This window comes from Xenopus laevis, chromosome 7L (assembly GCF_017654675.1).
Source record: "Xenopus laevis strain J_2021 chromosome 7L, Xenopus_laevis_v10.1, whole genome shotgun sequence".
NCBI classification, from domain to species: domain Eukaryota; kingdom Metazoa; phylum Chordata; class Amphibia; order Anura; family Pipidae; genus Xenopus; species Xenopus laevis.
The window spans coordinates 104,160,510-104,448,867 of record NC_054383.1 but is presented as its reverse complement, the minus strand read 5'-3'; the positions used below and the strand labels follow the sequence as shown (position 1 = coordinate 104,448,867).

Genomic DNA, 288,358 nt, shown 5'->3' with positions numbered 1-288,358 from the left:
CTCCTCTGCCTGCACTGGCTTCAGTTACCTTTCAGAATCAAATTCAAATTAATGACACTGACTTTCAAAGCATTTCATAACTCTGCCCCACCCTACATCTCTGAACTCATCTCTTTATTCTCACCCAATCGCTTACTACACTCCTCTACTGACCTGCTACTCAACTCTTCTCTCATTACCTCCTCAAATGCTCGCATTCAAGACTTTGCAAGGGCTGCACCCCTCCTCTGGAACACTCTCCCACGGTCTGTCCGACTTTCTCCCAACCTTTCTGCTTTCAAGAAATTTCTGAAAACGCACTTCTTTCGAGAAGCCTACCCTCACTCTGCTTAACTACCAAATGCAACACCACATACAATACCACATTTCTCACCCACTTAATTCGATCTTGCCCACTCCCACACCTTGTGTATTACTCCCTTCCCTTTAGACTGTATGCCTATGCATAGGGCCTTCCTCACCTTTTTGTACCTGTATTGATTGTGATGTATGTAACTCCATATGTTCTATGTATGTAATTCATGTGATGTAGTTGTATAATCACATTTACTTTACAGTGCTACGCAATATGTTGGCGCTTTATAAATACATGTTAATAATAATAATCATGAAGTTGCTAAATTGCCAACCTACTTCTGGTCATAGTTTTCATGGATGGGCTACATCCTGCCTTGGGAAAAATGCCTCCTGGCTACTTCATTGGTCCTACAGTCTGATTCTCCACTGCTGAACTATTATGTTGGGGATCCCCAAGATCAGTACACACATTTTTAAAGACCTAAGACCACCAATATAGTAGCAGGATTTAAGGTGCCACAATCTCATGGAAGTTTGGTCTCCTTTCCTGCAACATAGCTCCATTAAAATACAACAAAGGGACCAAACATTACTACAAATACACAACATATAGGACTGATCATTATATATTCCCTAGCTCCATGTTTATATTTACTTCCAAAAACTGAATTACAGGTAAAACAGGCCCAAGTTCATCAATCTGTGGTCCTTAGTCTTAGTCTTATCCTGTTACCCTTGGTTTGTTATTATGGGTTTGTATTTTTGTTTGTTATGAGTTCTTCATGCCTGATGAGTGAGTTTTGCTTAAAGGGGAACTATCGTGAAAATGAAAATTGTATATATGCTTCAGCATACTGAAATAAGAAACTTTGTAAATACAATCAATTAAATATTCTGCATCATTTCTGAAATAATCAAGTTTATCTTCACTCCCTCCCTCAGCATCTGTTTCTCTTCATTCTGTCTTCATGCAGCAGTTGGGAGTCAGATAGTCGTTGACCATTAGATCCAATATATTTTATGGGGGGGGGCTTTCTTTCCTAGCAGATGTATTAGAGCTCATTCAAATAACTGATTCCAGTACAAACAACATCTAACAAAATAACTGCCTTTTGCACAAATCCTGCATGTAGAGAGACATGATTTCTTAATAGATAGAGTGAGCTCTAATACATCTTCTAGGCAAAAGGAGCCCCTTTATATATTGGATCTAACTGTCAATGAATATCTGATACCCAACTGCTGCATGAAGACAAGAATGAAGAGAAACAGATGCTGAGAGAGGGATAGTGAAGATGAACTTGAATATTCCAGAAACAGTACAGCATTTTTAATTGATTGCATTTAGAAAGTTTTTTGTTTCAGTTTGATAAATCTTATATTACATTTTCAATTTCGCAATAGTTCCCCTTTAATTTCTTACTATTAGTCAACATGGCCATCCCACTGATTTTTTCCAGATCATTTTACAGTGATCTGCTGTCCACTCTCAGTGATATTATGGATGTACTCCAGTTCTTGTTGGTTATCTCAATATAAACGTATTAAATGGCACATTGTACATGAGTTACTTGTAGTTTGTGTTTAATGGAGAATATAGAGGTGCAGGTACCAGCTTGGGACATGAGAGTAACGCCAATGAGCATATCCAATTTCTCAAAGGGCAACATGTAAGTAAAAGAAGAGACTGCCATGGATCAGAGTGCTGGTTAGAACTGACTGAATGAGGACTGCATAGGTCATAAGGAGTTGCAATGGAAGAACTAAGCTAGGCAGTGGAGCAGAGTATGAAGGGATAGTCTGTAGTCAGGTATCACCCAGCTAGGCTAGAACTCTCCCAAACAGCAACATCAGAGGAAATGCAATGAATCTTAATTATAGCCCCTATTCCATAATGAGGATAGGAAAAGACGCTAGAGCAAATTTATTAGAATGTCTCTATGTAATGTTTTATATTTTAACTTTAAAAGTGTGTAGAGTTTCATTTGCAAACCCTAAGATGCAAAATGTATATTTCAGTTGTATGTTTCAGTTGTTTTCTGTGAGTGAAAGGTTTTTTTTCTTTCAAAAAAATAATTAATGCTGGCAAATATCACTAATTGTAATTGCATCTTGGGGGAAAGTACTAGCTGTTGATCATGAAAAGCAGTTGGAGAACTTGGTGAAAAAATAAATAAACCACTAATATCTTTTATAATAAAAGTATGTTTTGAGATACATTCTTCTGTTTGTCTTTGAAATAACTTTACAAATAAGTAATTGTTTTAAGTGTAAAAATCTGGCCTTAAAACATGGCTACTTATTTCAAAAGACTGCCAAGTTGAACTTTTGCATCTCCCTATATTTAATGCTACAGCCCTGCCACTACTTTACTTAAAAAAGGCCAGTTATTCTGGGTTATCATCTATGGACCTTCTCACTAATTAACCCACCCTTACCACTACTTATTCACCAGTTTGTTTCCTACACCACTTTCAAGTTGCTCCAGTAGACATAGCCCAATTAAAAATGATACATTTACAGCATACCTTTGCTCTCTGACTTCCAGCCAGCTTCTTAACCATGGACAAATTCTAAGTTTTTCATTTTATAAAATAATTTGCTTTGGAGTAAACTACTGATTGTATAAAGTACATCTGGATTGCCCAAGAGTGCATTTGTGAATTTATTCCCCCTAAATGTATGTGGTGTGTATCTATGGTGGACCCAAAAGAAATGTATTCATACACCTTGAAGGAACTTCTCTGCTTTGGATTTCAGACTTACTGTCTGATAATTCTCCACTTATGATCTTGGCACAACTTATTATGCCAATTATTGCCAGCTAATATTTTCACCGTCAGATGCCCTTTAGGTTATATGAAGCTAGAGACATGAAACAAGGTGCTTGGAAATATTCATATTGTCACACAAAAACCAGTGTCAAAAACACCTGAAAACCTCTAAAACCACATATCAAAGAAACATCTTCCAGTTGTAAAAGGGACATCTGCCATTGAATTCTATTATTTTGACAGGTATAAACTGGAGTATTTTAGGATTCTGAATTGTCACGTAACAGATCACTGAAAAGCTTATTTTTCTGCAACTTTTTTGGATTTTTTTTATTTGGATTTTTTCAGAGTTGCAGTTTAATTATAATAATAATAATAATAATATCGTCCCTTTTGTGTTGTTTCTATTAGCTAATCCGTGGATGTTTTTTTTTTTTTATTTAAGTTTATGGTTAACACATTTATCGCACTCTTCTAATATTAAGTACAAATGTCTTCCTTTTAATTTTATTACCTCTTCTAGAATTTCATGAAACTGGTGTGTTGTCGACTAGAGCTTCCTGATTAAAGGAACAGTAACACCAAAAAATTTAAATGTTTTAAAGTAATGAAAATATCATGTACTGTTGCCCTGCACTGGTAAAACTGTTTGCTTCAGAAACACTACTATAATTCATATAAACAAGCTGCTGTGTAGCAATGGCGGAAATTGAAAAACGGCTATATGGCGCAGGTTAACGAATGGATAACAGATAACACCATTAGACAGACAGAGCTTATCTGCTATCTGCTGTGTAACTTGAGCTTTTTCTCCTTTGAATGGCTGCCCCCATTGCTACACAGCAGCTTATTTATATCAACAATAGTAGTGTTTCTAAAGCAAACACAGCAGTTTTACCAGTGCAGGGCAACACTGCATTATATTTTCATTACTTTAAAACACTTTTATTTTTTGACGTTACTGTTCTTTGTTAATAATAATTATAACAATTGTAACAACACTTTAGCCAAAATATGTAAGATCATGTGTCATGTCAAGGGAGCTCATTGTATGTGAGTTCTACTACTGACTGTTGGTATTCTAAATCTGTAGTGCATTTATACTTATTAATCCCCCAACAAATATTGTGACTTCAGTAAGTTGTAACTCAAGAGCTCTAGTAAGGAAGGCAGGGAGCTTTAGAATCCCACCTAAGAATCCTTCACAAAGGCAGCTAGAAGCAATATTAGGCTACAGTTTCTAAACAAAAGAAAATTGCCAGTGATCTTTTTTACCCAAGCTGTAGCATTGATCAGCTGCTAGAAGCACCCCCATGATAACCTACATTCTGGAGTTGATCAGCTGCTCGTCTAGCATTTGGTGAACTTTAATGCTAATTATCTCTGGACATGAAAGATGAGAGCTGTGGTTTTGAAACACTACATAGGCCATGGGAATAGACATGCCTTCATAAATTATAACTTGTAAAATCTGTCCTTCAGCTTCCTGAACAGTCTTGTTATTTAAACATTAGCAGACACTGATCAATTATTAGCAAATATGGATCTGTGTTGCACGTCAGATTATTGGTCCACCTATGTGGCTTTGTAAATATCCAGAAGACATATGTAGATAGTGTACATTTTATTTACTAGAATGAACTCTGAAATCTGTAAATGATAAAAAAGTGACTTGCATTTGAACATTCTCCAGGATAATTATTGTCTATTGCACTAGTAGAGATTGTTCGTTACCTATAAATTGTCTTCAAATCCTTACAGCATTCACTAGAAATGTGGCCATGCATGAACTAACATAATTAGGCAGTTTTGTTGACCTCTCAGAAAATACCCCTATCAAGGTGCATGTAGATACTGTCTAATAACACTGTCCAGATGGTGGAGACCAAGTCAGCAGTAGCTTCTACTAATTACTTCAAGCAATAATGTACATCAAGCTACTGAAGTAAAGGAAACATCAAAATGAACAAATGTAAATGGGATGATTTTCTAACAAAGGTGTTTATTTGGACCATAACTGTTTCCAGTAGCTTCTAATCAGTCTTTGTCAATTCAGAAAATGAAAAATATTATTGATCTGACACAATTAAGCGCCTGTTTAAATAAATCAGCCCTAGTGTCTTAATATACAAATATAGTATCCTTTATCTGGAAACTGGTGTCCACTGGAAACTGGTGTCAACATTTAACATTAGTTTGGCATTAGTTCTGATGTCACCACTATTGTCTTGCATTCATATATCAGTTTTGACATTGGTTCAATATTAGGAGCCACAGTTCTCCAACAATGTAGGATAAACTTCTGTCTAAAGTCACGCCTAAGGGGTTTTTCTGTAATTTGGATAGTTATACCTTAAGTCTACTAAAAAAAAATCATTTAAATATTAAATAAACCCAATATGCTGGCTTTGCCTCCAATAAGGATTAATTATATCTTAGCTCAGAGCAAGTACAAGCCACTGCTTTATTATTACAGAGAAAAAGGGGATAATTTTTTAAAAATGTAATTATTTGTTTATAACGGAGTCTATGGGAGATGGCCCTTCCATAATTTGATGGTTTCTGGATTAGGACGAGACTGATTATTTACTTCTCCGTCTTAAGAAATATTAGCACATCCCTGCCAGGCCTGGATTTGTGGAAAGGCCACCAAGGGCCGGGCCTAGGGTCGCAGAATTATAGGGGACGGCATGCTACCCAACCACACCCACATTAGCTCAGAAACACTGGGGATGTGCAGGAGATACAATAGTTTTTTACATTTCCTGTGTGCCAATCTGCAGTGCTCTGGTCCCGATGACAAACATTTGGCAGAATAAAGGGGATGACACATAGACGATGAACAGCAGTGCGCCTAGTTGCACCCAATATGTTAATCCGGCCCTGTTCCCTGCAAGGAAGCCTTAGAGACTCCTCGCCGCTGCGCTATTACTACCTGCAGTTGTAGTGCTCCAATACAATTACTTACCAGTTCCAGGATTCCCTCCACCAGTCGCGTCCTGCGACTTTGCTCCCTGCCATTGGGTCCACCTGGGCTCACAGTTGGAACCTTCCATTCCATAACAACAACATAACAATAAATGCATAAAAGTAGATGTTTTCACTGGGCAAAAAATTAGTCTGCCCAGGGTTTACATCAATGATATGATAATGGTGTTGTGGAATTTCAGAAATGGGAGACCACTAGAGGTGAAAGACAAAGTTTATTTGACACAAGCTCTGTGGAGTCAAAAGCATGAATCACAACTTTTTATAGATTTTGAAACGTTTGAAATGAGAACATACAGGAGTAAAAGGGAGTTAGCGGTGTGAGAACATAGACATATCGCTCTACAGCACAGAAAAACAAAGAATGATCTTACAGCCAGGCAGGTGGCTCTGCCTCAAGGCCAGGGTACTAGTGACCAAGGCTAGCTTGAGAGCAAAATCCATCCAAGTCAGGGGGGCTCCTGCGGGAAATCTGCATATATAGAATTGTATTCTGTCTCCATGGTAATCCTCTGAGATAGTATTAGTCTTCTTACACACAGCAGCAGGATGCTTATGTATGCATGCACCAAACCAAGGGAAAAATATAAAAGCAATCAATATATACATTGCTGTAGTGTGAGGGTCACAGAACCACAATGCATGGTAACGCATGAGTAAATGGATGTCATGTTACCCAGTGGACATAAATGATGAATGCGTTAAAAATTGGTCTTATGAAATTGTTAATGTGCTTAGCGTTGATCTCTGCTCCCATAGGTACAGACACACAAGAGCAATTAATTCATGAAATGCCATACAGTGAAAGCACTGGACTGCACAGCAAATGTGCATTAATAGATGAATCCTGAGTGCAGTGTATGAAGCCCTATTTGAGGATTTTTTCTTTTTAAAGGAGAACTAAACCCTAAATATGAATATGGCTAGAAATGCCATAGTTTATATACTGAACTTATTGACCCAGCCCAAAGTTTCAGCTTGTCAATAGCAGCAATACCTTTTCACAGGGGGTCACCATCTTGGAAAGTGTCTGTGACACTCACATGCTCAGTGGGCTCTAAGCAGCTGTTAAGAAGCTAAGCTTAGGAGTTGTTGCAAATTATCAAGCAGAAAACGAAGTTGTCCTGTCACATAAGCTGATGCTCCAAGGCTGATTATTAAATTCTGATGCTAGTTGCACTGGTTGCTGTGACATTTCTATTCTATGTGTACTGTATATTTTGGTGGTTACTAAACACTGTTAAGGCTTTTTGGAGCAAAACTTGAATTTTTCAGGATTTTTTTTTTCTTTTAAAACTCAAATTTTTTGAGATTTATAAAAGCCCCATGCAGCAAAAGGCCTGAATCCGAAAATCCACCATCTCAGACCCGCTGAGGTTGTGTATATGTTAATGGCAGAGCCAGTGCCAGGCCAGGAAACGTAGCCAGTGGCAGCGCCTAATAGACATGTGCATGTGCAAACATGGACGAGCAAAAAAGACACGCATGCGTCAAAACGTGAGCATGCACAAAATGGACACGGGCGCTGGCCAGAGTGCCGAGAGGGGACCGGACTAGGGGTAGGAGGCAGTGACGGATTTTAGTAAATAACTCTCTTTGAGTGGGTCCCTAAGCTCAGTAAGTGACAGCAGCACAGAGCATGTGCAGTGAATCAGCAGAAAAAAAATGGGGAGCTACTGGGGCATCTTTGGAGACACAGATCTTTACTGCTAAAGGGTTGTGGTTGCCTTGGGCTGGTACAGAAGCCCAAAACATCATGTAAAACATTTCTAGCCTACTTCTTTAGTTAAGCTTTAGTTCTCCTTGAAGAACCACTTTAAACAAATCAGATCAACTTTATACTTTTGTAAACTTTGTTAACCGCAGGAGGGAGTTATAAAGGTGGCTAATATGTGATAATACTATCCCATTAAAGCAATTAAGTGAATCCAGCTAATTAAAAAAGCAAAATGAGCACACCGCTTCCCGTGGTCCCATACTGCCTTGCAGAAAACTGAACATCCGTCAGTTAGCAGTGTTTGGTCACCGTGTATATAATAGTTTCTACGCAGTACAGTGCAGTGGAATGTGTTAGCTCTATGTTAATTATTGATAAGATTAACTTTCTTGTAGTCCCCAGAAGTTCAGCTTGTTACTTTCCACACTGTTTTCCTTATATTAATTTTAAGATGATTTTTTTTTACAGCCTCTGCATTTGAATTCGTTTTTACTTTTCGTGTGTTTAAGAAAGGGATTCTGCAGAAATCCTCTAGAGCTCTATTTTCAGCCTCTCTAATAGTACAGATACTTCTGCATAAAGGCACTCTTGGGATTCACATATGTCCATGTGAGAGGATGTTTGTGATTTAAGTATAAGCTTCTTTCTTTTTTTTTTTTTTCCCAGAAAGGTAGGAAAGTAAAAATGCCATTCTCTACCATACACGGAAATGGCACATATATTAGTCGGTGTACTCCATTATTTCATGTGCTGTCCCTCACAAAAGTAAAATTGCTTCTTAGCAGAGAAACTCCTCATTCAGAACAGAAGCATTAGGAAATACTAGCTCTGTTTGAGGGTGATAAAAGCCTAAATGATAGATAGCCTTCTGCCTGCTCTCCTTTCTTAGACAGATATCCGAGAGTCAGGCAGAATTTATGCTCCATGTGGGATATATAGTATAAACTAGTAGGAAGCACATCAGAGAAGCAGAATGTCATTTCACATCCTATATCTTTTTGTCCCTCTTGGTAAATGACTCACTGAAACTAAGATTCTTTCTGGGGGAAAGTAAGCATCAGAACAACTGTGAGACTACCAAAGTGTCATTTGTTAGGGGACACACTTTTCCTATGAATTTGGCTTGTAGCCTTGAGTTATCTTGTAGCCGGATCAGTAATCATACCTTAAATAGGTTGTTTGCCTTAAAATTAACTTTTAATATGTTGTAAAGCATGCACTTTTTTAGTATTCATTTTTTATTTTAATTATTTAGCTTCTTGCTCAGCTCTCCAGTTTGGAATTTAAGCACCCATCTGGTTGCTAGGGTTTTAATTAGGCTAGCAACCAGGCAATGGTTTTAGGTTAGTCATTTTGGAGGCAGTTTATCGAGCATGGTTCAGTATTATTTGAGGTCTCTTCTAGCCTGGGAGCAGACAGACCCTTCTTGGACAATATAAATCTTCACACAGCTGCAACACTACTAGATCGTCAATATTATTGTTCAACCGATGAAATATTTATCTGTGCACCAGTTTATATAGATTGTTTTATCATCATCAAAAGTTCACAATTCCGAAAGTCATTGATTAGCACAAAGTGGATGTGGTACCACCATTTAGAAAGAGATGAACCCCTCGGTATGACTTCAGAGAGTTACCCAACATGCTGACAATACAGGACAGCATCAATAAAAGTAAACAGCATAATTTAATGGAAAATTTAATATAAAATAAAATCTTGTCAGACTCATTTAACATGGTTTGTGACATAGTATGGCTCATTTACATCTGCAAACACAATTGTGGCCTCCATAATTTCCCCTCAGTAAGTTGCATGTGGAACCACTTTCATTAGGTACTTGTATCGAAATGTGTTCCTTGCACTTCTGTATAGTTGCATTCGTCACCTCTCAGTACCTTCTGCCTTATGTATCAAATCGGCATGTTGCTGTGTCTATTGACATAGGAGAACCCTGGAGCTACAGACAAGACATGGCAGTTGCTCCAGGGTTCCATGCACGACCAGGCGTCAATAGGTACAGCATACTGAAAGAATTGGGCACAGATATCACTTGCAAAGGATGGTAGGTGGACTTACATGCAATTGCATTGAAACGCATGTGTACTTGCATCCATTTTGGTGAAACAAATGCAATTGTGTGTTAGGTACCTCTGGGAGATCCAGTAGAAAAGCTGGCTTGCCTCATGAAAGAGGTTTAATGGAAGACACTTATCCAGATTCTCTGCTCTCATGCAAAGAACTGATGAAGATGCACCTTTCTTACAGGATCTATGTGTATTTTTGTTCCTTTTGAAAGCACATTTTACTGAAGATTGGTTGCCAATTCCAGCAAATTTATTCTCTGGAGAGCATCCATGGCTGGCTGCCCAGCCTCCAGTATCTTCTCTGGTTCGGATTTTTCAGGTGCCAGTGCTCAGACAGCTTGGTCCTCTGCAGGCTTTTCCATCCATTGTCCTTTGCCAGTCCTCCAGCGGCTTGGCCACAAGCAGCTACCCTGTTCTGTTCCTGTGCCGTCTCCCCCCCAGCAGTCTGCGCTGTCATGTGCCAGCTGCCTGACCTCAGCCTTGTCTTGCTTGCCAAAGGCTTGGGGAGCTCTGACTGTAACCCTACCTGACACTTGGGCACCCACAAAGATGACTCTGCCCCTGACCCTAGCAGATTAGTAGTCAGCACAACTGCAACTCACTTCTTTGGCTGGGTGCACGTCCTCCAGTGGCCACCTTCCACTGGCAATAATAGCGAAGAAAGTTAGTCCAGCACCCACTGTTTCATGAATAAAACGGCCTTTATTGGACCAAGGGCATTACAGCAACATTTCAGACCAACTGGTCTTTTATCAAGCTAACCAACATGTGATTCAATTGTGCTATTTATACACTCACACACCATCTAGTGGTCATTAGTGACAATTAGTATATAGAAAAAATGGACTAATCATTAAATCATCATTTTGCATATAACAATATGTCATTATAGCAGTATACAAAATCAGTGCCAAATATTAATAGGAAGACGACCAAATGTGAAAATATCTGTAAGACATAAAGAATAGTACAAAAAATATAAAAAACAGTATTAAAACAGATAAAAATATCAATAAAATCATCGGAAGATAGGACTCAGATCATACTCTTTGTTTAGGCCCCCAGGTTCCAGAGATTCCAATTTTCTGATCCAATAGGCCTCTTTATACAATAGCTCCTTTAGCCTATCTCCTCCCCGACGCTTAGGTTCAATGGTTTCTATAATCTGAAATTTTAACTGATTAACTCTATGAGCATGCTCAATAAAGTGCCCAGCCACTGAAAAAAGATCAAGCAGTGGCTGGGCACGTTATTGAGCATGCTCGGGCACTCACAAGTAGGGATGTAGCGAACGTCGGAAAAAAAGTTCGCGAACATATTCGCGAACTTGCGCAAAAATGCGAGCGGTTCGCGAACGGTTCGTGAACCCCATAGACTTCAATGGGAAGGCGAACTTTAACATCTAAAAAAGACATTTCTGGCCAGAAAAATGATTTTAAAGTTGTTTAAAGGGTGCAACGACCTGGACAGTGGCATGCCAGAGGGGGATCAAGGGCAAAAATGTATCTGAAAAATCTGCCTGTGTGTGCTTGGAAGAGATAGTGTAGGGGGAGAGCTGTTAGTGATTTCAGGGACAGATGATAGTAAGTTTGCTGGCTAGTAATCTGCTTGATACTGCTCTGTATTGGAGGGACAGAAGTCTGCAGGGATTTGAGGGACATTTTAGCTTAGGCAGCTTTGCTGGCTAGTAATCTACTGTTCTCTTTAAACAACTGCCATACGTTGACCTTGTAGGCATTGTTTGCCCAGTTTTTTTGGACGCAGCCACTGAAGCACAGTTGCCAGAAAAAATATGCCATATAAATGCTGAAAATAGTAATTTTTCGCCATACGTTGACCTTGTAGACATTGTTTGCCCAGTTTTTTTGGTTGCAGCCACTGAAGCACAGTTGCCAGAAAAAATATGCCATATAAATGCTGAAAATAGTCATTTTTTGCCATACGTTGACCTTGTAGGCATTGTTTGCCCAGTTTTTTTGGTCGCAGCCACTGAAGCACAGAGGCCAGAAAAAATATGCCATATAAATGCAAAAAAACTGGGCAAACAATGCCTAAAAGGTCAATTTATACACTAATACAGCGATGGATACGGATTACGTAAAATATATTATGACTGCTTGAAAAAAGTCACTCCGGTGTTTTTTCTGGAGACGGTAATATTATGGATATTTAGACAGAATGTGAACAAGGTCACACAGCTAGATGGCAGTTGGTTGAATAACACACTGGGCAAAAAATGCCTACAGGGCAAATAATGCCTAAAAGGTCAACTTATATACTACTACAGCGGTAGTAAAATAAAAAAAAGTAAAATAAAAAAAAATGAATATTAAAAAAAAAAAATTAAAGTTGGTGCTGCTGAACTACTAGGAGCAGCAGATTAGCACACCAGTCCCACTCCCCAACACTGCTAGACTAATAGCACTGGGCTCTTATAGTAGTAGTAGTAGTAGTAGTAAAACAACAAAAAAATAAATAAAAGCAGTCCTTACAAGGACTACTGTTATTGCAGCAGTCAGCAGATGAGATCAGAAGCAGGACAGCTGCCCACTGCAGCTACATACAGAGCACTGCAGTAGAAGGTAGATTACTAGCCAGCAAAGCTACCTAAGCTTAAATGTCCCTCAAAACCCCTGCAGACTTCTGTCCCTCCAATAACAGAGCAGTATCAAAACGATTACTAGCCAGCAAACTTTCAACTGTCCCTGAAATCACTAACAGGCAGCAGCTCTCTCCCTACACTATCTCTTCAGCACACACAGGCAGAGTGAAAAAACGCTGCAGGGCTTCGGTTTTTATAGGGAAGGGGAGTGGTCCAGGGGAGAGCTTCCTGATTGGCTGCCATGTACCTGCTGGTCTGGGGTGAGAGGGCAAAAAAAAGCGCCAACAATGGCGAACCCAAAATGGTGAACGTCGCGCGACGTTCGCGAACTTCCGGCGAGCGCGAACACCCGATGTTCGCGCGAACAAGTTCGCCGGCGAACAGTTCGCGCCATCTCTACTCACAAGGATGACTCTGCCCCTGACCCTGCCTGAAACTCGGGCACCCACGAGGGTGGCTTTGCTCGTGACCCTATCAGTACCTTGGTCTCGACTAATCCCTTTGCCTCTGCTGTAGATTCCAAAGGGCAATATGGTCTGTTGGGTGCCTGGAATGTGCCCTGTGAGGAGGGAGATAATGTTAGGTTCCACTGAGAGTTAAAACAGGATCCTCCTGGTAACTGGCTGTTAACCTTAACCACTGGGTCAGGAGAGCAGCTGGCAAATGCTTTTCTACCATTTATTCTGCTTTTCATGTGTTGTGTTGGATATCTACTATCAACCGAGCAGCTTTAAAGATCAGTTATGGTCAGCCAGCCAGCTGTACCCTATTTCACCCCATCTCCTACCTCAATTACTTGCTTGAGAATTGGCCAAAAAGCTTGAGTACCATGGCTTGAACCTAGCTCCATCTCTTCTTTGCACTTGCCCTCCCTTGCCTCAGTCCTAGTCAAGAATCCCTGAAGCTGTGGTAGCCACAATTGGTTCAAGAGAACTGCCTGTTTGCATCTTCAATGATACCAAAATTCCCGGGAAAAATGCAGAATTTTTGGGAAAAAAACATTGTGATTGTACTTGAAATTGCACTTTGCTCACTGCACCTTGGTAAGTGAACGGGCCCTAGTATGTAGGAACTAGTTATAATGGTCCAGAGATGATTACTGCATAGACTTGAAAAATATGGTTCATCAGATCTATACACAGGTAAGAATTTGGTGGAATTTAAGGGAGATTTCATGCAAACATGAAAACCAAAATGTATAAATATACTATCGTATAGCACTCTGCTAGTGCCTGCAGGGACGGAGAATTAACCGTCAGAAAATGAAAGGCTTATAAGTAATGATCAGCGAATTCATGGAATTCCATGCCTCTTAAAGTAATAATTACAGTTTATGTAAATTACTATAAGAAATAATTAGATACATTTTTATCTGCAAAGATGTCCAAGTAATTATCTATAAAACTGGCACCACTTTCAGATGTTGGCTAAATCCACTGTACTAGAAATATTCTCTTCTGAAACAAACTTTGTTTTTGTTCACTGCCTCAAATAAATATTATGTGTTGCTAATCATAAAGTAGGTCCCTATTGGCTCCTAACATATATAATAGAATTATGCTATCATCTATAGGCCCTCAAGGTCATTGCAAATAGTATTCTTTGCATTTCCTCCAAGCTGCTCTTCGAAAGACATTATAGCCTGTTGTATACATCAAATTTATATACAGCTGGCACGCTGCTTCTTTAACCTTGGCTGGACAATGCTTTAAGGCTAAGTCATCAGGGTAGGAGGCTAGATATTTGATTTGAGAAACTGCAGATAAAGGGCAACATTAAAATTCCAGTTGTGAAGACCTAACACTAGTGTCATCCAATGTGGTAAAAGTGAGGAACAAAAAAAGCTGAAAATAAGATTCTTTTCTTTACATGAAAGCTGATTATACCAGTCCCCAGAAGATAAGAAACAACAATCTTCTTTACAAGATTAGTTAAAATAAATATATCTCTCAAAACGATAACCTAGTGGTGATGACAATCATTTTACTATCATGCCAGTAAATAAAAAATATTCTGTAATCTTTATACAGGTATAGGACCACTTATCCAGAATGCTCGGGACCTGGGGCTTTCCGGATAACGGGTCTTTCCGCAATTTGGATCTTCACACCTTAAGGGGATTATTTATCAAGCTCCTAATATCCGAACCTTAAATAATTCGAAGTTTTTGGAGAAAAAAAATACAGATTTTTCGAGATTTATTAAAGTCCGATGTTTTAAAAACTGTTTTAAAAAACTTTAAAAACCCCAGCATCTAAAAGCTCTCAAGGTCCTATAAGTCAATGGGAAGGTCCCAGTGTCTGTGCTGATGTCTGTACCGATATCCGATGATTTCAGGGTTTCGGTGCAAAAAACTCAGAAAAAAATCATAGTTTTTCTGGAAAAACTCCGAACCATTTGGGGTTTTCTCGGAAAGCTCCGAAGTTTTCAGAGTTTTGCTTGACCCTATTTTTTCGGGCTTTTTGCTTCATAAATAAGGTCCGTTCAGGAATTTGGAGTTGCTCGGAGTTGGATATTAGAAATACTGAGATAAATTCGGACCTTGATAAATAACCTCTTAAGACTACTAGAAAATCATGTAAACATTAAATAAACCTGATAGACTGGTTTTGCTTCTAATAAGGATTAATTATATCTTAGTTGGGATCAAGTACAAGGTACTGTTTTATTATTACAGAGAAAAGGGAAATCATTTTTAAAAATGTGGATTATTTGATTATAATAGAGTCTATGGGAGACAGTCGTTCCATAATTTGGAACTTACTGGACAATGGGTTTTCAGATAACGGATCCCATACCTGTACTGAGGATCAAGCTTTACTGGACAGGGTCTGCATATTTTCAAGTGGTCATTACATTCAGTAAATTCAATTCATTTGACAGTTTTATATCGTTGACCCTATCACGGTGTGTGTAATAACAAACGCAAGTAAAATTAAAGGCAATAGCTGGTACAAGGAACATCTAATGGATATACAAAATTACCATTGATTATCGGTAAAAATGTAAAATGCTATAATACATACACTCACCAGTGTAAATGCATGCAATGTAGCAAGGGACATGGGCCTGAATACTATAGCCAAAAATGCAAGCTGTTGGTTAAGCTTTAGTATAATTGTTATTATTATTTCTGTGCAGAGACTTTGTTCAAATACAGTGAATATTAAACCAAAATTTGTTGAACTTGATGGAAATTTTAAACAATACAGTACAAGTATGGAACCTGTCATCCAGAATACTCGTGTTTTCTGTAATTTGGATCTTTATACCTTAAGTCTAATAGAAATTCATGTAAACATTAAATAAACCCAATAGGCTGGTTTTGCCTCCCATAAGGATTAATTATATCTTAGTTTGGATCAAGTACAAGCTACTGTTTTATTATTACAGAGAAAAAGGGAAGTTTTTTTAAAAATCTGCATTATTTGATTAAAATAAAGTCATATTTGATTAAAATATAGTTAGGGCGAAGTGACTAATGCTGGCGAAAATTCGCCAGCGTGGTCGCTGGCGTAACTTTGCTAGTGAAGGAGATAGACTCTAGCGCTACTTCGCACTCTTACGCCAGGCGAAATTTCGCTCTGGAAAAAGAGCGTTACTTCGCAAATTCACTAAAATGCGGATTTTACTGAAAGGTACCTCTTGCGCCAGACTTGCCTTCGCAACCTCAGACCAGGCGAAGTGCAATAGAGTAGATAGGACTTCTTTAAAAAATAGTTCCAATTTTTTTTTCTAAGTCCCAAAAAACACTAGCGACTTTTCATTTTTAAGGGGCAAAACATCGTAAATTTTTTCTGGGGTTCCCGGCTTCCCCCTACATTTCCTAACATATGGCACATAAACTATACACTGGGCTCATGTGTAGGGCAATATAACAACTTTATTTTATTAAGGTTTCCTGGACTTGTGTAGTGTAATGTATTTGCTGCAACGCTGTATGCAAATTAGGCAACACTAGCGCTACTCCGCTTTGCGTGCCGCAGTAACGATAGCGCAGCTTTGCCAGCGTTCAGTGCCATGGACGCAACTTCGTATTTTAGTGAATCAGCGTTGTCCTGTCTAATCTACGCCTGTTGTGATGTGAGCGAAGCAGTCGCTGGTGAATTTTCGGAGGTTAGTGAATTTGCCCCTAGGGGAGATGGCCATCCCATAATTCAGAGCTTTCTGGGTAATGGGTTTCCAGATAACGGATCACATACCTGTGTTATCAAAAACGATTAGGACTGCTTCAACTCACGACCACTTAGCTGCTCCTCTGTAGTGCTGGGTGCTCAGTCCGCAGTGTCCCCACTGCCAACAGTAAATATACGAACAGGAGGACGGCACTCCGGTAAAAAACAGGTTTTTATTGTTGAGTACTGCAAAGGTACATAGGCCTTTTGCGTTTCGGGAACACCTTCCCTTAATCATAGGCATGATGTGTTATTTATGACAAATTTTATCTTATAGCTACACATAAAATAGTCAGAAGACGCAAGGATGGATATTTGAGAAGTGCATTACTGAAGAAAGGGAACAAAGGGAGAGAGAGAAGTGAAAGTTAAATATATTTAGTGAAGGAATTTTTTGGTGAGATGACTCAAGAAAGAAATGAAAAGTAGTGACCCTATTAATACAGTGGGTTGCAAACAGAAATAAGGACATTTTTATGACAGTAGCAGTTTGGGGAATGCAAAGTAGTTGGCACCGTTACAGATGTTATTTTATGTGTACAGTGGTTAGCCTTGGGAACCCATTACCCAGAAAGTTCCAAATTACAAAAAGGCTGCCTCCAATAGACTCCATTTTATCCAGATAATCCAAATCTTTAAAAATGATTTCCTTTTTCTCTGTAATAATAAAACATTAGCTTGTACTTGATCCCAACTAAGATATAATTAAACCTTATTGGAAGCAAAACCAGCCTATTGAGTTTATTTAATATAGTTTTCTAGTAGACTTAACGTATGAAGATCTAAATTACAGAAAGATCCATTATCCGGATGAGCATTCTGGGTAACAGGTCCCATACCTGTACCCGATGCACAAGGAATACTTCAGGAAGCATTAGATATAAAATGTGATAAATGGCACCTGTGTTTCTGGATGAAATAAAGTTGAGCTGGAGTCCATAGAGAGAGATTCCCTGGTACCCTGGCAGGCCATTGTGTCATCTTGGTCATCTCTGTACATGTCAAGCACAATACTTGGGGGTATATTATTTCTAAAATGTCAGAATAACATCAAACAGAATTGTGCCTTTTGTCCTTTTTTTCTGGATTTTCATATTGAAGAGTCTCGAATAAGTTCATCACGACTGAGTTTTATCATGGAGACGAAGGGGATTATTTACTAAAATCCAAATTTATCTCATATTTTATTGTAAAAAACCACAACCAAACTCCCATGCTCGATTTGACCTTATTTATTAAAGTAACCCAAATTAATCAGATTTCGGAAAAACTTAATAAAATCATGACAAAACCCTAATCGCTTGAATTTTTCTGTCTTTTTTCCCGAATACCTAATTTTTTGAGTTTTTGCCCGAAATCCCTGAAAAAGTCGGATCTTGAGGCTAAACCCAGCGCGGATCACGAAAACTTCAAATTGATATACTGTAGGTGCCTCGTCTGTTGACTTATACAGGACCTCGACAGGTCTGAGATGTCGGATTTCCGGATTCGGAAAAAAATTGCCCCAAAAAGCCCAACCAGATAAATTAGAGTTTAAGTAAATAATCCCCCACGTGATTGCAAAAAAACCTGACTGCAAATTTAAAAGAAAACAAAATAGTTTAGTGCTGCTAATACACTTTCCTTCTTTAGGTGGCAAGTTTTTGGTTTTTTACAACTGCAATTTGATAATAACCTTGTTTTTCTACCTCTCAAGAATTCTTGAATTTGCCACGACTAGAGACAACTGCAGCACAATAGATACAAACAGAGATACATAGATAGATAATTAATACAAATAAAAAAACACTTTGCACTTCTCCAGAACAGCACTGGTCAGATTTGCCCACTAGCCAGATTAACTCCTTTAGCAATGTATTGCTTTTAGTGTTTAATGTCCAAAAAATTAGCACTTAACAACACTTTACACAAAGGCATAACAATGAATTGTACTTGAAGACGGTGTCACAAGAATGGCAAAATATTGGCTTGAAATGCTTTCTTTTTTTTTTCATTTCATTTGCTCCCTTGCACAAGCCTGTCAAACCCACTTTTTCCTACAGAAATCATTTCACTAATAACTCATGGACATTTCTATGGGAAATGGCGTCCATCGCTAACATTTTTTTTCCCTGCAAATTTTCATTATAGACATTTTATTTCCCTTCTGTCACTGTAGAATTACAAGTGACAAGATGAGATATGTATCGCTTAGAAAACTTATGTAACATGCCAATTTCCAGAGAATACATCATTGCCAAAGGCCAGAGCCCCCAGCCAGGAATATTTACTGAAGCCCTGAAGGCATCATTCAGATGTCAGAGTATTAGAAGCATTAACTTGGGAAGGTTACACTGGGGAATTCAACTAAGAAAAATCTCTCACCGCTGCCTGCTAAAATATAAAACTGTTTCATTTAACAATAAGTTTATCCTAGGCAAGCACATTTCGCATCGTACACATCTTACAATACCCAAAAATAAATGAGACCTTGGTTACATGTATATTTTCCCACTCTGCCATCATAATTGGCTGAACAGCATTTAGCTTTTTGCACGCTTTTTAGAATTCGTTTTCTTCTGTCTTCCTTAAAGGAAAACTATACCCCCCCAAACAATGTAGGTCTCTATAAAAAGATATTGCATAAAACAGCTCATATGTAAAATCCTGCTTCATGTAAATAAACCATTTTCATATTAATATACTTTTCTAATAGTATGTGCCACTGGGTAATCATAAATAGAAAATTTCCATTTTAAAAAATAAGGGCCGCCCCCTGGGATCGTAGGATTCAATGCACTCATAAACATACCAACAAACCATACATGTTAGGTCACATGAGCCAATTAACAGACAGAGTTCTGTCTTTTGCTTCCACACTTCTTCCTGTTACAGTTAGAGCTGTAGTATTTCTGGTCAGGTGATCTCTGAGACAGCACAGAGACCATCACAAAATGGTGGCTCAAGGCAAGAGATGTAAAAGGGCAAAATTTACTAAAATATATATAACAGTTTGGTAAGATTCTTTAATATGCCACTTAATATGATATGAACTATCTGTTGCTTAAGTGTTCATTTTGGGGGTATAGTTTTCCTTTAAAAAAATGCAGTTTCAGTTAGCCAATGACTTAATCTGCCCATACAATTAAAGATTAAATCTTTTCCCAATATGCCCACTTTGAAATATTGGGCTGAAAGATGGCAAATGCCAGGCCCTGGTGTGAGAACTACGTCAATGAGCTGATGCCGTCCTCATCCTGATGGGATTTAAACCTGATGATGAACATCAGCCCAATTATTTGGCAGATATTAGGCAGGCCCATTGGAGGACTCAATATACGTGCCAATAAGCTGCCAACTCAGTCCAGAAGGTCTGAATTGGGAGCTTTTATTTGCCTGTGTATGGTCAACTTTAGCTGAAAAGGGGAAATGTTTTTCTCACCACTAATTTTTAAAAACATCATGCAGGGGTGCAATGATACTGTGACCACAAATTTCATACAGACAAAGGTCCTCTGCACTTTAATCAAGGACATTACTACATTTTGTGCATTAAACAAGGGATTGTTTGACCATATATTGCAACATAGTATGTGGCTTTTAAGGGAGAGGAATTGTCCAAACCAACGCCCATTTTTAAAAGTATAATAGTGCCTCATTAGTTTAAGGGGTGGGGTATGGGTGCTATTAAAAACCACATGAAGCTCAGCCACAGCTTCCGGCAACAATACAATATACAAAATAGGAGGTGTGGAAGCACTCTCAAAGCTAAGTTTTTAGAGTGCCCCATAACCCCCTTAAACTTATGGGGCCCTATACTTTTAAAAATGGGCGTTGGTTTGGACAATTCCTCTCCCTTAAAAGCCACATACTGGCAAGGGAGGATAGATCCTTTACACTGAATACAAGGTTCAACAGACACTGATTACACAGAATGCTACTATGCAGTAAGACTTTTTATACTATGGCCGAAAGACAAATAAGTTAAGGGCCCCCATATGGGATTTACCTTGACGTGGTATGGTGGCTTTTCAACTTTATGATCATAACTTTGTAACTAAAAACCCCTGTTTTATAAACTTTTGAGACAGGGGACTAGGGAATGTGCATTAAAATTAGCACTTCCATTATACTTAAATATACTATTACTTAGCTTTTAGAGTGCTTCCACACCTCCTATTTTGTACAAGGCAACCACAACCCTTGAGCAGTAAAAATATGTGTCTCCAAAGATGCCCCAGTAGCTCCCAAACTTATTTTCCACTGATTCACTGCACATGCTCTGTGCTGCTGTCACTTACTGAGCTTAGGGATCCACTCACAATGTACAGTACACATAGAATAGAAATGTCATAATATAAGACTAATTAGTAATTAATACAGATAATTACTACATGGCAGCACAGAAACCAGTGCAATTAGCATCAGAATTTAATAATCAGCTCTGTAGCATCAGCTTTTATACAGGCCAACCTCATTTTCTGCTTGATAATTTGCGACGACCCCTAAGCTTAGCTTCTCAACAGCTGCTCAGAGCCCACTGAACATGTGAGTGTCGCAGACACTTACCAAGATGGTGACCCCCTGTGACAAGTTTGAAGATCTGGATCATTGCTGCTATTGACAAGCTGAAACTTTAGGCTGGTGCAAAAAGTTTAGTATATAAAATAAGGAATTTTGAGCTATATTCATTTTTAGGGTTTAGTTCACCTTTACACAGGGCTACTTCTTCCCATCTTTCTGATGCATTTTACAACTGTAACCTTGCCTGTGAGATACATCACCAAATTTTTGTAAGTGTCCCTTGGAAAGGTGCGAGAAGATCACCGTGACATCAATAAACATGATAAACTAGCGCTCATTCTTATGTCTACTTTTTCTATTTCGTTCTTCCTCACCTATATGCCTTTTGTAGTCACTGAAAAGATTGCATAGGCCTGAGCAGTGATTCATGCTCCCAAATCAGTGATGCCGGGAACATTCCGCCGTTGCTTTTACAATCCATCTAGCATATCATATTTGAAAGTTTAGGATCACAGCTTATAAGAAAGTATAACTAACAATGCTCAGTTGATTTGAAAATATTCTTTTTTTTTTTTTTTTTTTAAACCAAATAGAGGCTGAAACTTTTTTTTAGATCAATAGTAGCAAATCTCTTTGAGATGGGCAACAGCATGGGAAAGAGAACATTCTAGCAAAGCTTTTTGAGATCAGTAAACTATAAAAAGCCAGAAACAGGCAGAAGGACATAAGCAAAGAGGAGGGAGTTAGAAACATACCACTCACATAAATATTAAGTTATAGAATACATTTATAACATCACTGTAGTACAAAAAGCTAATTCTGTTAGAAGTCTCTTTTCAGGCGTTCCTGTTTCTTGCATTGGGATATATATTCCACTCTTGTGATGCCCCTCGGACAAAACAAAATATTTAGAAAAGCTTGTAATTAATTTGATGTTTCCCTGTTCCATTTTTGTGTTTTTATAGCTCTTTGTTCTTAGTGTTATTGCAGCAGAAGCCTAAACAATATTAGACTTCATTTCAAACCATCAGCGCTTCTTAGCCCTCAGTTGTATAAATGAATAATAACGTTTATAGAGATTCAATTATATGTCTCAAACAATGTTATCTGACTACAAGGTTATCTGAATATCTGTTGTGTCGGTGCCTAACACCTAACATTAACACCTCAAATAAACGTAATGGTTGGTGTCCATGCTGAAATTAATAGCCATTTTGTAATATACTGTAGCTATTTAAATAGCCATACATATATAGCTGTTTTTGATATTGCTTTTCACTTAAAAAAGAAGGAAAGTCATTTAGCAATTGGGGAGGCATATTAATGTTTATTAAATGCCCCCCTAAATGAGAAGGCACCCCCAAATGATTGTATTTACTTACCTGAAACCCCGGGCCGGTGCTTCTATCAGCAGAAAACTGCACAGGCCTGGGGTTATTCCAGTGAGCACAACGGATCGATCCTCTTCCGGCTTCTTTTTTCTTCAAATTTCACATGCACAATTTAATGAAAAAGCCGGATTTTGAGTTAATGCACATGCGCATCCGAAGAATGAAGAAGCCGGAAGAGGAGCGATCCATGGTGCTCACTGGAATAACAGAAAACTTCTATTAACAGAAAACGGAATAACCCTGGGGTTATTCCAGTGAGCACCATGGATCGCTCCTCTTCCGGTTTCAGGTAAGTAAATACATTCACTTGGGGGTGTCTTCTCATTTAGGGGGGCATTTAATAAACATTAATATTTTCGGGTTGGGCTTTTTGTTGCCAAAAACCCAAAAAGCACAACTTTTCCAGGATTTATCATGCAACAAAACTGCGACAATTCTGAATCCAAAATTACTGTCGAAATCATGTAGAAGTCAAAGGCAGATGCCCATTTTAGAGCTGGAAGATCTTTCTTTGATTCCTTGTTTTTGAAGTTTTCGGGTGTTTCTGACGCATGAAAAAGTCTCTGTTTCCACAACTTTTCTGTAACTTTTTCCTATTCATGCTTCGGATCTTGATAAATGATAAATGACTGACATTCGTGGAAATTCGTTTTTTTCCTGGTTTTTAAATATAAAAATGAGAAACTGAGTTTTAGTAAATTCCCCCTTCGTTTCTGGACAGATGTGATATGTATATTTCTATATTTTTTGAGGTCAGGTTATAGATCACAGGGCTGACATACTTAAATCTGGATTTCCTTTTTTCACAAATCACATTTTTTCTAAAATTGGTGGTATTTATCACAAATGTAATTTCTTAAGATGTAAAAACCACGAAAAACTCTAATACAAAACTTCTCCAAGAAGTCAATGGGAGATCCTAATAAACTTTTTTTTTACCGTTCAGACTTTTAGAGATTTCAAATTTTTAGAGGTTTTAGAGATCGTTCACAGTTTTTTTTTTTTTTCATTCGTGCTTTTTATATTTGGCTTTTAACAACTTTCATGACAAATGTGCGAAACTACAATGTATATTATACAAAACGTTCTTTCCCCTGAAGACAGAATACAAATATAAAAGAATATCTGCCGTATACCCAGAGCATTAAAGCAAATACATATAGTTCCAACTATATAGTTATATGGGCCAGATTCAATTCAGTGAGAAAAAGTTATCTCAAGGTTTATCATGTGAAAAGTCATTGACAAGATTCAATTCGAGGAGGAAAAACTTTTCTCTTTTTTTCAGTTTCAGTTTTTCAGTTTAAAAACTTTTCTCCAAATTCAGTTTCAGTTTTTTCTCATAGACTTTAATATAGTTTTCATGTGATAAACTGTGAGATAAGATTTCTGAAGTGAATTGCATCTCAAATTGAATCTCGTCCATGAGCTTTCACGTGATAAACCCTTTTCTCACTGAATTGAATCTGGCTCTATATGTATATTAAATCATTACTCCACATTTACCTATTAAGTACAACAGAGGATGTGTCTTGAAAAAACAACAGAATGACTAGACCAGGACTAATGAATTTTATAAGCAGGTTTTGGGGAAGCAGGAAACACCGCTAAAATGAGATTACGGGAGATAGTGTGATAGTTATCAACCCTGAAATTAAATGTCACCAAGGAGAGAAGTGGCAATATTCAGGACAGGCATCCCCACTGTGTTTTAATATAGTAGTATAACTCCCACTACATGCCTGATACTAAGGGGGTTATTTATCAAAGTCCGAATTTATCTCAATATTTTCTGCTACAAACTCCGATCAAATCTGCTTGGGTTTTTAACACTTAACTATTATTACATTTTCCCGAAAATTTGCTTTGCGGGAAAAAAATCTGATTTTCACGTTTTTTCATCCAATTTTCAAGATTTTCATGGAAATTTCACGCAAAATCTCAGAATACTTTGAGGTATTGCACGAAACCCAGAGCACATCAAAAAATCTCCCATTAACATATATGCAACCTCAACAGGTCTGAGATGCCTGATTTTCTGATTTTCACTTTTCCGTCCTTGGGGTTTAATAAATTCCAAAAAATTTGTGATTTTTTTAAAAGTCCAATTTTTCATGATTTTTGCATTCTATGTTTAATAAATAACCCCTGTTTTGATGCCATTGAGCGTATCTGTGATGTTGCCCAACCAGGAGCACAGTCAATATTAACTTTGTTCTGGAAGAGGTACACCTGCTGAAGTAGTGGTATACTCAGAATGTAGTAGGTAACATTTGTGCTTTTATAGTCTAAAGTGAAGGATGTGCTTCAGCTATTAGATATCCTGTATTAGAAGGAATTAGGGGAATTGGTTTTGGAAGAAGGTTGAGTCTGAATCTGATGAGTGAATACAAGTAGGCTCTGAAAATAACAGAAAAGAGGTAGGACACCACAAGTTATTCTAGAGCCCTAATGGCTATTTTAAGGTTAATGTTAGGTAGGGCTTACGAATGGAAAATGAATTAATGCTAATCAATCCAATTAAATAATAAGCAATTGATACATAGGGGCAGAGAAGTCTGAGGATTTTATTCATAGTACGATCGTACTCCGATCGTACTGCGAATCGTACTCCGATCGTACGATTCAAACGATTTTATCGTACGATTTTTCTTCGAAACCCAAAAACTTGAAGTCGACGTTTTTTTAAAGAGACAGTACTTCGATTATCGAATGGTCGAATATTTGAACTAAAAGCTATACTAAATTCGCGCAAAGGCAAATTGGTTCGTACAATGGCATAACTTTTCTCATTGCGAATATTTTTTCCGTTACCAAATTCTATCACATTCCTCCATTAGTGTCTAAAGTATAGATGCAACGAAGAGCAACACTGGGAAGGCAGGGGCAAATGTGGTCTACCCATGTTTATTAAGATGCAACAAATAATTCACACAATATTGCAGTGTGGCTTTACCACCAAAACATTGAGTGAGTTAGGTGTAGCCATGGGGGGGGTAAGGGGAAGGCATGCCTCAGCTTCAGGTGCTAAACTAGTAAGCTGTAGTTCTGAGTAAACTCGTGCCCAGATCATCCATATACAGCCCTGGTAATGATGATATAGGTAGGCTAGAGCTCATTCCGACCAGTGACTGTGAGGTTATTAGGAAGTTCCTCTTGCTATAATATTTTATTCCCTTAATGGGTTTGCAATGAAGATATGTCTTACCACTGATGTGTTTCAGTTAACATTACATCAGCTAAGCACTTGGAATCTGACTGGAAAATCACTAGTGATGTCCTATTCTTCACTGATATCTCCCCTCTGGAGATTCACAGTAAAAGATGGACATTGCAGCAATTAATTCTGTCAGTATAAGGCTTGATAAAGTTTCCAGCAGAAATCATTTTGTAAAGCTTCTCTTCTCTCTGCTGTTGGGAAATGCTGCACTGTGGTGGCTGTAGTGTGGGTTGCACCAATAGACTCTAGAGGTACTTCACTCCCTAACGCCTGCCCACGTCGCGATCTGGCAAATAGACATAACTACGCAAATTCACTAAGATGTGAATGTTACTGAACGTTACCTCTTGCGCCAGACTTGCCTTCACCACCTAAGCCCAGGCGAAGTGCAATACAGTAGATAGGAGTTCCTCAAAAAAAAATTTCCAAAAGACACTGACGACTTTTCATTTTTCAGGGTGATAGGCTGCAAAAGATCGTAAATTTTTTCTAGGGGTACCCGGCTTCCCCCCTACATTTCCTAACATATGGCACATAAACTATACACTGGGCTCATGTGTAGGGCAATATAACAACTCTATTTTATTTTATTAAGGTTTCCGGGCTTGTGTAGTGTAATGTATTTGCTGCAACATATACGTCCATTGTACTTTAACTTCCCGCCATATGCAAATTAGGCAACGCTAATGCAACTTCGCTTGTCACAGTAACACTATCGCTACTTCGCCAGTGTTTGGCGCCCTGGACGCAACTTTGGATTTTAGTGAATTAGCGTTGTCCTGGTGAATCTATGCCTGGTGAAGTGTTGCGATGTGAGCGAAGCCGTCGCTGGTGAATTTTCGGAGGTTAGTAAATTTGCCCCTTAGGGGGTTATTTACTAAAACAAATTTTTTTTATTAAAACAAAGTTGACCAAACTTCCTTCCATGAATTGAACTCATCAATAATTTTCATTGAAAAAGTCAGAGCAAAAAAACTTAGCAACAAAACTGAGTGTCAAATCGTACAATTGACGCTACGAAAACTCAACTTTATCAAATCATCACTGTAAAAATTAGACTTTTTCAGATATTTATCGGATTATCCAGCGCAGATTACAATGTCAAGAAACAAATTTAGGGACATCTGCCATTGACTTCTACATGACCTCGACAGGTTTGAGATAGACTACTTTCGGATTCGGATTTTTAGCAGCATGAATCTCTAAAAATTTTCCCCTTTAAAACTTCGACCAGATAAATTTGAGGTTTCATAAATTGGCCGCTTATTTGTATTTATTTTATAACTCTGGATAGCTGAGCTGTCTTGTCTATTGGTTACCTACCACTTGAACTAGCTCTGTACCACCAGCCCTGGACTGCACATATTTGACTACAATTAGTGATGGGCGAATTTATTCGGCAGGCGTGAATTCGCGGCAAATTCCAGCGATTCGCCACTGGTGAATAAATTTGCAAAACTGCAGTGAAAATTTGGCAGCGTAAAAAAAAATGGATGCCTGCGTAAAAAAAACGGACAACTGCGTAAAAAAAACTCAGTTTCACGAATATTTCGCCATTTCGCGAATTTCCTGCTGATTTTCCGGCGAAGCAAAATGCCCCAAATTCGTCCATCACTAACCACAATATATTGTAATGCACATATTTGACTATAATTAGTGATGGACGAATTTATTCGGCAGGCGTGAATTCCCGGCAAATTCCCGCGATTCGCCACTGGTGAATAAATTTGCAAAACTGCAGCGAAAATTCGCCAGTGTAAAATAAAATGGACGCCAGCGCATTTTCGTCAGCGAATTTATGCCGGTGTAAAAAAACGGACAACGGCGTAAAGAAACGCAGTTTCACGGATTATTCGCCATTTCGCAAATTTCCTGCAAAGCAAAACGCCCCAAATTCGCCCATCACTAACCACAATATATTGTTCTTGTTAACATGATCATATACAATCAATACTAATAATATTAATACTGCACAACATGTTAATTATGGAATTGCTGTTTACAACTTTCATGGCAAATGCCTATTCTTGTTTGTATCCTTGCCCCAATACATAGCAGCATGCTTTCTTTTATTGGCACTAGTGATGATCGAATTTGAGATGTTTCGCTTCGCCGAAAAATTTGTGAAACTGCGGGAAAAATTCACAAAACAGCAAAAGTTTCACAAAACACTTTTTTTTGACAAGAGTCAATATTTTTTAAAGCGTGTCACTTTCCTTATGCGCGTCATCTTTTTTTTTTTTTACATGATTTTTTTGATGAGTGCAACTAAACAGACAGTGAACTTTTACCGCAGTTTCACAGGACTTTTCACCCACGGCGAAATGCGGAAGTTCGCCAAGAAACTGACCATGGCAACATTTTTTGCTCATCACTAATTGCCACAAATCTGAAGGGGAAGTGAAAAGTTATTTCTCTCCAAATGCAAAATAACACAAACATTTCGTGTTCTATAATAGTTCTGTCCTTTCAACAGTATTATTTTTTAAATCCCTTTTTACAAAGTCTGTTTGTGAAACTCAACAAGTTACTTTGGAGACCTTGTGGCGCTCAGGTATGCTTAAAGCGCATTATAGAACAGTTACACAATAACATCATTATCCAACAATAATATCCACTCATCATTTCATCTATTGCAGAGGAAAGGCTGAGTTGGCCACAGTGGGGCTTAAATCCGTTCGTCAGTATTTACACTGATATTAAAATATTTCTAGAGCCCGAGGACACAATTTCCTAAATACAATGTTTAGAAAAGAAGAACAAAATGTGAGAATATTTGCTGATGAAAAATAATTGTTTTGTAAATGGAAAAGTCCTGGATGTGCACATGTGGACCCTTCCCAAATACACTTTTTGTAGATTTTTTTTTGTGAGGATTTTTCAGTATTCCTCTGCATATGTTGTATTCTTGATTCCTTATGCAGTGGAATAGTTTGTCACTAAGGGGGCGATTTAAGGAAATTCATGGGTTTGATCATGATTCACATTTATTCCCCCGATTTTGCATGATTTGGAGGCAGATTTATCAAGGGTCGAATTTCGAATTTGAAGATACTTCGAAATTCGACCATCAAATTTAATTACTTCAACTTCGAATTTCGAAGTCAAAGTTTTTTGCGGTCGAAGTAAAATCATTCGAACGATTAAATCCTTCGATCGATCTAACTATTTTTCTTCGACTTCAAAAAACTTAGAAAACTGCTCTAGAAGTTCCCCATAGGCTAACATAGCACTTCGGCAGGTTTAATTTGGCAAAGTATTGAAGTCGAAGTTTTTTTAAAGAGACAGTACTTCGATTATCGAATGGTTAAATATTCAAACTATTTTACTTTGAATTGAATTGGAAATCGAAGTCGTAGGGGCCCATTTACTTAGCTCAAGTGAAGGAATAGAGGAAAAAAACTTTCGAATGGTTTTTTGGCTACTTAACCCTCGATGTTCGACCTTAAGTAAATTTACCCCGTAGTATTCAATGGTCGAAGTATCCAAAAAATTACTTTAATTTTTTTACTTTGAAAATTCCCTCTAATTCACTTCGACCCTTGATAAATCTGCCCCTTAATGAAAAAAGATTGAGAAAAATTAAAATTGCAGAGGGTGCCACCTAAAACCTGTCTAGATGAAATAAGAATAAAAGCAGGTGCATCTTCAACATTTAGGGAATTATTTACTAAATCTCAAAATGATCTCATATTTTTATTAAAGCAAGCTCCCATCCACGATTTTATCTTATTTATCAATAAACTAGCTTGAAAAAGGTGAGCGAAAATCGCAATCATACAAAATGTTTGGATTTGACACCTGAATCGATTGATTTTTTTTGGTTATCACCCGAAAACCCCAAATTTTTCCGATTGGACAAAACCAAGTGAAGATCAGGATATCCTCAAATTGTAAAAGGAACATCTGCCATTGGCTTATACGTGACCTCAACAGGCGTGAAATGGCGGATTTTCGGATTCAAACTTTTTGCAGCCTCAGGGTATTTTAAATCTTGAAAATTTCAGTTTTTGTCCAAAAAATCTTGACCAGAAAAAAATCAAGTTTAGTAAATAACCCCCTAGATAAGGTTAAAAATTTGTGTTTTTTTCTTTTCAAATTTTTGAGCTAGTTGCAATTTTTCAACATGCTTGAAGATTCATCTACAAAATGCAATGCATGATTCTTCCTTATATTTTTTACCACAGCTTATAACACGATTGAGATGAGTCCCTTTGTGATTTTCCATGGGAAATCATGAATCATGTGGTTTTTGTTAAATATTTCTTTAAGTGAAACTACAGAGCTTGTACATGCAGGAAGGGAACTGCAATTCTGCTGTAAAATCGGAGTTTCACTACCTGTATAAAATCACATGGCCTTTGACCTCTTGCTTTTATATGGACACAGAATTCCTTGGTGACTTATATATGAATACATTATTCATCCATTGGAGACTGTACTATTGTTCCAATAAAGGCATTTTATGATTTGAAGTTTGTATACTCTATGGTACTGCACATAAAGTGCTTTGCTGTTGGATTGGATGGTGGAAGGTCATCTTGGTACATGCACCTATTCTGTCATTCTTTGCAGCTTTGGTGGGTGCTGGTTATTAAACAATCCTGGACATAAGATCCATTATCTGGAAACCCATTATCCAGAAAGTTCCGAATTACAGGAAGACCATTTCCCATAGATTCCATTGTAATCAGATAATTCCATTTTTTTCTCTGTATTAATTAATCAGAATCTCGTACTATAAGATATAATTCATTTTATTGCAGGTAAAACAATCCTATTGAGCTTAATTAATGTTTAAGGGGCAGATTTATCAAGGGTCGAATTGAAAATTTGAATTTTCAAATCTTTTTTTTGGTGAAAAAACTCGAATTAAATTTGATTCGAATTTGATTCGAGGTTGCATGTCGATCCTATTCACCTGAATTTAAATTCTTTTTTAAATCTTTTTTTTTTTTGGTGAAAAAATTGGAATCAAATTTGATTTGAAATTTGATTCAAGTTTGTATGTCCTATTCACCCAAATGTAAAAAAAAATGTTTTAATACATTTTGATTGGTCAATAATTAGAATTTCAAGTTTCTGGGAGTTTTTATAAACTCCAATAAACTCTAAGGGGCAAATTCACTAAGAATCGAAGTTGCGCCAGGCGCAACTTCGCCTCTCGTCGCCGCTCGTCGCCGCACTTCGCCGCACTTCGCCAGGCGAATATTCGCCAGCGCTCCGCAAATTCACTAAAATGCGAAGTTGCCCACAGGGGTAGCGTAAGTTTGCGAAGTTGCGCTAGCGTTGTTTCACTATATAAAGCGAAGTTGCGCTAGCGAAGGCTAATTTGCATACGGTGCGAAATTCAAATTTCAATGGAGGAACACGTATCTGCACTACAAATGCCTAGAAAATCTTCAAATCAGCCAATAAAAATTTTATTTTGCCCTACACATGTGCCCACTGTCTAGGTAAGTTGCCATGAGTCAGGAAATGTAGGGGGGAGGAAGGGGAGCCCCAAAAATTTTTCGATCTTTTTCAGCCTATCACCCGTCATGTAGAAAACACGCCAGCGTTTTTTGGGACTTAGAAAAAATTTTGACTTTTTTTGAAACAATCCCTATCTACTCTATTGCGCTTCGCCAGGTCTGAGGTGGCGAAGGAAGTCTAGCGTAAAAGGTAGCGTTCGCTACACTGCGCAAGTTAGTGAATTTGCGTAGTTTCGTCGCTAGCGAAAATTAGCCTGGCGTAAGGTTGCGAAGTAACACTAGCGAAACTACGCCAGCGTTCGTTAGCGAAAATGCCGAACGCTAGCGAAAAAACGCTAGCGTTCGGCGCTTCGCGCCTTAGTGAATTTGCCCCAATATGCGACCCTTGATAAATATGCCCCTTTATGGTAAAGGTTATACTTTAAACATCAACTTCTTTTGCTACCCTTTAGTATATTGTCAGGAATCAGTAAAGAACCAACAGTTCAGAGAGGGCAACCATATTTATAAGTAGGGATGGGCAAATTTGTTCGCCTTGTTTCGCAGAAGAAATTACGCCCATAGACTTGTATGGCGGCAAGTAAAGTAAAAAGTACACATGTTTAAAAAAATCGGTGCATGCTGACCGGTAGGATCGCCCTTCACCTCTGGTTCGCGTGTACAGGCGCACAAACCACCAAACTTTGCCAGACTTTGCAGACCGGACTGGGGGTAGGCAGCAGTGCAAGGTACGTGCCTGGTGCCCCCTAAGTTTTGTGCCCTAGGCACGTGCCTACTCTGCCTACCCCTAGTTCCGGCCCTGATTTTGACACCCATAGACTATAATGGCCGTCAGCAACATTTCGCCGGCGGTGACAAGTCAAATTCACCTAAGCCTATTTATTAGGCCTTATTTGGCTTTTTTAAATGAACTTTTTCCTGTGGTTGGTAAAGAACACAATGAACAGAATAGCAATTTTTTTGTAAAAAAAAATTTTTCAAGGATAGCGAGGTTCAGCACAGAGCTAGACGTGCACAAAATGAAACTTCCAACTGTAAGATATATTTCAAACTATTTTCTTGCTGTTTAAGTGTAAAGGCAAAATAATTAGATAACAGAATGTGTATTTGTCTGGGCTCGGATGATATAAAATTGCTTAGCGTTTTGTCTTGGAGAAAGGAAAAGTGAAATCTGCCCCACTGAAAGCTGAAATATTGATCTTACTTTATGTCAGAGTTTTTGGTATGAGGGTTATTGTGTTATATAAAAGTGTATTTCTTCTGTTTTTCTATTAGTTCTTTCATCACGCCATAAGGTTTCTCAGACAGAAGAAACGAATGACCTGTCTACCTTAGAAAGAAATGCGAAATAAATATGTTTCCAAGCTGTACTGGTTCTCTGATACTGCGATCTTCAATGACTCAATGTATCAAATTCTAAGGAAGCAATCAAATTCCAAAATTATATGACCAGAAGAGACATGAAAGGACAAATGTATCAACAGGCCCCTGATACTTGGCCAAGTCTTGTGTCACAAGCATTAAAAGAGATGATTGAAAACATTAAGGAGGTGAAAAACCGACTCACCTAAAACGTTCTGAGTCACATTCTCTGTTCACTTTGCAATGAGTAAAATATAGACCCAATAGAAATGAAATGTGATTTCATGTTAGAGAATGACATACCCTGTGTTTATATATATATATATACAAGCATTAAGAAATTAAGAAAGAATAGTCTTTATATTTAGTAATAATACCAGGTAACAATTGATGTTTACGTAAAAAACATCCCATGTATAGGCAGATGTTCACCAGTTATGACCTGTACGAATTTAGGAAACCACATGGCCCTTAGGAATGACACTTACTAACACACCCCACACAAATGACACACTCCAGTGTATACCATTATGAGCTGTCTATGAGCTCTGTTCCTCTGATTTCCAACTACCACTTGACAGTGTCTAATCTACCCTAGGGCACTTTTGTTGTGTTTCTGCTCAAATCCTCCAATTAGGTCCCCTTTAAAGGAAAAGTTGCATACAATAAAAGTATACACTGTAGATCTATTTCTGATTATTACAATACAATGCACAGGTATGGGACCTGTTATCCAGAATGCTTGGGACCTGGGGCTTTTCCTTAATTTGGAACACCAGCTTTAAAGGGGTTGTTCACCTTTGCGCTAACTTTTAGTATGGCGTAGAGAGTGATATTCTGAGATCATTTGCAATTAGTTTTCATTTTTTATTATGTGTGGTTTTTGAGTTATTTAGCTTTTTATTCAGCAGCTCTCCAGTTTGCAATTTCAGCAAACCTGTTTGCTAGGTTCCAAATAACCCTAGCAACCATGCACTGATTTGAATAAGAGACTGGAATATGAATAGGAGAGGGTCTGAATAGAAAGATGAGTAATAAAAAGTAGCGAAAGTAGCATTTGTTTTTTTAGATGGCGTCAGTGATCCCTATTTGAAAGCTGGAAAGAGTATGCAGAAAAAGGCAAATCATTTAAAAACGATATAAAAAAAATAATGAAGACCAATTGTAAAGTTGCTTAGCGTTGACATACTTAAAGTTAATTTAAAGGTGAACCACCCCTTTAAGTCTGCTAAAAATTCAAATTCAAATTCAAACATTCAATAGATCTGTAGGATTGTTTTGTAACATTATATCTTAGTTACCATGATGTACAAAGTATTGTTTTATTATTACAGAGAAAAAGGAAATCAGTTTTAAAATTGTGACTTATTTGATTAAAATTGAGTCTATGGGAGATGCCCTTGCTGTAATTTGGAGCTTTCTGGATAACAGGTCTTGTTGTGCTTGTGTATTGTTGCCATTGGCCTTCAACCCCATTGACTCTGTCCTACCTGTTCTGCTGAATCAAGTGCATTTAGGGTGGTGGTCATTCCAAGATTCCTGCAGTGGGTTGTGTGGTCAGCACTTGAATGTGCCTGTGTTAGTACAGGCCTGTAAGAAAAGGAAAATTAAGTGCAGGGGACACAGGGCGAAGCGCACATGTGTAAGAACCCTAACACTGAAATTCTAGAGAAAACAAACCTGGACATGGTGATTTGCATCTGAAAATGAAACTTTGCATACTGCACTGTTTGTAATTGACCCTTATGCATTTGCTTAAAAGAAACTGCTGTGAATTTGATGGAACTCGACCCCTTATGGTGGTATCCTGCATAGCAAAGTAACCCCCCTGAACTGCCCTGGAGGTGTCTGTGAAAAAGAGGCTTTTTAAAGCATCTATTTCTCAGAAAATTTTAATTTAAAATAATTTAAATAAATCGCCAAAGATCCCTAGGGAAACTTTCTGCATATTTACTTTAATTTTGTATGAGGCTTCCTTCCCCCTTTTATGAATACAGTTTTACACTCTTAAGAAAACCTCTTAATACATATAACATTTTTACAATCTGTACTCTTGGTGTTCTGTTCCGTAGTTCCATGTTTTGTTTTATGATAGATAGCCATTTACTCTCTTCACTAATGGAGATACTGGATAAAGGAACACAGTTTATCAACAGCTAAAGGTAGAGAGGTAAACATCGGCAATGATTTAGCAAAGGATCAATAAGACACTTGCAGAAGATACAATACAAGGAAAGATCTTGTCATGTTGAGGAAGCTGGAATAAAAGAATAAGCAAAGCATATCAATAATATATAGGATCAAAACAAAAAAGTTGAAATAAAAGACAATCTCCACAGCGTTAAAACTAGTTTTTTTTTTCCAGAGGATACTCATGTTAAAAACACGCAAAGAACTCCGGAAAGATCGTTTTACAAGTCATTGTGAATTAAGAAAGCCAGTCGAATGACTAGCAAAACGTCTTTAAGAGAAAAAAAAGTACAGCAAGTCCAGTTGAGTTATTACTATAGATAAACCATGACCTGGATGAATGAGAAAACAGACATACAGTACGCAAGAAAAACATGCAAGGCCTTGGGTGGCAAGTTGTTATGGTCAGCAGGCCACCCTGATACTCAGCAGACCAAGCACCATTTGTAGCCCTACAATGTAACATTCCAATCATAGACAAAAAAGCAGAACTGGATGGTCCAGCTGTCATATATTCTGCCAATTCATTCCCCAGCTGAATGGGCCTTGGGGCAAGAAAGAGAATATTCTGAAAACCCTGAATGGACTCAAAAATCACCAAGGTCACCAAAACTGACCCTGAAGCCATCAATTTGGTGCCAAGGTCCAAGGTGCCATTTACAACACTTTGCATTTACTATTATCAGGAGCAATGAAAGGCCGACTAGATGGCAGATGGCGGTTTTGGCAATGGTTAGCAGTGGCAGACTGACTACCATTGTTTGGTACCACTGTTGTAATCAGGTACTGTAATAACAGCAGAGGTCAAAGAGTCCACTATCTGCCCCTAACCTGTGCAGGTGCAATTTTTGAAACCTATCCCAGACCCTTGACCCACTAACGTCACCTGAAACCCAACACGCATTTTTACCCTCTTGAACTTTCCTTATCCACAACCTCACCCATTGCCCAATGACCACCAGATGTGCTGTTGCTGAAAACCATAAATGACCCTCATTAGAAGTGGGTGGAAGGGGGGAAAAACAGGAAAAAAATTTTAAAGTAGTAAAAGTTGCTAATATTGAGACCCGACCTGCTACCCGGCTACTCGCAACCCATACCAGCATCCACAAGTCCTACCTGCACTTATCAATAATAGAAAGTGCTACTACTGAATTCCTTCTTTTATTGACATTTCAGCATGCACAGTCCCCAGTAGAATTTAATATTTGTCTCACCCGAGGCAGGAAGCAGGATTTGAGAGGAGTAAACATGGCAGGAATATTGGGAAATAGACAGGACAAGGATTGAATCAGGGAAAGGTCAGAGGGCAGGCAGTAAGGACAGGGCCCCCATGTGGGCTGCTCCTCCTGTAGCCAGTGTTGGACTGGCCTGCCAAGACATCGGGAGATTGGACGGTTGTTGGGTTGCCACTTGTCTGGTTTTGACCCAGACAGCCCAGTTTTCAGATTTAGCATTACTCTAGGCAGTGTCAGTAAATGGCTACTAAAGTAAATAAAGTGCTCTAGAGTTCAAGCCAAGACCCCCAGGAGGGCTAGCCCCACAGTTCGGGAATCACGGCTGTAGATTCTGTTTTCTAAATGGTAAACTGTAAAATATTGTATAAAAATATGTATCATATAGTAAAGCACAGGTATACTAATTAAGAAAGCAGACACTGGAACAGGAAACAGATAACATTAATATTTCCAGTAGTGAGGAAAATAGAAAGAAAGGGAAATAAACTCTTAGCTATGTGTTTCACTGCTTCTATATTCGCTTACAAAGATAATGTCATCAAAATGTAAAGTCTGTATTTGTGCTAAAAAGCAATGTGTAATATTTAGTAAACTAGAGTATTCTTTAAAAAAAAGAGTTCCTTGAATTATGAAAAAGTTACAGTTACTTTTGTGCTTATGTAGGAAAGTCAGGGGTGTCAAGCAGCAATTATGTCATATGTTGTGGCTGTGATTCGAGCTATCTTTTTAAGGGATGTTATACATGGGTGTTTTAAGTTATGTTCAGCACTTGCACGTGCCTAACTGAGTACAGAGTTATCCAGAAGCATAGGCTGAGGTCCACCTCAGGAGAACACCGGCTGAAAAGCCCATGTGTATGAGAATTGTGAATTATTTCATCCCTCAATGCAGTGGTTCCCAAACTGTAAGTCTGCTCCCCCCTCAGTTTGAGCAGGCTAGAGCAGAGGGGGACCAACCCCGAAAACCAGTTAGGGAGTGATTTTGGGATAATGCCCATTTTTTCTTCCAGATAGACCCGAACGTTCTTTTTGAGGGTCAGTTAAGGTGAGACTTGGAGTGATAAATTATTGCTGTCCAATATTTCATTCGAACCAAGGCTGAATGATTGATACAGCTGAGTTTTCCTATATTTGTAGCTTTATTTTCATCTAAGTGGGTGGCCTTGACCTCTTTGAATCTCCAAAGGTAACTTTAACAGAGAGAGAGAGGGATACAGTAAATTTACACAAATTTACACAAATACACATCCTTAACAAAACATTCAGAGCAATACTGACCTAAATCCAATTCCCAACTTGCATATTAAAGGAGAAGGAAAGGCTTGCAGCACTTGAGGGTGCCAAATGTTGGGCACCCCCAAGTGATTGTATTGACTTACCTGAAAGCCCCTGGCCAGTGCTCCTATCAGCAGAAAACTGCACCGGCCCGGGGTTATACAAGTGAGCACCACGGAGTGATCTTCTTCTGTCTTCCTCCTTCTTCGTGCGGCTGCACATGCACAGTTGAACGAGATGCCGAACTTTAACTAAAAAGTCGGCTATTTAGTTCAACTGTGCATGCGTTTGCCCCGGGAAATTTGAAGAAAAAAGAAGATGGAAGTGGATCGATCCGTGTTGATCACTGGTATAACCCCCGTCCGGTGCAGTTTTCTGCTGATAGGAGCATCAGCCCGGAGTTCAGGTCAATACAATCATTTGGGGGTGCCTAACATTTGGCACCCCCAAGTGCTGCAAGCCTTTCCTTCTCCTTTAAAATAATTAATTGTAAACAAAAACGTGTTTGCATGTTGTTGTCCAGAGTTTTTAAAAGCACATGACTTTAAAGGGATACTGTCATGGGAAAAAAAATTTTTCAAAATGAAACAGTTAATATTGCTGCTCCAGCAGAATTCTGCACTGAAATCCATTTCTCAAAAGAGCAAACAGATTTTTTTTATATTCAATTTTGAAATCTGACATGTGGCTAGACATATTGTCAATTTCCCAGCTGCCCCAAGTCATGTGACTTGTGCTCTGATAAACTTCAATCACTCTTTACTACTGTACTGCAAGTTGGAGTGATTTCACCCCCCTCCCTCCCCCCCCAGCAGCCAAACAAAAGAACAATGGGAAGGTAACCAGATAGCAGCTCCCTAACACAAGATAACAGCTTCCTGGTAGATCTAAGAACAACACTCAATAGAAAAACCCATGTCCCACTGAGACACATTCAGTTACATTGAGAAGGAAAAACAGCAGCCTGCCAGAAAGCATTTCTCTCCTAAAGTGCAGGCACAAGTCACATGACCAGGGGCAGCTGGGAAATTGACAAAATGTCTAGCCCTATGTCAGATTTCAAAATTGAATATAAAAAAATCTGTTTGCTCTTTTGAGAATTGGATTCCAGGGCAGAATTCTGCTGGAGTAGCACTATTAACTGACGCAGGCATCATTTTGATTTCAAACTTTTAAAACAGCACCAACCAATATAGTTGAAAACAATGGCATCTAATACAATAATACACTTGTAATTTCCCCTGACAGATTCAAGGATAAAGAAATTCTGGAAAGAAACACTGCAATCTTGGTGAAAAAAATCTTTGAAATTGCACATTTAAATGAGCTGAAATTGGCTCTCAGTACAATGTTGGTCTAGTTGCCCTCTTGAGAGTCAGGAAAGATTTCCCCCTTTGAGGCAAATTGGAAAGGCTTCAGATGGAGGGTGTCTCATCTTCCTTTGGATTAACTAAAAATTGGATGAAAAGATTAAAGTGATGGACTTTTTTCAACCTCACCTAATGTGTTACATGTATATATTTATAATGAGAAAACCGCTCCTTACTAAGCAGAAGTAAAGAAAGAATTAAAGAGAAATAATCAACAGAACATTTTGGGGACATTTGTATACCTATAACTACAGGGGGTCTTTCTGTACAAACACAAAAATGTCTATGAAAGGAGAAGGAGGGACTCCAGTGAGGGTCCAGAAATGTTGCAAATCAGGTACATAGTTGGGCAAATAGTATAATATAAATATTTGTAAGAGGATTGGTTCATGCTATCAAACTTGTTTGTAAATCATTGTAAAGCATATCCTACACTTTATAAAGTGAAAACCTCAGTTTTTCCATTTCGTTTTGTTAAAAGGAATAGCTCTGTACATGATTAGAATACTGATGTGATCCATGGTGCTGTAAGACTAGTGGGGGTATGGTGGTACAGAAAGACTCTAATGGATTTTAAAGGTTGTATAAATATATTATCATTTTGCTCTAGATATCATATTGTCATGTGATCATTGTTAGCATGGGTTCTGTAATTGGCAGATGATGTTGAAAATACCAATAATTAAAAAAAAATAATTAATGAGAGTGAATTTAAGTGATTACATGGCACAGCAGGTGGAGTAACCTATTAAGGAAGCCAAAGCTATTACCATCGCTGCAACAGAAGATTTGAGGACAGCATGAACTAGACAATCACAAATTGCATCTGGTCAGTATAACAGAGTACCTGTCTCTGAGGAGAAGTCATTAGGCTACTTTTATCCATATCCATATTGGACATATTGTTAAAATGACAAGCAAACAATGGGGCCTTGGAAAGGGAGATACCAACGTGTACCTTGGACCTCAGAAGACATAATAAAAATAGTTTGGGAATACCGGTGCTATCTGGTGATTGGTGGTTGTGGGCTACTTGAAGTGGAGCAAAGTTGGCACCTCTTTTACACTTTACACCCTATTTGAATCATGTAAGTTGCAGAACTGTTCTGAAATCATCCTGCTGCTACTTTATTATGTTACTGGTAACATAATGTAAACATTGATCTGTTAATGATTTTCCTACGAATGCTGCACGCTGTGAAACATTTGCTTTTATTAGCGCCAGTCAAATTTGATCAAAAACGGATACAGCAGGCATGCAGTCTCCAGTCTGTAGTCAAACGGCAGCTCCCTGTGATCTCACAAAGCCATGAAACCCCTTTTATTAAATCATACAGTTTGAAGCTGGCTGGCAGGTTAACTGGGGCATTGTCTGCCACCACAAGTGTTACCCTTTTCTTTTTCCCTTTATGTTTTCTGTCTGTGTTTTCATCTTGTGGATTCATCCTTTTTTGAAATCCTATCCCATGCTGGTCAGCCTTTACTTCATGCTGTTATTCTACCTCTCTAAGGACTGTGGTTGTGGTGATTCCACTGTTTATTTGCTCTGGTGGCTATAGAGTGGCCAGAGACTAAAAGGGAAGTAAGGGACTGCTAAAGTCATTGGAACAAATGAGTATTTACTCAGTTTCCAAAGTATTTTGTTTGTGTTTTGATAATCCTTGTATTCCAGTCTTGTCCAGTTTTGTCCCTATATTGCCCTTAAATAGTCCTCGATCCTTCCAAATTCCCACTTCCACCATGGTTGTCCCCCTGGAACCAACCCCGTAATCTGCCCACTGCCTGCCCTTGATCTGTCCAGCCTAAACTTATGACCTATTAAGGATGCCACCGCTATTACCAATCCTCATTGGAAGGCAATGTTGGGCGGTTTTGGGGCTTTTAAGATGTCATTTTAGTGACAAAAAAACCTGCTGGTCAAAATGCACATATTTGTGTCCCTGCCCTTAAAAATGTGAACAACAAACAATAAAAGGATAAATAATAAACCTGTAATGAATAAAAAGCAATGCATTTAATAATTTAATAGCAAGGAGCCTGAAAATTCTATTTTTTAACTGATCAGGTTTAACAACATTGCAAGCTTTCAAAACATATGTATTTTCTTGAGTCCTACATTGATTGTGCTAACCAAGAAGTAGTAATAAAGAGCTCAGTTAATCCCTTTTGAAAGAAATACTAAAATGCTGACACGGTTTTAAATGTCATTTATTAAATGCCCACTTGACCTAATACAAAAGTTTATTCAATTAGCAATTTGTAACTTTCACTAATGTTTCATAATGTTTAAAGTAATTGTTTGGCTAAAAAACAACAACTAAAGCTGTATAATATTGTGTGCCCACACTTTATTTACATTAAGAAAGTGCTGCTTTATCACAGCTTTATGAAGCTTAGAGCTCCCTATGTCTCCTTTTTAAAACCTTGCATGCCTTCTAGCTAGGAGGTGCAAATAGAACTTGTGGGGATCTACAAAAAAACCTTTGACTAGATGGTCTGATTTATGATATATATGGCAAATCTACTCGTGTGATTCCACTGCATCTATACACTATGAGACATATGTATTATGATGTGTATAATGAAATTCACAGAAAAAAGGTGTAAAAAAACTGTATAAAATAAATGGCAAATTTATCAAGGTGTGTGTAATTTTACGCCATGCAAAAGCCAGATTTGCTGCTGTTACTTTACATTGCTTCCGGTGGTAGCCACTCTAAGAAAAAAACATTTTACACAATTTTTCAACAGTTTTTTCACAGAGAAGCCAAATGATGTGTGGTGAATTATCCCACTGTTTTTTACACCGCATAATAAATATGCCCCTATGTTTAAACCATGTTTCTCTTTTGTTACACCTCCCTGTCTCCATCATATCTTTTTATATTGAGTAGAGTGGTAAGTGAAGAATAGACAGATCATGGGCAGGGAGAGATTGTGAGGTCGGTTCAAGGAGGTGAGCCATGGTGAAAGTGGGAATTAGGGAGGAACAATTTAAGACAATTTATGGGTAAAACTGCAGGGAGATTGGAAATTTAGGGGAATTACTTTTCCTGGCATTTAAATTGACTGTGAATTTTTTCTACCAGCCCTAGCTTTAGCTGGTGATTTAGGGCTAGTCCACACGGGGAGATAGCCACGCGTTTGCGGTCGCGGCGACAAAGCGCCGCGCCAGTCGCCGCGACCGGCGCAGGCGACAGTTTTGTATGGGCGCCTATGTAAAAACGCCTGTGCTAACCACACGAGGCGATGCGCTTTTCAACAGTCGCCTGAAAATGCCTCGCCAGGCTTTTTCAGGCGACTGTTGAAAAGCGCATCGCCTCGTGTGGTTAGCACAGGCGTTTTTACATAGGCGCCCATACAAAACTGTCGCCTGCGCCGGTCGCGGCGACTGGCGCGGCGCTTTGTCGCCGCGACCGCAAACGCGTGGCTATCTCCCCGTGTGGAATAGCCCTTAGGCCAGTGAAATGCTGGCTGGCAACCGTATACACATGTGCTTTATAGGGCAAGTGCATGGTATCAGTTTAGTGGAAACATTGATTAGGAGAACACTCTGAAAATAATCAGGCAGAAGATAAGATGTAAAAACTTCAATAGCATTTGGCTGCTGGCTGTTTGAAAAAAAGGCATTTTGAGTCATTGCAATGTCCACAGTCAAATACTTCATATATGAAAATATAAGTAAGAAGGTGCACACCCTTGAGACTAATTATGAGGTGCTAATCCAAGTGAGGCTTCCCATGAGGGTCTCCAGAACTAACATACAAAAATCAAAGAAAAGGATTGCACTCTCAATCTACAAAATAAAAAATATGTATTACATCAAAAAAAGGGGGGGGTTACTAAAAAATTGCCAAAATAGGTAGTGAGCCCAACGCGTTTCAACCATAGTGGTCTTCCTCAGGGCACAGATGATAAAAAATCAAAAGAAAAGGGCCTTTTCCTTTAGATTTTTTATTATTTGTGCCCCTGAGGAAGACCACTATGGTGCAATCGTTTTCTTTGATTTTTAAAGACTTCATAGATAACTTCAGTAACCTTTGTGTATAAAGAACCACTCCCTCTGCATTTGAAAGCAATGGCTCTGTGTTGTTTGCATTGTCCTAAAAAATGTAAAGTTCTCCTGAAATAATATAGTGTTCATAGGGTGTAATTATGCCCAATTAATATCTGCTCTTATGTCACCCTTTATGGATAAGCTTTATAAAGAGACAAAATTGAATTCTCACATTTTGCATCTATAGTCTTACCTATCTTGCAGAAGGAAAAGTAGGTTTTTATACACAATGATGATGGATGAGCATAAACACAAAGTATTGATTCTTCTGACTTCCTGTAGCTTATGTAGTAATTCCAAACCATGGTAGATGTCTATAAAGAAAGAGCTGTGGCAGTGGCAGGTTCTTTTACTTTTAACATGACTTTAGTTGAGTCAGTCACCTATGCCCCTTCTTATCTAGAATGGTCAGCATCAATGGCAAATATATTAAAAAAATTAATTATTTCTTTTAAAAATGCTGGTGGTGTATGATGGATGGATGACGATTGGCTGCCAATGAACAAAGGCTTTTTTAAGATAAACCAACAATGCTAGATGTAGAACTGAATACGTTCTTGCTTTTTTAGGAGACAAACGAACCCTAGGTTGGTGTCTAAGCTCTAGGTGAACACTGAGTTTGCAGGGCCAGCCTTAGGCCGATTGGACTGATTGGGCCCAATCGGGCCCCGCACCCATTTGAGTACCATTACGCGAGTTGTTATATCAAGCATTCAACAAAAACAAAATGTTCAGATATAATTTGAATGACCCTTTTTTCCATTTAGAAAATGGGATACCAGGACATATCTTGAACATGTCCTCATTATATCCTTTAAAACAGCCAGCATTTTTTTAGGTAAAATAGAATTTTTAAAAAAAAGCCTTTGAGAGGTTCACAATATAACTTTACAGTCGTAGTTGCAGCGGTGCCAATAAAAATGTTATACGACTCCAGAAATAAGAACATACGGATATATATCTGCTTTCTGTTTGTTAATTCATGATCAGAGCACCTTTTCATTTTTACGAGACAGGATCCTAAGGTAACAATTCATTACTTAAACAGCTTTATTCTGATTTTATTACGTTGATTGAAGTCTTTGTTGGAAATTGATAACGGAAAAAGTGTCTTTGAGTTTATAAATGAGAGACTTACCCTTCTATTTAGGGTGGGTTATGAAATATAAATAATGCCATAGACACCATGGCACAGGAAGTATGGCGCCCGTGTTGCTTTATGCCTCTAACATACTTATATATAAACCAATATTGCCACGGCTGAAAGAGAGAGAGAGAGAGATAAATTGTACCACAAGAAATTATTAAAGTTTTCTTGAGACTTTAATCCCACTTGGAGGAAAGTTCAGAATGTGATGCGGCCATAAAGCATATGGTGAAAGCTCAATTTTATTGTTATGTTTTCTTACAAAACCAGTGGCTATAAAACTACAAAATAAGTGGGAATACTCAGTATGAGACAATAGAGCATGGAAGAGATAAAAGCTCATAAGAATAACCACGTACAAAGTTACAACTGTAAAGATTTTCAACCCAAGCTAAGCAATCCTCCCCTATAGCGTGCTCCTCTTTCTCCTGATTCTCTATTAAGTATTTTCTTATGCCACTTCAATAGTCTATATAAAAGGCAGATACTAATTTAATAACCCAGGCACCAGATTTAAATTAATTAGATTTTGCAATAAAACAGTGAGGTAGAAATTTACATGAAAATGACTCTTCTAAATATAGGAATGCCGGTATGCAAACCTTCTAGAACCAATTAAGTCTGGAAACAAAAGTGATGCTGCCTCAGCATGCAGGCTGCTCTATAATGAAAAGGTGTTTATAAAAATACGCGGTGGAGATAAAAAATAAGATGATATGGGACATTTCAGCCATCTGCAAGTAAATAAAATGGAATGAATAATTATGGGATGTGGTAAAAGAAAGCAGTTTTAATTGGAATGAGTAGACATTGGGGAGCCCATTTGAAAGCAAGGCTGCTATATGCCAACATTTTACTATAAAGGGCGGCTGAAGTGGCAAAGGTTTTTTGGCTTTTTTTTTTCTCTGAGATGAAACTAGCGGAAAGTACAGTGACAGCAGACAAGGAAATGGTTGACACTGCATTAAATCCTTTTTAATTAACAATTAATAGAGTCTGATCTGGGAATTATTTTTTTGTAAGAGAATAACACTTGAATCGCATCACAAACTTTACAGAAAGCAAAAACAACGCTATTAAAGAAAAAAAAACCCACGTTGGAAAATAATATTTCTGTTTTCAGATTTTTTTTGTCTAATAATATGTTCTTTTAAAGCTCAATCGATGCAGCATGTGTATTATAAAAATATCAAGTCTGCCTTTATTTATTGCTTGTATTTTATGTTGTGCTTCTGTACGAGAGGAAAGAATGACCTAGATGCATCCCTGCTTTGAAAAGATTAGATTTTAATGTAATACCTGGGGCAAAGAGAATAACAATAAGCTGTGTAGTTGCACAAAGGTATAAACTCTGCACCCCCAAAGAAAGTTTATAGGGCCAAGAGTGTTTCTTAAAATAGAAATTATTTTTATTCAACTTTAATAGCCAGGGCCTCTTTTTTTTTTTTTAAGTACAATCAAGCTCTGAAAGAAATTTCATGCAGGAAAAAGTGGAGGAATTTGACCAGCGTGCCACCTGAAATAAAGGAGACAAAAGGGCTTATATAATATAACCCTTTAAAAGAATGGTGCTGAAAGCCAAGAGCTGGCTGAGGTTGCTGGTTGCTGAAAGACTGAAAGCTTGACATGCCAGTTTAAATGAAGAACATTTAAGATTAGTTTCATGATTTGAAAAAAAGAATAAAAAACAGTTAATAGATGCCAGGCTTTTCAAATCATTACAACCCCTTGGAAATCAGAGGCTGACCTTTCCAGCAAGTGGTTTATCACACAGAAGATTCCAGTCATCAGCTGTTCCTCTGTGTCTGCCTACATACTCTTCACTACTGGAAAGCTGCTTTTACTCTACAACAAGAGCTGTTCTGAAAATAATTTAAATCAGTCACTGACTTTGCATATTAACCCTATAGACTGGTTCACTTTTTAGATATAAAACCCTGGGTTTCACATAGTGAAAAAGATGTATAGAGCTAAATTCTGCCAAATCTCCAAACAACCCCCAATTAGAATTTAATTTAACAAGCAATGCCCTTTATAAAACGGCATTGGTTCTAAACCATGAGACCATCCCCATTTGTTAAGGGCTCTATTTGTTAGGTGGTAAATATGATCAGGCTCTTTGTTCCTACTTGTTCTTCTTACGACATTTTCTATAGGCTCAATGAAGAAAAACCACAGTGGCCACCTTTTCATACTGAAATGTCAAATGGTTTGTTGGCTATAGGACATATGGGCCTTACAAATAAAAATCTGAAACTGATATAAAAATGAAGCCAGGTTTATACCCTCTCCTTGCCCCCAGTTACCTGTATTTAAGTGCAATAGCCATGAATCATAAGCCCCAAATGGGATGGGGTTCCTGGTATTTCTCCTAATTATGAAATGGCTAAGGACTATGGGAGAATTCCTGACATCTCATCATGCTGTAAAAAATAAGGCTGATAAAAACCTACTGTAAGTAATTTTATATTTGAAAGACAGGCAAGAATTTCAAGTAATGGACAAGGAAACTCAACAAGGATCATTTACAAACAGGCCTGGATTTGTGGCAAGGCCACAAAGTCCCGAGCCTAGGGCGGCAGAATTTCAGGGGTGACATGCTGCCCAGCTGTATCTGAATTAGTTACAAACAAGTGCAGTTGCGATCACCCAACATTAGCAGCAGTCATTACACTAATCAGCTTTATTCGTTATTTACATCTATTAACAAGATATTTACAACTAAAGTGATGTCCTTAAACTTGGGTGAAGCAGCAATGTATGTAGTATGTTTGAAAGAACTGCAAACAGTGCACCTATTAACACAGGCGAACCCTGAAACTACTGTCGCCTTAAAGGTAGCAGTTGATCCATTGCTCCCACAGTGACCTGTCTTGATTGATGCAGCGTACTTGCACCTAAAGAAACAAGCGCAGACATTATTTTGATGATATATGCTGGAAATGACTCAACTGGATGCAGAAATGTTTTAGCACCATTATATCCAAATTGAGTTGATCTGCACACTTGCATTTTAAAGGATCATCACAATTATATTAGGCACACCACAATGTTAACTGCTAAAAGGATGCAATGGGTTACTAGTCCATTAGCAGACTTTGTACCCATTATTACATTAGCTTCTCAATATAATAGGATGTCTTCCAGTTGTTGTTGAATTCCCCTTTCCTTTCCCCAGCTAGCCAAAGGCTGGAATCCCTACTACAAAGAATGTTTGTTGTCCACCTATTTCAGGCTAATTGGTAAGGAACCAGCAATAATATACAATAATAATGTTGTTATAGATTACATAGTTACTATTTTAAAGGGGAAAATAAAGGGCTTGGTTTGGATACAGAGATATGACAGCGGTTTCTCATAAGACAAATATATATATATTTAAGCTAAGCCAGTATTAAGTATATTAAGCCAGTTGCACTGGTATAATGAATTGTTCTGTATGCTAACACAATATAAATAACATTTACCTGCCATTTTTTAACTTTGGCTTTGACATCTGATAAGGATGTGTAGTTGAGAAAGCATCTACAATTTGAACTCATCGAAAACTGTTCTTGACATTCCAAGACAACCCCTTTATAAAGGGCCAGTACTAAAACAAATCAAGCGGGTTTATGCTGAAATCTATGTATCCATTTAGTTTTATAACTTTCTGTATTCAGCACGACCTGCTTGACTGTTATATATAACTTTGTTCAGCAATTATATGCTATTGGGTTCAGTGAGATATTGGAACTTTTTACGTTGGTTAATAATTACTTCAGTTGAATTAGCTATAAACGCAGTGGTACAGTGTAATAATAAACCTGTCCACAGTTGTCCTATATCCTCCAGAATAAGCGTTCCTGTGTTAATATTATTCTGGGCACAGATTACCATTAAAATTATGGTGAAAGTGTTCTATATGAAATTTCTCATAACAGAAGCAAAATTATTGAAGCATTATAAGGAATCTTTCATATGTGAAAAATATTGCTTCTACTCCGTACATAAAAAAGTGTAGTCTGGAGATCAGAGATCATATTCTGAATGGTTTGGACCTTAGGCATCTCTGCTGCATTCTTATATGGGATTTGTTTTATGTTTCAGCCAACCTCCATTGTATCCCTACCATAGGCAACACAAATTGCAAAATGGGGCAACAGAACTTTCCAAACAAGAGTATACATTTGACAAATCCCCAGTGTTTATATAAAAAATAAGACATTGGGATGCAATGACTGACAGGTGTAGATAATGGGCAACTGACATTTATTACACCTTAGGGGCACAAGTGTATAATTTAAAACAACATCCCTCCGTTTTGTAAGTAAGTTTTTACAGGTCTATGCAGTTGTCTAAGCCCTATATAAATAATGAACTCAAGGGGAAATCTCTGGGGAGTCAGACAGTTATTATATGTAGTCAGTTATGAAGCTGGACTGCACAGTAATTATTTCCTATTACTACAGTGGAAACACAATGCTGGCTTTGCGTTCAGGCCCTGCAGCATTTATTAGCGTTTGATTTAGATTCTGAAGACGGATTAGCATTTTGTGGCCGCAGCAGTGGTTTTTGTATAGTTTCAATTGCTTTTGAGTAAAATTGATTAGAATTGATGAACACTTGGCAAAAAAATGGGTAGCAAATTGCTCTGTTAAACCATAAGAATTCAAGCTTTGACTTCCATTAATACACTGTTTTTTTCCTGAATCTCTATATTGCTTGTTTTAGACTTTTTTTTAAGAACAGATTAGTAATTCAAAGCAGGGCCAGAATTTCAGACAATCATCAAATCTGGTAGCAAGATTATGATTTCCAACATTTAACCCCACTGGTGTCTGAATTGTCTATAAAAGTAAATAGTATTTCTTACCCTGTCTGACTAAAATATTAAGAGAATTTGATGCATATTCTGTGGCGGAATGGTTCAAGCTTTTTAGTCCTCAGACTGTCTATACAGATATAATTATATGCTCGGGACCTGGGGTTTTCCAGATAAGGGGTCTTCCCATAAAATCTCCATATGTTGTCATTTTAACATTCATAAATCCCGATTGGATTGTTTTGCCTCCAGTAAAGATTAATTATATCTCAGCTGGGATCAAGTACAATGTCATTTAATTATTTAATTTGAATGGAGTGTATGGAAAACAGCCTTCCTGTAATTCAGAGCTTTTTGGATAATGGGTTTCCAGATAACGGATCATAAAATATATTTTATTTTGCAATAGGGGGTAAATTATTGACTTTATAGACATCTTCCATTCTGACTTCTTGGCTGCTTTCTAGTTGCTGGGATAATTTAGCCCATTCCAAGTCTGACAGCTGCAACACGAAAACACAAATCCACACCACAAAAAATATAGAATGAAGACCAAATTGAAATGATCTTACCTCTCTCTACATCATGACACAAGTTAATTTGTGGGGTGAACTACCCCTTTTATATCAAAGCAGTCTGACCATAAAAGCTGCAAATGGATCGATTATCGATTATTTTATATGAGGTAATCTGACTCATATCTGACAATCCAAATATTATTCTTCAGTCATTTAGATAGATGATGATGATCGATAGATAGATAGATAGATAGATAGATAGATAGATAGATAGATAGATAGATAGATAGATAGATTTGTATACATTTATATATAGAGTTTGCACTGGAATAGAAATCTTTTGTAGAGGAAAAAGGCACTAAGAATTAAAACTAAGCATGAATTCTTCAGGTGAAACTAAATCATACAGCCTGTGATCTTTGTGGATACTGACCCATAAAACTTATAGTCTTAGGAAACTGACACAAATATTGCAATGAACAGAGACACTGACCCGAAGCTTGTAAGCTACAGCTGAACTGAAGTGGTAGCATGAAATCTAAAGAAAGAGTGACTCATAGTACCAGCTTTCCTTAAACACAAATAAAGTCAGCATTTTCCCACAGTTCAACTTTGTTTCCCATCTATAAAAAAATAAATACAGAGAATCCTCAGTTTTACGGATTTTAAGATTCCCCTCATTGTACACCATTTTTTGTAGTCCTACCAATATATATTGCATCCCTGATATACCAATATATACAGTATTGCATTTCTGGTCCCCTGAAAAATGTAAAATAGGGGTTCTCAGTGGCGGAACCATAGAAGAAGCAGACCCAGTAGTTGCCGGGGGGGGGGGCCTGGGGAACAGTGTCCCCTTCCTCTATAGTTCCAGAAATCTTAGTACCCAGCCACCTACACTTCTTGTGAACCCTCTCCCCAGCTGCTCTCTTACTGCTATGCAAGCAGGTGGTGTGAAGTGGTGGCGGAGCAGGTCGGGCGCATATTCATGCTGCAGATGCCCCTCCAAAGATTTTTTGCCAGGGGGGGATCGCAGTGATGTCGGTACACCACAGGCTTCTACTGTAATCTTTTTGCCAACATCAAAAACATTTTTCTTTTCAGAAAAGTTTCCTTGCCCTATCTAACAAAGCATTTATTTGCATTTTGTTTGCCAAATTTTTTCAGCAGTTCAGAGGTGTGAAAAAACATTATTATATAAACCAAACTGGATTGGGTTGGAAAAGCTAAAATTTTAACCTTGCTCAATATATTCTTACCATGGCCACCTTTATGAAACACTTTTTTCCATATTACACAATTGTTCCATTAATGGTAACTGCAAAACATTTGAGAAAATCAAAATCAATTTTGGACATTAGTAAATCCATTCTTAAGTGTAAAAGTTGATGCAATAGACAGGGAGGGGAGAGCCTGAAGACTTGGGTACAAATAGGGTGTCAATGCACCAATGAAGGGCTTCAATAGGTGACTGGATAAGGAAATATAAGTCTCATTGGGGAAAGCTAGTGAAAAGTGTGCTGGTGTGCGGTGAACAGAGATGTAAACAATTAACACTCAAAAATCACAAAGCGTAGGTATTTATCAAATATATGTAACACCGATCTGGGCTATCCGCACCACACACACTTTCCAGCTAGTGAGCAGAGCATGGGTTACATTGGACTCTCTCTTCAGGATCCGGGCCTTCACTATGTGGAAGCTTTCCCTATAAGGTGTAGTGCAACTACAACACTCAGGCCACGGTGCATACAAAACATACAAAAGATTGGGCGCCAGGAGGTTCTTATGATGCAAACAAAGAACTGCTTATTAGTCATTGACAATGTCCCCAGGTTTACTCACATCCAATGGATCAGAGGAAAAGTGCGCAGTCACATCACATGCAGCTTTACATATACTGACACTTCTTTAGGACAGACTTGGCAGGCATATAGTCACAACCCCCGCTCACACGCAACTTCCAAGGTAGATGCAGACTATACAGGCACACCTCTGTGACATATTCCGGTAGTGGTCTCTGGATCAACCATCTCTCCTGATTCCCTCTACGCTGGGATCCCTATACTACAGGTAATATGGCCTGGGAGAGATACCTCCAATCTATCACTCCAGAGTTGGAGCTCAGAACTGCTCTTTTTAGCTCAACCCTGACTATATTACACTCCTAGGGGAAAATTCACTAGCCGGCAAAAATTCGCCCGCACTGGCTTCGCGCACATCGCAACACTTTGCCATGCGTAAATTCGCCTGGACAACGCTAATTCACGAAGATTCAAAGTTGTGCACAGGGTACCGAACGCCAACGAAATTACGCTCAGCAGTTCGGAGTTCCGCTAACGTTGGCTTATTAGCATACGGCGTGCAGTTAAATTACAATGGCCGTATATGCTGCAGCAAATACATTACACTACACAAGGCCAGGGAACCTTAATAAAATTATATAAAATTGTTGATGTTATAATATATCTCCTTGGCGAAATTACGCCAGCGAATTTACGCCAGCTACCGTTTGGCGAATGTTCCATCATCAGAAATAGATACACAAAACCTAAAGGCAAGGAAAATTACAAGTCAGCATATAACTGGCATTGAAGAAAATCTCACAAAATATTCAAGATAACTATGTAAAAAAATGTATTACAATCCCAATCTTTCAGACTAAGTGGATTCTGGGTCCACAGTCTCTTTCTTTGTTTTCGCTCCAAAAGTAATAAATCCATTGGTAATAAATTGTGAATTTCAATCAAGTGTGCTTTAGAAGGTTGATTAAATGCCTGTCCTTTCGTAATGCTACTACAGCAGTAACAGTTCAAGCATGGGTAAGTGCCCTTCAATAGCACTCCAAGGAATTGTGGTTGTCTTTTTAAAGGAGCTAATAGATCTGCTCTCGAAAGACCAGAATACTGTGGTTGGACAATGAGATAAACAGAAACCTAGATACATTCCTACTCTATCTGGTAGTCAGCACTGTAACCGTAGAGGGATAAACTGCAAGTGGATGGTGCAGAGGCCGTAAGTGATAATTAAAAGAATAGTAGATTGAAATTGTATATTTTTAGGGTTTTTTTAGTGCAAAAGTGAAAATTAAAGGGATACTGTCATGGGAAAAAAAAAATTTCAAAATGAATCAGTAAATAGTGCTGCTCCAGCAGAATTCTGCACTGAAATCCATTTCTCAAAAGAGCAAACAGATTTTTTTATATTCAATTTTGAAATCTGACATGGGGCTAGACATATTGTCAATTTCCCAGCTGCCCCAAGTCATGTGACTTGTGCTCTGATAAACTTCAATCACTCTTTACTGCTGTACTGAAAGTTGGAGTGATATCACCCCCCTCCCTTTTCGCCTCCAGCAGCCAAACAAAAGAACAATGGGAAGGTAACCAGATAACAGCTCCCTAACACAAGATAACAGCTGCCTGGTAGATCTAAGAACAGCACTCAATAGTAAAAACCCATGTCCCACTGAGACACATTCAGTTACATTGAGAAGGAAAAACAGCAGCCTGACAGAAAGCATTTCTCTCCTAAAGTGCAGGCACAAGTCACATGACATGGGGCAGCTGGGAAATTGACAAAATGTCTAGCCCCATGTCAGATTTCAAAATTGAATATAAAAAAATCTGTTTGCTCTTTTAAAAAAAAATGGATTTCAGTGCAGAATTCTGCTGGAGCAGCACTATTAACTGATGCATTTTGAAAAAAGTTTTTTCCCCATGACAATATCCCTTTAAGGACACTTTGACAACACTAAAAAATTAAAACAGCAGTAGTAGTAGTGGGGGTGCGAACAAGCAGTTGCACTGAGAGGAGTTGGCCAGGAACTTAGGAAGACAAAACAATTCTGTTTTGATGGCTACAGTATGCTGAAAGCTGCAATGGCTATACTGCTTGCAACATATTTAATGCATTCAAAAAGGCACTTAAAGGTATATATCAACTTGCTTAAAAAAAACCTCAGCGGTAAAGTTACTTTCTTGTCCATTTGGAGACAAGAATAAAATACAAAAATAATGTTTTTTCCACATATCTTCTACTTTGTGCTTTGGATGATTTGCTTTGCCTTTTTTAATCCATCATTCCATCATAGCTCTTTTGATTTTTGTTGGTGTAATCAAGTTACACATATGCAGGAGTTCTGAATCAGTTTAGTTGCAAATGTAATATTTTGTCTTCATAAATTAAATCTCGTTTCACTGAACAGGGTATAAATCTGGCGAATGTACCATACTTTCTCATAGGTCTAATGGAATACATATTCCAAAAAAAATTGTTCTCCCCGTTGTACTTGATACATTTTCTTATTCTGCTGCACAACGGAAGCCTGTACTTTAGTTATGATTTAGATTTGTCAACTGTCTTTCAGTGTGAAAGTGACTCTACCTATATCAAACCAGCCACAGCTCCCTGATACACTCGTGACAAGCCCTGCTGTCTTCACATATCAGATTTATCATTTTTTCCTTCCAGCTTGAAATATGAGTTTGTACCAATTTCTTGCAGATTTGAAAGGAATGGATACTAAAAAGACTGAATCATGAAAAACTGCAAAAATATATTATTATACTTAAATGCAGTGTTCACAATCTTTCTGTGTTCTCTAGAAAGCTTACAGGTATTAACGATTCCCGAAAGGAAAGGGAAAATGTAATTTGTTTAAGAAACATGTCAGACTATTTGATTTGCTTACAATGTTGGAGGCAATACTAGGCAACAACCTCTACTTTAAAGGGGATACTAGTGTATTTTAAAATTACCCTCATCCACGTAGCTACGGTACTATAAATAACACATGGTACCTCATTTAAACCTGGATAAAAAGCAATTGCTACCTTTAAAAATTATACTTTCATTGGTAATCCTCATAGATCCTCCCTGGTCTCTGTTTAACATGAGTGGTGGATGTGTCCTAATTGTTATTCCCAAGAATCTCTTGAAAGGCCTCCAGTGAAAGGCCTCAATAGGTGACTGGATAAGGAAATATCAGCCTCATTGTTAATGGTGAAAAGGATGCTGGTGTGGGGTGAACAATTCTGTCCAATTCTGCATCAATAAAGACGTTGTTAACGTTAAGTATGTTATAGAATGGCCAATTCCAAGCAATTTTTTTCAACTGGACTTTTTTTTTTATCATTTTTGCATTATTTGCCTTTTTCTTCTGACTCTTTCCAGCTTTCAAATGGGGATCACTGACCCCATCTAAAAAACAAATGCACTGTAAGGCTACAATGTTTTTGTTATTGATACATTTTATTACTCATATTTCTATTCAGGTCCTCTCCTATTCATTTTCCAATCTATTTGTTTCAGTGCATGGTTGCTAGGGCAATTTGGACGATAGAAACCAAATTGCGGAAATTGCAAATAAAAAAAAAACATGAATAATACAAAAAATAACCAGTTGCAAATTCTCTAAGAATATCATCCTCTACATCATACTAAAAGTTAACTCAAAGGTGAGCAACTTCTTTAAGTAGCCTAAAAGCCACTGGCTGCCTTGAGTAGGACTGAATATTGCTCATCAATGCACAATCCCTAAAGAACAAAGAAGAATAAAAAATCATAGCATCTGCATCTATTTGCAGTCTGGAACTTGAGAGCCAGTGCCATAGATTTTATAACCTATGGCATGCAATTAGTTACCAAATTTCTTCACTCCCTATTTATTGGAAGAAGCATACATCATATAATCATACAACTTTATTGCCTCATCTAACTTGTTAAAGACAGTAATAAAATGCTTTTGTTTTTTCCTTTAACGGCAGATCGTTTTCTACAGAAATTCTAGCCCAACTATGGTCCATTTATAGATTCCAGTCGTGAAAACGCGGCCATTTGAAAATTTACATTAACATTTAGACGAGCAGTTTGGTGGAAAAGGATGCCATGGGAATAGTAATAAAAGAAAATGAATAAAGACAACACCAATAAAAACACATCATTATTGCAATAATTAAATAGAACTGATAAAGAAAGCTATAATTAATAATTTATTTAATGATAAAAGAGAAAGTAAACAATATTATGGTGAAAGAAAAATCAGGCTATTAGGAAGTGTGTATTTTCAGCATTCTGCAACTACAGTTATAAACATTTAATAATTTACATATTACACGTGACTAACCTAAGAAGAGTTACCTGATAGCAATATTATATTAGCTTAAAAGCATTGTTCCATAAAGATAAATTCTAGGGATGACTAATGATGTGCCTATAGAGGCACTGTGCACCTGCAACAGGCCATATGGACATCTCTTTACCCAGGCTAAACCCAGTTAAAGGAGAACTAAAGCTTAACTAAAGAAGTAGACTAGAAATGTTGTACATTATGTTTTGGGCTTCTGTACCAGCCCAAGGCAACCACAACTCTTTAGCAGGGAAGGTCTGTGCCTCCAAAGATGCCCCAGTAGCTCCCCATCTTCTTTTCTGTTGATTCACTGCACATGCTCTGTGTTGCTGTCACTTACTGAGCTTAGGGACAAACTCACAATATACAGTACACATATAATATAAATGTCACAATATTACAATGGATAAGTAATTATTACAGATAATTACTACCTGTCAGCTCTGAAACCAGTGCAATTAGCATCAAAATGTAATAATCGAAGCATTGAAGCATTAGCTTATATTACAGACCAATAGCTTAATATAGAGAATGTTCGGTGTCAAATGCACTTTGTAATAACGGTTGGGGTTAACTTACACAAACAGACAGGGGGTCTAGGTGCTCAAGCCCCAGACCTTCAGCTTGGGGAGGCAATATAGCAAATAGTAAATGCTGAAAGGCTGGCACATACCGGACCACACTCCACAGTCATAGGCCTATGAATAAGTGCCCCTAAGGCACAAAACGCATAAGGCATCTTGCTGGGATGTTTTTGTTATAATAAACAAGTTTTTTACTACAACTTTTGGAGTGTGGTCCGGTATGTGCCAGCCTTTCATCATTTACTATTTTTTATTTTACAGACCAACCTCATTCTCTGCTTGATAATTTGTGACAACCCCTAAGCTTAGCTTTTCAACAGCTGCTCAGAGCCCACTGAGCATGTGAGTGTCGCAGACACTTTCCAAGATGGTGACCCCCCTGTGACAAGTTTGAAGTCCTGGATCATTGCTGCTATTGACAAGCTGAAACTTTAGGCTGGTGCAATAAGTTCAGTATATAAAATATGGCATTTTTAGCCATATTAATTTTCAGGATTTAGTTGTCCTTTAAATGGTGCTGCAAATCCCGCTAAACTCCATCACTTTCTGATTCTGCTAACACACATGGTTTGGTCATAACAGGGCATGGTTTATTAGAAACAGTGTGGGAGACGTCTGTCTGTGGTACTAACCAGTTTTGGTTCCTGGTTGGTTGAGTCTGTACTTGCCTGTCATCTATGTTTCGGGGGGGGGGGTGCAGGGTGACCTTTGCCATTTTGCCAAGAGCTGAATTTCCAGGTTAAAAAACAGCTCTTAGTTACCAGGAGCGGCATTTTTGCAACTAGCATCAGAATTTAATAATTAGCCCTGTAGCATCAGCTTATATAACAGACCAACCTCATTTTATTCTTAAAAATTTGTGATGACCCCTAAGCTAAGCTTCTCAACAGCTGCTCAGAGTCCACTGGGCATGTGAGTGTCACAGACGCTTTCCAAGATGGTGACACCCTGTGACAAGTTTGAAGTCCTGGATCATTGCTGCTATTGAGAAACTGAAACTTTAGGCTGGTGCAATAAGTTCAGTATATAAAACATGGCATTTTTAGCCCTATTCATTTTTGAGGTTTAGTTCTCCTTTAAGATGGTGCAGGTCTTACCAGGAAACAGGCTGACATGGGCATGGTTCACTCTGGCCCTATTGTTTAAAGGGGTGGTTCACCTTTAAGTTAACTTTTAGTATGTTATAGAATTGCTAATTCTTACCTACTTTTCAATTGGCATTCATTATTTATTTTCTATAGTTTTCTTTAATGACTTGCCTCGTACCTCCCAACTGTCCCGTTTTCAGCGGGATAGTCCTGCTTTTTACAGCTCAACCCGCAGTTTCGCGTTTGTACTGGAAAGTCCTGACTTTCTCTGCACTGAACAGCCAAAAAAACTTAATTGGCTTCTGGCAGAGAGCCCAGAACAGCCAACACGTGCAAATAAGCAACTTTGTAACAATGAGATAAGCAAATAAGTAATTGGAACAATTTAGATAAGGAGGCCCCATTGGGAAAAGTAAGGGTAGGACTACGTGGACGTTTTCCGCGCGATCCGATGCGCTGCGAAAAGAAGCAGGCGTCGCATCCGACGACAGGACTACATGGACGATTTCCGCACGATTGATGCGCTGCTAAAAAATGCAGGCGTCACGTCGAATGCGACAGAAATAAGGTAAGTAATGGAAATGTCGGATGAAGCCGCAATGTTGATCCGACGCGACTATGCAGCGTCTGCATCCGACAGTCGTGTCGCGTCGGATCAACATGCAGGGTCTGCATCTGTCGCATTGGTTCAATGTTATGACTTCATCCGACATTTCCAATACTTACCTTATTTCTGTCGCATTCGACGTGACGCCTGCATTTTTAAGCAGCGCGTCGATCGCGCAAAAATCATCCATGTAATCCTAACCTTAGACTCACAGATTAAAGGGCAATTCACCTTCACTAGCAAAACTGTAATAACTGGAAGAAAAAAAACATTCAGGGCCCTCTCCTATTCATATTCCAGTCTCTTATTCAAATCAATCCATGGTTGCTACGGTAGTTTGGACCTTAGCAACCAGATTGCTGAAATTGCAAACTAATTAGCTGCTGAATAAAAAGCTAAATAAGTAAAAAAAAAAAACTTTCTGCAAACCTTTGGGCCCTTGTATGCCCAAGGAAGAGAGACATGTAGGGTGAATGCTTGGTGGTAATGTATTACTATCCAGCTCCAGTACTGACTCTCCTCTGTTCATTCATATGAATATTGCAGGTGTGCGCAGACTCAGTATGCAGCAATGTAACACCTTTATGATTTGCCAACTAGCCAAGCATCATGTTGATTTTATTCATAAGAGTATCATTTGTATAGCTTATATTTTATTGATTAAAAAAACAAACAAATACCGCGGCTTGATATTTGTCATATACTTGAAGTCTTCCCCTTGCAACAGCCGCTCCTGCAATGTCCCCTCCGCTCTGCAGGTGTCGCTGTTCCACCGGCTCTTCCTTCAGCCGGAGTCTGCCCCTAGCTTGTCTGGAGACTCGACGGTCAAGGTGAAAGGTTCTGAAGATGGCGGCGTCCTTTCTGGAGGAAGAAGTGGATAACGATGACTATTATTCGCTGATGAACGTCAGGAGGGAGGTGAGATGTGGGGGTGTCATGTCGGCTCGTTGCTATAGTCCTGTGTCCGAGCGTGCGGCTGGACAGGGCAGGGCTCCGGGGAGTTCTCGGGTCTCCTTGTATTGTGACCCCCGGCATGTTTCACTTACCCGCCTCGCGTTTGGAGCTGCATACAATGTGAACGGCAAACTTCCACGTGATTGTTTAGTTTGCGAGTGTCCATCTGTTGCTGAATGATAACTCCCCCCGCGCTCCTACATTGAAAGGCTCCTAGGGGATTATGGGAGTTGTAGTTCAGCCCGTAGCTGGGTTAATACGACGTTTAAGCGACATTATAACATTATCTTTTACACGTGTTTTCCTTCCTAGTTCGACATGAAAAAATCTACTTGAAATGGATTGGTTTTACTTTCACAATTTTCTTAATAAATGTGGTGAAAGCATCTGGATTTGCTGGTTCATCCGCCTTGTTTATCTCATAAGTAGTGGGGGTCTATGACTGTGTCCTTATATGAGCTCTGTGTGTATTTATTATATCTATTGTCTCACTTGTCCTCCCTGTGTGTATATTTTATATATTGAATACATTGTAAAGGCTAGTCCACACGAGGAGATTCAGGGAGATTTTGTCGTCTGGCAACTAATCACCTCGTCTTTTGAGCGACTATCTCCCCGAACTGCCTCAGCGTTTTCCCCCATAGGCTTTAATGAAAAGTCGCCTGCGCTAATGCACACGCGGCGATGCGTTTTCAATAGTCGCCCAAAGTTGCCTCAGTGAGTAAGTTGTTGCAGCAGCTCCTTATTAGCGCTTTACAAATAAAGTTATACGCACATAGTGTTGCCACCGGCCTGGCCGGTAAAAATGAAGCTTGATCCCAATGTTATTAATAGGGAAAATTCTTAAAAATAAAGGAAGGCCTGTATTTTTTTTCAAGAAAAGGTGGCCACCCTATACGCACAATAGAAAATCCCAATGGCACACAGGTCTGCTGAAACGATTCGAGCGTTCATTACGGATTGCTGTGTGACGTTTCATTGGTTTGCCTCGAAGCGTTGCACTGGACTCCGTAATAAACACTTAGAGGCAAATTTACTAAAGGGCGAAGTGGCTAACGCTAGCAAAAATTCGCCAGCGTGACGTCATTTTGCCACTTCACCGATTTACTAAAGCTCACTGACATAAATTAGCTAGCGAAGTAGACAAACTCTAGTGGTACTTCTCACCCTTATGCCAGGCGAAGTTGCGCTCTGGCGAAGGGAAGTAACTACGCTAATTCACTAACTTGCGGATTTTACTGAACTTTCCTCTTGCGCCAGACTTTACTTCGCCAGCTCAGACCGGGCGAAGTGCAATAGAGTAGATATGAGTTTCTCTAAAAATAGTTGAAATTTTTTCTAAGTCACAAAAAATGCTGGCGTTTTATAACTTTTTACTGGCTGATAGGCTGAAAAAGATCAAAAATGTTTTTTGGGGGTATCCTCCTTCTCCCTTACATTTGGCACCTAAACTTAACAGTGGGCACATGTGTAGGGCAATATAAAACCTCTATCTAATCTCGTTAAGTTTTCCTGGCCTTGTGTATTGTAGTTGTTTCTGCATATGCAAAACAGGCACCGCTAATTAGGCGCCGCTAGCGTAACTTCGGAGTGCTTATCATATTATTACAAGCACAACTTCGCAAGCCTTCGGTAATCTGTGCGCAACTTCGGATCTTTGTGAATTTGTGCAGCCCTGCCGAAACTACGCCTGGCAAAGTGTGACGAAGCCGTCGCTAGCGCATTTTCGGTGCTTAGTGAATTTGCCCCTTAAAGTGTTTCAGCAGACCTGTGTGCCATTGGAATTTTCTATTGGACTACTTTTGGGAGGTGGTCGAGCCTCCACCGTTGTGCACCAGGCATCCTTGTTCCGGCAGGTAGGGCAGGCATGTGTAAAGTCCCATAGCCTCCATCATGAAATTAATAATAAAAATGTGGCCCGCCAGCACAATCAGGAATCCCATAGCCGTAGCCATAATATTTGGGCATATTAGGGAAATGATCTGCCACTTGGTCTATACTGCTGCCTGTGTTAATGGTCGGCCCCCACACATTTTCACCTCACCAAATCTGGCCCTCATTGCAAAAAGTTTGGACACCCCTGTGGTAGGGTGTGCGAGGTACAACAACAATTGAACCCCTACACGCACACACATAAATCATCTATAGATTCCAGCGAAAAGGCACCCTCAGCAGCCAGCTTGTCAAAAATGTTTTCATTTCTTTCATAATTTCTCAGTTATGTCACCAGTTGGTGCCACAATAATATATCTGCAAGGTAGTTGGGCAATAGAGTAACTAGAAATAACTTGGCCCCACATCAAAATAAACATTAGGGCCACCTTTGGACCTAGAGAAAGACTTTTTTTTTTTTTTTTTAAATATTTTTTTTTAAATACTGAAACTGTTGATTTCTCAGTGCCCTACTGGGCTTCCTAAATCTCCTGGGCACCTTAGAAGTTTCAGGTCACTTTATCTATAGTTACACCCTTATGTGAGAGGTTCATTAATATAGTGAATAAATTACCCCCTCTTGTAAAATATTAGGATATTATGGGAGGTTATCACTTTGCTTAGATTTTGATTGTGATGTTAATTGTGAAATAATCTGCCTTTGTGCAAAAGTGCATCGCCGAACCAGTGTGTTTGTAGTAACTGTTCTGAGCTTGCTACCTGTTGGATATGGGACACTATGTCACTAAAGAGAAAGAAAAGCTTATACTAGGATTGATGAGGTCACATTAGCACTTATTGCTGACTATAGAGCTGTGTGCTGGACATGGAGTTACCAAAAGTACAATCCAAATGGACTGCAGTTCATCTTTAAAGGACATGTAAACCCTCCCCACAAACAATGAAATCAGTAAACAGCCTCTTTTTAAGATAACTCTGGTTGCTAAAAGGTTAACAGTAAGGCTGCATCATCTCCTTAATCACTTATAATTCCTTCTCCTCCTCTAACCCACTCTGCCCCCTCCCTCGAATTTACTTTGGCTGTTAATGAGCATGCTCAGTTCTTCTCAGCTCAGATTACTAAACACACCTCCAGTCTAACAGCCAATGAAGAGATAGCGTTACTGGTTCCCATAGAAACTCTAGCTGTCTGATACTATTTTTATCTCCTAACCGCCTCTTCAGAGCACAGCTTAACTATTACAGCGCTCAACCCAGCAGAACTTTTTATGAAAGTATGTTGTGCTTATGTTATTGTATGGTTGCACAAGACCTGTTGAGTGCTATACTTGCTGTAGGTGTGTATATGTGTGTGTGTGTATATATATATGTATATGTATGTATATATATATATATATATATATATATATATATATATATATATATATATATATATATATATATATATATTGTATGTAGAGAGACAGGATTTCTGGTGATTTTAGTAGAGTGATCTCTAATACATCTTCAGGGCAAAATGTGCCCCTCCTATAAGATATATATTGGATCATTCATCTGACATCAATCTGCTGCATGAAGACAGAATGAAGAGAAACAGATGCCGAGAGAGGAATAGTGAATATAAACTTGATTATTTCAGAAACAATGCAGAATATTTAGTTGTTTGTATTTAGAAAGTTTCCTCTCTCAGTATTAGGAAGCTTATATTAAATTTTAATTTTCATGATAGTTTCCCTTTAAGCAAGCTGCGAATGCGGTAGTTTTTCCCTTTTTATGTTCTTCTTTAACTGCACCTGGAACAGTTGGCCTACAGTTCACACATACATACATTTGAACACTGGAAGTCCATTTTTCCTTTAAAATTGGATCAAGCCAAGCTGCAAGAATATCTCATTATATAAAATAGAGCAACATCAGCCTGACATCTGGAGACACGTCAGCAGTGTGTATTAAGCCTGGAGGATAGGAGCATTTTTGATTTGCAGTGGACACAGTATATTTTGTAGTTAATAGTGGCAAACTGTGTTTGCGTATATAACAGAAACATATCTTGATATCCAGAACCTCTGGATTTAACCATGCTTTTGCATCCATTTCTAGCTCACTAAATTGCCCACCCAGGAACCTAGTTGTGGCACTTGTCTATAAATTGTAATTGTAAATTTCTTCACCACTACTTACTATCAACTGAAATACCAAAAAAGGAGTATACTTTGCGCTAGGGCTTATGATCGTATAGTAAAGCAATTGGTTGAAGATTTTAGTTTAGTGTTGCAACCACCTTCAAATAACCAACATGTAAGAGGTGCAAGATACAGCGTTATTGCAGTGAGATGCACATAGTTTTTTGTTTTGTTTTTTATTCTTGATCAATTTTCAGACTTGCATTAAAGCAGAACTAAACTTCAACAATTTTATGCGACAAATGCTATGCTTTATGGTTGGACCAGCCCAAGACTACCACAGTCCTATAGAAATGAAGTTCCTCCCAGTAGCATCCCACCACTTTTCCTGCAGATTCATAGTGTAGGCTCTGGGCTGCTCTCGGCTACCCAAGCACCAGCCTTTATGTAATCTCAGTTTCTGCTAATTATTTCATGATCCCCTAAACTTTCTTCTCCTTTATCTGAAGCAGGTACCATATATTGTATATGTTCAATTGTTTACTCTTAGGTGGTTATTTACTAAGCTCTCAATACCCGAAATTCCCCGAAATCTGAAAAATTTGTGTTTCTTTTTTAATAAAATCGGACTTTTAAAAAAACCACAAATTTCTCGGAATTTATTAAACCCCGAGGGCTAAAAAGCCTGAATATAAAAACACGGCATCTCAAACCTGTCGAGGTCAATGGGAACAGTCCCGTTTATTTTTGGTTGTGTCGGGGGTTTCGGGCAATTTCACAATGTTTTCAGAGCTTTCGGGTGAAAACTATAAAAAAATTCTGCAATTTTGGGGAAAATTCACGAAAAAATTGTGAAAATCTGAGTTTTTCCCACAAAGCAAATTTTCAGGAAAATATAATAATAAATAAGCGATCGGAGTTTGTAGCAGCCGATATTGAGATAAATTCGGGCCTTGATGAATAACCCCTTTAGACTGTATTGAATAACTTGTTTAGTTTTAATTCATGATAATGACTATTTAAAAGAACTGTTGCACAGTTGAATAATGAAAGGGGTTGTTCACCTTCCAAACACTATTTTCAGTTCAGTTGTTTTCAGATTGTTCCCCAGAAATAAAGACTTTATTCGATTACTTTCCATTATTTATTTTTTACTGTTTTTCCAAAATTTAAGTTTAAAGTTGAATGTTCGTTTGTCTGGCAGCTCAGTATAAGTGCAGACTCTAAACTGTTACAATTTTGCAACATTTAGTTGGTACATTTCTCAGCAGCATCTCTGGAATATTAGCAACTATTGTATCAATTCTAACAGCTGCCTGTAATGAAATCCAGGGATTCTGCTTAGCAGGCACAAAGATAAGAAAAACAATTTTGGGGGTCAGCGACCCCCCTCCCAGAGCTGCTTTAGAAGGTGAAAAATTACACTTTACACTTCAATATCAGAAAAACGGTGACACATAGAAAATAGAAAGTAATTGGAAAAAGTCATTATTTCTGGTGATCTATCTGAAAACAACCAGTTTTTTAAAGGTGAACAACCCCTTTAAAACGAATGATCGTGCCACAGTTTAAACAAGTGCTTGACAGTTGTTTTCATCCACAAAAAGTAAAAGACACTTTTGGAAATTGCTACTTTTGTATTTGCATGATCACTCAGCATTGGTCTCATGCCATGCTGATAGGGTAAGAATGTCAAATCACCAGAATATCGCTGAAAAGGATAGATTATTTCAGCTGCTATGGTTGCTTGGATGCAATGTACTCCAGGAACCAGGCAGTGGTTTAAATAATCTGAATAGAAATATAATAATAGTATATTATGCTATTATTATATATACAGGTATTAAATAAATAAATAAATATATATATATATATATATATATATATATATATTAGTTATAAAAATAATACACTAAAAAAGTGTAGCCACTCGCAATAATATTTTTTGGGCCAGATCCCCCATTTTTCACCCCATATAATTAAAAAAACAAAGTGTCTGTTGGTCATTGTCAGTACTCATGAGGATTACTACCATTGAGATTTGTGTCCCTGACATAAGAATAACACACCAAGCATAGCCAACAACTAGACTTGGAAGCATGTTTTGGGTGTATTTAGTAGAAAATGGAATCAAAATCTGGAATAATGCATTCCTGGGCCAGCACTTCCCTTTGTAAAACAAGTGTCTTTTTATTATTTAATTTCACACATCACAGTGCTCCAACGTTTCGGTCCCTCTTGGGACCTTTCTCAAGGATAGTGTACAATGTGCAATAAAACTTTATATAGTGATCACAATACAAAATGGCGCCAAAGTGACCTCATAGGGTTTAACAATTCGTAACCAATAGTGTTCCATTTAATTTATATATATATATATATATATATATATATATATATATATATATATATATATATATATATATATCAGGCATTAAAAACTGAGTGCAAAATATGAGCATGTATCTGTAATGTCCTTTTGTGTATGGATATGTAAATGCCCTGTAATCCCTGTTGGGTGGTGCTTGTAATATAAAAATGTTCTTAAATTGAATTGAGCGGCAGTATGCCGTCATTTTAGTGTATATATGTATGTATGTATGTATATTTTTATTTGTATAGCGCTCCTTGAGGGCAAAGCACTGTACAGCAAAACAATAAATTAGTAGTAACAAACAAGGAGTCATTGAAATAAAAAGTAACAATAAGTGCATTATTAGAAATACGATCCACATAAATATAAAATATAATTACAATACAGATTAAGTGCTCGGTGTCAAGGAAACAAAAGGCTAGAGGACCCTACCCCGTAAGGCTTACAGTCTAAATGGGAGGGTAACATACAGACACAATTCAGAGGGGTATTAAGGTGCTGCAGGTTACAGTTTGTTACACTGTTATATAATTGCCAGTTCCCAGTTCAGGTGTTATCCAGGTGCTCCCAGAGGTAGTCTTTGAGTTTCATTTTAAAAACACTGAAGGAGGATTCTCTCCTGAGGTATTCAGGAATGGCATTCCAAATATAAGGAGTCGCCAGAGAGAAGGGTTGGATACGGGAAACAGCAGTAGTAGTGGGGGGTACAACCAAGCGGTTTCTCTGAGAGGAGTGAAAGTTTCGGCCAGGTACATATAGAGAAACAAGAAATGAGATGTAGTTAGGTGCAGAGGAATGAAGGGCTTTGAAGGTAATGAGTTTTCTTTGTTTTATATGAAGCCATGATAAGGACTTCAGCAGCGGAGGGGCCTGTACCCTTTTGGATGAGAGGAGGATAAGTCTGGCAGCAGCGTTTAATACAGACTGTAGGGGGGAGAGATGGGAGTTAGGGAGGCCAGTAAATAGTAGTAAAATAGAAATGCACCGGTTTATCATGTAAACATATAGGATTATTGACTCTTCTGTGCATTCCACTTTGTTATTAAAGGGGACTTGTCACCCTAAGAAATAATTCCAAATTATTTTCTATCATGTTAGTTGTGCAAAATAAACTTTACTTTTTAAATAAATACACTGTATTTATTATTTAAATTTTGTTTCCTTCAGTTTTGGAATTACACAATCACAGCAAGCTGGCAGGAGCCATTTTGTAGACATTGTTATTAACATAGACATATTATATATCACCTCAAAATCTTGTGTATGCACCAGAATGGGGGGGGGGGGGCTAATGTACATGCACAGTGCCCTGTATAATTATAGAGCCTGAGGAGGGTAGGGGAAATGCAAGGAGGACAGTGACATGTAGGAATTGCTGAATGGAAAGTGAAAGTAATTGACTGCCCCACCTTTATGCCTCCGGCATAGATGCAGGGCAGATATTTAAACACCTTTATAACAGTGTTATAAAACAGTGTTTATAAAAATGTGTTCCATGTTTAATTTGCAAAGGACTTTCATTATGCAGCTTTTTATGTGTAGGTAACAGGTCCACTTTTAGCTGCCTGGAACTTCGGCCATAAAGCAAGGCTTGAGTGTAAGTCACAAGAACAACAGGAAATAATCCAGTCAGAAGAAAAGGCATACTATTTTTCAGCCCTAAATTTCTCAAGCCAAAGGCACTTATCTGGCTGCTCTGAATCACCTAAAGGGTCAGGAGAAAGACAAGTTTGATATTTAATAATGATGCTAAATAAATTAAAGAAAATGAAGAGACAGGAAGTCAGACTCTTTAATGTGGCTCTCGCATGCATTTTTATATTTGTTTTCTGTTGACTACTATAATTTTGTTCTGCAATTTTTAGGCTGAAATACATACATTTGGCTGACTTTTGACAGCTGTTGATATAATAGCTTACTGAATAGAGCCAGGAATATCAATAGGCAGTAATTTAACATGAAAAGTACTGAGGTCAACATAAAGAAAAGCTTTTCACTGTGACAGAATGGAATAAGTCAATATGAATAAAACATGCCGAGGTGATGGGAGGATAGGTTCTATATCTCAGCCAGATGTGCCCTCTGGGTTTTTGACTTTATCATTTTCCAATGTGTCCTTCCTGGAGTTGGGTTTATTGCTGAAAAGAAGGAAAGGGATCCTTCTTAGTTTAAGTAGAATATTACATACATTACCACTTCTAATTGTGCTGTATTGTAGAATTTAGATTACGGTCTGTGATTGAAATCTGGAAAGACAAAAGGCTGGTAAGGTCGAGACAAAATGGCTTTTGGTCATTGTCAGCACTCATGGGCATATCTCCCATAGACATTTGTGTCCCTGACATCAGAATAATACACCAAGCATAGCCAACAAGCATTGCCTTGAACCACCATTTCGTGACTCTATCTGTGCTGCCTCAGAGATCACCTGACCAGAAATACTACAACATTAACTGTAACAGGAAGAAGTGAGGAAGCAAAAGGCAGAACTCTGTCTGTTAATTGGCTCATGTGACCTAACATGTGGTTTGTATGTGTGCACAGTGAATCGTACGATCTCAGGGGGCGGCCCTTATTTTTTAAAATGGCAATTTTCTATTTATGATTACCCAATGGCACATACTACTAAAAAAGTATATTATTATGATAATGGTTCATTTACATGAAGCAGGGTTTTACACATGAGCTGTTTTACTCAGTATATTTTAATAGAGACCTACATTGTTTGGGGGGTATAGTTATCCTTTAAAAACAATATTATATATATGTGATATTCTTTATAATGTAAACCAATAAAACTAGTTATGCAGCTCTTAGGTTTCCTTTGTATATGTATAAGTAACTCACTTTAATATATAAGTAAGACTTCTTTAATATATAAATAAATTGGAAGTTGTCTTGGTGTTCCATGACTTGTATAAAAAAGGATTTGGCCTGTTGCCTTGAACCTTTATATTGTTAAAGAACTCTTCAGTGATTTCTAAGATCCTTATGTTTCAATATTAAGGTTCCATACTTTCAGTTAGAGTTTTGAATTCACTGGTAAGATAAGGGAACATGTTAAAAAATGATTAAGGAGAGTTAAATAAACTGTAATCTTAAAAAAACAAAATGCACATGTGCTTTTTCACATGAGAAATGAGTAAATGGGCTACAGATATAGCTAGGAATCTTATTTATTTGTGCATAGTTAGAGATTATTGGAAGAAAATAATAGTTTTTTACAGGTTACTTTGGATGTATTTAGTATTTTATGTAAATGGTTATCATATGCACATGTCACTTGGGATATATTGAGTATTATAGATCACTGTTAGAAATGCTCATTAGTATGATTTGCACTTGTCACTTAGGATACATTGAAGATGATTATTGGTAAATGAACTACTAGTGCAAGTCACTTTGGACACACTGAGTATAGATTACAGTTGAAAGGAATAAGGGTGGTACTGAGAAATGGATTTCTCAGTGGTAAATAAAGGTCGTACACTGGTAAAATATTGTAATTTCTTTTTTATATTGAGATTACTGGCAGGCATTCTCTTTTATGTATTATAATGGTTTTGTTTCTTTTTTAAATATGCATTGTTTTTATATTATGCACCTTGGGGGAGCTTATGTGGAACAAAATTTCAATACACTGTAATATGTATATTGACAATAGTGTTTCTTGAGCCTTTTTTTTATTTTTTTAAATACACAGGTTTTAATGAGCTATGCGACATTACTGAAGTGACGCAGATACATTTCATCAAGTATAGGAGTCATGTAATTTGCAATACCAAAGAACAACTGTTCTATAATTTATTTTCTATTTTACGCACCACTCCAACCCATTCCCAGCCCAATGTGTTGTGCGGTTTAGAGAAAAACTCGACCCGTCTGCACCTAGCGTCACCCCTCCATTTATAGACCTACACCAACCAGCCCCGTCAAATAACAATGGGTTTGGGGATTTCTTTTCCCTCCCCCCAAAAATAATTTTCTTATTGGTTATTAGGATGTGACCGGAAGTTTATTGTGAAGCCTATGGAGTTACCTTGAGACAGTTATGAGGTTGTTTCCCATCTAACCCTTTAAGAGTTGAAGTTATGTTTTATCAAGTTTTACATTACTTTTTTGTATGCAAAGCATGGTCTTCATGCTCCAAAACACATACTCTTGGACATACCTTTAAATTAACTTTTAGGGGGTTATTTACTAAGCTCCGAATACCTGAAATCCGAAAAATTCGTGATTTTTTTTTTTTTATAAAATCGGACTTTTAAAAAAAATCACAAATTTTTCAGAATTTAAAAAGCCTGAATATAAAAACACGGCATCTCAAACCTGTCGAGGTTGCATAAAAGTCAATGGGAACAGTCCCATTGTTTTTTGTTTGTGTCGGAGGTTTCGGTCGATTTCACAATGTTTTCGGAGCTTTCGGGTGAAAACTCCGAAAAATTTGGAGATTCCGGGGGAAAATTCACGGAAAAATCGTGAAAATCTGAGCTTTTCCCGCAAAGCAAAATGTAATAATAAATAAGCATTAAAAACCCGAGCGGGACAGATTCGGAGTTTGTAGCAGCCGATAAATTCGCACCTTGATAAATAGAGAGAGTGATATTCTGAGACAATTTGCAATTAGTTTTCATTTTTTTTTATTATTTGAGGTTTTGCGTTATTTAGCTTTTTATTCAGCAGCTCTCCTTTTTGCAGTTTCAGTAATTTGGTTGCTAAGGTCCAAGTTACTCTAGCAACCAAGCCTTGGTTTAAACAAGAGGCTGGAATATTAATAGGAGAGAGTCTGAATAGAAAGATGAGTAATAATTAGTAGCAATAACAATACATTTGTAGCCTTACAGAGATTTGTTTTTTTTAGATGGCGTCAGTGACCCACATTTAAAAGCTGAACACCGTTATAAGAAGAAGGCAACTTATTTAAAAGATTTAAAACAGGAAAAAATGAAGGCCATTGAAAAGTTGCTTAGAATGTATAAAAACATGAGGCCGAAGGCAGAGTGCTTTTATACAGGTCATGGAACTCCGAGGTAACTTCTACTATCCTCATATTTTGCAACTGGGTGTACTTTATTATAATACACAAGTTTTAATGACTCATGTGACAGAAATGACATCAGAACTCACCGTTTATAACTAATGACATCAGAACTCACCGTTTATAAGGATATAATTTACAAGATATTCAAGGCTTTTGTGTATTATAAATAAACAACTTTATGGACGGCACCCAGCATATGTTCTGTGGAATATATTTGACAGGGTAGATTACATTCTAAAGATTTAAGTTTACAGTTTAATTTTCAGCTATGTGGTGTTTCCCATCGTGAGCACAGTGGTTACACGAGCCAGATGGCAGACTGGCAGTTTCTCTATATGGGATCATACAATGGCACATAACTACCAGAAATGAATATTTTGAATAAACAAGCTTTATGTTTATGAAACAATGTTTTACATATGCGCTGTTTTTTTGTGATCTATTTTTAGTGAGAACTGCAATGATTGGAGGTATATCTGCTGACAATTTGCTTCATTAGTGGATTCATTTCTCAGCCGCATTAGAGCAATGCCAGCAAATAGAAAACCGGTTGTAACAATTGACTTTAGCAATACTCTTAGGGGCCGATTCATCAAGGGTCGAATATCGAGGGTTAATTAACCCTCGATATTCGACTAGGAACTAAAATCCTTCGACTTCGAATATCGAAGTCGAAGGATTTAGCGCAAATGCTACGATCGAACGATCGAAGGATTATTCCTTCCATCGAACGATTCAAAGGATTTAAATCCAACGATCGAAGGAATATCCTTCGATCAAAAAAACTTAGGCAAGCCTATGGGGACCTTCCCCATAGGCTAACATTGACTTCGGTAGCTTTTAGCTGCCGAAGTAGGGGGTCGAAGTTTTTTTTAAAGAGGCAGTACTTCGACTATCGAATGGTCGAATAGTCGAACGATTTTTAGTTCGAATCCTTCGATTCGAAGTCGTAGTCGAAGGACGAAGTAGCCCATTCGATGGTCGAAGTAGCCCAAAAAATACTTCGAAATTCGAAGTTTTTTTACTTCGAATCCTTCACTCGAATTTAGTGAATCGGCCCCCTAGAGTATGCTTTATAGGGTTAGTGTAAAGAAATGTATCAACTAATGTATCAATTGTTAAGAGTTCAGAAAGTCACAATTGTGCTCCTGGGAAACAAGAGGTTGGAGAACAACAATTAATTTGTTACTACTTTTGATATTTTTAATTTTTGTTTTTAAATATTAGGTTTTCATTCAGATAGACAAATTACATGCGCCATGCAGGTCTGTGTGGTTTGATAACTAGACTATGGTCTAACCTTGTGACTCCAGTTGGAGTCGCTGACATTCCTTTGCTTCTGTGATAAAACCTTTCAGATGTTTGCTTCTGTTACACTCATTGGATGTATTTCCTGACTTCTGCCAATGTTTTTTATCTATACATTGTGTCTTGTATAACAGTCAGTATACAGAGGTAAATCATTTTTATTTGTATTACATTTGGTTGTCTGGCTATTTTCTTACTCCACAACTAAAGCTGGCCATAGATAAGCAGATTCCTGCCTATATCGTACAAACGATCGTATAGCGCAAACTTCCCATCTGCAACTAACGTTATTTGATTAAATACAGTAGTAAAAGAACAAATCAGACGATGTTCTAGTCATGATAGCAGTCGTTCGAACGTAATGTCCATCAAATAGTAGTGACCGTCTCCCATTGATATGATCAGATAGGCAACACATGCAGAGATATTATCGGTAGCCGATCGGTAGAATCTTCTAACTGTCTGAGCAACTAAATGATCGATGGTACGAAAAATGTCGGGACAATTCACACACGATTCGAAAATCGTACGAAACAAATTTTCTTTGCGTCTATGGCCAGCTTAAGAATGGTTTTGCTGAAAAAGAAAGGTTCAATCACTGGGGTGGTGCCAAATTGACTGTTGCTGAATGGGGGCCATGTTAGCATCGGCTGAGCCATGTGAATTTTTTTTTTAGGATTACAATAGTTCAGTTCCCATGCATATGTATAAATAAAATAGTTCAGTTTCAATTAAAGAAGAAAAGCTTTTCTTCGTATTCAATCCCAGATTTCCCCTTACACGTCTTTGGAGTTTTTGTGTGATAAATCACGAGAGAAGTTTATCTCCTTTCATTGAAAAGGAATGCCAGATAGTAAGCTATACTCATAATATATTTAAGGAGTAATAAAAGCAATGTAAACCCCTACTGTAGACATGTTAGATTTATCACTTAAACCTGATCACCAGTAGTCTCAAGTGTTTTGATTGTAATATACAATTTACAAACCTACTAGTCAGACCAGCCGACTGAATTGGATCACATTGGATCACATGGAACTGTAGAGTGAATGAGCCCTCTTTAAAACTCATTGGGCAGCCTCTGCATGAAGTGACATCCCTAATTTATTACTTGCATGAGAGAATGGTGATATGCATTATGGGTTAGAACTGAAACACATATAATCTTCAGCTTACCAAAGACATTTTTTTTTCCATTAAAGGAAAACTATACCCCCCAAACAATGTAGGTCTCTATAAAAAGATATTGCATAAAACAGCTCATATGTAAAATCCTGCTTCATGTAAATAAACCGTTTTCATAATAATTTACTTTTCTAGTAGTATGTGCCACTGGGTAATCATAAATAGAAAATTGCCATTTTAAAAAATAAGGGCTGCCCCCTGGGATCGTAGGATTCACTGTACTCACAGACATACCAACAAACCATACATGTTAGGTCACATGAGCCAATTAACAGACAGAGTTGTGTCTTGCTTCCTCATTTCTTCCTGTTACAGTTAGTGTTGTAGTATTTCTGGTCAGGTGATCTCTGAGGCAGCACACAGACCATCACGAAATGGGGGTTCAAGGCAAGCTAAAAGGGCAATATTTACTTAAATATATGTAACAGTTTTGTAAGATTCTTTAATATGCCACTTAATATGATATGAACTATCTTTTGCTTAAGTGTTCATTTTGGGGGTATAGTTTTCCTTTAAATGCATATTTGTAGCAATTCTTTGCCACTCACCATATGCATTGCAGAAATGTACAGATGTATTCATGTGGTGTATACTTTAAATAAATATGCAAGTGTAAGCAGATGGTAATGCTTACATGTATGCCCACTTGAGAAATGAGGCATGTTTAATTGTGGGGTTGCATACTAAGCCATTGTAGCACTATTAGTCAATGAAATGATTGCACCCACAATGGGTAGGAGCCCTCAGACACAGCCATAAGGGAGCTGCAGGTGCTACAACTGTAAGGAGCTTCGATTTCTCTTGCCTTATGGACCAATATTTAACGTGACTTAGCATTTCACAGGGGGCCCCAGAGCTGAATCTTTACTGGACCCCAGAGAAAAATGGATTTATAATGGCAGGCCCTGCCCAGACAGTCACCGCTGAATTACAAAGCATCCTTATCGATTGCGTGTGATTTTATATCAATGCGGTAAATGTATTCCCCATCAGATTCTGATAAGTGGCAATGCCACAAAGGCCCGGGCCTAGGGTGGCACATTTTTAGCTGCATCTGTATTTCTGGGTTCCTACAGGACACCCAGAGCGGAGTTGCAGGGGAGCAGCTGAGCCAACTGGAATAGGTAATATATTAATGTATGTTTGCCCCACTGGGGTTAGGGGGGCACGTGTTGGCGGAAGGGGGCCCAGGAAGTGGCTGGCCTTAGTGCTTCTCATTTTCAAATTCAACACTGTTCCTCATTGAGGTCTATTGACCTGTCTGCTCGCTTCACAGAGAAAATATTTGTGCTGTACCTTACAAAGAGGGATACCTGGAACAGTGTCAATGGGACTCAATCTGAAGGTTAATGTGGGTGAGATTTGGGGAAAAGTCCACTTTACTGTATCTCCTACAGGTGTAAAGATCCAATTTACGGAAAGCTCAGTTTATCTAGAAAACCCCAGGTCCTGAGCATTCTGGATAACAGGTCCCATTTCACACAGATGGTACATGCATTATAACATAGTCAGCAGTATGAAAACTTATATACAATGATGTATTGAATTCAATTCCAATATTCTTTGAGGCTGTCCATGTAAGAAGCTTTGACCAAAGGAAGCATAAGCAGTTAAAAAAGGAGAAAAATAATAACTCGTCCTCATATGATGTTCATTATATTTTGATTTTTATGGTTTGTGTTTAACTGAACAACTGACCCGTCAATTCAAATTAACATTTTTGTTGTTACTGATCGTTTAATGGACAGCTGGAGACCAAAATTATGAGTAAAATCAATATTTTTTACACAGAATTTTTGCTTCTGGAAGGGCTTTCAAATATTTCCAGATCTTTAAAGTGTGTTAAAAACATTTTTACTGAACTACATGTTGGTAGGGAGTTATGCGCTACCATAAGGCTTACATTTTATCAAAGTTTACCTCCTAAATATTGCTCTTAAACATTATTTGATGGTAAACATGGAAATATCGGTTGTGTGACCCACATGAAAAATGTCACTCCCTTGGCTGTCATCTCGGAATCGAGTGCTTTCTTGAAGTTCTGTAGTGCATGATTGCTCATAAACATCATTAGCTTTGGTGCCTTGAGCAGGTCATAGGGAAGATGCTTAAAGTGCTGATCAAACATTTTTTCCCCCTACCTGGAAAAAAAAAAAAAGATTTTTAGTCTCTGCAGAGTTTTAATGCTACAAATAACTCTTGCAACCTGCAACACTGAATTGTATGCTCTTAATACTGTACCTCATAAGAAGTTGTTTGCACGTCAAATCTTTGGTCACAGCCCACCGTAGTTCACACAATGAGTACAGCTATAGAACAATAGTCATGTGTCAGACATACTTTCAAGGGTATAATAAGACCATAAGAAAATATGCATATATTACCCTAACCAGCCATCAAGCTGGACTTTCAGGTGTATCTAGAAGAGCAAATGCCATTTCCCACTATTCTCACCTTAACTGACCTTTAGGCTGAGCCATTCTGCAACTTCTTAAAACCTCACAGTTTGAGAACCATTGGTCTAGATGGAGTGATCCCCAAACCAGTGGTTCATGTGCAACATGTTGCTCCCAGTGGCCTCAAAACAGGTGCTTATTTTTGCATTCCAGGTTGAAGGCAAGTTTACAGCCAACCAGAGCCTCCTGTAGGCTGCCAGTCCTTATAGGGGCTACCATATAGCCAATCACAGCTCTAATTTGGTATCTCCAGGGACTCCTTTTCATGCTTGTGTTGCTTAAGGCTAAAAAAGGTTGGGGGCCCCTAGTCTAGAGTCAGTTTGGTTGGGATGTAACCTGGAGATGATGGCAGTTTTGCTCATTAGAGATCCACTTGAAAGTCATCAATGGTAGAAGGCAAGATGGACCAGGCAGTGTTGTCTGCAGTGGTCTTCGGGTATCATCTGGTTTCACTCATGACTTCATATGCCTGCACTTTAATGTAAAATTAGGGTGACTTCTTTAGCATCACTATTGGAGAACAGTTAGGTTCAAGGGAGGACCTGTCTATTGATGATGTCAATAAACTACTATTGAGTGCTCATTTCTTGCTTACCCTTGCTGGTTGGGGTTGAGAAACAAACGCCATGATGACATGCAAGAAGTCACTTTATGAGCTTTTTGTGGACTAGTATCATGAATTTTTTTATTAAGTCAGTGGTCTTTTATGCGTAGGTTAGAACAATTTATTCCTGTCTTAATGAGCCACCATTGGCAGTTGAAGGCCATCAAACATGTAACTGTTCAAGGAATATTGCATACGGACACTGCTTTGCATTGTATGAAAGGTTTCTGTGATGGCATTGGAGATTCCTATTGATTCTGGCTTAGTGCAAGCGGTTACGTTTTACAATTCACAGCATATAATAATCTGCTATCCTATAGTTTGTTGCCTTCATCTATATTCTGCAAATGCAAGTGATTACTATTCTCTTTTCATTACAAAGCACAAGACAAGCCCATTTAAAATATGCTTTTTTTCCCCCCCTTTATTTTTGTATTGCTCGGAAAGCAAAATTGGTGGGAAATGGTGCTTCAAAAGCAGAATTTGTGGGAAATGATACTGAAGTTTATGAATGTTGAAAGCAATTTCAGATCTGAAGGTATGATGAAACTAGAAGCAATCCATTTTTATGTATTTGGCAGTACTTTCTACTTCTTTCTGGAAAGGCTTGTGTGCATGAAGAAATAGTAATGCATCTTTACTGCTGGTATCTGTGCGAGTTGATTGCGAGAGGAAGAACCAGCAATGCTCTGTGAAAGCTAAGTTTCCAGCCGTGTCAAGAGGATGGAGCAGGAGGGGATTTGTTTCGACCAGGAGAATATGTTGTAATAACAGCTCTTTGTGTTGTGTTGATGAATACATCAAATTTGATGTTGAAAAGCCAAGACAAATTATTCATGTGTAAAGATCAATTTTTTACTTCTGTTTACCACTAAGAGACAGCATCGCAACCAATAAAATGTCTGCTAACAATGTGTACAAGGTGAGGACTGAGCTGTGTCAAAGCAGCCGCTCGACATGATATTTAAATAATATATAGGGCAGCAAGAACAAAGAGGGTTGACATATCACTGGTTTTGTTACATATTTCAACATGAAGATTTAGTACAGAGGTCTGACTCTCTCTCTGATATTACAACCAATCCAGGTTTAAAGGGAAAGTATGTGGTTGTAACAGCCTACTGCACACATGCACCCATACATGCCATCTGTATGTAAGTAAATGCTGTGTGATTTGCCAACAAAGAAGATGACAAAGTAATAGAACAAGTTTAAAAAAAAAAGCCGAAATTTAAATAGAGGCACACAGAGAGGGATATGAATATATAAGCAGTGAAGAGGAGGGAGAAGACTAGTTGGAGAGAGAAAAGAGAGTGGATACAATCAGATCAGAGAGGATGACAGTAAGTGGAGGGAGAGAGTAAATTAAAGGAAAGAATGAATTAACCTGACATCAGGGGGGTTATTTATCAAATTCTGAATTTATCTCAGTATTTTTTGGAAAAAAACTCCCACCAAATCCGTACCCTTTTTTTGTGCTTATTTATTAATACACTTTCCCGAAAATTTTGTTTGCGGGAAAAAATCTTGAAAAATCTGATTTCGGATTTTTCATGTTTTTTTCGGATTTTTTTAAAAGTTAGATTTTATATATAAAAATAAAATCAGAAATTTTTTCGAGATTGTTCATTGAGTTTAGTAAATAACCCCCCAGGTGTATGAGCACAAGATATGTTCTAGGACTAAATAGGCAGAAAACAAAACTGGTAAAATGAAAGTACCGTATATACTCGTGTATAAGCCGACCCGTGTATAAGCCGAGGTACCTAATTTACCTAAGAAAACTGGAAAAATTTATTGACTCGTGTATAAGCCTAGGGGCTGATTGAAAATCAATCTGTACCTGCACCCACTGAATAACAATGAAAGGTAGGCCTGCCCACAGTTTAAAAAAAAAAAATTGTAAGCACACCAGTCACAGTAAAATAACTTATAACTCAACCAGGGGCAGAGAGATGGAAAGATGCAGCAACTACATACGAGGCTCCTTCTGCGGCCCCAACAGTGTGCAGGACACATGTAAATGTTTACAGTCCGCAGCAAGAGCTTTGAAATTCCTCTGCTTATTTTGGTCACAAACTCTTCTAGGAGAATATGGCCTGGATGGGGGAAGGGGGTCCAATAATCCCATTATTATAAATAAGCCCCTGTTTAGCAGTTGGTGCTGCCATGCTGGTTCCTGTAGGGAGAAGATAATCCATATAGAATACAGGGCTAGCAGTGGGTGCTGGGAAATAACACAACACTTTATACAAAAGGGCCCTGGTCCCCACACCCCATTTTGTGAGCCTATGAATATCAATGAAGTGAGGAGTTACTAATGACACACCCAGGTGCTGAAAGTAGGGGTTATTTTCTTTCAAATACCGTATATACTCCGTATATACGCCAATCCCTCACCGGATCCCTCACCTCCCTCTCCCATAGCGCATCAGGACTCTGTGACTGACTGTCACGATCGCCGCCCGGAGCAGGTCCAGGAGCTCCGGGCGGCGCGTCCTTCCCTGCCGGCGTCGCTCCCAAAATGGCGGCGCCCATGGCCGCCACGTGGGTAGCGGCGCCGGCGCCTCTACCCACGTGGCGGCCATGGGCGCCGCCATTTTGGAAGGACGCCGGCAGGGAAGGACGCGCCGCCCGGAGCTCCTGGACCTGCTCCGGGCGGCGATCGTGACAGTCAGTCACAGAGTCCTGATGCGCTATGGGAGAGGGAGGTGAGGGATCCGGTGAGGGATTGGCGTATATACGGAGTATATATGGGAGAGGGAGGTGAGGGATCCGGTGAGGGATTGGCGTATGACCCGCGTATAAGCCGAGGTCGAGTTTTTCAGCACATTTTGGGTGCTGAAAAACTCGGCTTATACGCGAGTATATACGGTAACATGATAAAATTTGTTGTAGGGGAGGAGATTCTGCAAGGGAAAGTAAATTCTGGAAAGGCACAAACTTCACTTTTAATGGAGGAGTTTTTCAATGTAAGGGTAAAGGTAGAAAGAATATGCTAAAGAAGACATACTGTATGGTCTTCATTGTACTTCATTGTACTCCTTTTTTTATATGAACTCATTCAGATGGGCGTATGTAGAAAAGCTGCATAAACACTATCTGTATTTCCAGATGTAAATGTAAAGTGAAAGCTCAAGTTTACATACCCTGATTTAAAGTTTTCCCCCATTTTTCAAACTTTTGTGGTCTCACCAATATGTAATGCATTTCCCTGATTTTTGCACCATTTTTTTCTGGTTCCCTGAAAAACGTAATATGGGGGTTCTACTGCATTTCATTTTCTTATACAGGTATGGAATCCGTTATCCAGAAAGCTCTGAATACGGAATGGTCTTCTCCCATACACTCCATTTTATCCAAATAATCCACATTTTTTTCTCTAATAATAAAACAGTATATTGTACTTGATCCCAACTAAGATATAATTAATCTATTGGAAGCAAAACCAGCCTATTGGGTTTATTTAATGTTTACATGATTTTCTAGTAGAAGATCCAAATTATGGTAAGATCAGTTATGCAGAAAACCCCAGGTCCCGGGCATTCTGGATACCAGGCCCCATACCTGTACAAATATAACTGAATCCACAATTTAAGCAGAGATCATGATAATTTGATTAACTATTTTCCAACAGCCCTTAGGTTCACAGTGTATTGAGACCCCTCCCTCATGTTGTATTATTGTAAAGTGATGGATTCTTCTTTCCATAGTGGGGGGAAAACAGAGGGACTCCAAGTCCCATAACTTTGCAATGGATGATGAAGGGGTTGCATTACAGAAGTGCTTAAAGGAGAAGGAGAGGCTAAAACTAGGTAAGCTTTATCTGGAAGGTCTATATAAATACACCAGTAAATCCTCAAAGTAGTGCTGCTCTGAGTCCTCTGTCAAAAGAAACACTGAATTTCTGTCCTTCTATTGTGTATACATGGTCTTCTGTATCAGACTTCCTTCTTTCATCTTAAACCTCCAGGGCACGGGCTTGAGCATGCTCAGTTTGCTCCTCTCCCCCTCCCTTTCCCCCCCTCCCTCCTCCCCTCCTTGCTGTAATCTGAGCCCAGAGCTATGAGCGAGCAAGGAAAGATTTAATCAGGAAGTGATGTCACATCAAGCTAAAATGGCAGCTCCTATCCTAAACAGACACAGACAGCGTCTAGAGCTGTTTACTCTGATATGTTAAAGCATTCTACAGAATAAATAGTGTTATAGCTTGCACTATTGTGGCTAATTTATTGGCAATAAACTGTCTCTGTAGCTTTCCTTCTTCTTTAAGTGAGTAAGAAGCTCATCCTTGCCAACATAAGAGAAAGTTTTATGGTTTCCTTTAAGTCTGGAATAATTTTTGTGTAAAAATTACATTTTTAACATTTTTATTTATTTCTGGTAGTAGCGATAGTTTTTATGCAAACTTTCTACATAATCCCATGTCAAAAAGGAGGTTATATTATTTTCATTAAGCATTAATTAAGGAGAAGAGGAAATGGAATTTTTTAGCTACAAAATTGATTTAACCTGTGCAATTGCAAGCAAGTCCCTACTGCAGACAAAGAATATGTAATCTTGCCAAGTGAACCCTGTATGCATAGCAATTAAGTAAACTGGGCCTTCAAGATGAAAGGGAGGGCCAACAATTAAAAACCATCATACCCATTAAACAATGCCATTAAAATAAAATAGTTAATGCCACGGTGAGCAATTGCAACTAGTAACAATGATACCAACAGTATCACTAGTGACAGTGTAGTGTCTATAAAAGAGTGAGACTATTGTGCTTATGGTTGTTACCACAGAGAGAGTGTAGCCGTTTATTCCCATGGAAAGGTAAAATCAGGGTTCTACTGTATCATAAATAGACAGATGATAGATTTGTGATACAGGAGGAGTAAGAAAGAGACTGCCCAGGAGAAACCCCCACAAAAGAATATTCTAAACTTACCCCCCAAGAAAATATTTTTAGTTTGAGAAGATTGAATGGATACAAAGTAGAAAAAAAAAAGTTTCTTTAGCTGATGTATTAATAATGCTTTATCCAATATAAGTCATTTCAGTGCACAATGCAGCAGAGACATCTTTCTATGGTGCAGCCATGTTGGGATGGGGGAATGCAGTTCTAGAAAATATTTATTGCAGTATTATGCAGTATTATTATCCATATCCAGTTACCTGTCAATAACATTGACGCCTGCTAAAAAAAAGTGCAGTCAGTATAACAGTAACACCATTATTGATGGCAATTGGTCTACGTCTGCCACTGAATCAGCTAGACAGGGAGTTATGGCGACGGAGTGAGTAAGCAGATTGCACCCTTGCTAGGGTGCCACCAAAATTCCTTCTGTCCAGTATACACCTCTCTGCAATGAAAAGAACAGATCCCCTGTAGGTCTAATTAAAGGAGAAGGAAACCCCCTGGGCGCAAAACCCCTCCCCTGTGTTGCTCCCTCCTCCTCCCTGGCCTACCTGTCCCCCTGGGCAAATGCCCCTAACTTGTTACTCACCCCTCTGCGCAGGTCCTGTCCACGGAGTTCACAGTCGCCATCTTGTCCCACGCGCGTCTTCTTCCTGCTTTGACCGGCGTCTTCTGTCGCATGCGCAGTAGGAACATTTACTGGTACGGATCTACTGCACATGCGCCGAATGTCATGAAGAAAACTTTGTGACATTCGGCGCATGCGCAGTAGATCCGTACCGGTAAATGTTCCTACTGCGCATGCGCCAGAAGACGCCAGCCAAAGCAGGAAGAAGACAAGATGGCGTGGGACAAGATGGCGACTGTGAACTCCGTGGACAGGACCTGCGCAGAGGGGTGAGTAACAAGTTAGGGGCTTTTGCCCAGGGGGACAACACATGGGAGGGGGGAGGGGTTTTGCGCCCAGGGGGTTTCCTTCTCCTTTAAAGGAGACATTTTGTGTAAAAAAACAAGAATGTATCAGTGCATTATACTCATTTAGATATAGAAGATTTGTGCTTAAAAAAAAGTAGTGTTTCAGGCTTATTTATTGAATATTTCTGCAAAAACCATATTAATCCTTCCATTCTCTTCCACTTTCTGCTCCCTGAATTGCCAGACTGTGCAGGGGAGCTGGCGGCTCACTGCACTGTAGAATAAGAACTAATCCGCAGCTAGCAAGACCTTATAGGGAACTGAAGCCTGTCTTTGCTTATGTGACTGCAGGCCTGTGATTGGCTGTCCCCCCTCCTACTGTGCTTCTGCCAGGGACTGTTAGGACACTCCTCATTTGAAACAGGGACCAGTGGACTTCTATAGGGAGCACTAATAAAGGGGCTATTTTTTAAGATATTCATTTTTAGCACAATGTAAAAGCAGCCCCATACATTACTTATAATTGCCAACAAAATTTGGGTTTTTTCATTTATCCTATATCTTCTTTAAACTCTGTTTACCAATATGTAGAAGTACCATCAGCTTGCGTTTTAGCTTTTGTTGTTTTTGTATTTATCTATCTATCTATCTATCTATCTATCTATCTATCTATCTATCTAGATATATTTTTTTTTTATTACAGCAGAGCAGTTTCTTCTTGTTTGTATCAAAGCTACAGATGGCAAATGTAACTTACCAAGTGCAGGTATAGAACCTGTTATACAGAATGCTTGGGACCTGGGGTTTTATATATATAATGGATCTTACTGTAATGTGGATATTCATACATTGTCTACTATAAAATCATGTAAACATTAAATAAACCAAATAAACTGGTTTGGTTTCCAATAAGGATTCATTATCTTAGTTTGGATCAAGTATAATGTACTGTTTTTTTTATTACAGAGAAAAAGGAAATTATTTTTAAAAAATTAGGATTATTTGATATAATGGAGTCTATGAAAGAAATTTCCTAATTCAGAACTTTCTGGATAATGGGTTTCTGGATAACAGATCCCATGCCTGTCCCTTTAGCTGTATTGTTAATTCTGCTAATTATATATATATATATATATATATACACACACACACACACACACACACACACACACGAACTTTGGGGGAGTCGGCACTCTCGTCACTAGGTTCAACAGAACTTTGGGGGAGTCGGCACTCTCGTCACTAGGTTCAACAGAACTTTGGGGGAGTCGGCACTCTCGTCACTAGGTTCAACTTGCCTGGGTGCAGTGTCCAAAATTTTTGAAATAATTATTCAGTAAAGAAGGTCCACACTCTCAGGACTTAAAAATTAGATAATGTATTATTAACAAAAGACTAATGTTTCGGCCTCTCCGAGGCCTTTCTCAAAGTAAAAACAGACAATGAAAAATGTATTAAATACCCATGATGGCAGGAAAAGTTAATTGGCTGACATGTCATCCTTGTCATCATCACAATGCATCCAATAGCATAACTCAAAATACATCAATACTAAACATTAAGAAATACTAAGAAACACAGATAATCATATCACTGTTAAAACACCCCTTGTTTAAGAGAGGATACTTAAAAACAAACTTTGTAACAGTTGTTAATCTCATTCGCAACTATTTAAATGTATCGAAATACTGGTAATGTTACTAAGTAACAAATATGAGTCTAGGTAGAAGGTCTGGTTTCATGCTCTCTCCATAGCGGTAGATATAATGCTATCTATATTGGCAGCGTGATCAGTGCAGAGCTCTAAACAGGACCACATAATCAAATAGCTATTGTTGCTAAGTACCCCCCCCCCTTAGCAACCTAACCATTAATGTCATTCTTGACCAAAAAATAATGTGTGGTTATATTAACCGGTGCATCACCCCACACGGGGTTACAGAGACATCCCAAGATAGACATATAATATGTGTGTAAAGAGACATATTTCCCTCAAACTATTAACCCCAAATGTGTCAGTTGCTACCTGTTCCTATATCATGACATTAAGGTATAGCAGCTTTATGTCATACAGTAATGTGTATACAGTATAACGAATTTAGCAACAAACAATGCCCAATTAAACACTATCAGTGTATACAAAATTATCAAAACAATTTTTCAAAAAATTATTACAAAAAATGTCAAAAATGATAGTATAAAAAATGAAGAAAAAGAAAACAACATAAAATATTAATAAAATTATTATTAAGTGCTTTGAAGAAAATCACCAAGTATTAGTACGAAATGTCAATGTCGTCATCGGTTAAAGCCATCAAACAAAACAATTAGCTGGAAGCATCGGGCTCGGGGGTATGGGTTACTTAACCTCAAAGTTGTAATGCAGGAAACTCTGTAACACTTCATGAAGGGCTTACATAATTGCAATCCATCCTTCATCTTCCGATCCTTTACTGAATATATATATATATATAATACACAAAAGCCATGAATATCCTGTAAATTATATCCTTATAAACGGTGAGTAGTGATGTCATCAGTTATAAACGGTGAGTAGTGATGTCATTTCTGTCACATGACTTACTAAAATTTGTGTATTATAATAAATAAAGTACCCCCAGTTGTAAAATATGAGGATATTAGAAGTTACCTCGGAGTTCCATGACCTGTATAAAAACACTCGGCCTTCGGCCTCGTGTTTTTATATGGTCATGAAACTCCTCGGTAACTAATAATATCCTTATATTTTACAAGAGGGGGTACTTTATTCACTATATATTCTTCAGTACATACACTGGTATGGTTCTGTGTCATTGTAACAGGGTATTGCGTATGAAGGGTGATTGGAAGTAACCAAATAAATCTTTATAATCCTACATTTGTAGAAGGCTTTGGAAAAAATAACAGATATATATTTTATTGTTTATATAGAGTCCAACAATACAAGCCAATTCTAATTGCAGTAAGCCCCCACTAAGCAGAGATGTCTGACATACTAAATGTGTGCAATTAGATGCTGCTTCAAGCATAGTGCAGTCCCATGTAACTAGATTGCTGTGTTGATGACAGGCTTTGTAGTTTGGGAGACAGTCTCATAAACATGACACTAAAGGCCATTTGTGTAATTCTCCACAAGGCTGGAAAAGTTAAATGCACAGAAAGTCCGTACCGGTAAGTACAGCACAAATAACAGAGAGTCTAGACATGCAGTTTCTTTCTACACTGTGAGAATATTGCAGTAACTGTTTTGTTCTAGCGCGCACAGCCGTAGCACAGACAAAATATACGAGTGTTATCAAATAGTGAATGTTAAAGCTTTTCTTCCTGTGCTGTATTTAATGTTTTAAGATACTCATAGACTGAAAGAAAGTCGGCCCGTCGAGGAGTTATTTCCACAGTTAACCAGCTGTGACAGGGAGAATAAATAAATGTGCCGTTTTCTGCTGCAACGAAAATGCCTAGGAAGTAGTACAAGAATTTGATATTCACTGATTTGGTGGAGTTTCTTTACAACAGGGGTAATCGTCACCTAATGAGTATGCAATATCTTTTAATGCTCAATTTCAAAGGTGACAAGACTTTATTATAGAGTGTTGAATGCTCTGTCTCCTAGTTCTTGCCCTATGTAAAATAAAGGTAATGTAACAGGGCTTTGATGGAAACCCCCTCCCTTCAAGCCCCTAAAAAATGTTTGCCCTAATGCCTCTGCATCCCTGGCCCGTGGCTAGTTTGCCATTGATGAAGGCATGGCAGACCTGCATATAACAATGAAAATGCTCTTAACTACAATACCCACGATTCTCCAGTAGCAACTTTAGAAAGTAGATGTGAGTTGCACACAGCAGAACAGACATGTATTTGTTGGAAGGGTAGGAATATAGAGACCGTATAGTAATGTAGGCACTTCATGTATGTTCCTGTCCTATAATAATCAGATATTTAATGCTGACTTGATGTTCTAACTGGGGCAACAATTTTGCCGTTAATGGATAAGCTTTAAAATGAGCTGTACGATTTTAAGGCATTACTGAAGGGATAGCAAATGTATATACTGAATATATATTCCGCCACTCATCCCATTAGTCTACAACAGTAATGGGCATCACATGTGGCCTTGTGAGTACTAGAAGTTGCATGCTTTATACTTCCTGTTAGTGATAGCACAATACAGTGATAGCACAATACAGTGATAGCACAATACATTAATTTTAATTAAAAAAATGCCGACATGATGTTTTTTGCAACCTTTTACATACATGCATGACTGTGGGTTATTCAATTAGCACAATAAGCATTACTCTATTGAGTTGTGTCTTAGAGGGGTGGTTTACCTTTAAGTTAACTTTTAGTATATTATAGAAGGGCCAATTCTAAGCAACCTTCATTATTGGTCTTCATTATTTATTTTTTGTAGTTTAATTATTTACCTTTTTCTTCTGACCTTTTACAGCTTTCAAATGGGGGATCACTGACCCCCTCTGAAAAACACTCTGTAAAGCTAAAAATGTATTGTTACTGCTATTTTTATTACTCATCTTTCTATTTGGGCCCTCTCCTATTCGCATTCCAGTTTCTTATTCAAATTAATGCATGGTTGCCAGGATGAATTGGACTAGACTAGCGACTAAATATCTGAAACTAGAGAGCTGCTGAATAAAAAGCTAAAAAACAAATAAATGAAAACAAATTGCAAATTGTCTCAGAATATCACTCTCTACATCATACTAAAAGTTAATTTGAAGGTGAACAACCCTTTATGGGTGGCAACATGAATTATATTACATTGTGGGCAACCATCCAGTTCTGTGCATTCCACGAGGCATTTTTAGGAATCTGATTACTTTAAGGGGGTTATTTACTAAAACTCAATTTATCATAATTTTTATTATACCAAGCTCGACCAAACTTCCATCCACGATTTTATCTTGTTTATGAAAAAAATAACTCGAAAAAGTCAGACGAAAACCCGATTCATACCAATTTTTTGGATTTGATGCCTGAATCGGTTGCTTTTTTTTCAGGTTATCATCCAAAAAACCCTGAATTTTTCGGATTATAGGATGAAACCCAGCTCAGATCACAAGATCTTCAAACTGTAAAAGGGACATCTGATTAGTAAATAACCCCAAATGTCCCCTTCTAAGTAGTGATGACAACCGCCAATTTGGGCCCGAAACCCCTTCTGCATCCATCAAAATATTTTCGAGCAATCCATAAAATCTAAATCCCGAGCATTGAGGCTGCATTTGAGGCATAACTAGTTTAAAACCATGCATTGTGATAAATGCATATACAGGTATGGGACCTGGGGTTTTCCGGATAACGGATCTTTCCATAATTTGGGTCTTCATGCCTTAAATCTACTAGAAATTCATTTAAACATTAAATAAACTCAATATGCTGGTTTTGGTCCAATAAGGATTAATTATATCTTAGTTGGGATCAAGTACAAGCTACTGTTTTATTATTACAGAGAAAAGGGAAATCATTTTTAAAAATTTGGATTATTTGAATAAAATGGAGTCTATGGGAGACAACCATTCTGTAATTCGGAGCTTTCTGGGTAAAGGGTTTCCGGATAAGGGATCCTATACATGTATAATGTATATACCTAAATAAAGGAATTTTGCCAGTAATAGTGCTGTGTTTATGAAATGATAAATCTTATCAAATATAGTAAGCACAAATAGCTTTTCCTTTTACCAAGTCCAAAAGATGGCAGCCAGCCTCTGGGTTATGTCTACAGAACAACAACATAAAAATTAAATACTTTTCTAATGTACTGCTGTATTTATTTTTACAACTCTCTTCTCGCGTTTTACTTTCATTTGTTCTACTGAGTATTCCATTTAAAATAATTAGCTGTAAATAGAATTATATGCCGTCGGTGCCTATTCATTTAAAAATTCAGTTTTGGAAAATATTCTTTTTCTGAGCAGTCTCGTTTCCTTCCAGCCTCCTATTAAAGGATTTCATGTCAGTATGTCTCAAAAGGTTTGCTTGGAAAGTCTCTTCCCACATGAGAAAGTTATTATATTAACCTTGACTCTCTTATCGGTAGCAGTTGCTTAAAAGAAAGTGAAACATCAATACTTATATCACCAAATAAAAGTCCAAAAATAAAGGTGACGGGTTTTCAGTTGAAAGCTATTCTGTTTTGTTGTTTTTTTTTTTTGTTTTTTTTTACGGTTGGTTATTCTGCTGTAACTTTCCACTGAGTTCAGATATAGATTATTGCAAGGTTAACGGGTTAGGAGAAGCAACAGCATATTTGGTTAGATGAGAAACGCATTCTGTGTTCGGAGTTTGATGCACTTGTTGTATTGAAACTGACATAAGGCCACTGTTACAGAGAAAATGTGCCATATATATCATTAGGGGGAAAAAAACGACCTGCTTAAACCTACATTTGTTTTTATAGCTGTCCGGCTCTTGGCCCCCTCCTTTAACAGTACAGTTTCAGCATATGCTCACAGGAGCAAGCTTGGATCAATAAGTGGATGAGTAATTTTGACAGATCCACTGTGCTACTGATTTATCATCCCAGTGTTTTTGTGTGAATATACCAGGAACATACTCTGCTTGGGCTCATGGCAGGGTTCGAAGTCAATGACCTAAAGGCAATGGTAAAGCAACATTAATATAATGCTTGTGACTCATAACCCGTAACAGATAACTGAAGGTGGACATGGTGGCCCAAAGGGATAGATGTTTCTTTGGCAAATAGTTGTAATTCATGGGTGTGATGCCATATTGCAAGAGGCTAAAGCTGGCCATAGACGCAAAGATCCGAGGATTCGTTCGATTTTCGGACTGTGTTTGGAGAGTCCGTCATTTTTCGTCCAGCGGAGATCGGTCGTTCGGTCAATCTGACAGGTTAAAAAATTGCTGTTGGCTGCTCGATAATATCTCTACATGAATTTGCCAATCGTACGATTTTCAGTGGCTAGCTAGTCACTAGCTTTTGTCGGACATAACTTTCGTACGATTGCTGTTCGGGGCAGAACATCGGCTGATCTGTTCTTTTACTACTTTATTTGATCTGGATGGTTAATGGCAGGTGATCGGATCTTTGCATCTATGGCCAGCTTTAGTCAGAGGGGGTCCTTTTTGTATGTATGCAACTAACGTTACCATGACGTACAGACTAGGTTTGTAGATGAGAAGCAAGATGCTCGAAAGTTTGATAAATTACATTCCGTGAACTGGAGCATTCTTGATATTTGGTTGGACAATACTACTAATATTGATGATTTTTATGGTGCACAGTGTACAAATTCTGACTTTTTTCAGGGTCCAAATATTGTTAAGGGGCGGACAATGAAAGGTGAATTGAATAAGGAGGGGCAATATGTTTGGCACCCCTATAATTTTTCTTTAGTCCGGTGTGACAGATAACTAACTTTCTTCCTTCCAGGGCCATTGCATTTTCCCCCCGTAAAGAATAATTGGGTGTGTATACATACATACATAATATACAGGTATAGGATCTGTTATCCAGAAAGCTCACAATTACAGAAAGGCATTGTCCCATAGACTCCACTAAACTCAAATTATTAAAATTTTTAAAGACGATTCCCTTTTTCTTTGTAATAATAAAACATTACCTTGTACTTGATTCCAACTGAGATATATTTAATCTCAATTGGATGCAAAACAATCGTATCGGGTTTAGTTAATGTTTATAAAGGTTTTGTAACTTACTTAAGGTATGAAGATCCAAATTATGCAAAGATCCCTTATCTGGAAATCTCCAGGTCCGGAGCATTTCGGATAACAGGTCCCACACCTGTAAAGCAAGTCCGGGCACTGTCAGGTGTAAATTGCATTGGAGAAGTGCATCCAGAAAGATCTCATCAGCTAGCTGTCCTGAGGGCTTGCAAGATACAGGTAAGCTTGGGTGATCTTGAGATGTCAAATTGCAATACAGATTAGATTTATTGGTGCCATCTACTGGTCTACCAGACCTATAGCTACAGAACAACCCAGCTCTTCCCAGAGATTAAAGTGAACAAATTCCAGCATAAAGTTTCTAACTGCGGCCTACTAACAGCTTCAGGGCACTTTAAGTTTAGTCAACTATTTTTTTTTTATCTATGGTTTTCTGAAAAAAAATGAAACTCATAACCACTTTAGCAGGTTGTCTTTACCAAATAAACTGTACGAATTTGTTCAAGATTCACATCTATATTAATAGTACAGTTACAATTTCCACAATGTATAGCTAGCATTCTTTTATTCAAGCAAAACCTTTGTGTTTTTTTTGGGGGGTTTTTTTTTATACGCTTTGTAAATCCCTCAGAGTTTTTGCCTTGAGAATAAATCTGTTAAATCTAATAAATCTACTGGAAATGTGAAAACTTTATTCATACTACTGGCATTTAATAGGAATATAGTTGCACTGATTTACAGGGACATTGTAGCAGATTTATTAAGGTTCAAGTTGTGTTTTCCACAAAAATTCAAGCGTTTTTTTTTGTTTTTTGGTCAAAACTCACATTTTCGGGTAAAAAAAAACCTAAAATTTTCGAGATGTATTATACCCCGACCCTGGAAATAACTTGAATCCGAAAATACACCACCTAAAACGCATTGAGGTCATGCAGGAGTCAATGGCAGAGGTTCCTTGGACCATTTTAAGAGGTTAAAGTGGAGCTGTCACCCAGACACATTCCCCCGTTCTCTTCACTGTTTAATCGTGTAGTCAGGGCATGGGGATGAACATCGGGTCCCTCATTCTGGTGCACAAACAAGATTCTGAGATGATGCAAGGCTTGCCTTAATAACAGTGTCCACAAAATGGCTGCTGCCTGCTTCCTATAATTATGAATTCCCAGACTGAAGGAAACAAGATTCAAATAATTTATATTGTGTAATTAAAGTTCATTTTGCTTGACTGATGTGATAAAATAGGATTATGAATATTTTTTTTGGGTGACTGGTGCACTTTAACAGCCTGCTTGATGTTTGATTTTTTTTTAGAATTGATTGAGTTTTCGGCTAAAAAAAACCCTCAAATCACTCGAACTCGCAGAATAGGGTTTTTCACAGAGTTCATTCGAGGTATAAAAACACTCAACCTTTGATAACCCCCATAATGTCTGAAGCAACGATACAAATATATTTGGGGTTCCAAATATTTAACATAATGTTGTGACATCTGCACAAAGCAACAACCCCTCAGCACCAGTGAATAATCCAAGTTACCCTTTCACCGAATACCCAGAAAGAATAAGGTCTGTGAAAAAGGGAAACAGGATAAATTACCAGTGGAGTTTGCTGGGTTGGAAATTCTAACAAAACCTTCTGGCTATATTCATTCCATCTCGCTGGCTTAGCATTATCAGATTCGTTCATGCCTCGAGCTTCACTAACCATTCCCAGGGAATTCCTGCCTTCAGCTAATGCATTTGTAGAAACATTGTATAGTTTAACAATGTTACATTTCATTGAACTTCTTCTGTCTCGAGCACATTGCTTTAAATATCTCTTTTTATAAACGTAAGCAATTGCTGCACCATTGAAATCTCTCCCTCTAAATGCAGGGCTCGTAGTTTACAAGGTTATGGCTCCATTTGTTTTATTTTCCTTTCTGGCAGGTAATGATTCAGGGCCTTTTTGTATCTTTTGTTTCTGTCAGCAGTATAAAGAAATCTCCAATCAAATCAGTTGGGTCATTCCATGCCAAGTCAACTCAGCCAGGCTGCTGTTTATTTATTTATTTTAGCAAATCATACGCAGTTTTTTTTTCCCCCTTGACAAATGCTACATATTTCATATCTGTTACAAATAAAGAGACAACTTCCAGTCATACAAATGTTCAGAATGCTTCAATCCCACATGAAAATGAAAAATGAATTTTCCGTACTTTTCCCCTGCAGACATGGCCACTGGTGTTCCAAAAAGAATTAACTTTTGCCAGGTTACCTTGAGCCTTCTCACTCAAAATTACATTTTAGAATTCATCTTAGCAGGTGACAACAGAGGTAACTGTTTGGGATGACCCAAGGTATCCTTTTAGGATAAGGTCGCTACATGTATAATTGTTAAAATAAACAGTGATTCAAGAGGTACAGTAACTGAACACAGCAATAAAAGATAGATTAAATACAACACGTAAATGGGGATGCAAATCAAGGGAAATCAAGCATCGGGTAGCCAGACTTCAGTTCTTTTCTGCTGCCTTATGATGATGCCTTTGACCTTGCCTTGCCTTGCTTCTGTTGGTATACTTCAATAGACAGAGCCAGGTACGTGCTCCCAATTCCATTTGACTTTTTAATGTGCAGACGATTGCTTATGTTTTGTCATTTCCCAGCGAGCGAGTAAACCTTTGGGTGACAAAACAGTATAAATTGCCCAGTCTGCTGTCACCCTATGCAGAGAAATTTCCTCCTGACAGTTGAAGTATGGAAACGTAATATTTTTTTCTGGCGGATAAGAATAAATACCTGGGACAGAAAGTAAAAAAAAAAAATGGTAAAGTCCATAAAATTTAGACACCACCAGCTTCTAACGGAGGCCATATTTTATTTGTGCACATTAAATAAAAGCAAAAATACACATTTCACCGCCTAAATGGGCACATATAGAAGTGGGCTCAATAGATTTGACTGTCGAAGACCTGTATGGAGCCCCCAGGTTGATTAAAAGGATTATAAAAAGAAACAAACACCTTTAAGCAATGCTTAAAATGTATTTTAGGACTTTTTTTTTCTACTTGTGTGATTTGCTGTTATTGTTGTAGCAATAAAGGTCATAATAGTAATACAGGTATCGGATCGGTTATCCGGAAACCCTTTATTCAGAAAGCTCCAAATTACAGAATGGTTGTCTCCCATAGATTCCATTTTATCCAAATTTTAAAAACGGATTTATTATAAAAAAAACAATTGCTTCTACTTGATTTAAACAGATATAATTAATCCTTTTTGGAAGCAAAACCAGCCGATTGAGTTTATTTAATGTTCACATGATTTTCTAGTAGACATATGGTATGAACATATCAAATTATGGAAAGATCTGTTTTATGGAAAGCCCCAGGTCCTGAGTATTCTGGATAACAGATCCCATACTATAATATCCCAAAGTGCTACATCTTCAATATCCCTTTTACATTGCATGTGCACAGGCATATACATCGATTCTTTTATTTCTGTTCAGGAGTACTCCTTTCCCACCCAGTGCTAACAATTCTCTGCTGCTTTTACTGTGTGTTGCTCATTAGTAGTTTGCATTCATTTTGCTCTCAGAATGAGTTTTATTTGGCAAAGGCGACATTCAGCAGAGGAAGTACAGACAGTACAGTAAAGGATCTTCTTAAACAAATCGGAAAATTTGAATGACAATATTCTTTGCTTCAACCTTCATGCTTGGCACAATTCGAAAGAAATTCAAAACGCAAGACTCTTTAATGACATTAGCACAGGCCTTGTTCCAAGCACAGAATTATTTGCATGAAGGCTGCATCTTGTGGGTTTTCTTTGGTGAAACTTAAATGACCTGTTTATAGAGAAGAAACAATACGTATGCAATTAGTCCTATTTACCCCCCATATACTTTACTGTGCTTGCCAAATTTATGGTGTATATGAAATGTTATAACTAGTGTATCATGTTTAGCCCTAAACCTATTTATCGTCTTTAACCAGACATTAAGGGGCATATTTATCAAGGATCGAATTAAAAAACTTAAAAAAAAACCCATCAAATTTGAGTACATCGATAGTCTAAGTATTTTTTACCTGTGAAAACGACCGTTTTAGATCGAAGTAAAATCGTTCGAACGATTCAAAGGATTTTACAAACCAAAACTTTGACTTCTCAAAACTTGCCAAAAAGCCTCAGATAGGTTCTAGGAGGTCCCCCATAGGCTAAATAGCAATTCGGCAGGTTTAAGGTGGCAAAGTGTCGAAGTTTTTTAAAGAAACAGTACTTCGATTTTCGAGTGGTTGAATATACAAAGTTTTTTTTCCAATTCAAATCGAATTTTCGCCTGTTCGATGGTCGAAGTACTCAAAAATTACTTCGAAATTCGAAGTTTTTTACTTCGAAAATTCACTTTGACCTTTGATAAATCTGCCCCTAAGAATTCTACAAAGGTCTCAAGGAAGACCGAAACGCTGGAATAACAAATTAACTTTATTTATTTAACCATATTTCAAAGTCCTGTGAGTCCCTTGCTATATATATACATACATATATATATATATATATAGTGAATAAAGTACCCCCTCTTGTAAAATATAAGGATATTATAAGTTACCGAGGAGTTTCATGATCATATAAAAACACGAGGCCGAAGGCCGAGTGTTTTTATACAGGTCATGGAACTCCGAGGTAACTTCTAATATCCTCATATTTTACAACTGGGGGTACTTTATTTATTATAATACACAAATTTCAGTGCGTCATGTGACTGAAATGACATCAGAACTCACCGTTTATAACTGATGACATCAGAACTCACCGTTTATAAGGATATAATTTACAAGATATTCATGGCTTTTGTGTATTATATATTTATATAAAATATTCTCTCCTCTCTCTCTCTCTCTCTCTCTCTCTCTCTCTCTCTCTCTCTCTCTCTCTCACTCTCAGCTTCCACCCCTTCAAAGGGTCCTCTCATTCCCACATTCAACCTAGCCTGTGCTGTAAGAGCAAGCATGCCTGTTAAAGTGTTGAGAGACTGGCAGATTTCCAAGCTTCATCTTTCCAAGTAGAAAATAACAATCCAGTTGTGAAATGTGTTCAACATTTCTGCAATATGTTACAAAATGCAAAGAGGGCTTGTATGATTTACCATCTGGCCGGCAGAGTCAAAAACTGCATTTATAATAGAGGGCATACACAATACAGCGGAGATGCCAGAGTGTCTCCCATGCAGTTCATTCTTATGGTTCCCAGACTTAAAGGACCAGTAACATCAAAATTTTTTTTTTAAAAATTCGTTAGAATACAATGAAAAAAAACACCAGGACAAGTTAAACTTTTAAATTGCAAATCCTTTATTAAGGAATAACTTACTGAAACTCGACTTCCTGTCCCCTACAGAAAAGGCGACACGGCGACCATCCATACTGCGATGCTCGATTTCTCCTCCCTGGGTATTGTAGTGACAGCGTGTGAAGGAGGCTGAAGCTGTAGGAGCGTTGGCAGGGTTTGTTCGTCTCCCCAGTCCATGTCTCCTGCACTCAGCCCTCATGGTTCAACATAGAGTTCGGACAGCAGCAGCCCCCCACAGTATCTCATCCAACAGGTCCGTCAATCTGGAGATTGCAGAGTCTCACCACCCGCACCAGCACCACAGCCACGGCTTCAGCGTGAATATGCCTCTTCCTGCAGTGTAGCTTTCCTGTGAAGCACATGCGCTGCTGCGCACCAGTGACCCGTCTAGTCTTACACAGGAGCCGAATACTCGGGAAGATGCACAAAAGTGCAGATAACACCCAGTACTTGAACAACTATACACCGGTGAAATAATAACACTCGCCCCCCATCAACCACCGATACACAGCCGTTATTTAGAGCTCCCCCGCCACTCGGCGCTTCTGTTAGCACTATGTAAGCGCTCCTTACAGGTACCTGGTGACCATGGCGCCTCATTAATAGTATTTTCCTGTAGGGCGCGGGCCCTTCTGGGGCGTAAACGGGGGTGATACGGTATCGGTGGTTGACGGGGGGCGAGTGTTATTATATCACCAATGTATAGTTGTTCAAGTACTTTGGTGCATCTTCCCGAGTATTCGGCTCCTGTGTAAGATTAGACGGGTCACTGGTGCGCAGCAGCGCATGTGCTTCACAGGAAAGCTACACTGCAGGAAGAGGCATATTCACGCTGAAGCCGTGGCTGTGGTGCTGGTGCGGGTGGTGAGACTCTGCAATCTCCAGATTGACGGACCTGTTAGACGGGATACTGCGGGGGCTGCCGCTCGACATGCTGCTGCTGTCCGAACTCTATGTTGAACCATGAGGGCTGAGTGCAGGAGACATGGACTGGGGAGACGAACAAACCCTGCCAACGCTCCTACAGCTTCAGCCTCCTTCACACGCTGTCACTACAATACCCAGGGAGGAGAAATCGAGCATCGCAGTATGGATGGTCGCCGTGTCGCCTTTTCTGTAGGGGACAGGAAGTCGAGTTTCAGTAAGTTATTCCTTAATAAAGGATTTGCAATTTAAAAGTTTAACTTGTCCTGGTGTTTTTTTTCATTGTATTCTAACAATTTTTTTAGAAAAAAATTTTGATGTTACTGGTCCTTCTTAAAGCCATTAAAGGAGAACTAAACCCTAAAAATGGATATGGCTAAACTTGTCACAGGGGGTCACCATCTTGTACAGTGTCTGTGACACTCACATGCTCAGTGGGCTCTGAGCAGCTGTTGAGAAGATAAGATTTGGGGCAAATTATCAAGCAGAAAATTAGGTTTTGTCTATAATATAAGCTGATGCTTCAAGGCTGATAATTTAATTCTGATGCTAGTTGCACTGGTTTCTGTGCTGCCATGTAGTAATTATTTATTACTAATCAGCCTTATATTGTGACATTTCTATTCTATATGTACTGTATAATATGAGTGGGTCCCTAAGCTCAGTAAGTGACAGCAGCACAGAGCATGTGCAGTGAATCAGCAGAAAAGAAGATGGGGAGCTACTGGGGCATCTTTGGAGACACAGATGTTTACTGCTAAAGGGCTGTGGTTGCCCTGGGCTGGTACAGAAGCCGAAACACAATGTACAACATTTCTGGCCTACTTCTTTAGTTAAGCTTTAGTTCTAATTTAAGTAATGGCATTTGTGCAGAATTCTTGGCCATCAACTTTTGAGTTTAGGTCCCACCTCCTAACCCCAGTTCTAGACTGAAAATCAAAACAGGCAGGTACACAGAGGCCCAAACAGCCCCCACCAACCCAGTAAATAGTGACCCCTCTGGCCAGAACCCACAGTTTGCCAGTCCAGGCCTGTCTAAATCCAAATACGCAATTCCATTTTTTCAAGGGTACCCACCTTACATGACTGTGTTTACACTATATTGGCAATTGTCTCAGTGCAGCATTTTTCCCAGAATTATTGTGAAATATTGGGCAAGTGCAAAATAACATGCTCTCCAACATTTTTTTTAGAATAGGTCAAACAAACAGCAACTGAAAGCCGCTGCAGTAAAGGCCTGGCAGAGCATTAAAAAGGAGGAAACCCAGAATCTGGTGATGTCCATGTGTCCAAGACTTCAGGCTGTCATTGCCAGCAAAGGGTTTTCAACCAAGTATTAGAAATTAACATTTTATTTTCAGTTTTTTAATTTGTCCAGTTACTTTTGAGCACCTGAAATGAAGTGATTATGTTAAAAAAAGGCTTTAGTTCCGCACATTTTTATGCAATCTTTTTGTTCACCCCACTGACTTAAAGCCTTCTATGGACCTAATTGTATGTGTGTATAAATTCCTGCTCACAAACTTTGGTTCTGTCAGAGAAATTCAGAATGCTATGTAGAATCAGATAATGAAGTGGAATAGAGCTGTTCCATATAATTTCCCAAGATATTTTCTCGTGTTTTCGCCAGCTACAGAGCTGCATTTCCAGGCACACAAACTCATTACCAAATAATGCGATGATAGGACTCGATCATCAAAATGCTTCTAAGGTCATTAGAATCTTTTTCATTTGGCTGCTAAAACTTTCCATAAGACCAAATGCCCATATATATATATATATATATATATATATATATATAGAGAGATATATATATATATATATATATATATAGAGAGATATATATATATATATATATATATATAGAGATATAGAGATATATATATAGAGATATATATATATAGAGATATATATAGAGATATATATATATATATATATATATATATAGAGATATAGATATATATAGAGATATATAGAGATATATAGAGATATATATATATAGAGATATAGAGATATATATATAGATATATATATATATATATATAGTCAACTACAAGAGGTCCTTATTAGACACCAGTGGGATCACCTGACTATAGCTGGGAGGGGTGGGAGCTAATAAAAGGGCAGCCAAGTTTGGGAGTTTTACTTTGAAAGCAGCTAGTGAGTTGCAGGTAAAACTTAGTCCCTTTGTAAAATGTATAATTAAGCAATTGAATTCTTAATGAATCAGATGAAAATTAAGCGTAGGACTGGCCAGATATGGGATGACTTTGACGTAGTTGGCCAGCTAAAATATATTGCAATATATGGACAAACAATCCCTGTGTTGTTTAAAGGGTAAGGCATTTTTTAGTAGCAGCATGCACAAAATGTCGCTGTCTTAAATGTGTGTGTGTGTGTGTGTGTGTGTATAAATAGACAAATACAAGAGTTCTGTGCCCTCAACCCATTATCAATATATTTAAGACAGAGACATTTTGTGCATACTGCTACTAAAAAATGCCTTACCCTTTAAACAAAACAGGGATTGTTTGTCCATATATTGCAATATATTTAAGCTGGCCAACTACGTCAAAGTCATCCCATATCTGGCCAGTCCTACGCTCAATTTTCATCTGATTCATTAAGAATTCTGTTGCTTCATTATACATTTTACAAAGGGACTAAGTTTTACCTGCAACTTACTTGCTGCTTTCAAAGTAAAACTCCCAAACTTGGCTGCCCTTTTATTAGACACCAGTGGGATATATATACTGTAGATATGATGGCATTTGCTGCAGTTGTGCTTGTTTTTTCTTTTTCTTTTGTTTTCTATGTAACTGGTGATATAGGATTGTCAAACTCTAAATGTTTCTTTAATTCTTTCTGTGTAATAATGCGTAATCGCATTTGTGTCCGATTAACTTAAATCTTTTCTGTTATCTTATGTTTCTCTTTTCCCCTGTTCTTTATTAGAATTGCCAAAAGCTGTTATTTATTGGTTTAGTCCGTGTAATGTTTTTATTATTGATTTGTATCTGCAGTTATCAAAGAGGCGCAGGAGCCCCATAATTGGGTGGCAGCCGACTCCTAATCCTAGACACAGGAATGGGATCTGCTTATCCAGAAAGCTCTGAATTATGGGAAAGCCACCTCCCATAGACTTTATTTTATCCAAATGTTTAAATTTCCTTTTTCTCTGTAATAATAAAACAGTAGCTTGTACTTGATCTCAACTAAGATATAATTAGTCCTTATCGGAGGCAAAACCAGGTTTATTTAATGTTCAAATGATTTTCTAGTAAATTATGAAGATCCGAATTACGAAAAAATACATTATCCGGAAAACCCCAGGTCCTGAGCATTCTGGGTAACATCCCATACCTGTACTTATAACATTATACATCCAGAGTAATATGGGGGAATGTAGAATGTGTATTACTAGACCCGATGAGCTGATGCATGTACGTTACTAGCTAGCTTATCTCGTAATTGCCTTTCATAGTGGGTAGTGTTGCTGCATGTCATCTGTGCTTACAGGAATGAATTCTGTCACATCAGACAATATAGTCACCAGTGGGACACTCACTTTAGGGCTTGTACATATTTGATGATTTGTAAGGGGTGATCTGCCTTTTAAGTTAACTTTAGTATATTATAGAATCGGCAATTCTAATCAACTGTTCAATTCGCAGTTATACTTTATTTATATACTTCTTGGAATATTTACCGTCTTCTCTTCTGATTCTTTCCAGATTTCAAATGGGAGTCACTGACCCCATCTAAAAAAACAAATTCTCTGCAAGGCTACAAGTTTATTTCTAATGATACTTTTTATCCCTCATCTTTCTTCAGGCCCTCTTGTATGCACATTCCAGTCTCTTATTCAAATCAGTGCGTGGTTGCAGAAACTGCAAACTGGAGAGCTGCTGAAGAAAAAGCTAAATAACTCAAAAACCACAAATAATAAAAAATTAAAAGCAATTGTAAATATTCCCAGAACATCACTCTCTATATCATACTATGTTAACTCAAAGGTTAACAAAAAAACAGTTAAACGTATCACAAACACTGTAGACAAAGTACACCGTAAAACTGAAAAACAATGGACTTACCCTCTCCAAAAGGATTGTGGGTGCACTAAAACCAATCCTTATATTACCCCTCAGGTGACTGAACCTATGTTTCACGTAAAAGTGGTGGTTCACCTTTAAGTTAACTTTTAAAATGTTATAGAACTAATTCTAAGCAACTTTTCAATTGACCATTATTTCTTTTTTTTTTTTTTCCCTTTTTTTTATAGTTTTTTTTAATTATTTGCCTTCTTCTGACTGTCTCCAGCTTTCAAAGGGGGGTCACTGACCCCATCTAAAAACAAATGCTTTGCAGGGCTACAAATGTAGTGCTATTGCTACTTTTTAATATTTATCTTTTTATTCAGGCCCTCTCCTATTCATATTCCAGTTTCTTATTCAAACCAATGCATGGTTGCTAGGGTAATGTGGACCCTACCAATCAGAATTCTGAAACTGGAAATTGGAGAGCTGCTGAATAATTCAAAAACCTCAAATAATAAAAAATGAAAACCAGTTTCCAATTGTCTCTCTACATCATACCTTTAATTTAAAGGTGAACAACCCCTTTAAGTCAATATATCTTCTTTTAAACTAAACGTTTAACGTTCTTTTGTTGTTGATACATTTCATCAGTGGCAGGCATGGAGCAATGTATTTTGAGGCGTTCAGTTTGACAGAATAAACAAGAGGCTTATTGCTTTCAGCTCCACTCCTCTAAATTCATTGAAAAGTGAAAACCGATGTCCTAACTATCCTAGTATAATAAAAATATATGTGTTGTGGCATTCTTATATATTAACAGTATAGGGTAGCTAAGCTGCTTTGTAAGTTAAAGTAATAATAAATGCAAGATTAACGCTACGTATAAATAGAGTCTGTTCTTTTACAGTTTAAATGACCTAGTGGTTGTTTTAAGAGACCACAGTTACAAATAAAGATGTAGCTCTCAAGGCACAGACCGTGATCTCTATATATCTTTACATGGTGATAGGTTGTCAGTATCTCTGTGCAGGTTAGGGAGAGCTGTTATCACTCATAAAATATTGAGCCAATGACCTTAGCTATTCAGCTAAGATTAAGGGCTCAATCTTGCATTTTATCGAACATATTTATGAAAAATGAAACTGTTCGTTTCTACGACTTAATCAATAGCACATTAAGCCATTTATCTTTAATTTGATTAAAGAAGGTCGCTCCGGCGCGAGATATTACACTCCTCTCTCATCTGGTTTCCTTTTCATGAGCAGGGAAACAAAAGGAGAAAGCCAAGAGTGATTAGAAACAAGAACAATGGATTAACATATCCGCATTCCCAAGCAGACCCTGTTGTTCGGCGATAGATTCCAGTAATAAGAAAAAGATTGAAATAGAAGCAGCCTCTTCCCTGAGATTCCAGTGTAGTTTGTGACTGTAATCTGTCTGGTGATTAATGCTTTATAGTATTTCATTTTTTTTTTATTCCTCCGTTTATTTGAAGATGAATTCTTTGTTCGCCTTGTCAAATATCTTCTCGGATAACAGTGTTTCTGTTGAAAAATGCTCAGTGTAAAGTGACGGTGCTTTGCAAGGACTGCCGCAGAAAAGGAACATTGCTGCTAAAGGAACATTAGGAGGCATATTTATCAAGGGTCAAATTCTGAATTCATGTGTTTTTTTTTTTTTAACTCACATGAATTAGATTTTAGTCTAAATTCGATTGGGGTTATTTTTTAAAAAAAATCAAATATGGAAAACTTTACCGACCCGAAAACTCGAATTGAATTCGATTCAAATTCGACCTAACTCGATTTGAGTCATTGCTCCAAAAAAAACCTTGAATGTCAGGAAGGCTACAAACATCTCCAAATTGGTCAATGAACCTCTCCCATTGACTTATACATGAATTCAGCAGGATTTAGGTGGCGAATAATCTAATTCAAATTTTTCAAGGGGTTGTTCGCCTTCAAACAAGTAGATGTTTTCAGATAGATCACGACTTTTTCCAATTACTTTCTATCTGTGACGTTTTTCTAATATTGAAAAAAACTTGAATCGAGTTTGAATAATTCCCTTGTCGAATTTGACAGTTTTGACCATAAAAAAATTTCTAAAATTCGAACTTTCTATTTGACCCTTAATAAATCTACCCCTAACGCTTGTAGAATAAGTTCAGTCGTTATCAAATGGAATATTGTGAACTTAAAGGAAAACTATACCCCCAAAACAATGTATGTCTCGATAAAAAGATATTGCTCAAAACAGCTCATATGTAAAATCCTGCATCATGTAAATAAACCATTTTCATAATAATATACTTTTCTAGTAGTATGTGCCATTGGGTAATCATAAATAGAAAATTGCCATTTTAAAAAATAAGGGCCGCCCCCTGGGATCGTAGGATTCACTGTACTCACAAACATACCAACAAACCATACATGTTAGGTCACATGAGCCAATTAACAGACAGAGTTGTGTCTTTTGCTTCTACACTTCTTCCTGTTACAGTTGTAGTATTTCTGGTCAGGTGATCTCTGAGACAGCACACAGACCATCACAAAATGGTGGCTCAAGGCAAGAGATGTAAAAGGGCAATTTTACTTAAATATATATTCCAGTTTGGTAAGATTCTTTAATATGATATGAACTATCTGTTGCTTAAGTGTTCATTTTGGGGGTATTGTTTTCCTTTAAAGGAAAACTATACCCCCAAAATGAATACTTAAGCAACAGATAGTTTATATCAAATTGAATGACATATTAAAGAATCTTACCAAACTGGAATATATATTTACATAAATATTGCCCTTTTACATCTCTTGCCTTGAACCACCATTTCGTGACTCTATCTGTGCTGCCTCAGAGATCACCTGACCAGAAATACTACAACACTAACTGTAACAGGAAGAAGTGAGGAAGCAAAAGGCAGAACTCTGTCTGTTAATTGGCTCATGTGACCTTACATGTGGTTTGTATGTGTGCACAGTGAATCTTACGATCTCAGGGGGCGGCCCTTATTTTTTAAAATGGCCATTTTCTATTTATGATTACCCAATGGCACATACTACTCAAAAAGTATATTATTATGATAATGGTTCATTTACATGAAGCAGGGTTTTACACATGAGCTGTTTTACTCAGTATCTTTTAATAGAGACCTACATTGTTTGGGGGGTATAGTTTTCCTTTAAGAAGCACAAATACCTTCCATTGCCTCGTAACACTGTATGAACTGCATTGGGGTGAAATTATTTATCACACAGCTAGCGTTTTTCTCAGTGGATATATATTGCCTCCAATGTTCAGAAAAGCTGTTCTAGGCCTCACTGTAGAGTGCCAGCACATAACTACAGACCTGTATGTTTTATTTACTCCATGGGTAAATTACAAGATGCTACATTGAGCTGTGCTGATGGAACTTTATAGGAACAGTAACACCAAAAAATGGGTATTAAAGTAATGAAAATATCATGTAGTGTTGCCCTGCACTGGTAAAACTGATGTGTTTGCTTCAGAAACACTACTATAGTTCATATAAACAAGCTGCTGTGTAGCAATGGTGGAAATTGACAAAAAGGCTATATGGCACAGGTTAAATAATGGATAACAGATAACATTATGTTCTACAGAGCTTATCTGCTATCTGCTGTGTATCCTGAACCTTTTCTCCTTTGAATGGCTGCCCCCATTGCTACACAGCAGCTTATTTATATAAACATAAGTAGCGTTTCTGAAGCAGTTTTACCAGTGCAGGGCAACACTACATTATGGGGTTTATTTATCAAAGTCTGAATTTATCTCAATATTTTCTGTTACAAACTCCGATGAAATCCGCTCGTGTTTTTTAAACTTATTTTTATTACATTTTCCCGCAAATGTGCTTTGCAGGAAAAAATCTTCTTCCAGATTTTTTCATCCGATTTTCACGTTTTTTTCCAGAATTTTCACCCGAAAACTTTGAGGGTATTGCACGAAACCCAGCGCACAAAATCGTTTTGACTCCCTGTACTTTGAGTTTGTGTGCTGACTACAAGTAGTCGCCGAATTGAGTATATGATATTAATTGTGTGTGTTGGCCTGTTCATATAATATTATAAAGAAGAATAATGCAGGGACACAGAAAAGGGAAGTGATCATTACACATCCATTCTTTGCAAGCGCATACCTTTCTAAAAGCTATACGTTTTTGATTATAATACAGTATTGGCAAACTTTCATACCCAATCAAAGAAAAATCCTGTGCCGCGCAGTCTTAAAACTATTGGCTTTATTTAATCTTTCACTAATCCATATTTATGAATTGGGTCTAAGGGAGTAAGTGTTATTTTTGAGGCTTTCTATAAATTAAGGTGAATCTTGCATGCAGGTTGTCAAAATTGCCCATGTAATGTTTCCATTTGTTTGTTAGCACTGGCCCTTTAAGGTTTTTGTGGCCTGATAAAGTCATTATTTTTCATTGATCAGATTTTCTCCTTTTTTTTGTAGGCGACTCAGGAGGAACTAAAGGCATCCTACCGCAGGCTGTGTATGTTATACCATCCAGACAAGCACAGAGACCCAGAGCTGAAAAAACAAGCGGAGCAACTCTTTAACCTTGTTCACCAGGCTTATGAAGGTCGGTGGATATTTAAGAATTGCTGAAACTGCCAGGGTGGCAGATATTGAATTTTCTTGCAGTACTTGAATTGTGTGTCTGGCAAGAGAGAGACGTTCCTTTGAGGGTTTTTAAGATGATGGCAGGTTTTGGACCTTTCCCCTCGCCTAGGTCTTTGAGAAATCAATATCTGCTCGTGGAAATTAGCAATCTGACTAATTAATAAAATGATTACATCTAAATTGAGAGAGGTCAGAAACGTTTGGGTCACAGAATGAGAAAGCCCGCACCACATGCAGAGAATTATTTCAACAATTGGGATTTCTTAACCCTGAAGTGTCAGCACAAACAGCCTATTCATCACCCCCCTCCCTCCCCGAATACATAAATCATTGAGCTGACTCGAGATGGATAGCTATCTACTGACTTTCATAGACTCCCAGAAATGGCAGGAAATGAAGCATTTGTTTAGAAAGATATGTGTGCAGAATTATTGTTTATTTGACAGGAAAACATTGAAACCTTAGACACAGAGATGTTAGCAGTGTTATTGAGAGGCTGCCTTATTTTGCATTGCCTATAAAGCTGTCTCCCAGGCTATGCCAAACAGTCTCAGATAGGGAGTCATGTTGCTCATATGTGTAAACATTCACAAATAAATACCCACATTGCATTACTTGAAATTTAAGAGCCAATAAACCCTTTTTATTGTTACAAAAAAAAAATGTATACATCTTAAATTTTGGGAATATTAAAGAGTAAATGTGTATTGTTTTTCCCCTGCTGTTTATTCTCTGTTTGTTACTACCTTCATTATCCTTATCTCATCCCAATACCATTGTCTTAAAAATCTCCTTGCAGGAGGTATGGTGTACAGGTATAGGACCTGTTATACAGAATTCTCGAGAACTGGGGTTTTCTGGATAATGGATCGCTCTGTCATTTGGATCTGCATACCTTATGGCTACTAGAAAATCATTTAAACATTAAATAACCTTCCAGTAATGATTAATTATATGTTGCTTTGCAAGTGCAGGTATGGGATCCATTATCTGGAAACACGTTATCCAGAAAGATTTATGGAAAGGCCGTCTTCCATAGACTTCATTTTCTCCAAATAATCCAAATTTTGAGAAATTGTTTCCTTATTCTCTCTAATAAAAAAAACAAAACAGTACCTTGTACTTGAACCAAACTAAGATATAATTAATCCTTATTGGAAGAAAACCAGCCTATTTGGTTTATTTAATGTTTACATGATTATCTAGTAGATAAGTTGTTATGAAGATCCAAATTACTGAAAGATCTGGTATCAGGAAACCCCCAGGTCCCGAGCATTCTGGATTACAGGTCCCATACCTTTACAAGGTACTGCTTTATTATTACAGAGAAAAAGGAAATAATTTTTAGAAATTTAGGGATTAGTTGGATAAAATGGAGTCTATGGGAGACGGCTTTTACGTAATTCTGAGCTTTCTGGGTAACGGATCCCATATCTGTAGTGGACTTGGTAAGTCTTGGGCACTAGGGGAACAAAAGGGCAAAAAAAGACCAGCAAGTTGAAGAACAAAGAACAGACGTAGCAGAAGAATAAAAACAGGGATATACTCAGTCTGGAAATGATGTCACATCAAGCTAATATGGCAGCTGCTATCCTAAACAAACAGAGACAGTGTCTAGAGCTGTTTACTCAGGTATGGTATAGCATTCTACATAATAAATAAAGCGTTCTAGTTTGCACCATTGTTGCTAATCTATTCGGTAGCTTTCCTTCTTATTTAAAGGAGAAGGAAAGGCTTGGTGCACTTGGGGATGCCAAATGTTAGGCACCCCCAAGTGATTTTATTGACTTACTTGAAACCCCAGGCCGGTGCTCCTATCAGCAGAAAACTGCACCGGCCCAGCACCAAGGAGCGATCCTCTTCTGCTTTCCTTCGCACTGTTGCGCATGCGCAGTACAACGAAAAGCTGAATTTCAACTAAAAATTCAGCTATTTTGCCTGTGCATTCTTTTGCCCCGGGACATTTGAAGAAAGAAGAAGCCGGAAGCAGATCGATCCATGCTGCTCACTGGTATAACTCTGGGCCAGTGCAGTTTTCTGCTGATAGGAGCACCGGCCTGGGGTTTCAGGTAATTCATACAATCACTTGGGGGTGCCTAACATTTGGCCCCAAGTGCACCAAGCCTTTCCTTCTCCTTTAAGCAGATATTATTATTATTATGCGGTTCATCTGTCTTAAGGTGGCCATAGACGTGCATCGGACGAATGATCGGACATCCCAATCTCCCGACCTGCCACTAACCATTCAGATCAAATAAAGTAGTAAAAGAACAGATCAGACGATGTTCTGCCCCTAAAGCAATCGTACGAAAGTTTATGTCCGACAAAGCTGGTGACAGTCTCCCACTGAAAATTGTCAGATCGGCAATACATGCAGAGATATTATCGGCAGCTGACAGAAATCTTTTAACCTGTCTGATTGACTGAATGACTGATCGGCATGGCACGAAAAAATGTCGGGACATTTTTCACACGGCCCGAGAACCGTACGAATCGAGGATTCGTACGATCAGATTTTTGCGTCTATGTCCCGCTTTATTCATCATTAGGGCTGCCAGTTAAGTGAGCTCAGTACCTAAGTGTCAGATTAGAGTCGATTGGCTCTCCATATCACATTGAGCCTGTGGCCCCCTACATATTGTATGACAGTAAAATTGTGCAATCTGGTCATTTTTGACGGTGGCAAACTAAGGGTCTATAACTGTGTCAAAAAATCATTTTTTTTTATTAGTCAAAACGAATATAGAAAGCCATTCGGTAATGAATATCATTAAGGCCGGATGGGAAATGTCATTGGCTGATGACTGCCCAGGTTCCCTTGTAATCCGCTTTTCAGACCTTGATCACTTGTCTAACGTCTTAACCGTGTGATATTCATGCTTTAGTACTGAATTTGGAAGTATATACTAGGGATGCACCGAAGCCACTATTTTGGATTCAGCTTAACCCCCGAATCCTTGCCGAAAGATTCGGCCGAATCATAATTTGCATATCTAAATTAGGGGTGAACATTTTTTACTTGTTTTGTGAAAAAAAGTCACACGATTTCCCTCCCTGCCCCTAATTTGCATATGCAAATAAGTATTCGGTTCGGCCTGCAGAAGGATTCAGCCGAAACCGAATCCTGCTGAAGAAGGCCGAATCCCGAACCGAATCCTCTATTGGGTGCATCCCTAGTATATACAGGAAAACTATAGGCCCAATTCATGAAAATATTTTTATTCATGTTTTTGTTTGCTGACATTTTCCCTATAATTCTGTAATTTAATTTTTTCTGTGTACCATGCATAACGCTGTCGAGTGTTACAATTATGAAAATTGGGGGGAAGTTGAAATGAAAGCAATATCCTCATTGCCGTGCGCACTGGATGCTGCAATAATTAAAGATTTTATTACACTGTCTGCGCAGACCAGACTGTTGCAATATACTTTGTGTTTTTTTTATTATTATAACAGGAAAAATAAGCTGAACAGGAACTTTTTTAAGGCATTTTTGTTGTAATTCAAAATGGGATAAGCTTCAGAATTTTTTTTATTTTTTTTGGAGGACAAAAAAAAAATAAAGTATTGGTAAGAGAAAATGCAACCATCACTCAGTAGGACAGGAACTATTTATGTTTGTCTAGCCTACAAGGCGTAATTGAGCAAATTAGTTTCTTATAGTTTCAATTAAAGCAACTTGATTACACTACCCTTATCCAAGTGGTTTCTTTTTTTTTTTTTTATTTGCTTTATGAAAAGATAAAAGACATTGGATCAATGACAAATGTTAAAGGAAAATTGCACCCCCAAAATGAATACTTAAACAACAGACAGTTTATATCATGTTAAGTGGAATATTAAAGAATCTTACCAAACTGGAATATTTATTTATTTATATATATATATATATATATATATATATATATATATATATATATATATATATATATATATATATATATATATATATATATATATATATTTTTTTTTTTTTTTTATTTACATCTCTTGCCTTGAACCACCATTTTGTGATGGGAAGAAGTGTGGGAAGCAAAATACCGAACTCTCTCTCTGTTAATTGGCTCATGTGACATGTATGGTTTGTTTGTGTGCACCGTGAATCCGACGATCCCAGGGGGCGGCTCCTATTTTTTTTAAAATGGCAATTTTCTATTTATGATTACCCAATGGCACATACTACTAAAAAAAGTATATTATTATGAAAATTGTTTATTTACACGAAGCAGGGTTTTTATTTTATGCAATATATTTTTTATAGAGACCTACATTGTATGGCGGTATAGCTTCCATTTAAGTGATGTGTTAACGGTGCAATTTTAACCCACCCGAGTTTCACATATGGCATTGAAGGGTGATTTGCTTTAGAAGCAGAATTTTATTCTGACAAACCACCATTATTTAGGAAAAACAGGGGGGGGGAATAGGTTGTTGTTGATACACAGAAGTCATTCTCTTATAATTAGGCAGGCAAGGCATTTTGTTCTATAGACAGAGGATTCTGAACAGTAGAAGTGTGTCAGGAGCCTGTATCCCTGTTTACTATCTTGCCTAGAAATGTGTTTTTAATGGCTGGTGCAACAGCTTGAATGAGCAAGATGATAAATTAATGTAAAGACAATACATTCTTATCAGACTTAATGTACCCATCCATGGCAGATGTACAAAAATCAATTTGCAGAGCGGTTTTGATCTAAATAGTCTTTCTCTGATTATGTGCTGCTATCTTCCATAGTCACAGCCTTTGTCAAGTGCTTTTTATTTTCCCCCTCCCTTCTCCTTCTTTTGCTACAGCATATTTTATCCACGTTTGTAGATTTAAGAGAAATAACTGAATAGAAATAATGTGTCCCATTAAAAAAAGAAAATGCTCACTCTGCACCATGGTGACGAGATACGGAGCTGTTTGTGCTCGTTGATCCGCTCAGCACCAGGTGAACTCTCTGAATAGGCGATTAAACTGACAAATCAACTGTGTTTGTTGTGCATGTTGTTGCAAAGGGCCAGCATTTGCACTCTTATGTTTTCAGCCAGTTTATTCACTATTTGGGGGTACCTAGGGGACAGTTTAGGGCTCCTTTATGCCAGTGCATTGTAACTTGCATTTTTCTGACTCATACAGGAAAGGAAAGGAAGAACAACCTTTAAACCAATGGTAGCCTAGATCAATTCAAAGGGGTTGTTCACCTTTAAATTAGAGAGTTTTTCTATTATTTGTGTGTTTTGATTATTTAGCTTTTTATTCAGTAGCTCTCCAGTCTGCAATTTCGGCAATCTGGTTGCTAAGGGTTCTAGCAGCAATGCATTGATTTAAATAAAGGATTGGAATATGAATAGGAGAGGGCCTACATAGAAATATGAGTATTAAAAAGTGTCAGTAACGATACAATCTGTCATCTTACATAGGATTTGATTTTAGATGGGGGTCAGTGACCCCCATTTTAAAGTTGCATAGAGTCAGATGAAGAAGGCAAATAATTCAAAAACTACAAAAAAGAAAAAAATGAAAGTCAATCGAAAATTTGCCATTCTGTCACATACTAAAAATGTAAAATTAACTTGAAGGTGACTCCTATAAGTAGACAGGCATGTAAAGTATTTTGGTACTTAGATGTGCGCCTAGTGATCATGCATGAGCCTGTTGGGAGAATTACTGTGACTGGGCTGCTCAATATATAAATCCATAGTTGATTGTTAAAGCTGAACTAAATTTTAACTGAAGAAGTAGCTAGAAATGTTGTTCATTCTGTTTTGGGCTCCTGTACCAGCCCAAGGCAACTACAACTCTAGCAGTAAAGATATGTGTCTCCAAAGATGCCCCGGTAGCTCCCCATCTTCTTTTCTGCTGATTCACTGTACATGCTCTGTTCTGCTGTCAGTTAGCTTAGGGACTGATGCACAATATACTGATTTTATATAATATAAATGTTATAATAGAAGGATGATTTGTAAATAATTCTGATTATTGGTGCATGGCAGCACAGAAACCAGTGCAATTAGCATCAGAATTTAATAATTAGCCCTGTAGCATCATTTTATATTACAGACCAACCTCATTTTCTGCTTGATAATTTGCGACGACCTCTAAGCTTTGCTTCTCGACATCTGCTCAGACACTTTCCAAGATAGTGACCCCCTGTGACAAGTTTGAAGTCCTGGATCATTGCTGCTATTGAGAAGCTGAAACTTTAGGCTGGTGCAATAAGTTCAGTATATAAAATATGGCATTTTAAGGGTTTAGTTCTCCTTTAAGTGCACAGAAGCTGTACCACTGGCCTTTAGCTCCATATAGCCCATGCCTTGTTCAACATTTAGTTAAAGTAAACTACCCTTTAAAAAAAATAGGGATGGCTGTAACCCTTTGGGACTCATCTACAAAGTCGCCAGTGTGTATGAAACCAATGTATATGCACAGACCTAAACTGTTGCAGAGCTCCAGGATGGAGGTTGTTTGAATATTCCTTCCATAAAGCATTTTTGCTGAGACAGAACCATAGAATTAAGAAGCAGAAATGTGAATACGTGCTTCATCATATAGATCTGTCAGTGTGGGCACTTTATTCATTACAAAAAGTGTAACTGAGAGCCATAGAAAGAGCATAGCAAAGGTGAACGTATCCACAAGGGATCTATGAATACTCAGGGCAAACAGAACCTTTATCATGGCTTCTTAAAGTTCACACATCAAGTTGCCTCTTAAGATTAACAAGACCTTGTCCCTAAACATTCACTCACGGTGTCATGCTCTGGTACAAACGTATGTTTCCCAGTACAGCCATAACGAAAATATTTGGAGATGTTCATCATCTGAGCTTCTAAGTCTTGTTAATGGGAGAAAAAACAAAAGTTTTTTTTTTTTTTTTATCTCACCTTTTTGTTGTGGGATGAATCCTTTTTTCTTTGTATCTCGGTAAATGGTTTCTACATTTCTAGTCACTTTACCTTTATTTTTTGTCTACATGCTAATTGTTTCGTCTAACTATGCTTGTGCTTTTCTGTTGTGGCACCTCTGTGTATCCTCTTCCTTACTACATCTCACAACTTCTGTAGGCCAGCAGTTTTCCTGTTAGTGTTCCTTTTCCTCTCACATTTTTTTTATATTTATATATATATATATATATATATATATATATATATATATATATATATATATATATATATATATATATATATATATATATATATATATATATATATATATAGTGCGGACCTTCTTTGTGGGATAAATATTTCAAAAATTTCAGACACTGCACCCAGGCAAGGTTGAACCGTTTGACGAGAGTGCCGGCTCCTCCATTGACTATATATATATATATATATATATCTATATATATATCTATATATATCTATATATATATATAATAAAACTCAACGAATACGCACAACTCAGGGCTTATAAAAATTTTACGTATACTTTATTGGACACTAACTGACATTTTGCTGCAGTCTTTTTTAAGATGTTTGAAGACTGCACCCAGGCATCTGTATTACTAGACTTTCGTGTGTGCTGATATCCCAACTTCTGCCTATATATAAAATGTGGCCCGGGCCACGCCAGCTAGGTGCCCAAGGCAACCTGGCTGGCTGCTTTGCCCCCTTGCCGGCACAGCCTCGAGTACAATGGAGAGAAAGGGTCCAGACCAGGGAAAAGCCCTAGGCACATTCCAGCCCTTATAGAAACACACACACTCACTCCTTTTTCTCTGTAGTAATTAAACAGTACCTTGTACTTGATCCAAAATAAGATACTGTATAATTAATCCTCATTGGAAGCAAAACCAGCCTATTGGGTTTATTTAATGTTTGCATGATTTTCTAGTAGATTTAAAGTATGAAGATCCATATTACAGAAAGATCCATTATCCCGAAACCCTCAGTCCCGAGCATTCAATGTTTATTCAGCATAAATAGTACATATTTAATGCATCAACGTTTCAGTCTGTGGTCTCAGACCTTTGTCAAGATGCGTTTCCACATTTAAATGTGGAAAAGGTCCGAGACCACGGACCGAAACTATTTATGCTGAATAAACATTGAAAGAAAAGAACCGGAGTGCGTGTAGTTACAGCATATACACACACTCACACACATATATATTCTCAGTATATTTTTGTTGCTTAGCATGTTGCACTTTATATAAGCATGCCGTAGGTTAGGTTGATTTTACACTTTATATAAGCATGCCGTAGGTTAACCTTTGTATATGCATTTATTTTTCAGTTCTCAGTGACCCTCAATCAAGAGCTATTTATGACATCTATGGGAAGAAGGGGCTGGAGATGGAAGGCTGGGAGGTAAGAGCCTCTTTTTTTTGGCTGAAGCTTTGTCTAATATTTCTTGCTCCATCATTTATATGTGTACCAAATTTCTATATTTAATAGTTATCGCACTAACTAAATTCTAAGCAAGATGTAGTAGAAATGTGTTGCCCACATTGATCACTGGCAAAGCACATAAGGAAGTGGCAGCCTGATCATGAACCTCTACATGGGTTTTCTTTCTGACATTGGTGCGGTGCTTCAGATTATAAGCGCTGCTATGGCTTTTTAATCAACATAGACAAAGACTTTAAAAAAAAAAAAAATGCTACTGGTGGTGTATTTTTTTAACTATTTGTCATTGCAGTGATGCTTTAAACAATGTTTGCTGCAAAATTTCCCTGGGTAAAATTTCTCTACGTTTTTAGAGTCTAAAAGAGTGTAATATTTGAACACTGACATTGTTTCTGAATATTTCCCCTTACATGCTGCAGCACTTAAAAGCACCCCTAACTGAACCTTATTGTGAACAGGCGATAGACAATGCAGTCAGGTAACAGTTCATTTCAAAGTTTGGCATAACACCGATAAAAAGTTATTCAACTCTAGGATTGACCCATGGGGGGAAAATATTGGATGTCTGTTAATAATTCAAATAATATGTGAATGCTGTCTTCCTAAGAGCTTCCACCAAGGTTCAATCAAAGGGAACACGGCATTCTCTCTGTGGAACTGTGGTATTGATTGGTTAGTTAAAGGAAAGGGAACATGAAGCTGTTAGGAAAAGTTTATTTAATTCAACCCAGTTTTTACAGTTTAATAAAAGTTGCTTTTGTGACGAGAAGTGTTTTTAAAGGCGTACTGTAAAGGAGAACGGAAGCCTGATAAAACTCCCGACTAGAAAGAGTTTCAAGCATGCAGCTGCTTCGGCCTCTTAGAAATACAACGTGTGTCTGTATCCACAGGAGAGCGGTGCCTATACACTGCATTGCAACTCAAGAGTTAATTGATTTCAGTCTGCCCTGTCTGTCTCGACCCATGGGAGCGACTCTGAATGCAGTGGTTCAGTATTTTAACCTTTTCTAATGGGCATCTAATTTGAGAAACCTTTGCCTGCTGGTTTCTACTTCATCTTTGCACCAGGGAATACCTATATAACACTCCTGCTGCCGTCCTAATTACTAATCAGCTGTGATGCCAACAATTTGTGGCATTTTATGTAGTCATGCACTGAGAAAAATATTTGCCCAGTGAAAGAAGATGTAATTCTAAGAAACTTTGCAGTATACAGGTATATTAAAATATATAGGTTTTTTAATTATATATAGATATAGATATATATATATGTGTGTGTGTGTGTGTGTGTGTGTGTGAATATATCTATCTATCTATATATATATATATATATAGATACATATATATATATATATACATATATATATATATATATATATATATATATACATATATATATATATATATATCATTATGATTATTAATAGTATTAAAAGTGTCCAGTGGTTTTAAAGTTGTGTTTAACTGCATTTAAAAGGATTACAGGTATGGAACCTGCTCACTACCTGTCTCCTTCTGAAGCCTGTATTAAAATTAGTATACTCGCTTCTGTCTACTGTAAAAGTGATTACATGCCCTATTGCAGCAGTGTAAGTCATCCATGTGACAGAAGCCTAAAGCGAGGGTGAGGATAACATATTATAACAATAAAACTAATCCTGCATACTCTCCCTATGTATAAAATCAAACCTATATTTTATTTGTAAATGGCTTGATCGCACACTTCTCTCCCTGCATCAATCAGCTTTTGCCGAAGGATATGTTTTAGTAGAAACAAATGCGCCTTAGGCCTGCTAGAAAGGATAAAGATTTTCATCTTTAGAATGTAACTTTTTACAAAAGTCTACAAGATTATACAAAGAAACACACCTATGCTCATATCAGACCACCCAAATAGGCCGAGATCTAACTGAATACAAAACATATGCTGCGTAAAGTGTATCCATTGACTCCAATGTGGTCAAACTATTAAGGCAAATTGTAAAATGATTGCTGAGCTTTATCAAGGGATTTTTGTGGAATGCAGTACAGGTATGGGACCTGTTATCCAGAATGCAGGGAAACTGGGGCTTCCCGGATAACTGATCTTTGCATAATTTGGATCTTCATACCTTAAGTCTACTAGAAAATCATGTAAATATTTAAATAAACCCAATAGGCTGGTTCTGCTTCCAAAAAGGATTAATTATATCTTAGTTTGGATCAAGTACAAGGCACTGTTTTATTATTATAGAGAAAAAGAAAATCACTTCAAAAAATTTGGATAAAATGGAGTCTATGGGAGACGTCTTTTCCGTAATTTGGAGGATTCTGGATAATGGATCCCATATCTGAAGTGGTCTCGGAAAGTCTTGCGCACTAGGGCTGCAAAAGGGCAAAAAAAGACCAGCAAGTTGAAGAACAAAGAACAGAAGTAGCAGAAGAATAGAAAAAAAAGATGGCTTTCCAGATAATGGATCCCATACCTGTATTTCGACTGAAGCTTCAATGACTGAAGTCCAAGAGCAGGGCTTTGGTTTTTGCTACTGGATGCCATACAGGTATAGGACCTGTTATCCAGAATGCTCAGCACCAGGGGTTTCCCGGATAATGGATCTTTCTCTAATTTGGATCCTAAATTCTACTAGAAAATCATGTAAATATTAAATAAACCCAATAGGCTGGGTTTGCCTCCAAAAAGGATTAATTATATCTTAGTTTGGATCAAGTACAAGGTACTGTTTTATTATTACAGAGAAAGGAAATCATTTTAGAAATTTGGATTTAAAAGAGTCTGTAGGAAACAGCCTTTTCCACAATTCTGAGGTTTCTGCATAATGTGTTTCCGGATACTAGAATTATTCTGCAAGGATATATTTAGACTGAAGCCACATGAAGTAGCAGCTCGAGCAAATGCTGCATTATTACATCCTTCAAATTCCTACTACATCACTGTGTTTGCCACATAATTCACCTGCTCTACCAGTAACCCTTGCAACAGAAGAGACAAAGCACTGACACTTATTGGGCCACAGGGGGTGATTTGGGAGCTTGGTAACACACTCTGTTTCAGAACATTTATTACAGATTGAACTGATGTCCTTTTAATAGCTCCTGACGTCTTACTGTATTCCGTTTGGGCGCGAGTCCTTGTGTGAACGTATACTGGCATACAGAAAATATGTTCTTTGTGTATAAATTTACGTTTATTCCCTTTTTAAATCTTTTCTTCAATGTCGCACTACACTGTAATACATAGGACTTTTTTTGTCTTGTTAACATCATCATAGAAAATTGTTTATTTCAACAACAGCGCTTAGTTAAAATTTTATATCTCCATCTAAAAATATTGATCCAACCTAGGATTGTTTCCACCTGCCATACAGTGAAAATGACCTACAACTCTATTCAGCGAGTTTATGGAAATTCTGAATTCGTATAAAATATGTCCTGTCCCGCAGCTTAACAGGGCGAGCGTAAATTACCCAAATTCAACAGAAAGAAATGTAAAAATATTCAGAAAAAAAAAAATTGTACTTCTGTACCAGAAAAATCCACTCCAATAAAATTAGAGAGGCAAGATAAATATCTGAGCTCTAATTGAAGTGAAAGGCCTGAATATATTTATTTTCACAACAGCGACAGCTTACAAGTAACTGCTGCCGCTTACTGCTCAGTAGTCATGCTGAGGCAGAGAAACAGAGTTATTTAGCTATTGTAAGGCACAGGAAAAGTCATTGAAAGGGCCACTATACCCTCAGATTTTCAAACAGAATTGTGCTTAGCATTTTTACAGAACAATAATCGTTCAGACAAATATTGTAGTGGATAGAAACATACCCAGTTACAAAGAATACATGCTGCACATTAAGAGAATACAGGAAGAAGGAGTTCACTGCCCTGTAGCTCTTACAGTGGAATACCTTGGCTAGCATACGTTTATGCTATCTCTCTGTGTAAGTTACGGAGAGCATGGGTGGTTCAGGATATGTCACTGTCGATGCACATTTGCACTATCTGCACTGAAAACAGACATATTTCCAGTTTAAAAAGCTCTTAAAGTTGTCATGGTTAGATATTCACTTTCTCCCAACCACTCTGTCTTATACCAAGGCACAGACTGTCCCTGTCATCTATCCATGTCTTTGTTAATGTACTCACATTCTTGCACACTTTATTTCCTGGGTACACACCTTTATTCTCATATACACAGTCTCTTTTTAACATGGCCCTGCTCCACCTTTTACAATTACTTCTCAGGTCATGCTTATTAAAGGAGAGTTAAAGTGGACCTGTCACCCAGACACAATAACCTGTATAATAAAAGTCCTTTTCAAATTAAAACATGAAATCCAATTTATATTTTTTATTAAAGCGTTCATAGCTGTTGTAAGCTCATTTAAAAATCCTCAGCTGTCAATCAAATATTGTATGCCCCCCCTCTATGCATAGAGGCGGGGCAGACAATTACTTTCACTTTCCATTCAGCACTTCCTAGATGTCACTGCTCTCCGCACATTCCCCCTGTTCTCTTCACTTTTTAACTGTGTAACCAGTGCATGGGGATGGACATCAGGTCCCCCATTCTGGTGCACAAACTGCAAGGCTTGCCTTAATAACAGTGTCCACAAAATTGCTCCTGCCTGCTTGCTATAATTATAAATTCCCAGACTGAAGGAAACAAGATTCAGATAATTTATATAGTGCAATTAAAGTTCATTTTGCTTGACTTATGTGATAAAATAGGATTTTGAATAATTTTTTGGGTGACGGGTCCCCTTTAAACCCTAGAAGAAAATATGGCTGAAAATGTTGTAGTCTATGTACTAGGCATGCACCGAATCCACTATTTTGGATTCGGCCGAACCCCCGAATCCTTTTTGAAAGATTCGACGAATACCGAACCGAATCCTAATTTGCATATGCAAATTAGGCGTGGAAAGGGGAAAAGATTTTTGACTTCCTTGTTTTGTGACAAAAAGTTATGGGATTTCCCTCCCCGCCCCTCATGTGCATATGCAAATTAGGATTCGGTTCAGCCAGACAGAAGGATTCGGTCGAATCCGAATCCTGCTGAAAAAGGCCGAATCCTGGATTTGGTGCATCCCTACTATGTACTGAACTTACTGCACTAGCTTAAAGTTTCAGAATCTCTTCATCTGTAATTATTCTCAGGCATTCAGATATGTGCATCTTGCTTTTTGTTAGGGGTGTCCGTCACACTGACATGCTCAGTGTGGTCTGGAAAGTTAAAGATGTCGTCACAAATCATCAAGCAGAATATAAGATTCATATATCACAGAAGCTGATGCTGCGGAGCTGCAAACTACCCTGTTTTCTGAGCTGCCGTGTAATGAGAAACTGAATTAATTACTAATTAGCCTTGTACTCTCCTACTTATATTCTAAATGTACAGTATATTGTCAGTCATTCCCTAACGCCAGGCAACTGGCAGCCGCACAGAACATGTGCCGTGATTCGGCAGAAAAGAAGATGGGCAGCTACTGGGGCATCTTTTGATTCATATATATCTAGTCTGTTGTTGCTTTGGGCTGGTACAGGACCCCAAAACATAATGTGCAGAATTTCTAGACTTTTTCCTTAACAAGCTTTAGTTCTCCTTTAACCCTTATGATTCTTCACTCTACCTGAGGGAAACCTTTGAATTTTCATTTCTGATCCATGCCTTTATCCTTTGCCTCTGAGACTACTGCAGCACCTTGTCAAGCAAAGTATAACTTACAGAATCCTTCTGTTAACCTTCAGTGCCCCCACATCCAAGTACATCTCTTCATGTGTGCCTATGTGCCTTCCTGGATGTCTCCACAGAGCCCCTGTCTTTTTATATAACCCACATTGACTGCTGTATTCTCCTGTCGTAAACCTATTTTATTCCTGCTTCCTACCTGTGGAATTTTGTTGTTGAAATCCGTTTTAAGCAATTTTCCCATATATATATATATATATATATATATATATATATATATATATATATATATATATATATATACATACATACATACATACATACATACATACATACATACATACATACATACATACATACATACATACATACATACATACATACATACATATATATATATATATATATATATATATATATATATATATATATATATACACATATATATATATATATATATATATATATATATATGACTGAATTGTAGAAATATAAAGCTTAACGCTACACAAATAAATATATACATACATGATCACATTATGTGCAGTCACGCACAGGCCGTCTCTTTTTCTTTACATACATGCCGCCTCTCTCATGCTCACGTTTCCTATCATGGACGATCTTTCTAGCATACAAATATTTCTTCAGCTCACATGCTCTTTCATCTTATGCACAGACTTAATATATAATTCCTTAGTAGTAAATATTGAGGTATTACCCAAGAACATATTTATCCCCCAATTTAATATAATGCAAAGTGTTCTTCAGGTTAAGCTACTGCGGTTTTAAAGCAAGTTGTGCACTGCCAAATCTTAATAATGTGTTTTAAGCTCTCTAATCACTCTGCTGGTGAGGAGATGGGTAGAAAAGAGAGCACTGGTTGGGGACCTATTATTTCTCTTATAAACTGCCAAGCTTGTTAGCATTGCTTTAATGATATGAAGTTTTTTATTCCATGTTTCAGAGGGGAAAGTAAAAGTTCTGCTGAGATTAGGAAGTTGTAAAAGATACAAGTCTCTGGGAAGCCCTTCAGGATGGGAAGTACTGACATGTCTCTTTTGCTTTCTCTGAAACTTAACTAGACAGAGAAGTGCAGATTCAGGTCCAATGAAAAAGCTCGAAAGTGGATTCCTGCCAGTGTTACTAACTTACTTTTAATCAGATAAGACAAAATATCAGAACACTTCCACATCTTGTCCAGAAACAAAATCAATTGTGTTAATTGCACCGTAGATACTTAATAAGACTGGCATGTGGCAGAGGCCTTGATTGTGAGCGTGTCAACTAGTGACGGGGAAGCGTTGGCGTCAATGAAAACTGAGCAATGATACCTCTTAAAAAAAAAGTGTGAGCTTGCCGAAATGCTTGCCTCAGGGGTTTGAGTGTAAAAAACGATATAACCTTGATGCTTCCAGGCAATGCTGAGTTTTAAATTGATAGCCATTTTACACATGGGCGAGGCCTAGCTGTTGATTATGAAGTAAGGGTGAATCCATCTAAACTTAACTAATTCTTTCCTTATTCCGATATTTCGGCACTTCTTATATTTAGGAGCAGTGGCCATTACTGCTAATATTAATGATATTCATGGTGCACAGTGTGCAAATTCTGACCTTTTTAGGGCTCCTGATACTTTAAGGGGAGGGCAATGAAATGTGATTTGAATGGGGAGGGACAATATATTTGGCACCCCTATAATTTCTCTGCACTCAGGTGTGACAGCTAACTAACTTTCTTCCTGGGCCGTTGCATTTTTCCCCATAAAAGATAATCCGATGTTTATACATAATATACAGGTATGGGATCCGTTAATCGCAAACCCATTATCCAGAAATCTCCAAATTACGCAATGTTGGTCTCCCTTAGACTCAAATTTATCCAAATAATCCAAAATTTTAAAAATTATTTTCATTTTCTCTGTAAAAAAAAAAAAAACAGTATCATGTACTTTAACCAAAATAAGCTATATTTAATCCTTATTTGGAAGCAAAACCAGCCTATTGGGTTTATTTAAATGATTTTCTAGTAGACTTAAGGTATGAAGATCCACATTACACAAAGATCTGTTTTTCGGAAAACCACAGGTCCCGAGCTTTTTGGATAACAGGCTCCATAACTGTGTGTTCAGTTATGATTTTGATTAATTTAAATTTTCTTCAGTCCCATAACAGTCCATCCATCCGAATACACACAAAACTGACCTGTAGAAAGTTCAGCAATGTCATCTATGTACTCCTCATCGGTTTTTCCATCCTACCAATTAAACTGTGCCAGTGTCAATTTTATTGTTGGTTAACTGGGAGTCTTTGGGACCCTTTCATTATCCCCCAATAATTCTTCTCACTATCAGTCTCTTTCCTTTACAGCCAAATACACCAGTATCCAAAATAGAACCGCTACCAAGCCATACCTGTGAGATCCAATCCTGATCTGATTCAGTTTGCACAGTAACCCGCAATATTTCTGCTTCCTACCCGTCAAAATCCACCACTACATACGCTCTATACGGGATCACTCTTCTTATAACCATTTGCTTTGATTGATGACACCAAGGGGATTATCAAAGGTTATATTTCAAATTTTTTGTACTCACAACTCAAATGGGAGTTTTTTTATGAAAAAAATTGAACATCTAAAATTCACAACTCGAATATGAATGATCTGAAAATTTGTTTTGTATTCGAATCGAATACGAATGAAGCTCAAATCGGAATTTCCTCGAATCAAATTTTCCTCCAAAAAAATTGGAATATCAGGAAGGCTATTAACATATTTAAAGGAATTGTTCAGTGTAAAAATGTAAAAATAAAAACTTGGTAAATAGATAGGCTGTGCAAAATAAAAAATGTTTCTAATATAGTTAGTTAGCCAAAAATGTATAAAGGCTGGAGTGATTTGATGTATAACAAGTCAGTCAGAACACTACTTCCTGCTTTTCAGCTCTCTTGGTTTACACTGACTGGTTACCCTGGTTACCAGGCAGTAACCAATCAGAGACTTGAGGGGGGGGCCACATGGGTCATATCTGTTGCTTTTGAATCTGAGCTGAATGCTGAGGATCAATTACAAACTCACTGAACAGAAATGTACCATGTGGCCCCCCTTCAAGTCGCTGACTAACTCAGAGTTATAGAGCTGAAAAGCAGGAAGTTGGATTCTGGCTGTTTTATTAGACATCTGTTCACTCCAGCCTTTTTACATTAAATTTTTGGCTAACTAACTATATCAGAAACATTTTTTATTTTGCATAGCCTATCTATTTACACAGTTTTTATTTTCACACTGAACTATTCCTTTAAATAGGTCAATGGATCTCTGCCATTGACTTGTAAATTAATATGGCGAATATTCGAATTAGAAATATTTCCATGATGTGATACATCTCACATTAGAATTTACATTGAATTAAATTTCAAATGTGTGAATTTTGACACCAAAAATGGTATGAAAATTCGAATTTACTATTCAACCCTTAATAAATCTGCCCCTACAATCCTCTTTCGTCCCTTATCATCCTTGTGCATTTTTCAATGGCACCTTTCCCCATATATTTATTTTTAAACATAAAACCCCTGTATTCTTGTGTTTTAAGCGTTTGCCAAAATGTAAATCCTGCTTTTTGGCTGGCAACGCATTTCTTTTTTTTATTATTTTGTGTGTACGTTTTCTCTGTAATGCAACTGGCACAACATTAAAAGCTGACTAGTAGCTACAGTACAGGGGCAGGTCAGCTGTGATGTCCACCTCTCCATCCCATGCCTTTTGCACCTTTCTTATGCCACTGGCAAAGCGCATTGATCACCAGTCCCTTTGATATGTGTGTGTGGGGTTTATGTAATATCTGTTCTATTCATGTCATGCGTGAGCTTTGTATTCCTACCTCCGTTGGCAGGACATGTAAGCTAAATGGTAGCTTTGATAAAAAGTGCAGACTTTTGTGATGTTAGCAAATTGTATGGCTGGAGATCTCACAGTATGTTTTTTCATTGCCACTGGTCTGTTTAGTGTGAAAATATTTTCTGTTTCTAGACAATAAAAATCTGATGCCTTATGCTACTGTGTGCATGCAGTATTGTCCCGGCAGTGCCGCTTACCTGAGGGTTGCTATAGTTAATATACCTTGTGTAGAACATGGAGCAAGGCACTCGATGACTTATACAAATGAGCATGCTTATTGCTTGCGATCCATATAAAATGTTTATGGGGACTCATAAGCCTGACGAAGCATAGATCATTGGCAAGAGATGATTTTATAGACTGACATCTTTATTAGAGGAACAAACTACACCTATCATTTCCTTTGTCTTGGAGATGGCAGTTTGGCTGCGTGCAGTCAGGGAAGTGGCCAGTAGACAGACTTAATAGCAGCACGCAAATTTTTATTTTATATCCAAATAGCCCAAGAGTTGGTATCATTTATTATTTTTTACTTCTAAAGCTGTGATGTGTAAAAGTTCGCAGAGATTTCCACTGCTAACAAATTCAGTATAGGGCTCTGATGTGCTTCACATTTTTGAATAGTATTTAAGAAATTGCATTGCCTCGGATCAAACCTTGGACCCCAGAAGTTGTTCTTGGCTCTGTATTTTTATCTGCTTGGGTAATTGTGTCCTTAGCTCATACAGGTTGTAGAGTTCCATTTGGCCAGGGCTAGATGATGTTGGATCTAAGCCTGCAGAGAATCAGCTGACCCACTGCTGTTCCGCTCCTGCTTTTCCTAAACCCGGAATTATTGTTTCTGTTTGGGTGCAAGCAGATGTGTCAGTTTTCACCGCCGAAACGAGACATTTTGCATTTCACGCCAAAATCCACCCGCAGTTGAAAAAATCAAGGGGAACAGCAGGGCAGCAGATTCTCTGACTCCCTAGCCCTAGGCCCTAGCCTTTGGGTGTCTTTCACTATGCCACATAATTTATAATTCTCCTTCTGACATGGTTTAAAGCTTTTAAGACAACTTATGCCTTGTAGCGTTGGGGCTTCTAGGTTCAATTCGAGCTAGAGATTGGGTTTTTATGTTCTCCCTGTGTCTTTAGGGGTTTCCTCATGGGAAACCAGCTTCAAAAACATAGGTTAACCAGTTCCTGATAGTGACCTTATAGTGTTTGAAGTGTTTAAATATGGTGGTTCACCTTTAATATGGTGGTTCACCTTCAAGTTTACTTTTAGTATGTTATAGAATGGCCAATTCCAAGCAACTTTTCAATTGGCCTTCGTTATTTCTTTTTTTTATAGTTTTTGAATTATTTGCTTTCTTCTTCAAGCTTTCATTGACCCTATGAAAGGCTATGAATGTATTGTTATTGCTACTTCTTATTACTCATCTATCTATACAGGCCCTCTCCTATTGTCATTTGGACCCTAGAAACTAAATTGCTGAAATTGAAAACTGGAGAACTGCTGAATAAAATGCTAAAAATGTAACTAAAAGTCAACGCAAAGGTGAACAACCCCTTTAAAATCCACTGGGGAGGGACTGATGTGACTTGACTATGTACCATTGAGTATTACCACCTAGTGCCTGGGTACATATCCCTTTTTTAACAAAAATGTTTATTGTCATTATGAGGGCACAAAGTAAGAACCAGCAGCCATGCATAATATACATATTTCCCTCCAGATAAATATTAGCGTTAGAATAAGTTTGACATGATAAGCCCCAGTTAAATCTTCTACATGGGGCATGACTCGAACAGTGTTTCTTGGAACCATATGATAACAGGAGACATTTATTCTCTGAACTGTATCATTTGACAGCAGGCTGGCAGTTTTGTAATCGATTGTAAGCAGCTACTTTAATTTTTCCAACCATTTGCCCAGGCCTTTCAAAGCTTTAGACATTCTTAACATTCGCAAAATGATGGTTTATTACCTTCTATGGTATTGAAGACACATTTCATTCACAACAGGTGGAAAATGTTTGCGCTGAAGACCTCCTGCAACTTTTTTGTTCAATTTAATTAAGTTTAGCCTTTAAATTAATTATTTAGAAATGCTTAGCATTTTTTCCATAAATAAACAGTATCTACTCTAGCAATGGTTTCCTGTTGAACCTGCTGTATATACATCAGAAGCCTCAAATACTGGTACCTGTATAGGTCTGGAACCTGTCATCCAGAATGCTCTGGACTCTGGGTTTCCGGTTTAAGGATCTTTCAATAATTTGTATTTCCATACCTTAAAAATAATTTAAATATTAAATAAACTCAATAGGATTGTTTTGCCTCCAATAAGTATGAATTGTATCTTATTTCTAAGTATGATGTACTGTATTAACTGTACTGAATTAATATTAATTTGTGATTCACATTAATATTATAATGGGTAGTGGTTTTCCCAAAAGCTTGTACTCTATTAACCTGCAGCTCAGTGAATATTTTATCTAATTCATTTTAACTGATTTATTGCGATGTGTAAAGACATGGCAACATCCCAAGTAAATATTTTGGTTCTCTTTAAAAAAAAAAAAAAAAAAAAAAAAACCAGCCGTATTTGTTTGACTTAGATCCTAGTCATATTCGGTGCAGAATGCAGTGAACAATATCTGACATTACCATAATAATGACTGCACTAACACAACAGTTTTCCTCTGGTGTTATTTGATTTACTGTCATTACTATTATTATTTGTGAATCGTTTTCTGCACGGACAGTAAGAAATGGCAGGGTCACCCATAGAATTTAGAATAGGAAAAAGTTTACTCATTTTAATATAAATTATTACTGGGAGACATTTTCACCTTGTAGCTAGCCCTTCAAGATGTCTCTGAAATTTGTAAATCATGTTAGAATTTGACGCCTTCAATTCATGGAAACTAGCCTTTTTTTCCCTTGTCCATGTCACAAAAATGTCACGGCTAACATAATTTAGAGTTATTTATTCTGGATTGTAAAGGTTAAACTCTTGCAATGGTGTACAACAATTCTTCCTGTTTTTGTACTTTGTGGTTTTTGTGTCGTCCAAACCCACATGCATAATATAGTGTAGCCTTTAAAAATGATGCACTTTATCCCCAAAAAGTACTTTAAAAGTATAAACCAAATCTTGATGCCCTTTCTCTGGAACAATAAAACACCCAGAATTGCTTGATCAAAGTTGTGTGCCCCATGCGAGGAGGGAGGACTGGCCCTCCGCAACTTCCATTGGTACTACATAGCTTCACAAATATGTTACCTCCACTGGTGCTTTAACCCTGACCCATATAACCCAAACTCGCAACTACAATTTCTTTTATTATCCTCATGGGAGAGTCTTCGCAACTTTCCTTATCGGAATCCCAGGGATTTTGTCCCTCTACCAATGACACTAACTACCCCACATAAGGCTTGGCTGATAGCCCTCAAGATCTTGGGCCATGCACCACTCCTCCTATCCCCTCACCTCCCACTCTGGGGAAATTCCTAATAAATATCGGCAGCCTGAGCCCATGAACCCTTATAGTTGTTTACTGATAGTTACCCAGGCTTTGCCATGCCAGTTATTTCTGCCCCACCAAAAAACAATCGTATTGCAACAGTGCCAGGAGGAGAGGGCACTACATATAACGGCACATTTTTATGAAATGTTGCGTCATTCTTAATGGTAAAATATTTCTTTAAGCATATCTCAGAACTTTCATTTCATGGTTGTTCCCCTATAAGTTATAATTCATACTCCTAAGTCGCTCAAAAATATTTGCCTTTGTTTCTTATTTTTATTTCACATACCAACTAATGGCCCTGAGTTTTAAACTTGTTTTAGTCCTTAGAAAGCAGAAGGCTAAAAGGCAAGCTACAATAATACCTGTGGTTGGGTTCTATAGTTTTTCTATTTACACTGATAGAACCTCATGCATTGCTTGTGTTTGTCGAAAATGAGCAAATACAATTTTTAACTCATCTATAACATACATAAAGTTACATGTTGAAACAGATTTCACTGATGGCTCATACAAGACAACAAACCTCTCTGCATCTAAAATGGGTAATATGGCAATTGGAAGAAAATATATACCCGCTTGGCACACACTAACATGCAATATAATGATACATCATCTTGCAGCATTTTGACTGTTCGACACAGAGGAAAGTGTATTTTTCCTTGTCTGTGTGCCAGCTCCATTCTCCTTTTAATGTCCGATTCCTTTGTGCCATTGTACAAACTGAATGTAAGTGCCTGTACAGAAAAACCCAATGGAAGGCAGATGCAGTCCAGAACATTTCAATACACATAGCTTTAAACAGCTTAAATCTGTAGCTTTGATTAGTATCAGAATTGGGCTAAATCATTACACTTTTTGCTGTATTCAAATTTAGCCAAAAACATTTAATTCAGACAAACCATATCCAGGCCTTTAAAGTCATGTGACATTAAAGCTCTGGACAATCAACGGTAACATTTATTTTTACAGAGGATTCTGTATGGATTTGAATATGCAAATTGGGGTTCGAAATTATATTTAGCAGAATCTTTTGTAAAGGATTTATACTACCAGAGTGTCCTTTTCCTAGAAAGTGTAAAGGTATTACACTGTGCAGCTTTGTTTCTCTATAGTTGTTGGAAAGTCTCTGATGGATTATCTGCACCAATTAGTCCTTTGCAAAATGTTTTTTCTCAGCCTCCCATCCTGTTTGCTTTTTTTCTAATTAGAACTCTATCAGATTTGCGTTACCACCATGTAATGCTAATTATTTATGAGTTGAGATACTTGTTTTTAAGATTATTAACAATAGGGATGCACCAAATCCACTATTTTGGATTTGGCGGAACCCTTCACAAAAGATTTGGCCGAATACCGAACCGAATCCTAATTTACATATGCAAATTAGGGTGGGAAGGGGAAAACATGTTTTTCTTCCCTCCCTGCCCCAATTTGCATATGCTAATTGGGGTTCAGGTTCGGCCGGGCAGAAAGATTTGGCCGAATCCTGCTGAAAAGGCCGAATCCTTGCCGAATCAAGAACTGAATCCTGGATTTGGTGCATCCCTAATTAACAAGCACAGATTTGTTGTCTAACTCCTGTATTAAAATATGCTTAAGGTTTTCTTTTAGATTGGTTACTTTCACTGTTCAGGACACGTGGCTTTTTCCAGCACAATGACTTGTCTCGCACACATTACAAATTTGTAAAGGAGAAGAAAAAGTGCCCCCAGTGATTATAATCACTTACGTGATTGCTAGTACTACTGTTCTCTGAAAATTTAAAATCAGCCCAGGATATTGCAGTAGGAGCTTATTTGATATTCTTCCACTTTTTTCCTCTTTTCTTTGGGCCTTGGCATGGGCGGTAGATTGAATACGTCACCTCTTCGGGGGTTATTTTATCAAAGGTCGAGTTTGCCAGGTTTATTCTACCTCAAATAAGCTCACAACTCGATTATTTGCTTATTTATGAAAAAACAGAAAGTTAAAAACTGGAATCAATGCATTTAGGGGTAAAAACGTGAATACTTGAATTGTTCAAATTATCAGCAAAAAAAAAACTTGAATGCCTTGAACTGATAAAGTTTTTGAGCACAAACCACCAAAAAAATCATGAACATAAAAATGATTTAAGGGACCTCTGCCATTGACCTTTTTTTAACCAGCTAGCCACTTTCAAATGTAAAAAAAAGAGTTGAGGAGCACCACAAGAATTAAGGGCTGTGTTTGGGTAATTGGCCCCTATGTGGACTGGCAGCCTGCAGGAGGTTATTTCTGGCAGTACACCTGGAGATAACCAAAAGTTACCTCCAAGTCTGGAATTCAAAAATAATCTCCTGCTTTGAGGCCACAGAGAGCAACATCCAAGGGGTTGGTGAGCAACATGTTGCTTGCGAACCACTGGTTGGGAGATCACTGTTCTACAGAAATGCCCCAGGCTGGTGCAGCTTTTAGCAAACAATAGCACTGCCCCCCAGTTTTGGGTAAGCCATTATAGCAAAGAGGGGTTTCCTCCCCAGTGATTATACCTTTCGTTCTCATTTAAATAATTGCTTGGGCACCAGTGGTTCTTAAACACCATTAGTTATTTATTTTCACAGTAGACCCTTTCTTCAGCAGGTTCCACTCATCTTAATAGAGAGCCTTACATGATCACAGTCCCCAGAGTACAAAGCCCTTACAGTAGTGATCTCTCTATGCGTGACCCTATCTACTTGAGTCCCTGCTCTTGATGTTTAAGGTTTTAACCCTTGTTTGTTTTTTTTAGCTCTCCCTCACATCAACTAGTTCTACCTTGCAGCTTTTCTTATTCAAATAAGACCTTCTCCATCAAGCTCTTTAGCACCTCTTCTAGTAAGTGGAATCCAGAGAGGCCATGGCATGCCTAAACAATGGATGCAAAATCTTCCAATTCCAAACAGATCCAGCCAGTGGCTACAGTTATGTATTTTGGGTATTGTCTGAACACAGTAGGCACAAAGTTCCTTCTCCCCTGCATATGTGAGAAATCACCCTCTTTATATGAAGTAATTCATATTTTAGAATTCCCTAAATCTATAAAATAGATCCAGGCTAAACAGGATAAACTAGTAGATTGTGTCTAATTTTACTGTGAGTCTGGTCTTAATTTTATTGGTCTCGAAGAGATAACATTGAATTTGAAATACCAGCAAAGTGATAAATCTGAGCACCAGTGATTTTCAGAAATTGTCCTTCTAAAAATAGGATTCTCTCTCGGTCGTATAGAATTGGCAGAAAGAGATGAGGGAAACTGGCCAAAAGCGAAACGTTTGCAATATCTGTTAGATATAATCTGCTTAATGTACAGTTTGAGATTTGTAGTGGCTATTGCAGACATTTTTCTATCACACTCATTAGTGTCTTTTAAAGATAAGAATATTTAGACAAAAGAGACTTTACAAGGTTTTGTGCATTAATTACTGTAGCTATTGTCTTTTATTATTTTGTCCTCTGGAAAAGTTAAACCACTCCGTTTAATAGAGAGGTCAAAGCCAAAGTAACTTTCTTGTGAATTAGCATATCAGGTACCGGTACCCAGTAACCTGCCTTGAGGTATTAAAGTTAGAAAAAGACAAGTAATAAGTTCAATAACCTTTCAATCACCTTTTTCTGCTTTAGTTATTCTTGATCCTGATGAAAGAGGGAAGGTTTAAATGTCTCATGCACAATTACAGCCTTCAACTCCTTAGAACTGCTAATTCTTTGCTGTATGAATTAATGATTTTTTTATGCATAAAGTAGTTTTTGGCTGCGTGGTTGGTCGGCATAATTAGCAATGAGCCAAGCAGTATAACATTTGGTTTTCAGCCATTAGGCAAGTACTAGAGGAGGACAGTGATGGCGTGGACATGGAATCAATGATGAGTATCATAATGAACCAATGCTCTCAGCCATACTTGGATAAAATGGTGGAGAAAGGTTTATGTTATGTGTATGAAAATTGAATGTGTGTATAGAAGTAGATTGGTGCTGTTAATAGTACCTGGGAACACATAGGGGCATATTTATCAAAATGTGAGTGTAGAGCTTAATAAATAAAAACTCACCCATGTTCTATTCATTCCTATGGGACTTTTATAATTGTATTTCTCAATGGGTGGAAGTTAGAACTCACCATTTAATAAATACGGTTCTAAAAGGCCCATAGGAATGAATAGAACGTGGGTGAGTTTTTATTTATTAAAGGAGAAACAACCCCTTAATAAAAAAAAAACCCTACCCTACATAGACCTCCCCCCCCCAGCCTAGCTGACCCCCCCCCGGGGCAAATGCCCCTGACTCTTTACTTGCCCCTCCATGCAGATTCTGTCCAGCGGAGTGCCATCTTCAACCGCTTCGTAATGAGACCGTCGGTTTGGCAATTTTTTGTGAATTTCGGCGCGTTCGCGGCTGTCGCGAAACAGAAAATTGCTCCAACTGCCCATGCGCCGCAATGCGCCTGTAAACTCCGCTGGACAGAATCTGCACTGAGGGGCATTTTCCCGGGGGGAGGGGTCAGCTAGGCTGTAGGGGAGGAGGGAGGGGGATCTCTGTAGGGTTGGGGATTAGGGTTTTTTTTTTTATTAAGGGTTTGTTTCTGCTTTAAGCTCTAAACTCGCATTTTGATAAATCTGCCCCTTAGTGTGTTGCTCTCAAACTTTAAAGAGAAATGGGTTCCTAGCTCTAAAACCCTTGCACCATCGTATTAAATCACTTTCCCCAAAATAGATAAATACACTTAATACCAATGTTTTATCAAGTGTATGTTATAGATACATTGGGTTTTTGAGCAAACATATACAGTAGTACATAGTTGTAGGATGAATTTCAAACGCCAAGACACAGTTATGTAACCTAAAATGAGTATTTTGTATAGGGATGCACCGAATCCACTATTTTGGATTCGGCAGAACCCCCAAATTCTTCACGAAAGATTTGACCGAATCCAGGTGGGAAGGGAAAACATTTTTTTACTTCCTTGTTTTGTGGCAAAAAGTATACATACGTATACATACGTATACGTATACGCAAATTAGGGGCGGGGAGGGAAATGGCGTGACTTTTTGCCACAAAACAAGGAAGTAAAAAAATGTTTTCCCTTACCATCTGGATTCGGTCAAATCTTTCGTGAAGAATTTGGGAGTTCAGCCGAATCCATACACATACGCAAATTAGGATTCGGTTTGGCCGGGCAGAAGGATTCAACCAAATCCGTATCCTGCTGGATTCGTCGCATCCCTAATTTTGTACGGATGCTTCAGTTACTTTCCACTAACAATCATGAAAAACATTTTTATTTGTTGATGTTGTGCGTTTTCAGGTTTGTCCTGGTAGCAAGACATTTCATACATCCATCAGTTACAGTTCAGGCAAGCTTAGGCTACTGTAAGTTTCCTGATACACCAGGGATGGATTATTATTGACATCTGATCCGGGGCTGACACCCAGATATGAAGTTGTATGGATGCTGACCATGTGATTACCGTGACATTACATTTCAGTGCTCACGTGAGCATTACAGCTAATGATAGCATGAGACAGCAGTGATGAGAGAGTGCCGGGGTTTTCCTTATATACTCCTAATTATTATAATAATTATAAAATATTCACTCTGGTTGGGAGAGGTTGCTCTTTTTCTCAGTTTCAGTGATTTCTGAATTGTACTATGTTTTATTTTTAAGCTGTTCATTCCCAAACCACTTTCTGTGGTCCTTTTTGTTTCTTCTTGTTCATACTTGCAGGTCTTGTCGGTTTTCTTTGCCCCTTGCTGCCCCATTTGTACAGCAAGTGCATTTACCATTCTAATGATACTTCAAAGATGACAGGAGCTGCCAGATAACACATCATGGTCAGACAGGATTAGTAGGAAATGACACAGAGTACATAACTGTCAAACTGTTGAAGTATGATAAAAGGACCAGTAAAGTTTTGACAAAGATATCAATATCCAAAGCCCCCCACACAAACATTACTTTGTAATTTGCTGTTGTACAGGATCTCTTCTGTGTATTTCTTTAACCTCTTGTATTAAAAGCATTTTATGCATTGGGAGGTCCACATGCAACAGACAAATGTATGATGTGATATTCAAACATGAGAATTTTCTGCACTGCATGAATCCTAATGCAGAACACTTCACTTGCACCTTATCTTTTGATCTACTAGAATCTTTGTTGTTTTGTTGTTCTACCAGATCTTTGAAGAAGTTCTTGAGGACTTCAGGTTCCCTGGCTCTCATAGCTTATTTATTTGATATAGCGCTCTTTTATTGTTTATTGCTTTCTTAGATATTCAAAGTTTTTTTCCAGTTTTTGACCTTTCATTAGTTACATCTATTCAAAATGATCTTTTTGTTTAGGTTGTAGAGCGGAAACGAACAGCAGCTGAGATCAGAGAAGAATTTGAGAGATTACAAAGGGAAAGAGAAGAAAGAAGGCTTCAGCAGCGAACCAATCCTAAGGTAAATTTCATTAACATTTATTTTATAGTACTTTTCAGTGTGTTTTGTCATCTCGGTTGAATGTAATCCATATTCAGATGCACATACTCTTGAAAATTTAGTTCACTGGTCCCCTGTAGGGCCAGCCATGCAATCAGCTGAAAATTGCTATTGCTAGCCATTTTTTCTCAAAAAACTTAGGCCTTTTGTAAGGGATATTCGCTATAGAACACTATCCTATACAAAATAAGTGTTCAAAGCCCTGAGTCGAGATTGGTCCCCACCAGAGAGACATGCTTAACTTTTCAGCTTTTGGTGATAAACAGACTTCAATGTTTCTACTGAAGTTATCTAGGCTTTGCCATCTAGTTATTGGATCTGAATCATATGACACCAACCAGGCCAAACACTACAGATCTTCAATCAAAGCCAAGGTTTGACTAGACATCTTCCATGGTTGGTAGAAAATATATAAACATCACAACAGAACAAGGAGAGAGCAGGTTCCTTGCTGGTTTCAATTCATTTTTCACAAAGAGAAACTAGCTAAGCAACTACTAATGCATGTGAATTCAAGTGGAATGCTCTGTGTACTTGTGTCTTACAAGTTAGATAGAAAGTATTACAAGGTGAGTGTTATTGTGTTTTCATATGGTAGGACAAATCTGACAGTTTCATTTCTGTACACAACTTCTAGACCATAGGCAGTTTTGAATTGCTTGTTAGCAGGACCTTTATTAAGCATAATTGCTGTCTTTCAGTCTACTAGACTTATTGTCCAGATCAGGCTTATTGCAATAATTCTTTCTCAAATTCCTGTATAGGAGTCCTACAGCCCCAAACTGTAATTGACCTATTGGCTCATGGCACAACAGATTTATACTGTGCTGGTCATACCTGTTGACTGGCACATTCTAGTGCTATTTTCGTTACTGCTGACAGCCCAAATGTTTTGGAACTGGCGAGAGTTATGAGCAGCTGAGGTTCCTTTTCACTTTCTGATCTGCTGGTGAAATTTCATTGGATTAGATCATGAACCTATGGAATCACACTTTCACAGCTCCTGCTTTTGAGCCTGACCTCTACTCGCAACCGCCAGTCCGTTGCATTGCAGAGTGTAAGAATAAGCATTATTTAATAATAGCTGTTTGTATAGTTTTGTGAAAACACAGGGACGGTGATGGATCATTGAACTGGAGAAAAAGTTCTCAATGTATTCTAACTGGTCTCAGTGGGGCAATATTTGTAATATAGAAAGGACTTGGAAGAGTGTATTTATTTATTTATGAAATAAATATTAAAGTTAGTACTTGGGGGGAAAATAAAACACATTAAAAAATGTATGTATTTTGTCACATTTTTTTTCTCAACCTCAAAAATTAACAAATAAGCCTCTTAGTCTTAATGCATATTGGGCTCAAAGGAAGGTAGATATCTTGGTTAAACAAATAAAATCTTTCACTTTACAGTTTACATTTTAGAAATATGTCTGCATTAATCAGGCTGTTGTAAAATAATATATTTTGTAGTCAAAAGTAAGTGGGCACCTGTCCATCCAACATCTCATTCCAAATGTTTATTAAGGTCAAGTTTGTCATCTAGTGGGTTCTAAAACAAACTTTTACCCTCTTCTCCTGTAGGAAAGATTTTTCCAGATTTTTCCACAGGTGTTCAGTTGGGTTGAGGTCAGGGCCCTGTGAAGGCCAAAAGCAATGGAGTAAGGGGTGAAAAACGCCACTACAGGTATGGGATCGGTTATCAGGAAACCCATTATCCAAAAAGCTCTCGATTACAGAAAGGCCGTCTCTCATAAACTCCGTCTCCCATTTTATCCAAATAATCAAAAATTTTAAAAATGATTTGCTTTTTCTTTTTAATAATAAAATAGTAAATTGTACTTGATCCTAACGAAGATATAATTTATTAATTATTGGAAGCAAAACCAAGCTGTTGGGTTTATTGTTTACAGGATATTCCAAATATATTTGTATCCAAAAAGCTCAGAATTATAGAAAGGCCATCTCCCATAGACTCCATTTTATCCAAATAATCCTAATTTGTAATTATTTTTCTCCGTAATAATAAAACCGAACATTGTACTTGATCCCAACTAAGATATAATTAATCCTTATTGGAAGCCTAACCAGCCTATTGGGCTTTATTTAATTTTTACATGATTTTCAAGTAGACTTAAGGAATGAAGATCCTAATAACAGAAAGATAAGCATTCTGGATAACAGGTCCCATACCTGTATATATCTATGTACTTTACATAATTTAAATATCATTTAAAAAAGTATTACTATTGCTAGTGAACCAATAAAAGGACTTCATGCAAAAGCGTGCAGTATTTTGGTTGCTTTTTTAGGCACTATCTACTTTGGTGGAAGAATAAAAGAACTAATGTCATCCAATAACAAGGATTGCAAGATAGTACAAGAAGACAAAATCTCACAAATCACCCCAGTCTGAGGGTGCATTCTATAGGCTGAAAATTTTAAATGTGGTGTGAGATTTAACCAAAAAAAAAAAAGGACATAAAAAAGCCCTAATGCATTTTGTGCCTGTTGAGGCACTTACTCAAAGAGGCCTCATGCATTTCATGTATTTCATTGCATGAGTAAGTGCCCCAAAAGGCATGAAACTCATTTGGCCTTTTTTTTTATGTCCTAATAAATTATTTTCTTATCACTACTATTCAAGTTCTTCCACTCCCAACTTGGCAATCTCTTTCTGTGCAGGGACATTATGACTTGGAAACGCAGCTCCTGTGTCTGCTATGATGGGTGTGGTTTACATAGCCAATAGCAATAAATAGAAGAGGTGTCCACAAATTTTTGGCCATATAGTGTTTATTTTTTAGCAGTAGCTCATTTGAAAGGCAGTAGATCCCAGCTATGTGACAATGTGTTATTACAGTTTCATGTTACAGCTGGAAACAAGCAAGTTACAAGCCGTTTTTTTCGATATGTGGAAGTAAATCAGATAGTAGCTTTCCGAAACCTACCTAAGCTAATTATACCTTGTGTTACACGCTTGTAACTGTTTTTTTTTCAGTTCCTAATTAAGATCTTCTTTCTCTCTTTGACAATGACAAGTGTGGTTATAAGTAGTACTTTCTCCTCTTGCTTATTCCTTTGCTGTTGTGACAACCTTGGGTAAAAATAAATATAATAAGAGAGCAGATTTCTAGCTAGAAGGCATATTTGCTTTACAACTGGAACAAAACCTCCCCCCTCCCTGAACTACATTATTCCCCTTTAGCTATGGAAAAAAAGCAGGATATCAATCACGGCTTTTAATTATATTAACAATAAAAGCTGATATCCAGGACATAAAATTCTAAATTAAAATCTATAGGGAACAATGTTGTGCAAATGGTGTCTTCTATTTCTCTGTGAAGAACAAGTGGAAATCTATATAACTGCAAATCCAAAATGAGTTGTATTGGTCCAAAAGAGCAATAATCTGTTTACCGCTACAAGACGATTAGGCGCTTCCATTGCCCTTTTTTTTTTAAATCTGTCTAACTCAAATGTATGCAAGTTAAATCATGGTATTCAAAGCTGGTGAACGCTGTTAAAATTCTATGGAAATGAAGAGGAACATATAACATAATTCTATTATCATGTGTTCCTCACAGCTATTTCATGCATATTAAATGACTTTGCCTTCTTCTATGACCTTTACCTTTAAGCGTGATTTGGGGCTTTTCAGCATTCAGGGGTGGCAAGAGAGTCGGTGGCAATGACCATTTTATTGCGGATACGTGGAATGAATCATCCACAGTTATAGCTGGTTTCCCTGGTTGCATGTTCAGGCAGTTAAAAACATGAAAGTTCCCATACCAAATAACCTTTTAGTCAATACTTTGAAGCCTCAGTTTATAACCGTTCGTTAGATTTATGATGTATTGTTTATGATTTAAACATTAAAGAGTGACTACTAATGAATTTCCATTTTTAATCTTGACCTCCTGTTTGTATTTATGCTTTGTTCCCTAGTTTGTCACATTTTTGCACTTAGTATTGTGTATTAGTACTTTCATTTAAAATCTAGCAATTATGTAAAGATGATGGGCTAAAAAAATGTATATGTATATTTGGGTGCATCTATAGAAATATGTCAAATCAACTGGACTTGCTGTGTTTTTTTCCTTGAAGACCAGTCATACAACTGGCTTCCTCAATTCAGAATAACGTCTTCAAGGGAAAAAACACAGCAAGTCCAACTGCAGCTTGCCTCAGCTAACTAGTAGAGGGATGTGGCAGTTGTAGTTCTGCAGTATCAAAAGCTGCCTATTGCTGATAAGTTTCACATCTTTTTCCCACCTACTGGTAAGTACTTGACTAGTCTAGTGGTCAAATGTTTGGTAGCTTCAGCTGTTCAACCTAATTGCAAAATTAGCTGATCTGCAGCCAGTTTGGCCAGATACACTGGAGCAATTTTGCCTTGAGAAAAAGGAGATTTTATTCTCTTCCCAGTGTCAAACTAGCCTACCATTTTACTAGGAAAGCTTTCTTTCGGCCTGGGTGTTGACACACCTCCTTCTCACTAAATATTTTACTTTGAATGCTTATAGTTTGGCCATTCCCAATTTCCACTCAAGAACAAAAGAGGACAAGCGGATGGAGAGGAGGAAAAATAGTGTGTGATCTAGAGGCACATTTATCAAGGGTCGAATTTTGAATCCATGTGAGTTTTTTAAAACTCCCTTAAATTCAAATGAATTCAAACTTCGACTTGGAGACATTTATTTTAAAAAATCGAATTTGATTCGTATGAATTGTTTTTCTCCTGAAAAAAAACCTCAAATGTCAGGAAGGCTACAAACAACTCCAAATTGATTCCTGCACCTCTACTATTGACTTATACAGTAATTTGGCAGGTTTTAGGAGGCAAATAGTCAAATTCGAATTCTAAGTGCCAGAGTATTATAAATCTGGTAAAGCGTATGATAAATCTCGAAAATCGAATTCAAATTTTTTTAAAAACTCGAATTAAGTTCGGATAATTCCCTAGTAGAATTTGACAGTTTTGACCATTAAAAACAATTTGAATTCGAATTTTCAATTCGACCCTTAATAAATCTGCCCCTAGTGTGCGACTATTAGACACAACTGTTGGCAGATTCCTGGCATTTATCATGCAGTCACCTCTGCTTACTGATTTATTTGCACTCTAACTGTTCCTTTTTGTAAGTACCGTATAATGATTCTGAGTTAAGATGTTTCTTTGTCAAGCAGGGGGCTATACTATTAATTTACATAGTGTTCTACACTGCTATCTTTTATATACAGTATTGGGAGCATTAATTCTAAGGCCATTTTTACAAAAATGTCTAAATCAGTCTTGCCATGTTGGATGTCAGAGTATCCAGTAACTTACACTCGAGTCAAATTAAGAAAATAAAGAAGTTAATATTCACAGTAAATTGTAAAAGAATGAAAAAGAGGACACCCTTGCTCCACACTCACCAAGCACTATTCTGTATACTCCAAAATGTATTTGTAGTTACAGGTATGTGATCTGTTATACAGAATGCCCGGGCCTTGGGGTTTTCCAGATAACTGATCTTTCAGTAATTTGGATCTTCATACCTTAAGTCTACTGAAAAATCATGTAAACATTAAATAACCCCAATAGGCTGTTTTGCTTCCAATAAGGATATATTATATCTTAATTTGGATTAAGTTGGAGTCAATGGGAGATAGCCTTTCCTTAATTTGTATCTTTCTAGTTAATCGGTTTACGGATAACAGATCCCATACCTGTACTACACTGAATTTTTTTAGTAGATGTAATATTAGTGGAACTTAGCAGGAAGAGAGTTACGCCCTTAGCTAAAACTGGTTCAAAAGCCATTTAAACTCTTTTCATTGATTGCCTGTGTTGGATAGATTTTATAGTGCCCTATCCCTAAAATTGTTATCTGGTTACGTATTGGTTTAGCTGTTATTACACTGGTGCAAATGTGTCCCTATATGAAAGCCTGAAAGTTAACCTGGTATCACCCGATTCATACATGCAAAAATACACTAGAGTGCCAGTCAGTACATTGCAACCAATGATATGTTTGTTTTTTCAATTGATCTATTATAGCTAGTTGCTATAATATAGGCGGCAGCATTGTTACAAATTGATTAGCAAGGGGCTCTAGTACGTTTATTCCACTGCCCTTTTCTGCATCTATTGACGATTTTTTCAAATTCCATACAAATGTGTCCATCCGTAAAGTCCTCCAGTCGAGATGTGAGCAAACAGTTCTATTTGCCGAGCGATTTACCACGACATAAAATGCTTTCTGTTGCTTTAGTAGTTTGACATTTTGTCTGTGCCTTTGTACCCCCGCGTCCTTCTTTCTTTTTTTTTTTTTTTTTTTTGTGCTGTTTGCGAGCTGTAAAAATAAAAGCAGCATCAGAATACTGAGTCTATGTGTCCTGTGATAAAATTAGCCATCTGGGTGTTTATAGCAATTGCTTATTGGGATTCAGTGGAAATGTATCTCCGGGCAATGTTAGCATTGAATTAAGCAGGGCAGCTGTTATGATTTCATACCAGAATGGAAGTTAGTTGAAAATCTCCAACCTTTTATTGGTTTCAATAAAATGACTTCAAATAAATAAAACATTTCTAACCAGAAATGTTTAGTCATAAACAGATGCATGTTATGAAGCAATTTGTGAACTGGTTCTTTTTTTGTATCATCTCAGCTGTTTTGTTCCTAGTTTTCTGCTAGTAGTTTGTTTCATTTAATTAAAAAAGAAGACCTAAAAGTTAGCGGTGAAGTGCGCGGCGCATATGTTAGAGGAACGCCGTGCAGGCTGGAGGCATAACCCAAACATCTTTTATTGTCCTATCAAAAAGAGTTTACAGTGGATACTGGAATAAGCCTCTAGTAACATCTAATCTACATTAAGCTGTAAATGTCAATATGCTATCATATACCCTGTGCTACTTTCCAAAAGAGCTTGTTAGGACAACCATATGAATGGGGTTTTATCAGTCAAAAAATACTTTTTCTAGCGATATAAGCAGGTTGCACGTAATGGCATATTGGTAATTGTACAGAACACTGCAGATATATTGGGGAAAACCGTAAGCACTCAAACATCCAAGAAATATGTATATAACACCCTCTATCCTCACATTACCCTGTGTAGTAAAGCATGAAGTGGAACCCTCCAATTGGCTGATTCAAACGGTTACTAGTCCTTCCGTGGTGTTAAATAGGAGTGCAATACCGGCTTTTCTCTTGCCTTTGACAAAGCCCGCAACTTGGCGGGTGAAACGCGTGTCAGGCGCATTTTTAGTTTCTGGTTAGGCAGGCGTCTGATAGGGACATAGAATTGTCTAAACTGGGTGATCGGATCGGGAGGGGACTTCTGTGGGTGAAGGGGTTGGACAATGGAATGATCCGTGGGTCGGATACTATCTGATACATTTGAGCTTCTGAAGTAAGCGCCTTAGTGCTGCTGCTACCTTGGCTCTCACTCCTCTAACCTAATACCACAAGGGAGGGATCCTCAAGTGGGTGAAGGGGTTGGTTTGGTGTGGGTAAACCAGTGATCTGTGGGTCGGATACTATCTGATACATTTGAGCTTCTAACGTATTTAAGTGCCTTAGTGCTGCTGCTACCTTGGCTCTCACTCCTCTAGCCTAATACCACAAGGGAGGGATCCTCAAGTGGGTGAAGGGGTTGGTTTGGTGTGGGGCAATCCTTGGCTGTACCAGATAGAAGCATAGCTTGGTCTATGTGCCAAATTATTACCATCTGTTTTCCAACCGCAACCTTGAATTAACTCAAGTGCAATTAGCACATTTCCCCCTTAACCCGGTGTTGCTGTGTCAATCAGACTCCTATACCTAACCTCATTTTTAATGTTGCTCTCTAGACTTTGTTTTAACGATTTATTAAAGGTTAAGTTTTATTAATTTGCTTCATAGGAGTTTTGGATTTATGGATGTGTAGTTGCAGTTATGTGGGTCAGTTCTTTTTTCTTTTTTCAATTATAAAAAATAACCTTGCACTTGAGCCAAATTTAAGATATAAGCAGACTTAAGGTATGGCTATCCAAATTATTTAAATATCCAAATCCGAATAAATATCTGAAACCCCAAGTCCTGGTCATTCTGTATAACGGGTCACATACCTGTATTTTAAAGCAAACTATACTAAATAAGCAGAGCGTTGGAGTTGTGGAGTCGGAGTAGGGAGCGATTTTGGGTATCTGGAGTCTGAGTCGCCAAAAATATTCAGACTCCTAATAACTTTGAATGCAAGCACTGACAATGATCAAATCAGAGTTAAGAGCTTCTATGAAGGAGGATGTGGCAGAAGTAATTCTGTTTCTAAGAACAATAAAAATTATGGATTGTATTTAACAGCTATTCTACAGCTATATGCCAGGTTCAATCAATCAATAGGTTGTTGTAGTTTTCCAATTGTTTTTGTCTATGTAGTTTTGTTTGTTTTTTAGAATTACCTACAGATGTGGTTTATATTTTTGAGCTTCGGCAGTGATAAAATGCCTTGTTTGTTGTGTACTTAAAAATTTTCAATCAATATGGAAAATACATTAGGGAGTCCGAGTCGGGGGTACCATAAAATGAGGAGTCAGAGTTGAAGGATTTAATTACTGACTCCACAGCCCTGCAAATAAGTAAATAATTGCATTAAATGAAAATCTAAGCCCAAGTGACTATCTATTGTATTAATGATAACAAATTAATGGGTAAAAACTAACTTAGTTTCCACAGTGTGTTAACTAAAGAAAAATGGTAATGAGGTTGAAAAAATGGGATTATGTAAGGGTAGAAAAATTTATTTTTAGCCACTCTGAAGTCAGTACATGAAAGTTTGGACCCAAATAAATCCACATCTTTATTAGTTTGTGCCATGACTAGGTCCTGGGTGGGAAAACGGCCTCCGTTATCTTAAGAGTAGACGCCACGGGATGCGGAGCCGCTGCAATATACAGGTAGCATGAGTATAGGAAAATTTGATGGTCTACTATGTATGACAAGTCTTGTATGACAAGTCTTGTATGACATCAGGGGGTTGAGAGGAAAGCAGAAAGAGATGGACTCCCTGAAGGTCTGTATAGCAGCAGGCAGCTAGAACTTACTTGCAGGCAAATGAATAGATGTTCTAGTCCGTAGAGATAGTCTCTGAACCCTTTGGGGCAGGGTCTCTATGGATTTCATAACATTCCAGCAATATGACAGCTCCCATTCTTACTATCATATGTGTATCAATGTAGCGCATAGTTTTCATTTATGACATGAGAAAAGTGCCATGCATAGCACTGCACTATACCCAAAGCTCCTAACTTGGAAAAACCCCGGCAGGTAACGGGTCCATAGCAAAATACATGTAAAACAAGCTTAAAATCATTGCAAAACTACTGGGGAACTTCAGGTACATTAGAGTCCAGAAAGCCTTTGGAGTTTTGGTTAGAATATGGACAAAATATTGATATTAGCATTGATGTACGGTAAACACATTCCTGGATTCTTCTTTTCAGCTGCCATTGGCTGTGTATTCCGCAACTCTCAAACTGTCCTTAATCTATCACCAGCCAAACCCAATCATCTTGTCCATGTTTAGGTTTTATTATGACAAAGCAGATTTTCTGCTGACCATAATTTTGTGTAGAGCCTTGGATCCTTGAAAATCATAAGTGTCTGCCCACACTCCATATTAAGGCAAGGTCATAAGAAACCAATAGAACCGTCAGATTTTCGTCAAACCTCTTCTAACAGCCCACTTGAAACAGACTTGCTGCTGCTTTACCTTTAGTTCCCTTTAAGCTCATTCTCTGGGTTTCGCCTGCCAGTGAAAGGTCTATCTTTGATATGGTAATATTATTTTGAAGCATAATGATAACTATGCTTTATAATCACTCAAAATTCTACTTGTAACCGCAAACAGCAGTGCCAGAGTTTTCTGGAAGCAGCCGGTGCACTGAACTGCTGACTCCAAATCTAAAGCAGAAATGTTTGGTCTCTGTCCAGCATTAATTCATTACTTTAAGTCAGTTTTGGCGTTTTTTGCCGACCCAGACTTCGCTTGTTAACTCTGTAGGGTAGAGATTGCCGTGCAATATAAAGTGTATTTGTTCAAAAACGTGCAGTCGTTTGTGCAAATGTATTCATTCACTTTTGGCGTCACTCATAAATTCTGGCTGTTTGTGCAACAATGCTTCATTGGTTCATTGGAATGAGAATGTCCAGATTGCCAGAAGGCAAGTGATGTATCATAGGAATGGCCAGCGTTAGAGACGGCAATGCCTGGGGGCAATGTAAACGCTAGTGTACATTTGCAGCCCTCCGGCCTTCAGCTGTCATTGTATTTTGGCAAGTAAAAGAAATATTACTGATTAGTATGTAGTTTGAATTTACACAAAGAAAATATTTTTGGCCTCAAAGGCTAAGGGCCTGGGGTCTATCCCATCTGAGGCCTAAAAAAGGCCCTGACTGTTTGGGATAGCTTGCTAAGGCGAAATACTAGCACCTGGCATATTTGTCATATGACAGATGTCATAGGATCCATTATCTGGAAACCCGTTATCCAGAAAGTTTAGAATTCCAAGAACGGCCATCTCCAATTGACTCCATTTTTTTTCAAATAAACCAAATAAGGTATGAAGAGCCAAATTACAGAAGGATCCCTTATCCGAAAAAACCCAGGTCCTAGCAATCTGGATAACAGGTCCCATACCTTTACAAGGGGGTGCGGGATGGGAGGGCCACTGCTGGGCATGCTGTTAAAGGAGAAGGACAGGCTAAAATTAAGTAAACTTTTTCAGAAAGGTCTATATACACCAGTAAACCCTCAAGTAATGCTTATCTGTCAAAAGAAACACAGCATTTCTTTCCTTCTATTGTGTACACATGGACTTCTGTATCAGGCTTCCTGTTTTCAGCATAAACCTCCAGGGCTAAGGCTTGAGCATGCTCAGTTTGCTCCTCTCTTCCTCCCTTCTCCCCCTCCCCACTCCCCTCTCTGCTATAATCTGAGCCCAGAGCTATGAGCAGCAGGGAGAGACTCAGGCAGGAAGTGATGTCACCCTAAGCTTATATGGCAGCTGCTATCCTAAACAACCAGAGAGAGCGTCTACAGCTGTTTACTCAGGTATAGTAAAGCATTCTGCAGAATAAATATAGTGTTATCGCTTGCACTATTGTGACTAATCTATTGGCAAGGTAGCTTTAATTCTCCCTTAATATACTACAGAGGCATGAAGGGCCTCAGTTTCAACCCTTTTTGTGGTGGATTTACTTCTGCACTCACCCAGTGATGTAGAAGATTAAACTAATTCAATTTTACAATCCACATTTTAGAAGAAGGTTGAAAAAAAATTGTAATAAGTAATTATCTGAAAATAAGATTTCATAATGGTCCCCTTTAGTCCAAGCGCTTACATTGCACATTGTATTTGCCAGCAGAAAACCCTGACCACTCACAAATGAATTAATTAGTATAGATAACTACATTTGTGACCCAGACAACGTTTACTAAATTGTAATTGCAAAACCCACTGCCCTGGATTCCAGTCAGGGGACAATGACCTGAAATGTTGTGTCCTATCATTCCTCCATCAGTAAAGACTAGAATCCACCTACCCCCTCACCTGTCTCCAAAAAAACACACACACAAAATACATATAAATGTGCAGTCACTTCCGGATAGAAGCAGACTATTTTTCCCAATGCAACAACCTTATACATGTACCAATACACATAATGATATTTCGTCACATGACCTTATTTATATCATACTACAGTAAAGTATTCTTTTGGAATTTCCAGCAATCTAAGGTTAAGGACACACTGGCAATTCAGGGAGATTAGTCGCCCCGGCGACAAATCAGCTCTTCTTCAACGCGACAATCTCCCAGAACTGCCTTCCCCTACCTTCCCGCCGGCTATAATGAAAAATCAACAGCGGGATGGCACACGCGCCACTTCGTTTTCCGAAGTTGCCACACGGGGAAGTTTTTCGCCCCGAAGAAGAGGCGATTTGTCGCGACTAATCTCCCCGAATCTGCCCCGGTGTCCTTTCCCTAATGTGCCTTATCTGCCATTGTAACCTTGTAGCGCAGCCCCTTCCATTCACATTAACAATCTAATCAGTTTCTTTATTCTTCAATTTGCTTTCACTAGTACTTATACAAAGGTACTCGAGCTATAGCACAGGATCACAGCAGCAGTGATCATTGCAAGTGTGGGATCCGTTTTCCAAATTGCTTGGGGTTTTCTGGATAAGGAGGTAGAATCAAATTAATCGGATTGTTTTGCCATTGACATGAATTTATGTTCGCTTAGTTTCGTCACGTACAATTAAACCTGAAACAGTCAAAACTGAATTTGATTTGTTTCTGGAAATAGTTCCCAATAGGAAATGGTTTTCTGGATAATGGGTTTCACGCATTCTGTACCTTTCCCCTCCATATGATGTTTTGTTTAGAAGCAAATATCCTACTGGTATTGGAAATTTATATATAAAATTCTATATTTTAGCACAGTACCTAAAGGAATATGAAAACTATTTAGAAATTTGTGCCCTTTGACTGTCTTCAGAACCCCAAATTTCTAGGTCACAAAACAGAGTATCAGACAATGGGTTGCTCTATGTTTTCCCTATAGGGTAGCACATGATGCTCCTTACTGAGCAGGTTTAGCATTTTGAGCTGTTATATCTTTAAAAATTAGAGGAATTAAAAAAACAACAACAAAAAACAAAAACAAATAGCCGTAAGCCTATTGAAATAGTGTCTGTATCTATATAATTTAGTCTTGGGTAGGCAGACACTGGTGGTTTCTTGGCCAGACTTGGCCCAGTCAGCAGCCTATTTGCTTGTGGATGGTGCCAAAACAATGTCATACTCATTGTACCTCTGATTGGGAATTATTCAGATATCAATGCCAACATTTTCTCGGAGGTGCTGAGAACCATTCTAGCCTGTGGGGCTTATGAGCTGTTCTTTTATTTAATAATTCTATGAGTAGACTTTCTCTGGAATTCTCAACTTGGGTTAGGAAATAAACGAATAGAGGTTTTTGGGAATCAGCCTATTTGGGATTTCTTACATCTGAACTGGATCAAGTCAAAATGCAAAAGTTTTCTGTAATTAGGCGAATCTGCTCCTTTGCCTTTCTGTCCCTTCCCTGTATTCGCGTGAACATGTTTTCCTTCATCCCATATCTGCGCAGATATGGGATCTTTTATCCAGAATGCTCGGGACCTGGCATTTTACGGATCACAGATTTGGATCTTCATACCTTAAATCTACTAGAAAATCATGTAAACCTTAAATAAACCCAAATAGGCTGATGTTGCTTCCAATAAAGATGAATATACCTTAGTTGGGATCAAGTACAAGATACTCTTTTATTATTACAGAGAAAAGGGAAATTTGGATTATTTGGCTAAAAGGGAGTTTGTGGCATACAGTCTTTCCGTTATTCAGAGCTTTCTGGATAACTGGTTTCCGGTTAACATCCGATACCTGTTCCATGCTGTGTTCCATTCCCACTGAACTGTTCTCTCCATTTCCCCCTATCCCTTTGTTCTGTTTTCCCATTTTCTTCTCCTTTCCCCATGTGAAGTTTTCACCTTCATTCCATGTGCTATTCTCTTCCTCTCCTTCCCAGGGACCATGATGGACACCCCACTTTTGATTCTATCTCTGGGCCCCACACACGCTCCATCCTCATGATTCTGTCTCCTTTAACTAACACTAATCTTGCCCCTGATTTTGGCTACTCCCAAGTATGAGAATAACCGTAAATATACAGATTCCTGCTTAAAATAATCGATGCCAATACATCTTACTGTGCTTTTATTATAAAAGAATTCTAGATAACGAGAACTAGAGAGCGCATTGTCCCTTTAGTCACGGGGAAACCCAACTGGCACCCCTAGTGGTTTTAAGTATTCCGTTCTTGTTGCCCTTGTCTCCTCTGTGACATCTCTTATTTGCCATAGCAAGCACTGCGCATGGACGGTTCTGCTTTGTGCACATAATAAGCTGACATACCCCACACTGCCAGGCATGAACATAAGCTTCACTGAAGTGTTATTTTTTCCTTTGAAGGTTTCAGCACATTACAACATAATATATTTATTACTGGGTCCAGAGGACCCTGCAGGGCTTGCTGATTTGCTTTAAAATCAGCCAAGCAGTGTTTTCCCGTCCAGCCAATAACATACCTAGATTGCCTTAGCCAATTTCTTTATCTGTGTTTTAAAGTCAGAAAATCACAAGCTGAGATTGCTTAAAAACAGCCCATTATGCATTCATACATGCAGCATACGTCTTATACCAGGGCAGTGGGGCTGTCCGTTTCAGTCTGCCCATCACCTTTGTGCATTAAAGGAGAAGGAAAGCTATCAAGGCAGTTTATTACCAATAAATTAGCCACAATAGTGCAAGCTAGGAAGTTACATTTATTCTGTATAATGCTTTACCATACTGGAGTAAGCTGCTCTAGAAGCTCTCTCTGTTGTTTAGTATAGCAGCTGCCATGTTAGCTTGATGTGACATCACTTCCTGCGTCCTGAGTCCATCCCTGCTAACTCATAGCTCTGGGCTCATTACAGCAGGGAGGGAGCGGGAGAGGAGCAAACTGAGCATGCTCAAGCCCATGCCCTCGAGGTTTAAGCTGAAAACAGGAAGTCTGATACAGAAGTGTGTACACAATAGAAGGAAAGAAATGTGGTGTTTCTTTTGACAGAGGACTCAGAGCAGCATTACTTTGAGGGTTTACTGGTGTATTTATATAGAGCTGTCTGATAAAGCTTATTTGGTTTTAACCTTTCCTTCTCCTTTAACTGGACAAAGTACAGCCAATGAGGTCATAGTGTGCTTTTATTTAGTCATAGAAAAAAATTTTGTATGTAACTGTGATGGTTATTTTTTGGTAGTTTGCAAGCAATTCAGAAGATTGAGAATGTGTTTTATAAAAAGTTTATTGCATGGCATAACAATAATCATTACTTTCTGAAATTATTTTATACTTCTGAAACCCATTAACTGATTTTAGTAATAATTTTGAATATAATCCGATTCATATGCTCGAGTAAAACGGTACTTTATAGCCAGAAGATAGAGAGAATATGTGAATCCATTTAACAAGCAGACCCACGCCATGTTAAAATCCCTATAGGTGCCATTTACTCAAGTTAGGAAGTAGCCTGTGACGGCCATGTTGAGTTAAGTTACCGAGCAGTTCCATGACCATATAAAAACACGAGGCCGAAAGTTTTTATACAGGTCATCTCTGAGGTGACTTCTAATATCCTCCGATTTTGCAAGAGGGGTTTACTTTATTTAATGTAGTAACATAGTAAGTAAGGTTGAAAAAAGACACACGTCCATCAAGTTCAACCTTTTAGTTTTTTGTTTTTTTTAATCAGCCTAACTGCTAGATGATCCAGAGGAAGGCAAACCCCCCCCCCCCCCATCTGAAGCCTCTCCAATTTGCCTTAGAGGGGGAAAAAATTCCTTCCTGACTCCAAAATGACAATCAGACCAGTCCCTGTATCAACTTGTACTATGAGCTATCTCCCATCTAATGTATCAGCCTGTACCACTGATTCAGGGAGAGAATTCCACATCTTCACAGCTCTCACTGTAAAAAGAACACCTTCCGAATATTTATGCAGAACCTCTTTTCTTCTAATTGGAATGGGTGACCTCGTGTCAGCTGGAAAGACCTACTGGTAAATAAAGCATATTAGAGAGATTATTATACAATCCCCTTATATATTTATACATAGTTATCATATAACCCCTTAAGCGCCTCTTCTCCAGCGTGAACATCCCCAATTTGGCCAGTCTTTCCTCATAGCTAAGATTTTCAATACCTTTTACCAGCTTAGTTGCCCTTCTCTGTACCCTCTCTAATTCAATAATGTCTTGTTTGAGTGATGGAGACCAAAACTCTAGATGGGGGCCTTACAAGTTCCAGTGAGTCGTCTGACAGAAATGACATCACTAAGCTCCAATTATAATCGATGACATCACTAAGCGCCGTTTATAAGGATATCATTTACAGGATATTCCTGGCTGTTGTGTGTTATAAACATTTATAGCAGGTATGGTGATCCAATTTACAGAAAGATCTCCTCCCTGGAAAACCCCAGGTCCCAAATATTTATGTAGTAGAACCTATATTTGTTCGTACTACAGGATCCACAGGGTGCAACATCCCGCAAATGATTGCAATTCCTCTAGGTTCCACCTTGAAAGCAAAACGCTGGATTTTGAGAAGCTGTTTGTATCATTGTGCTCCAATTGTGCCAAGGAAAGAACAGCCTGTGTTTTTACTGTAAAAAGAAAATAATCCGTTCAGCTTTACTCTCTATGGGGACAAAGGTTTACATGCCCTTACACTCAGAGAAAGATTGGCAGCTAATTTCTTTACCTTTTTTTATTTTTTTGCAATCACTTTCTGCGCTGTAACATACTTTTAAGAGGAGGACTGCCCCAGGGATATTGCACAATAGATTTAAGTTTTGTTTGAAATAAAATATAACCTGATGGAGTATAAAAAAAGGAAAACTCAAACGCTTGGTACGTTTGGGACACATAATCGTTAAGTTTCAAAATATCCACTTTATATATATTTTTTCCCCACAATAAACTGTATAGTATTAGCATTTTTTTTTTCTTTACTGTTGAGACACAGTCTAAAAATTCTTTTCTTCGGCGCCCCACTGCCTTTGCCAGTATCGAGGGAATTAGTCACAGTTCATTTATCTCCAGTCCAAGGGGGAATTAATAAATGTCTATAAGATTCTGTTATGTTTTATAGAAGCAGCGAAAGCATTAGGTTTAGACAGAAGGAACTTTTCCTTCTATAACAGACCCATACGGTTTCTCTCGGACAGGTTATCCCTCGATATTAAATATTCATGTTACTTTTCAAACAGGTTTCTTTTTTTTTTCTGCCTGCTAAGCCCCGGTTGGTTAGTATAACTTTCAGCCCTAGTGAGAGGTGGTGGACTATAAAGCAATTTTATTTATTTATATGCTATTACTATATAAACCCAGTGCAAGTGTGGGTGTACGAATGCTTGGTTTTCCAAGAAGTGCAGCCTTTTAAAGAGTGCTGAGACCTATCCCGATGCTTGGTCCATGATTTACTTGTGTTGGAAACTATCAACACTCAATTCAATGACCTGTATATAAACTTCCGGCCTTTACATAGTCATACTGTATCTGCCTCATAGCCGGCGCCCTCTACTGGCAAGGCAGGTGAGCACAGAGATAGACTTTTTGCAAATGTCTCTCTCCACCTAGTCACTATTTATAGGCATTTAGATAAGCCCCATCATTCCCTATGAGACAATTTTGTACTTTCAACAATGCAGAAAATCAGGCCTTTCTATACTGCAGGAAAGCACTTGCATTTGTTTGTGCATAAACAGGTATCGGTGATTGATTTGAAGCTCTTTGGCATGTGCAGTTTTGGCCACTGCAGGGGAGTTTACACTGGTTAAAAAAGTTTAAAAAACTACTGTACCTGTTACTACTTTCCATTAAAAAAAATGATATATTGCAAAACACCAATGGGTATCTAGGGGCATGAAGACCACTGTGGTTCTCCCTAAGTCAAGGCACTATGGGTGCCCAGACTTCAACATTCTGCACAGTTCTCTATTTAAAGGACCAATAACATTAAAAGTCAAAGGGGTTTCTGCCCAGTAATAGCTGTTTTCTGGTCGCAAATAATGGTTACCTTAGCGACGACCCTAGACTTCCCGTAAGTACTCTCCCCCATGGTGTGTTTATTGTGAGTGGTGGATCACCTGGTACCTACGGCCTCGCAAGGTTGAGGTTCCAGGTCCTGCTGTGATAAAAAATGTGTTATAATGCATTGGATGGGGCCCACTCCTCCCACAAGGGACTCCTGGATTAACCTAGTTAACATGACAATACCCAAGGTCAAATTTACTTATGAAGCCAGAGGCAGCGCTACTAAATTCACCAAAAAATGGATTCCCTGGTGGGAGTCAGGGCCCGGAGCAGCCCCAAGGGTTACCGAGGACAAGGCATGATATACCATACATAAACTTATAATAATCAGCTACCGGAACTTGTCAAGTTATGACCCATGTTGCTACCAATGTGTGAACAAAGCCAGAGACAAATGTTAATAAAACAAGAACTGTTTATTACTTGTATTTGTTATATAAAAATAAAGAGAAAAAAAAAAGGGTTTATGTAATAAAAGGCACTAAGTTTGCCCAGGAGCAGTAACCCATAGCAACCAATCAGTAGGTAGAATTTAATGGTCACATGATTAAAAGCAAACATCTTATTGGTTGCGATGGGTTCTTTTTATGCTACTGTGTTTTATTTACATTTAGGGACCTATTTATTAAACCTCATATTTTATTTCTGGTCGAGTTTTTAAAGGAGGAAAACTCAAATTATTAGAAAAAAAACCTAGATTTATTGTACCCCAAAGCTGCTAAAAATCCAAAAATACTCCAGCTAAAATCTGTCAAGGTCATGTAGAAGTCAATGGCAGTTTTCACTTTTACAATTTGAAGATGTTGTAGATGTTGAAGATGTTGTGATCTGTGCTGGTTTTTGTATCATAATCTAAAAAAAGTTGGGGTTTTTGGGCGACAACTCGAAAAAATCGTACAATTCGGATGGCAAACATGAAAAATTTTTGCAATTCCAACTGTTTTTTCCTGCGCTGACTTTTGCAAAGAAAAAGAGAAAGATTGCCAGCGCACTGACTTTTTTGAGCTGATTTTTGATAATTGAGTTCAATTCATGGCTGAGAGTTAGGTCAACTTTGTTTTAAAGTTGAGATAAATTCAAGTTTAATGTGTGAAAGTGATTACCCACTGCCTACAAGTTAACTATATCTTGGCACCAAATACCCTGCTCTATATGAGAAATGTTTCCGCTCTGCAGTCCTTTAGAGAACCATGAATAGCATTTGACACCTGTTTATTTTCATATGTAAGAACTAAACCCATTGTATTCTACAGAGTGTATCTGTAATTTGCTGTGGAGCCTGTGTTTAACTTTAATGGCATATCTTAAGCTGGTCATACCCGCTACAATTACAGTCTTTCCTTTGACCATTAATCACAGAAAATATAGTTTATTCTACATTTAGGGGGTTATTTATCAATGAACTCATAACGCGAAAAACTTGAATCAGCGAGTTCGGGGTTAAGAACCCAAAAACTCGAATCGCTAAAACCCTTGAAAAAAACTCGACATGATGAAGGCTGTTAATATCTTCAAATAGTTTAAGGGACCTCTGCCGTTCACTTCTACATGACCATGACAGGTTTTAGATGGTGTTTTTTTTTGTGGATTAAATTTTTTTTTTGTGACAAAAAAAAAAAACCTAAAAAACTCGATTATCATGGAAAACACAACTAGAACCTTATTAAATAACCCCTTAGAGCTGCAGGTAGAAACAATAGAATTCTTCCTGTATCTCCTATATTCAGCATTAACTCTTTACAGATGTTTCTATCCTGCCCGATTAACGAAATGACCGATATCAAAGGCTTTTACCTCCTCTCCTGCCATACATGTACTGAATATTTTACTATAATACACAAAAGCCATGAATATCCTGTAAATTATATCCTTATAAACGGTGAGTTCTGATGTCATCAGTTATAAACGGTGAGTTCTGATGTCATTTCTGTCACATGACTCATTGAAATTTGTGTATTACAATAAATAAAGTACCCCCAATTGTAAAATATGAGGATATAAGAAGTTACCTCGGAGTTCCATGACCTGTATAAAAACACTCGGCCTTCGGCCTCGTGTTTTTATATGGCCATGAAACTCCTCGGTAACTTATAATATCCCTATATTTTACAGAAGGGGGTACTTTATTCACTATATAATATCGGTGCATGTATGGCCACCTTAATTCTGAGGCTTTTCATTTTGGAATTTCAAATGTTATCCGGTCACCCAGACCATAGCAGCTCATTATGGTTTCAGGACTGTAACGTGAACAGGTAACAACAGAATGAAAAATTAATTAATGAACAACGAACAACAAATAAAATCTAGCCTGAAACTGTTCAGACTTGCCCGGTGTTAGTAAATGAGCTCCTTTAAATGAAAGTATTTCAGCTACTTTATGAAATAAAGGGTTATATGTTAACGGAAACACACTGACACATTAGCTGATAGACGCGTTGTCCATCGGAAAGGCTCCGTTTTTAAACAAAGAGCCCATATACAATGTTCTGCCTGCCAGGGTTTCTCATTTGTAAAACTTTGAGTTAAGTTCGCTGAACTAGTTGCAGTGAATAATGACCTCGCCCACATGATTTCTAAAACCAAAGAGAGAAGATATAATGAATACAAATTGGAATGCGAATTCCCCCTTGTGCTTATTGCCAGCTTGTACACAGCACTAGAAAAATACAAGCGAGGGCCAGGATGGGTATGGAGTGTTGAAAAATATCCTATAAATAATCAGCCTAATCACTGAAAGTAGACTACATGGATTAATTTGGGTCCAACATTCGTCATAATTGAATCTCGCGGGGGGAAACGTGATGGATGGTTAACCTTTTCTCCTTTTTTAAGCTGATAGCATCATGCAAAAGGCCAAAACCACTGTAAAATTGAAGGAAGCAATACCATTAAGCTCCATGGCACCATAATGTGTTGTGTACATTCCCTTGGCTGCAAAGTTAATCAGTTGACTGGATTTAGTGTGCCTCGTTTCTTTTAATAGCTGTTGCTTTGCTGAACCATCTCTCCTCTCTTACCTGACTTTTTCCTCTCTCGCTCTCTCCTCTTCACTTTGCTTTAAAGTCCAAAGTCATTTAGTGCCGCATCTCTCCAAAGCCTGGATGGGAACAGTACCTGCCCAGCTTGATTCTAATGAGGATTATTGGACAGCAGCAGAACTCTTGCTGTTGTCGGAGACATTTGCTGTAATGTTTAACAGGAGCTTTGTCCTTGCTTCCTTTTTGTCTTAAAACAGTCACTTATGTGTTCACCATTTTCTGCAGGGCGTAGCACTCATTTGGGGCAATAAAAACGACGTGCTGCCGTAGGGCTGCCCAATGCACAGCTCTGCCGTCGCCTTTCAGCCCCTCCGGTGCTGAAAGAGTTGAGTAACAAATTGCTTAAGGAAAACATTGCTTTTCCAATCTATTTGCCAGATGAGTAAATCGTCTCTTATGTCACCAGGGAATGTAGGGAAAGTGCTGAATATATTATATGCATCTGTTGACAAATGCAGTCAAGTGAGCTGATTAATCTGAAGACTATTGATATTTTAAGGTGATTGCATCTAGTTTATTCTAAAATGTTTATGTTGGTTCCTGACTCTCTCCCCTTTGCTCTGTTTTTTTTTTCCCAGGGGACAATTAGTGTTGGAATTGATGCCACGGAGCTGTTTGATCGTTATGATGAAGATTTCGAAGACATTCCAGGAAGTGGCTTTCCCCAGATTGAAATTAACCGAATGCACATCTCTCAGTCTATTGAGGTAACGCTCGGCTAATGTCTTTCCATAAAAAAAAAGGAGAGAAAGAGGCTTTCTAAATTTGCAAGGCAAAGCAGCAACACGTAGCATTAAGTGATGCTCATATTATTTTATTCATTTAAACCTATTTCTCATCTTTATTTATAAAGGGATACAATTGCTCATCTAGAGGGAGATTGAGCAACATATTGAAATGTTATATAGTAGGGAAGTGTATCTGAGCATGGTAGGAAATTGCCTACGGAACCTGCATCTTTATTAATAAGGTATATTTAGAGGGTCACCAAAATCATACGTTTGCATAATAGCTGGCATCAAGTTCAATCTTTTGCCCAGTTAAAATCTGCATCTCTCACCGTAAAAACGTACAAATTGACTCATTTCCTTTTCTGCAGAATCTTTTCTCTCTTCCCAAAACACCACTATTGACTTTATTAAAGGAGAACTAAACCACGCCAATAACAAAAGCCCCAAACTCTCCAATTCCCCCCCCACTGCATAGTTCATTACCCCTGAAAGTGTCCCCCATACATTGCTCACATATTGGTGCAGAGTAAGTGCAGCGGAGCTCGTGGGCGCCATCTTCTTGATCTTCAGTCTTCTTTGGGTTCTCTTCCCTTCGGCAATTCACTGCACTTTTGGCGCATGCACAGTTGCTACGAACAATCTGTAAGGAGCGCAAACACGGCGCTCCTTACAGCACTTCTGGCGCATGCACAGTTGCTACGGCACTCCTTACAGATGTAGACCGAAGATCTGGCGCCTATGAGCTCTGTTGAACTTACTCTCCACCAATATGTGAGCAATGTATTTGTGACACTTTCAGGGGTAATGAACTCTGCGTGGGAGAAGTAGGGTGGGGGACTCTGTAGGGTAGAAGGTAGGGACTTTTCTTACTGGGGGATTTAGTTCTCCTTTAATAAGAACATTCCTAGTAAGAAACTTTCAGGCATATCAGCCTCAGGATATGGATTTGAAACTGTCCATATTTTAAAGGAGAAGTAAACCCTTGCTACTAAAATCCCCTACCCCCTAATCTACATAAACCCCTCCCTGCCCCCCCCCCCAGCCTAGGTGCTACCTTTGCTAAATGTCCCTAACTCTTTACTTACCCCTCGGTGCAGATTCAGGGCGTCGAAGTTCACGGCAGCCATCTTCTTTTTTTCGGTAATCTTTGGGAAGTGCTGTATTGGCGCATGCGTAGTTGGAGCAGTGAACAACTGCTCATGCGCTGAAAGTCACCGAAATTGCAGAAGCATCGGAAGAAGACCCAAAGATTACCGAAGCGGCTGAAGATGTAGACCGTGAATTCTGCTGGACAGAATCTGCAGTGAGGGGTAAGTAGTTAGGGCATTTAGCAAAGGTACCACGTAGGCTGGGCGGGAGCAGGGAGGGGGTCTATGTACGGTAGGGGGGTATAGATTTTAGTAGCAAGTGTTTGTTTCTCCTTTAAGCATCCAGATAAATGGTAGCTGCTGCCCAACTACATGGTATATGCTAGCCAAGCCATGTATAACTCAATGTCAAAATCTTCCGCCCAGTCCCAAATAGGGATATGGCCAGCAAGTGCGATGCCACCCTCAGATTTTTCCGTCTTAGGCCTGAGTCTTTGTGCCCTACTCACAAATCTGGGGCTGAATGGAAATCCTGCAGCGAAATAACTCAGGCTCAAACTGGATGTTATTTAATGTTGTTAATTTATCAGCCAATTCCAAATAGAACATATATTACAATAATATTAGTCTTTTAATACATAGAACCTAACCAGTCCTCTTTCATCTTCTGAACATGGGGCTTATCTGTTCAAGCCTTTGTTTATAATATGTGTGACCTGAAGGTTTCAGATGGCTCTTATATCAAGCTCGTGTTATTATAGGCTTCTTACAGAGCAATAAGTTCCAGTTGTGAGGAGATTGTTGTGTTACTGATGTGGCAAGTCAGAAGGTTGTATCTATGAAAGGAATGATATTTAGTATTCTTGTGGACCTTTCAATTCTCTTTCCAGGCCCCTCTGACTGCATCGGATACAGCAATTCTCTCAGGAAGCCTCTCCACACAGAATGGCAATGGTGGGGGATCAATAAACCTTGCTCTTAGACGAGTGACCTCAGCCAAAGGATGGGGAGAGGTGAGCTGTTTAAAAAAATAATAAAATTCTACTATATAGAGAGTGAGTGTTTTATTGTTATTATTTTTATCCTTTATTTATGCAGAGAACATTATGGAAATAAAATTAAGTAGCTTGGAAATGGTTGTTTATGCAGTTATAGCTGTCTGCATAACTAGAATGTATACGTTTTTATACATTACTGCTTATGTGTAAAGGGCAAAACTAATGAGATCTTCCTCTGTTAGTCACATATTATGCGGCATAAAAGCCTATTTGTGCGTAGCTCATGAAGAGTTATCATTTATTACAGTGGTCCCCAGGGCTACTAGTTAGTCTCTAGCAAATGTTAAAGGTGCCAAAGTTCCTTTTTGAGACTCCAAACCTGGAAAAGCAGACATACTAAAACGGCCCAAACAAAATTTTTATATGAACCTTATTTCAGTAAGTGTTTAAATGTGTATTATAGGGTGAACACAAAAGTAATTTCTGCTCCTGTAATTTAAGGGTTTGTTCACCTTTGAGGTCACTATTAGTATGATGAAGAGAGGGATATTCTGAGACTATTTGGTTTTCATTTTTTACTATTATTTTTACTATTAGCTTTTTATTCTGCAGCTCTCCAGTTTACCATTTTTAGCAACCATGCATTGATTTAATTAACGGACTGGAATATGGATAGAAGAGGGTCTGAATAGAAAGATGAGTTATAAAAAGTAGCAATAACAATGAATTTGTAGCCTTACAGAGCATTTGTTTTTAGATGGGGTCAGTGACCCCCATTTCAGAGCTGGAAAAGTGCAATTTAAAAAACTATAAAAAATAGATAATGAAGACCAAATAAAAAGTTGCTTAGCATTGGTCACTCTATAACATACTAAAAGTTAACTTAAAGGTGAGCCACCCCTTTAATAAAAGTATAAATATCATCAGGAAAAAGTAGGAGTGAATTGAGGTGAAGCCTTTGTTACGAAAACAGCATTGCATGTGGTATGTGTTGCAGCACCCGTTTTCTGTTTAAAAATTGTTCTTCCAGCGTGACATGTTCTCACCATCTTGTTTTTTGTTTGTATTTTTCAAACATTTCGTCATATTCGTTCTAAATATGGACCTTGATGTCTGCAAAGGAGTGCGCTCTTTCCTTTAGGTGTAGATAAACTTCTAAGTCAATTCAGTTTAGTCTCCCCAATATACATATCTGAGTTTTGTGGGGTTTTTTCATTACACCAGGCACCATATACCACATTGCTTTGCTTGTGCTTTAGGTGTTGGGTCTTTTGACTTCAGCCATTTTTGGACCTCGGTGAACTATTATTTCTTTTAGACGTGGTATATCAGGATGTAGGAAAACCTTCTGAGACCATAAATAAGCATTTAATTAAAATCCAACACTATTCGTTTTAAAATGCCATGTGAAAAAGTATTGGGTGTTGTTTCCAGTCCCCCATATCCCCTGTAGAAGTGAATAAACTAGACACTTGTTTTATACAATGTTTGTAAAAGGCCATTGTCCTCCATGAACATAAAATACTTGTCCTTGTAGGATGAAAATTAAACATGATCCTAGTAGAAAGGAATGGCCTCGCTTGCAGAGAGAATACTTTACATAGCAGAAAGACATAATATTCCTAGTAGGAGCGTTACTGGTAGGAAATAATGTTTTGTTAAAGATAACATTACCCTTACATCTTTACAAAATTATTTTCCTAGTACAGGGATGGGATCTGTTACCCAGAATCCAGAAAGCATCGAATTACAGAAAGGTTTTCTCTATTTTATCCAAATTAATTCAAATTATTCAACTTTTCTCTTTAATAAAAAATCAGTACCTTGCACTTGATCCAAACTAAGATATATTTAATCCTACTTGGAAAACCAGCCTGTTTTCTAGTAGACTTAAGGAATGAAGATCCAAATTACAGAAACAATCATTATCCGGAACACCCCACGTCCTGAGCATTCTGGATAACAGGTCCCATACCTGTACTCAACTGCAAATTGTTTCTCCTGAAGGGTGATGGTTGATGTCTAGCCCTTTAACTAGCCCTATCTGTTTTTTTTATGGTGGAATTCCCATACACCGTTAAGATGAGAACGCTGCCATTAGACAAGATGCCACTGATTATCATGCGGCTTTTACTGTAACTGACAAGAGAATAGAGAAGTGTTGAAATTGACCTGTTAAATGTTCGTCTGTCCACCCCATTGCCACGCACTTTAACAGGACTTCCGAAATGTCTTTTTACTCATACAGCAGGAGTTCAGAAATGCAGACACTGTTTATTGCAGGTTAACTGCCTTGCTACCCTAGTGTGCCGGCTTTTGCAGAAAACAGTGTAATCTTATTCTGGCCTCTGTCTATAGACACCACACTTGTCTTGTGGCTTGCCATTTAAAAGTCTATTTCCTTCTTTATCTTTAATGTAGCAGGTATAAAATGTGGTTTAGTGAGAGTGCATTTGAAGCAAATTGTGCAGACTGGCTGTAGCCAAAGGGGATTGAGTATAAAGAACTCTGTAACATAATAATGCTTTTTCCCGATGGAAATAGCTCCCACTTAGGATTTTACAACTCCACAGAAAGAAGCAGGAGTTTTGCCTCTTCATTTAAGTCTTCTCCAACTTTGTGCGTAACTTGTAATGAGTATATAAACGCTGCAACTTTAACAAGTGTTCGGTACTGCTGAGACCGAACAATGTCAGATTAACATTGAAAAGCAGCTTCTGAAAGTCACCCAGACTGGTAAATGAGACAGTGAAAGCATTCTCCAACTTCAAAGGCTGTTCTGAAGCAGAACTGCTGACATGGTTTAACATGAGACTCTAGAGAACAGTCCCCAGCCACCTGTGAGACCTGAAAACACTGGAGTGTAACAAAATGGAAATGCAAGGCAAAAAAAAAAAAAAACCAAAAAAAAAAAAAGCAGCAATTCATCCAAAGACCCTTAATTAGATTCAGAGAGGAGAGTCAGTTATCAGACAGCCGGGTCTGCTCCGGAGAGGCCTCTCCTCTTTTATGCTGGCTTCCTGAGCTTGAAGAAAGAGACTGTGCTGCCAACTAGAGAAATGAGATTAAATCAGAATCACCACCAGTTATAATTTAAGGGCTGAATGGGGCAGTGGCCCAGGGCCAAAACATCTTCAGTCGGAATAAAAGAATCCGGCAAGTGACTGATTACATTAACCACAACTATGATCTACAGAGGCTTTAGGGTCAGTGGCTCTTCAGAAGGTTGGCCGTCCTGTAACCTGTGGCCCACTTGAAGTTTTTTTTTCTTCCCAGATTTAATTATAGTCTCTGAAAATTACCATAAAACAGCCTTCCACATCGAACTTGATTATTGCAATTTTGTCCTGCTATGATATTTGTATTTATCCTCGCTTGTCATTAAAAACAGCTTACGTAACAAACCTGTAGCCAAACGTTCCGCTATCGGTGCATAAAGCATTTGTAATGTATTCCAGATAATCACCCTAATTGGTTTTAGCGTCAAATAAGTCAATTCAGTTCCAAAAAGATAATCATGTCTTTTATTTTTTTTTGAATGGCACAGATGCATTCCCGGTTTACACTCTAAAATTAAAGCACTTTGGCACGCAAAGACTTAGTTACTTAAAAGGAATTTGCTTCTCTATGGAAGTGCTCCGTTTAGCCAAAAACAACTATATGTGAACTTTGTCTCTGTTTTATTTTTTTTTTCCTCTTCTTTCGTAAGCAAATGAAAGGCAGAAGAGACCCGAGAGACTGAAGGAACACTAGTGAGTTCCAGTCTATGACTTCTGAATCTAACTTTAATTCCTTCCCTAGGAGGCATGCAGACAGCCATCTTACTCTCACTAACTTATTTATGTTCAGGGAGACAGTTGAGGCAAATACCAAAAGTCAGTCAGGATACAGATGTAAAATCTAACCAGTCTTGAGGCCAGTGAAATCTGAAGATCACAAACTTCATGTTTTTCTCTGCAGTTTACACTATCATGGAGATAATACAGACAAAATGAAACAAAATGATTGCAAATTTTTCTTTTAATCCAGTCTGTGGCCATGAAATAAAATATTCTCATATTCATTCATTTGCTTTTTCAGCAAACACAATCACAACATATATCCCACTTCCAATTTTGATTTCAGGATATATTAATTTGGCAGGGAAAGAAAGTATGGGTAGGAAAGTATTAAGAGCAATCAAAAGAAGTTCTTCTTCCCAATAAAATAGCGTTGATCATATTCATGAACTCATGAACAGAAACAAAAAAAGACAGTTATCATCATAGTTATTCAAATTATTAAGGGTTTTGTGAAAATCACAATTTGGTTGAATCGTGGGACTCATTTATCAACACTGGGCAAATTTGCCCATGGGCAGTTACCTATAGCAACCAATCAGTGATTAGCTTTTTGAAGCCTGCTGCAAGTAGAAAAATAAATGCAACAATTTGATTGGTTGCCATGGGTTACTGCCCATGGGTAAATTTGCCCAGTGTTGATAAATGAGCCCCAGTATCAACAGTTCATCCCTCTGAGAAATATACTAGTAAGGAACTTTTTGCATATGGGGAAATTTGGGGAGTTTTGGCGCCCTCTTCATTTCCAGCGTTGTGGGTGGACAGAAAAACAGAAATGGTAATTGCCTGAACTGGTGCACAACCGGTCTACTCAAGAATTATGCCAATATCAATTGGAAGTATAGCAGCTGGCATTTCCAAGCAATAATCTTCTGATCCGTATGTGCACCAATACAGTCCAGGTGATTAACATTCAAATCAGAGAAGGGAAAATTCACAGTTTTTGGGTTTTTTTTGCTACTGACCTGCCTTGTTGGTCATCTCCCCTTTTGCCATGTCACCTTAGTACCTCTTAATATCCTTTTGAATAACAGTTGGGGGACATCATCATAGACAAAGTTGTAGGCTTTGCATGGTGGATTGCAGGCATTAAAATCTATCATAGTAATGTTAATAAGCAGTATATACTCCCACAATACCTCATTGGGTATATTGATCCCTTATAATAGGCCTGATTATATACAATGTGGTGATAGTTCAAGATATGCACAATGGAAGAATGTCTTGTCCACTGGTAGTACATGAAGAACCAGAACAAAAGAATAGTCATACTTTTCTTTGTTTGGGTTTTCTACTTAATGATGACATCAGTGGGGTCACTGCTTTCTATGCTTAGGCACCATCATTTCAATCCTGGAAAGCAAGGAACCTAATTATCTAAAGGTCCTGTAAAAAGTAGGGTCATTTTAAAATATATTTGCAGCGATAAATCTCAGTTTGCAATCCCAAATACCACACTATAGAGAAACAATCACTGTTTTGCTCATTGTTGGAGAGGATAGAAGACTACTATCACTTCCTTTAGTTCAGTAGATTAGTACTGTTAGCTGTTAGTAACTACTTGTAACTGCTAAGTGCCCTTGGTCCTATACATAGTATCTCCTTTCTACAGATGCAAAACCCTATGGGTTACTGATCAGCATTTGATTCAAATTGAGGAAGAGTACCCCTATATATTCCATCCTTCAGTTGAACTGTGATGCACAAGAATCATGATACTAACCAGAAAATGCATGGAACAATGGGCTAAAATAATTCTACTTACTGTGCCATGGTTGTTTTGTGTCTAGACAAATAGTAAAATTACGGTTGTCTTCGAACTTTCATACAATTATATCTGTACTTGCAATAACAATAGTACAAATATTCCAGATAATAATGCCCAAACCATAAATCCAACTTCTGTCTTTGCATACACGTCCTCTCCATTGGCCAAAATGTATCGTTCTTCATTTTAATAGTTCATCTTTTTATATACCAAACTATCAGTCTTACTACTGTTATCTGCCATACAACAATATCTTGGCATGTATTGGCAGCTTAACAAGAAAGCTTAATCAGTATTAATGTAATGAGAATAAACGGGCAGGAAGCACTTATATTTCACCTTTAATTTTGCTTTGTTCATATTGATCTCTATTTTAAATACCAAGTGCATATGATTATTATTCATTTGAGCCTAATTTCTTTGCAGTTAGAGTTTGGAGCTGGTGACCTTCAAGGACCTTTGTTTGGTCTTAAGATCTTCCGTAATCTTACACCTAAATGGTAAGTAATAAAAAAAAAAAATTGTCTCTGTTTTCACAGTAAAGCAAAACCCGACTGACAACAGCTATAAAGTGCATTGTCTGCCCTTGGAAATATCGCAGATCGGTCTGAGGGTGCTAACTAATAGGGGTATGGCAGCGATAATGTGCGATTAACTCTATTGCTTTCTCTGTATATCATTCACAATAAAACAACCATGTGCTTAAAAATCCCCTGAATAAATAGGGCCGTGTATAAATAACTGCAGTGTTGAAAATATCTACCTCTATCTTATAGGAGAACTAAAGCTTAGCTTACGAAGTAGGCTAGAAATGTACATTATGTTTTGAGCTTCTGTACCAGCCGAAGTCAACCTCAGCCCTTTAGCAGTAAAGATCTGTGGCTCCAAAGATGCCCCAGTAGCTCCCCATCTTCTTTTCTGCTGATTAACTGCACATGCTCTGTGCTGCTGTCACTTACTGAGCTTAGGGACCGACGCACAATATACAGTACACATAGAAATGTCACAATATAAGGCTGATTAATACAGATAATTACTACATGGCAGCACAGAAACCAGTGCAACTAGCATCAGAATTTAATAATCAGCCTTGTAGCATCAGCTTATATTACAGGTCAACCTCATTTTCTGCTTGATAATTTGCGATGACCCCTAAGCTTATCTTCTCAACAGCTGCTCGGAGCCTACTGAGCATGTGAGTGTCGCAGACACTTTCCAAGGTGGTGATCCTCTGTGACAAGTTTGAATTGATGTGCGGGTTTTACCCGACCCGCACATCACTATCCTGGATCATTGCTGCTATTGAGAATCTGAAACTTTAGGCTGGTGCATTAAGTTTAGTATAAAAAATATGCGATTTTTAGCCATATTAATTTTTAGGGTTTAGTTCTCCTTTAAATGGAGTGTTTAGCAGGCATTCATGCAGTATGGCCTGTGTTTTAGTTTACCGTGAATGTCTTTGGAGGCAGAAGAAGAACTGGAATTGGGAAGTGAAATGGAGTCCAGTGATTTCACCAGAAAACAGGGAACACGAGTGGAACATTCGTTTATGAATGCATCAAATCCATGAGCAATTTTGAGCAATAAAGAGAAGGATGAAGGGGATTATTTGTCTTTTTGTGACAAAACTGCATGGTAAAGTGTCAAGCATCTGGCCCTGCCTTATAACTGGGATTACAACTACATGAGATTTATGATAATGAAAAACTTAGAGGAGTTAACATGTATTATTACATTTGCTCCTCCGACAAACGTTGTTTGAAGTAGGGATGCACCAAATCCACTATTTTGGATTCGGGTGAACCCCCGAATCCTTCGCAAAAGATTTGCCCGAATACCGAACCGAATATGCAATTTAGTGGTGGGAAGGGAAAAACATTTTTTACTTCCTTGTTTTGTAACAAAAAGTCAAGCAAATTCCCTCGCTGTCCCTAATTTGTATATGCAAATTCGGATTCGGTTCAGCCGGGCAGAAGGATTCAGCCGAATCCTGCTGAAAAAGGCAGTATTCTGAATCCTGGATTTGGTACATCCCTAGTTTGAAGGTGCCTTGTAAGCAGCTAAGAAAGGTCTCATGCATAAAAAAATGTATTTGAGAATCTAGTCTGACAACAATAAAGAAACACAGGCATGTACCCCTAAAGTAAGTCACTGTGTGCAGAGAACATTCCCCCCACCCTAAAAAATAATTCCAAATTCTTTTCTATCATGTTAATGGAACAAAATAAACTTTACTTACACTATATTTATTATTTAAATTTTGTTTCCTTCAGTCTTGGAATTACACAATCACAGCAAGCAGGCAGCAGCCATTTTGTGGACACTGTTATTAAGACAAATTGTGTATCACCCCAAAATCTTGTGTAAGCACCAGAATGGGGGACCTAATGCCCAGGCACAATGCCCTACATAATTATTGAACCTGAGGAGGGAAGGGGCAATGTGAGAAGTGCAGTGTAGAAAGTGCTGAATGGAAGGTGAAAGTAATTTACTGCCCCACCTCTATGCCTCAGGCACATAATATTTGATTGACAGCTCAGATATTTAAACACCAGGTATGAAAAAAAAAATAATTTGTGTTCCATGTTTAATTTGCAAAGGACTTTCATTATGCAGCTTTTTATGTGTAGGCGACAGGTCCACTTTAATATTTACATGTTTTTCTAGTAGACTTAAGGTATGAAGATCCAAATTACAGAAAGATCCATTATCTGGAAAACTCCAGGTCCCGAGCATTCTGGATAACAGTTCCCATAAACTGTATTTGTATTTAGATAAGTATAAGTGGGAGTTAAGGTAATAGTTTAGACTTAGATAAGCTAGCAAATTCTATAAATGTAAAAACAAGTAGAAACGGGATATTTAAATCCTTCTATGGTGTAAAACGATTGGTCAGCATTGCAAGTCCTTTAAAAAAAAGGCAGCTGCATGGTGGTTGTGCATAGAGAATGTCATCTCTCTGGCCAATGAAAGCACATGACTCCGACTGTAGCACATTATGCTACTTAAACAGTACATGGAACAATAATCTGCTTTTTCCATTCACCGGGTCCCTTTAAAATTGTAACGCCACACTGAGATTTAATGTGCTATATCTCCGCAGCTCAGAAGATTTCCTTTGTCAGCTGTGTTAAACTGCAGCTTTAAAACCTATAATTAGGGTCATTTTTGGAGGAAAGTAAGGTCACCCATTCGCAGTTTAAATGAGTTGCACTAGATTAATTTTTAGGGTAGTTTGAGATAGCAAGAGGTAATTTATTTCTCATCCAAAAAGGGTATGACCCTCATAAAGAGTGTCAATGTTAAACTTAGTTATTTAGGTCCCTGTTTGTTTAACATCAGCATTATACGAGTTTGTGTGTATTTTCCTGTGCAACTAGTTTATGTAGGACAACCGCGGGAATAATCCAAACTCGATTTGAATTCGAAATTCAAGATTTATCAAACCTTGACCCTGGGAACTATTCAAATTCGACTATTCACCACCTAAAATCTGCCGAGTTAATGTATAAGTCAATGGAAGAGGTTTAGTGACCCATTTGAAGATGTTAATAGCCTTCCTGATATTCGAGTTTTTAGATTCGGGTTTTTGAGTCGTTAATATTTGTTCGAGTTTTAGACATTCGCATTTTTTCTTAAATTCGAATTTCTAGTATATATTCCTTATAAACAAATGCTTTAAATGGCTGTGCAGTCATGTATTATAAAATCCTCATGCCTATAAGGATAAAGGGCCTCCTTAAATAAAATGCTAGTCATATTACGGCGGCCATTGACTTTGCGGTGGTTGGTTTTGCTACCTGGGTAGTTTGTGGCATCCTGGAAAAAAATGTGGGTACAAGGGGGTTCATATTGGTTCCACATATCTCACATAAAAAAATTGCGTGTTGGCAGGCAGTGAAAAAGAAATTATGCCAGTATGAGTTTCAGTCCAAGGGCAAAACACAATATAACTAGAGTTTAGTTCTATAGCTATTCCTGAATGACTATCCTTGGCATGTGACTATACAGTTGCACTACACTTCTAATAGAGTGGCTCTGTTAAACGCTGGTTTGGCACAGGATACACAAAGACTAGTTACAGCACCACCGTTTCACACCGCAACATAATGTGTTGGTGAGGCAGTTCTTCTGGAGTCTCTCTCTTGTCGGAATTTTAATGCCGTAGCATTTCAGAGAAGGAGCAATTATTAGAATGATAGAAAACGGTTATTATTTTGGCCCATAAAAAGTTATTTGCTAGTATCCTTTATTGCTCGATTATTAAATGAGCATTATATTATTTCTTTGGGGAAATTGCAAATAATAAAATTCCTAGGAAATAAAGTAAATTAGAGAATCATTACTATTTACGGCACTGAGCATGATGTGTAATTTAACAACTATTGGTTTTATTTCTCGATACTTCTGGAACTGGGAGGCTCTTAGGATCCCAGACCCTGACTACCTTCATTCACTTAATTGTTACTGTCGTCTCATTAAGATTGTCCTGGACAATTATTTGTTTTCTTTAGCAAAAATCCCCTGTAGATTAATGTTATTAAGGAAATAGAGCTTGACAGAGCCATACTTTTCTCCTCCTCTTCATGTGACACACAGGCTTATTTTGAGACAGTGGCCAAATTTTCCCCTGGACAAAACCCAACCAATCAAATCTGGGATTTCACTGCTCGACTTGCAGCTGGCTGAAAAAAGCCAATCATTGATTGGTTGCGGTGTTTTACTGCCCATGTCCAAATTTGCCCATGGGCAGTCCCATTGAGTACACAGTGAGTATCACTGTTTGAATACTTGGGATTAAGTTTGCCCCCTTTCCTCCCAACTAACTCGGGGTGGGGAGGCGGGACTGTGACATAGCGGGAGGTGGAACCATGATATAGAGGGAAGTGGGGCTGTGATGTAATGGGGCGGGACGTGATGGAGCGGGTTGTGTTACATTGGGGGTTATGATATGGCAATTGGTGTCAATCTCCGGGAATCCTGCCCGGTTTTCCTAATTTGGAAAACTGAGGAGGCAGTTTTGACCCGGACCGCCCTTCAAAAACCAGGCTTTCTGGGTCAAAACGAGACAAGTGGCATCCCTACAGTGGATTAATTCCAACCAGGCCCCTATCTGCGTGCAGTATGTGTTCCATTGGTGTGTGGGTTTTTATGCTCTTTTGCCTCCAGTTACAAACTGTTCTTATAAAATTGCCTCTGTGCCGTCATAGGGAAACAAGACTGTAAGTTCCATTGGGGAAGGAACTAACATGACATGATTAAGCATGCTCTGCAAAATGCTGTCTAACAAGCTATATAAATAAAATATAATTATTAATACTGTATCTTTTCTCTTTGAACCAGCATCGATCTACTGAAGATAAATGCGCCGTTAAGATGATTCACTTTGGACTTTTACATTAAGTCTTTCTTCCCCACTCATCCCTGTCTTCTGCTTCTTTGCAGTTTTTTCACTACAAACTGCGTTTTGCAGTTTTCCTCTCGTGGGATCCGGCCAGGCCTCACAACCATGGTAGCTCGCAATCTAGACAAGAACACTATGGGTTACATCCAGTGGCGATGGGGGATCCAGTCAGCCATGAACACCAGTATTGTCCGAGACACGAAGAACAGCCACTTCTCCATGGCGTTACAGGTAAGTTCTTTGTGGTCATATTTGTTGTTTTGGGGGGAACAATAATAATTAGCAAAGTCTTTTGCCTGTCTTTATATAGCTGAGATAATGGTCTTGCAGGGAAGTGTAGTCTTTCTTGTAAAGATTCACCGATATGTTTTATAATAACACTACAACCAATAAGATGTTTGCCTTTAAACAGGTGACCAGAGAATGTTACCTGCAGGTTGGTTTGCTATAAGTAACTGCACCTGGCAAACTTAGGGAGTTTCTTATCAAAATCCGATTTTTTTTTTTAAGTAAAAAAAGTCCAAACAAACTATTTGATCTTATTTATCATTGAAAAAACGTAATAAAGTCAGTTCGGAAAAAAACCCCGAACTGTTTGTGTTTTTGCAGAGTAAAAATATGAATTTTCAGGGGGGTTTTTGCCATAAAACACTCAAATTTTTCATGAAATCACTCAAAACCCCCGAATTTTTAGATTTTTGCCCAAAACTAAGCGCAGATCATGATATCAAAATTCTAAATGAGACCTTTGACATTGACTTCTACAGGACCCAAACAGCTTGGAGATGGAATATTTTCGAACTTCTAACAGCCTCGGGGTATAGTAAATCACGAAAAAATCGGGTTTTTATAGTAAAAAAAAAAACTCGAATTTTTCAAGTTTTTGTCATTCGGACTTAATTAATAAATAACCCCCTTAATATCTTTTTATTACATAGTCCCGTGTGTTTACAGGCTTTATGAGGATATGGGCTGTATACACCTGTATTCGACATGTGCCCAATCAATAGAGTTTGCATTGAAATTAAATTAAATGTTGCTTATTGTTTTCATTTCAAAATTAAATTGCACTAAACTTTGTAGAACGGTTAAATTGAAAACACTTTCACCTTACTCTTGGCCAAGCCTAACCTGGTAAAGATCCAGAATGCTCGGGACCTTTGGTTTTCCAGATGATGGATCTTTCTGTAACGTAGACTAGAATTTCATTTAAACATTAAATTAAACCAATGGGCTGGTTTTACTTCCAATAAGTATTCATTATACGTATGTTAGTTGGGATCAAGTACAAGGTACTGTTTTAGTAATACAGAGAAAAAAATTGGGATTATTTGGATAAAACAAAGTCAATGGGAGACGGCCATTCCATAATTCAGGGATTTCTGGATAACGCATCCCATTCCTGCATCATTGGGGCAAAATGGCACGACTTGCAACTGGTGGATAGATTGATGAGTTTTAATATATTCTTTAATATTTAAATAACACAGAGTAAAAGACTAAATCAACCTCCCTAAACACTGTTTATCTAAATATTTAAACTGTTCTGTCATAGTGACTGGTTTTATATGTTTTGTAAGCATTTTAGGATATAAATGTTAACCCTAACAAAGGCACTAATGTTTCCATACTGCACATACAGGCTTTTTTTTTTATTTTTTACCAATGGCCCAACAGGCACTTATAAAAAGAACAAAGCCAAAGAATTGTATCTCAGCTTTTTGCTTTCCTTGTGCTCATGTCCAGAAATCCTCCAATTCTATGTCATTGCAATCCTCCTGGGAAGCCAGCTGTATCTGTCATTAAGCCGCTCGCTTTGTGTGCACAGATTATGGGCCCAAATGACGTCTGTTGTTACTCAGGGACGGTTTATACATAAAATGTGTCTCCCAACCGGTGCAGTATCTAGGATAACAGGTGGGGAAACCTACATGTTCGCTGGGAAAACGCACTGGAGGTTTTATTCCATCCTGAATTTTGTCTTTGAAAGCTGGTTCCACTCCACTTAAGATGAATTTGAAAGACTGGGTATAATTAAAACCCAAATCACTATAACCGTTATATGAATGTTTTATGCAGTTCAATTATACTCTTTAATAAATGTGCATTTTATTATTCCTTTTTGGGCTATTTTGGCTGATGCATAGCTTTGCATTACCATAAATATGAAAGTGCGCCACATTAAAAATACTAATGTAAAACAATTCTAGTACGCTGCCTTGGAAACTTTCTGTGTGCGTAGTTTTACTGCTAAATAGAGTTTCCCATTTTATGGATGGGAAAAAAAAAAAGCCATTTGACAGCTAAGCACCAATAAGGGAGTGCTGGCCGTAAAATACAGTATACTGCACCTCAGTTAAGGGGCTTGGGAGGAGCGGGGCCTCACCTGATGAACCTAGAAGTGGGGGTATAAACTTATAAGTATGATAAAGTAGTTGTGTGTTTGACATACAAATTATTGACACCTCTAAAGTACCAGCCTAATGTAGATTTCGCCCATCCTCATACATGAGATGCCGTGGAGGTGGTCTTAAAGGAGAAGGAAAGCTGCCGATGCAGTTCATTGCCAATACATCAGCCAAATAGTCAAGCTAGAACACTATATTTATTCTGCAGAATGCTTTACCATACCTGAGTAAACAGCTCTAGAAGTCTCTCAGTTTGTTGAGGATAGCAGCTGCCATATTAGCTTGGTGTGACATCGCTTCCTGCCACAGTCTCTCCCTGCTCACTCATAGCTCTGGGCTCAGATTACAGCAGTGATGGGAGGAGGGAGGGGTAGAGGAGCAAACTGAGCATGCTCAAGCCCTAGCCCTGGAGGTTTATGCTGAAAACAGGAAGTCTGATACAGAAGTCCATGTAGGAGGAAAGAAATGCTGTGTTTCTTTTGACAGAGCGTTACTTTGAGAGTTTACTAGTGTATTTATATAGACCTTTCTGCTAAAGCTTACTTAATTTTAGCCGTTCCTTCTCCTTTTAGGAGCACTAAGCATAAGAAAATAAACTGGGGAAATATTGACACATTATAGCACTAGCTGTTATAGCAATAGACTGAAGGACCCCCTATTATGGGCTGGATTTGTCCACTGTACTCCCAACCCTATGTTGACAGTCAAGTTCTATCATCATTCTCTATCATTTCTCCCTGCACAGTACCCACAGCCAGACATCTGGGAGAGATGTACCGCCCTAATATCCCTAGGCATTCTGCCGGCTATGATTGTATTGAGAATTAAAAAAGAAAAAACAAACCCTCTTGTTTCAAAGTGAAATTGTCCCTTTAAAATGAAAAATCTTCTGGATGATAAAAACGCAACGGAAAGTGGCTCTTATTCCCCCGCAATATGTAAACAGATTCTTAAGCAGTACCTTCCCTTGCATCTGACTTAAGTGATATTTAATCTCCTTCACAGCTGGCTTACCCATACACTTACAATTTCAATTAAAAAAGAAATGTAGGGGCATTAATGCCATGAGAGCATTGTAGCCCATTTACCATTTAGTGGTTAAAAAAAATATCTGTTACAGAAAGAAAAGTCTGAAGGTTAGAGAACTGCATCGAGTCCCAGTCGTGTACTTTTAAAACATTTTTCTTTATTGTATGGTTTACATTTGCCTTTTTTCTTTTGACTGATTTCAGCTTGGAATTCCCCATTCCTTCATGATGGTTAGTTACCAGCACAAATTTCAGGATGAAGAACAAACGCGACTAAAAGGATCAATAAAGTAAGTACTGGGGCTTATTTTGCTATTGACATCTATACTTAGCAGGTTTCCTGTTCACATACAGCTGTAATTGGGTGCAGCCCAGCAATGAATGACTACCTTATTCTAAACACCAGATCTGCACACCCATACTTGGTGCACGTAGGTGGGTGATGATAAGAGGGGTGGATCACTTTCATAATAAAATTTGTATTTCGCTTTCTCTCAAATAAATAAGCATTTCATCATATACATGCATTATCAAATATGAATGGTTAAAGGACTAGTAACATCGAATTTTTTTTATATAAAAATTCGTTAGTAAACAGCAAAAAAAAAAAAAAACACAGAGACAAACTGAAATCGCTAAATCTTTATTAAGAAATAACTCCGCTTGCGTTCCTCTTCAGAAATGGCGACCCATTGCACGGCGCTCGATTTCTCCTCCCTGCCTTCCTTATAGGAGATAGCCAGGGAGGAGAAATCGAGCGCCGCACAATGGATCCTTTTCTGAAGCGGAGCGCAAGCAGAGTTTCAGTAAGTTATTTCTTAATAAAGATTTAGCGATTTCAAAGTTTCATTTGTCTTTGTGTTTTGTTTTTTCCGTTGTATACCAACGAAAAATTTGATGTTACTGGTCCTTTAAGGAGATATCCTCTCGCAAATATCCAGTGCAGTGTAATAAATTCAAAGATTTTTTTTCGATGCAGGGGATCGCCAACACCACCTCAGTCCTCCTAAGCGTGACTATTGTTTATATAAATGAGCTGCTGTGCAGCAATGGGGGCAGCCATTCAAAGGAGAAAAGGCTCAGGTTACACAACAGATAACAGATAAGCTCTGTAGAACATAATGGTGTTATCTGTTATCCATTATTTATCCTGTGTCATATGGTCTTTTTGCAATTTCTACCATTGCTACACAGCAGCTTGTTTATATGAACTATATTAGTGTTTCTGAAGCAAACACATCAGTTTTATCAGTGCAGGGCAACAGTACATTTTATTTTCATTACTTTAAAGGCCTTGCAGCCATATACTACCCAGCACAACAAAGCCATTCCAACCCCTACGAGTTTATTTAGTGCAAAATTGTATCATATAGAGGCACTTCTCTCCCATATTGTGTCCCTGCTTGAAATGAGCACATTGTGGGGGTACATTTTTCACTTTATAAAGTCAACATTGGGAGGGTGCCAATCCCCCATTGAATACTGAGCACCAGGCAGAAATGACAAGGAATGGCCAGTGCTGGTGAGTATTTGCAGTATATATACTAACCAGGGCAATTAGCAACCTGCACCTGAAATTGTTGTAGCTTTGTTAGCTCTTATGCACGTAGCAAAGGGGATATATAAATATGTAATTGTGCCTCAGTCCTTGCTATGAAGCTGTGTGCAGCTCTCTGTAGAGCCTTGTAAGTAGAGGCTGCTGGCAGCTGAAGTTCGGCAATAGCTTGAAAGGCGCAGGTTGGAACAGTGTTGTTGTAAAAGTAAAAACCCCACTGACCATGCTAGAATAAGAGTTAGGAGTTCAGTGAGAAGTTTAGTATATTGACACTAACAATAAGATATGGCGGTATTGCAATGCAATTAGAGATAGCCTGGTGGTGTTCTTCAGCCGCTGTTGTCATTATTTTACTTTGCAATGGCTGATTCATCCGATGTTTTGTCTCAGCAATGTCAGTGGGGCGGAAAGCAAAGAGCCAGAGACTAACTCGAGGGATTATTATTGATCCTATGAAGTTCTTAAAGGATCGTAAGGAATGGCCACATCTAAGCATATAAACGATCCCCAAAAGGCAAGCGCGTTTAATTGATGAAGCCCCGCAGACCTTCTGAATCTTCTCTGTAATTCCGAGACATCTCTATTAGTGACGCTCCCTCTGTTCCTCAAGAGATCGTTTCACTTTGTCACGGCGAACAAAATGTTCAGTGACTGATAGTCTTCTTAAATTATGGCTTGACTGTCCTCTTTCTTGACTTGCTTTACTTTGTAGGGCCGGATTTTTTGGTACGGTGGTGGAGTACGGAGCCGAGAGAAAGATTTCCAGGCACAGCGTGCTGGGAGCAACTGTCAGTGTCGGCGTACCCCAAGGAGTATCTTTAAAAATAAAGTAAGCAACCGCGCAGCAGCTATCTTTTTATTTAGTTATTATTAACCAATTACATTGCAACTCTTTGGGATAACAACCTTTCCCTTTACATTTCTTTTTTAATTTAGCTATCCCATTAACTTTGCAAAACAATAGGTCCCAAGTGGTGCTTTTAAAATAAATCTATATGCATATTCTCCAATCTCCCAGTATTATCAGATTCCATGATCCAGTGCCATTATCTGTCAGGCTAGGCAGTTCTATATCATTTTCATACGGGTGCTCGTCTATTTTTTAGTTTTAAAGTGACACAGACTTTACCATACTGCACACACAGTTTTATCCCCCATACAAACACAAAAAAGGGACTTAATGAAAATTATCAAAGCCAGAACTGAGCCATAGACACATGCCAAGGTTCATAGGGTCTTCTCACATTGGAATTCTCTGGGGAGTTAGTTATCATTGGGCTGGTGTACCTGTGAACTCATATACAGTCCAGGGAGCTAAGTATAGAACATACTTGTTTTCTAAGGGTTTGAGCCTGGTAATTTTTACAGTTAAAGGAGAAGGAAAGCTACCAAAGCAGTTTATTGCAAACACTATATTTATTCTGCAGAATGCTTTACCATCCCTGAGTAAACAGCTCTAGGAGCTCTCTCTGTTTGTTATGGATAGCAGCTGCCATATTAGCTTGCTGTGACATCACTGCCTGCCTGAATCTCTCCCTGCTCACTCATAGCTCAGCTTACAGCAGGGAGGGGAGGAGGTGGGAGAGAGGAGCAAACTGAGCATGCTCAAGCCTAAGCCCTGGAGGTTTAAGTTAAAAACAGGAGGTCTGATACAGAAGCCCATGTGTACATAATAGAAGGAAAGAAATGATGTGTTTGTTTTGACAGAGGACTCTATACCCCTCTTTTGAGGGTTTACTGGTGTATTTATATAGACATTTCTGATAAAGTTTACTTCATTTTAACCTTTCCTTCTCCTTTAATCAATGGAAAGTGTCACATTTGTTTGTGATAAATAGACCACTGTGGGCCGGCCAGGGCTCACAAACTACTACTACTTGGCATTAATTATTGCTCTGTAAAAATTTTTAAAGAACGTAAATATTAGGGGTATTTTACTGAACCCAGGCCACAAGAGCACACACTTTGTGCTCATCTAGGAAACACTTGCTCCCTGGATTTCACTTGTACAACTGTACACTTTTTCAGACTCTGGACAAACTTTTAGATCTCTCTCCTCTCCAACTCTGCATGGTTTCATACCCTGCTATTTTCCAGCTGTGCACAATTTAATACCCCAGATGTATTGTTTGCCTTGGCAGCAGCACTCCCCGTTATGTTTGTCACTATTGTCTATGGAGAGTGGCTTGGCAGAGACAAGCAATGTGTGGACAGATTTAATTGCAAATATGCCAATAACAAATGCTTCTTTCCCACAAACATCAGAAGCAGCAGGAGGCAAGTGTATAAACTTGGTATAATTCAATAAATTCCACCATCCTTCTGTTTTGTAACTGCATAAAGAAGAACATATACATAAAATGACGGATTCTTCTCAAGTGTCGTTTATAATTAAAAGAGGGTAATGTTTTTATTTAATACTGTGAGCACGATGATCAGGTTTGTGCTATGAGCACAACACTTTACCTTGTGCAGATGGAATAAGTCAATAGTAGATTTTGGAGCAGTTTTACATGTGACCATTAGAGGGCAACAGAGAAGCCGTCTTGAGAAGAAGCCTACAAGAATTTATAAGCCTGAAATGCTACGAAACTCTGCATAATTCCTTGATATATTTGTTTGCGTGGTCGTTTCCAAAAAAATAGCCAAGACTCCGAGCAGGTTGTAATTCTGCTAAATGCTAAGATGATATAGTTAGAGAGGATTCATAAGTGCTCATGTACCAGCATGGCTGAATTATTGAGGAGCCTTTTCATCGCGGCAGTGAATTGTCGTTGCATTAGTAAGCAGCTTGTCGCAGGCCTCTCTCCGTACAACACTGGCATTCAGTGGGCTTGCACCAACTCGCTGATCTGCAAATATTAAAAGCCTCGAGATAAAAGGCCGGCTGATTTCTGCACATTTGGGATTCTGCGTTCATTGAAAAGTATAAATAACAGGTTCTTTCTTCCCTTGGAGCCCGAGGACTGTTTGTATTAATCTATTCCTGTTCCCTTTTTTTTTCTTCCAGGTTAAATAGAGCCAGTCAGACATATTTCTTTCCTATCCACCTGACAGATCAGCTTCTGCCAAGCGCTGTATTTTATGCCACTGTGGGCCCTCTCGTTATCTACGTGGCCATGCATAGGCTTATCATCAAACCCTACCTCAGGGCTCAGAAAGAGAAGTGAGTATACGAGAACAAACTTGAAATAACTCAGCCACATGCTGCTTCTGTAGATGCATGGAAATAGACAGGTTTCATTATTAACCTTTTTTTTATATTGTATTTTCCACTTTAATCCCTGAAGATGAAAAAATGTCTGTAACAATTATTGAGTCATCACTGCATGTCAGTAGATTAACCTGTAGTGATCCTGTTAAACCCAGCTCACCTTTGAGTTAACTTTTAGTATGATGTAGAGAGGGATATTCTGAGACAATTTGCAATTGGCTTTCATTTTTTATTATTTGTGGTTTTCGCAGGATTTAGATTTTTATTCAACAGCTCTCCAAATTGCTTATCAAGCAATTTGGTTGCTAGGATCCAAATGAACCTACCAACCATGCCCTGATTTGAACAAGATACCAGAATATAAATGGGAGAGGACCAGAATAAAAGGATGAGTAATTAAAAGTAGCAAAAACCGTACATTTGTAGCTTTACAGAGCATTTGTTTTTAGATGGGGTCAGTGACCCTCATTTGAAAGCTGGAAAGCCTTAGAAGAAAAAAGGGAAATATTTAAAAAACTAGTAATAAATTAAATAAATAACTGATTGGAGAAACGGTGTAGCACATTAACTTGATAAGGATAAAACCCTATTAGGGGACCTTTTTAATTATTGTTAATAATGGTTGGATTGGTTTCGATAATTTTTTCGATTCATCTAGTTGGATGAACTGTTCTTAATCCACTGCACTTTAAAATCTGATACATATATTAAGTGAATGGCCACTGTTGGTTCCTATTGGGTTGCTGTATATAATTAAGTTGGGTGTTGATGAAGGTATTAGTCTAATTTCCTGGCTGTTTGAGTTTAACTGATTAAGCGGGGTACTTTCTCTTTGAATTTTATTAATTGTACTGTACTGAACAAGGTCAGACCTCTGCTTTAATCTTAAGGATAAAACTACTAATAATTACCAAGGGTATCCTGGGTGCGGTTTTTTAAATACATGGGTTAGCGGATAAAAGATCCCATAGCTGTACTGTAAACCGCTTTAATTTTTTGGTGTTACTGTTCCTTTTAGGTGACCATACATGTACAGCTTTGGTTGGGCAATTTTAACTTTAAGGTGGCCGTATAAAGTGGGTCAATAAAAGTGGCATACAGAGTGCGTCAGAATATTAATGTGTATGGGCATAACAGACTGATGTCTGGCTGGGGATTGGCTGGATATCAGACAGGTTGAATTAGGACCACATCAGCCTGTTTAAGTGGCCCTCTTACAACGGATCTGCATATACCACTACATTGGGCAAATTGTTGTTAAAGTTTGATCGACCTCCTGTGGCCTCCATGTGGTTGGCTAAATCCATCACCAGACTCTCTTGACTGTCTTGACAAAGTTGGCTGTCCCTTTAAACTACCTATGAGAGTTGTGTGCAGCACTTCAAGCTGGTGCCCACGCCTTGTACAAAACTTGAGATGTTCAGGAGACATTTCTCGACTATAATCCTCCATGCCTTGACGATGTCTAATCCTTTTTGACCTTTATATTGTTTTTAAATCCGTGAGCATCGATTCCGTTTTCATCATGTTCGTGCATGCATTCAGAATGTCAGGGCAAACCTTAAAATGTTACGCCTGTTCAGTCCAAGCAGGAGGGAATAATTACACGTCTCTTTTCAAGTTACAATTTGCTGTTGAAATTTACAATGTGCGTCATTTGCATTTACCAGAGAGCTGGAGAAGCACAGAGAAAACTCCGCAACAGATGTGCTCCAGAAGAAGCAAGAGGCAGAGGCTGCAGTAAGTAACATGTATTGGTTATATACCCCAGCTGTCTCCTTACAATCTGGCTACTGTAATCAAACGTAATGCTTTATTGTGGTAGTCAGACTCTGTGGGCTTTAATTTTGATACAAATCGATTTGTGAAACAGGTATATACAGGGATGTGATCCCTTATCCAGAAACCCATTATAGACTCCATTATAATTATATCATTATTATTTATAATTATTATTTAAAGGGATACTGTCATCGGAAAACATGTTTTTTTCAAAACACATCAGTTAATAGTGCTGCTCCAGCAGAATTCTGCACTGAAATCCATTTCTCAAAAGAGCAAACAGGTTTTTTTATATTCGATTTTGAAATCTGACATGGGGCTAGACATTTTGTCAATTTCCCAGATGCCCCTGGTCATGTGACTTGTGCCTGCACTTTAGGAGAGAAATGCTTTCTGGCAGGCTGCTGTTTTTCCTTCTCAATGTAACTGAATGTGTCTCAGTGGGACATGGGTTTTTACTATTGAGTGTTGTTCTTAGATCTACCAGGCAGCTGTTATCTTGTGTTAGGGAGCTGCTATCTGGTTACCTTCCCATTGTTCTTTTGTTTGGCTGCTGGGGGGAAAAGGGAGGGGGGTGATATCACTCCAACTTGCAGTACAGCAGTAAAGAGTGATTGAAGTTTATCAGAGCACAATTCACTTGACTTGGGGCAGCTGGGAAATTGACAAAATGTCTAGCCCCATATCAGATTTCAAAATAGAATATAAAAAAATCTGTTTGCTCTTTTGAGAAATGGATTTCCATGCAGAATTCTGCTGGAGCAGCACTATTAACTGATTCATTTTGAAAAAAATGTATTTTCCCATGACAGTATCCCTTTAATTAAACCTTGTATTTGATCCAAACGAAGACATAATTAATCCTTGTTGGAAGCAAAGACAGCCTATTGGGTTTATTTAATGTTTACATGATTTTCTAGTAGACTTAAGGTACGAAGATTCAAATTACGGAAAGATCTGCTATCCGGAAAAACCTCAGGTCCAGAGCATTCTGGATAAAAGGTCCCATACCTACCTAAAATGTGTGTGTGTATATTATTTAGCTGCCACAGCATTACTGAAGTTTTGGAGATAGGCTACAACGTGTGACTTAGTTGTTTATAGATGTTTATAGATTGAGAAGATATCATCATCGTCATCTGCCAAATCCGGACTGAGTTTTTAAATAGACCCTGGAATTTCAGGTACACGGGCACAAACAGCCGCCCACAGGCCCAGTAAACAGTGACCATCTATGGCATCTTACAGCAGCCTCTCTTAAAGGAGAAGGAAAGGCTAAAATTAAGTAAGCTTTAGCAGAAAGGTCTATATAAATGCACTGGTAAACCCTCAAAGTAGTGCTGCTCCGAGTCCTCTGTCAAAAGAAACACACCATTTCTTTCCTTCTATTGTGTACACATGGGCTTCTGTATCAGACTTCCTGTTTTCAACTTAAACCTCCAGGGCTTGGGCTTGAGCATGCTCAGTTTGCTCCTACCACCGTCTCCCCCTCCCTTTCCCCCCCCCCCTGCTGTAATCTGAGACCAGAATCCTTCTGGCCGGTCAAACCGAATCTGAATCCTAATTTGCATATGCAAATTAGGGGCGGGAGGGAAATTGCGTGACTTTTTGTCACAAAACAAGGAAGTAAAAGATGTTTTCCCCTTCCCACCCCTAATTTAAATGTGCAGATTCTGTTCGATATTCGCCTGAATCTTTCGTGAAGGATTCGGGGGTTCGGCCGATTCCAAAATAGTGGATTTGGTGCATCCCTAGTGTTTATGCATCTTTTTTTACATAATCCAAACTGAACAAGTTTATGTCAAAAAGTGGGTGTTTTTCCCGTATAAAGGGTGTTAATTTTAGTACACTGGTTTCCCCACTGGAGGTGCAGACTGATGGAGTCCTCACTGTGGTTGGGGGAAACACTACTATTTGAGACAGAAAATACTCCTAGTGAGTGACATGCCACTCGCAGGTCCCATGGGGGGAAACAATTTTGCTACAGTAAATGCCCTTTAAATTGACGGATTTGGATGTCTTCAGCTGATGAGCAGACGTTTTTATTGGTTGAGTATGAAATATTCTCTTTTTGTGCTAAGTTAAAATGCTTTAAATATTCCAGTCATATTCCATGTTTCCAGATCCCTGTCATTTACATGAATCAAGTTCCAGTGCAGAAACCACATGACTGATTAAAACTGTGTTTCTCGTAGGTGCGGCTGATGCAAGAATCTGTGAGACGGATCATCGAAGCTGAAGAGGCAAAAATGGGTAATCTCAACATTTTGTTTCCCTTTATTTGTTTTTGTCAGGTTTCATTTTAATGCAGATGCCCCAAACTAGAGATGGCCGGACACGGAGAAATAGTCAGCCATTTGGTAGCTAATTGTCAAACTATAGCTCATTGTCAATTTGGAAATTAGAATACCATGAATACCATCCCAATCAATGTGTCTAGAAATCCAAATGTAGTATCTCAGCAAGCCTTGTGGGATCTGAACTACATGCTACAATTGCTCATATTTATATTCTTTGGGGTTTTTTCCAGTATATTTCAAATATGAATTAATTAAAGTGATTAGGGATGCACCGAATCCAGGATTTGGTTTGGGATTCAGCCAGGATTAGGCCTTTTTCAGCAGGATTCGGAATCGGCCGAATTCTTCTGCACAGCCGAATCCAAATCCTGATTTGCATATGCAAATTAGGGGCGGGGAGGGAAAACGTGTGACTTTTTGTCACAAAACAAGGGTAAAAAATGTTTTCCCCTTCCCACCCCTAATTTGCATATGCAAATTTGGGTTCGGCATTCGGACTAATCTTTTGCAAATGATTCGGGGGTTCGGCCGAATCCAAAATATCTATAAAAAAAAGTCACAATTTTCTTAACAAAATATTCTTCACTTGACACACTAATGGGCAGAGAGAGAGAGAGATTACTGTATGTGGGTTGTACCATGTTTATACGTTTGTGGTTTAAGAAGTTGGCCTTTCTTTCTGCTATATCTCTTGTTTGGCAACTTTGGCTGCTTTAGTATAATGCTTGGGACTTGGGGTTTTCTGGATAACAGATCTTTACGTAATTTGGATCATACAGTAAGTCTTATAGAAAATCATGTAAACATGATTTTTAAAAATGTGGATTATTTGACTAAAATGGAATCTATGGGAGAGGGCCTTTTCCGTAATTTGGAGCTTTCTGTATAACGGATCCCATACCTGTACAGTGTGGCTCTGAACAAGAGAAAGACAGCTCTTTATTCTGCAGGCCTGATCATACTCAATGCCTGGTATGGCAAATTTGTGACGGACAACAGCAAAAGGAACGAAAAGGTGAAAGTGATCGATGTGACTGTGCCACTGCAGTGTTTAGTAAAAGACTCCAAACTGATCCTGACGGAGGCTTCCAAAGTAAGTTGTGGGCATTGGTGCTGTTTTTTTTAAAGCTGAATTTACCCTTTTTGAATCCTGAAAAATAAAGGGGTGGTTTACATTTAGATTAACTTTTAGTATGGTGTATGGTGTACAGTGAAATGAGTGAGTTTGGTTTTTGTTATTTGTGGTTTTTGAGTTTTTAGCTTTTTATTCAGCAGCTCTCCAGTTTGCAATTTCAGCCATCTGGTTGGTAGGATTTAAAAACTCCTAGCAACCAGGTATTGATTTAAATAAGAGACTGGAATATGAAAAGGAGAGGCCTGAATAGAAAGAAGAGTAATAAAAAGTAGCAATAACAATAAATGTGTAGCCTTACAGGGCATTTGTTGTTTAAATGGGGTCAGTGACCCCCATTTAAAAGCTGGAGAGAGTCAGAAGAATGCAACCCATTCAAAAACTATAAAAAACATAAATAATGAAGACCAATAGAAAACTTGATTAGAACTGGCCATTCTATAACATACTAAAAGTTTACTTGAAGGTGAACCACCCCTTTTAATAAAGCTCTTCATACAAAATGTGTAGTTTCATGGGAACCAGTGCCACTATATTAAAGGTAAAGTTCATTTTTAAGTAACTTTGCAATTACTTTATTTCTTCTTTACAGCTTTCAAATGGGGTCACTGACTCCAGCAGTTACTTTTATTCCTTATCTTTCCATTCAGTCCCTATCCAATTCATATTCTAGTGTCTCATTCAAACCACTGTCTGGTTGCTAAGAGCCCAGCAACCAGATAGCTGCTGAAATTCCAAACTGCACAAAAAAGCCAAATAACTGCAATTGGTTTTCATATTTGATGGTTTTTCAAAATGTCTCAGAATATCTTTGTCTATATCATACTACAAGTTCATTTAAAGCAGCGCCGGGCCAAGTCGTCCAGTCACCCTAGGCAACCCGGCCGACTACGTCGCCCCCCCCCCCAGCCGAGATCACGCAAGAGCGTATGCGAGAAAGAGCACAAGCACCGAGGACACAGTGCACATGCGCAAAAGAGCGCAAGCGCCAAGGATGTGCCAGTGCACATGAACGGAAGAGCGCACACTCTGCCACAGCTTTTAGACTCCAGTCCGAACTAGGTGAAGGCATTAGAAGCCCTAGGCACATGCCTCTTCTGCCTACCTCTAGTTCCGGCCCTGATTTCAAGGCAAGCAACCTGGAATCTACAGTAGCATCATCACAATCCATTAGACACAGAAAGTATATGTAACATTATAGAGTTGGAATTGCATTGAAATCTCCCCGTGACTCTTTACATTTGCATGTGGCTCACAGGTAAAGAAGGTTGGGGACAGTCAGTAAAGATTGCAAGAATGAGTGCCAAATTGCCTTTAACAGAGCTCTATTTAATTTTGTTGAAGACTCTTGATTGTAAGCTCTAATGAGCAAGGCCTTTTGTTCTAAAAGACTTTGTGACCCATCTGTGTAAGCTTTGGTTTCCTAAAGAGGTGGGCATCCACCTGGCGCTGTCCAGCAGTTTTGTGTCTGCATCTTCTAGCATCCCCACAACAGCCTGTATCTGCATCGTCTAGCATCCCCACTGTATCTATATCTTCTAGCATCCCCACTGGATCTGCATCTTCTAGCATCCCCACTGTATCTATATCTTCTAGCATCCCCACTGTATCTATATCTTCTAGCATCCCCACTGGATCTGCATCGTCTAGCATCCCCACAACAGTCTGTACCAACAGTGGGTAAGACTGGAAACAGAGCAGGAAATCTGGATAATACAAATTATACATTTGCCACTTTGATGTGCTTTACTTTTCCCCTGCTATTCGTTTGGAATGGATTGTTATAATTGTTTGTTTTGTCTCTCTCAGTCTGGGCTGCCTGGTTTTTATGACCCTTGTGTTGGTGAAGACAAAAGCCTCAAGATCCTGTACCAGTTCAGAGGAGTCATGCACCAAGTCATGTCCGGGGATAATGAGCCACTTAGGATACCAAAACAATGTAAGTGATCCTTTATCTGCCAGACAGCCGCCGACTCAAGCAGAGTTTCATGCAGGAATTATCGCTTTCATATTCCATTCTCTTCAAAGATGTCTGGTGCACAGTGTAGGGGTTCGGCAACCTCAAATCCAATGTATCGAAATAATCCAAAGGCACACAGAACTGCTGCAAGCAAGGAACACCTTGTACGTTTAATGTGGAAGTGCAAGCCTGCTTGACAAAGAGGCACCCCCCCCAAAAAAAAACATTGCATTTCTGCATTTAACATGTAAGTGTTCGTTTCTTGCAGCAGTTCTGTGTGCCTTTGGATTCTTTCTATACATTTGCTCTCTGCCCATCTTGCTCATCTCTGAGATGTTCCAGAGGAAAAGTAGATTTATAGATTAGACTAAGAAGTGTTTCATTAAAGGAAGCTGAACATTTTTAAGATAAAGTAAAACTGAGTACTTGGCAGTTTTCACACCATTAACACAGTATAATGATTTTAAAACTGCAGTGCTCCGTGCTGTTCTTTTTGGCCAGCCATCAGAAAATTCAGTTACCGACCAGGGCATCTCCTGATGCTTTTCTGCTCAATGAGTTGACAATGAGCTCAGTAGTTTTAAGGGCACCTATTACATACTCCCTGTCCCCAGAGGTGCAGGCAAACAGAACCCACACTCTGAATGGGGGAAACAATAGTATTTTTTGATTCAAAGCTCTCGGTACAGCCCATGGCCTCCCACAGCAGGATCTCCCTCCTGGTCTGGGAGTCAGAGCACTTGATCGGGTGCTTTTCTTTAAAAAATAATATTGTTTCCCCCAACTGGGGTGATTATACCATTGGTGAAGAATAGATGATTTTCTGATAACCGGACAGACAGAAGAGCAGTGGGTGCTACTGTTTCAGATTCATTATATTATTAGCAGTGTAAAAACTGCTTACATTTTGAAAACTAGATATATAAATAATAACGTAGATTGGACCGAGCAATTTATTTTGGGTTGTTTAGGTCCACTGTAAACAAGAAGTGACCTTTTCTTGTCTGTTCTAACTGCTAAGCACTTCTGTAAGGACAAGCAAATGGCAAAGGGAATGTCGACCCCAAACATCAATGTTTTGCCTAATACAAGAATAAGCAACCCTGTCTTTGCTGGGGGACTAAGACTTTTCAAAAATTGTTTAAAAGTAACAACCATGGTTTAAGCAAATGCTGCTTTCAATAGCAACTGTTTTTGCAAATACTTTAAAAGCACTGATAATGTTTAATAAATGTATATCGGTATGTTGCTTAGAATTATGTTTTCTTTTATTAGGTCGATTTTTATTTTGGGGTTGACTTGTCCTTGTGCGTATGTAGTAATACCATGCAAGTAAGCAGGCCCGAATGCAGGATAATTCTTCCTCCGCACTGAAATGAATATTCTCTGCCTTTCTGAAGGCCAATTAATCAATAATGTATTGTCCTAATATATATCTGAAGACAAGTACATTGTTTTTCAAGCACATGATGCATCTGTTGTCCTTCAGAATGTGCAATATTCCATTCAGTCCATGTTCTCTTGTTTCTCTGCCTTGTCTGCTGGCTGCAAGAAACGCTCTGGGATTTCCATTGTGCAGCGCATATCTGAGCGATGGAAACCTCTCATCCGTGAAAGCGGAACAGACCATGCTAATCCCATATCATCACTGCAACCTGGATTCTCTGTTTAGTTATCTGTCTCCCCTGCCGCTTTATTCTGCAGCTTCTCATCTTTCTTTTCCTTCCATCCCTTAGCTCACAAGATCGAAACAGACGGCTAGCTCCGCTGCTCGAGGGAAAGAAGGAACTACATGGGGCTGGAACGGACCCGGCCTCTGAAAAACATTTACTGGGATCCTTGAAAAACAAAAACTATAAAAGTCAAGATGTTCTGGTCAGGCAGGAAATAGGAGCGATGTCTTGGTATGGACCTACTATAATATAAAACAATGTGTTTTCTGGGTATAATGTGGCAATATTTCATTGGTGATATATGGAGGAACTAGTTAAGGAAAGCTGCTGGGTACTACTGACCTACTGTACCAGTGCAATTGGTTCCTGATGTTCGGATTAAATTGTATAAGTCATGAGAGCAGAGGAACTGGCCCTAATAACTGACAAATGAGCCAGCACTTCTAATCAGTCCAGTCAGACCAAGCGATAAGGTGACACTCAGGATTCCCAGGCTCTGCTGCTTGTTTCCTTTTTTTTCTTTGATAGACAAAGTCCTCCAGCTTTTGTGAATGAACGGTTCCAGCATCCACAGCCTGCCGAGGATGCTGGGAGTTAGAGTTCACAGGACCTGGAAGACCGAGACATCTGCAAGTTAAATCTTTCCCATCACCCAGGAGGCCATATAAAGTAAAGGGATATCCTGGCATGCTAAGAGCTCTCTATATATTTCTGCTGTATCATGGGAAGCGGTATGCAGGGAACATATTTATTGAAAGAAAATGCTGGTTTTATTTTTTGTTTTTTTAATTATTATATATATATATATATATATATATATATATATATATATATATATATATATATATATATATATATATCTACGCAGCTGTCTGCATGTCCCTCTTGCCAAACTATATAGCAATCTTTTTATATCTGCCTTGTAGTAGCAGGTGCCCACCACACTGGGGCGCCCGAAGCACATCATTTTACAACAGCAAATTTGATTTGCTATTCTCCTTTCTTATATTTTTAGTCTTTTGTCTGTAGAAGTCGTCGTTGCATTTTGTTTGAACCAAGTGAAATAAGAACTCAGGGCATGTACGTGTGCAGCTATGACCTTCTGAGCCCACAGAGTATTTGTCGGTTCTTTATAAATAGATATAATGAGAAGTGAAAGTATCACGGTGGGCCGTCAGTCATTATCCATTATAAAGAGATATATCACCGTCAGTCTCTACTCGATATTACACCCTGTATTTCTGCTATCATCATATTTTCTGCAGGGAAATACTTGTCTGTCTCACTGAAGAGCCTAAACCATTCAAACCCAGGACAGGTTTCTTTTGTACGACCAATGCCAGAGTGAAATAAATCAAATGTCAATAAAACAGGATATTTTCAAGTGATGTTTTTAAATAGACTTGATCTGTTTTCCAAAAATGATGGGGTACAACTGGAACAGAGACTTATCAAGCGAACCACGGGGGGATCATTTAATTATTTGTCTTCTCCAGGGCACCCATTTTATTTTCTAGCATGGATCGTTTTGTTGCATGCTAAAACCTGTTGGGAAGTGGGTGCTGGTCGATAATATAATAGTAGGTGTCATCTCACTGGAATCAACCCCAGTCTTGTGTCTGAAATGTAAAGTACACAGGCAGGGGGAACCCATTTTGTTCCTCCTAAATAAATGAGACCAGGCCCGGACTGGCAATCTGTGAAAAAAAAAATGGCTAGTTTTATACTATATTTAACATTTATATTTGTTTTTAATTTTAGCATCTAAAAATACCATAAATGCGTTTTAGTATCAGTTTTCATTTTGTTATGGAGAATTGTTTTCTGATGGCTGAAAAAAATTAAAGAAAATGACCCCAGAGGGGCTGCTATAAGGTCCCATAGAAAGTCAGTATTTAGTGGGCTGGTGGGGGCTTTTTGGGCCTCTGCGTGGGCTGATTGGGCCTCTGTGTACCTGAAATGCTAGGGCCTTTTTTAATTCTCAGTCCGGACCTGAATGAGCCCCCCCCCAAGCCAGCTATGATCAGTACAGCTGCACCATGCAGAACTGCTCTTGGACTCCTCTGATATATTAGAATGGCACTACTACTGAAATACATAGTGGGGCTCAGTTTTGGACTGGGACTTGCCCACCCAAAAACCTTAGGCCCACTCTCAGTGCTATTATTCTTCCTCTCCTCACTCAGCCTCTATTCTCCTAGTCTCTTTTCTTTACATACTATAATCTATTATTCCATCTATTTAGCCTTTTTGTTCTCATAGAAATAGGGAATGGCCATGAAATAGGCCAAATGTTTAGCAGCATGAGGTCCCACTGACACCTGGGCCCATCGGGACTTTTTCCTGATTAGCCGGGCCCCCCATCTTTCTGAGAGCTGCTGACTTCGGGAAGGTATGGACGTCTAAGGGGCCCTGGCCACCAATTTTCTTATAATGCGGGGGGGGGGCCTGGCCACCAATTTTTTTTTCTCATGTGGGGTCCTAGCCACCAATATTTTTTAATGGGAGGGCCCTGGCCACAAATGTTTTTTTATGGGGGGCCCTGACCACCAATATCTATTTATTTTTTATTAACATGTGGGAACCCTAGCCACCAATATTTTTTTTGTTTTTTTTACTGTGTGGTGGGGAGGGCAGACCTGTAGGTGGGGCTTGCGGTGGGCGCAGCCCAGGGTGCCCAGGAAATTTTGTTGTACGGGGCCCTGCTGATGGCGGTCCTGGTAACAACCAATCAGCGACCAACTTTTTTAGCCAGCTGCAGGTTGAACACTGAAAACAATCTGTTTTGTCACCATGGGTAACTGCCCAGGGGCAAATTTGCCCAGTGTATATAAATGACCCCCAGTTACTTTTACAAGGAGAAGGCAATTGTAAAGGCCATAAAAAATTTAGAAATTTGGCACCTTATTCAGAAGGCTTACTGCAACAGCCTAAAGGTTTAACAGCAAAGATCCATGCCTCTATATAAACACACAATATAGTTCTGTATCTCTCTGTGTCGGTGGCACTGCACATGCTCAGTGTGGCTCTAGGCTTGCTGTCCTGTTCCTGAGCATTGCTAGGCACTTGTTTGCTTCCTTGGACCTATCCGTGCCCTACAAAGTCCAGGCGTTTCTGAATGATTGCATCTATAGAGAAAGCTTAATACAGATATGTTTATGTATAGAAACACCTCTTATTATTTCTCAAGCCAACTACTGTGATAGCTGTCTTGCTTCTACCATCAGATACAGCTCCCATCCTGTTCTTCTCACTCCTGAGATTATTCCATAATTCACTCATGCTAATATCTTCTCTTGCTATTACTACTCTGTGTCCTGCCCCCTTCCCCGAGTTCTTTTATTTTTGTTATGTTACAGCAGCTCTGATGGGAAGCCAAGGGAATACGTTCTGATCAAAGGTTTCAATAAATAACAGGTAGGTAAGCAGAAGTGCCTGGAATCCTGAAAGGCAAACGTAAGTGGGTTCCTATCCCAAAGAGCTTACAATCTAACACTTATTTCAAGTTTACCCCCTGCTTCATGCGTCCACCCATATAATTAGATTGTAAGCCTGTGGACAGGGCCTGTGATCTTATAGGGGATTGGTTTGAAACTGTTTATCTTCCCATGATTTTGTTTCTACATGTGCAGTGTAACTTATACACAAATAAATAATTATGATCATTTGCAGTTTGTGTAAAGGTGCTTAAATATAAATGGCTCCCTGTGTTGTTTAGTGATGTCGGGAAAGAGCGTTGCCCAAATCGATGGTCAGGGACAGTTTCCCTGGGTTGGGTGTAAGTGAGAACTTGTATTAGATGAGATATCGCACGTGCGGAATGTAGTTATTTCCCTCTTATTCTACTTGTAGCCATAAGAGTCAGGGAGCCAAATGCAGCTCTTAAAGGGGTTGTCCACCTTTGAGTTAACTTTTAGTATGAGGTAGAGCAGTGATCCCCAACCAGTAGCTCGTGAGCAACATGTTGCTCTCCAACCCCTTGGATGTTGCTCCCAGTGGCCTCAAAGCAGGAGCTTATTTTGAATTCCAGGCTTTGAGGCAAGTTTTGGTTTCATAAAAACCAGGTGTACTACCAAACAGAGCCTCAATGTATGTAGACAATCCACATAGGGGCTGCCAAATGGCCAATCACAGCACTTATTTGGCACCACAAGAACAGTTTTCATGCTAGTGTTGCTCCCCAACTCCTTTTACTTCTGAATGTTGCTCAAGGGTTCAAAAGGTTGGGGATCCCTGAGGTAGAGAGTGATATTCTGAGACAATTTGCAGTTGGATTTCATTTATTATTATTTGTGGTTTTTGAGTTATTTAGTTTTTTATTCAGCAGCTCTCCAGTTTAAAGTTTCAGCAGTCTGGTTGCTAGGGTCCAAATTTCCCTAGCAACCATACATTGATTTGACTAAAAGAATATGAATAGGAGAGAACCTGAATAGAAGGTTGAGTAATTAGTAATAACGATAAATTTGTAGCCTTAAAGAGCATGTTATTTTAATGGGGTCAGTGACCCCCATTTGAAAGCTGAAAAGAGACAGAAGATCAAGGCAAATCATTCAATAACTATAACAAATAAATAATGACGACCAATAGAAAAGTTGCTTAGAATTAGTCATTCTATAACATACTAAGAGTTAACTTAAAGGTCAACCACCCCTTTAATACTCCATATAGTCCCAAATCCAATGTCGTCTATAGGTGTGATGCTTTTCATGCCATTTTAAAGGACAACTAAAGCCTAACTGAAGAAATAGACTAGAGATGCTACACCTTTGTTTTGTGCTTCTGTATCAAGCTGAGACTGTTATAACCCTTTAGCAGTGAAGATCTGTGCCCCCAGTATCTCCCCATCTTCTATCTGCTGATTCACAGCACTGCTGTCACTTACATGAGTTTAGGGACCCACTCACAATATATTATATTAAATTCCTGATATGAGGGTGTTTAATCATTAATTCACAACAGCATAGAAACCAGTGCTCTCTGCATCCAAACTGATAATCAGCCCTATAGTATCAGCTTCTATGACAGAGGAAACCTTTCATCATTTTATGACCCCTAAGTTTAGCTTCTTAGTAGCGGCTTCTTAGTAGCGGCACCAGGGCCGGACTGGGGGTAAAAAGCAGCCCGGGCAAAAAAAAATCAAAGCAGCCCAAATGTAAACACGCAATGGTCTTGTACACATCCACTCATATATTGGGGTAAAACTGCAAAAAGTTATGTACATAAAGAGCTGCCTTTCTCTCTTGAGTGTAATTCATGTAAAATATGTTAAAGATTTTGAAGCCTTGTGCCTTTATATGTTCACAGAACTCCTCAGTGACTTCTGATATCCCTATATTACAGTAAAGCAACTCCCTGCACCCTCCCCTCTGCATTCAGCCCACCCACTGTCTTGTGAAAACTCTCACAGGGGCACCCAACCACCTCCACTGTTGCTGGGAATCCAAGCTGACCCCCGTCACCATCTAAGTGGGCACCCAGCCTCCTCCACCCAAAATTCTGTCCATGATCAACTTTTGTCTGTGCCTGTGCAAAGGCTGCACATAAATTGCCCCATCATCTTTCCCCAAGGGCAAATATTCCAACTGTCCAGTAACCCTCTGAGCTTACACTTCTTTCCCTGCAGATTCAGGCAGCAGCAAATGATGACATGAATATCAGTGCCCACCTGTTGGTTGCTATGGTTACAACTACATCAGCTCATCATGAGGCTCTGCTTCTGAGGCCCCTGTGCTGCCAATGTCCCAATTAATGACCAATTGCAAAGGTGCATTTCCCTTTAATGTTCCATTTGCCTGCAGTTGAGCGATGAGAGATCTGTCCCTGTCCTGAGCTCCTCTTGCTGCAGACAAGTCATGTTAAACTACAACTCCCTGCACCTTGTCTCCCAGGATCTGCACTGAGAGTGATAAGAGAGTTGAACTAGAGCTCGCAGCACGCTCACTGTCTCACAAACACACACACAAAGGCTGCAGTGCTCTCCCGCATCCTCTCCTCTGACAGGAGCCGGGAATTTATGGGAAGGCGGAACCATGAGGCGCAGCCGCGGGGAGGACTGTTTGCACTGCTCCGGCTCACAGATAGTGTCCAGCGTTGCCATGGAAACAGGTGCCCGAGGATCCAGGAGCAGGAAGCTGCGAGTTGTAGGAGGTAATTACACGGGCCGTCGAGGAGGGGCCTGATCTGCAGTATTACCGTTCCCAGCAGCGAGTGCTCTGTCTTTCCCCCCCCCTCCATTAGTTAAACCACTGCATATATGCTGAGCATGCTGCTGTGCCACACACGGCAGCGGCAGCTCAAGAACAGACAGGAAGGAGGGGCGGAGCCACAGTGGGAGATTACATCGAGGAGCGGTCCTAGAGCCCTCCAGATTCATTGAAAGGACGAGCGGCCCACTAATACAAAATAAACAGCGGCCCCTCGGGTATTTGCCCGAAATGACAGATTGTCAGTCCGGGCCTGAGCGGCACACTGAGCATGTGCAGTGACACTCAAAAAGATTATGGAGCACTGAATCCACTATTTGGGATTCGGCCAAATCCCCGAATCGTTCATGAAAGATTGCCCGAATACTGAACTGAATCCTAATTTGTGTATGCAAATTAGGGAAGGGAAAAAGTGGGAAAAAATTTTTTTACCTCCTTATTTTACATATGCAAATTAGGATTCGGTTCGGCCAGGCACAAGGATTCAGCTGAATACGAATCCTGCTGAAAAAGGCCTAATCCTGGACCGAATTCTGGATTCGGTTCATCCCTAAAAAATATATTTTAACATCCATGACTACATGGTTGTGCACAGTGGCTCATTAGAGGCTGCCAAGCCTGTTGGTTGGGCCAGTAAGTTTAGTATTTGGGCCAGTAAGTTTAGTATATAAAATACAGGCTTTAGTTTGCTTTCAATGTTATCACTACACTAAGGTGTTCTTTAATGCACTCGCATTATTTCCTTTCTATGCATAAACACTCAATACTATATGGCAAGGTTTTTTGGGGTGATGGCATGGGAGGGTGCCATAAGAGTTACTGTTATGTTTTGCCTTGGTTGGTAACTTACCCTTTAATGTGAATGAATACATTTGTGAAAAACAAGGGAGAGAAGAAGCAAGCACAAAGTCAGTCTGGGTATGGGTCTGAAAAAAAATAAAAATGTCATGCATTTCAATATTTTTGGGGGCCTCTGCCTTATTGTGCATCAGTGTAAGGGGGATTTAGTTACAGGTAATGCAGGAAAGGTCTGTGTTCAGTCTCAGTACAGTCTCAGTACAGCAGCATGGAACACAAATATTCTGGAGGGATTCCACATCTGCATATGTTCTAATGTCTCATAGTGGGGCAAATGTAATGTTACAGCTCACAGATAACATAGTAACATAGTAAGTAAGGTTGAAAAAAGACACATGTCCATCGAGTTCAACCTTTTTTTTTTATTATTAACTACCTATCTGCCAGTTGATCCAGAGGAAGGCAAAAAACCCATCTGAAGCCTCTCCAATTTGCCTTAGAGGGGGAAAAATTCCTTCCTGACTCCAAAATGGCAATCGGTCTAGTCCCTGGATCAACTTGCAGCATCCCTGCAATAAACTATATCTCACTATTATTGGGCAACTGAATGTGAACTGATCAATGTAAACTCTCGTCGCTGCATTCCCAGACCATCAACAACAGACTAGGGGTGCTGGGAGTTGTGGTTCCTAGAAGGTGAGAGTCCTGTGTTAGACCAGGGACTCTCTTAGTTCATTCTCATTCATGGCCACAAGGTGGTGCTGAAAGCCAGAGCAAGGGATCTCTCTTTTCTTTTCAAACTCTTTTTATTGAATTTTACAACAAAGCATTATGATCATTTCACAACATGGAAATAAACATGGTTTCATATTTCAAATGATTATCATACAGATTTTTCCTAAATAATAAACCAATATGGTTGACCTGTTTCTCACTTATTCAATATTCCTTCCTGCTCGTAACACATGAACTTTAAAGTTCAGAAAGAGAGAAATCGTAAACACATTTTAGAAATTAAAAACTTACATGAATGGGGTGACAACCTAGTTTAATTCCTGAATTACCAATCAGCCTTCCCCATGAGTTTATGGATAAAAAAAATTTTTGTTGTCATCTAAAGATTCTTTATAAATTGACCATCTCCTGTTTATTTGTTCCTTCTAGCAAATATCCCCCATTCTGAATCCAAGAACCTCCTGAATACATAAGCTATGTAAATATGAAAGTACATCTTTCAGAGTGGGGGGGGGTTCTGTTATCCAGAACAAAAATATAGCTTTCCTAGTGGCTGCCATTAATAGTTAACAAAAATCAAGAACCTTTAGCTGAAGAGTTGACAAAAAGGACATTATTTGCCTTAACAGATGAAACTTTCATGTCTAAAAGTGCAAATTCTGGACCCAATTTAATATATATATATTAATTGAATCTTTGATGAAACGTTCGATTTTCTCCCATAAAACCTTTATCATTGGACATGACCAAATATAATGAAAAAAGTCAACGTTATATTCTTTGCATTTTGGACAAAATGAGACCTTTGAGAAAACAGGAGAGGGCGGGGGATCTATCCATGAAGAATGAGAAGCAATAGATCCTAAGAATTTGTAGATCAGGTCAAATATATATATTTCCATTTTTGTGTAATTTAAACGCACACCACACCTATATGTTTAAAAAAAGAAATGGGTTTGCTGAGATGGAAGTGGAAGAACTTGACTGGCCTGCAAATAGCCCTGACCTCAAACCCAACGGGAGTCCTGTGTGACGAATAGAAACATTGAGTGCAAGATAGGCCTGATCCAGGTTCGCCCTGCCATTTTGGGTACACAGAGCCCCAATCAGCCCACACAAAGGCCTAAACAGCCTCAATCAGCCCATTAAATACTGACTTTCTATGGCACCTTATAGCAGCCCCTCTGGCATTTGCCAGAACCCTCCGATTGCCAGTCCAGGCCTGGTCTGATCTCAACTTCAGGGCCTAAACTCACTAGTGCTTTTATACCTGAATGGAAGAAAAGTCTTCATGGAGTAGTAGAGGCTGTTATAGCAGGAAAGGGAGGGCCAGGGCTTAAGAATAATGGAAGCTGGGATTGTGTTATGGGGCAGGGGCAATACATGAAGTATTAGCAGACGTGCCCCCTGTGAAAAGTTTTGTGGACCCAACAATATTTTGGCTTCCCAAGCTGGTGCAAAACTGTCCTTCCCTGAGCAAGGTGAGTCGTTCATGTGATACTCTCTACTCATATAACCCACTCCCTGAGTGCTACCTGTCTGACCTGCAGGTTTCCATGTTCTCCTAGAATCCTCATTTGGATATAATGTGCCTCACAAACATGAATGTGCTTGGGGTTGTGGTTTAGTTAGTCACGTGTAGATCAGGAGTGCCCATACTTGTTGTAGACAATTGTATTCTAAGGCAAATTGCCACTTTATCTTCTGCAGTGACTTCAAGAATCTGGGCCCCACATCAAAAGTCCCCTAAACTTTAGAACTGAAATTTTTCATAAACGTTCCCAGGCCCCCCAATGGATGCAGTGTTCTGCTTCCTCTGTTGTTACAACCCTAATGATCATTTTGGTTTGGAATTTCAACCGCTATCTGGTTGCTAACGACCCACTCACCCTAGTAACCACAGAGTGGGTTGCCCATTAGGATGGAAAATAAACATGGGAGGGCATAATAGAGAGTGTCACAGAACATTTGATATTCTTTCATGGAGGGGACAGAATAGGAAGACACATAATGAAGGAACTATAACAAATAGAAATTGATGAACAAGTGAAAATTAGGAATAGGCCAGTCTATAACATACTAAAACTTAATGCCAAGGGTTACCTGGCCTTTAAAGGGCACAAGAAGCGCAGGGTACAATGTTACTTTTTGCTGATTCTTTAAAAGGAAAAAAAAAAAAGACATGAATTACTAATTTTTAACACGATGCATAAAATGGTTGATCAGTCTGGATTGAGGAATTCTGTGTTTGCTTGCAGTACATATAAAGTGCCACTAGATGGAGTTAATGCATTGTAGAAAATGATCCCTTTAGATAAGTAGCTAGCCATAGGACTATATAAGAACATCTCATATGGCAAGAGAAATGACAATAATACTGTCCTTGAAAAGACCCACTCTGGACACACACTGACCCACCACATCTCTAGCTGCAGTTGTGCCAATACATTATACTTGGAATTGTATTTGAAGTCATACCAGACTGGTAGTGAAAGTTATCCTTATCCTTTAACAGCACTGACATTGTTTATCATATTTACTGGCCAGATAGCAACCCTAAATGCCATGAGTGTTGCCAAGCAACTTACACCTATTAGCAGCGTTTTCTGGGAACCTTATTGCTAGATCCGTCTAAATCCAGGTGATGCTATTTCACATTCATGATGTAAACAGTGTAAAAACTGCTAATAACCTGAAAACTGGAAAAAAAAAAATCAATGAGAATTGTGAAAGTGTTTAATCTAATCACCTCTGATTGTTTTTGATCCTCATACCCCCCTGTTATCTACTGCAGAGATACTGAGCTTTATAGAGAGCAGCACCTCCTTCCTCCAGTTGTTGGCTGACTCCCAAGATAATAAATATATAGTGAATAAAGTACCCCCTTTTGTAAAATATAAGGATATTATAAGTTACCGAGGAGTTTCATGACCATATAAAAACACGAGGCCGAAGGCCGAGTGTTTTTATACAGGGCATGAAACTCCGAGGTTACTTCTAATATCCTCATAATTTGCAACAGGGGGTACTTTATTTATTATAATACACAAGTTTTAGTGAGTCATGTGACAGAAATGACATCACTACTCACCGTTTATAACTGATGACATCAGAACTCACCGTTTATAAGGATATAATTTACAAGATATTCATGGCTTTTGTGTATTATTACATTATACATGAGGGTTAATTGTGACTGTTTCACTGCCTTTTCATCCACCCGCAAGGACCAATAAAGTTTGAATATAAAAGTACTTTCCATTTTACTGTTGTGCGCTGATAAGTGCAACACATGACAAAACCATAGATATTTCTTAATTTCTAAGACAGGTAAAAAAAATATGGTAAAAACCATGCGTTGTGTAGGGAACTGTAAGTGACAGAGCTGAAAGGAATTGATAGGAGGACCTACCCTTTCCCTCACTCCTGCTTCTCTGGTACCCACCTTCCTTCCATCGCCAGCCTCTCCCCTGCACCCACTTTATTCTCTGATAATAATAAGTAGCTGTACATGTACATTAGCATAAATGGAATTCAATGAATGCTTGTTAATAAATGGGATATTTCAGTGTGTAGCAGAGAATTATATTGAAATATTCCTCCCTTTGTGAAATGTTTAATTTACATAGATCCCATGCGTGCCTTTATGCTGATATAGATCTGTCACGAGTTTCTGGATTAGCACAAGGAGCCTCCCAATCCGAATCATTGTGAAGTGAAATCCATAGCTCACAAGATCTCGTGTACATCTAGGGGCAAATTCACTAACCCCCGAAAATTCGCCAGCAATGGCTTCGCTCACAGTGCAACACTTCGCCAGGCGTAGATTCGCCAGGACAACAGTAATTCACTAAAATCCAAAGTTGCGTCCAGGGCGTTGAACGCTGGCGAATATGCGCTAGCATTACTGCGCCAAACGAAGTTTCGCTACATTTGACTAATTAGCATACGGCGGAAAGTTAAAGTTGAATGGACGTATATGTTGCAGCAAATACATAACACTACACAAGCCTGGTATAAAGTTGTTATATTGCCCTACACATGAGCCCAGTGTATAGTTTATGTTCCATATGTTAGGAAATGTAGGGGGGAAGCCGGTTACCCCAAAAAAACATTTACGCTATTTTTCAGCCAAACACCCTGAAAAAGGAAAAGTCGCCAGCGTTTTTTGGGACTTGAAAAAATATACAACTATTTTTTGAGGAAGTCCTATCTACTCTATTGCACTTCGCCTGGTCTGAGGTGACAAAGGCAAGTCTGGCGCAAGAGGTTACGTTCAAGAAAATCTGCAACTTAGTGAATTTGCGTAGTTATGTCCCTTCGCCAGAGCGCAACTTCGCCTGGTGTTGGGGAGCGAAGTACCGCTAGAGTCTATCTCCTTCACTAGCGAACTTACGCCAGCGACCATTAGTAAATCGGCAAAGTACCAAAATGACGAAATTTTCACCCTCATTAGTCACTTTTTAAATTAATTAGAATATTTCAGAAATAATAAAATAATTAGCGACCGCTAATGACCACCATGTGGCCAAAATGTTTGATTGCAGCTCTAGGACTGACAGACATTTAAAAGGGAAAGTATCATATTTATATTTGGGTGAATGGAACAAAGTCAAATCCTGTCAGATTTCCACAGCATCAAATTCCATAAGACTAACAGAGTGGATTCAAGCTTGAAAACCAATGTGTCCCCTCTGTGGTGCATGTGGAACGTCAGGGTTTTCCTCAGGAACATTTGTGCTGCTCAAAAAGGCTTCAGCCTTGATCAGAATGGACGTCTGGATTGAAAAAAACAAAGTCCCACAGTGACACTTAACTTGGCTGAGGAAGCTGCTGAAATGTAGAGAGGCCAATGAGGTCCAGAAAATAAAGTGCCGGCGGTTGAGCCGAGACAAGGTCAGTCAGATACTAGGTTAATGGAAATGGAGGGAAATGAATCCTTCATAAACATGGGATGGATGCCTGACTAACTTGCTAGGCAGATGCTGTATCTAGGTGACATAGGCAGTTCAGGTAGCAAGTGGTAAATAGTTCTTGTCCAATGATAGTAAGGCTGGCCAGCTGGCAGAAATCTTATTGGCTGTTACACAAGTTGAACTTTTCCCAGGCTAAGAGAGTTTATATATAGACCTGCAGCCTGTTCGCTTACCTCAGTCAGGTGCCCAAGACTGATTGGGGGATCCCCTTTGGAGCTGCACTAATAACACACAGAGGGTGCGTTTGAAGCGGCCTATTTATTTTTTTCAAGTGTACACTTGAAAAAGAGCTATTAGCTCGAAACATGTTGTGTGATGGTGAATAAAGGCACCTGTGCAGCAATATATTGTGCCTAATGGTATTCTTTCCCCATACTCTTTCATTACAAGATCAGAACGAAGTGGGTGAGAAATGTGTTATTGAATTTGGTAGTTAAACAGAGTGAGGGTAGGCTTCTCTTAATAAGTGTGTTTTAACAAATTTCTTGAAAGCAGAAAGGTTGGGAGAAAGTCGGACAGACCGTGGGTGAGAATTCCAGAGGAGGAGGTGCAGCCCCTGCAAAGTCTTGAATGCGAGCATGTGAGGAGGTAATGAGAGAAGAGTTAAGGAGCAGGTCAGTAGAGGAGCGTAGTAAGCGGTTGGGCAAGTATATAGAGATGAGTTCAGACATGTAGGGAGGGGCAGAGTCATGAAGTGCTTTGAATGTGTTCATGACGAGAGAGTGAATAAGAATTGTGGCGGGATCTTGGGTGATAAATGATCATATTTTGTATATGTTTCTTAGGTGGAAGTGAAATGATTTAATAAGTGACTGGATATGAGGAGTGAAGGACGGGGGAGATGGGGTGATAGTAGAATTGTTAACTATGATGGATACTTCCGGGATGTTACTGGTGTTAGGGGAAAGAGAATCATTTAGATATTTAGAATTATTCTTAAAAAATGTTTCACCAGTTATCTGAGTGGCTTTTTCAGTTCAACTGAATTGGTAGGGAATTCCCCAGCATTTAAACCCTTGGGGGTTAGAGATGTCGCGAACTGTTCGCCGGCGAACTTGTTCGCGCGAACATCGGGTGTTCGCGCTCGCCGGAAGTTCGCGAACGTCGCGCGACGTTCGCCATTTTGGGTTCGCCATTGTTGGCGCTTTTTTTTGCCCTCTCACCCCAGACCAGCAGGTACATGGCAGCCAATCAGGAAGCTCTCCCCTGGACCACTCCCCTTCCCTATAAAAACCGAAGCCCTGCAGCGTTTTTTCACTCTGCCTGTGTGTGCTGAAGAGATAGTGTAGGGAGAGAGCTGCTGCCTGTTAGTGATTTCAGGGACAGTTGAAAGTTTGCTGGCTAGTAATCGTTTTGATACTGCTCTGTTATTGGAGGGACAGAAGTCTGCAGGGGTTTGAGGGACATTTTAGCTTAGGTAGCTTTGCTGGCTAGTAATCTACCTTCTACTGCAGTGCTCTGTATGTAGCTGCAGTGGGCAGCTGTCCTGCTTCTGATCTCATCTGCTGACTGCTGCAATAACAGTAGTCCTTGTAAGGACTGCTTTTATTTATTTTTTTGTTGTTTTACTACTACTACTACTACTACTACTATAAGAGCCCAGTGCTATTAGTCTAGCAGTGTTGGGGAGTGGGACTGGTGTGCTAATCTGCTGCTCCTAGTAGTTCAGCAGCACCAACTTTAATTTTTTTTTTTAATATTCATTTTTTTTTATTTTACTTTTTTTATTTTACTACCGCTGTAGTAGTGTATAAGTTGACCTTTTAGGCATTATTTGCCCTGTAGGCATTATTTGCACACTGTTTTCTTCAACCCGCCATCGAGCTGTGTGACCTTGTTCCCATTCTGTCTAAATATCCATAATATTACCGTCTCCAGAAAAAACACCGGAGTCACTTTTTTCAAGCAGCATTCATATATTTTACGTAATCCGTATCCACCGCTGTAGTAGTGTATACGTTGGCCTTGTAGGCATTATTTGCACACTGTTTTCTTCAACCCGCCATCGAGCTGTGTGACCTTGTTCCCATTCTGTCTAAATATCCATAATATTACCGTCTCCAGAAAAAACACCGGAGTCACTTTTTTCAAGCAGCATTCATATATTTTACGTAATCCGTATCCACCGCTGTAGTAGTGTATACGTTGGCCTTGTAGGCATTATTTGCACACTGTTTTCTTCAACCCGCCATCGAGCTGTGTGACCTTGTTCCCATTCTGTCTAAATATCCATAATATTACCGTCTCCAGAAAAAACACCGGAGTCACTTTTTTCAAGCAGCCATAATATATTTTACGTAATGGCGAAAAATGACTATTTTCAGCATTTATATGGCATATTTTTTCTGGCAACTGTGCTTCAGTGGCTGCGTCCAAAAAAACTGGGCAAACAATGCCTACAAGGTCAACGTATGGCAGTTGTTTAAAGAGAACAGTAGATTACTAGCCAGCAAAGCTACCTAAGCTAAAATGTCCCTCAAATCCCTGCAGACTTCTGTCCCTCCAATACAGAGCAGTATCAAGCAGATTACTAGCCAGCAAACTTACTATCATCTGTCCCTGAAATCACTAACAGCTCTCCCCCTACACTATCTCTTCCAAGCACACACAGGCAGATTTTTCAGATACATTTTTGCCCTTGATCCCCCTCTGGCATGCCACTGTCCAGGTCGTTGCACCCTTTAAACAACTTTAAAATCATTTTTCTGGCCAGAAATGTCTTTTCTAGATGTTAAAGTTCGCCTTCCCATTGAAGTCTATGGGGTTCGCGAACCGTTCGCGAACCGCTCGCATTTTTGCGCAAGTTCGCGAATATGTTCGCGAACTTTTTTTCCGACGTTCGCTACATCCCTATTGGGGGTAGTAAAGTGACAGACATCCACTCACAATGGTTCCATTCAGTAAGGTTTTGGCTGAAACTCACAGATGTGTGAAAGTGGGATCCAGTCACAATGGTTCCATGATTTTCATTGAGGCAGGTGTTAATCTTTCAATGTACCTGACTGGGAGTGTGAATTGTTGTGAAACCGCTGGGGTATGTCAAAGCTGCACTGTATGTTCATGATTGGGCTTCTGGGAGAACATTTGAATTTATACTGACTTGTCCCCAAGTTACTCATATGTAGTCCCTGCCAGAACCAGTGCTGTAAACAATGAGTCTCAGAGAGGATCTTAGATCACTGTTATAAAGATAGCCAGAATCTATAGCCAGAATCTTCCCATAGAGCATGATGGGACTGCTTTTGTGTTGTACCGGTACCACAAGCCAGTTTTGCACATTATATTCACCTGCAATACTGGCAGTGGCCCTGAGTAAAGAGAGTGCACAGATATATGTATATAAATATATTATCAATATATCTAAGACAGAGACATTTTGTGCATACTGCTACTAAAAAATGCCTTACCCTTTAAACAAAACAGGGATTGTTTGTCCATATATTGCAATATATTTAAGCTGGCCAACTACGTCAAAGTCATCCCATATCTGGCCAGTCCTACGCTCAATTTTATCTGATTCATTAAGAATTCTATTGCTTAATTATACATTTTACAAAGGGACTAAGTTTTACCTGCAACTTACTTGCTGCTTTCAAAGTAAAACTCCCAAACTTGGCTGCCCTTTTATTAGACACCAGTGGGATCACCTGACTATAGCTGGGAAGGGTGGGAGCTACAACATGGAGCTGGTCACTGTCACTAGTATATATAGTGAATAAAGTACCCCCTCTTGTAAAATATAAGGATATTATTAGTTACCAAGGAGTTTCATGACCATATAAAAACACGAGGCCGAAGGCCGAGTGTTTTTATACAGGTCATGGAACTCCGAGGTAACTTATAATATCCTCATATTTTACAACTGGGGGTACTTTATTTATTATAATACACAAATTTTAGTGAGTCATGTGACAGAAATGACATCACTACTCACCGTTTATAACTCATGACATCACTACTCACCGTTTATAAGGATATAATTTACAGGATATTCATGGCTTTTGTGTATTATATATATATATATACTACACTAAAAAGGGCTGGTCTGTATGAGAGCACACAATAATAATCCTGTTTCACTATAATTCCATCCCGGAATACTGATGGAGATCATATGCTGTTTAATTATGGAGTAGTCATACAGTATGTAGCTAGTCATGCCCAGGCAAGAAACCACAGCAAACACGTGCCACCCAGTGAGTCACATGTCTAATAGCAGAGACACATGGAAACTCTTTATCCATCCCTTCCTGTCATGGTCCCTGCCAGCTGTGTGCTACACACTCACATTTCATAGCAGCACCCATGTCAGCTATATGGCAGCTTCCTCAATCACAACTTTGTGCAATACATGTATAGGATCTGTTATCTGGAAATCCTCTATCCAGAAAGCTCCTAATTATGGAAAGGCCTACTCCCATAGACTTTATTTTATCCAAATAATACACATTTTTAAAAATTATTTCATTTTTCCCTGTAATAATAAAACAGTAGCTTGTACTTGATCCAAACTAAGATATAATTAATCCTTATTGGCAGGGCTGATCCTATCAAATGGGGGGCCCAATTGGGACCATATTGGCGGGGCCCCTAGACAAAGTGTTGCTGGCTACTGACACACCAAGTATTTAGGAAAATAAGGGCATACAGGCACAAAATAGAAAGGAAAGGGGCAGACAAGGTAAGAAAGTGAGAGGGATGAAATAGGGGCACATAATAGGGGCACACAGGGTAAGAGAGAGAGGGAGGAAATAGGAGAGTGGACTGGGCCAATTAGTTTGGGGCAGGCTGGGCCGATTCATCTTGGGAGCAGGCTTGGTTGGATTGGGGGCAGGCAGGGCCTATCAAGGTTGGAGGAAAGCTGGGCCTATGAGAGTTGGGGGCGAGCTAGACCTATGGAGTTGGGGGATAGGCTGGCTTATCAGAGTTGGGGGTGGGCTGGACCTATGGATTGGGGATGGGCTGGACTCTCAAAGTTGGGGGCAGGCCAGGCAGCATCATGTGCTGGTGGAAATATTATCTGTGCTGCCCTCTGGTGCGGGGCCCTATTGGGCCCAATTGGTCCAATAGGCCTAAGGCCGGCCCTGCTTATTGGAAGCAAAACCAGCCTATTGGGTTTATTTAATGTTTACATGATTTTCTAGTAGACTTAACGTATTAAGATCCAAATTATGAAAAGACCGTTATCCAGAAACCCCCTGGTCCTGAGCATTCTGGATAACAGGTCCTATAGCTGTACTGTGAGGCTTTGCCAGCAATGACTGTACCAAACCGAATGTAACAGACTCAAGTAAAGCCTTGGGTGTCTCAATTCCTACACATGCTGAATGTTTCAAAGTTAAAGTTGCTCCATTAAAAAAAAAAAAAAAGAACAATTCACATTTACAAATGGCTGTATTACTGTAGTTTTGCAGGGACACAGAATATTGGAAAGTTACATTTAACATTTTTTTTCAGGCACTTTCTGGAGTTCTATGAATCGTTGTCACATTACACTGTTACTGGGGCTGCAGGGGTTACACAGCTCAGTGTTTGCTCAGATGGGGAGCTGCCTAATATCTAAAAGAGGCTACTTAAATGGGTTATACAGCTTTAAATAAACATCTAGTATGATTAAGAGAGTGATATTCTGAGACAATCTGCAATTGGTTTTAATCTCTTATTATTATTTTTTTTTTTATTAATTTAGCTTTTTATTCAGCAGCTCTCCAGTTTACATTTTCAGCTGTCTAGTTGCTAGGGTCCAAATTACCATAGCAACCATGCACTGATTTGAATGGGAGACTGGAATATGAATTGGAAAGGCCTGAATAAAAATATGAGTGATTACAATTAGCAATAACAAGAAATTTGGAGCCTTACAAAGCATTTGCTTTTAAGATGGGGTCAGTTACCCCCATTTGAAAACTAGAAAGAGTGAGAAGAAGAAAGCAAATAATTTAAAAACGATAAAAAATAAATAATAAAGGACAATTGGAAAGTTGCTTTGAGCTGGATGTTCTATAGCATACTAAAAGTTAACTTAAAGGTGAACTACCCATTTAAAAGAATAGGCTAGGTTTACAAGCTAGCTAGTATGTGTTTAAATCGATTATAGCCTGATATCATCCTTCCAATTCTTTCCCTTTCTCCTCATTTGCTTTACTTTGCCATGGGCACAGCAGTGGGATGTTATATATATATATATATATATATATATATATGCCTGTGCCGCAGCAGGCTAAATGGATTTACATGACACCCGGTAGTATTGCAGTGTGGGCTATTTATACAGGCTGAAGTCACTGGTGTAGGGTTGCCACCTGTCCGGTTTTGAACCGGACAGCCCGGTATTTTGAAGGGCTGCCCGGTTCAATGCTTCCTGCCCGGTTTTCCAAATAAGGAAAACCGGGCGGGATTAGCTTGATTGACGCCGCGATCGGCCAATCGGCTATCGCGACGTCATAGCTCCGCCCCGTGACGTCACGGGACCGCCCACTGACGTCACGGGAACGCCCACTGACGTCACGGGAACGCCCACTGACGTCATGGGACCGCCCCCTGTCCGGCTGGAGCCACAGGGAAAGGTGGCAACCCTACACTGGTGGTTGTCAATTGCTGTGTGAGACATTGCCCAGCTCTGTGGGATCTGCCAGTCAGCACTTTCTCTTATTCACACCAAGGGAAGACTTCACTTTGCCATCAGAGATTACCAACAATCCTATAAAATAGACAATATATAGTGAATAAAGTACCCCCTCTTGTAAAATATAAGGATATTATAAGTTACCGAGGAGTTTCATGACCATATAAAAGCACGAGGCCGAAGGCCGAGTGTTTTTATACAGGTCATGGAACTCCGAGGTAACTTCTAATATCCTCATATTTTACAACTGGGGGTACTTTATTTATTATAATACACAAATTTTAGTGAGACATGTGACAGAAATGACATCACTACTCACCGTTTATAACTGATGACATCACTACTCACCGTTTATAAGGATATAATTTACAAGATATTCATGGCTTTTGTGTATTATAATAGAAATAATGAACACTGGGCTTCAATCAGAAATCATGAGCCTGTGCTGATTAGTTAGCCGGGTCCAACACTCTGGGAGACTCACTTATTAGTCCACTGCCTGCCTGGTCACTGGTTCCTTGCCAAACTAAAAAGAATCCAATTTTTTTTTTTTTTTTTTAATGGCCAACTAAATCACAGAGACACAGAGTCCCCCATCATTCAGTGTTTATATTTATAGCAACATGGGAAATTCCATGTGGTACATGCATTGTGTAACCCTATAATTCAAGGATCCTTAAAGATTGAACTCCAGTTTCCAAACCAAAATTTTATAAAGAGGCCCACATAACACAGAAACCCCTAATATAACCATCACAGTTACCTGTATGTATGAATACATGTAATTTTCTATGCTGAAATCCAGCTGTTTAACAGTTCTTCTCTTTCTACATCATTTGAAATCCTGGCAGGGAAGGAGGGACTAAACACTGATGTTACAAATTGTAACAACTTCTCCACAGCTTACAGACAGCATGCAGGAACTACATAACCCACAATGCATTGCACTGTGATGTTCCTTTCCTTATTGAAATCATGTGTGCAGGGAATTGTGGGGTTTGGAGGATGCAGGCTGAGGACAGATGGCTGCTAATACGGAACGCATTTTAGGACATCGTCAGGAGAAATTGTTGTCCTGCATGCGCTGTCCTAAGCAAGAGGAATGCGACATTTTTTACTCACCCATCCTCCGAGGCTGATGTCACACCTCGCTCCTCCTTCCTTAGCCATCAGCTCTTGCGCCTCACTTCTCTCTCCTCAGCCATCCGTCCTGGGTCGTCAGCTCTTGCTTCTCAGGGTGCGCATATTCAGCCCTGTGCCCTGATTATAGTTACTTGTTCTTGCCATTCCTTTTAGCCAATAGGCATTTTAGGTTTTTTAATTGTAGCAATCAAATTCGAGCTACAGCTGACGGCTGAGGTGGGAGAAGTTAGGACCCAGGAAGGATAGCTGAGGAGGGATGAGCGAGGGCCCAGGACTGATGGCTGAGGAGTGAGGAGCAAGACCTGGCAGCTAAGAAGGGAGGAGCGAGGTGTGACGTCTGCTTTGAGGAGGGGTGAGTGTAAAAGCAGGCAACGTTGCATTCCTCTAGCATAGGAGATCACATACAGGGGATGGATTTCCCCTGACGATGTCCTAATATGCGTTCCGTATGCTAATAGAAAGTAACAATAGTCAGCCACCTCAGCAAAGTAGTCAGACAGATCAGCAGGAGAGTAGAGGGTTAGGCTTAGGGAACGGTCAGAAACCATTAAAAATGATGAAAAATCAGCTTATTTTTTGATTGATGTATATTGTAAAGTTCTTGAAATTATGTTTAGTTTTCAAAAAGCTTAAGTTATGTTTTTGCGGCATTCCCCTTCAAAGGGGTAGTAGAAATCATTTGTTTTTCTGTAACCATCATACGCCATACTGATTAAGTCATATGGTATAATACCATATTCAACGGAGTTCCAGTCTGCGCAAATCTGGAGGACAGCAAGCTGAAAATCCTCCTCATATTTGGGGCCCCCTACACTATCCTGCACTATCCTCCCTTAATTCACCTGAAGGAAACACATAGAGCAATAGTTAGAGTATAACGAAAATATTTGTGCAATGCCATGAGAATATCCATGGGTCAGGAAATGTGTATATATATATATATATATATGTATATATATATATATATATATATATATATATATATATATATATATATATATATATATATATATATATATATATATATATACACACACACACAAACGTTTACAGTGGTTTACAGTTTAGAACTGATCATCAGCATGCGAGCAGGGGCAGCTGTAGACAACAAGAGCCACACAGGAAATGGTTAATGGTGTCACAGTGTTTTATGTGCGACAGACCTCAGCCTGTACATGATATATATTTATATAGAGAGGCACAGATGATATCGGGGCTTTTACATTGAGGGGAAACGTTTTGTACTGTGCAGGCCATTTAACAGGAAACCATAAGAGAGAGGAAAGAAGTGCAGTACAATGAGATAGAGATCCATATATACATCAATAATCTCTGGGGCCTTCCCATCTGACAGAATAAAGGTGTCTCCCTGAGTGACAGTTGCTTTTGTCAGTAGATAGTGTGGGTAATGTCAAACATATATTGTGATCATGTGAGAGATAAGGTTGCCTGTCTCACCAACCCACATACAGGTTAAAGGAATGGTTTACCTTCAAGTTAATTTTTAGCATGTTATAGAATGGCTAATTCTAAGCAAGTTTTATATTTTTTATTTTGAATAGTTTTTGAATTATTTGTCTTCTCTTTTCAGCTTTCAAATGGGGGACGTCTATAAAACAAATGCTCTGCGAGGCTGCAGTTTCATTGCACTTGCTAATTTATTATTCATCTTTCTAGTCAAGACCTCTCCTATTCATATTCCATCTTATCATTTTAAGCCATGCCTGGTTGCTAGGGTAATTTAGACCCTAGCAACCAGATCGCTGCTGAAATTCCAAACTGGAGGATAGAAAATGTCAAAATTCCAAATCTGCTGAATGGAAATGAAACTCAAAAACAACAAACAACACAAACTGAAAATTAATATCACTCTACATCACGTCAAAAGTTAATTTAAAGGTTAACAACCCCTTTAAAGGGGCAGCTCCCTGTCATATTAATAAATAAAAAATATGCTGATATTTGCTCATTACTGAGCTGCCATAGATTAACACCCCACACGCTGCTTCTTACTGTGTGAGAGGTAAGAGGTTGGCTACTCAGCTGGCTGGCATTATCATAGCAGGAATATATTTATTGTTTCTATTATTTTAGCTAATGGCAAATTAGAGCCGAGTTAAAAAGCAAAGGAAGTGAACAATGTCATTAGAGTGATGATGTCATTGGTGGGCGGGGCTAAGGAATGGCAGCCTCACGTGGCACACCAATGTGGGAGATGCCTTTTGGCCATGATCCAAAGCCTAATGACTGGAAGTTGACAATAATAAATATGGAGCATGAGTTAATTCTGTTTAATTAGCATAATGATTTCTCTATCCACACACAGCCTACAAATTCATAGCAGGTGCCTCCTGCCCCAAAACAGTTGTCTGAAATCTTAGGCTAATCAATCCCACAATGTCAGAATGACATATAAATTGGGGTAGGACTACACGGGCGTTTTCTGTGCGATCTGACGCAGGTAAGTGAATGCATTGTCGGATGGTGTTGCAGCGTTATTCCGACGCAACATGACTGTCGGATGCACAGTCGTGTCGCGTCGGATCACCGCTGTGACTTCAACCGACATTTCCATTACTTACTTTATTTCTGTTGCATCCAACGTGACGCCAGCGTTTTTGCGCAGGTTGTCAGATCGCGCGGAAATCGTCCGTGAAGTCCTACCCTAAGAGGGGGATAAATGAATAGGAATATATGAAAATAAAATTGCAAGCCACTACAATCTAAAGGTAAAGAGGTTGCATAAAAAGTACAGTATGACATATCATACTGTTCCTGTAGGCTGGAGTGGACTGGAAAGGAAAGCTGAAGTATTCAGATATTTAGAGGAGAACTAAACCCATTATTATTTTTTTGCACCTTGCCATTTAGTCTAAATAGTTACAGCTCCTACATTATACCCCCTTTCACCAGCAGCACTTTATTTATATGCCCCCTTCATTGCACGTCATTCAGATGCCCAATTTAGGGACCGGTGTGATACAGTAAGGGTTGGCAGGTGCCCACTGATGTTACATGTTGCTGTGGATTTATTGTGTAAATGAAAAGGGGGCCGCACCTCATCTAATCCATGTCCAGTAACTTTGGCATTGGTGGCGACTGAATGGTATCTCTGATTGCGACCAGATTATTGATCGCCTGCGATGTGCCAAGGGTATTTCGGAATGAATGAGGATGGCAAATGGAGATATAAGAAGTCTTCACAGCAGCACTAGGGGCAGTGGCGTAACTAGATATTACCGCATGCCTCTCAACATTTGAAAATCATAAAAAGGAACACTAATAAGGTCTTCCATATGCAGCAGAATTTTTCAGCTACACCTACTTTGTGACTACCCCACCAAATACCATTTTTAAAAAAACATCCCCTGGTTGGAACAGCAGCATTAGCGGCACAAAGTGCACTAGCATTTTAAGATGGACACAACGGACCCCACCATTTGACGACATATATGTGGCACCTGATTTCCTTGATATAAACCCCAAAACTGATACAGCCCCTACACCCATTAAAATACTGCCAACAAACTCAAGGCAGACCTGCAAGTTTTGAGATGACTGCTCCTGGACTGTCAAAGGGACATTAGCCCAAATAATTTCCTGTTCTCTGTTGAGTTAAAAAAAAAACATTTGCATTATGATCTGATTATTGGGCCGTAGGGCAGATATCTCAAGGTGGGCATATGGGGAGAGATCGCCAAACGAGCGGTATGGCCACCTTACAATCACAGCTGCCCACAGCAACATCATTGGCCCCCTACACATGTGCAATTTACATAACTTATACAAAATATATGTAACTTCCAATGTTAGAAAGTTTTATTCAGAACTCAATGGTACCACATGGGGGCCACCGTAGGACCTTTGGGATAACCCATTATTGAAGCAACCCACAAATCACAGAAATTGCAGATCCCATATTTTATTCATCTTGACAAAAGTAGAATTTTTTTTTAATGTTTACATTTTTTTCTGTTTATGGTTTATCTGGTTTATCTACTGCCATGACTGTTGGACCAGGGCCATCACTCAGAAAGCACAGAACATTTCTTTCTTGCCTGCCCTACTTTATTAAAGTTAATTTGCTTTTTTTTTTCTTCCCAACTTCAGGAATAGTAAGTTAAAAGATAGCGACGGTGCTGACCACAATGGTTTCCTTGGGCTGTTTGGGCATTCAGTCAGGACTTTAGTAGAGATGTTTTTCCCTTGTAGGGTCCCATGTAGAGGTGGATTGAAACCCCAAGATGAGATGACTTGGTTACTTCCTTTATTGTCTGTCTTATTATATTCAAGTTGTCCTGCTTGAGTGTAGTTCTGGCTGTGGGGGCCCAGCCGTACCTGAAAGCAGGAGCCTTGGATTAAAGAATCAGTTCAATCTGGTTCTTATAAGTAATAATGCAGAGACTCAGGCAACAGTGCTAACAATGCTTTGCAGTATCTCTTTCTGGAGTCGGTGCAATATTTCTTACATAAAGCCAAATCCTATATTTACCAAACTCTCTGATAGAAACCAGTGTTGCTTCTGTATGAAAATCTCCAAGCGTCGGAGCCAAAGTGATCTGCTATATTGCTGCCACGATACAGAAGATAATCATTCTGCTCTGAAATAACCTTGATGTTTGTGTCCCCTTGTTAATGGATAAGCAGGAGGGGCACTGCAGCACTGATAGAGAGGGACGGTGCTACTGGAAATCACAGGAATGTCATGGAAGATTAAGGCACATTATATAGGACAATCCTGGCCTCAGAAAACTGCACAACTGAGACTTGCTGACAGTGTTGGGCTGGGGAGGTCCAGGGCCCATCAGGACTCGCTCCTCAAGAGATCGTAGACTGGCCCCCGCCTCAGCTACAATCCCATCTTCCTCAGGACTCCTCACCCCAGCCACAACCTCTTCTGTCTCTGATCCTCCCAGCCACAACCCCCTTCTGTCTCTGATCCTCCCAGCCACAACCCCCTTCTGCCTCTGATCCTCCCAGCCACAACCCCCCTTTGCCCCATCACCCTAACTTATCTTATTTTATCTTGTTGTAGCCGCAATCAAGACTGGGTGGAGGTAAGGGTGCAGCACCCAGTGGGCAGAATACCTCTGCTAAAATACAGAATATATGCAACAGAAGCAGCAGACTTGTGCCTAAAGAGTCCTGTGCTAATGTCATTTTAAGGCAGAAAAGTTATGCACTCTCCACAACTTGCATCTAACACTTGTTGATACACACATGCAGTTGTGTCAGTTGTGATGCATGTGGCGCGTTTATGCTGGAATTATTTTTTAAAAACACTTAATTATAGAAAAAACATTGCTATTTGCATCAGAAATTGCACTTTGTACTATACATTTGCATTTTTAAACAGACAGCCCCTACTGACGTCTAAAGCATTAAGGACAAGATCCACAAAACATGGGAGGGGGGGGTGCAAATAAACATTCCGCTTTCCATGTACTTTTTTCTTTGTGACCACCCCCTTCCTTCCCCTTTTATCCTTTTGCTCCCCATGATTAATTAAGTACTCCGTTTCCTGCAAGCTTAAGCCTTCTCACTATTATTATGACCTGTGTGAACAGACTGGGGGAGTTCCCTGCCTGTGTCTGCTTTGTAGGATCCTCTATTGTCCCTCTTAATATATATAGTCTTTTGTAAATGGGAGCTGTTTTTTTAAGCAACCTTTCCAGATCACTGCTCTAATTATTGAGACTGAATGGATCAGACACAGGCTCTAAATTCAAGGTGGTGCTAGGCATAAATGGCAGCTTCATTTTCAGCATTACAGCAGCAGAAAGAAGGATATACACAAGAGGCATAATTTAATAAGGCATGCAATGCTACAATACAGCGACACCATTTTTTAATTGTTACTTTAGCTCTGCTACAGATGTATTGTACATGAATAAGAGTTTGAAGGTAGATATATTTCTCCCAGGTTCAACTCCTACTCCCCCATATACAGATAGGGTTGCCACCCGGCCGGTATTACAATGTAGCTGCCGGTAATTTGTAATACCATATACAAAATCCCCTGCCGCGATGAAAACTTACATTTTCGTTGGCTTTGGGCGGTGAGTTTGGGAGGTGGCCCCACCCCTTTTGTGATGCTACTCCCCGTGGCTCCACCCCTTTTGTGGTGCCCCTCGTCAGCCCCACCCCTTTTTGCATCACACCCCACCCCTTTCTTTTCCGCCCCCCCCACCATGGCGGGTAATTTTTTTTTAAAAGTTGGCAACCCTATATACAGAGGTCCTGAGTGTATTATTATTCTTATTATTTTTATTATCATTAATAATAACAAAAATAAAAGCAGGTAGAGAGTATAGCACTGCATACTCAAGGTGAGACCTTACCAGGGATCTGTATAAAAGTTCTACTGGCTTGCCCCCCTGTTTCTAAATTGCTAATGTTCCTACATATAAAGCAGAATGCTGTTGCTGCTCTCTGTGCCAGATGTCTTTTTAAGCAACCTTTCCAGATCACTGCCCTAATCACTGTGACTGAATGGATCAGACACAGGCTCTAAATTCAAGGTGGTGCTAAGCATAAATGGCAGCTTTATTTTCAGCTCCTACTTCCCCACGTGCAGCACAGTCCTGAGATGGTTATTATTATTATTATTAATAATAATAATAATTAGCAGGTAGAGAGTACTGCATAGTCAAGGTGAGGCCTTACCAGGGATCTATAAAGAGGCAAACTTATGGTTTCATCCCTCAAGGTAATGCCCTTGTTTAAGCAAAATACTTTATTTGCTTTAGTAGTAGCTTGTTATCCACAAAAAAAAACACAATTCTTCTCAATTAAGGAGGCTCCCACCACACAACCATTTAGTGTATAAAAATTTATGTTTTTTACCAAAGTAACAACAGAGGAAGCAGGCCCTGTGGTTGTAGGGGGCCCAGTACAGCACTAACTAATGGTAAAATAGGTCAACTTATCAATATTTTGGGGCCCTAAATTTACTGTGCGACCCAGTAACATCTAGTTATGCCAATGCTTAACCTCATTTGCCTTTATAGCCATCTCACAAGGCCACTCTGATAACCAGGGCCCCCCTGCAAAATAATCTTCAGAGGGGCTCAGCGCACTCCAATCTCCATCTCCGATACCTTGCCAGAGGTAAGAGAGAGGCTGGGGAAGGAGGGGAGTTCTTTATAGAGGAAACGGAACCCGCAGTCCTGGCTCCCCTTTCCCCCGGGCCCCCTGCGACTGCAGAGTATGCTTCCTCTATAGTTATGATACTGCTATTCAGCTTGTAGCAGTGCATCAGGCTGCTGTGTTATTTCTTATGTACAATAGACGTCGCTTGGCTGTTTGCTAGACATCGAGCTGAGTAACCAAAGAAACACCAGATATACAGATGTTCCGTTGCCCTTTGTGCCTACAATTATCCGGGGAAGCCTGAGACAGCAGTAGATAATCACGTTGGGCCTCAGGGATCCATCGTTTCTTTGTTGCCTATGACTGCTTTACAGATGAATCCCAGAAGAGAGTAAAATAATTACTATAGGGCTTAGCTAACCTTTAATTCTTCTGGTCTTCAACATGTGTACATACCTCCAAACATAATGTCTGAACTGATTCATAATGTCTCTGAACATTACACTGTGCTATAATAGTATGCTGGTCATGAACAAATGGTTTTGACTGTACAGGTATGGGACCTGTTATCTAGAATGTTTGGGTCCTGGGGTTTTCCGGATAATGAATCTTTCCATAGTTTGGATCTTAATACCTTAAGTCTACTAGAAAATTATTTAAACATTAAATAAATCCAATTGGCTAGTTCTGCTTCCAATAAGGATTAATTATATCTTAGTTTGGATCAAGTACAAGCTACTGTTTCATTATTAAAGACTTAAAGGAAATATTTTTTTAAAATTTGAAATATTTGGATAAAATGGGTCTATGGGAGACAGCCTATCCTTAAATCATTGCTTTCAGGTTAATGGGTTTCTAAAAAATGGATCCCATACCTGTGCTATTTTCAAATCTTTTCAGAGACAACAGTCAGTACAGGGCTTGCAACTACATTTGGTGCAGTGATGTTAGGGTTGCACCAGGCACATGATTTTGATTTTTTGTAACAGAATAAACCAACTCCAAAGTAAAATGGCTATAAATCTGCTGTCATTTGCGGTGATGCTGCTGGTCCCTAAAATTGGCTACAATACAAATGTCCACGTGTTCTCCAGAAAAATGACCTGATCAGATCTTCCTGGATCTCCTCGCTACTCCAGGTAAATAAATGCACATTATTTTATGTTTTCATCGGTTCTGTTGAAGTGATCTTGAACAACTCCTCCTGTACTTTGATTCTTCTTTAAGGCCCATGAAGGGTAATCATGAGAGGGAGGGAGGGAGGAGGAGTACTGCGATATACAGACTGTGCCCTGTACTGCTTTGTGTATAGAATTCTTTCTGCTTAAAGTACTCCTCCTTATAAAAAGAGATTTACGATGTGGCTTTTGGTATTTGGGAGTGAGGGGGGTGAATGACTGGTTTTGCAGGAATGGTATGAGTCTGGTGCTCACAGTGTGCTTGGATGCACTCAGGAATGTGTGTGCCAGGGTGGCAGCCATTGTGCTTTGTCAGAGCCAGCAGTGCAGCCAATACATTCTTTAGTGAGAAAATAAAGCAGCTCAAACATTTATATACATTTATATTGCATACTTGAGGTCAGTGAATGAAACTTCCTGTAAAAATTTTTAATAATCTATTTGGCCTCATAAAAAGTTTTGTTTAAATAGAACCCCCACTTGTTCTGCTTAAAGTCACCCTGACTGTAGAATTCAATATTAACAAATAAACACAGAAACCAGGCAGAATCACCTCTATTAGATTTATTTTTAAGTAACCTTAAAGGGGCGGTTCACCTTTGAGTTAACGTTTAGTATGTTATAGAATGGCTAATTCTAAGCAATTTTTCAATTCAATTATAGCTTTTTAACATTTTGCCTTTTTCTTCTGACTCTTTCCAGCTTTCAAATGGGGCTCACTGACCCCATCTAAAAACAAATGCGAAGTGAAGTGGCTAACGCTGGCGATGTCATTTCAGCACTTCACCGATTTACTAACGGTCGCTGGCGTAATTTCGCTAATGAAGGAGATAGACTCTGGCGCCAACTTTGCACTCTAACGCCAGGCAAGTTTCGCTCTGGCGAAAAAGCGTTACTACGCAAATTAACTACGTTTTTGTTTTTACTGAATGTTACCTCTTGCGCCAGAGTTTAATTCGCCAGTTCAGACCAGGCGAAGTGCAATAGAGTAGATAGGAGTTTGTTAAAAAAAAGTTGACATTTTTTCTGTCCCAAAAAAAACGCTGTCGTCTTTTACTTTTTGAGAAGGAAGGTAAATTCCTCACACCAGATCATCAGTTAAAAATCACCATCTTTATTCGACCATGTTAAAACACACGCTGCCCCTACATTTGCTAACATATGGCACCTAAACTATACAGTGGGCACATGTGTAGGGTATTATAACAATTCTATATAATTTTATTAAAGGTATCCTGTCATCGGAAAACATGTTTTTTTCAAAACACATCAGTTAATAGCGCTACTGACATCCATTTCTCAAAAGAGAAAACAGATTTTTTATATTCAATTTTGAAATCTGACATGGGGCTAGACATTTTGTCAATTTCCCAGCTGCCCCATGTCATGTGACTTGTGCCTGCACTTTAGGAGAGAAATGCTTTCTGGCAGGCTGCTGTTTTTCCTTCTCAATGTAACTGTATGTGTCTCAGTGAGACATTGGTTTTTACTATTGAGTGTTGTTCTTAGATCTACCAGGCAGCTGTTATATTGTGTTAGGGAGCTGCTATCTGGTTACCTTCCCATTGTTCTTTTGTTTGGCTGCTGGGGGGAAATTGGAGGGGGGTGATATCAGTCCAACTTGCAGTACAGCAGTAAATAGTGATTGAAGTTTAGCAGAGCACAAATCACATGACTTGGGGCAGCTGGGAAATTGACAATATGTCTAGCCCCATGTCAGATTTCAAAATTGAATATAAAAAAAAATCTGTTTGCTCTTTTGAGAAATGGATTTCAGTGCAGAATTCTGCTGGAGCAGCACTATTAACTGATTCATCAACTGATTCATCCTTTAAGGTTCCCTGGCCTTGTGTAGTGTAATGTATTTGCTGCAGCATATGTCTATTGTACTTTAACTGCACGCCGTATGCAAATTAGCCAACGCTAGCGTAACTTCGAACTGCTAGCGTAACTTCGAACTTTTGAACTGCTGATCGTATTTTCGCTAGCGCAACTTCGCAAGCGTTCGGTACCATGTGTGCAACTTCGGATTTTCGTGAATTAGCGTTGTCCAGTCGAATTGTTGCTATGTGTGCAAAGCCTGCGCTGGCGAATTTTCACAGGTAAGTAAATTTGCCCCCATATTTTCAAAATTACAAACTGGAGAGCTGCTGAATAAAAAGCTAAATTACTCAAAAGCCACAAAACTCAGTGAACCCTGGCCCTCATGGGTCCTGCTGGCCCAGACCCTGTCTCTGCATAAAGCATTTGCAACTGCCCTAAATGATGGTTGATCCCAATGTTATTAATAGGGGAAAAAGGATAAATAAATAGGAAGGCCGGTATTTTTTTCCAGAAAATGTGACAGCCCTAAATGTGTATTACCGATTCCCATAACATATTAGCTGGGGGCCAGTAGGGATGTAGCGAACGTCGGAAAAAAAGTTCGCGAACATATTCGCGAACTTGCGCAAAAATGCGAGCGGTTCGCGAACGGTTCGCGAACCCCATAGACTTCAATGGGAAGGCGAACTTTAACATCTAGAAAAGACATTTCTGGCCAGAAAAATGATTTTAAAGTTGTTTAAAGGGTGCAACGACCTGGACAGTGGCATGCCAGAGGGGGATCAAGGGCAAAAATGTATCTGAAAAATCTGCCTGTGTGTGCTTGGAAGAGATAGTGTAGGGGGAGAGCTGTTAGTGATTTCAGGGACAGATGATAGTAAGCTTGCTGGCTAGTAATCTGCTTGATACTGCTCTGTATTGGAGGGACAGAAGTCTGCAGGGATTTGAGGGACATTTTAGCTTAGGTAGCTTTGCTGGCTAGTAATCTACTGTTCTCTTTAAACAACTGCCATACGTTGACCTTGTAGGCATTGTTTGCCCAGTTTTTTTGGACGCAGCCACTGAAGCACAGTTGCCAGAAAAAATATGCCATATAAATGCTGAAAATAGTAATTTTTCGCCATACGTTGACCTTGTAGACATTGTTTGCCCAGTTTTTTTGGACGCAGCCACTGAAGCACAGTTGCCAGAAAAATTATGCCATATAAATGCTGAAAATATAAATTTTTTTGGTTGCAGCCACTGAAGCACAGAGGCCAGAAAAATTATGCCATATAAATGCAGAAAATATGCATTTTTTTGGTCGCAGCCACTGAAGCACAGTTGCCAGAATAATTATGCCATATAAATGCTGAAAATATAAATTTTTTTGGTTGCAGCCACTGAAGCACAGAGGCCAGAAAAATTATGCCATATAAATGCAGAAAATATGCATTTTTTTGGTCGCAGCCACTGAAGCACAGTTGCCAGAAAAAATATGCCATATAAATGCTGAAAATAGTCATTTTTTGCCATATACGTTGAGTCAACGTATGGCAAAAAATTACTATTTTCAGCATTTATATGGCATATTTTTTCTGGCCTCTGTGCTTCAGTGGCTGCGGCCAAAAAAACTGGGCAAACAATGCCTACAAGGTCAACGTCGTTGACCTTGTAGGCATTGTTTGCCCAGTTTTTTTTGGCCGCAGCCACTGAAGCACAGAGGCCAGAAAAAATATGCCATATAAATGCTGAAAATAGTAATTTTTTTGGTCGCAGCCACTGAAGCACAGTTGCCAGAAAAATTATGCCATATAAATGCTGAAAATATAAATTTTTTTGGTTGCAGCCACTGAAGCACAGAGGCCAGAAAAATTATGCCATATAAATGCTGAAAATATAAATTTTTTGGTTGCAGCCACTGAAGCACAGAGGCCAGAAAAATTATGCCATATAAATGCAGAAAATATGCATTTTTTTGGTCGCAGCCACTGAAGCACAGTTGCCAGAAAAATTATGCCATATAAATGCAGAAAATATGCATTTTTTTGGACGCAGCCACTGAAGCACAGTTGCCAGAAAAAATATGCCATATAAATGCTGAAAATAGTCATTTTTTGCCATACGTTGACCTTGTAGACATTGTTTGCCCAGTTTTTTTGGTTGCAGCCACTGAAGCACAGAGGCCAGAAAAAATTAAACCAGTAGGGTTTGCACCCTAGTTTGTAACGGTGGCGGAGGGAGGAGGAGGACGCTAAAGGACAGCTGTGTGTGGAGTCATGAGGCTTGAAGAGAAGGACAGCTGCATAGAAGTCAGAACAAGTCTTCCGGCGTGCAGTAACCCTCCGAGATCCACCCCTCATTCATTTTAATAAAGGTCAGGTAATCGACACTTTTGTGACCTAGGCGAGTTCTCTTCTCAGTTACAATCCCTCCTGCTGCACTGAAGGTCCTTTCTGAGAGCACACTTGAGGCTGGGCAAGACAAGAGGTTCATGGCAAATTGTGACAGCTCTGGCCACAGATCAAGCCTGCGCACCCAGTAGTCCAGGGGTTCATCGCTCCTCAGAGTGTCGATATCTGCAGTTAATGCCAGGTAGTCCGCTACCTGCCGGTCGAGGCGTTCTTTGAGGGTGGATCCAGAAGGGTTGTGGCGCTGCCTTGGACAGAAAAACATTTGCATGTCTGACGTTACAGACTGGCCAAAGGGCTTTGTCCTTGCAGGTGTGCTCGTGGCAGGATTACTGGCACCTCTGCCCCTGGAATGTTGATGAGTTCCTGAAGTGACATCACCCTTAAAAGCATTGTACAACATGTTTTGCAGGCTGGTTTGTAAATGCCGCATCTTTTCGGACTTGTGGTATGTTGGTAACATTTCTGACACTTTATGCTTGTACCGAGGGTCTAGTAGCGTTGCGACCCAGTACAGGTCCTTCTCCTTAAGCCTCTTGATACGGGGGTCCTTCAACAGGCATGACAGCATGAAAGACCCCATTCTCACAAGGTTGGATGCAGAGCTATCCATCTCCGCTTCCTCATTATCAAGGACTGCATCATCCACGGTCTCCTCCCCCCAGCCACGTACAAGACCAGGGGTCCCCAAAAGGTCACCACTAGCCCCCTGGGAAGCCTGCTCCTGTTGGTCCTCCTCCTCCTCCTCCACAAAGCCACCTTCCTCCTCTGACTCCACTTCTGGCACCTCTCCCTGCGTTGCAGCAGGTGCCTGGGTTCGTTCTGGTGATTCCGACCAGAAATCGTGCGCTTCCAGCTCCTCGTCACGCTGGTCTACAGCCTCATCTGTCACTCGTCGCACGGCACGCTCCAGGAAGAAAGCGAAGGGTATTAGGTCGCTGATGGTGCCTTCGGTGCGACTGACCATATTTGTCACCTCTTCAAAAGGTCGCATGAGCCTGCAGGCATCGCGCATAAGCACCCAGTAACGGGGGAAAAAAATCCCCAGCTGTGCAGATCCAGTCCTACCACCCAGTTCAAAAAGGTACTCGTTGACGGCCCTTTGTTGTTGCAGCAGACGTTCCAACATAAGGAGCGTTGAATTCCAGCGAGTCTGGCTGTCAGAAATCAAACGCCTGACTGGCATGTTGTAGCGCTGCTGAATGTCAGCAAGGCGTGCCATGGCTGTGTAGGAACGTCTGAAATGGGCCGACACCTTTCTGGACTGGGTGAGAACGTCCTGGAATCCTGGGTACTTGGAGACAAAACGTTGGACTATTAAATTTAACACATGTGCCATGCAGGGCACATGTGTTAAATTGCCTAGTCTCAACGCTGCCAACAGATTGCTTCCATTGTCACACACCACTTTTCCGATCTGCAGTTGGTGTGGGGTCAGCCACCGATCGGCCTGTGACTGCAGAGATGACAGGAGTACAGATCCGGTATGGTTTTTGCTTTCCAGGCACGTCATCCCCAAGACAGCGTGACAACGGCGTACCTGGCACGTCGAATAGCCTAGGGGGAGCTGGGGTGCACAGGTGTGGAGGAGGAGAAGGAGGACCCAGCAGCAGAGTAAGAAGAAGAAGAAGACGAGGTAGAGAGCGATGGAGGAGTAGAGGTGGTGGCAGAACCGCGTGCAATCCGTGGCGGTGACACCAACTCCACTGTTGTTGTTGAGCTACCCATTCCCTGCTTCCCAGCCATTACCAAGTTCACCCAGTGGGCAGTGTAGGTGACATACCTGCCCTGACCATGCTTGGAGGACCATGCGTCAGTAGTCATATGGACCTTTGGCCCAACACTAAGTGACAGAGATGCGGTAACTTGGCTCTGCACATGTTGGTACAGGTGTGGTATTCCCTTTTTAGAAAAAAAATTGCGGCTGGGTACCTTCCACTGCGGTGTCCCAATTGCTACAAATTTGCGGAAGGCCTCAGAGTCCACCAGCTGGTATGGTAAAAGCTGGCGGGCTAAGAGTGCAGACAAGCCAGCTGTCAGACGCCGGGCAAGGGGGTGACAGTCAGACATTGGCTTCTTACGCTCAAACATGGCCTTCACAGAAACTTGGCTGGTGGCAGATGACTGGGAATGGGAACAGGTGGTCAAGGTGGAAGGCGGAGTGGAGGGTGGTTCAGACGGGTCAAGGAGAGCAGAGGTAGAGCAGTAAGATGCTGGACCAGAAGGAGTGTGGCTTTTAGTTTGCCTGTTGCCTTTGAGGTGTTGCTCCCAAAGTGCTTTGTGCTTGCCGCTCATGTGCCTTCGCATAGAAGTTGTACCTATGTGGCTGTTGGGCTTACCAAGGCTCAGTTTCTGACTGCACTCATTGCAAATTACAATGCTTTTGTCAGAGGCACACACATTAAAAAAATCCCACACTGCTGACTTTTTGGAAGTGTGCGATCTGGCGGTAACAGTAGAAGTTGGCGGAGTTGGCGGTATTGGCGGCAATGGCGGGTGCGTTGGCCGGCTGAACACAGGTGCCGATACATGTTGTTGCCCTGCTGATCCCTGCGGGCTGTCCTCCCTGCTTCTTCTAAGTCTTATTCTCCTACTGCCTCTCTGACTCTCCGTCTCTCCATCTGAACTACCCTCCTCTTGCTCTCTTCTACTAGGCACCCACAAAACATCAATCTCCTCATCATCATTCTCCTCAGATGCATCAATTTCTTCTGACACATCACAGAAGGAAGCAGCAGCGGGGACCTCCTCCTCATCACTCATTATGTCCATCTCTATCGTGTTCTCTGCCAGAATTAAATCTGGTGTAAGGTCCTCATCTCCTTCATCTTCTTCTGGCAATAATGGTTGCGCATTACTCAGTTCAAGAAACTCATTGGAAAATAACTCCTCTGACCCCAGTGAAGAAGGGGCACCGGTGGTGGAGGAAGTGTTACGTGGGGTGGCCATAGCAGTGGAGGATGAGGAGGATGTTGTGGTAAAGTTAGAAACGGTAGAGGATGGGGTGTGCTGTGTAAGCCAGTCAACTACCTCTTCAGCATTTTGGGAGTTCAGGGTCATTGGCTTTTTTAAAACTGGGAAATTTGCTAGGGCCACAGGATTGCATAGCAGCACGGCCCCTAGCACGGCCTCTGCGTGGCGGCCTGCCTTTGCCTGGCATTATTTTTAAAAAAACAACAACAACAACAAAAACTCAGTTGGTTTTTCTGGAAACGATAATACACACAGCTAGATGGCGGGTTGAAGAAAACACTGTGCAAATAATGCCTACAAAGTCAACGTATACACTACTACAGCGGTGGATACGGATTACGTAAAATATATGAATGCTGCTTGAAAAAAAGTAACTCAAGTGGTTTTTCTAGAGACGATAATATTATCAATATTTAGACAAAATGTGAACAAGGTCACACAGCTCGATGGCGGGTTGAAGAAAACAGTGTGCAAATAATGCCTACAAGGTCAACGTATACACTACTACAGCGGTGGATACGGATTACGTAAAATATATGAATGCTGCTTGAAAAAAAGTAACTCAAGTGGTTTTTCTAGAGACGATAATATTATCAATATTTAGACAAAATGTGAACAAGCTCACACAGCTCGATGGCGGGTTGAAGAAAACAGTGTGTAAATAATGCCTACAAGGTCAACGTATACACTACTACAGCGGTGGATACGGATTACGTAAAATATATGAATGCTGCTTGAAAAAAAGTAACTCAAGTGGTTTTTCTAGAGACGATAATATTATCAATATTTAGACAAAATGTGAACAAGCTCACACAGCTCGATGGCGGGTTGAAGAAAACACTGTGCAAATAATGCCTACAAGGTCAACGTATACACTACTACAGCGGTGGATACGGATTACGTAAAATATATGAATGCTGCTTGAAAAAAAGTAACTCAAGTGGTTTTTCTAGAGACGATAATATTATCAATATTTAGACAAAATGTGAACAAGCTCACACAGCTCGATGGCGGGTTGAAGAAAACAGTGTGCAAATAATGCCTACAAGGTCAACGTATACACTACTACAGCGGTGGATACGGATTACGTAAAATATATGAATGCTGCTTGAAAAAAAGTAACTCAAGTGGTTTTTCTAGAGACGATAATATTATCAATATTTAGACAAAATGTGAACAAGCTCACACAGCTCGATGGCGGGTTGAAGAAAACAGTGTGCAAATAATGCCTACAAGGTCAACGTATACACTACTACAGCGGTGGATACGGATTACGTAAAATATATGAATGCTGCTTGAAAAAAAGTAACTCAAGTGGTTTTTCTAGAGACGATAATATTATCAATATTTAGACAAAATGTGAACAAGCTCACACAGCTCGATGGCGGGTTGAAGAAAACAGTGTGCAAATAATGCCTACAAGGTCAACGTATACACTACTACAGCGGTGGATACGGATTACGTAAAATATATGAATGCTGCTTGAAAAAAAGTAACTCAAGTGGTTTTTCTAGAGACGATAATATTATCAATATTTAGACAAAATGTGAACAAGCTCACACAGCTCGATGGCGGGTTGAAGAAAACACTGTGCAAATAATGCCTACAAGGCCAACGTATACACTACTACAGCGGTGGATACGGATTACGTAAAATATATGAATGCTGCTTGAAAAAAGTGACTCCGGTGTTTTTTCTGGAGACGGTAATATTATGGATATTTAGACAGAATGGGAACAAGGTCACACAGCTCGATGGCGGGTTGAAGAAAACAGTGTGCAAATAATGCCTACAAGGCCAACGTATACACTACTACAGCGGTGGATACGGATTACGTAAAATATATGAATGCTGCTTGAAAAAAGTGACTCCGGTGTTTTTTCTGGAGACGGTAATATTATGGATATTTAGACAGAATGGGAACAAGGTCACACAGCTCGATGGCGGGTTGAAGAAAACAGTGTGCAAATAATGCCTACAAGGCCAACGTATACACTACTACAGCGGTGGATACGGATTACGTAAAATATATGAATGCTGCTTGAAAAAAGTGACTCCGGTGTTTTTTCTGGAGACGGTAATATTATGGATATTTAGACAGAATGGGAACAAGGTCACACAGCTCGATGGCGGGTTGAAGAAAACAGTGTGCAAATAATGCCTACAAGGCCAACGTATACACTACTACAGCGGTGGATACGGATTACGTAAAATATATTATGGCTGCTTGAAAAAAGTGACTCCGGTGTTTTTTCTGGAGACGGTAATATTATGGATATTTAGACAGAATGTGAACAAGGTCACACAGCTCGATGGCGGGTTGAAGAAAACAGTGTGCAAATAATGCCTACAGGGCAAATAATGCCTAAAAGGTCAACTTATACACTACTACAGCGGTAGTAAAATAAAAAAAGTAAAATAAAAAAAAAATGAATATTAAAAAAAAAAATTAAAGTTGGTGCTGCTGAACTACTAGGAGCAGCAGATTAGCACACCAGTCCCACTCCCCAACACTGCTAGACTAATAGCACTGGGCTCTTATAGTAGTAGTAGTAGTAGTAGTAGTAAAACAACAAAAAAATAAATAAAAGCAGTCCTTACAAGGACTACTGTTATTGCAGCAGTCAGCAGATGAGATCAGAAGCAGGACAGCTGCCCACTGCAGCTACATACAGAGCACTGCAGTAGAAGGTAGATTACTAGCCAGCAAAGCTACCTAAGCTTAAATGTCCCTCAAACCCCTGCAGACTTCTGTCCCTCCAATAACAGAGCAGTATCAAAACGATTACTAGCCAGCAAACTTTCAACTGTCCCTGAAATCACTAACAGGCAGCAGCTCTCTCCCTACACTATCTCTTCAGCACACACAGGCAGAGTGAAAAAACGCTGCAGGGCTTCGGTTTTTATAGGGAAGGGGAGTGGTCCAGGGGAGAGCTTCCTGATTGGCTGCCATGTACCTGCTGGTCTGGGGTGAGAGGGCAAAAAAAAGCGCCAACAATGGCGAACCCAAAATGGCGAACGTCGCGCGACGTTCGCGAACTTCCGGCGAGCGCGAACACCCGATGTTCGCGCGAACAAGTTCGCCGGCGAACAGTTCGCGACATCTCTAGGGGCCAGTATCATTTTGCTGTGGATTTGCTAGTTATTTTTATATATCCCCATGGTTTTAATCCTCCAGGGACACATCCGGGTCTACTGCTGCCTGAGGCACACAAGCAAATACAATAAGAGCAGCATGGAAATGCCTGGTCCTGGCTTTAAGGCATCTATACTGAAACAAAGAATCATTTATATGAAAGCAACTTCAATCGTCACTTTAATGTTCTCTGATCTTAATGTTCTTTTAGTGTTCTCTGATATGTTCTGATAAAATTCTTGGATGGGCCCTGAGGGAAAGCTACACATTAAACTAGAAAATGCTGAGCTATTTGCATTAATGTGTTTTCTGTTTGGTTAGTTTGCAGTAATTTGCCATGTCAGCCGTAACTCTGTTGGAATAAATAGAGAAAAATGTGTGTCCCTAAAGGGTGTCTAAAAGAATGAGAGAAGATACTTTAATACAAAATACAATGGATTTAAAGGGGAAACTGACCTCACACAGATTGTGTGCTGTATAGTTCTTCCGGCTCATTTATTTCTTGGGGCCACTTGCAGTACCTGTTTTACTAGGAAGCAAATGATTACCATAGGTTACAAAAGAACAACACCAACTAATTTGCCCAGATAACCGCTTTATGGATGAATTAAAGTATTTACCTGTACCCCAGTACATGCTATGTACATTAACCCTTCAGATTCTGCAACACACCTTTGTCACCTCAAATTGCAGCCCCAAGGGACATTTTACAGGGATTTCACACTCAGTTCATTTAATAAATTGGGCAGTGAATATTAAACCAGCTTACCAAGCTTGAATAGCATTTTTCTAAAGGTAAAGGGGTCGTTTACCTTTAACCTAACTTTTACTTTGATGTAGACAGTGATACTCTGAGACAATTTGCAGTTGGTCTTTATTTTTTGAGTTTTTTTTAAAATTATTTATGTTTTTATTCAGAAGTTCTCCAGTTTGTAATTTCAGAAGGTATCTGGTTGCTAGGGTCCAATACCCCCCCTGCTGAGGATGGGCTTGGCTAGGCTGATAGTGAGAGGCTTCAAAGTACTGTAATGGTGAGGCATGCTCTAGTCTGGCCAGTAACTGTCTCAAGTGACACATGAGTATCTAACTTGAAAGAACAGTAACATAAAAAATGTGTTATGATATGATACTGTTGCTCTGCACTGGTGAAAGCTGTGTGTTTGTTTCATAAAGACTATTATAGTTTATATAAACAAGCTGCTGTGTAGCCATGGGGGCAGCCATTCAAGCTGGAAAAAATGCACAGGTTACATAGTAGATAACAGAAAAGTTCTGTAGAATCTCATTGTATACTACAAAGCTTATCTGTTATCTGCTTGGTAACCTGTGCCTTTTATCTTTTTTTCAGTTTGAATGGCTGCCCCCATGGCTACACAGCAGCTTGTTTATATACACTATAATAGTCTTTCTGAAACAAACACACAGCTTTGAAGCAAACACAGCAGTTGTACCAGTGCCAGGCAACATTACTTTATAATTTAATTACTTTAAAGCACTTTCATTTTTTTGGTGTTACTGTTCCTTTAAGTACTTATTAGTCTTTAGCTTCTCTCATATTTTATTTTATCTTATTTATTTTTTTTGGTGGGTATTTTCTTGGATGCCAGTCCCTCTAGTGATCGGCTCTAAGGGAACCCACATTTACTTGTACCTCAGACTAAGCTGAAAATTGAAACCCAGGCAGCTGGAGTTCAGGTCACTGGGAGACTGAACAAGATACTAATCCTGATAAGAATAAAGATGGGTCCTTGTGAATATATTATGTAAACACTCATTTAATGATACACAAAATGCTATATTCAGCAAGAAAAAAACAGAGACGGTAAGTGAAATGAATTCACGGAAGCAGTAGTTGAGGGACAAACAACAGGGCGCCAGGTTAAGCCTGATTATATTTGGGCATGTTGGGTCAACGTGAAAAGACTTCAGTCTTGGCAAAGCCAAGTTTAAAAGTCAATTGGTAGGGACATTGGTGGAGAAACTCCAAAAGAAGAAGCTCAAAAAAAACATGGCTGTAAACGCTACACCTGATAGTAGTGATCAATGCCGAAATGCATTGAAGTCTATCGGCGAGACATTTATTTTTTTAACCAATTGGCATCATTTTTGTGGCGAAACATGGTGAAAAATCGCTACATAGGTTGTAGTTAATCACAGAGCTGGAGTGAGTGTAACCCATGAACCCGAAAGTAAACTGAAATATAGAAAACCTCCTGGATCTTACAGAGTCTCTTCCCAGTGATGCATTTAATCTACCCAGGCTAATAAACCATGTGGGAATCTGTTGGGATCTGTCAGTGTCCCATAAATGTATGACAAATGTATTCGTGACCAAGGAAACAGATTTGTGCATCTTTAAAGTATAATGTCAGATACAAAATGGTGTCCATTGCATTAGACTGTGTTCATTAAAAGGAAAGGTACCAGCCAGGATACTTTCCTTCCACAAGCCACCCTCTTTCATTCTCCAAGGGATCGCCTAAAGCACAAGATATTTCTACTTCATAATACAGAACATGGGCATATGCAAATTAGGGGTGGGAAGGAGTCAAACATTTTTTACTTTGTTTTACCTTGTTTTGTGACAAAAAGTCACGCAAATTCCCTCCCCGACTCGAATTTGCATATGCAATGGTTTGGCCGAATCCTACTGAAAAAAGCCAAATCCTGGCCGAATCCTGAACCGAATGATGGATTTGGTGCATCCCTAATTATTAAGCAGCGATCCCCACACATAATCAGCAGGTAACTATTGCTCTGTGCACACATTGACATTACTGGGTTAAAGGACAACAGGAAAGAGTATCTGTACTTCCTGTAAGCATCAAGGGCAAAGGGAAACACTGCTCACAGCTTCCTGTCCAGACAAAACAGAGTCACATCTAAACCCACTGCTGCCGCTGTTGTTATGGAGACTTATGCAGGAAATACCATCAACTGTTTCCTAAAAGAGCAAATGGCAACTTCATGAATTCACTTTTCCTTTACATCTTGCCTCTCTGTTGGGCTCTATCATTTAATAACCCTCCAGTAGTCCAGCTTCTTCCCATACCTCCCAACTGTCCAGTTTTTCTCAGTCACAATTTTGACAGCTCAACCCGCAATCCTGGATTGTTACTGAAATGTCCAAACTTTCTCTTTGATCTCCTGCACTGAACAGCCAGAAAAAGATACAATGTTTCTAACTTAATTGGCTTTTGGCAGGTGCACTTAGATACTTTTGTAACAATTTAAGATATGCAAAGAAACAATTGTAACACTATAAGATAAGCAGGTCTCTTGGGGAAACTGTGACATGCCGCTTTTCCACTTGCCACAAGTCACCTTCATTAGTAAAACTGTAAACATAAACATAAATGTGTTTAAATTTTCATAACCTGCCAAATTTTGTAAAACGAACATGGTAATTAGGGGGTGTGGCCATAAAAATGGGCGTGGTAAAAAAAAAAGCTCAGCGCAGCAAATCTTTTTGTTCCTCTTTCTATTTTCAAAATGTTAGGAGGTATGTCTTCCCAGGACACCATCTTGTCTTATCCAGGTATGGGACATGTTTAATATACTCTGGACCTGGGGTTTGTCTGTGCACCAGAATGGGGACCCGATGTCCATCCCCATGCCCTGGCTACACAATTAAATTGTAAAGAAAGAGGGGGAATGTGGGAAATGCAGTGACCTCTAGGAAGTGCTGAAGGGAAAGTGAAAGTGATTGCCTAAGGCATAGAGGAGGGGCAGACAATATTTGAATGTCAGCTGACATTTTTAAAGGAGTTTACAAAAGCTATTAATGCTTTAATAAAAAAAGAATTTGGATTTCATGTTTAATTTGAAACTTTTATTATACAGCTTTTTATGTCTGGGTGACGGGTCCCCTTTAAGTCAACTAAAAATTAAAAAACAATTGAACCCAATTGGATTATTTTGCATCCAATTGGGATTTATTATACCTTAGTTTCATGGGAGATGGCCTTTCCGTAATTCAAAACCTTCTGGATAGCGGGTTTCCGGATAACAGATCCTATACTTGTACACATTATTCAGCCATAACAGTCCCTACCAGACACCATCTTGACTTGCTACAAAGGGCAGAAGCAGAGCAAATCCCTGTAATTTATTTCAGCTCCATACTAAGCCTTGGGGGATACAGAATTGCTTTAGTCCTCATTCACACTACAGACGGCCATGTGACTTGGCCAGATCACACTCATTACTGCTAGTCACATGCCAAAAATGTCTTAAAGGAAAACTATACCCCCCAAACAATGTAGGTCTCTATTAAAAGATACTGAGTAAAACAGCTCATGTGTAAAACCCTGCTTCATGTAAATGAACCATTATCATAATAATATACTATTCTAGTAGTATGTGCCATTGGGTAATCATAAATAGAAAATTGCCATTTTAAAAAATATGGGCCGCCCCCTGAGATCGTAAGATTCACTGTGCACACATACAAACCACATGTAAGGTCACATGAGCCAATTAACAGACAGAGTTCTGCCTTTTGCTTCCTCACTTCTTCCTGTTACAGTTAGTGTTGTAGTATTTCTGGTCAGATGATCTCTGAGGCAGCACAGATAGAGTCACAAAATGGTGCTTCAAGGCAAGAGATGTAAAAGGGCAATATTTATGTAAATATATATTCCAGTTTGGTAAGATTCTTTAATATGTCATTCAATTTGATATAATCTGTTGCTTAAGTATTCATTTTGGGGTTATAGTTTTCCTTTAAGCCACAATGCTATATGTGCAGTTTGCATAAATCTATGGACAGATGTGCTGGGCAAGGTGAATGCAAGTCTGTAATGTGCCTGAAACCTTTCATATTCTCTTCTAGTGGAATGTTACATTTGATCCCTATTAAATCACATGGTATTGTGCAAATTCATTAAAGGGGCTGTTCAACTTCAAATAAATGATTGCTATAATGTAGAGAGTGATATTCTGAGACATTGCAATTGGTTTTCATTTATTATTATTTGTGGTTTTTGAGTTATTTAGTTTTTCATTCAGCAGCTCTCCAGTTTCAGCAATCTGGTTGCTAGGGTCTAAAATAAGCTAGCAACCATGCTTTGATTTTAAAAACAAAATGGATTAGGAGAGGGCCTGAATAGAAATGTGAGTAATACAAATTAGCAATAACAATAAATGTGTAGCCTTACAGAGCATTTGTGTTTAGATAGGGTCAGTGACACCCCCCCCCAGAAAGCCTACCTAAAGATAGATATATATATATATCTATATATATATCTATGCAAGTCTAATATATATCTATCTATATATTAATCATAGTTGTAGAATAGCTACGGTTTATGTTCATTTGTGAAATACATGAATAGACCCTAAGAAAATCCGTTGAAAGAAAGAAGTGTGTGTGTGTGTATTAAAGAGAACGCTAAGCATTTAAGTGAACTTAAAATATATCTTTATTTACAAATATACAGAGTTTCACAGAAACATTGTCATTGCAAATACACAAATCTGGTAAATCCTGTTTCCTAGTCTGTCAGAAAGCAGGCTTAGTGTTTCTCTCCATTATATAAAGCTGTGGACAGACTAAACACAAAACAAAACACAGCTATATAAGAAGATTGTGGGCACGAGTGCAGATTTATTTTACAATGCAACACTAATACCCCAAAGATACCATTTGGACCAGAGCTTTTCAATGTACATTGCCTATTTGGAAAGACTTTCTTCTACCAAGCCCTGTGACAGGCAGCCTTCAGCACACCAGCTGTTCTGGATCCACACTTCCCAACATGGTCTTACCAGCAGCAATGCTGGGAGTTGTAGTTCTTATTACAGCAGGTGTGCCAAATATGGCCAACCCCTGATCTAGACGGATGCTTAGATCTGCTCAGATATTTAACAAATTTTAATTAACATGAGATAGAAAGGTAAAAAATGTTTTGATTTGAAATGTGTGACCACAACTTTAGGCTAAGGCCACACTAGGCGATAGCGCCGCGATTTGACTCGCGGCGACTTTTCGTCGCAACTTTTAAGCAATCGCTGGGGAAACTTTTGCGCTGGCGTCTATGGGGAATCGCGTAAAATCGCCCGCGTAAAAACACACGCGGCGATCTTTTCTCTACTGTTGCTCGAAATTGCCTCGCTAGGCGATTTCGAGCGACAATAGAAAAAAGATCGGCGTGTGTGTTTTTACGCTGGCGATTTTACGCGATTCCCCATAGACGCCAGCGCAAAAGTTTCCCCAGCGATTGCGGCTTAAAAGTCGCGGCGAAAAGTCGTCGCGAGTCAAATCGCGGCGCTATCGCCTAGTGTGGCCTTAGCCTAAAGGGGCAGTATACCGCCTTACTCAACATGAGCGCAATGAATAGGGCTTATGCTGAACATACTTTATGCCTATTATTTCTGAAGCTACTCCATGTTTGGTCCTTGTGAGGTTGATAATTAGATTACGCCAGAGCACAATTAAGCAGGTGCCCATTATGTAGGGAGATATGTGCACGGATAATCTAATTATCTACCACACAAAAAAAAATTAAAATTATGGAGAAGCTTCAGTTTTCAGTTTAGCTCAAGAAATACCAAAAACCATAGACTTTTCAAGACAATAGGAAACATTTTTAGCCCAAACCCTATTCCTTGCACTCATGTTGGACTACAGGGTATACTGCCCCTTTTAGAAGCCGGCTTAGAAGTATCTTTAATATTATTCCCACTCTTTCTTCAGAGTAGCAAAGTCCATTTTAGCTGTGGTCAGACCTTGTGCTTTGTTATAGTGCAGCAATCAATGGAAAGCCATGGGGCATTTTTAGGTAAAACAAGCAATTTCCTCTGCTTTATTCAGCCCCTATGCCTAAATAAACACTAAAGTAGCTTATTCCAGCTATTAAATGAATCTGCCCCATATCCACAGACCTCTGAGTTCTATAAAAGCATATATTCTAGAGGACATGAAATAAACAGGCTGGGCAGATATTCTGTTACACAAGGATAGAAATGAAATGGCATACAAACTCATACAGGTCATTGGATAAAGGGTATTTGGCAGTAAGAGAAGACCAAACCTTTGTCTAGGCACTCTATTCTATCTGACTGCAGCCCGTTGCCTAATATAATCCCACATTAGACACTAATATTTGCTGGTGAATTTTTATCGGAGCCAATTTTGCACCGGTATATATATATATATTCTCATGATAACACTGAGAACATTGATTGTTTTACTGTTGTGGAAAAACATGTTTTTTTCAAAACACATCAGTTAATAGTGCTGCTCCAGCAGAATTCTGCACTGAAATCCATTTTTTAAAAGAGCAAACTGATTTTTTTTTTTATATTCAATTTTGAAATCTGACATGGGGCTAGACATATTGTCAGTTTCCCAGCTGCCCCCAGTCATGTGACTTGTGCTCTGATAAACTTCAGACACTTTACTGCAAATTGGAGTGATATCGCCCCCGCCTCCCTCCCCCCAGCAGCCTAACAAAAGAACAATGGGAAGGTAAGCCGATAGCTCGCTAACACAAGATAACAGCTCCCTGGTAGATCTAAGAACAGCACTCAATAGTAAAGCCAAGTCCCACTGAGACTGATTCAGTTATATTAAGTAGGAGAGATAACAGCCTGCCAGAAAGTAGTTCCATTCTAAAGTGCAGGCAGAAGTCAGGTGACTGGGGGCAGCTGGGAAACTGACAATTTGTCTAGCCCCATGTCAGATTTCAAAATTGAAAAAAAAATCTGTTCGCTCTTTTAAGAATTGGATATCACTGCAGAATTCTGCACTATTAACTGATGCATTTTAAAAACATGTTTTCCCATGACAGTATCCCTTTAAGATCTGGTACAACAAAAGAATAAGTATGTCAGCCATATTTCCTATTAATCATTAACTCGCACAAAAGAAATGAATAAAATCAGGGTTCAACTGGCTCCTTTTTAAATAAATGCCTTATACCATGCTGCATAGAATTGAACGTATCCTTTTTCATTGGGCAATATTTGTTCTTCTGACTTAAAAATGTTAGCAGTCAAAAGAACTTTTTTGCAACTTTGTCACTTTAACTACCACTTTTAGACAATGGCACAAAGCCACTTAAAATGGCGTAACCTTTTGCATCATTTCACAAAAAAATATTATTCTTCTTGTTGTATCAGCAGAAACAGCCCTACATCTTATTGTCTTCCTAAAAAGTATCACAACCTCATTAAACTTCTTTAAGAATGAGTGTCTTATACAGGTATGGGACCGGTTATCCAGAATGCTTGAGACTTGGGTTTTTTCGGATAACTGATCTTTCCGTAATTTGGATCTTCATACCTTAAGTCTACTAGAAAATCATGTAATAAAAATCATTAACTAAACCCAATAGGCTGGTTTGGCTTCCAATAAGGGTTAATTATATTTTAGTTTGGATCAAGTATAAGGTACTGTTTTATTATTACAGAGAAAATGGAAATCATTTAAAAAAAAAAATTGGATTATTTGGATAAAATGGAGTCTATGGGAGACAGCCTTTCCATAATTCGGAGCTGTCAGGAATAAGGGTTTCCTGGTAACAGACCCCATACCTGTATGACAGGAGGCATATATTTTAAGGGCAACATCTCTTGCCTAAATAGTGCTGCATGTTGATAGCATGTTAATTGGAAAGGGGAAATAAAGAAGTAAAACATAGAGAAAAAAAAAAAATCAGTCTGCAGGAAACCTCTCTGAATGCAGAAACCCACCTTTATTACATTAGAAAAATAAATGCCAGTCCTTAACTAGAGAGTCCCAGAAACTATTTTCATTACGCTCAGAGCTGCCTTGGCCTGACGTGAAACAGCAAAAATAACAACAAAACACCAGAATAACCAAACAAAGAAATGATAAAGGTGATTTGTGTAGAAATGTCCTTCCTTAGAGCTAACCTGCCACCAAGTCCTATTCTTTTCCTCTTATGTCTGTGGAACACGAGTTCTTTCATAAGGGTATATTTGGGGTGGTTGCTACTTTAGAAACCATATCTTCAGGTTTATATGCTTACAAACTTTTAATTTAGTAACTTTTTTGTCCTTCATAGAAACCTTCAACTTTTTTTTTTTTATAACTTTTATCAGAGGAGAGACCAAGTATTGTTTAATCCTAAACCTTGGCGAGTAACCCCTGGTGCAAACACGCGGAGCGTACCATCACAGTAACCGGAGAAAATTGCTCAAACCACCCCCCCCACCACTATCACCTGTGAACAGATAAGGTATAACACAAGACACAGTACAAGGAAACTTTGGATCGAGGTAAATCCCGGCTAAGTACTTGGGCCATGAAAGAAATGCACGATTATCTTCACCTGCATGTTGGTGCCCAGATTAAACCAAACTGTGTGTTATTGTTGAATTTGAAGAGAGTATCCGAGAGAAATGTCTGTCGCCCAGTGGAGTTGACCCGTGTGCTTATAGTGCTACTTTGTGTCCGTGGGCACACGCTTCTGTTTGGAACAACGCTAGTCCAGAAATAATTTCCTGCAGCCCATACGCGAGCGGTTTGATCGTCGGATGTCGAATTTGGTGTCGCGGCACTTTTGGCAAACATAGATCTCTGGAACGTTGGACTTGCGGATTTTGGCACAGGAGAGATGAATCCAAGTGTTGCATTCGTTGCACTCAATCATTGGTCGCCCAGCAAAAGGCTTCATGCAGAAGCAGGTTACAAGGTGCCACGAATCATCATCTGAAAGAGGAATGATCAATGTTAATATTTGATTCGTGCGTCAAGGAGTATTTTCTTTCCTTGGTTTCTTACTTCCCATGCGCTACAGATGTGAGCTCTTCATTGGCTGTACTAAATAAGTATATCTAGGTAAAGCAATTCATCATTTAAAGCTATACAACATCTTGAGATGACTGCTGTGCTGCATTCAGTTGCTGCGTATAGTCTTGGAAAACACAGATCTGAATAATAATGTACTGATTGGAAGGGAGGACCTCTGCATTATTCTACAGATTCTTCTCCAAAGTAGCTCTCCATTCTCATTAAAGCTGGTGAAACAATGATCGCTGCTTCATAACTACTGAGTATCCTGGATCCTGGGGCATGCAATATATACAGAATAGGCAAATATAATAGAATCTCTGAACTTGTTGGCTTTTATGTGCAAACTAACGTCTAATGTACCTAATGGGTGAAACCTGCACGGCACACCTAGCATCTATATGCACAAGAACATATCAATATACCTGTATATGTATGAACAAGACATTAGACAAGCTGTACAAAAACAAAAGCATGTTTGATGGATCAGCCCAGACTGGCTTACCACCCGAGGAGTAAAACTGGGCAAATATCCACTAATTTGATCTTCTGTACTGAGCAGATCTACTTGCATAGGGTCAGTTTAAGAAAGTTTTCACACTTCTCTTTCCCTTTATTTTTTAAGTTACCCGCCCTTAAAGCAATTCGGGGGGAGTTAATGCATTACCATATTGCTGCCCAAAAGTGCCCTCAAGACTCCCCAACTTTAGTATTACTTACCTAGGCCAACACTTGGACATGGCTTAAAGGCCCTGCTGAGCCTGTCAATCATGTTGTGCTGGAGGTTGTGCTATCCTTCAATAGGCTGGAGTAGTGTTTTGGTTTGTACTCAGCCTATGTAAAGATTGCACCGTACCCAGCCTAGCATGACTGAAACAAAGTCTGACCTCTGCACAGGCCTTTCCCCTTTGTGTGAGCGGCAGGTGCTGCTGGGCTGGGGGTATTGCTGTGCGACAACTTCTAGAGCCTAGATTCCCCCAGTATTATGGACATGTTCCTATATTTTCACAGTAATGTATTAGTATTGCTTTAATCTTGTTTTGGCACATGGACCTTCCTACTCTATCACTGTATAGTATAAATACATTCAGAGAAGTATTACAATATTCAATATATTTACCTGAATCAACCATAATATCTTCGTCATTTCCTGTGCCGTCTTCGTCCCGAAAGACTACTTGCTTCCCCTGTCGAATAACTGTTCTCTTCCCCAGGTTTACCTCAGAATACTCATTCTTTATTTCCTCTGCATCCTCATAGGGCATTGATACAGAGGGACTGTCCATGCTGGTGGGGCAATTGTCTAGCAGAGGTTCCTGTATCTCGTGTGCTGGTGACTTTTTAAGCTCCAAATGCTCATCCGGGATAGGAGCAATGGGATCGATGGGAGTACTCTCTTCTATGGGAGTCTCTACTGGCTCTTGTTTTATTATAGGTTTTACAGGCTCTTCTTGCTTGAGCCCCTCCAGTTCCTTTTTCTTTAGCTTTTTCTTCTTCTTGATTTTGTCTAATTTCTTCCTGTCCAGCAGAAAGGAGCTCAGTTTGGATCGTTTGAGCACAGGGGGATAGCTCCTCTCATGCTTTAGGTCACTAAAGCTTTTCCTCTTTTTGAGTGGCAAAGCATCGCTTGATGGAAGGTCCTGGTATCTCGAGTCCCAGCTATCACTGTCAACAGTACTGCCTGTGCTATTTGGAGGGCTGGAACTTGCTCTCAGAGGGGTCTCCTAAGATTGGGAGGAAGAGACAAATAAACCATTTTAATACACCTAAATAATTTAACAATGTTGCACAGCCCTAGCCTGGATCGTTCTTACTGCAAACCACTATGTCCTTTATTTCATTTTCCTAAGCTTTACATCACATGACTTCCAGAACCTTTGAGAATCCTGCAAAAAGTGCTTGGATTCAGCTGAATCATGAAGAAAATCCTGTCTACGGTGCATCTGTTGAGGACAGTTTGCCCACTGAATATGAAGTACGGGGGTTCGGTGGTTAGTTCTGCAGTACCAGGGTCCTAGGCTCAATTCCAGCCAGGGCAATAGCAGCAAATACTTCTCCCTGTGTTGCCATGGGGTTTACTCTGGGTACTGTGATTTTGGAGCGTGAGAGGAAACGATATTGAAAGGTTATCGTTTCATGATAAAATGGACTACAGTGTGCTTGTGATATGGACCTTAGATTGTAAGCTCCTCTGTTAAACAATGGTCTGATCGACAACATCTCGAAAGCAATATGAAATGTAAATGAAATTATAAATATTCTAATAAATGGTAAGAAAGTTAATTATAAATGCACTGTTGTAAGGCAAATGGATTTAATGTGTCTTCTGCTAAGCAAACATAACTACCAACCACGCTTTCAGGCAGGATCACGTTCCCCCTGCGGTAGGATTCCCACAGCTGAATGAGTGCATTCTCCAGGCCTGCCAAAATAACCAACCCGGAATGTGTAACCACAAAGCTTTCTGAAACTTTCTTTCACAAAATCTATATGCTTGCTCACTTCTGTTGCAATGTGAGAGGCCCCTCAGCTCTGCGCTCCCTGTTCCTCTCTCACTTTTTATCTATCTAGCGCTCATTGGTGTGAAACAGGAGAACAAATTATGGCATACGCTGTCAAACAGTTTGGGGTTGAGGCCCCAGTTAGCTTATAACAGATACATTCAACCTCAAGTTGTACCCTAACTGATCGGCAGGCTGGGCACCCATTGCCACTGCTTTAGCTCCCCCTAGGGAGGATACTGGCAGGTCTTTTTAGAGTGGCCCTTTAATGAGAACTAAAGCTTAACTAAAGAAGTAGCTAGAAATGTTGAACATTAAGTTTTGGGCTTCTGTACCAGCCCAAGGAAACCCCAAAAGATAAGTTCCCCCAAAGATGCCCCAGTATCTCCCCATCTTCTTTTCTGCTGATTCGCTGCACATGCTCTGTGCTGCTGTCACTTGCTGAACTTAGGGACCGACTCACAATATACAGTACTAAGAACCAATTGTCCTTGGTAGACCAGAAACATGTCAGGTGGTTCTTAATTATGGAGCCCACTGAGCAGACACTTTCCCACGTCGCAGACACTTTCTAAGATGGTGACCCCCTGTGACAAGTTTGAAATCCTGGATCATTGCTGCTATTGACAAGCTGAAACTTTAGGCTTGTGCAGTGAGTTCAGTATATAAAATATGGCAATATTAGTGCTATATCACCTTTTCCTATTTGTGTCAGACCCACAAGGCAACTTTGTCCTGTATCGGAGGCAGCATTCAGCCACGTCACTATATTGTATTTAGGGGTAACTCGGGTGCAAAGCAGATGAAAGTCTAGGGCTTCAGCACGAAAAATTACTGAGGGGGCAGACATTTGGAGCACTGATCCTTAAGGCAGCCCTACAAATACTATTATACCATCTGCTTGAATGTGCATGCCATACTCTAGGTGGGGTTCCCAATATCCCCAGTACAAAGTGACCCATGACCATTCGGGTGCTACTTTTGCGGTAAAAGGAAAAATGAAAAATAATCACCTGCACACTATTTCCTACAACTAATATTAGCAATTCTTATACTGTACATCTTTATCTCAGTATATAACTGGGTAATGCAAGTCCCCTAATATAGAAAATGTGCATTCCTCTGCTATGTAACTATAGGTATGATCATAAAGATGTGGCTAACCCGTTTGCATGATGTGTAGCTTACCTCTTCTGGGTATGGGATGTAACCAGCATACGCCAAAACAAATGTACAGAACTTGTTGAAATCCTCCACAGTGCGCCTCCTCCTGTAATTTGGAGTGCCATCCTAAATAGAAAAAAAAATCAAAATGAATTAATCAAGTGACTATGGTCATGACCAAACCTTGCAATGGAAAACAAACTTTTCACTGGAGCTTGAAGGGTCAACAGCTGCCCCCAGTGGCTGATCTGTGAAGTGCAAGCTTTGCAGCTTTAGTTTCATCTCTGCAATTTTAGACTCTGAGGGTAGGGCAGAAGGCACACGGAGTGTTGACTGCCTGCCGAAAGAGAGAACGGCCCCAAAATGCCTGCTTTTCACAATATTTCCCAGCTTGCTCTGGCTCGGCTCTGCTTCGTGTAGCTGAGCGGAGGTGGAAGCTGTACTCATCAGTGCAGCCTAAGATATAAACTTTTAAGGCCCAAAGGTTGAGTTTGTTTTGTTTCTGGTCCTGTGGAATGGTTTGTAAAAACAATGAAAGTCAAAATACTCGGGACACAGCATCACTGGAGGAGTACATATCAGTAAAGTCCTGAATGGAAACTCGCAAGGCTCAGTACAGGTTAAACCAGGTGTGTGTGTGTGTGTGTGTGTGTGTGTGTGTGTGTGTATGTGTGATGCAAAGCTCAGCATTTCCTAACTCAGCCACTGGGGCACTAGGTTAGTTGAGAATCTCAGTACGTCTTTCCCCATTTCACATCCTCAAGCAAAACTTTTATCATGAAGGTGCCTTATGGTTTAATATTTAAAAAATCCCCAAGCAGGAACCGAAACATTGGTGATAAGCTATAAATGGTTTAAAAATTAGTGGTGAGCACAAGTTTCCCTTGTTTGTTATAGTTATACAGGAGCAGTGACCAGCTCCATGTTGTAGCTCCCACCCTTCCCAACTATAGTCAGGTGATCCCACTGGTGTCTAATAAAAGGGCAGCCAAGTTTGGGAGTTTTACTTTGAAAGCAGCAAATAAGTTGCAGGTAAAACTTAGTCTCTTTGTAAAATGTATAATGAAGCAATAGAATTCTTAATGAATCAGATGAAAATTGGACTGGGCAGATATGGGATGACTTTGACGTAGTTGGCCAGTTTAAATATATTCCGAGGTAACTTCTAATATCCTCATATTTTGCAACTGGGGGTACTTTATTTATTATAATACACAAATTTCAGTGAGTCATGTGACAGAAATGATATATATCATATACACACACACACACACACACACACACGTAAATACAAATAAAAATGACAATGGACACTGACATGTTTCTGTGTTTGATTCAGTCAGAGCAATGGATTTAGCCTGTAACGGCATTATTACTTTTTAAGCCCAGGTGAGAGAAAATTAGAAAATTTGCATTTGGCTGTAGGACAGAGAGACAATGCTCAGGAGGAGTGTCTTAACACTCTACAAATCTTCCTAGGATCAAGCTGGCCCCGTTCACACAAAAGGAGGCCTAACCGTTTAACGGCCACCATGGCACCCAGAGACTATTGCAACCAGTTCACATAACCAGAATTACATTGTATGTTGATGAACTAAAACTCCCAGAGGCCTACCGACAGCAAACGGCTATTGTCGGGAGTTGCAGTTTAGCATCTGGGTATCCCAAGTTTAAGCCCTTAACTAGTCCCGATATAACCCAATTATTTTGATATAGTCACAATGGCCATAAAAAAAAAATAATGTTTTCACGTTTAATTCACTGCAATGAATAGAAGTAAAACAAACACACATATTTCCCAAGCAGGTAGATTAAAGGACCAGTAACACCAAAAACTGAAAAGGGTTTTATATGCATTAAAATATAATGTACTGTTACCCCTCAGTGGTAAAAATGATTTGTGGTTCTAGAACCTACTATAGAGTAAGGGTAAGGGGCACACGCTAAGATTCGGCTAGATTGCTAATCTTCCCGAAAAGCCTTCCTGTCGGATAGAATCTAAAACGACAGCGGGATGGCACTCGGAGCGCTTCGTTTTCTGAAGTCACCCGAAGTTAAAGCAACCGTCCAAGTGGAATCGGACAGGTTTACACTGCAGATACCAGATAAGAAGTGCAGGATACAATAGGTTTAATTTTTAATCTACCCATATGGCCCCTCAGGCTGAGTCAACAGCTTCTCAGCCCAAATAACTAGCCTTCCTGGTGGTCTCCCCAAAAAAATCTGGCCAGGTTTAAAAATCCCATTGGAGGAGCATAAACAGTGAAGATAAAAAGGGAGCAAATGACATTTGTGACTATCACAAAACACTAATTTGTGACTCTCTCTCTCTCTCTACAAATGCACTTGATAATGAGATGCTTGCTTGTTTATAGGTAGGTAGACAGGTCTGAAAATATTGCCCTGTTTATAAAGGAAGGTGGGGGGGGGTAAGGTCAATGAAAATAGCCCAACTTTGTGCTTTAGGATGGTGAAAAAATAGAAAGTTTTTTTAGGTGCAACACTGCCCCTTTAACAATACAGTAAAATGCCAGCTGGAACTGGCAGCACATTGGGTGGAGCAAAGAACCTGACTGACAACCCCCCACTATACAGAACATTCTGAAGCTCCAGTTCCCTATCTGTATCCCTGCACAGCAAACATATTAGTATCCAGTGCCTCTAACTGCCATGATGAGCCAACAGAACTGAAATGTAACCGTCACACAACACCACCTCACACAACACCACCGCATGAGATGTGTAACCCATTTCACCCTGAACACAGCACGCAAAAGGCACTGAATATCAACACCCCCCCCCCCCACACACTTCTCCGTGTTACACTTAACCCATTACACCCAAAGCAGGGCTGGTGACTGGCAGTACACGCCACTTCATTCACTATCCAATGCAAAACATTCAGAAGCAGGGTGGGTGAGTGGAGAGAAGTTCTCCCCCCAGTGTATGTGTTATGTACTACAAGGCTGATAAGCACTTGTTTCTTTTAACCTATTGCTGCCCAAGAACAGCAGGTGACTGGCAGTGAAAAGGTTCACGGAACACACACAAAAAAAAAAAAAAAAAGAAGCATGAAATAACCCTGTACCGCTGTGGGTTAAAAACTCTTTTAAAATGGATGTAGAGCTGTACATTTAACCCATTTAAAGCCACAGCAGAGCAGGTGAACGGCAGAGGAGGAAGTGTAAATACCACATACTATACTAAATGCACTGCGCTATTAACCCATTACATCTGAAGCAGAGCAGCTCACTGGCTAAAGGATGATGAGCACTACACGACAATCTTAGTGCTGTCATTAATAGCATTTCCAAGCAAAGCATAGCAGGTGACTAGCAGTGAAATGGTGCAGGTACTTAACACTGAGCATGTATTAGACAACTCCCCTCACATTGTTCTTTTAACCAGTTGACAGCCAAAGCATAGTATGTGATTGGCAGTGAACAAATACAAGCACCATAGTAGACTAAATGCATGGTGTACCACTGCTGTGCTATTAACTCCTAACATCTAAAGCTGTGTTCTTTTAACCCATTATGAACATAAGGTTTCCCATGCACTATATACAGGCACTGCACCTGAGAACCTATACTTATAGCTGGACTACTATTCCCTTGGCTCTCAGGAAGCCTTTTCCATTCTACCAAACTACGCAACCCCATGGCCATTAGTGTCGTGGACAAACAAAATTAACCCCGTCATCATATGCCAGAAAACTGTCCGTTTTGAAATGTTGCAAATTATCATACATTGGTACATTGACAGGCGTGGCTTAAGTACATACAAAGGTCAGAGGGTTGCCGACGATAGCATAAATAAAACAGCAAAACTGGAGCACTTTGTTGCTGAACTACAACTCCCAGCATCCCTGAGATTTAACCGTAACCTCTAGAAAAAGATAATTTGGGGGAAAAAAAGCAGTTGTGTACCTCTATTCTGTTGCTCAGCCCTCTGGAGAGCAGGCTGTACTGGAATGTAATTCCCCATTGTTAAATGCTGGAGGATTTGCAAACGCAGCAGCGGGACTGCAACAACCAGGGACAGCCCTCGTCCCAGTGACCAGAGGGGAGGGGCCTGATGTGACTGGCAGGTGAAGCCACCACTAAAGGGTGCTAGACAGACTTATTCATACTGTTACACCAAGGAATTATCGGATGCCCCCCTAGACTATAGATTAGAATAAATACAGAACACAGAGATCAAAGGCTGCTTCATTGGATTGTAAAATTATTCAGGACTGGTTTTAGAGTTCGTGGCAATATCCCCCAGCATTTAGGATCTTGTTAAACCACCACCCCAGATGTAAAATTGCAACATATACATCTCGATGTCTGAACTGCAGCTCCAGCTGTTTTAACTACAACTCCCAGCTTTCCGCTTGGCCGCTGATCAGGGGATCCTGGGAGTTGCAGGTCAGACATCCCTTCTACACAGCGAATACGACATGTACTGAATGTATCCAGTAAACTCTGCCTGAAGTCCTGTCTATCTGCAGACAATTGCCCCTCTCTACTCTCCATTAAACCTGGGCTGAATGTATAGGAGGTCTGATTTCTGATGTACAATGGGATGTCCCCGAATTAAACAGAATGTATCAGGTCCCCTGTGTGTGTGTTGGGGGGGAGATAAGGGGCAATGGCTGCACCAACACACCCTGAGCACAAGTCTGATACAATGTAACAAGTCTCCTCCTCCTGGCTGCGTGCCCGGCACAATAACCATGATAATGTCCCAAAGTAGCTAAAATGGAGATTAATATGAAGAGGAGGGGGAGCCATGTTTGCCCATCGAGTCGCAAGTGACTTCTGGTGAGTCTCGGCCGATGTCCGACTGTTCCACTTGCCCCACTCGCGCTGTGGGCCGGGGGTTTTACACATTCAGGTTACCGAGCTAAACAAGAGCACAGAACCGCGAACCCGCAGACTAGTCCCCTAGAGACGCCCCATCAGCAGCCGAATGGGAGCAATGGCCTTACTAAGCACAAGTGTCCCTACCCCTCCCCCCGCCGGGCATATCCTCCGAGTCCGACCCAAACACTTGGGGGTCAGATCCTCTTGGAAGCGATTCCTGTCTCCCTGGGGTTTGTGTCAGAGCAGACACTCACTCCCCACCCCCCCCCCGTCTAGCGATAAAGTGAGACAACCCCCACTAAACACCGGACGGCGTTCCTTCTATATGGCAGCTGTAACCCCCGGAGTGTAGTCCCGGCATGTCTATGCACTGCCCTAGTGACCAATGGATCCCTCCCCCAGGCAATCCTATTTGCACTAAACAAGTTCATGGATTATCATACAGGACAGTCACCCCCTCATGGATCCTCCGACCGCAAAGTCTAAACACCATTTTGCAGCTCGATCTCCTGAGATAGTTCTGTTGTCTGTTACCGATTCAGAACCCTGCGCTCTCTAGTCGCTCAGCGGGGTGCAGAGTTATTAACATATTTATAGGGTCCTGCCATCCTGATTTTCACAGTTGCCCCCTGGGGGAAGCAAACAGTCTCCCCCCCCCCCGTGCCAGTAGTCTTTCCCTAGACTGTGAGCTTTATTACTGTAGCAGTGCTGGGCAGCAAACTCAGGATGAGCCCAAGATTAGATATGGGGGTGCGGTAGACTAGCTCAGGATTTAGCAGCCAGGCTGTGGGCAAACAAAGCCAAGCAAGAAAATAATCTATTAGCAGCAATACTAGAGGGAGTGGGTGTAGCCTCCTGCTCTGTCTGCCATCCCCCATGTTCCATCCAACGCCCGCATTTCTCTGGAGCTGTTGGGAGGGGGTCAATCGGCAGCTTCTGAACCCCAACTTCTATCCCCTGATAACAGTAATATGCAGCCCAAAATACTATCAAGGCTGACAAGCTTTAAGTGAAAACATCAGCCTGTAGCCCCCCATGATGTCAGCAGCAAGACAAACCCACTGTACCCCACATTATACAGAGCAAGCAAAGGGCAGTCGGGTAGTGAGGGGCTTGACTGGTCACAGATGGGGAGGTTTCTGGGCAGTTACATTAGAGAAGACAGTGTGACATATAAGAGGGGGTTGTTGAACATCAGGTCCTATAAACCCGGTGTTTGGGGAGTGCTGGGCGTTGCAGTTCTACATCAGCTGGGGGAGGGCAGGGTGTCCCTAATCAGTTTCGGGGAGACACTGCTGCCCAAGTCAGAGGTCCCTGATGTCACCTGTGCGTTGGGAGCTTTGTGATCACATAAACTGGATTAGAAACAATAAGATCCACTCCAGCAGGTCGGGGTCACACTGTGTATAATACTGGGGGCACCAGCATCCCAAAAGCCACGAGAGGACACGTCTGGGACAAGTGTGGCAACTCCAAGCTGAACTCTAATCAAGATGGAGGTGTGGGGGTGGGGAGTATCCCCCCTGTATTTATGTGTAGCCATTTCTCAGGGGTACAAGAGCTAAAGTGTCCCCCCTCCCCATGAGCAGATCGGACGGATGGTGTGTATGTAGAGAATAAGGGCTGAGTAAGAGCCGGCAGATACAAGGACAAGATGGCGTGGCTGTAGAAGGGGAGCCGGCCAAACAGTTCGTGGCTGATCGGATCCCCCCCCCCCCCATCCCATAGGGATCCCAGACGTGTGTAATAGGGAGAGACACATTCCAAGGGACTGCCGGCAGCGACCCCCAAACACTGTGCTGCTGGAGTGGGGGGAGATACATTGCTGCACAGAGACAACACAATAACTTACCTCGGAATCAAACGTAGAAGTGGAAGCGGTATCCATTAGTGACAAGCAGCGCGAGTGCTGGGGTCGGGAGATGGGCAACACACAAAAGAGGTGCGGGCAGGCAGGGAAACTCGCTCCCCCGGCAATTGATGGCGGACAGTATTCCAGCGGCTACAATCTCCTGGGGGTGATCAGGTCAGGGACACGAAGCCGAAGTACAACAGGGATGTCTTGTGTGGGTGCGCACCCCACTATATCCGAGAGCTGAGCACATACAACCAAAGCGACTCGGTCACCTGCTGCTGGAAGAGCTTCGAGCAGATTCCCGCTGTGTCTAACCGAGTCTTAAAGCTGAATTACGGCTCCCAGGTCAGAGAACTCCCTCAATTCCCAACCGCTGCCCCCCAAGTGCAAGGGCGCTAGAACTCCTCCAGCTAACTAGTCCGGCTCTCAATGAATCTCTCTCTCTCCCCCTTCTCGCCTGCTCTGATGTCACTGACAATTCGCTTTTGTTAATCTCTTCTCCTCGCTCTCATTGGCTGCTCGAGGGAGGGAATACCCAATGGCGGCGCACTGAAGCATCACGGGAGTTGTAGTTTATTGTTGCGAAACGGGAGGCAACGCTTGAGCTACCATTTTTTTTTCTTCGTCTTACAAATGAACTTTATTTAAACAGATCAAATTGACACCCTAGTTAAAGTGAGGGGGCGGGGTTTAGCTTTTATTTTACAGTCGGTTTTACCTTTTGTGTCGTCAGCGTACTGTATTGCTAACACACATATCAAAATATCAGGCTCGTTTATAATCTGAAGTGTTTTAGGTTGGTTTAGTCGTGCGCGTTCACGCGGCCCTCCCTTCCTGGTGCTGGAGAAGGCCACACGGGGTTAATACACTGTTTGTATATATCGTGGGTGGGGGAGGGGCCGCTGACTGAGGTGATTGTTGCTTAGGGTGCGGGGATTTCGGTGTAGAAGAAGTTCCACACACTGTAACTACCAAAATGATGACTTACAGGAGTGGTTCACCTTTAATACGTTATTGAATTACTATTTCTGAGAGATTGTTTAATTGGCCTTCATTTTCTTATAGTTTTTGAAGAAGTTTGCTTCTTCTTCTGATTCTTTCCAGCTTTCAAATGCGGGTCACTGACCCCATCTAAAAAACAAATGCTCTGTAAGGCTGCACATGTATTGTTATTGCTACTTTTTATTACTCCTCTTTCGATTCAGGCCTTCGCCTATTCATTCCAGCCTCTTATTGAAATCAGTGCCTGGTTGCTAGGGTCGTTTGGACCTTAGCAACCAGAACACGGAAATTGCCAACTGGAGAGCTGCTGAATAAAAGCAGAAATAATAAAAAACAAATTGCAAATTGTCTCAGAAAATCACTCTTTACGTCATACTAAAAGTTAATCTAAAGGTGAACAACCCCTTTAAAGGGATTGTTCAGTGTAAAAATTAAAACAAACTGAATCAGAGTAATAGACCTGAAAAGCAGGAAGTAGTATTCTGGCTATTATGTTACACATCCAGTCACTCCATCCTTTATACATTACATTTTTGCCTAACTAACTATATTAGTAACATGTTTTATTTTGCACAGTCTATCTATTTACACAGTTTTTATTTTTATACTGAACTGTACCTTTAAGAGCCAGAGATCAAATTCTATGGGTAATGGAACAGAGGCGTCCAGTAGTGATGTGCGGGTCAGGGTTTACTGACCCGCACCGGACCCTAACCCGCCCTGCTACAACCCGCGCCTGCCCGCACCCGCCTCCGGGGGTCCTTTTATAGACCTGCCCCGCCGATGACATCACAAAAGGGGCGGGGCGAGCAGACGCGAGACTATAAAACCGGAACCCGGAAGTCGGATGCCGGCATTTGAAGGTGGCGGGCGGGGACAGCAGGAGAAGAGCTCAACCCGCGCCCGCCACCCGCGAGGAGTACTGCGAGGTCAACCTGAAACCGGCCCACACATCACTAGCGTCCAGTCCTGATGGGCTCAATTTGCTGTTGCACAACCCCATCTATATAGGGTTTTGCCACCTTTTCCGGAAAAAAAAATATTTATCTTTTTTCCCTATTAATAACATTGGGATCAACCATTTTTGCCAGCCAGATGGCAACCCTACCTCTATACCCCCCAGTATACTGTCTCTAATAAAGCTAGGGACAGAGAAAGAGAAACATAATGTACTTATGCATATCTTTATTTGTAAAGAGCTGTTAGGGAGCTGCAGTGCCGTACAATGCATAAAGTGCAATATATAAAAAGTACACACAGGGAGGACAAGTCACATAATAGATACAATAAATATGCACAGTACACCGCGCTTAGGACATTGAGCTTAAGTGCTATTCGATAAAAGGCACAGTAGAAAGGAGGACCCTGCCCTGTAGAGCTTACAGTCTTAAGTGGGTGGTTAATATACAGGCAAACATTGGAGGGGATAATGATAATTACCTTTAAACTAACTTTCAGTATGATGTAGAGAGTGATATCCTGAGACAATTTGCAGTTGGTTTTCATTTTTTAACATTTGTGTTTTTTTTAGCTTTTTATTCAGCAGCTCTCCAGTTTGCAATTTCAGCAATCTCATTGCTAGGGTCCAAATTACTGGTTTGAATAATAGACTGGAATATGACTAGGAGAGGGCCGAATGGAAAGATGAGTAATAAAAAGTAGCAATCACAATACAGTTGTAGATTTAGGGTAGGGGCACAATTATTATGAAGTCGCCCGAAGTTTCCTCGTGAGGCAATTTCGGAATACGAAGCGCCACGTGTGCCATGCCGCAGGCGACTTTTCATTATAGCTGGCGCAAGACAGAGGGAAGGCATTCGGTTGACACAAAGACGAGCCGATTAGTTGCCGACTAAACCCCCCCGAATTGCCCAGTGTTCCCCTACACTAAAACACTTTAATATTTTGGCGTTACTGTTCTTTTAAAGTTAACCATTTGGCTTAATATTGTCTGATTTCCCCTGTCCACATTGATTGCCAAAGTGCACAGACTTACTTGTCACGTATTGTGGAGCATAATGGAAGTGAGACATTGGGGAGGTGACACCCTATTTTTCCAATGCCTTCATGAATGAGACAGGTAGGCCAAATATTCTATAATGACAAATCTACTGTTTGGCAAAAAATCAGCCCAACTATTAAGACATATTGATACATATATGTCAACATTTATAATGCAGTGTCTGAGACACAGACTGGCAAAGTGTTGTCTTCCCACTAAAGGCAATCACTAAACTGCAGTGCCCTGTCAGCAGCACAGTTCATTCCCATTATTGAATCCATTGATTTTAAATGCTGTGTTGATCCAATCAATAAAATCATAAAATTCACCATAGTGTGTGAGGGTTGCAACCTGGCCAGTATTTCACTGGTCTGGGGAGTAAAAATAATGCTTGATGCCAATGTTATTAATAAGGAAAAATGTAGAAAAAAATAGGAAGGCAGGTATTTTTATTCTAGAAACAGTAGCAACCCTATGTGTGAATGTGATCGGAACCTGTTGTGAGCGTTGAGCAATCTAATGAAGTGCTTCATAAAGACGTCAGCACTAGATAAATTACATAATAAAAATTTACTTCTAAGAATCTGTAGCAGCTGTAAATAAAAGGGAAAATACACATATTCCAAACAGCCCTGATGTTCTGGATATGCAACTGTAGCATCTGAAATTTTGGTATATATATATATATATATATATATATATATATATATATATATATATATATATATATATATAGCAATCTTGAAAAAAACCGCACTCACAGGGCTTGTAAAGATGAAAAAAGAAAAATTTTTTATTACGACGTTTCGGCTCTAATACTAGAGCCTTCCTCAGGAAGGCTCTAGTATTAGAGCCGAAACGTCGTAATAAAATTTTTTTATTTTTTCATCTTTACAAGCCCTGTGAGTGCGGTTTTTTTCAAGATTGCTTTGTACTTACCATTTGTAATCTGCACCCAGGCAGTCGGCCTTGATTGGTTGAGTGCTCCAGCCTGACGAGTTTTATATATATATATATATATATATATATATATATATATATATATATAAAGTAACTTTACACATGTATCCTCATGGTAATACTGCTTCTGCATTGTTACTTTTTTTGGTTCCTCAGATGACTACAGGAGATGACTACAGTATTAACAACACAAGATGTTCTTATCTAAGTTCCAGACCATACTCTGCATTTTTACAAATCTAAATAAGGTGAGAAGGGAAGGAGCTTATAGAATCAGAAGCAGGGGTGAAGAATAAACACATGGGTTCATGTTTTCATACAGTTTGGTCATTTCCAACCAATCTGTAAAATCATTGGTCTGCTTGCCTAAATGAGAAGGATGGATTACTGAACACTAGCGTGATTGAATCACAATTCACAGGACATAACCAAGGAAAACATTATTGACTGGTAACACCACCAGAACATGTAAGGGATCATAAGCCAATCCAGAACTGATCTGCAAAATGACTGACCCTCCCAGTCACCATTATACCCAAGGTCATCACTCAGAATCATTCTAGAATATAAACCAGTGATGTGTGAAATGTGCAGAGTTTTAGGGACCCGTCATATGGCCCCTGACTATTCCGTAGGGCTGCATATTATATTCTAATTTGGTGATAGTATAATACTGCATATTTAATGAACAGTACTATACCCATGAACCAACACTCCAGGCTAGTAGTAATTTGTCCTTACAAAAATCAATTGGTTTGAAAATATACTGTAAAATCTACTGTATGAAGCATCATACCTATTACCACACTGAATGGTATGCAAAGTTACTTGAAATGATGTGTGGGCACAACAATGATTTCCTAGTGTCCACAGACACCAGTATGCTTCCGTCAGGGTCTCAGACCACTATGGTCTAAATAGAGATTGCTAGAATATCTTGCATAAAGCAAGAGAGAAATGCAGCTTTATAAATGTTAAGAAGGAATCTAAAAACATCCAATTACATTTTCATATGCAGGCAAAAATGACAATAAATTTTTATAATGTAAGTAAATCATTTCGCTCCATATCTACCCTGCATTATAAAACATAATGCATTGTTTTTAGGCACAACTACAAACTTTTATTTTGACAATGATATACCTTTAATTAAATCAAACATATAGAGTTGAGATAACCATCAGCCAACAGAGGGAATCTATAATATGTGTTTATGCAGAGGGGAACAAAGTGCAGCATATGACATATAGATTGGCCAGGGCTAGGGCTTTTGAAGGTGTACATTAGAGCAAAAGAGTGATATGTGTTATATATTTAAATCCAGGGCTATAAGGGGTGACAAAGTTGGATGAAGTGTTCCTATCTAATGTCAATGTTCAACTTTATTGACCTCAATCAATATCAACTTGTGTTGTAGCTGAACTGAATGGCTGAATCACATGAAGAAGGTAAAAAGTAGGGATGCACCAAATCCAGGATTTGGCCTTTTTCAGCAGGATTTGGATTCAGCCGAATCCTTCTACCCTGCCGAACCGAATACAAATCCTAATTTGCATATGCAAATTAGGCATGGGGAGGGAAATCGCAAGACTTTTTGTCACAAAACAAGGAAGTAAAAAATGTTTTCCCTTCCTACCCCTAATTTGTATATGCAAATTAGGATTTGCTTTGGTATTCGGCCAAATCTTTCGCGAAGGATTCGGTGGATTCGGTGCATTCCTAGTAAAAAGGGAGGAAAAATCATTTAAACATACAAATGTATGCTCGGAATGGATAGGTTTATCAAATGCAGATTTGAAAAAATTCAAGGTGGAGATAATGTACAGAGGCCAAAACCTGAAAAATGTGCTCCTTTGGTTATGGTGCCTTATAAGCAAATCTCTGCAGAATTCAGCCACCCTTATGCTGGGCCACAGTGTTTGGCCCTTGGGCTGTCAGATTCCTAAGGGGAATTTCAGCATTGTATTCAATATGCATGGGATGATCCCGCAGGATCTTCCTTATGGATATTAACCAGGAAAGGCAAGTATTTCGGCTCAGTTTTTGGAGTACAAGCCATGGTCTAGACTAGTACAGTCAAAAAAAAAAAGACAAACTGATGGGCAGTATCAGCCTGTCTGTGCATACCTTGACCCTATACTACTTTTCACAGAAACACAGTAAAGACAGGTGAATAAATTTAGCTGTGGTTTAGATTAGAATATGAGTCACATATGGGTTATCTAGTCATTTCCATGTCAGTGCCAACTACAGACCTTCAGATTTGCTGGGTGAACTCTTTTACTGCAATGACTAACATTACACAATATCTTGAAATTGCACCGGATATGAAAGTTGTTCTGTGACAGTTTTTCACATTGGCGGGGGATGATAAACCAGAATGTTTACATCACTTGCCACAAACTAAAGTATAGCAAATCCTGAAGCTTTAAATTACAATAACATTTACTAACGACTTTAAAAACAGTGAAAATGTATAATTAAAGGGTGGTTCACCTTAAGTTAACTTTTAGCAGGTTAAAGAATAGCTAAATTTAAGCAATTTTTCAACTGGTCTTCATTTTTCTTTTTCTTTTTTTATAGTTTCTGAATTATTTGGCTTCTTCTTCTGATCCTTTCCAGCTTTCAACTGGAGGGTCACTGACCCCATCAAAAAAACAATTGCTCTGTAAGGCTACACATTTATTGTTATTGCTACTTTTTATTACTCATCTTTCTATTCAGGCCTCTACTATTCATATTCCAGTCTCTTATTCATATAAATGCATGGTTGCTAGAGTACTTTGGACCCTAGCAATCAGATAATGGAAATTGTAAACAGGAGAGCTGCTGAATAAAAAGGCTAAATAACTCAAAAACCGCAAATAATAAAAAATGAAAACCAACTGCAAATTGTCTCAGAATATCACTCTCTACATTAAACTAATAGTTAATCTTTAGGTGAACAACCCCTTTAATGTGCATTGGAAAGTTATCATTTATATGATGCTCAAAATTAGCACACAACACTTTACAGAGAATGATCAGTTATTTACCTAAGTCCCCTGACCACAGAAGCTTAGAATTTAAAGGAGAACTAAACCCTAAAAATTAATATGATAAAAAAATGTCATATTTTATATACTGAAGTTATTGCACCAGCCTAAAGTTTTAGCTTCTCAATATCAGCAGTGATCCAGGACTTCAAACTTGTCACAGGGGTCACCATCTTGGAAAGTGTCTGCGACACTTACATGCTCATTGGGCTCTAAACTAATCTTAGGGGTCGTGGCAAATTATCCAGCAGAAAATGAGGTTGGTCTGTAATATAAGATGATGCTACAGGACTGTATTAAATTCTGATGCTAATTGCGCTGGATTCTGTTCTGCCGTGTAGTAATTATCTGTATTAATCAGCCTTATATTATTTCCATTCTATGTTTACTGTATATTGTGAGTCAGTCCCTAAGCTCAGTAAGTGACAGCAGCACAGAGCATGTGCAGTGAATCAGCAGAAAAGAAGATGGGGAGCTACTGAGGCATAAAAGGGTTGTTCATATTTAAATTAACTTTTAGTAGATGTAGACAGAAGACAGTGAGATAATTTGCAGTTGGTTTTCATTTTTTATTTGTGGGCTTTGAGTTCTTTAGCTTTTTATTCAGCAGCTCTCCAGTTTGCAGTTACCACCCTACAGGGGCGTAACTGTAGAGGAAACAGACCCTGCGGCTGCAGGGGGGCACAGGAGGCCCTAATTCATATACAATTTCAATAAATATTGGAGAAACAATTCAACCTCTAAACATTTTGGGGGCCTGAAAAATAATTTGCTGTGGGGCCCAGTAATATCTAGTTACGCCACTGCCACCCTAGCAATCGTAAGAGACTGGAATATGAATAGGAGAGGGACTGAATGAAAAGGCAAGCAACAAAAAGATAGTAATAACAATAAAATAACAATAAATCTGTAGCCTTATTGGCAAATAATTAAAAACTATAAAATAGAAAAAATTAAGGCCAACTGAAAAGTTATTTAGAATTAACCATTCTATAACATATTAACCATTAACATCATATAGTGCCCTGGGCAGGGTCTCACAGTGTATGTCTGCTTAAAGGAACAGTAACACCAAAAAGAAATTAAAGTGTTTTAAAGTAAGTAAAATAGCATGTACTGTTGCCCTACACTGATAAAACTGATCTGTTTACTTCAGAAACACTACTATAGTTCATATAAACAAGCTGCTGTGTAGCCAGGGCCGCCATCAGGGGGGGACAGGGGGGACAAGCGTACCGGGCCAGGGCATGAAGGGGGGCCCGGCAGCGCTGCATTTTTTGAAGATCCGGGCCCCCCTTACGAGCGCCCGAGCCGTACGTCTTGCCTCTTGCGTGCCGAATGCGGAAGTGCCGAAAAGCCGAAGCCGATGCGCCGAAAAGACCCGAAGTCACGGAAAAAGCCGAAGTCACGAAGCGCCGAAAAGACCCGAAGTCACGAAAACAGCCGAAGCCGAAGTCCTGAAGCAGCGCAAAGACCCGAAGTCACGAAAACAGCCGAAATTTAAGTCCTGAAGCGGTGAAAAGACCCGAAGTCACGAAAGGAGGCGAAGTTGAAGTACTGAAGCCATGAGTTCAATCCTACTGAACACCAGTTTGTGTTTTTTTTTAATCCCCTGGCCACCAATGTATTATTTTAATATTCTATAGGCCCCTGCCACCAATCTTTTTTTTAAAACTTTTTTTTTGGGGCCCCAATTTTTTTTTAACTCGTAAGGGGCCCCTTGCCACCATTGTTTTTTTTTTTTTTTTTTTAAAAAAAAATTAATTTTCTTTTTGGTTTTTTTACATTTTTTTTGTTGGGGGCCCCAATTTGTTTTTAACTTATAAGGGGGCCCCTGCCACCAATGTTTGTTTATTTTTGGTTTTTTTACATTTTTTTTGTTGGGGGCCCCAAGTTTTTTTTAACTTATAAGGGGGCCCCTGCCACCAATGTTTTTAAAAAAAAAAAAAAAAAAAATTTTTTTTTTTTTTTTGGGGCCCCAATTTTTTATAAGGGGGCCCTGACCATCAATAGCTTTTTACAACTTGTGTGGGGGGGTTACTTTTTTAGCGCTGATGTCTTTGTGGTCTTTTAACTGCGATGTGGAGTGGGCGGGATATGGGGTGGAGCTTGGTCGTCAGTGTGGGCGGGGCCCAGGGGGCCCCAAAAATTTTGTTGTACGGGGCCCCGTGATTTCTAATGGGGGCCCTGTGTGTAGCAATGGCAGAAATTGAAAAAAGGCTATATGGCATAGGTTAAATAGTGGATAACAGATAACATTATGTTCTACAGAGCTTATCTGCTATCTGCTGTGTAACCTGAACCTTTTCTCCTCTGAATGGCTTCCACATTGCTACACAGGAGCTTATTTATATAAACTATAGTAGTGTTTCTGAAGCAAACACGGCAGTTTTACCAGTGCAGTGCAACACTGCTGACTACATATACAAAGTGATATTTTGAAGACAGTTTTGGCACCCTGCTGCTGGGGAGGCAGAAAAAAAATCCATATGCAAATGCCCAGTACAAAGTTAATTTACTTGCTCCCAGCCAGGAGAACTTGTTCAGTCTGTAGTATTGCAGCCAAGATTTGTGAATACCTGGCTACTCTGCGGGGTGCTATGAATGTGCAATTTAGGATTTATTTAGTGTAAGATGTAGAGTTAACTGCCTTTGCATACCAGAACAATGCTGTTAATTTAGCCTGGTTTCAAATATCTGAACTGCACTCACAGGGGGGGAGTCCTTTATTATCTAATACCAAAAGACTATGTTTCAAGAGGGGAAAAGGAAGGCTTTGTGTGCTATTTTGTGTTTACAATTGGTTATGGTTCAGTTGAGTCCTATCAGAAACTTGTTTTGGGATTGTATTCCGAATAAGTCATGGAAACATATTAGTGATTCCCCTACAGAGTTTGACAATGCAGCGCTCCTACCAGCACAACACCATCTCCCTGCATCAGAAATAGCTTGTGTGGAGAGGAATGTGAGCAGGATTCAGCATTACTGTAACCCTTAGGTATCCCAGGACGTCTGCAGGGAGCAGCTTTGTAAGTACTAAAATCTATACTGAGTGCAATGAACAGTATCGGACATGTCAAATCTGCACATAATGCAATAAGTCTGTATTTAAGCATGAATTGCATCATCCTTCCTCTACTGTAAAGAGAGAGGTTACACATATTTTGCATGTTATACCCATGATTGTAGAAGTTGTATGTGGTGCATAGATATGGCAGTTGTTTTGGTGTTCATACAGTATAAAAAGAAAATATTGTAAACATTGCCAACTTGCTGGTGCTATATAACTAAATGAGGATGATGAGACTTGTTTATCCTTGTATATTAATTTGTTCATATGAGAGAAGCCATGGTTTACTGACTAGGAAACCTCGTCCAGTTGTTCCCTTTTCCCTGCATATAAATTGCAGAAAGCTTTTATGGTTCATAAGGGATGACACTTCTTAACAGCGTAAAGAAAATATGCACAAATTACCTGGATTTTCAAAATGAATTTGTTAATGTGCAAATAAGGGAAAAGGGGTTGTTCCTGAAGCAGTAGGAAGCCTTCCTAAATAGGGTTCCCTCTATCCTATCACTGTTCTGTCACCCTCTGGGCTCTGAATGTTGAAGCCAGCTATTCTAAAAATGATCACATTTACAGTGTTGTGCTAGCTTTTGTATAGTACAACTCCGTGATTTTATGCCTGCTGTCTGGTATGGTATCCCTTATCTGGGAACCCATTATCCAGAAAGCTCCAAATTACGAGAAGGCCGTCTCCCATAGGGGGAAATTTATTAAAGGGTGAAGTGGCTAACGCTGGAGAAAAATTCGCCAGCGTGACGTCATTTCGGCACTTTGCCGATTTACTAACGGTAGCTGGTGTAATTTCGCCAAGGAGATAGACTGTGGCGCAACTTCGCACTCTAACGCCAGGCGAATTTTCAGTCTGGCGAAAGAGTGTTACTATGCAAATTCACTAAGTTTTTGATTTTACTGACCATTACCTCTATCACCAGACTTGCCTTCGCGTTCTCAGACCAGGCGAAGTGCAATAGAGTAGATAAGAGTTCCTCAAAAAAAAGTTGAAAAATTTTCTAAGTCTCTGGCGTTTTTTACTATTTAAAGTGTGATAGACTGAAAAAGATCGTAAATTTTTTTTGGGGTACCCTCCTTCCCCCCTACATTTGCTAACACATGGCACCTAACCTATACTGTGGGCACATGTGTAGGGCATTATAACAACTTTATATAATTTTATTAAGGTTCCCTGGCCTTGTGCAGTGTAATGTATTTGTTGCAGCTTATACGACCATTGTACTTTAACTGCATGCCGTATGCTAATTAGCCAACGTAGCGTAACTTCGAACTGCTGAACGTAATTTCGCCAGCGTTCGGTACCCTGTGCGCAACTTTGGATCTTTGTAAATTAGCGCTGTCCAGGTGAATTTACGCCTGGCGAAGTGTTGTGATGTGCGTGAAGCCATCCTGTCGAATTCTATCTATTTTCTATGAAATATATCAAATATTTATCTAACTCTTTCTAAGCCCACAAATGTCTCTCATTCTAGCCACGCAAGCCTAGAATAATGAACCTTATTTGTTTAAAGAATGTTGAAACATTAAAGCAAATGATTAGAAAATATACAGTAATTCATACTGCCCCCAAGTTTTATGTACAAACAAAAAAAGGAATAAAAAAAACAGCATGAATTATAGTAAATATTAAAGTAAATAACCCAATGTAGCTGGCAAGAAGTGGTTATATTTACTAAAAAAATGTATTTGTTGTTTATCGACTGTATCTAATAAACAGAACACAAGGAATTATTGTCATTAATTGTAAGTAAAATATTATTTCAGATGCCATTGTCCCTTGTGGGCAAATTACCAAACAATGTGCACATTTTGCAAAATGTTTGCAAAATCTGGTGACTGTCCCACAGAGAACCCTATAATTATTGTCTGCCTTAATCAGGACAATAAGCCATAGACCTGCAGATGGTAGCAATTTCATGTCCTGGGTTTCCAGTTGACCACACAGAGACCAAACTAGTTGGAAGAGACTGAACTGTGTGGCCATAGTGTCCAATGGGTAGATGAATTGCTTTAAACAGCACACCAGATCCAGTACAAAATAATAATACAAATTACATTATATTACGTAGTGCTGAGACCCAAAAAAAGCTAAAGACATTATCTTCTTTATTCAAATGAAGTTGAAATGGCCAGCAGTGAGCACAGGTGTTTTGAGCACTGGGTTGCTGGCATGTAAAAATGGGATAATGTACCAAATGCTGCCACGGTTTATTAATAACCTGTGCTAACAGTAACGAGTAATAACTAAAAAACTGCATAGAAACAACAGGTGCTTCATTTGTATACAAAGATATACACATTGTATAGTTATGTGTATGGGGTTCAGTGGATCACTGACCGATAAGCATGTTCAATATATGTTTATGAAAAAATTGCTGATTTCCTGGCTCACACAGTATCGGGTGATTCACATGCACGGCCACACTGCATTGTTTTGTTAGTTCGGACTGACTACTAGGGATGCCACCTGCCCGGTATTTTACTGGCCTGGCCGGTAAAAATGATGGTTGATCCCAATGTTATTAATAGGGAATAAAGATAAATGTATAGGAAGGCCGGTATTTTTTTCCAGAAAAGGTGGCAACCCTACTGACTACACAAATGTTTGGCAGCTCAATGGAGATTTTCTTTTGGAGCAGATAATTAATAATCCATCAGGATTGCAGGATTATCATTCTGAAAAACCCCACCCCATACATTCCCAGATGGTCAAGACCAAATCTGTTCATGCATGTCAGTACAACTGCATGTAGAAACAGCCCCTTCTCACAATTGAAAGCAAGCCATAGGCCTAGGACACATGGAGCATTGGCTCAGCTGCTCTCAGCCAGTGCAGATACACAGAGGTGTGAAGAGGAGCAAATCAGCTTCTCACCACCTACAGAAAAAACACAGGCTGAGAGCAGCGGAGCCAACGATCCATGTACCCTTGCCCTTAAGGCAATGGCAAACTAGGAGATTTGTACCCCACTATAAATCTTCACTACTGCAGCTGATTAATCTCTTCCAAACATATGTGGTTCTTTGTTTCTCTAAAGATGCCCCTCCTCTTGTTCCAGTGACCTTAGGGCAATGACACAAGAGGGCGATTAGTCGCCACAATTTTAAAAAAACCCTGATCATGGGGACTAATTGCTATAGTTCTCCTTCCGTATACAAACATACAAGTCGCCACATGTAAAATATGCAGTACTACTCTTGAGCCGCTGTAGCTCCAACTTGGACATTTAACAGCTGGAAAGTCGCTAGTACAAATCGCCATTACTACAGCTAATGGTGATAAGTCGCCATGATCGGTTTCTAAGTTAGAAATTTGGTATTCAATTTTGAAAATTTAGATATTGTTTATGCACCTTTTTTTTAGATTAGGCCACCTGAATGAACTCATGTAAAAAAAGGGGGCATTATTTTCCTTTAATAGGGGAGGGTCAAAGCAGTTCAGCTTTTATTTATTTATTTAATCAACTGCACACTTTAAATTTCATTGCATTTTAATCTCTACTTATTTTGTTAGCCCATTATAAGAAGCGAGATAATAGCTGCATGTCCATATTTGTTCTGTGTTCAGGTAAGCTCCTTATTAGTCTGTTCATACCATCTTTTTATCATCCGTCTGTCATTGGCTGATCTTTCCTCCCGTTTATCTAAACCAGTGAGTGCCATTGTTCACAGTGATGTATTATGTTGTCTATATATGGCCAGTAGCTTACACTTCCTGTTCCCCAGCATATTTGGGCATTAACATGTTGTGTAAGCTGCATACAACATAATCTAGCTGCTGTATCTGCTTGTGTCTGCTTATCTATAAACTGTTTATGTATATTACACATGCTAGAGGGTACGGGAGATAGTGAAAGAAAGTTCTGCGTTCACAGCTCTGGCTGTCAGAAGCATTTTGTGCAATGCTGTGTAGACGTGCTGTAAAATTGTACTGTTATGAAAAGCAGTGGCAGACTGAAAAAAGATGCTAGAGATTTACTTTAAATATGTTGGGCAGAATCTAGCTAAAAGAATGACAGACCAGCTGATGATTGTGTAAGGTAAATGAAGTCTGATGTTTGAGCCTGGTGACTCAGTGGATTTCAATACTAAATGCAAAGTCCCACGTTTCTCCGCCGAAATCCGCCGAGTCTGTTCGCACCGGAGCTGACACAAGGCTTCTGGACACAAGCAGACAAGAAGATTTGGCTAGAGGTCAGGGGCTGAAATCAGCCTGAGGATTTCGGCAGGCTGATTTCTGCCCCGTCTGTGTAAGGGTAAAGCCAGACTATGTATTACACAGCGGATTCTTTGCAGGCGGAGAATCCACTGCCATGCTACACCCCTAGCCTTTTGAACCGAAGGCGGATTTCTGAGCGAAATACAAAATGTTGCATTTTGGCACCGAAATCTGCCATGTCTGCCTGCACCCGAGCGGAAACAATGCTTCCTAATGCAGGCGGGGCAGGGGATTCTCCACCTGCAGAGAAACACAGGTGGAGATCCGCCATTGTCTGGACCTCTCCTAAAAGGGAGGGTGGGCTTCATGTTGTTTTCCTGGACAGATAATAATGTAAACTGAGCGTCATACCCTTTCTATCCTGAAGTGGAGGATTTAGCACAGGGCTGGGAGTGCAGATTTTGGATAAAATGTGTGTATTTAGAGATTTTTGTCATCATAATAACGCAGAGCACCTCATTTTCATTTGAAAGAACCCGACACCTGCAGACTCCATTCACTTTGAAAGGGGAGTCATTTTGAGTATTGTGTCCCCCTTCCAAAATAAATGGTTGATGCAATTCTTTTGAGCACTGTCTGAAAAGGAGGCAGCCCTTTGAGCAGAAGAAGCATGGCACTGTCACAATGAAATTGATCTTTCACAATACGTTGGAAAATTGTATATTTGCTATTGGCGTGTGCTGGTGCAAGATAACAGTTCAGGGATCCCAGTAACTTCACTCAATCAAAAGGTTTATTGTACAACAGGAAACAGACTTGCAGGCACTTATATTTCTTGTCTTATCTCTCTTGGGGCACAGGAGGTGCTTAAGTACTAAATCTTACATGGCTTTTCAGTAACTCTCAGGAACTCCCCATGCAGTGTGCTTAAAGGCAGGCCCGGATTTACAAACGGGGAGCCCCTAGGCCGTCTCTGCTCATCGCCCCCCTCCCCGTAGGCATCTCCCTCCGAATCCCCCTTTCCATCCGCATCCCCCTACCGTTCGGCTTCCCCCTCTGCTTCCGTTTGCCTTCCGTGTCTCTCTCCCCTTCCCCTCTGCGTCTCCCTCCTCGTCACCTTGTGTGTGCGCGTATTTGTGCATATCTTAAATATGCGTAAATGCACATGTGCAGCTGACTTTAATGCTGCATGCCGCCCCTGAATTTTTGCCACCCTAGGCCCGGGTCTTTCTGGTTTTGCCATAAATCCAGGCCTACTTAAAGGTGGCCATACACGATAAGATCCGCTCATTTGGCAAGGTCGCCAAAAAACTGGATCTTAACCCGTTATGTCCACCAAAGGCAGGGCGTTATCAGGTTAATCTGATCGTTCGGCCCTAGGGCCAAATATCAGATTACAATGAAGGAAATGGGCTCCGATGGGACCACATAAACTAGCCATTGCAGTCCTCGAATGCCAAGAAAAATCAAACCTGCCCGATCAATATCTGGCCGATTTTTGACCTGATATCGATCGGGGAGACCCGTCGAAATGCCCCATACACGGGCAGATAAATTGGTCTAAAGGACCAATATGGTCAGTTTTAATCTGGCCACCTTTAGTCTGGAGTGGTCCTACATGAGGTATATTGAGTAACTCACCTCTGGCATGAAATTCCCAAACCAAATACCACAAATCGCAAAATATTACAATGTTTTAAAGCAATAACATTAAAAGTTGCATATTACCAACCAAATACCGCCCCCACTTGAGTTGGGGGCTAGTACAAACTAGGGTAAAATAGTTGTGTACAACTAGGCAGGCTTTTGGCTGATGCTGGCCATGATGCCACACTGTGTGCAACAATATCTTGGTATGCACATGCAAATTCAGGGCCTGTATATGCGCATACATAGCGACTGGTAGCCTGCATAGTCACACCACTTTTAAGGTGGCCATAGATGTGCCGATTTTATTCTTTGTTTGATGAAAGATTGTTCGTTTCAATGTAACGATCTACAACTAACCATTCAAATTAAATAAAGTAGTAAAAATAACAAATCAGGTATGAAGATGCAAATTACATAAAGATCCAGAGCATTCTGGGCAATAGATTATTGGCATTATTTTTTACAACTTTTTGGTGATACAGTTAAGCTGGCCATAGATGCAAAGATCTAATCGTACGAATCGAGGATTCGTACGATTTTCGGAACGTGTGTGGAGAGTCCCGACATTTTTCTTCCGACGGAGATCGGTCGTTTGGTCGATTGGACAGGTTAGAAAATTTCTGTCGGCTGCTGATAATATCTCTGCGTGTATTGCTGATCGTACGATTTTCAGTGGGAGACTGTCACCAGCTTTGGTTGGACATAGATATCGTACGATTGCTGTCAGGGGCAAAACATTGCTGATCTGTTCTTTAACTAATCTGACTGGTAAGACTTTGATCTGAATGGTTAGTGGCGGGTCGGGAGATGGGAAAGTCCGATCGTACGATGATTCGTACGATCGGATCTTTGCATCTATGGCCAGCTTTAGTCAGGCCCTTTGTTAATCTGTCCTTTACTTGGCCCCACAATAGTTAATCTCCATATGAATCTTAATTTCCTTAGACGCTATAGCATGGTATAATGTATATGAAGGCTAGGACATGCACATTATATTATATAGAGCTTCTTCTCCAGGAAACCTCGCTGAACTGCTGACATATTCTTCTCTTATATAGAATGTGGGAAACACTGTGTGTGGCACATGGAACTAAGCAAGCAGAGAGTCCTTTTGCAATACCTATGATTTACTTTAGAGGGTTAAGGTTCTTTCTTTAAAGGGATATAGTTAGTTTTCCTTTACAAAGTAACTCTGTTTCAGACAGTAGACAATCGACATATTTGCTCCTGCAGCCCCTGCTTTAAACAGACTGATTATTTTCTTTTTTTTTTATTAAAAGGTAGCACTATGCCTTAAATACATTTCCGCATTAGTGTTTTTTCACAGACTCAAAATAGACTCCGATAGAGCCTTTCTGTTTTGCAGCAGCGTTTATAGAATGTGGGTTTTCAGTGGATGCCTACAAGTTGTGTTGCACTTCTGAATGGACACCCTTGTTCCTCTCCTAGAAACTGCCAAATTATCATTAAACTTTATGCAATCCATCTGTACTACAGGCATGGCTTAATGCCTACACCAGCTTCTTGTGACCATAGAAAAATCACTTCCACTAACTCCCGCATACTGACTGGGCACTGCTCTCTGTACTTAGGTATTTTTCTATATAGTATTATTAAATTGCACTTACAGGAAAATACTTTATATTTATATTATATGAATGCGACTGGAGACATTTTCCAGAGTAACTGTGCTGAGCATGAGAATGGTTTGCTGTTTGCCAGGAGAAATGCTACATGCAGTTTGGGGAGGAAAAAAATCCTGTGAGATGTTGCTGGGAAATTGCAGCCAGCAGAGAGAGGGATAACTAAAGGCTCTTGTCCTGATACTTCTTACAACCCATAGAAGAGATCCCTGGTCCCACAACTTAAGAACCCACTAAGATGTTTTCAAACCTTTTTTGGCACAGGCCTCCAGGGTTGAACATTCACACCCCCATGGGCACGACATTGTTACCAAAACAAAACAGTATTTGTCCGAGAGAACATTTTTGTGCCTGCCATGGCTCCATATGTGTACTAGACCAGTTGCTTTGAATTGAGAAGGCTGATACATAATCATAGAGCATTTAATTAAAGGCACATGGCATATTATTATTATCCTTTATATTCATTAAACTGCCACTATTCCCTCATGGAAAACTGCATTAAACAGGCTGTGAACCCTATTGTGCCATCAGCCATATCCTTTTGGTTTTTGCTTTTTCTCTCCCCTTTTCTGCTTTCATTTTAACAGTGATCCATGAGAGAAAAGTGCCACCTCTTCCAGGGCTGCCATCAGAAATTGTGGGGCCCCAAATGACAACATTTTGTGGGCCGGGCCCTCCCTAGAGCCCCCCCCAAGGTTAAAAAACATTGGTGACCAGGGCCCCCTTGTAAAAGTTAAAAAAAACACCATTGGTGGCCAGGGCCCCCATGAACAAGTTTAAAAGAACTTTGGTGGCCAGCCCCCCCCCAGTCAAAAAACATTGGTGACCAGGGCCACTACAAATTTAAAAAAAACATTGGTGGCAAGGAGTTTAAAAAAACAAAACATTGGTGTTCAGTGGAAGCCGTCGCGGCTTCGTTCTTTTCCGGAGCTTGTTCTCCAGCATGACCGGCCCCCCTTAGAAGCCGAAATCTCTCAGGCCTGGGACAAGAGTGACCCCTGTGCTCCCCTGATGGAGGCCCTGACCTCTTCTTTCCTTCCCCATCTTGTCCTGCTCTTATTCATTACATATTCTCACCATTACTTGTCTTCTCTTCTCCTTTTTTATTTTACTGACTCTATTTTACTGACTCTTAGGGATGCACCAAATCCACTGTTTTTGGTTTTTAGCTAAATCCTGAATCCTTTGTGAAAGATTCGGATGAATCCCAGACCAAACACTAATTTACACAAGGAAACCAGGGCTGGGAAGGGGAAAAGAAAACCACGCCTGTGGATTCAGTGCATCACGCTTTTATACACCCCCCTTCTTTTCTACCTGTTCTGATAGAGGCAGCTTGGAGAGGGTGTGGGTATGTGGTGGCAAATCCAGTTATCCCCCAAATCCTCCAGCCTGTATGAGAGTACACCTGCATAGCATGCACTTTAATACCACCAGAAAGGAGATTTGACTGGATAGGTGAAAGGTAATTTAGCCTGCCCTCACATATTCAGTCAGGCACTGTGTGTTCTCCCCAGTTTGCGTACTGCTGAAATTTTTTTTAAGGGGATCTTTGGGGAATGACATAGAAAAGATTTGTAAAGTAGATGTGGTATCCCTATAATAGATGTGGACTAATGTTATTGTTGATTTCAGTTTGGTCAAAGCAGCGCATAAATGTATATATGTATGTTATACACAGGTTTGTTTTCCTGGTACAAGTTATAGCTGCTTTCTCTGGATGTTTATATATGTCAATATCCCAGCCATGGATCCAGGCAGTAAATTATAAATGTAAATTATATAGGGAAAAACATATTGAAAGTTCACGCAGATTTTCTGCAGGTGACTTAATTATTCTGTATACCATCACCTTTAATGGGATCAATAATCCTGACAATTGTTGGGGACATAAGTAAATTCCAAAAGTGATTTATCAGCCCCTATTACATAAAGGAGTGGCAAAGTGGCAGATCTGGACTTACAATCTGGATATTCTGGCACATGTCAGCTCATGTGAAGTGCCATATAGCAGCTCTTTATATGAGACCTGTGTGAGGATTTTTGGGCCTTTGCATACTTGAAATGCCAGTGCCTATTTTGAATCTTAGTCTGGGCATGGATTCAACTCTCTGTGTGCCCTTTGTATGAAATATATCTAGTTATTAACGTTGGTTAGGGACAGCTAAAGGCACTGCGAAGAAAAGAAGCTTATATATATATTATTCCAGTAATACCATCAGAAATATTGTCACACCGTACTATTTAGTTAGCACCAAGCGGCCAGAGTTAGTACCCCACTGCCTGCCTGGATCGCGCCCCAATTGAAAAAAAAAATATTTGTAGATCATTCCCAAATCTGACCCAAAATGCCCAACGCAGTTCCAGGCAAGCCCTACCCCCTTCTAGCGTGCACAATTCAGATCTCACTCAGACCTTCCTAGGACTGGGCCCTTGACAGGACTTCCATCTTCCCCCTCTGAGGCAGCTCTGCCTGTAAACTCAAGTGTCTAATTTATAGCTCATATTACAGAGTTTTCTATGGTTTTCGGAATGTGTATGCTTCCCTGACCAATACCTACATGCCACATATATTGGTATCTGAACTGGTGTTTTTTGGACTCTCTTCCCTTTATGTCCTTTGGTATGAGTTTTTATTTTCTGCATTCATCAGTGATGTAGCCTTGGTTATTCAGTGACCTAAACAGTGGGCTGTGCTCCCTCTGATCTGCTCATTGGCCACTCAGCTGTTAAAGAAGAATGGCCGCACCACTTTCCTTAAAGAAATAGCATGTCGTCCTCTGTCTGCCCAACCCTAGTGTGGATCAGACTTCCCACCAGCCTGGCAATACAAACACAGCAACTGTAACTATGGAAGCAGTTTTACTCATCAGAACTTTCAAGGGAGTCAACTCAATTAGGAACACAAAATCAGAAAGAAATTAGGCTGCTTCAAACTCACCCCTAGTATGTTGTCCTCAAAGCAGCTCCATATAATGGTCTGGGTGCTCTGCCACCAGCGTCCCCACTGTAGTTAACAAGCTCAGAGAAAATGAAAAAGACAGCACTCCAGATAAAAGGATTGTGGTTTATTGCAACAGATCACATCATCTGACGCGTTTCGGGAGCAACTTCCTTAATCAAAGCCTATGATTGGGAGTTGCTCTCGAAACGCGCCAGGTCATGTAATCTGTTGCAATAATCCTTTTATCCGGAGTGCTGCCTTTTTCATTTTCTCTGAGCATGTCTAACTCAATTAGGAAGCTGTGAGACAGAGCTGTAAACTGCGTAATTCCATTCCCTCCCCGTGTGGGGTGGGACAGAAGGTCTGTGACTGTCATGCTAGATGTGTGACACTTGATAGGACTGACTCAGGACTTGCACTGTGCAACGTTTCACAGGGGTTTGGCTTCTCGTTTGTCAGGTGCTCTGAAGTGACACATGCAACAATCCCATTCTCCTTTTCAGGAGAGAAGTGCTTGACTACTGCCTATGCTGGCATTTTCACATGATTGCCCTAAGGGCTAGGTCACATGGGCATTTTTACATTGCGTTTTTTAAAACCGTGTATTCAAGCATAAATACGCACAAGATGAAGTCCTACCACAGGGTTCTTGCAAGCCAACATCCGCCACACAACACCAATATTTGCGTTTTTTTTTTAGCAGAAACACCAATGAAACTCCATATTATTGCACTCTGTAGGATCTACAGGTTTTGAAATACACTTTGCTGAAATACGGAAGCCAAACTTTCGCAAGATGGATTGCGCATATACATTCTGTGCTGTATGCTGGTGATATAATAACGTTGCATATTGACAATCAGTCCGGCTACATTTTGCATGTATATTGCTTTTCCACTTGGCTTTTTTTCACAAAAGTTATTTAAAATTCTTCCAAGTGGAATTGTTGGGAATGAGAAAACCCAAAAATATTGCATGTTGGGAAAAGAAAACTACAGGCTGGAAACACATATCAGGCGTGCGGATTTATTGGCATATTTATGCTCAACCATGCATTTTTAAAAACGCAACGTGACCTCATCCTAAAGGCAGAGGGCAGTGGCAAGTGTTTTCTACTGAGGAATAAAAAAATGGATGGCAAAATGCCCAAAATCACCCTGTTTGCCACTGTGCTATATAAAACAGTTGTATTTTAAAGGGGAACTCCACCCAGAGAACTTGAGTGGAGTTAATTCATTTTTTTCAATTCTTTTGAAGTTATTTGTTGATTATTTAACCCTTGCGATTTGCAGGTTCTGATTCAACAATGTAGCAAACTGTCCTCGTCCGGGTCAGCTACATTGTTTCAGGAGTCAGCTACTGCTTTCAATTCCAAACACATTTGCAAATGACTTTCAAATAATTTAAAACTGTTAATTATTATACAGTGGAACCTCAATTTTACATTCCCTGATTTTAAGTTTTCCCTCATTTTACATTGTTGTTTTGTGGTCCCACCTATACATTATGCATTAAACGTTTCCCTGATTTTCCATTTTCCTGGATTTTACACCATTTTTTTCTGGTCCCTTGAAAAATGTAAAATGGGGGTTCTACTGTATATACGGAAATTGGTTAGAATTGTTTTGTGATTATACAAAAAATTTACTGATTTTGGGTGGAGTTAGTTGATTTAGTTCCAAGCACTCCAACACTAGGCAGCTGTCTTTATGACTGGCTTGCACAAGGTGCACCCCTACAGAAGGACAAGTCTAGTGATTACGACTCTTTCTAATAATAGAAGTGAGAGGGTTAATGAGTCACACAGTGGGCTCAGTGTCTGTCTGCAGTCTGGGACACGTGTGCTTGGGCTCGGCCCACTGGGCGGACTCAATTTGACAAAGCCGCACTTCTATCCCAATGTGAACAGCTGCAGCTCAGACCAGTTCCAGACTTTTTTGCCCATAGCTGCCTTCTGTAGTACCGATCTGTGTTTTTTGCCTAAACCACTTTAACTAGAGGGCAAGAAGATTTAGCAGAGGATACCAGAAGGTCATCTTTTGCTGTGTTTACAGGTTAGTAAACCCTAGTCTTAACTACAGCCATATATGTTTATAGAAGCAAAACAATCTGCAGCTTTCCTGTTGTAGCTGAATTAGATTGGCTTGTAGGGAATGCTGGGATGTGTAGTCCAACAGTAGCTGAAGAGTAAAAAAAACAGACAATTGTATGTAGAACAGCTTCTAGCTCTCAAAATCACTATGTAAGGTTTATAGAACAATCTCTGAAACGGATGTGACCGTTTGAGAACATGACACATTATGTAATACATAGATAACAGGATAGTGTGTGTAATTGTCCATGTGTTTACAATATCCTGGATATATAAATACAGTAGCAACAAATGGATCTACTGTTGATGGGGGTAAAGTTATTCTTGTGAAGGAAAAATGAGGGTCAAGTGAATTAGTGGGAATGTGGGGCAGAGTTCTATGGATGAGCAATACAGTTTGAGAGTGAGATGTGAGTGGCTCCTGGTGTCTGGAATAGTGGGTTTGTGAATGGGGGGGGGGGCTGAATGAATAATGCAGATGTACAAGTGAGTGATTCACTAAAGGCAGGAATGAGTGTGTACAGGAGTGTTTGTCAGTGAGTGGAAATGTGTGAAACAACTGTAACAGAGCACAAGGTATTTTATAGAATTCAAAGCAACTTTCACAGACAGATATTGCACAGAATTTAAAGTTTCAGTTTGTGTAAATGTAACTGCTGTTTAAATTGTTTCTATTTTTTCTGTTATCTGGTTCTGACTCTTGAAACAATGTAGCAGAATCTAATTTTGTCCCCGTCTGTGGCATTTTAAGAGTCATACTCTGAAGAGAAGAAAATGTAAACTGACAAATGCTGCTCTCAATAGCAATTACATTTATAAATAACCTTAAATCCATTGGACATGTGTTTAAATGGGTTGTTCGCCTTCAAACTACTTGTTTTCAGATAGATCACCAGAAATAATGACTTTTTCCAATTACTTTCTATTTTCTCAGTTTTTCTAATATTGAAGTGTCATTTTTCACCTTCTAAAGCAGCTCTGGGAGGGGAGTCGCCGACCCTGAAAACTGTTATAAATGTATACATTTAGTTGATACATTTCTTATCTTTGTCCCTGCTGAGCAGAATCTCTGGGTTTCATTACAGGCAGCTGTTAGAATTGATACAATAGTTGCTGATGCTCCAGAGATGTTGCTGAGAAATGTATCAACTAAATGTTGCAAAATTGTAACAGTTAAGAGTCTGCACCTGAATTACTGAACTGACAGAATCAAACACCAGAGACAGGGACATTCAACTTTAAGTTGGAAAAACAGTAAAAAATAAATAATGAAAAGTAATTGAAAAAAAGTCTTTATTTCTGGGGAACAATCTGTAAACAACTGAACTGAAAAAAGTGTTTGGAAGGTGAACAACCCCTTTGAGTGCAGAATATGTAGGGGGAAAGCGTTTTTAGGTGGAGCTCTCATGGTAACATAGTAAGTTAGGCTGGAAAAAAACACACGTCCATCAAGTTCAACATTTTAAGTTTGTATGTAACCTGCCTAATTGCTAGTTGATCCAGAGGAAGGCAAAAAAAAAAAAAAAAACACCTCACTCGAAGCCTCTCCAATTTGCCTCTGAGGGAGAAAAACAATTCTTCCTGACTCTAAAATAGAAATCAGACCAGTCCCTGGATCAACTTGTACTATGAGCTATCTCCCATAACCCTGTATTCCCTCGCTTGCTTAAAAGCCATCCAACCCCTTCTTAATTTATCTAATGTATCAGCCAATACAACTGATTCAGGGAGAGAATTCCATACCATCACAGCTCTCACCCCTTTCAGATATTTAGAAGGAATAATGTAAGGCAGCACCTGCATGACAAGACGTTGTTATGGTGCCCACCTAGTACTTTGTATTTATGCCACTGCATGTTTATTACTGGTAGGGCGGAACTTTAGAGGAAGCAGACCCAGGAGGTATAGGGGCCCCATGAGACCAGGCCTGGCAATCTGTGGGTTGTGGCAAATGCCAGAGGGGCTGCTATAAGATGCCATAGAAAGAACTAATTAGTGGACTGGTAGGGCCTCAATGTACTTGGAATGCCAGGGCCCAGTCCAGACCTGCATTAGACCCTAATTCATGTACAGTTTCAATGTCAACAAGTCAACTTCTAAACCTTTTGGGGGCCTGAAAAATAATTGTCTGTGGGGCCCAGTAACAGCGTGTTACGCCACTGGTTAGTGATACCCTGAAAATGTTTCAGTCAGGATATCCTCACACAGCAGTTTACAGACATTTGCCTCAGGAGCGGCCCTGTTGCTGAGCATGAGGTATTAGGGCGCAGCCTCCTCCCCACTAGACAAGTATCGCCCCTGGATATCAGGCTGTGTGTACAGTGCTACGTCCCACTCTGTCGGCCTGTGTTACTGCCATGATGACGTTTTTATATGTATCACAGCGCGGTTACACAATGTGCTCCTGGCCAGCATCAGGGTATAGACGAGCGCAGATCCATTGTGTATAATCTATACATCCGGCGCGGAGCACATTAGACGTACGTAGAGAACCAGCGTTACTCGTCTCTTTATTTCCCACTCTGTACGTTTGACCGTAAATGGACACCATAGCGCCATGAACGCGGCCAGGCCTTTCCTTGTATAGACGCCAGAGCGCGCACTATTTCTCCCTAGCAGCAGCTGCTGGTGAGGCGCCAATCAATGGCATAGTCCTCAGGCGCCTTGCGGCCAGTCTGCTCGAGCTCTACAACTGGGCGCGGTGCGTTGTGGAGGCTACAAGTGAGGAAGGACAAACCCAAACTCGCCCCGCGCCACGGCTCCTGCTCCATAACTCCAATCATCCTATGACGTGAGTGGGTACGGGGTGGGGAACTCCCAGCACCCGTTGTGAGACATATTATTTAAGGGTAGAAGAGCCACCTCAGTCTTCCGCCCGCAGCTAATATTTATGTCACCGAAACCTTACCAGTTGTGTGTAAGCCAATAACTCCCCTGTCACTCTCTTTCTGCCTTCCCTGCACTGAACTCCCCATTTCCCCATCTCACCTGCACAAAACTTTTCCTTTCCCTCCTCTCTTCCTCCTCACCTGCACTGAACTCCTCATCTCTCCCTCCTCACCTCCACTGAACTCCTCCTCTCTCTCCCCCCTCACCTGCACTGAACTCCTCTCTCCCCCCTCACCTGCACTGAACTCCTCTCTCCCCCCTCACCTGCACTGAACTCCTCCTCTCTTCCTCCTCTCTCCCCCCTCACCTGCACTGAACTCCTCCTCTCTCCCTCCTCACCTGCACTGAACTCCTCCTCTCTCCCCCTCACCTCCACTGAACTCCTCCTCTTTCCCCCTCACCTGCACTGAACTCCTCCTCACCTGCACTGAACTCCTCCTCTCTCCCCCCTCACCTGCACTGAACTCCTCCTCTCTCCCCCTCACCTGCACTGAACTCCTCCTCTCTCACCCCTCACCTGCACTGAACTCCTCCTCTCTCCCCCCTCACCTGCACTGAACTCCTCCTCTCTCCCCCCTCACCTGCACTGAACTCCTCCTCTTTCCCTCCTCACCTGCACTGAACTCCTCCTCTCTCCCCCTCACCTCCACTGAACTCCTCCTCTCTCCCCCCTCACTGAACTCCTCCTCACCTCCACTGAACTCCTCCTCTCTCCCCCCTCACCTCCACTGAACTCCTCCTCTCTCCCTCCTCATCTGCACTGAACTCCTCCTCTCTCCCTCCTCACCTGCACTGAACTCCTCCTCTCCCCCCTCACCTGCACTGAACTCCTCCTCTCTCCCCCCTCACCTGCACTGAACTCCTCCTCCCTCCTCACCTGCACTGAACTCCTCCTCTCTCCCCCTCACCTCCACTGAACTCCTCCTCTCCCCTCATCTGCACTGAACTCCTCCTCTCTTTCCCTTCCCTTGCACTGAACTCCTCCTTTCGCCCCCCTCATCTGCACTGAACTCCTCCTCTCTCCCCTGCACTGAACTCCTCCTCTCTCCCCTCCCCTGCACTGAACTCCTCCTCTCATCTTGCAATTTCAGCAGTCTGGTTGGCAGGATCTCAATTATCCTAGCAACCATGCATTGATTTGAACAAGAGACTGGAATATAGATAGGAGAGGACTGAATAGAGAGATGAATAATAAAAAAGTTGCAATAACAATACATTTGTAGCGTCACAGAGCATTTGTTTTTTTTAGATGAGGTCAGTGACAATTAATTCAAAAGCTAAAAAAAGGGAAAATGAAGGCGAATTGAAAAGTTGCTTAGAAATGGCTATTCTATAACATACTAAAAGTTAACTTAAAGGTTTAATTACCCCTTTCATAAAGAGAGGCCATGATAACTGGATATAGACTCCTCGACTCTCCCTCGAGCACTGCTCATTCGAGCATTTCTATAGGATCCTGAAGAGTGTGTGCCCTCTCTGTGTTGCTGTCTCTCACCTGATAACTGCTCTCTCTGTTTTTATCAGATGATCATCCACTGAGGCACCTGATCATGGAGTCACCCATCAACACTTCCCCCGATTCAGTGGGAATTCCAGCACCTGAGGCAGCCTTGCCCTTCTACGATGCCTCCCATGCCTTGCACTTGCTACGGGGTATCAATGAGCTCAGATCTGAACAGAAATTCTTTGACATGACCGTGAGCGCAGGCGGACAGGATTTCCCTTGCCACAGGACTGTTCTGGCTGCTGCCAGCAACTACTTCCGAGCCATGTTTGCTGGGCGGCTACGGGAGAGCCATGCGGACCGGGTTGAACTTCATGATGTGTCTGGTCCCATCCTTTCCCTACTGCTGGACTTTTGCTACACAGGCAGAGTCACAGTCACACTGGAGAATGTGGAGCCCCTGCTTCAGGCTGCAGACCTTTTTCAGTTCCCATCAGTAAAGCAGGCGTGTTGCGCCTACCTAGAACAGCAGCTGGACGTCTCTAACTGTCTGGAGATCCAGGACTTTGCAGAAGCCTATGCTTGCCAGGGCCTGGCAGAGAGTACCAAACGTTTCATTCTGGGGCATATAGCCCAGCTGGCACAGGCCCATGAGGTGGAGCGGCTCACCTTTAAGCGAATGCTGGAGTATATCAGTGATGACAGGCTATGTGTGGATAAAGAGGAATCTGCCTTCCAGATAGCCTTGCAGTGGGTAAAGGCTGACCCCAAGCACCGGCAGTACCGCTGGCCAGAGCTCTTCCAATACCTTCGACTGCCATTCATACGGCGCTTCTACCTGCTGGCTTATGTAGAAAGCGACCCACTGGTGTTCCGAAGTCCGTACTGCCTACAGCTAATCAGAGAAGCCCGGGCTTTCCAGTCCTCTGAATATGACCGTCATGATTGGCTATGCCATCGCATGAAGCCGCGGCCCTCTACTGGCCTTGCAGAAATCCTAGTAGTAGTGGGGGGTTGTGACCAAGAATGTGATGAGTTGGTCACTGTGGATTGCTACAACCCACAAACCGGCCAGTGGAGATACCTGGCTGAGTTCCCCGACCACCTTGGGGGAGGCTACAGCATTGCAGCTCTGGGTAACGATATATATGTGACAGGTAAGTACCATGCATGCCACAGTGTAATTCTATTAAAGGAAAACTATACCCCCCCCCAAATATTGTAAAATATATTGCATAAAACAGCTCATATATAAAAGCCTGCTTCATGTAAATAAACCATTTTCATAACAATATACTTTTAGTAGTATGTGACATTGGGTAATCATAAATAGAAAATTGGTATTTTAAAAAAATAAGGGCCGCCCCCTGGGATCGTACGATTCACGGTGGACACAAACAAATCATACATGTTTGGTCACATGTGCCAACAGACAGAGTTATGTATTTTGCTTCTACACTTCTCCCTGTTACACTTAGGGTAGAACTGCACAAGCACTTTTACCCATGATTGTAGGTATCACGTCGGATATGCCGAATTGAAGGTAAGTAATAGGAATGTCGGACGTTATCACTATGTGCATCTGACACGACTGTCGGATGATGACGCAACATGCAGAGTTTACATCTGACAGTTGTGTCGGATGCACACAGCGGCAACGTCCGACATTCCTATTACTTACCTTAGATTCGGCATATCCGACGTGACGCCTGCGATTCATCTCAGTGCGTCGGAATGGACGCTATCGCAGGTAAAATCGCTTCTACCCTTAGAGCTGGAGAATTTCTGGTCAGGTTATCTCTGAGGCAGCACACAGACCATCACGAAATGGTGGCTCATGGTGGAATGTAACAGAAATAAAAACAGATATTTTTTATATACGGGAGTGCTGGTTCTTCTGAAAACCTAAATACATATTTTAACCGTGCACCCCAGCTGGAGAAGCTACATTAGCGTGCCTTGGAGTGCGGATACTCATTGGATTGTGATATATATATATATATATATATATATATATATATATATATATATATATATATATATACATACACACACACATATACACACACACCAGTTTGGTAAAATTCTTTAATATGCCACTTAAAGTGGACCTGTCACTCAGACACAAAAAGCTGTATAATAAAAGTCCTTTTCATATTAAACATGAAATCCAATTTCTATTTTTTATTAAAGCTTTTATAGCTGTGTAAAAGCTCATTTAAAATTTCAGCTGTCAATCAAATATTGTCTGCCCCTCCTCTATGCCTTAGGCGCTATCGCAGGTAAAAACTCTTCTACCCTTAGAGCTGGAGTATTTCTGGTCAGGGGACCTCTGAGGCAGCACACAGACCATCACGAAATGGTGGCTAAAGGCAAGAGATGTGAAAAGGCAATATTTAAAAATTTCAGCTGTCAATCAAATATTGTCTGCCCATAGAGGCGGGGCAGACAATTACTTTCACTTTCCATTCAGCACTTCCTAGATGTCACTGCATGGGGATGGACATCAAGTCCCCCATTCTGGTGCACAAATAAGATTCTGAGCCTTAATAACAGTGTCCACAAAATGGCTTCTGCCTGCTTGCTATAATTAATTTATACAGTGTAATTAAAGTTTATTTTGCTTCACTAATGTGATAAAATAGGATTTTGAATAATTTTTTTGGGTGACAGGTCCCCTTTAATATGATGTAAACCAGGGGTGTCCAAACTTTTTGCAACGAGGGCCAGATTTGGTGAGGTGAAAATGTGTGGGGCCCGACCATTCAGCCCGACATTCTTTGAACCATTAACATTAAATTACAGGAATCGAGTAGTCGTACAACCAACAACAAACATTACATGCAATATAAACCAGGGATTAAATTGAGCTTCCTAAAGAGATACGGACACCTGAAATTAAACTTTTTTTTACATCTATTATAATATTGGCTTTGCAAGCTACTTCTTACTTTGCCATAAAGTATTTGCATGATGCTTTTACATTACCTGTCTGGTCCCCCATGTTCCTGTATGAGGGGGCTGCCATATTTGTGCAGCAGGAGTCCGTTAGCATTAGAAACTGTAACTAACAGGCTGAGATGGGACAGTCAGGTTGGCAAAGTCAGAGTGTCAGAGAGTCAGGCTTAGGAACTTCCACTAACAATTATATACAAAAACAAACCTCTCAGCAAAAAATGATCAACATGACCTATAGGTAACATTTAATGTACATTCATATGCTAAAATTCATTTTTTAGTGTCAGTATCACTAAAAGAAGTTCTGCTGCCTGTGTGCTGAAGGTGTTAGCAATAGACACGTATTGGAACGTAGTGATGCCATACTTCTTTACTGTACTGGCACGTCAGTACATCTATTGACAATTTGACACCTTCAGCCCTAAAGAAGTATGAGAGAGTGGCGCGTCACTATGTGCCAGTACATGTCTATTGCTAACACCTTCAGCACACAGGCAGCAGTATAGACCAAGTGGCAGATCATTTCACTAATGTGCCCAAATATTACGGCTAGGCAATTCCTGATTGCACTGTGCTGGCGGGCCGCATTATTATTAATTTCATGATGGAGGCTGAGGGCCGGTGTAAATTTGAAGATGGGCTGCATTTGGCCCCCGGGCCATACTTTGGCCATGCCTGATGTAGACTATCTGTTGCTTAATTATTCATTTGGGGGGTATAGTTTTCTTTTTAAAGGGGTTGTTCACCTTTCATTAACTATTAGTATGATGTTGAGAGCGATATTCTGAGACAATTTGCAATTGTTTTTCATTTTTTATGATTTGTGGTTTCTGAGTTATTTAGCAGCTCTCCAGGTTGTAATGTCAGCCATCTGGTTGCTAGGGTCCAAATTACCTTACCTTAACCATACATTGATTTGAATAGGAGAATGGAATATGAATAGGAGAGGCCTGAATAGAAAGATGAGTAATAAAAAGTAGCAATAACAATTAATATGTAGCTTTCCAGAGCATTAGATGGGGTCAGTGACCCCCCATTTGAAAGCTGGAAAGAGTCAGAAGAAGAAGGCAAATAATTAAAAAACTATAAAAAGACAAACTGAAGGCCAATTGAAAAGTTGCTTACAATTAGCCATTCTACAACATACTGAAAGTTAACTTAAAGGGCAAACCACACTTTAAACCCTGTGTGTACAGCTACAGAACTTCTTTAGGAAGCTCAATTTAATCCCTGGTTTATATTGCATGTAATGTTTGTTGTTGGTTGTACAGTAATATCGACTACCAGCTACCTCTTTGGCTCTCTTTCTTCCATTCTTGTATGCAGTAGCCCCATTTATATTTATAAATGTATGCATGACCGTAAGTTACGCCGTGTCCTTAGTGAATACAATAAGCTCAAGGCTGTCTTAGGGCCAGATATTCTATCTTTGTGCTGAAGAAATGTGCAGCATTGTACTCTGCTCTCCGCTAATGTAGAATTCATAAACAGACTGGGAACATTGTCGTTTAATGACAGATCAGAGCACTCGTAGCTCCGGCTGGAGTCCATGTGGGACTTAGAAGAATTCTGTGCATGGATAGTCTCAAGATCCTCCTCATAGTCATGCACTTGTATATATTTATAGGTCTGTGGTTCTAGCTGAAGTGGCAACTTTACATCTCCATGTAGCTTTCAATCTGAGGGATGTTAACAAACCATGAATTGCTAAATAAATCGCCCGAACCAATTTCTCAGAGAATACCCTGGCATCGTGTATAGTTTTGCCTGTTCTAAAGCGTTTTGTTCTAGAAAAAATTTCATAATGTAATGTTTCAGCTTCTTTCATGCAGAGAAGTACATTTTGTACTGCAGTAGGTGTATTGATCACTGCATGGGGTGTTTTCACACATTTAGGGAGGAAAGCAATAACCTAATCTTTCACTAATACTTGCAGAATGTTTAGTGGTAGTTGTGGGTTATCCAGGCTTGCTTTACTGCTGGGCTTTGTATACTTGGACTGAAGATGTGCTGAGACATAAACAAACCCTTTGTCACCAGGGTGATGAAAATCCAGTCCTGGATTTTGTTCAATTTATTTTCCTCTTCACACTAAATAGCAACATGAAATAAGGTCTCTTAAATACCTGGAGTGAATCATTATCACCCTTGTTGATATCTCTGTACATGGGGAGCTTTTTAATCATCTATAGCCATGATCCCCAACCAGTGCCTCATGAGCAACATGTTACTCACCAAATCCTCGGCTGTTGCTCTCAGTGGGCTCAAAGCAGCTGCTTATTTTTGAATTCCAGGCTTGGAGGCAAATTTTGGTTGCATGCCTTTTTGTGTACTGCCAAGTAGAATAGGCTGCCAGTCCTTATTTGGCATTTTTTCATGCTTGTATTGCTCCTCGGCTCTTTTTACATTTGAATGTGACTCATGGGTAAAATAAGTTGGGGACCCCTGATCTTTTGAGTGCTCATTTGTTCTATTGCCTTCAGATACTGGTACTTGTGCATTTCAGTCAAACCGACAAACATTTCTGGCCTGAAAGCACCAACCCAGTACTTTTAGGCCTTTCCCATCAAATGAATGTAAGGCAGAATGAGGTCATTAGGGGTGCTTTCTTCTTGGCTTAAACGCCATCCATGTGCCATTTAACCTTATTAATAAAGGAATAGTACTTACTCATAGCATTGAGAATTACTTGTAAGTAATGCATTTCATTTACTCCAATGGACCTGCATTTAAAGATGAAGGAATGGTTTCTGATCAAAAAGGTCAATGTATGTATATGTATATATATATATATATATATATATATATATATATATATATATATATATAGTCAAATACAAGATATATACATATACATATATATACATATAGACAAATACAAGAGTCCTCTGCACTCAACCCATTATCAATATATTTAAGACAGAGACATTTTGTGCATACTGCTACTGAAAAATGCCTTATACTAAATACTGTCATGGGAAAATTTTTTTTTAAAAAAATGCACTAGTTAATAGTGCTGCTCCAGCAGATTTCTGCATTGAAATCCATTTCTCAAAAGAGCAAACAGATTTTTTTATATTCAATTTTGGAATCTGACATGGGGCTAGACATATTGTCAATTTCCCAGCTGCCCCAAGTCATGTGACTTGTGCTCTGATAAACTTCAGTCACTCTTTACTGCTGTACTGCAAGTTGGAGTGATATCACCCCCTCCCTTTTCCCCCCCAGCAGCCAAACAAAGGAACAATGGGAAGGTAACCAGATAGCAGCTCCCTAACACAAGATAACAGCTGCCTGGTAGATCTAAGAACAACACTCAATAGTAAAATCCAGGTCCGACTGAGACACATTCAGTTACATTGAAAAGGAAAAACAGCAGCCTGCCAGAAAGCATTTCTCTCCTAAAGTGCAGGCACAAGTCACATGACCAGGGGCAGCTGGGAAACTGACAAAATGTCTAGCTCCATGTCAGATTTCAAAATTGAATATAAAAAAATGTGTTTGCTCTTTTGAGAAATGGATTTCAGTGCAGAATTCTGCTGAAGTAGCACTATTAACTGATGCGTTTTGAAAAAAACAGGTTTTCCGATGACAGGATCCCTTTAAACAAAACAGGGATTGTTTGTCCATATATTGCAATATATTTAAGCTGGCCAACTACGTCAAAGTCATCCCATATCTGGCCAGTCCTACGCTTAATTTTCATCTGATTCATTAAGAATTCTATTGCTTAATTATACATTTTACAAAGGGACTAAGTTTTACCTGCAACTTACTAGCTGCTTTCAAAGTTAAACCCCCAAACTTGCCTGCCCTTTTATTAGACACCAGTGGGATCACCTGACTATAGTTGGGAAGGGTGGGAGCTACAACATGGAGCTGGTCACTGCTCTTGTATAACTATAACAAACAAGGGAAAGTGCAATGAGGCTGTAACCACAAAATACATTCCTTTTTCCCCTCCCTGCTGTAAGCTGAGCCCAGAGCTATGAGTGAGCAGGGAGAGACTCAGGCAGGAAGTGATGTCACACCAAGCTAACATGGCAGCTGCTATCCTTAATAAACCGAGAAAACTTTTAGAGATGTTTACTTAGGTATGGTTAAGCATTCTGCAGAATAAATATAGTGTTCTAGCTTGCACTCATCTATTGACAAGAAACTGCTTAGGTAGCTTTCCTTCCCCTTTAAAGCCTTCAGCTTGCCTTTTCTATCCTTAACCATTTTTACTTTCTTGTAATCTTCTTCTCTCTGCATGAGCTGCTGTGTAGACAATCTAAAAGTACATGCGTTAAGAGTTATAAGCGGCACTTTTCAGCTGCAAAACTGAAGGTGTATAAGAGTCACCGTCACCTTCTTTGTTTCTACGCAGAAGTCACACAGCGTGATTCTGGGTTTCTGCTTATCAGCAAGTTCTGGGCAACAGAGGAAGGAAGGATTTTCACAGGAAGCAGCTTTCTTTGTTGAGCCGAGAGAAGGAAGTAGACTAACCCCTGGAAAAATGTAAAGGGAGGGTGCTACACAGATATCTTCATATAAGTCACCCACTGGGCATCAGAATAGACATTTTGTGGGCACAACAGTTCTTCTTTTGACTGGCTAAAATACAATGTGGCAAGAAAATGTTTTTAAAGCTCGAATTAATTCCACGGGTACCCTACAATAACAAAGCACCATTCAGAATAAAAGACATCCCCTAAATAAATTAACGACAGATGCAGCTATGTTTGGTGCACCCTTAGCATGTTACTTAAATCTCCAGAAGTGATTTGCTAATACAAAGCATTGCAATTTAAAGGAACAGTAACACCAAAAAATTAAAGGGATACTGTCATGGGAAAACATGTTTTTTCCAAAATAAATTAATAGTGCTGCTCCAGCAGAATTCTGCACTGAAATCCATTTCTCAAAAGAGCAAATTCAATTTTGAAATCTGATATGGGGCTAGACATTGTCAGTTTCCCAGCTGCCTTAGTCATGTGACTTGTGCCTGCTTTCTGGCAGGCTGTTATTTCTCCTACTTGTAATGTAACTGAACGTGTCTCAGTGGGGCTTGGCTTTTACTATTGAGTGCTGTTTTTAGATCTACCAGGGAGCTGTTATCTTGTGTTAGGGAGCTGCTATCTCGTTACCTTCCCATTACTCTGTTGTTAGGCTGCTGGGGGGAGGGAAGGGAGGGGTTGATATCACTCCAACTTGCAGTACAGCAGTAAAAGAGTGATTGAGGTTTATGAGAGCACAAGTCACATGACTGGGGGCAGCTGGGAAATTGACAATATGTCTAGCCTCATGTCAGATTTCAAAATTGAATATAACAAAATCTGTTTGCTCTTTTGAGAAATGGATTTCAGTGCAGAATTCTACTGGAGCAGCACTATTAACTGATGCATTTTGAAAAAAACATGTTTTCCCATGACAGTATCCCTTTAAGCATTTGAAAAGCATGACAATATAATGTAGTGTTGCCCTGCTCTGGTAAAACTGATGTGTTTGCTTCAGAAAGACTACTATAGTTTATATAAACAAGCTGCTGTGTAGCAACGGGGGCAGCCATTTAAGCACAGGCCACTCAGTTAAGAACAGATATGCTCTGAAGAATCCCTTTGTATGCTACAGAGCTTATCTGTTATCTGCTTTGTAGCCTGAGCCTTTTCTCTTTTGTCAGCTGCCCCCATGGCAACACAGTAGCTTATTTATATAAATTATAGTAGAGTTTCTCATTTAAACACACCAGTTTTACCAGTGCAGAGACTGCTCATCTGGTTTCTGATATGCAAACACAATGGGCACTTTTCTATTAGGATTTGCTTTGCACAGCTAAAATGGATGGGGTGTGCCAGAACTTCCTTGCCATTGCATGAGACGTTCCATCATTATTGACTGTGGTGAAAAATGCTGTTCAGTTGGGATATGATCTCATGAATGGAATGGCCACGGCATAAGGGTTACATTGTTTTCACTTTTTATTTAAACATTTGGTTGGCCAATAGTGTGCCATTCATAGGATAAGGGCCATTGGACAGTGTTCTGGTTGTTATCAGATGATAATAACAATACTGTAAATTTGTAGCCTTACAGAGCATTTTTTTTAAGATGGGGTCAGTGACCCCTGTTTGAAATCTGGAAAGAGTCAGAAAAAAAGGCAAATTACTTAAAAACTATAACAAATAAACAATGAAGACCAATTGAAGAGTTGTTTAGACTTGACCATTCTATAACATAACTTAAAGGTGAACCACCCTTTTAATCCTCATATCAATTCTCTTGTAGGAGGATCTGACGGATCAAGACTTTATGACTGTGTATGGCGCTACAACTCCAGTGTAAATGAATGGACTGAAGTATCGCCAATGCTGAAAGCACGGGAATATCACAGCTCAACTGTGCTCAATGGGCTTCTCTATGTGATTGCTTCAGACAGCACTGAGCGTTATGACCCGACCATGGACACATGGGAGTCTCTGCATCCTATGCTTTACCCAATGGATAACTGCTCAACAACATCCTGTAGGAAAAAACTGTATGCGATTGGCTCTTTAGAAGGCCAAGAAAGTATGGTCATGCAGTGCTATAATCCTGACACTAATGTATGGGCCATGGTGAACTGTGGCCAGCTCCCACCATGGTCTTTTGCACCCAAGACAGTGACACTAAATGGCTTGATCTATTTTGTAAGGTAAGATAACAGCATTAATTGAGGTATTCATGTGTGTACAAGAAATGTAAGAAACCCATGCCTTTCATACAGGTGTCAAATAGTACTTTTTTAGGATTGATTCTGGAGGAAATGCCAAAAACAAAAATCAGATGATGAACTCACACTTTTTATTGTAGGGGAAGTTTTGCAGGCTGACAGAGCACAAACTATACAACAGCACATATGTTATTTTGAGGTCTCAACTTAGTACATCGTTTTGTAATCCTAACAAATTTTGTGCCTAAAATGGGCATTTACTTATAGGCTGTGAGCCTATGAGTAAGTGCCCATTTTATACACAAAACACGTTAGGCTTATGCATATCCTAATGAAGCTTTTTTAATTTTATAAATATTTTGGCTACTATTTTACTATTGGATGGCCTCTTCCCATACTTGAACTTTCCACATGTAGAAGAAGATATGCTGCTGTAAAGTGAAAGTTTTAGTAGACTTTTTTTTATATATACACACATAGGTAGATTTAAGCTACAGATTTGCCTCCTTCAGACCAAGTCAGCAGCCGATGGGCCTATCTGACCAATATCTGTCTGAAAATTGGGCACATATTGATCTGGCAGATTTAATAATCCCTTTTGGCCAGATATAACCAGGTAGGTTTAAAAGATATAGACAATAATAGATTAGGGAGCACCTGCCATCAATTTAGAGAAACAGTGGATGTTGTGCAGGGTCTGAATTGTAAATAATAAATGGTAGAAGAAAAAGTACTAACCCTTGAAATTGCACCTCCCCATCACATAATCCGAACACTCAAAACGCTTAAACATTTTAGATTAAAGCGTAACCTTTAATTAATTAATTAAAATGAAAAAGAAACCCAGGAAAAACATTAAAATAAGGTAAAGAACAGGGAGAGAAAGGGACTCGGCAGAGCCTTAAGGGGTAGAATTCTTTAACACTGCTCGTATGGTTCGAGCCTTCTATGCAGAATCGTAATTTGGCCAGACAGGCTTGATGTATGTTTAGATGCACATGACGCTTAATCTACGTGTCTTTATCTACGCAACCGGGAGGGGTTGAGTGCGGGTGAAGGGCTGGTTGTTGAACTATGGTTTAAAGGGGTATCGGCGGTAAGCTGATTTGGCGGGTCTGAGACCGAGGGTCGGACTTGGGGGCCCAGGGCCCACCGGGACTTCTATCCAGGGCCCCCCTCTGAACTCCATTGGTGTGCCGTCGCGCCACTGAGCATGTGTGCTTGTGTGCAGGCGTGCACCTGCACTTCATTTTCCGTGCAGTCATGGCAGGAAGCCGTCTGAAGATTGTGGATCTGGGTCGGCGGGGCACCCACCGGCCCAGTCTGAACCTGTTGAAACCCATCTTGAAGCTCCTAGATACCCGATACTTACCTCCAGTCTACTCCTTGGTGACGCTTGTAACCAGCTGTAGCCTACATACCAACTACCTACTTCCAGTGCTTTCGTCTCCCTGTTCTTTACTTTTTTCCTGGTTTTCTTTTTAATTTTGATTTATTAATTAAAATCTACCTTTTAAGATGGTTCACTGAGTGTTTGGATTATGTGATGGGGAGGTGCAATTTCAAGCCATTTAGGTTTAAAAGGTGTAGTCCTCACCCCAACAGCCTTTATCCCCGTCATTGTGATCAGTCTGATATCGCTCACCTCAAGGAGGTCACCGAACAAGTAGACTTTCCATCTACCTTTGGTTAGAAGCAGCACAGATCACAGGAAGGTTCTACCCCCATGAGCACAAAGAGCTTGCTCCGTGGAGATGTGTCACATCTGTGAGGGGCTAAAAAACATATTTCCAGAATTATACTTTAAATCATTTTTACCAGAAGGGAGCTGGTTATTTTCTATTCATGTATATACAGTGGAACCTGAAGCCTCTCATACAGGCGTATAGAACTGCAGGGTTTATTTAAAGTTATTGCACAAGATCCAACTGTAAATAAAATACCTTCCCAACAGCAAAGCATTAACTTAACAGCACCTTGGCAAGGCTATCTTACCTGAAGGAACATTGTGTTCCCTTAAAAACCAAGATCTGCTCTTGTAAACATGATTCTGGGAATGGCTAATCTAAATATATGCAGTTAAAGCCTGGAGTCTGGACTGGCTCATTGCAGACATCACATGCAGTCTAATACATTTAGCTCACTATACACACGCCATCTAAAGTCTCCAAGCTGTTTCATAATCAACGCACCCTAGCTGCACTATATATAATATAAACAGAGATACAAATAGAAGAGAACATCAAGAGCTCTGAGAAGTTTGAGAAGAAAGAATGAAAAATGATTATATGGAAAGATGGGCTTTGTTATGAATTCTTGGGAAGGGTTTGGCAAAGCATGGAGGATTAAGAGGTCAATGGGTTGAACACAGGTTCAAACGTTATGAGACCATTTATCAAAGGTCGAATTTCCAATTCATGTGAATTTTTTTTAATTTGAATATACTCACAATTCGACTGGGAGGTTATTAATGATAAAATTTGAATGTCTACTATTCGATCGAATGGTTCGAATCGTATTCGATTTGTACGAATCAAGTTTTTCTCCAAAAAAACCCCAAAAAAACTTGAATGTCAGGAAGGCTATTAACATCTCCAAATGGCTCAACGGACCTCTGCCATTGACTTGTACATGAACTCGGCAGGTTTTAGGAGGCGGATATTCGAATTAGGACTGTTTCCGTGTTCGAGGTGTGATAAATCTCACATTCGAATTTACGTTCTAATAGGGGGGATAAAAATTAGAATGTGTGAATTTTGAAACTTTCTTTTAGTTCTGGCCATGGTCTGGTCTCGGACACCAGGACAGCTGCATAGCCTGGGAAGAGCTGAAACTAACTCATCTTTTGTAAATATTTAGCTGGAATTTTTGCAGTACAATCCAGCAGAATAAGTACAGATATAGTACCTGTTATCCAGAATGCTTGGGACCTGGAATTTTCCAGATAACAGATCTTTCTGTAATTTGGATATTAATAGCATAAATCTACTAGAAAATATTTGAAATATTTAAAGCCGATAGGCTGGTTTTGCTTCCAATAAGGATTAATTATATCTTTGTTTGGATCAAGTACATGGTCCATTTTTAGTATTACAGAGAAAACAAATTATTTAAAAAAATTTGAATTATTTGGATAAAATGGTGTCTATGGGAGACTTAATTCAGAGTTTTATGGATAACGGGTTTAAGGATAACAGATCCCCCATACCTATACCTTTGTAAGGAGGCATCTTGCTCAGTGAGGTGGCCTAGGACCTTTTTCTACCTTTTATTTTGGGGAGAAACATGGACTTTTTTTTTTTGGAGTTATTCAGAACCTTTTCTAGTGGGCCAAATGTCTCCAAATATAAATGAATATCAATAAATGCAGGCACATTGTCAGCATAAAACATGTTAGGGCAATGCACAGTAGTTAGAATAAAATCCTGTTTTGCAAGAGCTGAATATTTCAGCTGTTCCCCCTGTAGTTGTAATGTGAATGGAACAGCTGCTACAGGCAATGCTCCTCACCTGCTCCTGTCATTCATCATGTTCCTAATTCACACACAAGTGATTCACGTGTCATGTAATGTGCTGCTGCTGCTGCACCAGGGCCATGTGCTTTCTGTCACTTGCATCTTATACAGGTCATGGAACTACGAGGTTACGTCTGATATCCTCAGATTTTCCAACAAGGGGTTCTTTATTTATTATAATACACAAGGTTTAGTGAGTCATGGGATAAAAAATGACATCACTACTCACTATTTATAACTGATGACATCACTAGGATCGTTTTCATTTTTTTCCGTGCGGTCGTGGCAGGAAGCCGTCTGAAGATTGTGGATCTGGGTCGGCGGGGCCCACAAGGGCTGGGCACCCACCGGGTTTCTTCCCGTTGTCCCGCCGGCCCAGTCTGACCCTGCTGAAACCCATCTTGAAGTTCCTAGATACCCGATACTTACCTCCAGTCTACTCCTTGGTGACGCTTGTAACTAGCTGTAAATTCTTTGACTAGTTCCTTGTAGCTGATCTGTCTTTTTCTGTGTATTATAAAGGTATCACCTGAACATCCCACATTACAGAAAAACCCGTTATCCGCAAATCCCAGGTCCCTAGCATTCCACATAACAGCCCCATTCTGTCTTCATGAGTGAGTTGGGTGTCAGATATTCATTGACCGTTAGATCCAATATATCTTATAGGAGGACTCCTTTTGCCTATAAGATGTATTAGAGCTCACTCTATTAAAATCACCAGACATCATGTCTCTCTACATGCAGGATTTGTGCAAAAGGCAGGTATTTTGTTAGATTTAGTTTGTACTGGAATATTTGAGTGAGCTCTAATACATCTGCTAGGAAAGGAAGTCCTCCTTTAAGATATATTGGATCTAACTGTCAATGACTATCTGACACCCAACTGCTGCATGAAGCGAGAATGAAGAGAAACAGATGCTGAGAGAGGGATAGTGAACATAAACTTGATTATTTCAGAAACAATACAGAATATTCAATTGATTGTATTTAGTTTCTTATTTCAGTATGATAAAGCTTATATTAAATTTTCGTGATAGTCCCCCTTTAAGAAAGTGGCTTTGTGCCAGCTGTCACATAGGTATAAAGGTTACATTTTCAGCCCATTTTAACAGTGAAACTGAGGAGTGAGGGTGAAAATACAGCATGGTTTCTGATACTGATACTGTATGGCACTTTACTTGGGCACCATTTTGTATTCTATGTATGTGACATTGTGATTTATGCAGAGACCTCCTTTTTAATTACAGAGATGATTCGCCGGAAGTAGACGTGTATAATCCATCAAAGAACGAATGGGACAAGATTCCACCAATGATACAGGTACTGCTGCAGGTGGCAGGTCATAGTATCAGTCTGGGTCCTTAAATTCCTTATATAGTCCTTATATTCCATCCATGACATGTCACGTTCAATAGGAAAAGAGCTACAAGCAAACCTGACCATTGTATGAAAACGTTTTAATTGTATCCTAAAATGACAATTGAGACAGCGTGATAAGATGTAGGAAAGTAGATTTTTAGGCAAGACATTGAAAAAAGGTTAGTCCCATGTCGGGAAATGGGGTGTCTTTAGTTCTGCCCAGTTGGGGGAACATCGCAGACATTTGGTTGTGTGAGAGACTTGGGCATGGGAGTTTTGTGGGTGTCGGACACCTCTAAAATATATACATATTTAAAGGGGCTGAATAGAAAGATGAGCAATAAACAGTAGCAACAACAATACATTTGTAGCCTTACTGAGCATGTGATGGGATCAGTGACACCCATTTGAAAACTGAGAATTAAAGAAGAAAGCAAATAAACTATAAAAAGAAAATATGAAGTTGCTTAGACTTGGCCATTCTATAACTTACTAAAAGTGAACCCCTTTAAATTGGGTTGAAAAAAAGAGCATAGATCATAAAGTTCAACCCCTTGAAATAAAACTCAGTGAATATGGGTGATTAATCCTGGGATGTTTTTCAGTTGATGTGAATGTTATTAATTACAGGTTCATGTTGGAGGGAGCCTGGCAGCGCTGGGGGGGAAGCTTTATGTGTCTGGTGGATATGACAATACATTCGAACTCTCCGACGTCGTGGAAGCCTTTGACCCCGAAACAAGATCATGGAGCCTCATGGGACGCCTCCCTCAGCCCACTTTCTGGCAAGGCAGCGTCAGTATATTCCGTCAGTTTATGCCACAAACTCAGCAAAGTTTAGATGGGGTTCCATCAGACAATACCAACAACGAGAGAAACATAATCAACCTCAACAGACGCCGGCATCACTTGCATAACCACAACTTTAATGAATTGCACCGGCGATAAGAACACGAACAGGGTTTCAAATGAATATGGACAGAGTAACTGATCTATCTCATGCTTTGGGAGCATTGTTATCACTACACAAGTCTATAAGAGAGTGGTCTTGGCTTTGTATTACAATCAAATCATGACTTTCTTTCAGTGCCCGTGCATTGCCTATAGCTACGCATACATACAATATAGGGCAGATTTATCAAGGGTCAAATTGAAAATTCAAATTTTCAAGTTTTTTTATGGCCAAAATTGTCAAATTCAACTAGGGAATTGCAAATTTGATTCAAGTTTATTTTAAAAAGTAAATTTTCGAGGTTTATCATATACTGACCTTTTAAGAACCCAAATTCAACTATTCTCCACCTAAAACCTGCCAAACTGCTGTTTTAGTCAATGGGAGACGTCCTGGGATCAATTTTGAGATGTTTTCAGCCTTCCTGACATTCAGGTTTTTTCGGAGAAAAAAAACGAATCTTTTCGGGTCGATCCTATTTACCCGAGTTTATGGGAGTTTTTAAAAACCGGAAAGAAGAAAAATACTGGCTCTCAGGACTCAGGGGCACGCCACTTGGTCAGACAAAGTGGCGTGCCCCCGAAACATTACTTTGCAATAAACACGCAGGGCTTGACCCGCTTGCATGGAGTCTTGAGTGCCGTTATTTTTCTTCTTTCCATGATTATTTGAGGGGGCCGATCCCTCTTACTGAGCACCGGACCAATATTCCCCGAGAGGCCAGGGTGTGCTGGTGGTTTTTCTCTTGGAGTTTTTAAAAACTCACATGAATTCGAAGTTCGACCTTTAATAAATAGGTCTTGTTGTGTACAGTATAGTGTAACATGTAGACAATAATATATTTTTCTAATAAACCAAAAATCTTTAAAATCCCCCTCCCACAATGCCAGCAAATTATAAGTATTTTTTTGTAATCATTATGTTTGAAACTGCGTGTAAGGCTAATGTCACGCCAGGCTAAATTCCACAAAAGATTAAAAGGGATGCCATAGTATTTCTGCAGCCGCTGCAGGAGTCTGTATGATCAGTAGTTATGTTCTAACAAAAGATTCCTGCAGTGCCCCATAAGGAATTTGAAAGGTAAGCCATCAGGTAGGAATTATTATGATTATTATATTATTATTATTATTATTATAATGCACACTCCAGCAGATCTTGGAGAGTTAAATGCTCCATTAAATGCAGATGATGATGGGCCTGGTCAATGCTGTGCCCCTCGCTGGGTGTAAAGCAATTCTCCATGCTGGGTGCTGCTGTTTATTTAAAGGGGTTCAGATTTGAGTTAACTGTTAGAATGATATAGAGAGTGATATTCTGAGACTATTTGCAATCGAGGTTTTCCTTTTTTATTATTTGTGGTTTTTGTGTTATTTAGCTTTTTATTCAGTAGCTCTCCAATTTTTTACATTTTCAGCAATCTGATTTCAATAAGTGACTGGAATATGAACAGAGAGGCCTGAATAGAAAGCTTTTTATTCAGCAGCTCCCCTGTTTGCAGTTTCAGTAATTTGGTTGCTAGGGTCCAAGTTACCCTAGCAACCATGCACTGATATAAAGAAGAGACTGGAATATAAATAGGAGAGGCCTGAATAGCAAGATGAGTAATACATTTGTAGCTTTACAGAGCTTTTGTTTTTTTTTAGATGGGGTCAGTGACCCTCATTTGAAAGCTGGAAACAGTCAGAAGAAGAAGGCAAGTCATTTAAAAAAAAATAAAGAATGAAGACCAACTGAAAAATTGCTTAGAATTAGCCATTGTATAAAAAACTAAAAGGTAACTTAAAGGCGAACCACCTTTTTAATCACCCCTGGAGCGACATTAGCCTACAGCTGAGGATATAGATAGGTGCATATACAGTATATATATTTATTTATTCCCATACCTTAGACATGCTTTGCCAAATGTATTAATTACCTGTTGTTATTTATTCATTTGACTTGTTCCCAGTAAGCGTGTACCATGGGCACTGCACATCTAGACATAACGATTACACTCTTCATATCAACTGCCTTTTCTGCAAGCAGCCAAATTCCATCTTTCTTTTCTGGAGAGAAAATGAGTCCGGTGCATGGAACAGAATTACTGACGCTCTTTCATACACTTAGGGTAAGGCCACACAAGGAGATTCGGGGTGATTTTGTCGCCTGGCGACTAATCGCCTCGTCTCATTGAGGCAACTTTGGGCGACTATTGAAAACGCATCGCCGCGTGTGCATTAGCGCAGGCGACTTTTCATTATAGCCTATGGGGGAAAACGCTGAGGCAGTTCGGGGAGATAGTCGCTCAAAAGACGAGGCGATTAGTCACCAGACGACAAAATCTCCTCGTGTGGACTAGCCCTTAGGCATTTGTTGACAAGGTGCAAGCACTTTATATACTGTAACTCCCAGAGTGCAATGGTGGATGTTCTAGTTTAACAAGAGCTCGCTAGATGCCGGCCTCACATCCCCTGCATGGAACACATGTATGTTTGCAGATCAATCCAAGAAGAAATTGAGCTTCATTACCTGTATTTTAGGTTGTGCCTGCTGAACACAAGTAGAGTGTGTGCTCTGATGGCAAGAGATGACGTCTAATGCAATTGCCATAGTATTTACTTACAATAGGCACCTTTAGCAATCGGTTTATAATAATGGAAAAAACACAACATTCACACTGTTTGAAGTGACATACACGTTTATTTACAGGATTGTTTGTTATGTGTAGGAGTTACATATTCACCAGAGCCCTCCATTACTAACAGAGTATCTGCATGGTATTACGATGCACAGTCTCATTTATTTTGCTGAGGAAATTGACCTCACCCTCTTAAATGTTGATTTGTAGTTTAGCTGCCCTAAACCACAGGAGGGAATCCAGGGGCTCTCCGGGTGATAAAGCATGGTGGGAAATATAGTCCGTGTTACAGGGCTAGTGAGTAGTGCTGCAAAGCTTACTACGCTGACACCAGTATGATACGGAATCTCCCATAACATTGTAAATGTGCAGTGGTAATGACTGTCACGGAGATTCATGTTCTAATAATAAATAATAAAATACTTTAGTGCTTTTGTATATTTCCCTGATGCCTGGTAACATTGAGCACTATCATGTGTCTCTGTATAAGATGCCGATTGTGTTTTTGTCTTACCTTATACCACAGCTACAAGGACATTCTTCTGTATGGTTTCAGTCAGGCTGCTGCCCAGTTGAAGGACCAGTAACAGCAAAAACATTTTTTTTTAAATAATATGCTATGAAAAAAACACACCAACAC

The 288,358-nt window shown here is 39.5% G+C and overlaps 3 protein-coding genes across 5 annotated transcripts; 2 read left to right on the top strand and 1 right to left on the bottom strand.

The window, feature by feature from the left end:
* The first annotated feature begins 58,345 nt into the window (after window positions 1-58,345).
* Window positions 58,346-184,902, top strand: dnajc11.L (DnaJ heat shock protein family (Hsp40) member C11 L homeolog). The gene is made up of 16 exons (XM_018226143.2): window positions 58,346-58,515; window positions 103,801-103,930; window positions 112,192-112,265; window positions 131,748-131,849; window positions 153,217-153,345; window positions 155,348-155,470; window positions 161,489-161,562; window positions 166,508-166,697; window positions 170,107-170,192; window positions 172,170-172,286; window positions 174,468-174,623; window positions 176,342-176,411; window positions 178,649-178,706; window positions 179,704-179,846; window positions 181,695-181,824; window positions 183,582-184,902. The coding sequence occupies exons 1-16, from the start codon at window positions 58,444-58,446 to the stop codon at window positions 183,605-183,607; spliced, it is 1,680 nt and encodes a 559-aa protein (XP_018081632.1). The 5' UTR covers window positions 58,346-58,443; the 3' UTR covers window positions 183,608-184,902.
* Window positions 184,903-231,634: 46,732 nt separating this feature from the next.
* Window positions 231,635-243,139, bottom strand: phf13.L (PHD finger protein 13 L homeolog). Its single transcript, NM_001092092.1, is given in 4 exon segments — window positions 231,635-232,270; window positions 233,472-234,075; window positions 236,041-236,142; window positions 242,719-243,139. Coding segments are annotated over 4 exon segments (969 nt in total). The 5' UTR covers window positions 242,755-243,139; the 3' UTR covers window positions 231,635-232,043.
* Window positions 243,140-252,435: 9,296 nt separating this feature from the next.
* Window positions 252,436-288,145, top strand: klhl21.L (kelch like family member 21 L homeolog). 3 transcript variants are annotated; one of them, XM_018224592.2, is made up of 5 exons: window positions 252,436-252,749; window positions 269,704-270,780; window positions 278,849-279,254; window positions 284,038-284,110; window positions 284,780-285,638. In XM_018224592.2, the coding sequence occupies exons 2-5, from the start codon at window positions 269,730-269,732 to the stop codon at window positions 285,095-285,097; spliced, it is 1,848 nt and encodes a 615-aa protein (XP_018080081.1). In that variant the 5' UTR covers window positions 252,436-252,749; window positions 269,704-269,729; the 3' UTR covers window positions 285,098-285,638.
* Window positions 288,146-288,358: the final 213 nt, after the last annotated feature.

What these genes read in the sequence shown, in the direction of transcription:
- dnajc11.L (XM_018226143.2), top strand. Translation starts at nt 58,444, where the DNA reads ATGGCGGCGTCCTTTCTGGAGGAAGAAGTGGATAACGATGACTATTAT. An exon ending in CAGCCAAAGGATGGGGAGAG is followed by an intron (nt 155,471 to 161,488) that starts GTGAGCTGTTTA and finishes ATTTCTTTGCAG; the next exon opens with TTAGAGTTTGGAGCTGGTGA. An exon ending in ACTTAGGATACCAAAACAAT is followed by an intron (nt 181,825 to 183,581) that starts GTAAGTGATCCT and finishes TCCATCCCTTAG; the next exon opens with CTCACAAGATCGAAACAGAC.
- klhl21.L (XM_018224592.2), top strand. Translation starts at nt 269,730, where the DNA reads ATGGAGTCACCCATCAACACTTCCCCCGATTCAGTGGGAATTCCAGCA. An exon ending in TAACGATATATATGTGACAG is followed by an intron (nt 270,781 to 278,848) that starts GTAAGTACCATG and finishes ATTCTCTTGTAG; the next exon opens with GAGGATCTGACGGATCAAGA. An exon ending in AGATTCCACCAATGATACAG is followed by an intron (nt 284,111 to 284,779) that starts GTACTGCTGCAG and finishes TATTAATTACAG; the next exon opens with GTTCATGTTGGAGGGAGCCT.